Below are 288,358 nucleotides of genomic sequence, written 5' to 3'. Positions count from 1 at the left end.
TAACTAACATTATATCCACTCCCATCCTCGATACTCTAGGGTTCAGATCACTTATGATCTCTGCATCCCTGGACTATTAGTAAAACTGAAAGCAGCTTAGAGGGAAAAATCTGAGCCAATTCCAAGCCAGCAAAAATATTCTTTGAAGACTACAGACAGAACGACGCACAATTTCAAAGCCACACAGTCAACCATGTGCACAGTACCGTTATATGGCTCTTTTGATTTGCATCTAAGGACTAATTTACCTTTCTGTTCTGTCGCCTCTAGTTTTACTATGATATATATAGTCCAGGGGCGAAGAGATCGTAAGTGAGATAGCATTCAGAACCCCTTGAGCAGTCTGTGACACTTTGCTACTAGTCATTTGGACTAGTTAATCCAAAAATTTTACTAGTTGTTCTATGTAATCACTAGTCCACATTAAATATATGGGCTTTTTGCTTCAGCACTTCAGTCATGATCAGTTTTTGACCCAAATTACAGTTTGGATGCGTTAGTGAAGGCAAATTCTCACACAATCATAATGATGCATTTGGACAGAAATAATCGCATACAGAATGCCCTCAAAATGTTTTGAAGGATACATTTGACCATTACTCTTGTAAACATAGTATATTTACTGGTTTTAATTGGATGGGAGCCACTAGTCCAGTCGGACTAGTTCATTACAATTGGTACTAGCCAGCCATAAAATTACTAGTCATGGGCATCGGACTAGTGCTTAAAGTTGCAGACTGCTTGAGTATCGAGGATGATCCACCCCTAGAATATATCTCATAGTAAATCCGGAGGTAGCTCAGCAGAGAAAATCTGAACCAATTGCAGGCCTTGTAAACATTTCCTTTGAAGCTTCAAAGCCACACAGTCAACCACAGTGTACTGTTATACAGCTCTTTTGATGTGCATCAAAGGACTAAATTACCTTTTCCACTCTGTAGCTTCCAGTTTTCCTATGAAATAGTCCAGGGGTACATATACAATATCAGTGATAGTAACCAGGAGGATGGACCAAATTTGAACCCAGAACCTCCAACACTAGCCTAATGTTTTAACCAACTGGTCAAGCTATACATGTAATTGGTCACTGATATCCGGCCTATCGGCTAGTCACGATCCAATCCTGCCACATTGTGGAACAAGTAGCTATAGCCTAAAGTCATTATTTGTCTATTTCGATACAGAGGGTTTCTATTGGCCAATCGCTGGGTGATTTGCTATTTCATTTCAGTTGGCTACAGTCCTAAAATAAAATGCAAATATGTCCCACTTTCCCATGAAAAATAGTGATGAAATTAAAAACAACATAACATATATAAATATGTATTGCCAGCTGCATTTGATGATTTCAAATAAATCACAGTTACCTCTCTTTAATCATGCATCAGTTCATATTGAAATCATTTATATTATGTTCAAAATATTAAAATTCATTTTATTGAATTCTTATCCTGGCATTTGTTTGGATTTTTGGATGATTTTGATTTTATATTTTATAGAGATATGGACATGAGCTAGTAATGGTTTGGAAGACACTGTGGAATGTTAAACTGGAATCGGATGTAACATGAAACACATTGGTAATATCAGTGCAACAGAACATGACAGAGAAAAGATGAAAGGGCCGTATACCTTCGCCCTTCACCAGGTCCTGAATGACCACAGCGAGTTTGTGTGCGGCGGTGGGGCAGCCATTGTGAATATTACCACAACTTTCCCGATAAACAAGGTCATGTTTCGGCAGCAACTTTATGGAGTACGCACCTGGAAGGCACTTGGACAGTTAAAGAAGGAAGGCCTTCGAAATCTTTATCGAGGATTTCTTCCGCCACTTCTACAGAAAACCACATCTATGTCTCTTATGTTCGGTTCTTATTATCAAATACAGAGAACATTAAAGCAGGAGTTTCCTAATCTATGGACACCTGTGAATCGTACAACTGCAGCAATCATGGCGGGGGTTTTCGAATCGGTCTTAACGCCATTTGAAAGAGTTCAGGTGCTGATGCAGGACCGGAAATATTACAGTAAATTTAATAACACGATTCATGCCTTTAAAGAAGTTCGGACGTTAGGATTGAAGGAATTTTACCGCGGTCAGTCGGCTATTCTGTACAGGAACTGTTCTAGCAACATTGCCTTCTTTCTGGTTAGAGATTACATAATGGACCTCCATTCGAAGCCTAGGTCAGAATATGAACAATTTGCTGTAAACTTTTTAAGTGGTGCATTTCTTGGAGCAGCTATAAGTACCGCCTGCTATCCTATAAATGTGGTGAAAGTCCGAGTACAGTCAAAGCTTGGAGGTCGCTTCTGTGGATTCTGGGAGATGTTTTTCGTTGTTCTAAAAGAACGGGACTACAGTCTTCGTAAGATGTTCCGCGGGGTACACGTGAATTACACACGGTCCTTCCTCACATGGGGAATCAACAATGCTGTGTATGAACTTCTGCTGAAACACCTTTTTAACAAGACAGTAGACAGAGGCGATTCCTAGTGTTCACACACATATATAAAAGATGGATGAAATACTCAATTAGAAATAATATATAATAAACTAAAAAAATAAACAGAGTGATATATGTGTACCGGTATATACTGATTGTGTTTCAGTTATTTGTTTTACCTGGGCGTGTTCATTTAATAACATATATATTACATGTAATCCCAAGGCTTCAGATTGTACTCAAGAATGCCACTATAAAATTTCTTTCATTAATTATATAATGACAAATTTTTATTTGTAACAATCTGATTACAATACAGACACCTTTTATCTCCCTGTTTCTTAGAGGATCTGACAACATTCCATTAGGGGTCACGTTCTGATGACCTTTGATTTATACTTCCTGGACTTTAGTTCAAATGTATATTCTCCACTTAGCTACATCAACTGAAACAATATATCATTCAAGCCTGCAGATATACATGAACTCCAACAATGTTAGAGCTATAGCACAACGTGATACTTTTCATCATTACGTCGTGTCTAACAATATATATATATATCAATGTATAATGCCCATCAGAATTTTCTAAATATCAACATCTGATATTGGACTACAGATAATATAATGTTGTCATATCCTTGAGAAACCCTGATAATAAGGATCTGGATTTCATTAAGATTACTTTTAAATTGATGAAATGATTGATTATTTCTTATGGAGTTAAAGTTTAGTAGATATTTGATTTTAATTTTTTAGAACAATTAATTATAATATGTTTAGGCATTCAAGCCAGTGAGTGTTCATGGATATGAAATATTGGTGCAGTTTATGTATATCAAAGATGCTCCATTGCTGACAAATGGTATTTTTTCACTATCAAAAACAGCAGCAGACGATTTAATTTTTTTCTTCAGTTGCAAAAGTTACTTACTTTACACCATTACCATCGTTGAAAAGTTTGAGCTTCTATAATTTTACTTCAAGTTTTAAATATTGAAAATAATTAATTGCATCCTGAAAAAATTCCATTGCACTATATCCTATATATATATATATATGGAATGATGTACTGATTGCGCATGCACCAAAGGCAAAATATATTATTTTATATTATATTTTAAGTTAACTAGACATATATATACACACGATTAAACACCAATTATTGTTCAAGTTATGAATATTATTTATGCTCTGTCGGCGGTGGAGCATCTTTGAGCAGATGAAATTGATTGTTGTGGTAAACCGAATTAAAAAAAAAAAAAACCTGTGAGATATGTATCTATATTGTGTAAAATAGGGCTTTTTTTCAGCATGATTTGGGGCCGAAAATCGGCCCCATTCCCCATGGCAAAGCCACTAATATTTTCCCAATTTAAGCCTTACCTTTAATTTCCCAAAATCAAAGTTTCTTGAAAACTATCCAAATATAGTAAGTGTATGAACTTAGTTGGTAAAGGCTTCAAATATTTGTGAATTGGCTTCAGAAAAGTACATACATGTACAGTATACTACACTGGAATTAAAAAGTCTTATTTGTTATGCTTTATTTAATATTTTTTATAATTTTTCCTAATCTTGGTTTTGTTGCACATTTTCCCAAATTCAAAGCCACAGGCCTCATTCCTAAAGCAGTTAGAAAAAGCTCTGTATAATTATGTACCATATATGTTATAGACAATCTGATTAAAATACAGATCCGTATCATCTCTACGTTTGATAAGAGGATCTGAGAAAATCCCATTAGATATCGTTTTCAATGGAAGTGACAAGGTGTAAAAAATGTACCTGATATGAAGACCACGTGTGGTATAAAGGTCATCTGGATGTGACCCCTTTACACTGTTACAAAATGTGATAATATTACATTTATATGTATAGGCCATAATTATTATTACCACTATTGAAAAGTTTGAGCTTCTAATCAAGATAAAAATATATTAAAAATAATTTATTGCATCCCGAAAATATATTTCGTGACACTATGTCAGCCTCAGGCCATAACAAAGTATTTTATATTATTTTTTCATTTTATTAAACATTTATGTACATGATTTAACACCAATTATTGTTCAAATGATGAGTAACGTTTATATCCTGTCGGCGGTGGAGTGTCTTGAATGCACATTCTAGCTGATCTATCAGAGTTGCTTCCCTTTGTTCAAGCTTACAGGTCTAGTCAATAACTGATCAAAATTTTGTGATTTGAATATAAAAAACATGGATATGGAAATTGCTGACATGATACACTTTTTTTTTTAGATATTATAATTACACATTTGTCATAAAATTTAGTGCATGTTTAATTTTTTTACACCACATAATTTACAAAAGTGCTTCATTCTCAGCATCCTTGATGCTCCAGATGTTACTATCTTTGACATTACATCCGAATTACATTGAATATAACGTCAGTGATAATAACCCCTGGAGTATCGAGGATGCATTCCCAGAGACAGCGCAATATAATATTATTACACAATATTTTATTAATTATAGCCCCTACTCAAATAATCTTCTATTATTCATATGATTTGTTTACTTAAGATGTGCTTTTTAGAAGTGATTTTTATTTACTCATTTTTGATTGGTTTGATATATATACTTATATAGACATTTAAGTAAACGGGTAATTAATTAGTCAATATTTTCCCGTCATTCATTTTTTCCTTATCCACTTTGTGCCTTCAGTTAAATTTTTGGATAGATTATAATTATAATATTTTCTTATTCAATCATCCCTGAAGACAGTCCTTCAGGCTCTTCTTCATCAAAGACTAGCTATAGGCCAGTCCATTATGAAATTTCAGGGGGTGTATGAGTTATGCATTTATTTTTCACATCATTTATCATTAACTGCAATGTCATGTTGCCATGTCATTTATATATATATTGCAAGACACATAATGTAATGGCACACATAATATTTTACTTAGGTTTGGAGGAAACGTGTATATTATATTAATGTACAACATTTTCTTCCTGTATTTGAAATCATTACAGAATAGAATGAATTTCACCATCCTCTTGGAATTCTAGAACATTTAATATGTGTCACCATTCTGTATGCATGGTATTGAATACATATATTTGTGTATGAGTGTGAATAAATTGTTTTCAAGCTTATTTCATAAAATTTAATCCTTTTATCAATAAATACAGTCTTTATTTGATGAATTTGTCTTTGGACTATGGATTAGGGATCGATACCTATATGTCATTTATACTTATACACTGCAATAAACATTGGAATCAGCTTATCTGTTTATTAGCTTGAGATACTTTGGCTCTGACACCATACTTAAAGATGCTCCACCGCTAACAAATGGTATTTTTTCACTATCAAAAATAGGAGCTGACGATTTAGTATTTTTCTTCGGTTACAAAAGTTACTTACTTTACACCATTACTACCATTAAAAAGTTTGAGCTTCTAATTTCAAGTAAAATATATATAAAAAAAAATTAATTGCATCCCAAAAAAATTCCTTGGCACTATATCCTATATGGAATGAAGTACTGATTGCGTATGCACCAAATGCAAAGCACTTTATTTTATATTACTTTTCGTGTTAATTAGACATATATATAGATATATATATACACGATTAAACACCAATTATTGTCCAAATGTTGAAACGGTGGAACATCTATAAACATTATGACAGATATATGTCTGGTGTAGGGTCAGAGCACACTGCTACATGAAAATGTTGAATACGACAACAACGTTTGGTATCGAGCCAGGTCATCTCTGATTCAGATTGCAGAAATGTTGGGGACCATGTGTAGATGTGCCTGAAGATTTTATCTGGTAGAAATATTGCATGATAACTAGATGACTATGCACAGGATTCCGAAAAAAAAAAGAAATTAAAAAAAGAAATTGTCCGAATAATAATTTGATCCCTTGAACTACTAGATCCATCTCAAAGGAATTTTTTCTTTGCCATAATATCCGTTGCTATGGACGGTTTACAGGTCACAAGTTTTTGCAGAAGATGAAATTGTCCGGACACTTTCCCTTAAACTACTGGGTCAATTTCAGCGGAACTCTGTGACAGCAACGTTTATGTTTGAGACCCATGTATAGATGTGCATGCATATTTTCTTTAAACGCCGAATTTTCAGTTGCTATGAAACATTGTCACTATACACAAATTTTATAAATTCTCATTAACTCATTAGTTGGATCAATTTTGGCCAACTTAGGTCAACTGTTGTAACATATAGTTGTCTTTATTGACACATACGATGCTTCAATAACAGCGGTCCTCAAAACCTGCCTAAATATAATAGTGTTTGTTTTTACCTATATGTATATGTAATGAAATATATTAGGTATGATAAAAAAGAAGCGTAAACTATATGGTTTAGTGGACTACAATGTAATAGCAAGTACCATATGCATAAGGAAACGAAATGGAGAAACATGTGCATACATAAGCGGTAGCATCCTTGATCCTCAAGGGGTTACTATCGCTGACCTTGTAGTCACCACTGGCCTATCTCATTGTACATTTATTTGTAAAACTGAATAGGACAGAACTGGTAATGTACTTTTATCGTTTGATATACATCAAAAGAATCGAATAACGATACACTGTGGTTGACTGTGGTTTTGATGTTTGACGTCGCCCTCTGTCATCTTTAAAGCTGGGCTGTGATTGGCCAGTTATTTTCTCCTGGACTTCCTCCGGACATAACACCGACGACATCAAAAAGCACACCCTATCTCATTTCTACGGAAGTCAATCTCGACTGCAAATAGGATCATTATCATGTCAAGCTAGTGCCAGTTAAAATAAGACAGTTCACTAATGTTCTATATTGATCTACTTTTAATTTTCATGAAGCTGAATCCCGTTTTTATAGAATCCCACATTTCTGCGACAATTCATGTGTTGTACTTCTAATGTAACAACGTGGTGAGGAAATAAAGATAGCGTTGCGTGGTATCGCTTGACGTGCTTCTATTACGATGACATGAAAAACGGTCTTGTGTCAGGGTGATGTACTAAACCCATTATGGCCTGGTTGCGAGGGCACTATTGCCTCATAGTATTGTCTCATGATGGGATAGTGCCCTCGCCTTCGGCTCGGGCACTATTCCATCCCTCGACAATACTATGAGGCAATAGTGCCCTCTCAACCAGGATATAGTTTCTTTTCGACGTTTGTTTCTCTCACTAAGTAAAGGTTATCTCCCTTCCGCCTGTAAAGTTGCGTAAATTGGGAAGCGTTTATCTCTATAATAGCTTTTGACTCTATAGATATACTGTACATCTATGTACGTATACCTCTACATATGGGTAATGCTGTACACATGTACAGAAATGTACGTATAAATGTTTAGAGCCAAAAGCCTGTGGTAATTCATAGATCATAATTATTCTAAATTAGCATCACAATTCTTTAAGGTTGCATGTTGGTTTATTTTAAGTAACCTCAAGATGTTGCCTGCGTGCATGTATTCATGTTTCTGGAGGCTGCGGTACAGTACGTAGTTGTAATATATATATATAAATGCCGTGCTGTGTCTCCTTGTGATAGTAAAATTTCTATATTTACATATGCCCCTATATAGTCAACGGGAGGGGAGTTGCGTTCAAATTAGCGTAAACGCAATGACGTATGAATACAAACGCAGTGCAGGTTCGGACTACTTCTAGTTCACGCTTCGATAAGATTTTGCGTCATAAGTTGACCGGATTTTAAATTAACAATAAAGAGTTTTTTATTAGATCCAATTAAATATGTATTTGACATCAAAACAAAACATGTGTTCAAGCATTGTAACGGTAATAAACTACAAAATGAATCGCTGGTCGGGGCTAGAACCGGGGGGCTTTCCTCAGGAATGTTCGGGGAATCCCATAGTTACGTCAGATGTACATGTGTGTACAGAACATCTGATTGTCGGTGAATAATTCTGGGAGCGTCTAAGCGAACAATAGGTTAACAGATCATATACAGGTTTCCAGAAAAAAACATTACAGGTAGCCTATCCGAAACAGTATCATCAGCTTAAATGGCCCCGTCTTTGCATTCAAAATAGGCCTACACACACGCAAACACTTGTCTATCCTCCGTACAATAAATTAAAAGTCATGACTGCGAAGAATTTAGTGTATATCGCGTTCTTAGACCGATACATACATGACAAACATTCAGCAGCTCAACGGTCATACCATCAATAGGCTTTATCACAGTCACTTTCCTCGGTTGAAAATCAAATATGGCGGCTCGCTTCACTTAGGACCGCATCACTACCCTGACAACGATACATACCGGTAGTCGTTCCGCCTTGGTTATCTCAATTTTTATTCGAAATGGACATTATTAATATATATTATCAAATGGAAAAAAAATATATATTGAAAATAATTGAAAAGTGTCATTGTTGTATTTCAAACCAAACTGCAGCTATAACATTCAACAATCGGAACTATATCTTCGGTCATCCTGACTACCGTAGTTACCCAACTTAGCAACCATCACCGTTTTAAATTGTACGTAAAGGTAGATTTATTTATGTAAATATATAGATTGAACAGTGTTTTGATTGCGTTAAAGGTGGTATGAACGCAATGGGATACAGACATATTCTACATGTAGCGCTAACGCGCTACATTGAATATGTCTGTATCCCATTGCGTTCATACCACCTTTAACGCAATCAAAACACTGTTCAATCTCTATTTAAAGTACACGTATACGTTTTCACTGGTCACGTATTCATTTCAAGCGACGAAACTTCACTTAGATTGTTATCATTTTTTTCTCATATTACATTTCAGTCTTCAACGTTTTTGTATTCTGTCCTTTGTTCGTTTGTCTACTCTTTATTAATTCTTTTAATATCGACCTATATATCCTTTCTTTTCCCCTCTTTCTTCCTTTTTCATTCTAGATTTTTTCTCTTCTTTCTTAGATCGACTTCTTTCCTTTTTTCTTTTTCCCTCCATCAGCTTGAGTTTCAAATTCCCATTTTAATTTTGTTTCACTAATTAGATCCATAATTAGGCGAGTAACCCTAACCACCTTTCTGCTACAAACTGCCTCCCGGGGGGACGGGATTGCTAATGACATTTACGCGTGGAGCAAAATCAATCAGCGTGACTTACAAGTCCATGTTGGCAGTGGATAATATACAGTATTCGGATCAATATGCGGCCATGACACTTAAAATTAAAACAAAGGAAAGATAAAAGAAGAAAAATAAAAGGGAGGAGGGGGGACGCTTGATAAAACTATAGTTGAACTTACCTTTCAGAAAAATCTTTGAATAAGGCTATAAGTCCTTTAAAATAAAAATTGGTGTTGGCATTTATTGGTATGGTACATGTAGACTTTTAATCTAAAATCAATGAGACTTTATACTGTAATGCCAGATGTTAGATTATTGTACATGTATTAGTGAAAAAAGTATATATTCAAATTCCCATTTACCTTTTACAAGAGAAGATTTTCTTAAAGACTCCTTTGGTGAAATTTAATGCAATTTTAAGACTTCCCTGTTTTAATAACGTTCGGCATAAAATCTATTTGAATTTTTATTTTTCATCTTTTCTATTCTCCTTAACTGACTTCCTTTCTCTTAACGTCTCCTTTGACTCCGCTTCACTAGTCCTTTGGCCTTGAGTTGAGTGCTCGTCCTTGTGAGGAAGGATCGGGGTTCTGTCCTTGGCCGAGACACACGACAGTCTATAAAAGTAACAGTTTCTAACTCCAGCGCCCAGCTTTCAGGGAGTTGGACGACTGGTTCGCCAGCTGTCAGTAGGGGTGTTCCTGTTCTATATCTCAGGGAGGATGTTCAGTGAGATAGCACTATAAAAAGGGAACATATCCACTATTACAAGGAGACACAACAGAAAACAGACTCTAGTCCCCCAAAATACACTATCACAAGGAGACACTACAGAAAACAGACTCTAGTCCCCCAAAATACACTATCACAAGGAGACACTACAGAAAACAGACCCCAGTCTCCCAAAATACACTATCACAAGGAGACACAGCAGAAAACAGACCCCAGTCTCCCAAAATACACTATCACAAGGAGACACTTCAGAAAACAGACCCCAGTCTACCAAAATACACTATCACAAGGAGACACATCAGAAAACAGACCCCAGTCTCCCAAAATACACTATCACAAGGAGACACAACAGAAAACAGACCCCAGTCTCCCAAAATACATTATCACAAGGAGACACAACAGAAAACAGACCCCAGTCTCCCAAAATACACTATCACAAGGAGACACAACAGAAAACAGACCCCAGTCTCCCAAAATACACTATCACATGGAGACACTTCAGAAAACAGACCCCAGTCTACCAAAATACACTATCACAAGGAGACACATCAGAAAACAGACCCCAGTCTCCCAAAATACACTATCACAAGGAGATACAACAGAAAACAGACCCCAGTCTCCCAAAATACACTATCACAAGGAGACGCATCAGAAAACAGACCCAAGTCTCCCAAAATACACTATCACATGGAGACACATCAGAAAACAGACCCCAGTCTACCAAAATACACTATCACAAGGAGACACAACAGAAAACAGACCCCAGTCTCCCAAAATACACTATCACAAGGAGACACAACAGAAAACAGACCCCAGTCTCCCAAAATACACTATCACAAGGAGACACAACAGAAAACAGACCCCAATCTCCCAAAATACACGCACATACGCAACGCATAGCATACACAGGGGCAGTTTCTGACTCAGGCTGTTCATAGGGGGTTCATATAAATAACCAACCCAAAGATACATTTTGATGTGGCGCTGTCACTGTGACAAAATTAAAGACTTTTATCTTATACAATATCTTACATCTGTACTGTAGATTCGACATAATTGTGCATAATTTTAGATTTTACATTCCTTTCCTTACATTAGATTTCAAATGCATTTTGAAAGAAAATATCTAATGCATTCGATGATAAATTTGTGCAAATTTCATGTTTTGGATGGAGTAATTTTGTTTTATCTTGCCTAAAACTGCACGATAGACGTATATTAAAGCATGGCTTTATGTTTGATAAACTACGAAGAAAAATAGAAATTATAAAACATTATATCCTATACTAAAAAGTTAGATCCCATTGTTGTTTGGGGAACTTTTATATTTGAAAAAAAGTAATTTTGTTTTATCTTGCCTAAAACTGCACGATAGACGTATCATGAAGACTAGCTTTATTATTGGTAAACTACTCAGAAAAACGCAACCATAAAATATATATATCCTAAACTAGAAAGCTTCAGGCTCTGTCTCTGTGCTGTCTCGGCACCAAACACTTTATGGTTCCTTGATAAACATCTTAAAACGATCGAACAAACAACATGATTATCTAAAACCTTCTATAGATTTTTATAATGACAAAAAACCCTCAAGCAGTTTAGAATAATGTTACATCGAAAACAAACATTTTAAATATGACCCCTGGGACTGTAAGTATGCCTAAAGCACAGTATTTATATCTATCAAGTCTTCGTAAATAGATTGCCTTTCAAAGCAGGATAGGGGGAAATCAATATGATGTAAGTACGGGTTATATTTATTTTCTGAAACCAGGTTTCAAATAAAAACAAAACTTTGACTATTGTGAGTCGATACAGACCCCCATTCTCCATTGTCATCGTATATCACGGAGTCATCTTTGTAGCCATGAACTGCAAGACGCCAGTATGTCTTTCTCGATGTTAAAACCTTCAAAAACGAAAAATGGTAATAAAAAGATTTTGAGATCTCAAAACAACATTTTTTTTAAAGATTAATAAGTTTCACATTTTGAGACAAGAGGTTGTGTATTTCGCCACGATCTACAAATGTGCCTCCTTCTACTCTACGCATACGGCATGTACATACATGCATGTACAATTAGTATTAAATTAATTCCAAAATCTGTAACGTACACATATAAACATGTACTGATTCCCTTTTCCATTCTGTCCGTCCATATACTTTCTTATTAAGTGTGTGTATATGTTTACCGGTTGTTTTTACGTCTTATTTCCGCTTGTACATTGTACGTGTATAAGGGAAGACGGATAAACGATGCTAAGATATGCCGGGTAATATAAGAATACAACTGGCACAAGAAGACACATAATGAACATACTACAGCCTTCAAAACACTATTGCAACAGACAATATGTTCATCTCGCAGCCTTCCAAAACATACATCATCGCAGTAACTAACGTGTTTATCCCACTATCTGCCAAAACATGCACCATACCAGTAGCCAACATGTTAATCCCGTAGCCTCCCAAAACAAACACCATCGCAGTAGCCAACGTGTCCACCCCTCAGTCTCCCAAAACATACACCATCACAGTAGCAACGTGTTCATCCCACAGCCCCCCAAAACATAAACCATCGCAGTAGCAACGTGTTCATCCCACAGCCCCCCAAAACATACACCATCACAGTAGCAACGTGTTCATCCCACAGCCTCTCAAAACATACATCATCGCAGTAGCCAACGTGTTCATCCCACAGCCTCTCAAAACATACATCATCGCAGTAGCAACGTGTTCATCCCACAGCCTCTCAAAACATACATCATCGCAGTAGCCAACGTGTTCATCCCACAGCCTCCCAAAACATAAACCTTCGCAGTAGTCAATATGTTCAACCTATAGCCTTCCAAAACATACAAATTACAGTAGCCAACGTGTTCAAACCGCAGCCTCACAAAACATACAAATCACAGTAGCCAACATGCTCATCCCGCAGCCTCCCAAAACATACACTATCGTAGCTGACAACATGCTCATCCCGCATCCTCCCAAAACATACACTATCGTAGCTGACAACATGCTCATCCCGCAGCCTCCCAAAACATACACTATCGTAGCTGACAACATGCTCATCCCGCAGCCTCCCAAAACATACACTATCGTAGCTGACAACATGCTCATCCCGCAGCCTCCCAAAACATACACTATCGTAGCTGACAACATGCTCATCCCGCAGCCCCTCAAAATCGTAGAAGCCAACGGGTTTATCTCCTACAGGAAAGCTATCCATAAATGATGGCAGCTGTGAGTGAGACGTTAAAGCGAAACTACACATGTGTTAAGAAATGAGTTTTACCAATAAACATGTACATGTACAAGCTTGTTTATAAATTGATTGGGATAAAGGGACCAGAACGTAATATAGATGTTTAGGACTTCATTGGTCTTAAATGAAACATTTTGCTCATTGCAAATACATGTATGCTCTATGATGCTCATAGCTCATAAAATCGACACATGTTTAAATAGTTCATTTTTACCCGTTCTCTCGTTAACAACATTGAACAACATGCCTACAAATTAAGACAAATCGCTTCCCTTGTATATATCGTGATGTTGTATAAAATGTACAGCTACTACCGTTCATACATGTACAAGAATCGGCTGTTCATGCTGGTGATGACAGCTTGTGTTGAAGATCTTTGTTGACAGCACGGCTCCAGATCATTACGGATGGTATTGTCCGGCTGACCTTTACCCCTTACTGGTCTGTCACTTTCACGGACTTTTCTTCCCTTTTAAACGGAAAGAAATTATTGACCACGTCAATCACGCGCAGCCTACAAGCTTAATGAACTTCATGGCCGTTCATGCTTCGATCTTGACCATTAAAAGGAATGTCACATGATGAAGAGTACCTAACAATAGTGCAGATGTACTGAATAGTGAGTATTTCACGACGGCTAATTTGTTTTCGTTATATTTGCAGTTATGCCATCCTTGATATTTCAAGGGTTACTACCACTGTCGCCTGAAATCATCCGCGATACCTCAGGGGTTACTATCACTGTCGTAATATCCATAGAGAATTGTAATGTTGGTAACTGTTAGTTGTGAAGAACAAACATGGCCCAGTTTCATGAACATTCCTTAAATTTAAGGAATCCCTTTAGAATCTACTTAAAATTCACCACAAGAAAGCATTACAGAAATTACTGAAAGATCTTAAGTTAAAAAGCACTTCCTTAAAATCCGCAATGCTTTCCTATGAAGAATTTTAAGTGATTGCTTAGGAATATTCATGAAAGTGGGCCCATATAACTTTCAAACTTTGTTGTGTCTAGAAGAATCGTGCACTGCGAAATTAATCCCTCCGCAAATAAGTTCCTCACCATTTTGTAATTTCCAACATATGCTGTGAACGTGGATATATTCGCGAGTGTTTCATTTCGTAATTTTCACACTTCGCGACGTTGATATTACGCAATAAACATAACTGTTTACCTCTTGCAATATATTTCCATATAGACACAGAACCAGGGGTTGGCGCTGAAAAGCCATTCGCGTAATTAGCGTAAATTCCCCACTCGCGTAAATGTCAGTGTGTACAGTATTCAGCTGGTTAGAAGTATAAGAATATCTTTTTCTCTCCTGAAAGGTTTGCAATACGATTTTGTAACAATCCACGTCATATATATATATATATATATATTTGTATATTTTTAATTGTAGTTTTGTTTTTGTTGTCTTTTATTATTTTTCAAAAGAAAAGACAACATTACGTGGAAAGATTTAAACTTTATTTCATTTACATATGTATAACATCAATATCAACAGCAAAACAACAATGTCAGCAATACATAACATACAATGTATAACTTATAACCAATTCATGACCACCTTAAATAAACGGCCGCCTTCCTTAAGCGGCAAGTTTACGGCCCTCTCGATGAAAATCACTCCATGTCAAAGTCTTGATAAAGTGATCGCGTGTCGCCACCAAAAACTTGTTCCATTTACAGTGATAAGATTTTCAAGACTTTTATTTTCAAATCAGGTTTATACCTTTCACAGGGTTTGATATGGACACTAACAGCGCTTTATGTTCAATGAGATCCATACTGAAATGGTGATCATACGCAAGTATGACTAAATTTTGATTTTACAGATTTCAGCTTTCTTCTTTTAATTTGATTATCACATACATCCATTACAATATAGATGATTACCAATGCAAAAGATAAACGAGTATTAAAACCATATAGCATGTGTAGCACTAAAAATACATTTTAATATCACTATGTAACAATCATTTCCATTGGTTCAAATGTCCATAATACCGTTTGTATTAATAACCTTTATCTATTAAAATACATATAATACTGTATCGTGTGTAACAATCATTCTAATTGGTTAAAATCAATTGATAAAAAAACGTACACTGTACTAAACGACGTCGTCGTTTTTAATGTCAATTTTGATTGAATAATAATAATACAGCTTTTTTTAAAATGTAATTCGAACACTCTTTTCCTCCTAGATATCTGTGGCAACGCCTACTGAGTATTTCAGAACATAGTTTTTCAATACATGATCAATTAGGGATAAAATTATCACTGTTTAATTCATAATGGTGCTTTTGTTTTGTATATAAATTATTTTCGTCACACGATGTGTAAATGATCAGGCAGTAAACATGTACGACATCTGCTTTATCCCCGACATATTGCATCTTACAGACATTAAATATTTCACCAGATCTTAAAAGTCCCGCGATATCGCGTAATTTTCCCCGAAAATAACCGGCTATGACGTATAAACGATCAGTCAGTGTATAAAACCTGCTTTATACCGACATATTACAGATTACAGACATTAAATAATTCACCAGACCAACATACTTGTTACACAATACAATATGTTGATATGTTATTGACTCCATCTACATTTCAGACCGTTTGATCTTATCGGAACCCAGACACATGTTGCTTCCTCCAGAGGAGCAGATGGTCACAGCAATCAATACAAGTGTTCGCCGTATGATATTTATCTGTATGACATCTATCATCCAACAGCTTAGTCGATGATGATACTTAAAATACTATCACTTCATATTTGATACAGAAATTAGTTATGGCGAATTTTAAAGCTGACACGTAAATATCTCAGTAAACAGATTAATGAGGGCAGATTTAGACACAAGTTTTTGTAATTAAATATCATCTACTCGAATAAAAGGTCATTCAGGGATTCAAGTTATATGTGACGTATTGTTCATGCTCACGAATCAAGAAGAACGTTTGATATGTTGTTCACTACCAAAAATTACCAACATTTTGAGAATTACTATACTTGTGATGCCTTGGTTTTAAGTGTACAAGTACAAATAAGAACTGAAATTGATTTTTGGAAGTACTGCCAAAGCTAAATATATTAACAAAATGCGTACTAAGTACATACGGTTAGCCATATGAAGCCAAGTTGTGGTCTAAAAGTTCATTTAACATTTTGACAGTATTTGAAGTAATTTTAAAGTTACTTCTGCAGATATGTTTCCATTATAACATGTACATAAAAACAAGAATTTTACAATACATAAATTTTGTGTTGTAATTAATATTTAAAATACATCATACATGTTTCTGGGAGAGGGCTTATATAGGCATAACCTGCTGCCCAATCCCTATTTATTAAAATGATTAAACAAAAATATTTTGAAATGAAATACATATTTCTCTGTCCATTTGAATGATTTGCACCGCATAATTAATAAAATCTGGTGATTTTTCGATAGACTATTGAAGAAAAAATAACATGTCAAAATTTTCGCCTAGTTACGGCACATATAACTTAACAAGAAACAATAAACTCCAAGTAGCTTATATTCACTTTTTCAGACCTAACAACCTTACATTGAGATTAAATTTTCACGCCTTATAGCTTGAAAGCTTTATTGTTCTTGTAGTTAAAACATTTTCGTGGCTATTTATTTTCGCGAATTCTTATCGAACGCGAACTATAAGAGAAAAATCGCAAGCGAAAAAAAATAAGTTTGATGATTGTGTCGTAGACGAGATAAAGCAGATAGCTGATTCATTTCCTCCATGTGTATTTTATAAATACATGTATATGTGTAATTACCAGTACCAAAAACACCCCTAAAGAGAAGTTCACGTTTACTGATATTTTATCCCCTCAATATGTATTTTTCAAATAGCTCTATATGTGTAATTCCCAGTGTCGATAAATCTCCCTACAATGAAACTTTACTGATATTATATTTTCCTTATGTATTATAAATAGCTCTATATGTGAAATTAGTGTCGACAATCACCCTATAATGACGCACGTTCACTGATATTATATTTGCCATATGTATTTTATAAATAGATCTACATTTGTGTATATGTGTAATTAGTGTCGACAATCACCCTATAATGACGCACGTTTACTGATATTATATTTTCCTTATGTATTATAAATAGCTCTATATGTGTAATTAGTGTCGACAATCACCCTATAATGACGCACGTTTACTGATATTATATTTTCCTTATGTATTATAAATAGCTCTATATGTGAAATTAGTGTCGACAATCACCTTACAATGACGCACGTTTACTGATATTATATTTTCCTTATGTATTATAAATAGATCTTTATGTGTAATTAGTGTCGACAATCACCTTATAATGACGCACGTTTACTGATATTATATTTTCCTTATGTATTTTATAAATAGATCTTTGTGTATATGTGTAATTAGTGTCGACAATCACCCTATAATGACGCACGTTTACTGATATTATATTTTCCTTATGTATTTTATAAATAGATCTACATTATGTGTAATTAGTGTCGACAATCACCCTATAATGACGCACGTTTACTGATATTATGTTTGCCATATGTATTTTATAAATAGATCTACATTTGTGTATATGTGTAATTAGTGTCGACAATCACCCTATAATGACGCACGTTTACTGATATTATATTTTCCTTATGTATTATAAATAGCTCTATATGTGTAATTAGTGTCGACAATCACCCTATAATGACGCACGTTTACTGATATTATATTTTCCTTGTGTATATGTATTTTATAAATAGATTATAAATATATCTTTATGTGTAATTAGTGTCGACAATCACCCTATAATGACGCACGTTTACTGATATTATATTTTCCTTATGTATTTTAAAAAACAGATGCGTATGCGTAATTACAAGTGTCTAAAATATCCCTATAATGAAGCCCTTTTATTCCTTTGCCAGTTAAGGAAGGACTCGGTGTCTTCTGACATGGCACTATCCATTTCTTTGGAGTACTCTGGAGCGTTCAGCGCAGACGACCGACTCTTCCTTTTATGTTTATGATTAGCTACAGGGCTTGATGTGTAGACTTTGTCACGTGGAGATGTCCACTTGTAGCACGAGCAGGAACAGACGGATAATGTGTCATTAAACTCTGGACGCTCTTGTGCATTTGATACGACACCGCCATTACCGGTTATGACGTCACCATCTAACCGCACTGCATTCTGGGCGGCTACGGCAGCTTCCATTTCATCCCGACGCTCATCCTCGGTGTTCATTGTCACAAACCGGAGGATTAACAGATTCATGGCCGCAGAGATAACTGTCAACCCGAACAGAATGAAGAGAATACTAAACGCAAAATAATGAGGTTTTTCTTGGACCATGTAATCTTTCTGTAATGCAACAAAATCACCGAATCCGATGGTCGTGAGTGTGATGAAACAGTAGTAAAATGCGTCGATATAATTCCAACCCTCCACGTGAGAAAATGCCAAAGCTCCCGTAGTGATTATGATAGTTGACAAATTCATAGTCACAAAAAATAAATCTGTTTGTGAAACCTCCGAGTTTTTGAACCGGAAACACTTTTTAATCTGTTTTAAAACAAACGTCACGAACGTATTCAATCTCTCGCCGACGCTTTGAAACATGATGATACACAGTGGGATGCCGATCAGAGCATAAAACATACAGAAGGTCTTGCCCCAGATTGTCTTAGGTGTACTGTGGCCATATCCTGCAACAAAATACGGAAAACTCATTTTACAGTTTTAAATCAAATCTGCAATATATTAAACGATCATATTGAATGTTTTTTTTATATGTTTTGGATATATGTAACATAAAACTAGGAGTGTACTCATACATGATAAAAGTGCAAGCACACTTTTGTGTCACATCTCCAAGCATAACATAAATAACTCTATACGAATTAATCCGTCTGTTCGAATTAATCCTTACAAATCGATTCACAATAGATTATAATTATCACTGCAAATGTTAGAAGGGACTCTTTTTTTTAATGAAATCATGGCGCCCTTGTATCAGCCACTTATAGAAGTGATGTTAGGAAAGGCAATGCCAACTACAATTTACTTAGAACTATATTAAAATAAATCTCGATCACTCGATCTACTGTGGATTATCTCATTAAAAGTCAGATATATTGAGAGATTCGTTTTTCTATAAATATGAAATCATTGCGACATTGAATCAGCCAATCAGAAGTGGTGTTACAAACGCCAATGTCATGGTCTTCCTTTATGAACCTGAACCGGAAAAGTAATTATTGAATGAATGTTGTAGTATGGAAAAATCTTAATGATTTCCAAAAATCGATATATTTACATTTACACTCACTTATCACTGTTTTCACTATATATCTACTAACCAACCAAAGTGAAATTTAAATAAATACAAATGTAACGCCAAAAACGTGACTATTATGACGTCAGTAACACCCAAAAGTAACTATTATGACGTGAGTAACCTTCAAAACGTGACTATTATGACGTCACTAATATGACATAACATGGGTTATAAACGGTGTGTTTATCTAATTTAACCAACATTAAATCAGCGATACCAACATGAATACATATCAAATATATTATTGATTCGTTAATAATTCTGAGTTATTATCATGAAATATATGCTTCTAACAATTATGCTGCTTTTGTACATTTTATCCAGACTATTAAGGCCCTTTGTGAAGTAAAATAATCAGTTTGTGTGTTGCCAGCATAATGTACCTTAGTGGGATGACCGTTCGCAAACGTCAAGCTTAGATTTCTACATCTATCCTATTATATTACAAATGGCTAAATTAACAGACATTTATGTGGTTGATCTACGTAAATCATTTACAGTTTACGTCGTTTCTGCAGCTGTATTATTGAGATTCACTGATTTTATATTAAACATCAAATACAAAGATTATGGCCATAATTTCCATGTTAATATATTCAACCATATTGTATTTATTGTGATCTAGATAAGAAAGACATTGGACTGATGGCAAATACTAAGAAAACATAGGACTTTACATTAAACAACGAAAACCGACAATATACGATTCTCAAAATTAATAAAAATGAGGCCTATGTTTTTAAATTACAAAAGTTTTGTCTTCATGAGAAGAATTTCGGGTGCTGTTAACTATTTGAAGTAATTTGTATCCTACAGACGGAATTTTGTAATGATGTCAACGTCTATATAAACGTTTTTCATTCTGTTTTGCACTCATCATACAGGGAGTGGGGTGATGCGCTTGTTATGTGTGTCAGGTGGCATGGTTCAGTGAGATAGCACTATAAACATGGTAAGAGTTCTACTATCACAAAGAGACACAACACAAATATACTGCAGTCTCACAGAACATGTACAATGTACTTCACACTGCTTACATGGGAGACCGTCCTTAAATAAACTTGGCTGTTAAAAGGACGTTAATTTAATCAAACAAACAAACAAACCACCCATATGTTCGTTAAAACCGTGTTTTACTGTATTCCAAAACATCATGTTTAAAATTACAGACATTTATTGTTAGCGGAAACCAATCTACAAAAAACAATGTATTGTGATTATTTTGTTTCTCTGTATCTAGGTAATCTGATCAACTAACAACTTGGAAACAGAACACTTACCTATAACTGCCACCACCACCAGGGAGAAGTAGAGGGCGCCTCCGAACTTCCACTGAATCACCTCCTGGTAAGGACGGGACCTTATAACATTGTCCTTTATGTTTTCGAAGTCCACATCCGAAATGTTGTATTTTGTGAGTATTTCTTTCTCCTCTGCAAACAGACGGCGTCTGTTTTCCAACTCATACTCGGACTCCAGAGCGTCAAACACTGCAGCCCCTATCAACAGGTATGTAAATGTACATACAATCAGAGACAGAGTCCGAACGTTCTGTCTTTTCATCTTAGAAGTTGTGTGAATTTCCCAACGCAAGCAGTTGTACCTTACTTATATTATATAACATTTACCGATGGTATCATAACAGTACGTAAGCTACGGGGAATACTATCATCACTGTTAGTGAAGATTTGTATTCCATTTGGTGAACATGATAATGATAGTGTTCTGTCACTTCATATTCCAAGATATCACATGACCGTTATTTCTATAAGTCAACACTACAGGGAGTTGTATCCAATTTAGCTAACACAACAAGACATAATCCGGAAGTTCTGCCGCGACATACGCCCAAGTGTGGCGGAACAACAATAAACACTGCAGCATATTAAGACCACATCCTCAGGTGCATTAAAGCTAAGACGAATGCTAGCATAAATGTAAAGAGAGAATTTCACACGTCCACGTATCTGGATTGGTAAACATAACAGACTCAACAGGTTGTGTCCGAACCATTCAGCGTCCTCATTATTATCGATGTTCTATTTTCACTTCAACAAAACGAATAGGTTTAGATGGTATCGCCCATCTGTAGACAGCGCTTATGATACCTTGTCAGAAAAACTCAGTTAATTCCGTGTTATTTTGACTAGAACAGCTGGTTTTCCGTTTTTAGACCCCGCGGAGTTATAAAGCATCTGATGAATACATCCTCGTCGGGTTGAGCGTGTCGATATTATACACAACACACCATGTCAGGCTCCATCAGGCAGTGGAGTTCTCTATCATAGCGTCGACTGTAGTAGAGCATGCTTACAGTTTTACTACTCAAGATTTGTCGTAAAGGCGGCACGAACCTTTAAATTACCAACCCATTAACAGTGATTACTCCCCGTAATCACAGCTCCAACCTTGCCGGGTTATAAGTAAGTTTTTATTTTTATTTTTATCACTCGACGAACAAAATTACTACACTCGCATGTCCCTAATGCCTGTCATAACCCACAATAATCAAATCAGATGTCGCGTGCATTAATAGAACCCTTTTAAGGATTTGAACCCCAAATATAGATGTACTAGTACAAAATCGGAGTCGTATCGCAGTCAATTTGCTTTACGTTAAGTCAACAATGGGTGTAATTATTGCCCGAGTATATTAGGAGCTAGTGGTTCCCCGATATGTCAGTCGTGCAATTCCTGTACCGATCTAATATAACATATACATACCCATCCCCTTAGATCGATTGTACAAAAGACCTCGCCAATGTTTAGCCTTCAGCTCCCGCCGATGGTAACAAGCTATTTCATTCATGTGCTCCCTAGGGGGAACAAATCATGTGTAACTGTGGTAGATGGGTGTCATGGTCTATTGATTCCGCCAATTGACAGTAATTCCTGTTTGGGAATTTAATTATCTTCCAAGACGACCATGTTATTGGCTAATTAGTCCGCCGCACACGATAAAAATGACAATGGAAGCATCGGTCTTTTTAATCCGGACACAGATCTTGTTTTAGTGTCATACATATTAAAATTAATAGTAAGATCCTTCATTCAACCATAAAAAATGTTGATTTTACACACCAATTCCGAAAATAAACTATACTGAATGCGTGTTGATGTAGTAGACATTACTTTGAAATTATACATATTGATGTGATGCTCTAAATATTTAAATTGAAACAGTCGTTAGGACCCGCATTCAACCATTAAAATATATTTCACATTGTATTATTCATTTCAACCATAAAATACTGAAAATAGACTACGCGTTAATTTCGATGCTGTAGACATTTAATTTCAGATATACAGTCAAATCGATATTATAATTCTGCATTTTCATAAGGGATGGATACCAGAACAGTTACACAAAACAGAACAGGAAACGTAGAATTCATTTAATCTTTTGAAAGCCTAGACATTAATATGAGCTATACATAGCAATATAATAATTCTGTATTTCCATAAGGGGATGAAGACCAGAACAGTTACACAAAGCAGAGCAAGAAAGGAAGATCCAAAACACTGATCCAATATTTATTACATATACTGGAATACAGGAATACAGGAATACTGGAATACAGAAATACTGGAATACAGGAATACAGGAATACTGGAATACAGGAATACTGGAATACAGGAATACAGGAATACAGGAATTATCATTACTGTCTGTGATATTAGATTTCGTTCTTTCCTATTATATATTAATCCCACTCACTTGCTAACTAATATCGGTATTAAGATATACCTATTATCATGATGGGTGATAGTTGTGTACAGAATTTAATACCCTATTAGTTTAACAGCCATGGTAATTAAAGGACGGCCTCTTGTGTATGTGGTGTGATGTGCGTGCGTGGTTTTGAAGATCGAGACTGCAATATGTTCGTGTGGTTAACGTTTGCAATATAACGTTGCAAGTATGATTAGTTATTTTGTTACTTGTTTAATTAAGGTTTAGATAATCATGCTTTACAATTGCTTCAATTAATATTGATATAGATGTTCCTTTTATGATAATGAATGATGAAATGTGTAATTTTGTGTTGATGATATCTTAAAGATGCTCCACTGCTGACAAATGTGATTTTTTACCACAAAAACAGGAGCAGACGAATTAGTATTTTTCTTCAGATACATAAGTTACTTACTTTACACCATTACTGCCATTGAAAAGTTTGAATTTTTATTTTTACTTCAAGATAAAAATATGGCAAAAAAATGCATCCCGAAAAAAATCCGAGGCACTATATCCCATATGAAATTAAGTACTTATTGTAAATGCACCAAAGGCAAAATAAACTATTTCATACTATTTTTGTGTTAATTAGACATACATATATACGATTAAACACCAATTAGTGTTCCAATGATGACTATCATTTATGCTCTGTCGAAGGTGGAGCATCTTTATAAGTTATTTTTCACCTAAATTAGCTACCCATGTATTATTAATTTCGCCTAAGACAAAAGACAGCTTGGGTTAACCAATTGCGATCTAATTGTGTTCTAAAATATGCAATAGAAAATTGTGCTAAAATGGGGTTTAATTCCTCAATGCGATGGTAAATCAGTCACCTTATTCCATCGGAAAACTTTCTATAAAGAAAAAAAAATGCTTTCTATATTTTCGAATTTTATCGTTTTCGTACTTAAATGGTTAAACAGATTATACCGATGATATGTTTGGAAGTTGGATTGTAGACAGAAACAATACCATTCTAAATTCTTAAACCAACTCAAAAATGTAATATTTATCATGTCAAAATTAGATTATGATACATCAACTTCTGACCCAAAAAAAATCAGCAAATAACAGTAATAAATTGCTGATGACATACTTGCGACCCAGAGGTGGAGGGCTTGTTATCATTGTTGGTAGGCAAGTTCCAGTGACTTGGAGAAAGACCAATACACATGTCCTCAACATCAACGATAAGGACATGTGTAGTGGCCGTACTTTCAATGAAATCATTGCTCAACAGGGTGTACTGGGTTTGGGGCACTTGAGTGATCACCATACTTCTTACCACTCTAGTTGTTTTGCGTTTTTTCAAGAAGATTTTCCCAACCTTTTAAACGTTTAGCTATTAAATGATTAATTCACTGGCTTTAATTACTGCTCAATTTTCGACAATACGTGCCTTTGAGTTTTTTGTCAGCGTAAAAACCTAGCAGAGTTCACATGTGTGCTACTCAGAGGGGAATAGAGTAAACCACGAGGGTATAAGTTCAAATATAGATAAAAGGGGCGTTATTCTAGGCCCTTTATACCTACATGTATATAGAGTTATAACACACGCAAATAGTTAAAATATTCTTAGATCGTGCGTTTTCCGGTAGTCAAATTTTATCTCTGTCAGAAAAAATGCGCATTTTCAACTTAATCTCGTCTGCGATTAAAAATTGCGTATTTTGCGGAAATGGAAAATCGCAAAATAAACGCCCACACAAATGTTTCAAATACAGGTAAAGTAGAACCATAGAGATCTCGATCGCGAAATTAAATCGTCATGAAAAAGTTGTTACCGTACAACTGAAATGCGAACTTAAGTCACCATGGAAACTGGTCGATTTACAGAACATAATTTATCCCCTTCAACTCATATCAAGAACAGCTGGACAACTAAATAAAATTAAAATTGGCACCCCAAAAGGGTGACATTTGAATTTATCACAAAAAATCCAACATGTGGATTGAAATATGAAATAACGATGGTGGCCCGTTAGTGCCATTTACTAATATCGCAATATCGCCCTGTCAATTTAAGGTCGACAACGCGAGATCGCGACAACTCGACGGTGACAACTCGACGGCGACGCTCGACAACTCGACGGCGACGCTCGACAACTCGACGGCGACGCTCGACAACTCGACGGCGATCGCGACAACTCGACGGCGACAGAGCGATATTATCGCCGATATTATCGAGCGTCGCCGTCGAGTTGTCGCGTTGTCGAGCGTCGCGTAAATTCTGGACATGCGTATTAACACACAAACGTTCAGATGATCTAGTTTCAAACTTCAAATTGAATGAGTTTCTTTATAAAATACATAGTGTAGAGAAATATAATTTACAACATTCAACAAATGGATGTCATTGAAATTATTGTGATGATCGCTTTTGATGCATTTTGTGGTAATTAATGCTTCTTATGTCAATGTAAGTGTGGTTTGTGATTTTTACGGAAAATCGTTATCTTACTCCGCAATACATCGACTTTATGTATATAGCCTATTCTTTGTCTATCTTTTTTATTTATGTTTCACTGTCTCTCTTTCTTTTGATTTGCTAAATTTCCTTGGATTCAGTATCCAGATTTAAAATATGACTTTTTCAAGTAGTTAATCGGAAAGCTTAAAACCTGTACCACATTATAATTTATTTATCCTAAAACCTCAAGTAGAATCTATAAGCTTTTCCAATTCATGGCCTACATTGTAAGAGCCTTGGCTTCTGTGTTAATCCGGAGTTTAATTAAGAACCAGGGATCTAAGAACCTTGGACTGTGTATTAATAGGGATCTAAGAACCTAGGACTCTGTATTGATATGGATCTAAGATCCTTGGGCCGTGTATTAATATTGATCTAAGATCCTAGGACTGTGTATTAATAGGGATCTAAGAACCTAGGACTCTATACTGATATGGATCTAAGATCCTTTGACTGTGTATTGAATGGGATCTAAGAACCTAGGACTCTGTTTTAATATGGATCTAAGAACCTAGGACTCTGTATTACATGTAATATGGATCTAAGAACCTAGGACTCTGTTTTAATATGGATCTAAGAACCTAGGACTCTGTATTAATATGGATCTAAGAACCTAGGACTCTGTATTAATATGGATCTAAGAACCTTGGACTCTGTATTAATATGGATCTAAGAACCTAGGACTCTGTATTAATATGGATCTAAGAACTTTGGACTGTGTATTAATAGGGATCTAAGAATCTTGAAATGTGTATTGATAGGGATCTAAGAACCTTGGTCTCTGTATTAAAAAGGATCTTAGAACCTGGACTATGTTTTAATAGAGATCTAAGAACCTTTGACTCTGTATTAATATGGAACTAAGAACATTGGACAATGTATCAATGCAGAATTTAAGCACCTCAGTGACCTTTCTATTGCTTCAGGGTGTAGGTACCTTCTAAGAACCTGTTATTATATAACTAAGAACCTGGGCACCTTCATTAATTCGGTATCTAAGAACATTGACCACTGTAATCTGATAAACTTCAGGATATAGAAATCTTGACCAAAGCATTAATTCAAATCAGAAGAACCAGATTCAGATACGTATCCTGTATCTAAGAATAACGTTCACATTGTAAATGGAATATCTAATAGCCACGCTGACACTATATATCCTGTATGTCGTATATGTAATAATTAAGAACCACCTTTATATTTTACATGCAGCATCTAATAACCACACCGACACTGTACATAGTATATAAGAACCACACTGACACTGTACATAGTATATAAGAACCACACCGACACTGTACATAGTATATAAGAACCACACCGACACTGTACATAGTATATAAGAACCACATTGACACTGTACATAGTATATAAGAACCACACCGACACTGTACATAGTATATAAGAACCACACCGACACTGTACATAGTATATAAGAACCACACCGACACTGTACATAGTATATAAGAACAACATTGACACTGTACATAGTATATAAGAACCACACCGACACTGTACATAGTATATAAGAACCACACCGACACTGTACATAGTATATAAGAACCACACCGACACTGTACATAGTATATAAGAACAACATTGACACTGTACATAGTATATAAGAACCACACTGACACTGTACATAGTATATAAGAACCACACCGACACTGTACATAGTATATAAGAACCACACCGACACTGTACATAGTATATAAGAACCACACTGACACTGTACATAGTATATAAGAACCACACCGACACTGTACATAGTATATAAGAACCACACAGACACTGTATATAGTATCTAAGAACCACACAGACACTGTATATAGTATCTAAGAACCACACAGACACTGTATATAGTATCTAAGAACCACACTGACACTGTATATAGTATCTAAGAACCACATTGACACTGTATATAGTATCTAAGAACCACATTGACACTGTTTATAGTATCTAAAAAAAACACTTATACTGTATACACACCATCAAAGATTCTTACTGACATTGTATACACACCATCTAAGATTCTTACTGACATTGTATACACACCATCTAAGATTCTTACTGACACTATATACACACAATTTAAGATTCATACTGACACTTCATAGACACCATCAAAGATGCTTACTGACACCAACAACCTCTTATATTCCGTTCTATCCAAGAATAGAGTGTACATCGTGTAAGTAAGGCTCTTAGATTCATGGTGGTACAGAAGCAGTGAGATTCTTAGATAACTTTAAGATAAAATATACAGTGTTAGTGTGGTTCTTAGATACTATAAACAGTGTCAATGTGGTTCTTAGATACTACATACAGTATTAGTGTGGTTCTTAGATACTATATACAGTATCAGTGTGGTACTTAGATACTATATACAGTATAAGTGTGGTACTTAGATACTATATACAGTATTAGTGTGGTTCTTAGATACTATATACAGTATCAGTGTGGTTCTTAGATACTATATACAGTATCAATGTGGTTCTTAGATACTATATACAGTATCAGTGTGGTACTTAAATACTATATACACTGTTGGTTTGGTTCTTAGATACTATCTAGTATCTACAGTATCACTGTGGTACCTACAAACTATATACAGTATAAGTGTGGTTCTTAGATATTATATACAGTATCAGTGTGGTACTTAGATACTATATACAGTATAAATGTGGTACTTAGATACTATATACAGTGTCAATGTGGTTCTTAGATACTATATACAGTATCAGTGTGGTTCTTAGATACTATATACAGTATTAGTGTGGTTCTTAGATACTATATACAGTATCAGTGTGGTACTTAGATACTATATACAGTATCAGTGTGGTTCTTAGATACTATATACAGTATCAGTGTGGTACTTAGATACTATATACAGTATCAGTGTGGTACTTAGATACTATATACAGTATTAGTGTGGTTCTTAGATACTATATACAGTATCAGTGTGGTACTTAGATACTATATACACTGTTGGTTTGGTTCTTAGATACTTTCTAGTATCTACAGTATCACTGTGGTACCTACAAACTATATACAGTATCAGTGTGGTTCTTAGATATTATATACAGTATCAGTGTGGTACTTAGATACTATATACAGTATCAATGTGGTTCTTAGATACTATATACAGTATCAGTGTGGTACTTAGATACTATATACAGTATTAGTGTGGTTCTTAGATACTATATACAGTATCAGTGTGGTACTTAGATACTATATACAGTATCAGTGTGGTTCTTAGATACTATATACAGTATCAGTGTGGTACTTAGATACTATATACAGTATAAGTGTGGTACTTAGATACTATATACAGTATCAGTGTGGTTCTTAGATAGTATATACAGTATAAGTGTACCTCGAATTTATAGATTCTTTAATTTGAACATATATAATTATATAAAGTTAGTTTCTTAAATTTGTTACATTAAATTACTAAGTGGTAAATTTTCAGAAGAACAAGATGCTTTGTGGTTTGTTTTGTATTTTTTTTCAGTATGTAAATTGTGCTATAAACATACCTACGTGTACAGGAGCCACCCATTTGGGAAGAAGGTTACACCGATCATGGATGAAGGTTAAAATTACATCTATTTTGGATGAAGGTTACACCAATTTGGGAAGAAGGTTACACCGATCCTGGATGAAGGTTACACCTATCTTGGATGAAGGTTACACCAGTTTGGGATAAAGGCTACAGCTATCATGTATGAAGGTTACACCTTTTTTGGATGAAGGTTACACCAATTTGAGATGAAGGTTACATCGATCCTGTATGAAGGTTACACCGATTTGGGATGAAGATTACACCTATCCTGAATTAAATTCACACCAAAAAAAGGTGGCACCACAACTGGTGTAACTTAACACCAGTGCGCGTGGTGTAACCTAAAAGTTTGGTGTAATGTTGCACCAAAAAGGAGGCAGCTGTGGTGCAACTTTTTTTGGTGTAACTTAACACTCAAAAGTTAAAAGTGAACCTACATCCTGAAGCACTACAAAGTTCAGGGTGTTTAGATTCTGCATTGATACATAGTCCTAGGTTCTAAGATCCCTATTTATACAGAGTCCAAGGTTCTTAGATCCATATTAATACAGAGTCCTAGGTTCTTAGGTCCCTATATTAATACACAGTCCTAGGTTCTTAGATCCTTATTACTAGTGATACACAGTCCAAGGTTCTTAGGTCCATATTAATACAGAGTCCTAGGTTCTTAGATCCCTATTACTAGTGATACACAGTCCAAGGTTCTTAGATCCATATTAATACAGAGTCCTAGGTTCTTCGATCCCTATTAACGCACAGTTCAATGTTCTTAGATCCATATTAATACAGAGTCCTAGGTTCTGGGATCCCTATTAACGTACAGTTCAAGGTTCCTAGATCCATATTAATACAGAGTCCAAATTAATAGGTTCTTAGATCCGTGGTTCTTAATTTAATCCCGGATTAACACAGAAGACAAGGCTCTTACAATGTAGATATTGATTGTATATAAGAGACCGAAAAATAATTTGAACGAATACGTACATTTATGATTATTGGATATCGCATTGAAACATATTGATCTTTATATCTTTATACCAATAGTTGAAGGATGATGTGTTAATATCAAATCAACACACACTGTGTATGTGAAAAGCTTTAAGATCTTCATACATTACAGATGCCAACAACAAAAATTAAATGATTATTGGATACTGAATTGAAACATACTTATAATTATTTTTATGATTCTAATCCAATGTTTGAAGAGATGAGGACTTTTGAAAAAGTTCATAATTTACATTAGGTCATAATGGTCGTAGCTATGGAATTCATATGGGCCATGAATTGAAAAAGCTTATACTTGAGGTTTTAGGGTAAATAAATTATAATGTGGTACAGGTGTTAAGCTTTTCGATTAACTACTTGAAAAAGACATATTATAAATCTGGATACTGAATCCAAGGAAATTTAACAATTCAGAAGAAAGAGAGACAGTGAAACATAAATAAAAAATAGACAAAGAAAGTTCTATATGCATGTCAAAAGTAGTTACATGTAACGTTATATTCCAATTCGTTTAATTAGAATATGATTATGACTAAATTGCATGAATTATGTACGAAAGGTCGATGTATTGTGGAGTAAGATAACGATTGTTCATAAAAACCACAAAACACACTTACATTGGCATAAGTAGCATTAATGACCAAAAAATGCATCAAAAGCGACCATCACAATAATTTCAATGACATCCATTTGTTGAATGTTGTAAATATATTTCTCTACATTATGTATTTTATCAAGAAACTCATTCAATTTGAAGTTTGAAACTAGATCAGCTGAACGTTTGTGTGTCAATACGCATGTCCAGAATTTACGCGACGCTCGACAACGCGACAACTCGACGGCGACGCTCGATAATATCGGCGATAATATCGCTCTGTCGCCGTCGAGTTGTCGAGCGTCGCCGTCGAGTTGTCGAGCGTCGCCGTCGAGTTGTCGCGTTGTCGCCGTCGAGTTGTCGCGATCTCGCGTTGTCGACCTAAGTTAACAAGGCCAAATTACGATATTAGTAAATGGCACTAACGGGCCACCATAAATAACGATTATCAATGCAAAATAGTTACAACCATACAATAATAACAACTACAAATTACTTTCAATTGAATAATAAAAAACGTCAAAATAATGCTAGCCTATGTGGGGTTGCATCACGATAAAGAACGATAGTGTAACGGTATACGTAACTGAACGATTGCCTTTAAAACTTTCAAATCATATGAATTTTCACCGTTTTACGGTATACTATTATTGCGAACAGAACATGGTTCTTTTCTTAATCGAGTTTCTAACCCGCTCAATGAACTTAATAGCTTCTACAATATTACGGAGCTCTGGAATGAAATATCCTAATTTTTTTGACATTCGACACTACAAAGAATACTAGTATCGGTTTGCACTGATATGGCTTTACTGAGACAATGTTATTATCTTGGGATCTTTTTACCAGAAATGCTTTATATAAACGAACTTTTTATTCATAACAACAAAGTCGAAAGCCAAAGTATGAAAAAGGACTTCATACATCTCTTGTTATTCCGCATGGCCTGACAATTGCAAACGATATTATCTGATTGTAAGTTAATGTTATATTCAAAATTTCTCTTTTAATTTGTCAATACAGTTTGCATGCAACCTAACATTGAATTCGATATCATAATCTGACGTTTCATTATTTTGAATAAGTAGGTAGCCCGTTGCTGATTATTATAAACACTAGACTCTACGTTTATCAATGTAACATATTTAGGACTGAAATTAATCTTCATCTTAGAGATGCTTTAAGCAAGTGCACATCCAGAAAAAAAACATTATTGTAATATGCAAAATGTAAAACAGGAACCCTTAATTTTATTTTATTAGGAAAAGGCCGCGTTAAAATTAAATTACAACATCGACCACATGTGTGATATAAGATATTCTACCACATCATGTTGGTATTAATCAACTCTCTTGGTATCGAATTAACAGTGCAGCTGTTAATTAACAATACTTGTTTATACGACACTTGATATATTAAAGCTCGTATCTTTTGTAACGTTTAGAAAATAATTTACGACTGTGGAATAAATTTCATATCCAAGAACTCATTTGTAACCTCTATCTCACAAACAGTTTCTTCAAATTACAATCAAATGCAGTATGTTTATTTTTAGATTCAAAATGAACTTTCTGCACTCTTAACCACTGTTCTTATGTAGTCGTCATGCAAAAAGGAAAAAAAGGACATTTAACTTCGTGAGTAAAAAATGTCCCATCCTGGCGTTGAAATGTATTTCTTCTAATTTATTTAGACATTGATGTCACATTTTTTTTTATTTCATCGCGGTATGAAAGAAATTTTGTTTGCAAGCTGTGTGAATCCGCGTTACAGATTCCCACAAAAGTTTGCAAACAAAGCCTATTTCATTACCTGGTGATATTAAAAAATAGTGACATCAATATTTCTAATTAATTTTCCAGACTACTTGATAAAACCAAATACGTTAACACGTACGATTCCATTGGTTTTCGAAGGGACTATTTTACGCAACGTCAATGTTTCTGTGACGTCATGAAAACACGGGGTTTCACGTCATTTTCGGATTTTTTTTTTCATGGTGGTATAAAAAAACTGAATTCGGCCAACCAAAACGCTAAATTAACTATGAAAAACAATGATATATCCATGAAAGACCGTGTACTGTATGCTACTACTTGCTAAGATTATTTGATGGAAAACAAGTAAAAAATTTAGATCACGAACAACTTTTAAACGGATTCAATTTCAGCAATTATTATTTCATAAAGATATGATCGTGTTTTACTGTATGGCATCATCGATACTCCAGGGGTAACTATCATTGCCGTTATATTACTGAAGGCAACAAACCAAACAAAACCTTTGATGTGCATCAAAGGAATCGAATATCAGTACATTGTGGTTGAATGTGTTGCCTAGAGTTTATGCATCGGTCTTTCTGTAACCTTCAAAGGAAGTCCATGCAGGCCTGTGATTGGTCTCCTGGGTTGCCTCCAGTTTTATCTTGAAATAGTCCAGGAATGGATATAACGTCAAGGATAGTAACCCCTGGAGCGTTGGGGATGACTATGTGGTGATGTATCCTATTTCAGAATCCCGGAGATGTTTTGTTTTGGAAACCAATCTACAAAACAATGTAATGTGATTATTTTGTTTCTCTACATATTGGTCTGATTTGTTGTGCATAAGTGTTCCCGGAAACTATTCTGGTTGATTTCATACTTTTGTATTATATTTGTATCCGGAGGTACAACCGTGGAACATGACGAGACGTTATATATGACATTCTACCATAATTAGGATAAGTTTCACAAAGCGATGAGTCTGACAAGGTTCCAACGCCGCCATCTCTCCGGGATTTCTGGCTGTGCGCGGAAATCAAATTGACCTTATCAGCAATTGTTTAGAGGACATAGTGAAAGCATTATAGCTTTTCATATATCATTCATATCATATTCGCTTTGAAATTATCAATAACATTTTAGCGACATAATTGATATCTTTAGAACACGTATTAAGCACCCAGGTACAAAACAATAATCGACAGCATTACCTAACCGTTGCTATGGATACGATAACAATTCTGATATTCAACATCACTGATCCTCATACGAGACAGACCAATTTGTAATAGTATTACATCTGTCTATGTCGTGTATCACCTTTTATTGTCACCTTCATTACCAAGTAAGGGTACTAAGGTGCGTGCATGATAAGAAAATAAAATCTCAGTCGGACGTAATATGAATGGAATGTGATTACGTTGAGGTTCCACTGGCAGCGGGTCGTATATGACCTGTACATGATTTTTAACTGAAATTGAAAACTTGATTTAGCTTATTAAAAGTTTTCGACAATTACGAGAACTGTATTCAAAAAATAAAAAGATAAATAATAAAATAACTAAGAGTGCACTTAGATTTGTTGCATGATATATCTTTAACATAAAAATCTATTCAAATTAATCGTATGCTTAAATCTAAATTACTCTGAGTTATATCTTCATAATATAAATCAATACATTATAATTGCTTTGTCTGGTTCGTAAAAATAAATAATATAACATATCCAATGATTAGTTACTGAAATGTAAAACTACGGAATGAATTAAGAATAATCTGTCCTGCAGAAATATACATGATGGGGTATGTGCACGAACGCGCGGGATTAGATTGAGCTTAGGATAAAAACGTTCGCATGGAAACTGAAGATAACATCCCTGCGCACAGACGCATGAAAATGGCATGATGAAGGTGATAAAATGCGATGGAGTATAGTCCAAATACAGAACATTGGAAAGCAAGAGAAAACTGATAGGATGGGATTTATTTAGCTCGAACTGAAATAGATATCGATATGTTAACAATGATTAGGCTGAGACAGAAATAGTCGTAAAAATACGGACATTAAACGCGTAAGAACTAAATCTTTCACAAAAGATTGAAATGTCAAAGAAACAATAGCAATCAAAACATAAATATTATCTTAAAGAATTGAACATTATTGTCGTTTTATTTGGCAGTAAGCATAGTAAAATATAAATAAATAAGTTATGATTTATTATTTCTCTTGACAGTAAGCATAGTAAAATATAAATAAATAAGTTAGGATTTATTATTTCTCTTGACAGTAAGCATAGTAAAGTGTAAATAAATAAGTTAGGATTTATATTTCTCTTGACAGTAAGCATAGTAAAGTGTAAATAAATAAGTTATGATTTATTATTTCTCTTGACAGTAAGCATAGTAAAGTGTAAATAAATTAGTTATGATTTATTATTTCTCTTGACAGTAAGCATAGTAACGTGTAAATAAATAAGTTATGATTTATTATTTCTCTTGACAGTAAGCATAGTAACGTGTAAATAAATTAGTTATGATTTATTATTTCTCTTGACAGTAAGCATAGTAAAATGTAAATAAATAAGTTATGATTTATTATTTCTCTTGACAGTAAGCATAGTAACGTGTAAATAAATAAGTTATGATTTATTATTTCTCTTGACAGTAAGCATAGTAACGTGTAAATAAATTAGTTATGATTTATTATTTCTCTTGACAGTAAGCATTTATTGTTTCTCTTGACAGTAAGCATAGTAACGTGTAAATAAATAAGTTATGATTTATTATTTCTCTTGACAGTAAGCATAGTAACGTGTAAATAAATTAGTGATGCTATAGTATTTTATTGACAGTAAGCATAATGGATTGTCAGTTAATTAGTAATGATCTACTTCCAAAAACACTCTATACAGTTAGTGATAGGGACAGCTCCAGTGTATAGCATTTCTTATAATAGGGTTATAATAATGGCAAGGTTGAAATGATTATAAACATTTTCAATTTAGTTCAGGTTAGTTGGATGGTACTGTGTATGTTAGATTTTAGGGTCCTAGTAACATATAGCGTCATTTAAAGCCGGCCTCCGGACCCCTGCTGAACCATTATGTTTTTGAAATATTTTGACCAAATTTTGAACCATTATACCAAATTTTGTCAAGTGATAGAATTGGTAACCTTACATTTACGTGTTCCATTTCATTTTTTTGATATGCATTTTTGTAGTAACTGTACATATTTGAACGAAACAAGTGAAGATACATTCAAAAGGATCATCGATGTTTAGTTTGTAGAACATTCGTGAAAACATAATGGGAGTTTAAGCAGGAGCAGAAACTATCTCTTTTATACACTATAGTGTGTCTGGCAAAAAAGACAGAACCCAGAGCCTTCCTGACAGGGGCGAGCGCTCAACATGAGAGCAAACATGAGACGGCATTGTGGGAGATATTTAAAAATAGCCATGAAGAAGGGAAACGTTATGCTTTGTGTTATCCGACTTAATTATAGGTTGTTTATTTGTTGCTAATGAATATCTACTTAGTCTTTTTAGGCACATTGTTTGTTAGACTGGTCACCAGATCACCAGTTGTTGACAAGATATTCTTATCAGAGCTCTTTACTACAATATCTCCCCCTAGTTTGAAACTTAAGATCAGGCATGTAGTAGAGACAAAACGAATCAAGTCAAATTTTAGTGATTTTTTAAAAAATATTCTAGAGACTGGTGGCCTGTCTAACTGGTTGTAGTCAGTTGATAAACCGATATGCAATCTCTTTATATAAGATGCATGTTTAAACTATAATGTATGTACTGACTATAACAGCAGGCATATCCGTTGATTTCTCTTGCGAATGACGAAAAAAAGTCAATAGACATAATGATTGTTGAATTGCTTGAATTCCTCTGTGAATATAAATGGGATTTATTCTATAAATAATAGATGTTACTTTTCTTCGATCTTTCAGTGATTTTTGCTATGACCTTTACGTGTATATTACATTCTAGGCAGGAATAACTTCATGACCTACAGATTGTTCTGTTTGGTTTATTAAAGTTATATGTGCCGTATATGTTCAAAATCATGAATCAATAAGAGCTTTTATGTTAAATCACGGTAAGCTGCTTGTTCGTGGGATCATAATAAAATGACATTTAGACTAACTTAACTGAATGAAAATGGCCATTTAATACACTATAAATGACGTTAATATCACTCAAGTACCAGGTGAGAACCAATAATAATTCACAACAATACAAATTATCTAGCTATTTGAACATGTGATAATTTCAATACAAAAGTATTTCCCTAACGTCCCAAGACAAATAATCCCAGGGGCGCTGGGATCAAACAAAATGATAGTAATGTCAATTACACAAAATTGACCATATAAACTTAGTGTTTAGGATTTTTTTTTGTTCACCTCTAGTTTATAATCTGAAGGTGAGACAAAACCTACATAACTGATAACAAATTTATACAAAATTGACTAGATACAAAAAATGACAAATATATTTTGTGTACTTTTGCCACGAAGGTGGGGTCCAATTCGCCATGAGAAACAATTAATATGAGATTACTTCATGGACTTATATACATATAAAACTTATACTCCGAATGTGTTTCTATCAAAAAGGGTACTGCCTTATTAAACGACAAAATGAAATATCAATACAAAGCTAAAGCAAAAAACAAACCTATACATTCATTTCATTGCACGAGACCTGGCAGTGTTGGAAGACGAATGTACAACTGTATTTTCTGTAAGCAGATGACCTCCACCTTCCAATCACGTGTATCTGAACGTCGGATATTCCTAACATGTGGGCTGATGTAGCCGCACCAATGCGAAAACTGTGCCCTTTGAATTTTGAGGGGTCTAGCTTAACCCACAACAGAGTATTTCGGAGATTTTGAGAGAAATATGCCCTTGATACTGGAATATATCGTTGTAAGACCAGTGGGAGAGTGGACCTGGCATAGACCCGCGGAGCTTTAAGTAATTTAGCATAGCCTTAACTGGACAATTTTCAGAATGAATGGCCGAAACTGTTATGGTTACCGGGTTACCGTGGCGACCTTTGAAATTTTGGAAAGTGAAGCTAAAATTGGAAATAATCCCTTGTGATTTAGTGAATGTTATATCTGAAGATGTGATACATGGTACAGTTGCTGTACATCAATTTTGGATTTCTGAGTTATCTCCCCTATACGCAAAAAACTATGGAAGGCTAAGAGTAACATAGCTTGCATAGTAGCTCGTTCATACAAGCTACCTGTGGTATATCTTAAGTCGGCTATAAGCTTAGACAAGATGGGGTAAGTGATAGGTAGGCAAACGTCCGGGACTTGATTAAGTTTGGAATAACCCTTCAACATCTTATGTATCACAAAATTATTTCCTGGGTCAACGTGACCTGCCAGTTTGTTGAAATAACCGTTGGCTGAAACATACGTTATAATTGTTGATCCTTCCAGGCCTCGTGTAGAACTGTAAGCAATAAATGGGATAAACACTGTACACTGGTAGGACAACACTCAGATTTCGAGTCATTTTCTACAGCAAAATTATCCAACTCACACTTTCCTTGACCTTGGAGCGAGGGCACTTGACTATAAAAATGACACAGTGTCTGTCGTCCTTTTCTGTCAGTCAGACTCTCCTTCCCGGAAGAGTTCAACAAGAGGAGACTAATCTTAGGAAAGGGCAACAACTCGCATACAATATTGGCTGACCACCGTTCACCAACGAAAGCCGTGTTTACCATAAAAATATTATATCTAATAATAAAATTGTATTTGATATATTATTCACCACCAAATGATACCAACATTTTGAGAATTACAGTACCTACAATGCATAGGTTTTAATTTAACACGTACAAATACGAGCTGAAAATGATTTTTGGTAATACTAATAATTATATCTTTAGTTCAGTGAAAAGAGTACATAGGCCAGAGACAATGAATACAAGTTTGGCCTTCAATTTCATTTCACATGTTTACAGTGTTGCTAGTAGTTTTCATATAAACATACATAGGCTTACACAACAAACAATAATTTTGTGTTGTAACTGACGTTTACAAGGCAATATTTACATTTTGCCACTGCGACTCCCATTATTCTAATGATAATCGTGATCTGCATTATGAGCCAATAAATGCAGCCTAGCCTTGGTTTAGCAATATCTACATAAATGGATGTCTTGTTTACTGACACCATGTTAGTCCGTGCGGTAAAATTGACATTGTAGTTGAATGAACCAGTATGGTTATGAAACTTATAAAAAATATCTTTTAAATGTCTTGATAAATGAAAGTGAATTGAAAAGCTATTGAAAAACATTTAAATTTTGTTATCTTTTCAATTTTTTATAGGGGCTATTTTCATCATATTGAACTCGGCTGTTGAGGATAAATGTCTAAAGCGGGAAATTAAAATATTCACTTGCATCTTAACTATGGTTTACTTTGAACTAGAAAGTAAAATGTAAATATAACAATTAAACGATAATTAGATTGCATTTATTGGAGATATAAATGCAATCTGGGTAGCAGATAACGGGCGCTATTCTATTTATCTGCCACCAAGTTTGCATTTATATCTCCAATAAATGCAATCTAACAGTTCTTTAATTGTTAATTATCCATGTTGGTCTGTCAATTTGAGTGATTTTTCAAGCTGAATTCATCAAACTTTAATGTTTTAAATAGATGAAGAAAAAATAACATGACAAACCTTTCGCCCAGTTATGGCACACACAATGTATAACTTAAAGATTTTATGTACTATTGAAAGCTGAGGTCATCATAGACGGCATCACAGGTATACATTGCGTTGTATGTTACAACTTGAGTGGTTTTGGAGACTACAGTATGTTTGTAACTTTTGTAGCAGTGACACTCTTTCCCTTTTATTTTTATAGTGCTGTCTGAATGAAGCGTCCTACCAATCCAACTGAGTCATTCAAGCTAATTCAAATCATTATTCAATATTGTACATTACACCACTCATTTGGATGCATTGATAGTATATACAATACAATAAACAGGCAGTTGATTTATATGTATGTGTGACAGATGAAGTAAAGATAAAACGGTATGCGTTGAGAAAATCAACAGGAAAATATTACTTCTTAGTTCAATGTCCTCATGCAGATGTAAACAGCAAAATAACATGCATTGAACGCTTTTAAACTGAATAAAATTAGAATAGAACGAAAATTGAAAAGCAAAATTGAATTTTGTATTTGCATCCTGGACAATTGCATAATAACAATAACAATGTCTCTATAGGGAAATTCATTTGTTAGAAATTCAAATGTATTCACAAAGGAGGTGAGTTCTATAATCGGTGCGTAGGTGGCAATCACATGTACTATAAACTCAATCACCCCTGAAATTTCATAACGGACTGGTCAAGCTTTTGATTAGGAAGAGTCTAAATATGTCTTTAAGGGTGAATAAGTTTAAACTGTGAAACAAATTAACAAACAAAAACAAATTAAAAAAATAACAACAATATGCAAGCGTTCTTTTAAATTTGTGATTTAGAAATTAGAAATTTATTTTATTTTTTATGTTCGATCTATGAATCGCAATGGTTACTGGCTAATATTCTTTTTTTATTATCTATTGCATTTGAAGGTGCCACTCGACATCGGCAGTCAGACCTGATGTGAGATCTACATTGCACTTTATCCAATATATAAATCATTTTCATTGTATTCAGTGTGATCAATTCTGTTTCCGTGGATTCCATTAGACTCTTGATATAAAGTTTCCGATATAAAACACAAGTTCAATATTTACTTTAGTCAGCTTGGACATTTTAATGTTATTCAAAGTGAATCTTCTATCTCGTCAAATGTCTACATTAATACCATGCTGGATTAACAATGATCAATTGTGCTTTATGTTTTTATTTTGATTGTAATATTTAACAAAGAAATCAAAATCAGTTCGTAATTTCAGTAACACATCAAGCTTGCAATCAAGTGTATACATGTAACTTTCATTGAATTCCTGAATTATGCATGAACGAGCGCGTCTCTCTCGGAAATGGCTGTGTAATTCTAATGCAAATATGTGCGATATCCTACAGTCCCCGCCTGTACTTAACTGCAAATAACGCATAAATTGATCCTGGCAAACAATAAAACAATGTATCGTCTAGAACAATCGTCCATACGTATCGAATGCACCCAATATGTTATGGAAATTAAACTGTAATTGAAGTGTTCGAATGTCACTATATACTGATTAAGGCATTATGTTTACACAAGGTTGTTAGTAGTTGTGCATATTTAACAATTCAATATTGTCTGTAACAAGCATTTTCGTTGGCTTAATAATGATTTAATCAACCCGTAGAGGGCTTTTGATTGGTTGATACAATAGTGTAATAATTTTATAGAAAACAAGAGTCCACAAATGACGTTGGCATGTTGAAAAGATTATCTTCTATGCATCGAGTTATAAGGATCAGTTTCAATAATAAATTGTTCATGTTATAGACATAAGAGCTATTTAACAAAAATCAGAATATACTATCATCACTAACTACTTCGTACTTAATTAAGAGTGCACACCGGTTTTGTGTTATATCATCATAACATATTAGGATTTTATACAAGCTAAAATTGTAAATGTTTCCTTAATGATATCAGTGAAGTTTTGAATAAACAATAGTTTGTATGAGGAACGCCTAACATGGATGGTAAACATGTCTAAAAATAGGTGTAAACATCCCGACAACAAAATTACGAAAACATAGATATATGTTTTGCATTTTGGGCTAGTTATGTTCCTGAATGCTGCATAAGGTTATTATGAAACTGTTCATATGACAGCATAAAATAACCACATGAAACGGCATGGTCAATTGTGTCAGAAAAAGGAATAAAGACAGTTAAACGCACGATGTCCGCATCGCACAGATTTCGTGCGCACACCGCACATCGTGTAAGGTTGTAAGTTCACTAGCTGTAAAAGAAAGTAACGGGTAATAATGTCTCGATCAATAAGAATCATCAAGACTTACATGCTAGCTTGTGCTCAAGAAGTATATTTACAGCTATACAGCCAAAAGAGCGTAATGCCATTATTATTCTATTAAACGTTGATTAATGTCACATTCCGCTTTATATCACATTTTCATGCTGCATAGAATTTCTCTCTCTATATTCTTTGTATTATTACATCTGGTAATATCACTTACGTCTGTCCTATAAACGCTCAATATATTTTTCTGACCTACTCTCGGTATCGCTACTAGAGATCACCTATATTTTCACAGATAAAACATATTTCGAAAGCAGTTGTCTTCCATTTTTATGATAAAACACCAGTGTCGACCACCAGTCGATTCAGCTGGGAATTGTATCTGAAACCCAGCCAGTTAGTTTAATTGGTTTGACATTCTACAAAATAAAAACTATTCTCTTCCTGTCGTCTTGTCTACACTTAAGACCTATAACCATTCACGTATCAGCCAATAATGACCGCTATCAGACAGACAGACAGCCCGTTTGTCCGGGCCAAACGACATTTTCCAGTGATTAAAGCAGCAGATGCAAACCCTGGTGATTTATCTATAGAACTGCGTTACTTTGTCTCATCTTCTCTTATGGTATTTTTATTGATCTAGATTTTGAACATCAATACCGTCAGCAAAGGGAACACATTTTTTTATTTATATTTTTGATAATACTGTAAATTACCTTTTTTTCGAGTAAAGTAAATTTCGCGTCTTATTTTCAGAATATTCGCTAATATATAAATTCGCGATCCAGTGTTCGTACTGACATTCGTGCAGTTTATGTAGGCTTTATACACTTATTTGCGACACATTTAAATTCGTATTCAAACTCTCGCGAGATTACGTGAAAAATGTATAACTCGCGAAAATAGAGTAGTTTACTGTAAATGGCCTTCATATCAATAATGTATGAGACACAACTGACTGTATTGCAATTTTTGAGAAACCATTATTAAAAGATTAATAGAATCTTACATTGGGCTGTCAGATGGACAGGGGTATCTCAACCCGAGTGAAAGATTTTGACTAATCAACACGAGGCTTTCCGAGGATTGATGGTCAAAATCTTTCACGAGGGTTGAGATATCCCTGTCCACCTGACAGCCCCATATTTGATTATTTTTCTACCATATTTTAACGATAAATGGTGAAAATTTAGTTGATATGAACGTGGCTGTGCGTAAAAATGGTCGACGAATGTATTGTTGACGTCACTGTCTAGCGCGTGTGAGCTGTCTTTTCCCTTCTCCGGTAAAAGACATAGTTATCGTTTCTTAAGCAACCGCGGGATAACCCTGTCAAGTATGGGAGACACATGTATCTTAATGAGATATTACCATGCTAGTCTCGTCTCCACCCACGTGACGTATCGAGTATTTTGGATACTTCATGTTTAGTATTGTGTATCTATTGAATAAGAATTTCATTATTTATTTGATAGATAATCTTTGCCTAGTCTACTCTGAATACATGATAACATTTATCGAGCAACCAGAATGAATGACTCTCAAAAGCGCAGTTGGTGTGGTTTTAAATCATTCGTCAACAAGCGTAAGCCATACTTTTGTTTCCATTTTTCATAAATACATTATAAATCATACTTTTCTATTTCTTAAATAACATTCAGATCTCCACCAGGATGTGAACAGTCATGATTTTCATAGTAAATGAAATGCATGTCATTGCGCTATTGATTATAAGCCAGTCTAGCTATAGGTTCTAATAAGGCCAAAAATATGTCTGTTTAGGGTTACATTGGCATAAAAATAGGGTCGGTAGGTCGGGATACTTTTTTGTGTCTTTTGCTCGAAATTAACGACTAGAACGGGAGTTTGAGATCGAAATCCCGACTTTTCATCATTTTCGTAGGAAAGTGGAAACAATATTAGGGTCGATGGTAAAAAATTAGGGTCGGTCGGGTAACCCTAAATAGACATATCTTTTTGGCCTAAGGTGTCGTTTTGTCGGTTGGATAAGCGTTTTAGATTTATACTTTATTCCATTGACCATTATCATCCTTCTCGTCTTCTCTTAGTCATAGTGCATTGGTTCTTTGTGCTTAACGTCCTATCAACAGATAGGGCTCCTTACTGTACGCGTGTAGCAGTTTATGAATGTCAGAATGTGTTGGGAGGCTGTGGTATACCCGCCTCCTTGTAACAGTTGGTACTCTGCCATTAGTTAGTGCTTCATCACGAAATCATGTCACTAAAGACACCAAAAAGCACACCCTATCCGGCCGTTTTGAGATATATTTGCAAAAATTCGTTTCCTTTAAAATTTACTTTGTTTATAAGTTGAATGGTTACTGTATGCAAAATATATCTTCCATCTTTTCACATTACAGACATTTATGTGAATGCGGGTAGGCGTTGGTTGACAAGCCTTCCTTTTGTGAGAAAAAATGGTTTTCCTTGAAAAATGAAACTGTACTTGTGAACACCATTAATGCAAATATGGAAAACTGAAACGCTAAAGACTTATTCTAATAGCACAAAATGTCCTATGACATTAATTTTGCAGTCACGATGACAATTCCGTCTTGTAGTACACAGAAGAATGAGCATTATTTGATAAATGTACTGATTGTTTAAATCGCCAGCCTCGGATTCTGCTATCTATATAATCCTCTCCCATCATGATTTTCTGTCATTGTGTTTCTAATTTTCATAGTCCCTACTTGTAATGATATCTTTATCGCACTGACAACTGATTGATCATTTCATCTCGCTAAATCTACAACAGGGAAAGAAATGTTTCATCATCTCGACAGCACGCATTGCTGCCGTTTATCAAGTCGTACAATGGAATTTGCAACAATCTAACTTGTTGAATCCTTTTTGGTTATCATCAACCCGAATACATATCAAAATGTCTGAAGAACTGTGAATCCGTTGTTTCATGTATGTGATATTCCTAGTTATTAGCTGCATAGATAGAACTTGATTTCAGTCCTGTGCAGTTCCCAGAGTGACTATTTGTTTACGATTTATGATCTGTCCAAGATTAATAGAATATCGATCAGATGGCGCAGCCAACTACCGTATGACTTGCGCACAATTCTACACAAGTGCAAGTATATGTATCGCATTAACGCTCTCCTGGTATCCCACAATGCAACAAAATCACAAGTCTAGAATAGTTTGATCATAAAAAATCCAAATATCGTCATAAGTGAAAGTGTTTTGCCTCTGATGAAAAAGTGTTGATTTCTATATTGGTTTTTATTCTATAGTCAAACCTGTATATAAAAAACGCCCAAATGACAAGTAAAAATGGTCTCTGTAGACAAGTGATCGTTACACACGGGTCGAATTATGCTGTGGATGACTATTTGGAATCCTACAAGTGGTCATAATTTCCAGGTGGTCTTTATAGAGGTGATGGCTAAGACAGATAAAATAGTGTTGATTTAAATGGTTGTTTGTGATCCTTAGGAAGTGGTCTTATACTTCGCAGATGGTCTTTATACATAGGTGGTCTTTATACAAAGAATGTCGTTATACATAAATGGTCTTTATACAGAGGTGGTTGCTAAGACAAGTTTTACTGTATATAAACTCAAAACACAAGATCTTACATGGTGTATTGGTAAATATTGTGCTCCGCACTTTTTATAGGACAGGTGATGCTGAAGTTGACCGCTAAAGACAATAAGAAAGTGGTCTTATCAAACAGATGGTCTTTATAAAGAGGTGCTCTCATAGTCAGGTTTGACTGTAGTAAACGAATTCTATATTAATATTCGATCAATGCGTCTGTACTGCTGAGCATTTGCAACCACATATTTCTATTTATAAAATGAAACGTTTCTATGGTGATATGTACTATCCAAAGATGATGAACACAGTGCACATGTCAGTAATTACAACACGGTTCGCTGTGCAAATACATTTCTTTAGGTATGAAAATCGATATGTTTTTTTTTATTTTCCAATTCCGCATTAACTATAATGATGTAATTATCATTAGTGCATGTAATCTGCATATATTCCCATGTGTAATTACCACTATGCCTCTTTATCAATACATACCAATTACGTAATAGTCACTATTATGTGTATATGGCCCCTGTAGCATGGTAATATGAATGTTTATTTAACCTAGGTCTAGCCCAAGGTACTTTTTTGTTTAAATCGATGATGAGCTTTTTGTTTAAATCGATGATGAGAAAAATATCTCGTTTTACATCAATGGTAAGGACATTTGTACTTGATATACAAGCTGTTGTATGAATATATATACAATAATCTATGCTGAGAAATACTGTTATATCTTTATTTCCATTCTTAGCTTCTTACCATTACGCAATAAGAAACAATACCTTCAAATGTTCTTTTTTTCACATTTTTATTGTGATATTTTATATGCAATGGGATTGGGCACTAGTATATTATTAGTTACACAGTTTGTAAGTGACCTAATACGGAAAAATATTGGGTCTAAAATAAACTTGTATCGAGCGAGGCGAAGCAGGTTTTGGGTACCCTTGGCTTGCTATGTTGCGGTTATCCCGGCGAAGACCCTTTCAATGAAGTAACTGCAAAATGCATTATGTACTGAGTAAGGAACCAGAACGACTCATAACTTAAACAATTTTCACCTCATTGAAGACTCGAATGCGTTGTCATGGACCATTTTTGTTAAAAAATCCTAAATACGTGTTGCCGATTTCAGTTTGCTTTGTAAGCGGTCATCAGCGCGAAGCGTTACTTGACCGCCATTTTGTTGCTAATGACGTTAGGGGAAAAAGAACGATAACTCTATCTTCCAAACCTGATAGGATTTCTACTAACCTGATACGACTATATCTTGGATATCACGTGACGTCATTTTAACCAATATGAATACAAGATTCTTGTCTGAGGCGGGATAAGAAGCCCTCTTCCTGTAAAATTTCATAAAACATTATAATTCATAACATAATTCAGAACACAAAATGGCATATAGATATAATTATATATATATGTGTACGCATTTACATATTTTTTATGGTTTCAGAAAGAGAGAGAGAGAGGGGGGAGGGGGTGGCTGTTCCGATAACATTTTTTTTCTGCATGTAATATGCCTTTCTGTTTGTTGTCATCTGTTTATAATTAAAAGACATATACATTTAGTGTACATTGTAACAGTGTTGAAGACTAATGGTCACCATGGAGATACACGACCAAAGGAAATACGATATTTATTCTTTCGGAGGGAAATACGATGTTTTAGTACCTGGAAATGTGAAGGGTTTCAACTAATCACAGACACTATTATAAACATGAGCTACAATGATTAGTTTTATCACACTATTGTGTCGTTATCCCATGAAGGATCCCGTGCCTTATTAGACGTAGGTATGAATCGTCAATATATGCGATTATAACTAAGTACACGGCAAATAAATTATGCAGGCAGTGTTTCTTCCTGTGACAAATTTCACTTCACGCAAAAAGTTCACTTAAATTTCGCTTGAACAAATAAATAACACACGCGATGTTTCTTCCAGTAAATAAAGCCACTTCAAATGAACAATTTTACTTCACGTGAAAAATTCACTCCACTTAAAAAAATCACTTCCTGTGAAAAAAATCACTTCACATGAAGATATTCACCTGAATTTCATTTGAACAAATGAATTATACAGGCATTATTTCTTCACGTCCAATACTTCTTCACGTGAATAAATTCAAGTGAAAAAAAATCACTTCACGTGGAACAGTTCACTTGAATTTTTCCTGAACAAATGAATTACACAAGCAGTATTTCTTCAAGTGAATTTCAAGTCACGTTAACATATCACTTGAATTTCACTACAATCGGAGCAAAAAAGTGACTTGAACATACAATTTACATACATCAGATATTGCATGAGTAGAAGCGGTCAAACGTAAATATAGGCCAATGTAAAACAAGTTTTATTTTAAAGTTTTTCGGCGTGACTGAAGATATGTTACCTGTCATTATGGATACAACTCATGTATACTACAGGTACCGTGGAATGATGTGTTTCACAAAATTGTCACATTTCTTCGAAGACTCGTTTCAGAAGAAGCGAATATAAAATGAATATTCTTCTCCCTCGAAAAACCTAATTGCGAGGTTGGTTTGATATGTGTAGAGTTAAGTCACATTCATGTTATTTTATATCTAATAATGAAAATAAATGGTTAGAACAGGAATGTCATTAAATTGTGTCTTTTATGAGAAAAAATGTGAAACATGCATAATGTCACATAATTTTACAAAACAACAACAACAAAATGAAAAAAAAATAAAAAAAGAATGCCGTGAAATTATGTCTTTGAAAAGAATAAACGAGAAACATGCCTAATGTCAAATAATTTCCCAAAACACCAACAATAACAAAATATTCTTTTTTTAATAACAACAAAGTTAATTAATTGTTCACGCATTAAACCATATTTTAACTTGTTTTACATACATAGCACGTTAACGCAATATGCTTTTTGTTCAAAACACTAGATATGAATTTCAATGTTTTATAAAATGGACAGATTCTGTTTTGATTCCATCTCATTTGAAAACTGCACTGAAAACTAGGAAAGCGAAAGTACAAAAAAAATTGAATGAGAAAATTCAATAAATCATTTGGAGACTGTAATTAACATGTTTTTTAACGAAAAAAACCACGAGATTCCTCTTAAGATCAAACAGCTCACGGATACCCCTGCCTCTTGAGATGCATCTCCATGACAACTCACAATCGACCCATCGTGCCAATAGCCGTTTTATTGAGACGAGTGTGTTGCAACTAAATATGAAAGCAACAAGTTTGGGTTCACTGTCAGACCATGTTAATCTGTATCACTACACTTTCCGTTTGGTGCAAACATTCATCTGAGCTTAAAAAAAGAAAGAAAAACAAACAGTTAATGACATTTTGGTTCAGTCCAACCTTTTTTACATTGTTTGTTATGATACATTTTTATAAAATATTGCCGGGGTTATTGATGTGGCAAGATATTTTCGCAAATTCGAGGGAAGTTCGTAAAATTTTGATTCGTGAAATATACGAGGCACCATTCATACGCTTGTTTCAATCTCCGAAATCATGCAAATTACATTATTGTCCTGTTCTGTGTGTGAAATTGTCAACCATGTCAATTTTTTTATCTTCTGGAAACCGGATGATGTTATTTGTCCTTTTTTTCGACGTCATTAAAGACGTCGTGTGATCATAGTATTTAATCGTTTTCCCGGACAACAAGCGGAAGCCATTAATTGTCCCTCCCAGATTGTGACATCATTAGCCATTTCCTATTAACGAAGCAATTGATGAGTACGCCGACATCCTCTCAATGGCGAGAGAGTCGATAACGTTTAGTAGGGGAGGATGGCCACAATTGATAATAAACTCCCTGGTTTATGGTTCCCGCGGGTCGTTTAGGGGTCATGCAATACATTTCTACCAATATACTAATTACTCATCTTATAAAGAGCTGTCTGCATCATTTTATAGCTCTGTCAACAACTTGCACCCTTTTCACCACACACTGCTTAACAAGATCGTCAATATCATTATGCACTTTTTGTATGTATTTTGTGTTTGATATTCAAAATTATTGTTGATCACGTGGAGTAATATTGAACATTGGTCTAGATAATTTATGTTCTGTAAAATTGAATACCCCCCCCCCCCAAAAAAAAAAAAACCAAGAATTACAAAAACAAAAACAACAACAACAAACAACATCATAAATACCTAAACATTAACAATCAAACACAATGAATGTACCAATTTTAAGACATACAAAAGTCGTCGAAAATATTAATTCCTGCTCCTGCTTCAGAATACATGTAGAATGAGTGGGAGACCTGAGTTACCTTTCAGTGTAGCAAAGGGGTTGTTCGATTGTTCGATTAGCAAATTATCAGTCAATATGAAGGCAAAAAGGCAAGATATCGACAGACGCCAAGTGTTTAACCTTCAGGCGTTCTGTGTGCTTAAGGGCCCTCGGCGGCAGCGTTGTTCGAGTAGGAAACGTAATAGACTACAACATAATATCCGTTCATGTGAATATGCTTTGTTCTTTTGGTTCAAAATTTTTCTGTGTTAGATGACTTATTACTGTATAGCTGTTTTTATTCGTTGGGAATCAGTTTCGCTTTATTCGCATTCGGGTTCATTTCCGTGAAAATATATATCCACAAATAAAATGTAAATAATGACAAAAAAGTTAGTATCACAAATCGCAAAATTATCTCCTCCCGAAATCAAACAGATATACAGGATCTTGTCATTGCGTTGAAAATGTTGATGTGCAATCTTACATGTAAATAACGTGTAAATGAGCTGTTTTGGGGATTATAAACTAATTTATCTTTTACACCCCGTAATGTTTTCTACATAACTATATCAAAGAGGAGATCACAAGATTGTAACTCCACGAAAATTGACAACTTTACATTATCTTGTCAATGCGTTGAAGTCGTTGAGGTGCAATCTTACATGTAAATACGCGTAAATGAACTGTTTGGGAGGGATTATAAACTAATGTATCTTTTACACCCTGTAATACTATTACCAAGATCTGATAAAGGCTAGTAGAGTCCTATTGGTATTGATTTTGCTCCTCTCGTTCGATGGAGACAGATGCAGATATGAGGCAAAGTCATTTGAGTATGGAAGCTTGGATGTACAAACGACAACTTGTCCTCGACCGTTAGCAAGACTGACACATACGTGTTTTATTAAAGCTTTGGTCAAAGAACAGCACCCTGAAGAATTCAGCGTTGGCCCAATGAAGTTCACAAAGGAAGAAAAATAGAAATACCGAGTTATTATGTTATATATTGATCGTCACGTGACCATGTTTTAGCCATAGGAAATTGTTAATGCAATGTGTTGGTGTTCTGCTTTGTGAATTAATTTTAAAATGTATGACGTTTATGTCAGATTTTGTATGTTTATTACATTTTATCTTATTTAAAATGAATAAAAAGAAAAACAAAATAAAACAGAAAATATAATCTATGATCATGTTCATTTAAGTTGGCAAAAATGAAGTCCTATCATCTTGTCATATACTCCATATGTATCTACACCTTCATTTTTTTCAGTCCGCTATTGCAGATTTACATGTAATAACATAAACATGACAAGACCTTAAAAACGACACATTGGTACCGAGTCGACCGCACCTGTATTTCAATAGACTCGCAATTGCCAATACAGAAATAGCAATGACCAATCAGATACATCTGGTATCGATTTTTGTAAGCCAAGTGTCAGACCGCGAGAGACATGGCTATCACGTCGAGAATATTACAAATTACAGCTAACGACAAATACGGCAGTCTGAAGGGACCATGTTAGGTCTTCCGATGTGACACCAAATTAAATACTATTAACATGATCATATTTACAGATTAGATCACGGTCTAATCTTAATCAGTAATTCATTATAAACCTTGTTGTGAGCATTTCCATTGGCTTTAAATTTCCTTTATCAGTACATAAAGGGGAAAATAACGCTGCGGTTTGTAACGTCGCATTCGATTGGCCAACACAACGGGGTAATGATAACATAGGAATGAATTCCCCAATTAGTTAGGTATTTTAAATAGATCACCCTCTGTAAACTGAAAAATACGGAATTATTTATAATTATGCTCAATTTAAGATATAATATAAAGAATTGAGAGCATTCTGCAAATTCCATTGAAGAGCGGTTTATGATGAGAATACATCCAGATTCGTGTGTTATATATTCTGAACATAAAACATATATATGTTAAGCCTGATGACTCAATATTTTACCCGTAATTCCTTTTTTATTGATGGACTTTTTTCTCCTAGAAATTATAACGCAACCAATCAACTTCGACTTTATAAACAGGGTTATTGTTTACGTTTCAGGCTAATAGATAACATACATTTTAACCCAATGAGAATGTCCGTTACAAACAAGATTCAATTATCTCAGAATAAAGTATACTGCCAAACAACTATTCCCCGTTCATAGCGCGAGTTACAGTTTAGAGATTTTACCCTTCATGTCAATGAAATTTAATTTTCTGTAGAACCCACAATGTTTTAAATAGTTAAAACAACAGCAACAAACGCAAATATAATCTCAATAATCAATTTTTAACTGATTTTTATTCTCCCCTGTACGTATTTGCCATAAACCACTGACAAGAAATGCATGCTTCAGGCATTTTTCCTTGTTATTCATAATGGACTGATCTAATTTAAGAATTAATTTTCGAGAGCCAATCAACGCCGAGAAAACAATTGTACTACACACATACTAACATGGCGGCTAGAGACACAATTTTTTCAATCGTAAATTTAAAAGGGCTACGTTGGGCAAACGGATGGTATTTAGACATGAACTAACTAGTCGGTAAGTTTATTTTCTACCAAACTTTCATTCTTATGAAGCTAAAGTGTTGACATGCAGTGGTTTTTTGATCTACCCATTAGAGCCCTGGCGTATTTATAGGAGGACACCACAGTGTCCGACCAGTTGAAATCTGTTTTCCGATGTTTCTGGATACCTAGTGATATTTATATGGCATGATATATAATGCATCATATACCAAATTAAATATATATTATCTGGCTGTCGATTTAAAGTAATCCCATTGTCACATCCTATACGGTCTATTAATAATAATACTTTTTCTAAAATTGGGTATTGTTATATCGCCGGCCGAGTTATTGACCTTGACACAGTATTATATGTATATATATATTCATTTGTCTATAAAGCCAAATACCTGTGGTGTGATAGTAAATAATTCATCCACGGAATAATAAATAATCAAGTATACTTACTGTTATTGGGAAAGTTTGATTCCTTAAGATTTGATTTTCTGTTTTAATCGAACTCGATAAATTTGTCACCCTTAAAAATTGCCAAATGTACGATATAACGCATAAAGGACTTCTATTAACAGGTGACATTTGGTACAAAATTAACTTTCAATTTGATGCATGTTACTTTCATTAATCTATAGCTACAAACATATATTTTTAGCTACACCATTCAGCTGTAAATACCAATGGGGCCGCGGTGGCCGAGTGGTTAAGATGTCCCGACATATTACCACAAGCCCTCCACCTCTGGGAAGCGGGTTCGAATCCCATGTGGGGCAGTTGCCAGGTACTGACCGCTGGGTCGGTGGTTTTTCTCCGGGTACTCCGGCTTTCCTCCACCAACAAACCTGGCACGTCCTTACATGACCCTGGCTGTTAATAGGACGTAAAACTAAACAAACCAAACCAAACCAAAAGTACCAAGTCAAATATTCAATTGTAGATATAAATACCAATGGTTCATTGATATTTATATCGAATATTATAGAATCGTATATATTCATGAATTACAAAATTATGTGAAAACCAACGAACAAAGCCATAATTACAACAGTGTTGGTAATCAGAAGGAATATTTATTTACCAGCCAGCAAGGAAATATAATACTTCTTCTATACACTCCACCGCAGAAAAATGTCGACCTCAAAGCCAATTACTCCTCATTGACTTTGAAATGACCACCAGTAGTCGCCAAAACGATTGTTAATGGTGAGATTTGGCGTGTGACGAATCGGCGTCTACAAAAAACATTCTGTCTTCATACATCAACAATACGCAGCATGGTCGATATACAGTACATGTCTACTGGCGTGCTATGCTAAAGGGACTCTGTCTCCGGAATTCGATTTGTTATTAGTTTAACATTTACATCAGTGTCGAACTGAGGTGAAAAGGACATCCTCTTTGTTAATTACGTCATGTGTAACATTCATTTATTTTATCAGATGTCGATATGAGTTTGATGAAATTGTGATTTCATCCTCTTATTGCCAACAAAATGACGTCATGTGTATATTTCATCTATTTTATCTCCGATATCGATATTTAGTTTGATAGAACATTGTGTTATTTTTAGATAATAGAAATTAAAACCGAGGTGAAATGGACACCCATTTGTACAACAAAATGTCGTCATGGGTATATTTCATCTATTTTATCTCCGATATCGATATTTAGTTTGATAGAACATTGTGTTATTTTTAGATAATAGAAATTAAAACCGAGGTGAAATGGACACCATTTGTACAACAAAATGACGTCATGGGTATATATTTCATCTATTTTATCTCCGATATCGATATTTAGTTTGATAGAACATTGTGTTATTTTTAGACAATAGAAATTAAAACTGAGGTGAAATGGACATCCATTTGTACAACAAAATGACGTCATGTGTATATTTCATCTATTTTATCTCCGATATCGATATTTAGTTTGATAGAACATTGTGTTATTTTTAGACAATAGAAATTAAAACCGAGGTGAAATGGACACCCATTTGTACAACAAAATGACGTCATGTGTATATTTCATCTATTTTATCTCCGATATCGATATTTAGTTTGATAGAACATTGTGTTATTTTTAGACAATAGAAATTAAAACTGAGGTGAAATGGACATCCATTTGTACAACAAAATGACGTCATGTGTATATTTCATCTATTTTATCTCCGATATCGATATTTAGTTTGATAGAACATTGTGTTATTTTTAGACAATAGAAATTAAAACTGAGGTGAAATGGACATCCATTTGTACAACAAAATGACGTCATGTGTATATTTTATCTATTTTATCTCCGATATCGATATTTAGTTTGATAGAACATTGTGTTATTTTTAGACAATAGAAATTAAAACTGAGGTGAAATGGACATCCATTTGTACAACAAAATGACGTCATGTGTATATTTTATCTATTTTATCTCCGATATCGATATTTAGTTTGATAGAACATTGTGTTATTTTTAGACAATAGAAATTAAAACGAGTGAAATGGACATCCATTTGTACAACAAAATGACTCATACGTGAGGTACATCCATTGTACAACAAAATGACGTCATGTGTATATTTTATCTATTTTATCTCTCACATTGATATTGAGTTTGAGTGAACATTGTATTAATTTTAGGTAATAGAAATTCAAACTGAAGGGAAATGTACTTCCATTTGCATAGTAAAATATTTTCCTAGTGTCTAAATTTTTATCCCTCACAGTTTGAATGTAATTTTATGTTGAACTTTTTATTTTTTTTTTTATCATTTGCAAAACAAAATGTTTTTTCTCGTGTCAATTTTTTTTATCTATTTTTAGTCCTCATAGGGTTTTCAGTTATGGGATTTCAGGACTTTATTTTATGTTGAACATTGTGTTATTCGTTATGTAGACAATATAACTTCAAACTGAGATGAAAATGTACTTGTATTTTTATAACAAAATTCGCTCGTGTTTATATCTTATCCATTAATCGCTTAATGCATTTGTTGCTTTACCGGCCATTTTAACTTAACAATATTACATGTTGTCATTTTTTATGTTGGAAATAAAAATTCGAATTTAAATGAAATGTACTTCCATTTGTATAACAAAATGTCCCCGTTTCTACATTTCCTTTTTTTATCGCGTAATGTAATTTCGGTATAAGCCGCCGTTTTATTCAATCAATAATATATGGTGTTGTTTGTTTTTTTGGAAATGAAACTTCAAACTGAGGTGAAAAAACATCCATTTTCACAAAAAATGTCCTTGTGTTTATATTTATCTATTTTTTTATCTCGCTTTATGGATCGCCATTTTTGATCATGACTGCGCCGGAGTTACTTAGCGGCCTCTTTCAAACAACGTCAGTATTAATTTAACGTAACTACTTCTATTTTGTTTTATGTAGCCATTTTGGCGCTTCTAGACAACTTATTTATCTCAAAGACCAAACGTGTGCTCCTCTATAATGTTACTGTAGTCAGTTTGTATCGATTAGACATGGACCCATTTGGCCTTCAGGTCTATAGCTTTAAACAGTCGATATATTATTCTCTATCAAGCAAAATGGCTTTATGTCTACGCCACGACATTATGTTATATGATATAGAGCAGGATGGATATGCATGCAATAATTGTACATATAGAGTGTCTAAAAGTAATATATGTGTTTTGTAAGGCTGTGTGGTTTACAAATGTATATTGTCTTAGGCTTACTATTCTGTGAACTTTTTTCGCGTGCGATTTATTTTCGCAAATTTCGCGATCACGGTAAATTCGCGAATGTTTATATGCGCGAAAGCATATTCACCTCGTTTATATTGATATGTGTATTTGCATCTTATTTTCAAATTCGCGAAAGAAAGTTATATTCACAAACTTGTTTACAGTATGCGTTTTAGTGTATATTTGTATGCTGCAAACATGGGTATGTTTGCGCAATTCGCATGCATAAAAGTTGTTAGTGTGCAGTAACTGATATATATTGTCTGAGATTAACTTGTATGGCTTATTCATTGTTTGTAAGTATGCAGTTAATATTATGGTGTCTGAGGCCAACATAGGTATTTGTTCAATGTTTGTAAGCTAAGAAATATTTCATGTTAAACACCATGCATAATAATGGCAATTCCTGCGTGTCAGAAATACATATATATATATATATGCAACCTTATGGTAACGTTACATACATTTGTAAATTGTTATTTGACACAACCATCGACATTATTACTCGTGACGTTTCGATAACCACACTTTCATCTTCATCAGACATAAATGAGCATTACAATATGTTGACACGGAGATTTTCCTTCTCGTACCAACATATTTCCTTAGTGTTAACATAGTGTAACCATTTGTATGAAGTTTCGTACCAACCTGAAGAATATGTTTCACTAAAGGAAACATATTTTAAGGTCATGGTCTTTCCGTTGTCCGTAACATACGACCGTGTTGGGTGTCTTTGGCAGGCTGTAGTAATGTAAATCTATAAAATGGGCAAGAGTCTCTACTAATAGAAGAAGACATCATACAAAAATATAACACGTAAATATTGTAGCCTTCCAAAACATGCAAACATGTAGCAGACCATCATTAAACGACCCTAGCTGTCTAAAGGACGTTCAAATTAACCAAACTACCAACAATCCAAGTTCACTCCCTTTTAGGGATATGTGCTTAATTGGTACTCCAGCGAATAATATGAGAAATTAAACGCAAACACAACATTGTACACTACGTGCTTTTCACACTATATGTAAAGCCAATTAAATGGTCTATCTATCATGAAGATGATTGTGATATTAAATTGTAATTAATATTGCACTTTTCTATCCCCTCTAGTCAGCATGAAATTGGATCTCTATGTAAACAATGGCTAGAGACATAACAAGCCTTGGGCACGTGCTTATTTCCCGGTAAAGCACTATAAAAAGGTTAATAGTATTCACTATCTACCGTTGCTAGGTTGCGATATTGACCCACACTAATGTGGGGTCTAATCATGTTTTAATATGTATTGTGACACAGCGGACAATATAAATACACAAAAGTCTTTGCAATAAATCGCTTCATAAAACAGGAAATAAATAAAAATAATAGATTAATTAATAAATAATTATAGTCAATACTCTGAGGTTACTCATTTTAGTTTACTCCGAATTTGAGCAGGCAAGCACAATGATGAATTTGCGCTGTCATCTCATATTAACGATATACAAAATATATGATTAGCGCAAACATATGTTTTGCGCAGTATTTCTGTATCGAGAAGCAGCAAAATATGTAACTATGCAGTAAAACAACCGGCATACACCAAAAAAACATAGATATTGGTGAACGAGGGCTTTCATGATATTGTTTTGCCTCGAAAATCCTGCAAGATCTCAACTCATGATTTTAATATTAACTATTTATTTCAATTTCAACTAGGTTTCAATTTATGAGTTTGACTAGCCAAGAGTAAGTTGTTTACAATTAATAATAGTTATTAAACAGTATTATATGTATGTACAAACAAATAATTTGATTTTTCTTTTACGACCATCTGTCTGATAAGCATGCATGTTTTAAAACAAAATGATTACGGATCTATCTTATCGACTGATATCTCCATATTATAGTGAATAACTCACATGCATGCTTTCTGTGTATGAATATCCATACAAGTGTTTATGTGTACTTTTTTCACCCATAAATGTTTGTAAATATTCACACGTCTGATCATGTTTATTCACAATATTAGTGCAGAGTATTTCTCTTATCAATATATCATTTTTTTTTTTCGAATGCGTGTAAATATTCATATTTTTTTGAACATGTTTGGTTACAGTACCAATGCAAAGTATTTCAACACATAAAACATGTTCATATACATGAATCCGTCTGTGTCGAATGCGTCCCATTGTCGAATGCACCCTATATTTAATATTTGAATTCATACCATTGATATTACTTTTTAACTCCGTAAACCCAATTAAATACTCATATACTTCTGACCATACTTGGTCACTGTAATAATGCAAAGTATTTTAACACATACATGTAAGCATATTCATATACGTGCCTTCTTCTGTGTCGAATGCGCCGCATATTTGCTGCGTTGATATTATTTTAACAACATAATGTATGTAAATATTCATACTTCTGAACATGTTTGTCCACTGTATTAATGCAATGTATTTTAACACATAAGACATCCATGTGATTTAACATGGAGCCGGAAATATATACATATGCATGACTGAAATTTCCCTGATCCGCCCCTCGCGTTTGTGTCGCGGCCCAGCTGTATCGACCAGTGTCGCTTACTCGACAGTGCCTCACAACATGTTTTCACCCCACACTGTGTAGTTAGAGTATCATGGGGAGCTTACGATACATCGCCAGGTAGAGGAAAAGACTGAAGTACAAGTGAGGAATGGAAAGTCTGAGCGAACGGGAGGGAAATGAAAACTTAAATGCAAGTGAGAAATGGACCAGTCTGATCATAGAAGAATGAAATGAACATTTACATACAAGTGAGAAATGGACCTGTCTGATTGCACAAGTGAGAAATGGACACGTTTGATCATACTAGAGTGAAATGAAAACTTACATACAAGTGAGCAACGGACCAGTCTGATCAGCAGACCTTTAAACAAGGTAGAGACAACGACATCGTGATGTTGATCGAAATAACTTACATACTTGATTTATTTTGTTTTACCATTATAAAGTATCATTACATATGTTGTCATATATACTCCTAAATTGCTTATTATCATGTTAGATAAATTCGCTTATTATCATGTTAGATAAATTCGCTTATTATCATGTTAGATAAATTCGCTTATTATCATATTATATATACATATATATACTTATCTAACACTCTGTAAATAGACAAGTATTTTATTTCTTTTTAATGTTGATTTCATCTGTAAGTTTCGATCTTTACATTATTGTAATAACCAACTTCCTTTCGCATGCAGCTTGTTTTTGCGAAATTTCGCGATTAACAATTTAAGTAAATTCGCGAAAGTTTATCTTCGCGAATTAATATCGACATCACTTATACTGATATGAATGTTCATGCAATTTTCGAATTCTGATAATCTTGAACCTGTTTTGAAATGGAAATCGCGAAATTTATTAGCCGCGAAAAAAGTTGGATTACAGTATTCAATTTAATTTAATTAGTTCATTTTTATCGAAAATATGGATTTATGTGTTTGTGTGACAAGAAAACTGTATATGTTCATCTTATCCATTGGAATATTGTAAATATTCTTACGCGGCTACATCTACAAATATAAATAGACATAAACTATGTGCAATAGCATGTTCTTACCAGATTACATATCCCTGACATTTCCGATACTATTTATAGGATCGTAAAATTATTTCAATTGGAATGTTTTTCTTTTCGATTCAGGAAATAGAAATATTCTATCGAATATCTCATGCTATGATAAACTATAGATATAGTACAAGTGTTTAGGTTTATCTCCCTTTAAACAGAATATAATGTTTTATATAGAAGCCACGGAGGAAATCGTTCCGATAAGGTGAAATGCATTAAATAAACATTTTAGCAGCATCTCTATTGCGATGTCTCATATCGTAGTTAAATGCTATATTATTTCCATTACATATATTTATGCTTTTTATATATCTGTTATTGTAAAAACAATACACATTACTTTTTTCGGTACATTTAAAGTTTGAATAGTGTGAGCGTGACGTTGAAGTGCTTATAAAATATAATAATGTGATAATAATTGGATTTATGTATACTTGATTACATGTTGAACTGATCCTGGTCAAGGTTCTAAACGATATATTTTATGTCATTTGTTAAAATCTATATGATTTGGTTTAGATAAGTATACATTAGATAAGTATACATTCTGAATCGGCCATCCATATGTGCAATGTGTTGCGGTATGGATGTGATGGGAGAATGCAGTATATTTGTGTTGTGTCTCCTTTCCATAATGAAACTCTTGCTCTTTTTATAGCGTTATCATACTGCAGCATGCTACTGAAGATACGGAGCAAGCACACCTCCTCCAGTCACATTATACGGACAACGGGCAAACCAGCTTTAGTATAAGAAGAAACATTATATAATTAATCAAAACTTTTAATATTTATCACAGAAACCTTGGTATTCAAAAATCCAAAATATTTCGATTTTGTGTCTGCAAGAAATTTGTTTTAGCTTTGAGATCGTGTAATACATGGGTATAACAGTATAATCGAACGTCTTGCCGTAAACAAATATCTAACAATAAAACTGAATATTGATTCCTAAGTTACTTTATTAGTCGAAAAAGAAAAGAAAAAGAACAAGAAGAGAAAACATGTGTTAAAGAAGCACAAATGACAATAAACGTGTCTATTCATTTTTAGACAGCAAACGTCATCAGCATAAAAGTTTCCTAAAACGCCTTAGAGTTTTAAGTTTACTCTTTATTTCTATCATACCTACGGGTGTAATACAAGCTGGTCTCATACAATACACCCTGTCGCCAGAGGCTTTTTACATGGCTTCCCATGTAATTCAGCCGCGTGACGTCATTGTGCCAACAGAATTATATCAAAACTAGACTTTTAATATAAAGAGCAAATATGCGTTGAAAATACCATGCGATTTTCATGTATTTTCAATTGACTTGCATTTTTCTGCGACCTTAGATTTCATAGAAAATATCACACATATAAGAGGAAAATATTTTATATATAAGGATTCCCACGAATCAATAAAATGTTGTAAAACCCTCAAACCATTTTTGTGACCTTATACTTTTCACACATTAAAGGAGTCAACATAAATTCTACTAAATGCACACTCAATTAAGTTACCAAAGTTAATTTGAGTCATTTATCAATAACTTAAAATGTATTTCATGTTGGCATAGGACTACAATTATCAAGCCTTATCTTATCTTGTTAACAGTAAAAGCAATTAAGAAAGTCGAAACTAGTCACGAACATCTAAAACATTAATTTCTTTTTAGTCTAAGTAAGAATATGCAACATGCGATCGGTAAGAATATTACATACTGTATAAAAAGTAATAAATATCAGGTAACATTACTCACAATCGAAAATTGTCGATACATTAATAGTATAGATTAAAGAAGATTTACAACTACTTGTATCTAACCTGTACAAAATATTTTTTAAACAAAATGCACGATACATAACGGCACATTTTAAGCATAAACGATATGTCAGTAACAATATTTTCGACGCATATTAGAACGAAAAAAAAGTTGATAAAAGGTTAACTGTTACAATTTCACTTATCTTAATTTTATACATGTGCGTTTGCAAAACTGCAAAATGCTTTTTTTTTCCATTTCATTCTTTAATATGTATAAATATGTATTCTACAGCAGATTAATGAACTGATGTGGCTTCGATTTAACGTTCCCAATGGAATGTGATGAATTAAAATTAAACATATATCTATTTCATGTGTGTGTTACAACATAAAATCATCGACCTACATGTGTGATATTCGAACAAAATAATTATACTGTAAAGTTGTTTAATTTCGCGACATAAAATTTCGCGATCTCCCCTTTGGTGCTATTTCGTGAATTTTGAAATTTTCTAAAAGTTATACGCTATAACGTTTAGTAAAACAAGTAATTTTACTTGTCATTCTTGTTCTTAGTGGATTTTTAAGTTCGCGGATATTAACTAAACCGCGAAAATAGCGAAAGTTAATCGCCCGCGAATAAACACTTATATATTAATAAAAAGAATCCATTTCATAATACCTTATAAGGTCACATTTATTAAAACATGGTGTAAGATTCACTGAGCTATCATTTTTGTACAATAGTAAATTTCGGTATTTTAACTGGCAAAAGTATTGGTTTTCCAAACACGTGTGATAAAATGGCCATTAGTTATCATTAAAAGATAAATATAAAGTCATGAAACTATTATTTATTCTAAGACAATCCCAAGGAAAATATCAACCTTCACTATATGGAAAATAATAAGGTGATGATTTAGTTTTTTAATGAGATCAAAATTGTCGTCATTTCTACGGATGCCTACGGATGCATGTTAATATATTTTATATAGTAGTTGACACGCGATGTGATGTATACTCTAACCATTTGTGTCTGTCATATATGTTGATACTGTAAGCCATGTACTACTGCATAATACCATACTTTTTAAGGCAGCCACATTTGAAAAACACGTCCTGTATTTGATTTCTTGACAACAGTTGTAACTTAAACTATTTTGTATTTTTCGTAAATGTCATCTTTATGTTACATTTGCACTGAGATAAAACTGTACCTGAAAGAGTTTCATGTCTAGGGAAATATCAAAATATCAAAGTAGATATAAAAAAACCTTAGAAATATTCAAAAACAGTAAATCTGATTAGAATACATATCCTTATTATCACCCCGTTTCATAAGGATGTAACAACATCACATATGGGACGATGTTCTGATGACCTTTCTGACTGACCAATCAGATAATGTATCAGAACGTGACCTCATCAGAGCATGACCCGTATTGGGATGTTGTAAGATTCTTTATAAAACAGTTATCATAAGGATCTGTATTTGGATAGCATTGAATAAATTTTAGTACATAATATAACATATATTGTATATGTATAACTATTTCAAAGCGATGCTCTTTTATCTCTCTGCCACGTTATAAATGAGTCTGTGTCCTCGGAAATCATGCTATCCACCTCTTTGGAATATTCCTGGTGGTTCAAACCCTTTGACTTAAATTTCTTACGCATCTGGTTCGCCGAGGGACTTGAGGAATACACTTTGTCACGAGGCGATCTCCATTTATAGCAGGAACAGGAACATACAGATAATGTATCCTCAACTATTGGTCCGGTCGGCTGCTCCTGCAGGTTAGAGACTACACCGTTATTTCCGGTGATGACGTCACCTTCTAGGTGCACCGCATTCCGGGCTGCTACCGCAGCCTCTCTTTCGTCCCGGAGTTCATCTGCTGTGTTCATTGTCAGGAACCTCAAAACTAGTAAATTCATGGCTGCAGAAATTACGGTGAGACCAAATAATATAAATAATATACTGAATGCGAAATAATGCGGTTTACTCCTAACCATATTATCTTGTTGTAGTGCGACAAAGTCTCCGAAGCCTATCGTGGTCAATGTGATAAAGCTGTAATAAAACGCATCCACATACGTCCAGCCCTCCACGTGAGAGAACACGAGCGCGCCACACGTCAGGATAAGGGTGGATAAATTCATGGTGATAAATATCAGATCCGTTTGTGACACCTCTGTGTTTTTCAATCGGAAACATTTCTTGATTTGTCGTAATGCAAAAGTTACAAACGTGTTTAGTCTCTCGCCGACACTCTGAAACATGATCATGCACAGTGGTATTCCTGCTAAAGCATATGACATGCAGAAGAGCTTTCCGCCGACTGTTTTTGGAGTGCTGTGACCATAACCTGGAGTGAGATTCAATCAGTTTACATATTTGTATATTAAATAGTTTTCAGACCCTGCAGGTAAATGTTGATTGTTACGTCATATGGTTTATCTGTACAACGTCATTTTTATCAAAAAAAAGTTTTCCACACGAAATAATGTCGTCACAATCACTACCTACCTGTAAGGTCAGATAACTGAAGACAATATGTTAATCCTTTATTCAAATTTTATAAATTAGCCAAAGTATGAAGAAAAGTAAAACGTTAATAGAAAATTGTTAATTAATCCTTTCACTATTGAACATTAATTAGCTAATAAGCAATTGGCATTATTTTTATTATTCATGTAATTATCACATTTATACAGTTAAAAACAAATAAATCGCTAGCTAGCTACACCAAGTATATACGTACCAATGGCCGCTACCACCACCAACGAAAGATACAGAGCACCTCCAAACTTCCACTGGGTGACATGTTGGTACGGCCTAGACTTTATCACGTTGACCCGAATAGATTCGAAATCAGCTTCAGATATGTTGTAACGTTCTACTATTTCTCTTTCTTCGGCGATCAGTCGTCTCTTGTTCTCCAACTCATATTCGGACTCTAAGGCGTCAAACACTGCAGCCCCGATCAACAGGTATGTAAAGGTACATACAATCAGGGAAAGTGTCCGGACGTTCTGTCTCTTCATCTTAGAAGTTGTGTGAAAATCCCACCGTACTGTGTCGTATCTTATGCATTGTTGTGTTCTTCATCTTTAAATTTGTGTCAAGCCTAGCCGTTTAAATGTGACAGGCAATGGAGTATACTATTCGGTAACTTAATGCCAGTATGAGATTTAAGTTATTATACAGAATTACAAGTTGTAGTCCAGTTTACAACACTATAAGATGCAAGGTAGAGTCCAGTATATTAGCCATTTCATCTTTCAACATTGTATTCAACGCATTGCAAGTTTGCGGTAAGTAAATGTCACTTGAATATTGATGCATGTTAGAAACTGTAGCCCAATAAGAATACCTGGAACTACTTACGTTCCTAAGGCAGGGACAATATTGAGAGTTCTTTACTGCTATAGTTAAACGGATTATGTTGTTATTAGGAACAACATACTCATGTTCAACGTAGTCCACATTTCCTTTCCTCTCCACTTTAAAATGTTCGTTTGTTTCTGTGATTTCGTCATTAAAATGTTGACCGGTTTCTGTCTCTTTCTCATCAAAATGTTCACTTGTACATGTCGCTTCCTTACTTCAATGTTTACTGGTTTCTATCACTTCCTCATTAAAGTGTTGACTTATCTTGTTCCTGTCGTATTCTCATTATTTAAAATCTTGACCGGTTATTGTTTCGTTATGTGACCAGACTCACATACATGTATGTGAAGATTCATCACTGTCTCGTTGCTAGTTAGCTAGTTCATGATGACATGTCCTGTATACAAAGCTTAGCCCATGGATCTAGCCCCATAATGCTATTATAAGTAGCATCCCATGCGTATAAAACGTCAATAATTCAATACCACTCAGCATCGCTGTTGGGAACAAATCCGTGTATGATATGAATACAGTATCAACCTGCAGTCACGTACATTTACACCAATCCGACGGCAATATGACACACATCATTTCCTGGGGAATGTAAACAATAAAAACAAAATGGCGACCTCCGGTTTGTGGAAGAGAAAACGCATTAGACATGTATGTTCAGGCTCGTTATCAATCTCGGCATTCTTCAAAACCCAGTAATTATTTGTATTCCCGGAGATGAATCACTCACTAGGATACTTAGACGAGGATAAGAGCGTTAGTTTGGCATACCATGGATATCGTACGTGTGTAGGGTACGTGTTAAGTCCTCACAGGGCTATCTGGTACTTAATCAATACCGGAAGTGAATGTGTGATGCTCAGTGTCACGACAGATTCGGGTGAAGACAGTAAATGTTACACTCGAATGTCTAGTATTCATACAGACTCTGCTGTAGCATGCCGTCCGCCAACAATCAGTTTGTATGTGTGCGAATATTAGTCTCCATTCCAACGTAAATATGTTACAACTGGAATCGCCAGCGAGATTAAGATTGCTAAAGTATGCGTGGTATGGACATACGTGCATCAATTGTGAAATATAAAAATAACGTTTTACGGCCTGCATTCATCCTCAACGTACATGCATGTTTACGTAGTTATTTCGGTTTTGAAGATTAATTGTTTTATTTAAGAATAGCTACTTTGTATAGCTGTATATGATGTATATGATCATGTTTTGTACGTGCCCATTTTGAGGCTTGCAGAAGAGACAGTCTCTGTGAATAATTCATTGTTTGTTTCGTTCGATATGCCGGTGTTCAATTTAAACAAAGGAGAATAAATTATTAATGAATTTAACAATAAAAATCAATAATTATACTAAAATGATAACATGAACAATATGTTCTATAGGATGATCGATGTACACACATATTGTTCAAATCATCTTGTGTTAATTCAGTCTGTCCATGTAGATTATATATAGATAGTGATTATATGCTATAAGCTTGCACATATATTCAGCCGGTCTTTTGTTAAAAGAATTTTCGTATCAGATAAAACTGACAATAACAAAAAAATTGGAGGTAAATATATTTCAGATATCATTGTTTACCTATTTTTTTTTTAATTTTTACGTCAAATTATGTTTTTTAATAGTGAACGGATATACCTGTATCCCTACGCTGACCGCATCACTGCCAATTGCAGCATATGCATGTACATATATTTCGTATTTTCAAATAATCGTCCTCCACAGGGTGAATATATTTATATAGTTCAAAGTGTACATTTGTGTCTTTTACAAATTTTTCGGACTCTTGACCATTTTTAGGTACATACTTTTGTTTCTATGTAACTGAAGATGACAAAGAGGCCGAAAATGTATATTTCATAATTTGTGGTCACTCTTAAATTTTTAGAAAATCGCAACACAGAAGATGATTATAACATATAAACTAGTAGTTGTTTGTATAATCTTATGATGCATCCATGGTGTATATACAATATATAATATGATTATGAATGTCAAAATGAAATATTTTTATGAAATTAAAAAATAATATCCACTTTCCATTCCTAGTCTTTGTTGTTTTTACGACGGACAGCATTGAATTGCATGGATTCAATATTTATAAGTAAAAATAAAAAAATAAATATGAAAAAAGAGGGTCAAATGTAAGCGCACCTTCAAAAAAATCGCATTCTCCACATATATGCAAGCAAATTACATTCCACCTGTTTGGATTCTGAAGAAAAAGTTCTGACGATATTTTTGGGGTACATGTATAGTACTTGATTAGACAACATATATTTCTGAAGTAAATTGGAAAGATGGTCCCTATCCTGAAAACGAACTTGTTAAAAGAAATCAAATTTTACTGCAGAAATGATCTTAATCAGGCCAGCGTAATGATCGCCATTCTGGCGTTATAAATGATATAAAGAAATAAAATTAGCGCAATTATATTTAATCGAATACACTGTATATTCTTGCACGAAAAGTGATAAAATAAGATAATCGCAAAAAAAAAAAGAAAACAAAAAAGATGAAATAAGATAATCGCAAAAAAATTACGTATACAGTACATATCTAATATGTCTTACTTAAGCAATACACAGAACTACAGCGTGTGACCCTTTATAAAAAACCAAGGAGTAAATAGGGCTTTTAAGGGGCTGCATCGTTAAAATATCATGTAACAAAAGATTAAATGGAAGATGAAAATAAAAAGAATATAAAGATTCATGCACTTTGTCACAATAAAAAGTGATAAAGTTAAGACACAACCATTGAGTGGAGAAGAGTCTGTCGGACGCCTGCCCTGACAAACAGAGGGAGACGATAAGTATCGACCTCCCGTCAGATGGTTCTGTATCCGATGATCCTTTGTTTACCGGGACCGATCGATAGGGATTCGTGCCGTACATGTGTGTGTCAATTCTCTCTGTCAGTTAAACCAGATTGATAAATAGTGGAAATTATAACTATTGATCATCGAGGATTGTAAACACAAATTGTTTAAATACATACACTTTAGCGGGAAATATAACTATTGACCATAGAGGAATATCTAATATTCAAAGTTACTTATGTAAATACATATTTTTAACGGTAAAATTATTTAAGCGGGGATTTTAACTATCGATCATATAGGGATATCTAATTTTCAAAGTTTCTAATGTGAATAAATAGATTCAGCGGCAAAATCATTCTAGCAGGAATTTTAACTATTGATCATAGAGATATATCTCATTTTTAACCATACATGTATGTATTTATGTAAAAATCTGTATTTAGCGGTAAAATCATTCTAGCAGGAATTTTAACTATTGATCATAGAGATATATCTCATTTTTAACCATATGTATTTATGTAAAAATCTGTATTTAGCGGTAAAATTATTTTAGCTGGAATAATATCTATCAATCATAGAGGAGTCTCAATTTTTTCAGTTATTACTAAAACGTATATATTTTAGTTATATATTGTTTTAGTGTGAATTAAATCTCTTGATCATAGGGAAAAATTAAACTTTCAAAATTTTTTACTAAGACATATATTTAGTGGTATTATTATTTTAGGGGAATATCAAACTTTCTAAGTTATTACTATAAATATACATAATTTAACGGTACTATTATTTTAGTACGATTTTTATGTTTAGTACGTAGGAAAATATCAGACTTTCAAAGTTGTTAAAATATGTTAGCACTAATTATATCTTAAAATTTGATTTCGCCAATATATGTATATTTACAGTATGTTAACGGTCTAAACTTTCATGTAATTAGCGCAAAGACAAAATTTCGCTAGACAAAAGTAAACAGGAATTGAAATCAGCTTTTATCATAAACCAACAGTGTTCTGAAGGCTAAGCGCTTAAACATTACAGAATATATCCGATAGACAAATACACATATGCATCATCAACCTGATATTCAGTGACTTCCTCCAAAGTATTGTGTAATACCATTGCATTGGAAGCCCTGCGCTTGACCGGAAGTGAACATCGTCTGCAACGTCAACCAACAATGGCAACGCTATTGTTTTATGTTTTGCATTCCGCCGAATTTAGCCACGCTGTTGTGGAAAATTTTTATGAGTTCTTTAACCAGATAAATAACAAATCTATGAATTTATTGGAATTTTGTTCGGTATCATAAAATAATTATGTCCCTTTATGTCGGGATACATGTAGAAGTGTTTTTCTGGAAAGATGGCGAAGCCCGAGTGAAAATAATTATTTCCAGGGAGACAATTCTAGATGTATCCCTCCACAGAGGACTATAATAGTATAATGTACTTTGATCGCGAAATTCGCGAAGTTACTCGCACGCGAAAGTATGCTGATTTACAGAATACCGTACACCATAAAAGAAATACATAACATGCCATACACTATATGACGGATGAAACTAAATACACAAGTTACATATTTTTTTAACGGTAAAATTATTTAAGCGGGGATTTTAACTATCGATCATATAGGGATATCTAATTTTCAAAGTTTCTAATGTGAATAAATAGATTCAGCGGCAAAATCATTCTAGCAGGAATTTTAACTATTGATCATAGAGAAATATCTCATTTTTAACCATACATGTATGTATTTATGTAAAAATCTGTATTTAGCGGAGATATCTCAATATGTATTTTAGCTGGAATGATATCTATCAATCATAGAGGAGTCTCAATTTTTTTCAGTTATTACTAAAACGTATATATTTTAGTTATATATTGTTTTAGTGTGAATTAAATCTCTTGATCATAGGGAAAAATTAAACTTTCAAAATTTTTTACTAAGACATTATATTTCGTGGTACTATTATTTTAGGGGAATATCAAACTTTCTAAGTTATTACTATAAATATACATAATTTAACGGTACTATTATTTTAGTACGATTTTTATGTTTAGTACGTAGGAAAATATCAGACTTTCAAAGTTGTTAAAATATGTTAGCACTAATTATATCTTAAAATTTGATTTCGCCAATATATGTATATTTACAGTATGTTAACGGTCTAAACTTTCATATAATTAGCGCAAAGACAAAATTTCGCTAGACAAAAGTAAACAGGAATTGAAATCAGCTTTTATCATAAACAAACAGTGTTCTGAAGGCTAAGTGCTTAAACATTACAGAATATATCCGATAGACAAATATACATATGCATCATCAACCTGATATTCAGTGACTTCCTTCAAAGTATTGTGTAACACCATTGCATTGGAAGCCCTGCGCTTGACCGGAAGTGAACATCGTCTGCAACGTCAACCAACAATGGCAACGCTATTGTTTATGTTTTGCATTCCGGCGAATTTAGCCACGCTGTTGTGGAAATTTTTATGAGTTCTTTAACCAGACAAATAACAAATCTATGAATTTATTTGAATTTTGTTCGGTATCATAAAATAATTATGTCCCTTTATGTCGGGATACATGTAGAAGTGTTTTTCTGGAAAGATGGCGAAGCCCGAGTGAAAATAATTATTCCCAGGGAGACAATTCTAGATGTATCCCTCCACAGAGGACTATAATAGTATAATGTACTTTGATCGCGAAATTCGCAAAGTTACCCGCACGCGAAAGTATGCTGATTTACAGAATACCGTACACCATAAAAGAAATACATAACATGCCATACACTATATGACGGATGAAACTAAATACATAGTTACAATTATCGTTATAAACATGGATGTAGTACCATCGATTACTAAAGATTAAATTTATTTCACACACGAAACTATTGATGAGTTATAAACTTTCCTGAATATACTATACATCAAATTATCATCAAATTACTATGTCATTATGACTTATATTTTGGTTGTCTATGATATCTTTCATGTAAAATTAACCGGTGTATCCAGATTTCCGGATTATGCAGGTATTTAACTATAAACCAAAATGGAAAATGTCATACAATTACGCCGAGATTTACAGGTATTAGAACAAGACAAGTTATGCTGTATTTATAAAATCTGATGACAACACAATGATTTTAAGTGTGACAAGCCCATAAATCCGTTAATGTTAATATAAATGTAGAAGATGATCAGCGTAAAGTTGTTTCTCATACCTTTTCTTTTTTGACTTCTACGAATACCGCGAGAAACCGTATCGTAGACTGTTCAAATGTCTTTTAAATGGGATATGTATCATAAATAATGGAAATGCTACTTACAAACAATAATCGGTATTATGTTACATGCTGTAGTTCCATAAAATCACAAGAATAATGCATAAATATTGACATAATCAATAAATACATTCAATATGTATTTTTACTCAAATAACACATTCCCTTCGTTGTCTTTCACTCTCCTGACTACAAATACAGTGTCTACCAGTATGGCAAGTTTGTACAATGGATAAGAATTAAAAAGACAAGATATACAGTAAGTGAAGCATATGCCATATCGCAATTTATAATTGATATGAACCAAGCTTTTCAAATTACATATATCAGTTCATTTAAGATTCTCTTATATGCCAAAAGTGACAACGAATAGGAGACCATGGCACATGAGCACTTTGTCTCTTATCAGGAACACTTTTCCGATGATATCATGACGTCAATTAGTGTGTAAATGAATTTGGAATCGACAGTCGACATTTCAAGTTGACGAGTTGGAATTGAGTTTATTTATAAATGTTAAAAGGATTTGGGTAACGTATTCAGCATTAAATGGACGCTTCAAATGGTTTCATGTTGTATGGTGATTTAGCTATCGGCTGCAGAATTAGATATGTTCTAGTTTGAAAAATGACCAATTCCCAGCCGACTTAGAGCTTTAAGCACCTCCCGTTTCCGTACATTAGCAGGCTATTATTCATTAGATGATCTCTTACGTAATTACAATCGAGGAAGCCTTAATGCTGATCTAAGTACAGTGTGAATCTTTTCCTCGAGTATGCTGTCGCCGACAACTCGGCTTCAATGGATCATGCAACGTTTGATACTAGACTTTGTAAACAAGCTGCAAGAAAACCAAACAGTCTCTAAACTTATTCTTATTTAAACAGATCTCCTACATTCCAATAAGAATTAACCTAGAACTTTAACCAATGGGAATAAAATTCACGTACCACGTGACACTCGATAACTTTTATGAGGAACTAGTATCTGTTACTTTGACGTTAGCGCGGGATGTCATCTTTTGACGCCATCCCATTACCAATAGAAAAACTAGTATCGAACAAAAGTTATCAGGTATCACATGATACGTGAAATTACAATCTTAGAAAATACACTTCATTTCAGGGTATCAGTATTAAACAATGAAAAGGTAATTTTCTTGTCATGTATTGTGACCTAGATAAAAAAAATAAAATGAGTCCCTTTTTATCCAATTGATCAAGTCAATGTAATTACTGTGTCTAGATTATGTTTCACATTATTTCGCGAAATGGCCCAAACGCGAATTTGAATAATTCGTGATTTATCGTATACAGGTATTATGAATGCATTTTTTCATTAAGAGGTATTAAGCGCAAATTCATGCACTTCTCGAATATGTTGAAAATGACGAAAGACACCGTTTAATATTTTTTTAGCGAAAAATAAATTAATTAACTTTTCTAATAAATCATTATAAATGAAACATAGGAAAATCCATAAAGATTTATTGAGCGACCCAGTATTAAACAATGGAGTACGTAATTTTCTTGTCATGTTGTGTGACCTAAATAAAAAGAAAATGAGTCCCGTTAACCGCATCCATCATGGCCGGGTTACGACTGTTTCTCGGAGATAAGGTCACGTCTTCGTTATAGGAGATTTATCGTCTGCTCGCAGTTAAGGCGGGAATATCAAACGTAGTCGATTGCAGTCGATATGAAGTTTCTACTAATTCAATATATATAACCCCAGAGGACTTTCGGGGTGAGCCCTTCACCAACAACCTTTAACGTACATGTATGATAGTAGCGACTTCGTTATCTTGGCCTATTGACCTTATATTCATGGAATTGTACACGTCTTAGATTTAACTAGATATTCCTATTTTGTATATTACAGAGTTACTTCCCTCAAGGGTAGCCATCTATTGTGACATTTTGTGAGCGAAATTCACTTCGTTTTCTCTGAAAGTTATGACGTTGTGCTCGCAAACACATGGTGTCACAATCAAAACCTACCAACAAGGTAATTCACCCTGTAAAATGCAAGTACAGAATATTTCAATAGAGACGAAATTAAAAGTTTCACTTATATTTCTTTAAATAAAAGTTATGTGATCAATAGAATCTTGCACTCGTGACTATGTATAAAGGCGAGTGACTTATCAAATTATTGAACTCGTTGATAAATTTCATAGTTCACGAGTGTAAGATCCTCTATATATGATAATGACATATCTTATAGATATATATCAGGAACTGATCCCAGGTGTCTGTTTCTGACAGGCTCCTGTCAAAAACAGCTTCTGGGTATTTCCGATTCACATTTCGTTCAAAACCAAATGATATCTGTAAAGTACTTATATGTACTTGAACCTTAATTTGCATAAACCGGAGAATTACATGTACTTTTGTTTTGTGCTGGAAACATTCCAGTTAATGGATTGGATGATATTGTCTAAATTTAAATGCTTAAGTGCAAGATATTTTAGTACATGTGCACTGAGACTCACAAAATAGTACATATAGAATCTTAATTGTTCATTTCATATGAATTTTTATGAATGGAGTCTACGACCTTTTGTTCTTCAATAAATTGAACTTCGAGACGAGTTTCATAAACTCCCATGTGAAATGGAAACAAATTAATGATATATATAGACGTTTTTGTATAAAGTAAAATATTATTTGCATTTTGGAAACATTGAACGACTTTTTTTCATATTGTGAGTGACTATTGTAAGCGTCAAATGTTAAAAAGGCATATTCTTGATATCCAAGGGGTTACTATCACTGTCGTTACATCCACTCCTGAACCATGTTACAGCAAATCTGAAAGTTCAGTACGAGACAACAGATGAGCAGATCGTTCAATGGGTCTGTTGATGTACTTCAAAATAATTGAATACCGATATACCGTGGTTGACTATATATGTGGTTTTAAAATTGAAAGAAAAATAAGTCTCTGCAGGCCTGTGATTGGTCAGGTTTTCTCCCCTGATCTGCCTTCAGTTTTACAATGACATAGTCCAGGAGGGTATATAACGACAGTGATAATGATTCCTGGAGTATCGAGGTTGTGGAATTGCATACTTTAAAACAACACTTAATTATATTATTCATACATGCATACAATGTATAAGTCCACATGTAGCTGTTGCTTGAAAAATATCTGAAAAAATGAATACAAAATGATGAAAAAATAAAATCTTTATGAGCAGATTAACATTAAAAATTAATAAAGCTGCCATTTGTACTAAATAGCTTTTCTGCACTGAGAACGACGCGATGATTGAGCACTCATTACCGATGGTGCGGAATCAGATTATAAACACGGGGAATTCATTTCCAGACCTAATTAATTACATTCTCGGATGAACACTTCTGGAAATATCAGAGAGGGAGAGAATCATCCTTGTCTCTCCAGACATTTGCTAACATAAAAGGGTGCAAACCTTGTTGTGGAGGCGAGCCCATGGATATTCGGGTCAAGGGTTAACCCTGTAGGATCGGGGAGAGAGGAGCTGTAGAAAATCGACGCCCAAATTTTCTTGGGTTTATTGAGCTCTTCTCTGGTTTGGAAGTAATTTGGTCATTTATCACTTGGCGGAGTAATCTGGCTAATGTCTTTATCGTGTCACCACAACGACAAGTACGGGTACAGCTTAGTGGCGTCTTTACAATATATCCCAGGGTTCATTGTGGTCACTCATTCACCTCCGTCCATGGCTCAAGTATTGGCCATCTGTTGACCTCTGGTCACACACTATGACGTAACGGCGATTGTTAAGTACATGTACATTCCACCCCTTGTTGATGCTATATCATGAAAAATAACTCTGATCACCTAGGAAGAGCTAGACATTCTGCACTCCTCGTCTGTAACCACCTGTCAAGAAGGGTTTCGAATGGTTTGTTCGAGTTTATACGACTCTAATCATTTTAACGCTTTAAATATCAATTGAATTTTTTGACATGTAGGCAAACGGCATGAAAACAGGTAACATCAAAGTTTTCGTTCTTGTTGGTTTCGTTTGTTAGATCATTGATCAAATTTCACATTTATCGGTCATCCTTCCGATCATTGGCTCTCAATATTACGGTCATCCTGTTTAGATATTACGGTCATCTCGGAGATATTTTTCTAGCGTCTATTGCGATAGAAGCATACACTTTCAGTGTAAACCGATATGATTTTCAGATGCAGCAGGTTAAACTCTTCCTTCGAAGAGCAATGGAAAACTTTCAACGTCATCTTAAAACCATCAAAATCAGCGAAAACCCGAAACTTTCCGATTTTGCCGGTAACCATCTTTGATAACGGTCACCAGTATGTGCACAGTGAAAACTGATGCGGTGCCGAGAGAGACGTTAGGAAAAGAAAGAAAGTTAAAAAGACAGAAAAGTTAAAATCCTAGATTTAGTCGCCTTTTATGATACCTGAAGGGCAATCCTTTTAATAGGAGCAGCATGTACCGTTCTTATATATTAAATATTCAGCATTACTCCTTCCAAGTTAAATGTTATCATATGTTATCAAATTGTGCATTAAATTTAACATGTTGTTGCTACGTTTGTACAAAACAAATAAAGCAAGAAATAAAGTCTAATCTTGTCTACTCAAATGCTAACATAAGTATTGTAAAATGCTATACTATCGTTTTTCAAAATTCAATTAAAGAGAGTCAAAATTTATGCAGTAACTTAAACGGTTCATTAAAGATGTCCAACATTGAACGATACAAATGGCAATGCAGCAGACAACTTTAAAACCATTACAATTAACATGTCAAATAGCCTTGGACCATATAAAGATGTTTACTTGCTATTTTGTAATCACTTTGGTTATAAGTCAGTGCCCTGGGCATGCTTTAATAGCATACAGGTCGTTTAATGCATTATAAATCTCTAAAGCAGTTTAAGAGATCAAAGACCTGCTTCAATTACTTTTAAAAGCAGGTCAAATTAGTCGATAATAAACTAATCCACGACTGTCTGCCTGCGAGGATTTAAATAGATGAAGTGCGCTGTATAGGATATTATCAAGAAAGTATTTCAGCAGACTGCAATATCAAACTTTTCGACTGTATTGCTTTTAAGCCTTCATTGTATATGAGGAAATTATAAATACATTACTTTACCATAAACTATATCTTACAAACAGTATTTCACCACACTGCAATAACAACATTCTGGCGTTGTATTGCTTTTAAGTATTTGTAATATGAAAAAAAACAAATGTATGATAATGACCGACTGGTTAAGTATTTGTTGGATTCCTTTTTCAGTTTTGAAGCGATAGCTGACAACTCACTAGAGAAGGAAAATGAATTAGCAAGTTCTGTTGCTGCGTCACTATAATATGTGCACTTATATAAATGTAGCTTATTTTACCGAAAACAGTTGCTGCTATATTCATTGCATATTTTTCTATTACTGAGATTTTACATCAAGACTTCCACATTCTTGTCGCGGTAGCAAGTTTAAGGCCGATAATAAAATGAAAACCAAGCTGAAATTTCAAAATAAAGCTTTAATTCTAAATGGTCCTGTGGTCCTTTGGTACACCACAGGTACCATATTAGGTATTTTCACGGCAATGTAACTTCTTCTAGGCCGGATACGCCTCAAAATTGATCAAATGTAACCATAGATATTACCAATCATTCATCTCTGATACCCCACATGGTAACAACGTGATTATACCTCACACCCGCGAGATGTTATTATCATCCATTCAAATGCTGTCTTTCATATGACTCAGATGATTTGTTAATTTGCATTGGTGTAACGCAGCAGGTAGGTATGGAATTGAGCATGCGTGAAAATTCTCGAGTAAATATTGGTTTCCGTGCATGGTTACAAGACAATAATCATGTAGAGCCATAATTGACAAGCACGCTGTGGCATTTGACAGGGAAAAATCACATCATATTAGTTCTGCATTTTTGACCCTTAAATCACCGTCACAAAGAGGGATACATCCTACCTAATACAATTGCGGAGCAGTCAGTTTACGAACGACTCGCGTGAGATTGACAACACGCGAACTGTGTATCAGTGGTATTCGGTTTTGAAGTATTTTAAGGTTTTATGTTTAAAACATCTAAAGAGATATTTGATTTAATAAAGGTTTTACTCGTATTATACACATATGCTAATTTTCATAGTTGCAGTGTATGATATCAGAATTTTACTAACAGATTGCATGGTATTAAAAGGCGACTAAATTTGCAATTTGTACTATTCTTTCTAGATGGCGTTCATTAAGTCCCCATGGACCTCTCAATATCACGTATTCCGTATTTGCACATTACAGAGTTGTCTGCCCTTGTGGGTAGGTATTGTTTGTGATGTCAGGTGTTTCAGAGGTTAACATCATACTATTCAGAAAATACGACGTGAGTTGCGGTCATAAGATAATAACGTCACGATAGATATCTGCCCGTCTGTTTTATACAAAGAAAAAATATATTTAAGGAAGGATCGTATTCTGCGAAATGACAGTCTACGCTCTTGCTTAGAATTATATAAAGTCGCCTTTAATGATCATGCAATGGGAACAGTGTATAACATTTTAACCCTTTACCTACAAAACCCTGGTTTGGATTTATAATTGCTAAAGTTACTTAACTCAAATGTTTGTTTGATTGATTAAATTAACGTCTTATTAACAGTTAGGGTCAAATAAGGACAACCTCTCATGTATACAGTGTGTTGCGTGTATGAAGTGCGAGGTGTGTGTTTTGGGAAACTGAGGTATATTCATGTTGTGTCTTGTATAGTGGAACTGTTGCCCTTTTATGGTGCTATATCACTGAAGCATGGAGCCGAAGACACCAAGCGACACACCCCACCCGGACCCATTAAATATCAATATGAGGCTGGATAACTGAGATAAAAACATAGTTTGAATTCCAAAATGAAATAAATTATAAATATGGCAGGTATGCATTGGATCTTAGTTTGTCCTGGTAAATGTTACATGAACTAAATCCCTTTTCCGTGTAATAGATCATTTATTAATTCCACATTTTATTTCTACAAAATCATCATATCCTTCGATTTTACAATTTGACTTGCATGATAAACTACCATTGTGGTTAGTACACTCTCACTATCTTTGAACAATTCGTCTCTAACAATTAACATTTAGCCTGACGACCATTATTTCTGTAATTTACACACACTATTCGTACACATTTTACTATTTGTACATTATACGATGTGGGGTTTAGCACGGTTGCCTCCTTCAGCGTTCGTGACAATGTCTTCCTGTTTAATGCAACCAAGCTCACCATTTTCACGGATTCTATTTTTGTGACCATTATTACAAACGAAAAAAATCCGTTTCTCTTAAACAAGCATCCGTGGAATTAAAAGCAAGCTTCCTCTAGCTACCTTAACTAAAATGGGTTTCCGGACAAAGCCGTTTGAAATTCCATCGTTAAATCAACAGATTTTTATAATTTCCTTGTTGCATGTTAAATCCGCGTATGGATGTACTTTAAATTAAAGCATTGAGGTATTCTAAGAAGCAAATAGTGTTTAACTATAAATGCTAACTTATACCAAGAGTCTTCTCGCCTCTAAATGTAAATTAAAATACTCAAAGGTCGATTGTCCTACAGATAGAAGGTTTGGATTATACGGGAGACCCCATTGCATGATGCGAACGGGTGGGGTGTTTTGTTTGGTGTCATCGGCGGTGTGCTTAGTGATATAGCACTATAAAAAGGTCAACAGTTCAACTATACAATAAGACACATCACGAACATACCGCAGTCTCCCAAAACACGCACCTCGCACTCTACATACGCTACACACTGCATACATAGGAAGCCGTCCTTACATGACCCTGGCTGTTAATAGGGCGTTAAAATAATCAAACAAACAAACCATTGCATGTTCGTAAAAGGCAACTAAATCTGGAACTTACTCTTTGCTGTTTTCTTAACTGACTCACCTCTTTCTTACACTTCCCCGAAGATGAGCACTCGCCCCTTTTGAGGAAGGCTCTAGGTTCTGTACCCTGACCGAATAATATAACAAACAGGGGAGGCCGTCCTTAAATAACCCTCGCTGTTAACAGGATGTTAAACCATATTAAACAACCAAGTGTTTGTCGATGATTTACTACGAGGTTTTCGCAATTAATCATATTGTTTGTCTTCTGTACGCTACGGTCAATGACGTATGTTCGGATATTTCCGTCTATTCATAAACTGCCCTTGCGGGTACGCAGTGATTGTGACGTCACATGTTCACGAGTATAACGTCATATTTTGTAGAAAAATCGACGGGAGTTTTGCCAATAAAACATTGACGTCAAAATCAATACTTGCTGCAATAGAGATGTCACTTTAATATGCAAATTTTGAGAGAGAAAAAAGAGATATGAAAAATGTCAAGCAATCTTTTTTTTAAGAATGGCTCCGCAGCGAGAGTAATTATTTCCGAAACATCAGTAAATATTAATGTCGACACATTCATAAAGAGGTAAAATGACGATAAAATCGATATAGCGGCAGCTGATATTGTTCTTGGCGAAGTTAAATAATATTAGCTTCGATAATTCAAAAATGGCTTACGAGACCAAATATCTTTTATTGAAACTCTAATATAAGTCAGCTTTATCCATTGAATTTCTAAACATCGTGCATTAATTGTGACATAAGGGCCAACGAAATTAAGTGAAATATGACGCAATTTAATTTTAGTTACTATTTATACACTGAACCCCCATTTAGTCTCCAGAAATGAAACCTCATTATTAGCCTCGTTCTGGATCAAGACGCCTTTCCGATAAGTCAGACCCGTATGGTGCTTGTATTGATCGTGAAAGTAAATCATTTTATGTCTTAAAAATAAAAATGTCAAAATAATGGCGACTCAATCACGCCATTGTCAAATAAGCCTGATATGGGAATGATATTTTAAGGCGTCGCGGTGACCAGCGATGATAAATACGGGTACATATTTGAGTTATATGTCATGCTCATTTAAATCTTTGTTTTAAACATGATTCAGCAGACGGTTAATTATAGTTAATAGTTTTTATTCATAGTTTTTATTAGCTTATGATGATTTGAACGTTAGAGTTATTGGCCGTCATTAATCGAAGTAAAGTAACTGAGTGATTTGCATAATTTGTATAACTTGTTTCGAAATCGGTGTAAGAATAAATAAAGTTGATATTTGAAGGGAAGTATCTATCATGTATCAGAATGGTTTGTGAATGCAAAAAGAAAGAAAGAAAAAAAATGTAGTTAAATAAAATTTATGACATGTTTCTTTAAAGCAACAGTGTAAACATGTATCTACTTTGATTCAGATTATCAATGGATATTTATACAAAAGGTGATCAGCTATATACAAAATAATGTACATTGTATACCAAAACTCCTGTCAGCAAAATCAATCTACATGTATACTCCGCACGCGTGTTGGTCCGAAGTGTTAAGAGATTTGCCGGAAGCATAATTGGATGATAATGACATATAGGATGTCAGTTACATTCCCCTTCCCAACAGATGGCGCTGATTTCCGGGCCTAGTTATTAACGGAAACTGTTAATCGATACAGAACAATGATTGTGTCCATCCGACCGTATCATTAGCGTAAATCACGATACATGTCTATAATCAATTGTAACCAATCAACCGAAACAGCTATAGCCAACCGTCACCGATTAATTAGAAACGCGCCGCGAGGTTTTTGTAAGCGCCGTTTATTCGACTAAATGTATTCGTAATTAATTCATTCCCTAATTAAGGCTCATTGTCCGTGTTTAATTACGCCTTCTGCCAGTCCAGCCTGCAGCAGTGCGTCTAGACCTGATCTTCGGGCGCTACAGTACATTTCTGTGAAAGGTAAAACGGGATTGCGAATTAAAATTTCAAGTATTTGGAAATTGATGTAATACATACGTAGGTATCGAACAGACGATTAATCTAATGTTGCGTCTGCTCGCAGTATTGAGGAAGGGTGGGAATTGTGATTAATTAGCTGATGATTGCACTGACATTGATATCGGTATAGACCATCTGTTTACACCACAGAATGTATATAGAGAGTACATGTATCGCCAGGCTGCCGTAATTCCGCCCGGGTATTGTGTATACGTACAGTGTACATGCTGTGATACCAGTTTTACATATACATGTAGATACACTGCAATTTCCCAGATAAGCTATATGTTACCTAATGGTATTATCTTCATTAATATTGTACTGCGATTCTTGGCCGTGTCTGGTAAGCACCACATTCCGTTTACACATAAAGCATAATACTTCAATGCTTACTCGTAACAAGCCTTTTCATTGGAGTATCATGATTGACATTGACGCCAAGTTTTTTTTTATCCTTAACCAATTATACAGAAAAACTGGAAATTTTGCGTTTTGCGCATAATATTAATAAAATCTTATAGAACCATATATTCTCTCCATATAGTTTATAATGCATATTTATAAGGGCGCAGCCCTTTGTGCTCGAAGGGCACAAAGTGCGAAGCACTTCCAAGGTAACACGTACATGAAAATATAAGAAAAAAATCCTATCTTCAAAATCCAATCCTACACACAGCTCATTATATAATCGAGCAGTTCAAACGCTCTTATGATCTGAGAAACGTAATCTTCATCCGGCAGAAGCTCGGTGCTATCGCTCTTTCTTTGCAAGCGTTCAAGTGATTTAGATTTCTTTCCAATATAATCAGCCGACAAAATACGGAATATATGTTACGGATGTTACGGATATGATATTTCCTCCTTCCTTGTAGTTGCATATTACATAGTTATCTGTCCTTGAGGGTATGCATTGATTGTGACGTTATGAGTTTGCAAGCGTAACGTCATATATTTTGGTGAAAACGATGTGAATGGCGCCCACAAAATAATGACGTCACAATGGATACCTACTCGCAAGGGACATAACTTGACGTAATTTTCAAAGACGGAATATGGTCTCGATGTGGCTCTTAGTAATAGTTGAACTTTACTACCTTTTTATGGTATCCCTAAAGTAACTGAAAAAGAAAATTGATTCATATATCTGTATGATGTACAGCGTCATCAAGCCTACCTACAGAAGCAATTTATATATAGATTGAACAGTGTTTTGATTGCGTTAAAGGTGGTATGAACACAATGAGATACAGATTATCAATGTAGCGCGTTAGCCTTGAGACAAATAGAATACCAAAATCGTTTTTTTTAGTTTATTATCAATTCAAAGCAAATCTGTCATCTGTGAAAAGGTAAAATGCAAATTAGTAATAAAAGTTTATTTAGATTATCATATGACGCAAAATCTTACCGAAGCGTGAACTAGAATTAGTCTGATCCCACTCTGGGTTGTATTCATACGTCGTTGCGTTTACGCTAATTTGAACGCAACTCCCCTCCAGTTGTCTATAAAGGAGCATACGTAAATGCATTGAAATATTTCACATCAAAATATTCCAAATATCTATACAATATCTAACCCTTGCACTACCTACATATGCAATTTATATTTAAAATATAACCCATACAAATAACTCCCCGATATCTTTACAATATATAACCCTTGCACTACCTATATAAACATTTTTTCTTACAAATTTTTATTATCAATAGAAAATATTTCCCGGTATCTAACCTTTACCTACCTACAGAAACAATTTATATTTGAAATATAACCCATACAAATATTTCCCAAAATCCCAATTTCTCAACATCTAACCCATGCACTACCTATATAATATATGAAATTATAGATTTTACAATGGTAATAACCTTTGTGTCGTCTGCCCGCGTGCGAGATGATGGCGGGCCTTTCTGCGGTATTGATTTTCTGACGCGCAGTCGTAGCTTCTCTAGTCTGCTCCACTAGCTAGCAGCGACTCCGTAGTACAAACGGGGACATTCTTCTCTTACAGTGTACTAACGCCGGGAACCAGTTCCGGATAATTCGTCACGTCTAGTCCTTTGGTTTATTATATTTCTATGTGTTTTGTGTTTTTGTGTTTTTCCAGTGGATAAAACCCACTGAGTGTGATTCCGGAATACATATGGGAGGCGTATAAGTGTGGGTACACGGCTTGGAGTGTCATATATAACCATGTGTTACGTGTAAACACTCGTACGTACCGGATCAATATGAAAGGAATGAATTAAAAATGATTTTAAACAACACGGAAATCTTCATCTCGATCGACTTCACGGACCTGTCGTCCCAACATCCGGGCTTCCAATAGGATACGTTAGACCTACAGCTATCGTTCGTGTGAGTATTTGGCGATTTACTCTCTATTCGGTGTCGTAATACAAAGATGTGTACACGTGTGAAGTGGTCCCCCCGTTTGGTGATATTACGCGTGTGAAATATAGTGCTTGTGTTTACTGTCATTGATATGTTGATGCACGGGCTGTACACGAGCTTGGGTTTATATGTGCACTTAAAACCCTAGACAAAGTGCTCGAGATGTCACATATATATCTCAGACGGCACGCGACTTGTGTGTATAGTATATCCAGTTTCCGACTCCTGGCACTGATGTGCCGTATGTTTCTTCACTTACATAAACACATCGATAACAAACCTATTCATATTATGTAGAATGATATTTGTTTCCATCTTAATTTCTCAGAGCAAACTATATCCAAATGCACCATATCAAAATGCTCCATTCACACGCAAATTAAATATGAGATCGAAGCAATCTTGCTCTTGCCATTCAGAATGCACGTATACATGTTTACTGTACTATACAAACGCATGGATCAGTCATTTTCGCTGAAAAATACACATGGTTCATTTACAATTCTTAAGGCAATATTAACAACGAAATTTTCTCAAGCTAGGGGCCATTTTGTTTTGAATTTTAGATGTAATTGTCTATGGGGCATTGTCGATATACCAGGGGTTACTATCACTGTGGTTATAGTAACCACTTGATATCAAGAATGTCAGTTTAACCCCTACTACGGTTCCTACATAACACGTGAACTAACATTTATATAATACTTATACACACTATAACGTCACGTGTTTAATAAGGCTACTAAATGTGTTTAATGCTTTATTTGTGTGAATCTCGTATTGACGTATGTTCAGACATGGTTCGGTGAATTTATTTTACACGTGGAGCAACAATCAACAAGAGTTTCCTACAAGAGTTCTTGGCGGTTTGACAGAATCGGTCTGATGAGTCTGTCCTTTTATCATATATACAGGTTTTATGTTAGTACAAGTTTCTGTATACAGAGGTTAACTATATTTGGGACACGTGTTGTCTTGGAATGAAGCTCGTACCCTTTATAGACAGGTTTCGTTTCTGATTCGAAGCCCACCATGTCCTTTATAGACAGTTTTTCTGTTGAGACATATTTGTTACACTTTGTTGTCTTGGTATGAATGCTGTGGCCTTTATAGACAGGTTTTCTGTTGAGACAGGTTTCGGTTTATAGAGGTTAATCATTCGGTACTTTGTACGGTTTGAAAGCCCTCCGTGTCTTTTGTAGACATGCTTTCTGTTAAGACAGGTTTCTGTATACAGAGGTTAATTATTACTAATTAGATTCGCTGTATTGTTTTGGTTTGAAGTTCATGTCTTTTACAGACAGGTTTGATGCTGATAAAAGTTTCTACAGAGGTTAAATATTAACTACAATGTTCTGTCTTGTTATGATACCCATATCCTATATAGACAGGTTTTCTGTTGAGACAAGTTTCGGTATACAGAGGTTAATTATTTGGTACACTGTATTGTTTTGGTCTGAAGTTCATGTCCTTTATCTATACAGTTTCCCCTAGACTTAGTTTTCTATGTGTTAGTTTATCGTATGGAGTAGATATTATATCCTTTTTAAGGAAGTTATTTTTTATTCACAGAATGAGTTGTTAATTTGATCTGCACATTAACCAAACTAAATTATCTTTAATCCAAAGATACAAAAAATCCTGTAATTATTTCTATGAATGAAACAAGATAGCCATTTTTATATCAGTCCTGAATTCACTACATATAATATCATAAAAGGCGACTAATATTCGGGAAATATATTTTCTTTTCTTCGTAACTGAATTACTACTCACTTTGGCAAAGAGGTGAACGCTCTCCCCTGTAAGGTTCTGTGCTCTAGGTTCTGTCCCCTGACAAGGACACATCATAGTCTATAGAAATGGTAGTTTCTGATCATACTTAACGCCGAGGGAAAAAGTTTAAGGATTGGAATGACTGGTTTGGCTGTTGCTAGTATATCAAATACTCCGATTGAGTATACTTAAACTGTGTATTTTTAACTTTAAAAAACGTTGCTATCGATCAACTAAGTAAGATAGTTGCATTAGCTATTTGTTTTTAATTAATCACTTTGGGATCACATCCCCTAATTATTTTGAACAAATAACACATTTCATGAACAGTTAGCAGTTTTTGAAGTTGTATAGTAAGTAAGTTATGTAAATTCATACCATAGTTAAACACCACAATAGCATTACATATTAAGCGTATTTTGCACTCTGGAGAGTTGTAAAAATTGTGAAATATGGTGTCATGAATCTATATTATGCAACCTACATCAATGAATTATGACGTAATATAGATAATTCGAAACATCTTATATAGTGATGGTATATGGGCTATATGTGTTATTATTATCTACTATAAAAACAAAATATGAGATATTTAGTATTATTTGTGTTGCTTTCTCCTCTAGAGTCAAGGTTGTCTATAAAGACCGTCCAGGGGACTCGGAAACAGTGGTCTCTATATTGGTAATTTTAGCTCCTGATAAGCGTTCAGCATAAAGTGAGTGGGACGACTGGTTCGTCTGTTGCCAGTATAATGTGACCGGTGTGGTATGCCGTGCAGTGTGTCTGGCGGTATATTTCAGTGAGGTCGCACTGTACAACGTCAACGGACAATACTTTTGATTTTTGCAAAGTGACACAACACGACCATACCGCAGCCTCCCAAAATATACAGACATTCATACAAACACACTGCATAAAAGGGAGGCCGTCCTTAAATGACCCTAGCTGTAAACCAACGAACCAACTAACTGTCACTCAGTGTTGTATACACATTTCAAATTTGGGTATACATGACGATTTGGGACCACTAAGAAAGTGCTCTTATAGAGCCGGTGGTGTTTACAACAACCAGTCAACGTACCGCAGTTGTTGTTAACTAGGAGAGAGGACGGTTGCTGATGTCACTCTAAAACCTATGAAATGACAGAGTACAATTGTATAGATCTATATGAATGTGCCTCCTGTTGCATAAGCATGTGAAATTAATATGCTGGTGTTTTATTAAATTAATAAGTTTCATACTCCATATTGATCATGACTTTACTTACATAAACTTATAGAATATCTTATAAAATAGTACATTCCTTGGTGTTGCGATACTGTTGGTTGTTAGAGTTATAGGCCCTTGGCTCTCAAATATATATGATTGTTGTAAGGGAACCGGGGATGCCCATGTCCAAATCTATGCTATGATACTTAAATGTCGAATGTCTGTTTACTGCATGCTAATGGACAAAGGAAACTCGGACACATTGAGGGACACCACATTAACATTCTGTCAGAGTATTGAATACATTTAGTATCTTCCTGCCTGCAGACCTGTGATTGAACTCTCTCCAGTTTTACTATGAGATAATCAAGGGTTTGATATAACGTCAGTGATAGTGACCCCTTGAGAATCGCGGACGATATTTCTGTTGTGTAAGAGCAAGCGAAAAACGTGTTAAACTAGATACATACATGTATTTTACAGAGTGGTCTAAAAATGTCGCGATTTTGAATAAAATCGAGGACATAAAATTCTTGTAGTTTGAAATGTTCGGAGTTTGTTTAACTTTCATTGTATACATAATTCAACCATTAGTATTTTCAGTATTTCGGTGATCTAATATTCGCGATCATAGCAATTTCCCGCGAAAACGCAAAAATATCATCCCCGCGAAAATTACCGGCCTAACAGTATTCCCTTTATTGTGGCTTTATTTGCATTATATGCACCCTTTTCAAACTTAACCAGAAGAAAATTGTATATAGCCCAACGTCTCGTGCCAAGTTATAATTAATCACGCACCTTGAAACCCTGGGTTCCTATCACTGATGACGCGGACGCCGAATATGAAACAGCTGTCTGGTGTCGAGTTTATTTACTATAAATTACTTTTTAATTTATTAAAAAAATCCAAATACGAATTTTTAAGTGCAGTGTTTAAATTTACATAACAAGGCATGCTGGTTTAATTCCTGTTTGGACGCCTGTATATTAAAGATATTTGTATCAGGCTTATAAACGACTCAGTAGCTTCATTGTCACGCAGAGGATTATTGTTATTTTATCCATACTTATTTCGTATTAAAGCATTAAAAGTGAAATGAACAATGTTATGGAGGTATTGGTATTCGGATGGGTCTGTAACTTCTCAACATTCCGCAGTCTCCGAAACCAAAACGCAGACTTTCACTCAAGCTGCAAATTCCATGCAGGGGGAGACCTTCCTTGTACAAATTTTGCAAATAATAGGACATTAAAGATGCTCCACCGGTGAAAAATGGTATTTCTTTACTATCAAAAACAGGCGCAGACGAATCAGTATTTTTCTTACGTTATTAAGGTTACTTACTTCACACCATTACCACTATTGAAAATTTTGAGTGTCCAATTTTCCGTCAAATTAAAAATATGAAAAATAATTAATTGCATCCCGAAAAAAAAAATCCGTAGCACTATATCCTATATGGAATGAAGTACTGATTGCTCATGCATCAAAGGCAAAATCAATTATTATTTGTGTTAATTAGGTATATATATACACGATTAAACAGCAATTATTGTTCAAATGATGAATATCATTTACGCTCTGTCGGCGTTTGAGCATCTTTAAGCTATATCAAACAACCAACCAGTCGACTCAGCACTATTTGTCGATGTGATTGTTCTACAGTGTTCAAAGAGGTTCGGCGGTTCTATGTGGCATGGTTCTCCGCTATGTACCCCTTAGCAAAGAGTTGGTTTTTGTTTCGATATTTCGTTGGCTTTTCCCTTCTTTGTCATACCTTTTGGTTGTTGCTTTTTTGCAGCTTCTCCATCGGTCGTTCACATTTTATTGTAAGTGATGGATCAGGTTGCTACACTCTTAAGCAGATCGTGACATTTGAGTTCCTTTGAAATATATCTTTAAGGATCAACGTGAAACGTCGGACCTGCTTAAATATCTAGTTGTACAGTATCAATAGATAATGGCAGACAGGTGTAAAACAAATTCTCATTTATCAATACGGCTCTGCGGAGTTGTCGCCCTTGACTGACACGAGCTGTCGAATTTCCCGCCTGCTTGTGCCGACACGACTTGGAGGTGTGCGATCCGTCACTCTCCTCTGGATAACTATATTTGGGGAGACCTAGTTCGTCAATTTTGACACCTGTGCGGACGGACTAAGGGTTGGTATATCAATTATAGAAATGTGGGCCGCTTGGAATTGAATAAAAAAGGGAGATCACTGTAGGCAATTTACGATGGTTTTAGTTCTAAATGTGAAATGAATAGCGTCTTATAAGGTACATATAAGCTTCTACACTTCTACACGGGTCAATATTTTAGCAATTTCAGGGAAAAAACCCCACAAACACAAAAAGAAGAAAAAACTGTTCTAAATGTTTGCTATGTGGCCTTCAGTTTCATCTTCTTCACAATATTTCACAATTAAATTTTTCGCGATCATAGCTATGACACGCGAAATCGCAAAAATATGAGCTCCGCAAAATCAACCGGCTATATGGTATATGGAAATTCAACGGTTCTTAACATAACTCGAAGCTTTGAGTATCGCAAAAACTATCTTCGATATTCCACAGATTACTATCACTGTCGTCATTCCAGGGATATTTCATACCACAACCTAAAACTGACGGCTATCTGTACGACCGCAGATAAGAAGGTACATTTGCAGCTTGACCATTTGATGTACATGAAAAGAATTAATAATGGTACATTGTGGTTGACTATGTGTCTTTCAAATTGGGCATCTCTTTGCCCCTGTAATCTTCAAATGAAATATCTCTGCAGGCCTGTTATTGTTCAGTACATTTCTCCTGAACTGCCTCCAGTTTTGTGATGATTTATTCCAGGGATGGGTATAACGGCAGTGATAGTAACCCCTGGAGTATCGAGTATGTGCGAAAGCCTGACCACACAAACATGCATGGTTTTATTTTCAATTACTAAAACAAGAATTACAAGTTATGTTTGAAACCGAAATAAAATCGATTTTTTTGCCAACATAGATATCATTTTGAAAAAAAAAGAATAGATGCATTTTACATATTTCATAGTGCAGTAGACCGATAGATATTTTCGATCATATTTGCTTAAAAACTACAACTCCGGATGGTGGAATGAAATATAGATTAAATCTAAAATGAATATGGAAATGCTTTTAATATAGATCACCTCGAAAATGTTCGGGGAAATCGAATGAAGACATCACAGTTAGTATCCCGGAGCGTCTCGGGAACTATCGATCGATTCTTGTTGAACTAAGTTAATAAACTATAGCTAGTATACATCATGTAATATGGCTGTGCTGACAAACCGCATACACCATAAACCTCAAAAAGTGTATAGATATAAAAATAGACCGTGTCTAGATATGCAACGATTAATGTTTACATTCGAGATTATTAAAGGTAAAGAAAATATTCAGATCACGTCCATGAAAGTACTCGGAACAAACATCATAATTGAGTGATACAAAATCTTATTTCTCTATAACCATTATTGATTCACATCATTCCGACGTTAGTGACTATCATCGCTTGATTTCTACGAGATACACATTTTCCGTAGTTTCGCGAAAAGGCTTAAACATGAATTCAAATATTTCGCGAATTGTTGTAAGTACGAATTCTTGATCGCGAATTTATATGTTTTGTGCATATGTTGAAAATAATACTGACGTGAAATATAATATACGCAAAAATAAAGTGATGTGCCGTCTTATATATTTGAAAAACGGGATTTTATACATTGTACTTATATCTAAGATTTAAATTGTAAACAAAAGTCCATTACAACTTCTTGGACCGAAACTGACATTTATTTAAATGATCGTAAAAGGCGACTAAATTTAGGATCTTATCTTTTCTCTTCTTTCTAACGTCTCCCTTAACACCAGCTCACTCATTTTTGGCGACATCTCCCGTGAGGTAGGCTCCGGGTTCTGTCCCCTCGCCGAGACACAACAAAGTATGTTCTGCTCCTGCTTAGCGCTCATGATCAGCATATAGAAACTGGGACGACTAGATCGCCATTTTTCAGTATTAATATTAATAGGACGTTTATTAATCACCTGTATGTTTAAGAGACTGCTGTGTCTCTTTTCAGACGTGTTTTTTCTTTTTCTCGCTAGATGTGATACTTCACTGATTTGTATGTATTTATTACCCACACATGATATTTCATGCTGTCACGATTATAACTAGCGATCCTAGCTGTGGGGTTAGATATCTTGTCATTGATAACGTGAGTGTAAATTTGGATTACATCTGTGAAAAGTGCATCTCGACATGCACTTTTATATTGTGTCAAATACACTACAGCACGTCTATCGACATTGCAGTCATGAATACATGTACCGAAGTTGATGGTTTGATTTGTCGTGTTTCTGGTTTCCTGAGCCTGACGTTTTCTTCATTTTGGAAATAAAAAAAGATGTTTTTTTAATAAACATGTAACAGATAATTAAATATTAAGTTACATTTTAATATATTTTGTTAAGATGTTGAACTATGAACAATTTAAACAAATCTTTATCCTTGTTGGTGTGGAAAGTGTAAGCATGTGTATTATTTGACTACACAAATAACTATATGCTAATGAGGTAGTGTTGTCGCCATGGTAACCACGTCGTCTGCCACAGTTGGTGACGCACATATGGGTGTTAGGAATGAAATGTTAGGGAAACAATTTGAATAGTTGAAGCATGTCAAGCAGAAATATACTACTGTTATCCGTCATGCTTCAGTGATATAGTACTATACAAAGTTCAAGTTTTCCACTATGCAAAGTGTCACAATGCGAACCTACTTCTAAAACACACGCACATCACAGGGTAAGAATTCCTCTATCACAAGGAGACACAACACGAATATATATACCACAGGTTCCCAAAACATTCATTCATACACACATGGCATAAGATGCTGGCATTGTATGACCTTAATTGTTAATACGACTTTTTGCCAAATAAACCGAATTTAAACAATTTCAGAGATTTATGTGAACTAAAAATTGTTTGGATGCAAGTCGAATCCTAATGCGCACACTAGATGCCGGCGTCCGCTCCTCATTACATTGATCAAATCTTGCACATTACAATAAAGTATGCTCTGAAATCATACCCAGTCGCCAGGAATGTGTGAAATACTCCACAATCAACGTGGGTCATAAAACTCTATAATTGAATCTCATTCAGTTCATTGGTTTTATTTGAGGAAACTAGAACATGGATTGGCGATTCATTATATAAATGTTTGTTTATAACTTGTGTGTTGAGATTTCGGTCGTAAAATTGTGTCATTGGTTTATTAGCTATAACCGTAAACGGTCGGCTAATCTTCTCCGTAATAATTGGCTTGTATACAACAAGCTTGGCGATACCGCTTACGCTGATTGCCACACAAATTGCAGCGTTACTTTTAAGGTGTCTCGTTTCAGAGTTGATTGGCCATTTTCTTTTTACACCGTTATTTATTGTATACCCGCAATAAAATCAATTATTTTCTAGGTCACACTAACGCTTGTATTCTGTAGCTGGGTCACCGTAACGCTTGTATTATGTAAGTGGGTCATAGTAACACTATTTTTGTCAGTAATAATGGTTTTTATTGGTTAACCTGAGTATTTACTACGTCTTTACGACTTCTATTTAACAGAAGACCAATCAATTATCTTCACCTCTTTTTCTGTCAATGATATAGTTGACCCTCATTATCACAGACATCATTGGAAGCCATAACAGAAAGATGCTCCACCGCCGACAGAGCATAAATGATATTTATCATTTGAACAATAATCGGTGTTTAATCGTGTTTATATATGTCTAATTAACACAAAAAATATTTTTAGATAATTTATTTTGCCTTTGTTGCATGCGCAATTAGTACTTCATTCTATATAGAATATATAGTGCCAGGAATTTTTTCGGGATGCAATTAATTATTTTTTCATATTTTTAACTACGAAGTAAAATTAGAAGCTCAAACTTTTCAATGGTGGTAATGGTGTAAAGTAAGTAACTTTTGTAACTGAAGAAAAATACCAAATCGTCTGCTCCTGTTTTTGATAGTGAAAAAATACCATTTGTCAGCGGTGGAGCATCTTTAACTCTCTAAAAGACAAGCCAATCTTCGAGTACAGTAGTTCCAAATATTCCTAGTATATTGTGATATCGATCGTTGTTCACTTAAATTAAAATAAATTTACAGTTTAGTACAAGACCAATCTTCTGTTTCAATGTCGTTCACTCTTCTTCCATAATCCTGTGGTTACTGTTGTTATACTCACTCCTGGACGATCCCAAAATAAAATTGAAGGCAACATAAGACACAGATATTTTTAGCTGAATTTGAAATCTTCGCGGGCCTGTGATAAGTAAGATTTTGTCTCCTGAACTGCCTTCAGTTTTACTATGAGATAGTTCAGGGGTGGATAAGAAGTCAGTTATAGGATGTCTCTCGCTAGGATTATTAATTCGTTGAAGTTTTATACAATGGTTGCAGCAAGTATTATATTTTGTAATATACATGTATTTGTTTGACATTTTTATAAAAGAATATTTATTTCTTAAAACCCATTTAAATTTACTATAATACTAAATCATCCGGTACAACACACTCTATAATGACCGCACTTAATTTTCATATTTACTAAAACTTCAAGATAGCATCGCAAAATTAAAACCAAAATTAGGCTTTGGAGGTTTTGATTGATTATCTTAAACTCCGCGTCAATTAAAGACATGTAAGATTAAAATTGTGGAGTAAAGCCGGGTAAAGCCTCTGACCAGCGGTCAGTGCCTGGCAGCTGTACCATATCGGATTCGAACTCGAGACATAGAGATGGAGTGCTGGTCATAATATCCATGTACTGAAATAGGTTCATTATCGACTTTTATCGTCTAGTACATCTAAACACCATCTTATGTTTTAAATGCCGTGACGCACTTTATGAATCAGTCACCGGTATTAGCCACCTATTTATCCAGAATAGTCATAGCGGATTTTCATAATTAATGATTTGCCAATTAATATTAATGAGGGTAAACATACAGGCAAAACTCATATCCACCTGCACGAGGCGTATCTATTTAAAGGCATAGTCTAAGAATAGTTGATGCCTCACTACTTTACTAGCATTTATAGGGCAATTAAAATGATATTCATCAATTAATGATCCGAAAATTCTATTACAATAATTTTGAAAATAAAATCAAATGAGAGCACCACCCCGCTTTTAGTCTTTTAGTTATACTGCATAACAGTTAACATTTTTGTATTTTTTCATATTTCGTTACATTCATGTTTTCCAAAAAAATAACCTGAATTCTAAACACTTTAAAATTCACTAATGCAAATTTACAAAACGAACATACTGCACACTAAGATTCATTGACTTTTTACTAGCATTTTATACGACAATTAAAAAAACCACATTAATGAAAGCAAACTTCTGTTACAATAACGTCGAAAATAAAATCAAATGAAGAACCCATCCTCGACTTTTGTCCGTTACACTGTATTATGGTTAAATTTATTAGTTTTATTTTGGCTACATTAAGTTATTTTCTCACTAAAATCTTCGAATTTCAAATTTTTGAAAATCATTCTTAAAAAGTCATAAAACAAACATACTACAGTCCCCCAAAACACGTATGCACTTCACAAAATGCAACATATTGCGTTCTTGGGATCTACCGTTCTTAAATAACTCTGGCATTTACAGATTCACCCGGCCAAAGCTTTGAAATTCATCATCAGAGATCGTTGACGCTAGCAAAAAATAAATAAATAAATAAACCCATGCTTTATAAATACATAAAAAGTACAAGTCAGTGTGTTTTAGATCTATTTTCGTTTGAATCGATTATAGATATAGCCATCTGCATCTTGGAAAAGTTTAGGAAAAACATACAAGCTAAAGTGTTTTGGGGATAAAGTAAATTTTTAAATGTACTGTACCTTATATATTGCGTTAGTTTTCCTTTGTTGTAAAACCGTTTGAGCATACACAACTCATTTTTTTTCCAATTTCATACAAAATCAGAAGTTCATATCTTGTTTATACTTACATATTGATATAAACAAACTCGTCTTTGTGGAACAATGCACATTTCAAGGCAACATAGACCTTTGTGCAGACCAGTTATATGACCCCAGTCTCCTTTCTGCTTTTCCGATTGATACGTTCTTACGTCTTTTGATTGTCTAGTTGATTTGATTAACGTCCTTTCCCAGCCCAATCCATTTATAGACAGTCTCTCATGTGTATCCAGTGTGTTGCGTATGTGATGTACGTCGTGTTTTGGGATATTGCGGCAGATCGCATTATATGGTGACGCTTTATAATGTAAATTTGAGGTCTTACACCTTTCATACAATTTGGATATTGTTGTGATGCATAATGATTTTAAACATAATTTTAAATGTGTATCCTGGGGCCAAGTAGCCGAGCGGTTAAAGTGTCCCCCACATGTTATCACAAGCACTCCACCTCTAGGTCACAAGTTTGAATCCCGTGTGGGGTAGTTTCCAGTACTGACCGCTGGTCGGTGGTTTTCCTCTAGATAGTCTAATATTCCTCCATCTCCAAATTAAAGTAAAAGTAAATACTTCAATATACCGTATAACCAGGTATATTCGCGGTGTAGATATTTTCTCGGTTTTGCAAAAAATCAAAATGGTCGCGAAGCAATTATTCGCAAAAAATATTGAAAATGCATAAAATCACAAAAATTGACAACCGCCAAACTTATAACTCTCATTTTAGTTTAAATCGCAAAAAAAACTGAACAAACGGTACAATTTCATTGAGTCAATAATTAGGTCGTTGTGGCTCTATGTTGTATAGTACATCTACTCCCTTATATGATGTGACACACTGCATGAATCAGACTCCTTTATTAGCCTTCCACTTATCCGGAATAGGCATCACGTTTTTTTTTGTATAATTAATGACTTGCTTATTAATTTTAACGGGAAAAGCATACAGGAACACTTCGAAAGCATCTGAATGAAAGGTCTATATTTAATACTATAGCCTAGATTGATTTCTGACATTAGTTGTTATTGAAAAAATCACAAAAACAAACAAAAACACATCGTGATTTAAATCAAACACTTAATCGCAAATTTAGGTATTCACGAATAGTTTGAAGGAGAAAAAAAAGCGAAATATTTTATGGACCAAATGTGAAAATATAGCAATGTAAAGAAGCTATTAACCGCTCATGTTTAATCTCTATTTTGTATACCTGGCTGAATTCTGAGATATCATTTACGTTTGGCTGGAGGTTCCTATTTGATGTTTTCTATTTGATGTTTCTGCTTGTTAGACATGACGCAAATAAGAGTATCAAGTAGAAGATTCATATAACGGAACTGGTGTAATATACAATATAACATCTTTATCCACAAATTAACCATATTTTTGATGCTACAAATTGATAGTTTTATTACAATATAGCGTTTGTACCGTTATTGTAATAAATGATAATATGAAGAATATGAAGTAAAAGAGTAATGTAAATAAATTTGTGCATATAGAATATAACAATATCCACGAATTAACTGTATTTTTTATATGGTAAAAACTTGACAGGTTTATTGAAAATTAACTTCTTTATCGCTGTATGCATGCATCAAATAAGACTGTACACTGAAGTCGGTTAAACAAAGTCTAGTTATAAAGCAGACATGTAGGTAGTTAACCAGTAACTGACTAACTAAATCAAATAATAAGTAATACAGATATAAATGTATAGATTGGTATATGATATAATTGTTAAACTTTTTATTATGTCAATCTATCAACGCCAGCCTATAAGGTGTGTCTGTCGCAAAGAATTGATATATTGCATCGCTTTCAACATTTGCCAAGGACTGCACACCTATGGTCTTTATACTAACATTACAGTTCCTCATTTAGGCCAAAAACAATATGTCTGTTTAGGGTTACATTGGCAAAAAAAATAGGGTCGGTAGGTCGGGAGGATTTTTTAAGTGTCTTTCACTCTAAAATAATGGCCGGAACCGGAGTCAGAGATCGAAATCCCGACTTTTATTTTTTTTTTCGTAGAAAAGTAGGGAAAAAATAGGGTCGATCGGGTAACTCTAAACAGACATATTATTTTTTGGCCTTATTATCGATGTTCATATAGTTGTTATGATTACAGTATAATATGCTTTAAAGGAAACTCTAAGGACCAATAACATAAGTATGTTATAACCATGTACATGTAGATCGTTACGACATATTACATAAAACACAGCACTCAGAAACATGAAATAACAGCTTACTTCTGGTCTTTTATTGCGATATTGAACATTATGGGACATTTTTTTTCCCAACGAAACTAGATTCCATAAAAACAAGTTTGCAGTAAGTGTTGCAAGCAACACACGTCCCCTGCCGTCATTTACATTTTCTAATCTATGGCAAGTTATTATTGCTTAGTTATCATTGTATGAAGTTTGAACAAATACTGTTGATGTGTTCTCAAGTTATCGTCCGAATATCAAAATTTGTGAAACAATATATTTTCAGTAAAAGATAACTTTACAGTTGACCTTTTGACCCAAATTCGACCTCATGCTGTATGTTCTCATACGCTACCATTGTATGAAGTTTGATCAAATATCATCAATTTATTCTGAAGTCATCGTCTGGAAACATCATTCAGACAGATGGACAGACAGACGGGAACAAACATACAGTCCTCTCTGGTTTCACCGGCAAGGGACTTATAATGAAAAGTAGTGATAGACTAAGTATTACCAATGCAAAGGGAGAGTTTGTAGATATTTTGTAGGAACATTGACGGAAAATGTAAATCTTTACGTAATAAGTATGATAATGCGTCTTCATTTTGGACATGCTTCACTGTCAAAAGTTCATTACCTAAAGCATACACATTTTTTCATTTGCAATGATATGCTTTAGAGCCCATGGGATCGCGAGAGGTGAATATCATGACAGGTAATGACGAGTGTTATGATGACAGCCAATTCCTTTGCAGTTGAGGAAACAATATCAATCCATCATTTTATCAAGATGTTACATTATGTAGGATGTTTTTGAGGCGAATCATACTTTGTCAAAACAGTCAAAATATTATTTAGTGATATGGAATATCCTGGCACAGGTTTATGTGTTTGATTGAATTAACGTCCTATTAACAAGCAGGGGTCATGTAAGGACGGCCTCCCATGTATGATGTTTGCAGTGTTTATGAAGTGCGGATGTGTTTTAGGGAGACTGCGGTATACTCGTGTTGTGTCTTCTTGTATAGTAAAACTGTTGTTCTTTCTAGTGCTATATAACCACCGACTAAATGAACACTGTGAAAGCTACTCCAGACAATTACAACCATCAACCCTTGTGAAACACAATTATAACAAAAGTCTACCATATTTCGAACATATATGAACCTAGACACGGAATTGAAATTGCTACATCATAGTCATCACTTTGTTATAAGCCTGTTGCTGTATATAGCTAGGACAACTGTATTAAACATCACTAATTCATAATGTTGTATGCATGTTTATAGACACGTGTATAACATTGAACCATTAATCTTAAAAATACTATATAATCAGTGCGGGCATGTTAAAGGCTGACATTGATGTTAGACCGATGGTATTATAGCCATGTTTAAATGGTTCGTACAATTGTTGTTTTGTCGAATCACTTTGAAACCCAGATTAACGAACCCAATAAGCCCCCCCCCCCCCCCCGCACTTTTCGACATCATTGTTTACTCCCCCTTCCCCTCCACTTTTCCACATAATTATTTATGAATATTTCGCTGCAGAAATTTGCCTGAAACATCTTGCAATAATAACATGTTCGATTTGAGGTATCCGTTCATTGCGTGAACGGATACAGCTAATATCATATATGAATATTGGTAGAAATTAATAGCCCCGCAGAGAAATCATCTACGGCCCTTAATGTTACCCATAATTCATAGCTGTTCGTAAATCCGTGGGGACAATCCGAAGACCATTGAATGTCATCTGTGTAGTACACAACATGTCACGTGAGTTGTCACGTGTGTAATTATAAGTCGCTACATGACTGACATTTGTGACATTAACGTTATCCGTCAGATCTCAAATGAATTACATTTCAAAATATCGAAATTGCATATCTTTGTAAAGTTTTAGATGACATTTCCCTTCATTATCAAAATTGTTTTTCGATGTGAAACTGTTATTAAGATTCTACGAAAATGTGGTGTCAAATTGATAAGGATGTCCATAATATCTATCTACATATTTTAGGCCAGTGCGAAATGCATGAACATGTTTTCGTACATTCCCGGTATTGTTATTTGTCTGATGAAGGTGACATTATATAAACCGCATAAGTCATCATGACCTCACATATGAAATATTCACTGATAATGCAACGATATCATTACCTAAAGTATATTTCTTTGTGTAATTCACTAATATATCGTATCAGTATAATTATTCCACAAGGTGGCGCTACTGATATGACGTCAATATGCTGTCTTTCGGTCACAGATGTAACGGCCTTAAATGTACTATATTTTGTCCACCTGCTAAAATCAACTGTTACTGAGTACTCAGCGGAGGTAACAACAGGCCATGAACAGATGTTTATTAATCCAATTGACCCTTGACCCTATGTCGCAATTACGACGGTCTAGGATATGCGTACTGAATCAGTTTGGATTTCCCTTGCTTATTATTGTTGTAATCAAAATTGTTCCTGACAAACCTGCCCCTAAAACTCACTCAACAGAAAGTAAAAAAAACTGGTCGTAATAGTCATGGGGTCGTGATATACAGATCAAATGTTATTTAAAGTCATTATATGGGAAAAGTGGTCTTATATAGCAGGTGGTCTATATACAGAGGCGGACGTTAATATAGGTTTGTCAGTAGATTTGTTTGTTTGTTTGATAAATTAACGTCCTATTAACACCCATGTTCATTTAAAGACGGTCGTCCATGAATGCGATGTGGATCTTATGTGAAGTACATTGTACATGTTTTGGGAGACTGCGGTATGTTTGTGTTGTGTCTCCTTGTATAGTGGAACTCTTGCCCTTTGATAGTGCGGTATCACTGAAGCATGCTGCCGAAGACACCAAGTTATTGTTCTAATATCAATTGTTGTGGTTCAACACATAGTCCTTGAAGTAATGTGCACTTTATACCATGGTCAAATTGTGCTAAGATTGATTATTTAGGTTCCTGAATAGGCGGTCTTATGAAGAGGTGTTCTTAATGGAGGGGTGGTCGCTAAAACAAGTTGACTGGATGTTATAGTTGCTAAATCAATTGTCTGTCCTGTTGAACGTTTGGGCTGGTCTATATTGTGCCGTTGGGGGGGCGGGGGGAGGTTGGGGGCGCGTTGGGCTGATCCATATCGGATAGTGAAGCCATATAAGACGCATGTGAACACGAAGAGATGAAATCAGTATGGTATGTATTCCACAAGGTGACGCTAGAGACATTGTCTTTTTATCCAGTCCATTAATAATATATATAGATGTCTGAAAGATGCGAGATTGATCAGATATTGACGCTACGTGACCTTACCACGTGACCTTACCACGTGACCACCATACCTTATCACTTCGGCTGATGGCGCTTCGGGTCATCGTCCTAGGAGAGCACAGTTTAACACTTTTGATTTTACTCGATTTTAACGTATCCGGATATTTCTGCATTTCATAATATATAGTTTATGTATGTATATATTACATAAGTATATATTGAGAATTATAACAGTATTTTATGATGCTACATGAACTTATCATTATAGAAATAACATCATTTCAAAGAAACGCCACATACTGTATATGTGGTTATTTATACGAGTATGTATTTTCGCGATTTGAACTTGAAACGCGAAAACAAATTTTAAGCGGTATAAAAAATTTTCGCGACATGCCTAAAAGTATAAATATATATATATATAACTCAACCATTTTCCAATATTTCGCGGATCTGATATTTTTCGACGACATAGATGGACTCCGAATCGCGAAACTATAGTCTCGACGATAATTCTGTAATATGGAAATACTGAACAGTACACTGTTCAGTAAAAGTGTAATGTGACACCGCCTTTGTATCGCCTAGTGCATAAGTTCCCTTACTGCGCGTTAAAATAACAAGATATGCCACATCGCATAATTCACATTAAATATGTATGGATACAAAATCGCGACGTGAATCAAGCAGCCGTGGTAGAATTATGCACAACAGCTACCCTCAGACTTGTTATATTAGGTGGGTACATCCTGAACGCATCGGGTATTATCGCATCTTTTCCCCGAGGAGTTTCGGATGAGTGTAGGCAGTGTTGGGTAGCTTATATTTTATTTACTATCTTATTGTTAGGTGGGACTGTTAACCGATTTGTGTGCATCATTTCCTTATTGATATTCATAAGGTAATACTGCACACTTGGATATTCACGATAGACAAATGAATATTCATAGACGAGCTGTGTTTAACATAATGCGCACGCGTTGCGTTATAAATGCTGCAGATGGTTTTTATTTTAGTGACTTTACGAGTTATAATATCAGAGTAAATAAAATAAAAAATCGTTAAGATTGTACTAATAAATATGTTAACTACTGATATGGATAAGTGAACAATTATATAAGTACAGTGTATAACTATTTATAGATGCTCCATCAACGACAGATTATAGACGATGCTCATCATTTGAACAATAATTGGTGTTTAATCATATTTATATATATATATGTCTACTTAAAACAAAAAATAATATGAAATAATTGATTTTGCTTTTGGTGTTTGTCCGATCAGTACTTCATTTCAATAGGACATAGTGCAACAGAATGTTTTTGGGACGCAATCAATAATTTTCAGTATTTTTACCTTGAAGTAAGATTAGGAGCTTAAACTTTTTAATGGTGGTAATGGTGTAAAACAAGTCATTTGTAATTGAAGAAAACTACAATCTGTATTTTATTGAGAAAAAATACTATTTGTCAGCGGTGGAGCATCTTGAATGTGCAATATATTTTTTTTCTAACATGTTTTGTGGTCTATGACGTATGATGTTATTTTATGATCATGTTTTTGTGGAACTCTTGCGAACAATTGAAGACTTGTAGTTAGGGTGATGAGTCAGGTATTTCTCGCTACAGATTTATTATAAGTATGTCTCAAGATTGATATATCATCAAGTTTTGTGTTCAGATAGATGTAGCCGTGGTGCAGAACCATTACATTAATTTTTACTTTCGATGAGATAAGAAAATGGAAATTTTGTTTATGTACTTTAATAGCTGTTATTTTCAAAACTAAATAAAAATATCAAATAAAGATCTTAGTCAATGCTAAAAACGATAAATGCGGAACAATAATTTTTTTTAAACTGATAAAATATAAAATATTACCTTCCGGAGTGCAAATTACTGGAAATTACCACAGAGAAAATTGTAAAAAAAATCTTCTCATTTCAAGTAGAGGAGTACTACTGTTTAATTAATTTATATATATATTTATAGAATCATATAAAGTTTCACTTAGACGAAATAAATCAGTAATTGAATGCTGATTCAGCCGAGTCTGCTTTCTATCAGCCGAAGTTTGTACCTTAAAATCTGACCTTGTACTTAATTAGGACGTAAAAGAGACCGGAAATTAGGCTGTAACCGACAGATACTATTAATAGACCTAGTAACCACCGCCTAGTTCTAACCCAAGCTTGATTTCCACTTTGGTTTTAAAAATAGACTCGGTGGGAGAAACGCGATGTTTCACAGAGTAAGTGAACATCAACTTATAATGTGACATAAAAATGCTTTGTCAACTTAATGCATATTATTGTTATCTCAGAAGAAAAAAATACCAAAAAAGAAGGAATAACTTATTCTATAAACCGTTTTGTAATTTCGTATCAATATCAAAGTGTAAAAGTACAAGTTTTAATTTTAGTGCAATTTGAAAGTAGGATTGATTTAGAAGGATTTGGAAATGATCATATCAATGATCACCGAGACAAAACAATTAGTTCAATTTAAGTATAACGCCAATGCTCTGACAAAAACAAAAACAACCGAAAAAAAATAAAAAAAAATAACAACAATACAAAAGCGCTATAAATCCAGTATGGTATTGTATGTATATGCAAATTTACAATGTTATGAAAACAGTGTTTAGGAGTATTTTTTCCAGAGTTCATGTTACTTTCGACCCATTTAAGCTAACCATACATCAACAGTATATGGGCGTATCTCGTCTTCCCTATTAATCTGTCCGGTCCTATTAATCCCCTACTCGTCGTTACATCGAAGCCTTTTATATCCTCTCTCCGCTTCTAACTCTACCATTCATATACCACGGACACATATTCAACACGTTTGACTTTCATATCCTTTCTTACTTCTAACTCTACCATTCATATACCACGGACACATATTCAACACGTTTGACTTTCATATCCTTTCTTACTTCTAACTCTACCATTCATATACCACGGACACATATTCAACACGTTTGACTTTCATATCCTTTCTTACTTCTAACTCTACCATTCATATACCACGGACACATATTCAACACGTTTCACGACTTGAATACTATATCTATTTGACTTTCATATCCTTTCTTACTTCTAACTCTCACATTCATATACCACGGACACACATTCAACACGTTTCACGACTTGAATACTATATCTATTTGACTTTCATATCCTTTCTTACTTCTAACTCTCACATTCATATACCACGGACACATATTCAACACGTTTCACGACTTGAATACTATATCTATTTGACTTTCATATCCTTTCTTACTTCTAACTCTCACATTCATATACATTCAGTACTTTTCACAACTTTAATACTATATCTATTTGACTTTCATATCCTCTTTCTTTTCGAACTCTACCGTTCATATACTACGGACACACATTCAACACTTTTCACGACTTTGATACTACAATGTATATCTATTTGAATTATGTCTGCGCTATTAATTATAGTATAGTTCTTTTTGCAAGGGTGAAGAGTTTGCTGTATTTTTTTAATTTTAAGATCACCTGGTCCGAAGGACCAAGGTGAGCTTATGCCATACCGTGGCGTCCGGCGTCCGTCGTCCGTCGTCCGTCGTCCGTCGTCCGTCGTCCGTCGTCCGTCCGTCCGTCCGTCCGTCAACAATCGACTTCTTCTCCATAACCGCTGGTCGGATTTCAACAAAATTTGGCTGGTAGCATCCTTATGGGCTACTAACTGAAAATTGTACAAATGATGGGGCTGACCCCCCAGGGGCCTGAGGGGCGGGGCCAAAAGGGGTCAATTTGGCTATTTCCATATAAACGACTTCTTCTCTGAAACCAAGCATGGGATAGCACCCATAATGCAATGGTAGCATCCTTATAGGGTGGGGATTCAAAATTGTACAAATGATGGGGCTGACCCCCCGGGGGCCTGAGGGGCGGGGTCAAATGGGGTCCATTTGGCTATTTCCATATAAACGACTTCTTCTCTGAAACCAAGCATGGGATAGCACCCATAATGCAATGGTAGCATCCTTATAGGGTGGGGATTCAAAATTGTACAAATGATGGGGCTGACCCCCCGGGGGCCTGAGGGGCGGGGTCAAATGGGGTCCATTTGGCTATTTCCATATAAACGACTTCTTCTCTGAAACCAAGCATGGGATAGCACCCATAATGCAATGGTAGCATCCTTATAGGGTGGGGATTCAAAATTGTACAAATGATGGGGCTGACCCCCCGGGGGCCTGAGGGGCGGGGTCAAATGGGGTCAATTTGGCTATTTCCATATAAACGACTTCTTCTCTGAAACTAAGCATGAGATAGCACTCATAATGCAATGGTAGTATCGTTATAGGGTAGGGATTAAAAATTGTACAAATGATGTGGCTGACCCCCCGGGGGCCTGAGGGGCGGGGTCAAAAGGGGTTCAATTTGGCTATTTCCATATAAACGACTTCTTCTCTGAAACCAAGCATGGGATAGCACCCATAATGCAATGGTAGCATCCTTATAGGGTGGGGATTCAAAATTGTACAAATGATGGGGCAGACCCCCGGGGGCCTGAGGGGCGGGGTCAAAAGGGTTCAATTTGGCTATTTCCATATAAACGACTTCTTCTCTGAAACCAAGCATGGGATAGCACCCATAATGCAATGGTAGCATCCTTATAGGATGGGGATTCAAAATTGTACAAATGATGGGGCTGACCCCCAGGGGGCCTGAGGGGCGGGGTCAAAAGGGGCCAATTTGGCTATTTCCATATAAACAACTTCTTCTCTGAAACTAAGCACGTTATAGCACCCATAATACAATGGTAGTATCCTTATAGTGTGGGAATTCAAAATTGTGCAAATGATAGGGCTGACCCCCCGGGGGCCTGAGGGGCGGGGTCAAAAGTGGTCAATTTCCATATAAATAACTTTTTCTCTGCAACTTAACATGGGATTACGCTCATAATGCAATGGTTACATCCTTATAGGGTTTGAATTCAAAATTTTGCAAATGATGGGGCTGACCCCCCGGGGGCCTGAAGGGTGGGGTCAAAAGGGGTCAATTTAGCTATTTCCATATAAACGACTTCTTCTCTGCAACTAAGAATGGAAGAGCACTTATAATGCAATGGTAGCATCCTTATAGGGTTGGGATTTGAAATTGTACAAATGATAGGGCTGACCCCCGGGGCCTTAGACGGCAATAGATGCGAGGTCAAAAGGTCAATTAGGCTACTATTTTCATATAAATTACTTTGTCTCTGAACCTATGTATTGGATAGCATATTTGTATGGTATCAATAGCATCATTGTATGGTTGTGATTCAAAATTAAACTTTGGGAGTCAATTTTGCTTATTTTTCTAATTGTCTGAGTCTTGTGATAATTACTAACAAAAAACCAGGTGAGCGATACAGGCCCTCTGGGCCTCTTGTTTAATTTTAAGAATTCAACTTAATTGTCAAGAATTGTTCAAATTTGTGTAGTACGTGTAACGAGACTAAACATTGACGAAATTTCTATTTTGTGTTTTAGACGGCGTCCATATGACCTTGACCTAAAGGACAGCGCGAGACACCCTACAGCACGTGAAGACCGTAAGTTTCCTGCAGGCATGACACTTTGTAATACCTAATGTATGGTTATGTGGAGAGAGGGATAGCTATAGCTTCTTAGGCTAAGTACAAAAAGATGGCAGATTAAAAATAATGAAGTGTTTGCTATTTCGCCAGTTGCCTATTTTAGTGTATATTTTAACACTTTTTAAAAGCCTTAAAAATGCATATATTTATTATTTTCATATTGTAATTCGGTAATTTGTTGTCCGGTTTCATTATTATCTTTGACTAAACAAAATGGCGGCCATTACGATTGGCTTGCCTGCCTACTGAAACAGGATACCGTTCACGTTGACTGTTATACAAGGGCCTCATATGAGTCTTAAGCCCTGAGATGTAATTAAAATTGCGCTAATGGCTTTATCTGACGAAATTTTTTGTGAGCTTTTTGACACTTTGGTCCCTGTGCTCACTCTATGGATAGCATTTGGGGCATTTTGCTAATAGAAGACACTAATTGCTAGAATAAAAATAATCATTTTAGCATTTTTTGCAAAGCCATTTTTTTTGGCTGAAGAAAGAGAATAAATTTGTAGTTTCATTTTTTTCCATTCTAAATTAAAATACCTGAGCTATCAAATCCATATGATTCAAGATGGAATTTAAGTTCCTAAACATTTGTCATTCCAAGTACGTGTTACACTGAAAAATAATGGCCTGGTTATGGCCTTGAGGAATATAGGGAGGGATATGTGGAGGAGTATGAAAATATCATGTTCTTTTATTATTTTCTTAGCTTACTTTTAGCAATTTAAAGCATTGCAAATTTTGCCCTATGCGCTATTGTAGATATCGTAATTTTGAAAAGACAAATAAGTGACTTTATTGGGCACTAGGTGTGTTCTGCTAAAAATATTTCTTTTTTGCTAAAGATAAAAGAAAGGTTTTAGCAACTTTTGCTAAGGCGTTTTTTTTATCTAGAGTTACCAGAGGGTCCAAGTGCTGAAAATCGGGTTATTTGATGACCGCCGGGTCAATCGGGTATACATTCTAAAATGTCTAAAAAACGGGTCAACCGGGAAAATCGGGTGAGTTGGCAATTCATGACACTTTGTAATACCTAATGTATGGTTATGTGGAGAGTGGCATAGCTATAGCGTCATAGGCTAAGTACAAAAAGATGGCAGATTAAAAATAATGAAGTGTTTGCTATTTCACCAGTTGCCTATTTGACTCCTGTTTATTAATATGAAACATAACACAATGCTTTTTTCAAGTATAAGATTATTTTGTTTCTATCGTAGTATGATACAAAGATGAAACGATTAATTTTACTCAAGTTCATTAACATTACATGTTGCTTGAGTAAGTTAAAATGCTATGTGCATTTAAAAAGTAAAACGTCGTTCAGTTTCGATTAAAGAAAATCGTTTGTAAAATCCAAACAAAAATATCATAATATGAACATTTAAAGACAGTTAACTTTTAAAAAGTTTCCCAACTGGCAGCTAAATAGTGTACATGTATACTAGACATTTTCATTATTGGTAAAAGTTTAATATAAAGCGCTTCTAGTACTATAGTCGCGTGTAGCGTGTATGCGCACGGTATATGAGCTTTATAGAAGCCGGCTCGAACGGGAGATCCAATTCCAAATGTTTTACGAGTCTTTGAAAAAAACTATACCTCTCCATAAATCTTATCATGAATGGCCTTGACGGGTCACCTTTTCTCTAGCGCGGACTTAGCCACGCCAACACGCTGTGAAGAATGCTCGACTTCATACAATCAATATAGGCTAACACCGGAAATGAAATGAATACACACGATATTGAAAATGGAGCATAATGCTGTTTTTGCTACAACATATTTCGCATTAGTAATTGCAAACGTTGGATATCGCTAGGTAGCATTACAGCGATAACGGGATCGCATCACAGACGTGATCATAGAATATAGTATCACACGAGATTCCTGATCAAGATAACGCGAGAGTTATATGAGATTACACGATAATGCGAGAGTCATGCATCGGCGGAAAATAATATGATGTGATGCAAAATTATGTTGTTGTGCTGTTCGATGCATTCTTATCTATCATGGTGTATTATCTCCAATTTATCCGCGGTGATATAGCGATAATTTGGCAGACTATGGAACCAAGGATATGATCAATAAATCGCTGATGGTACGAAATGTGCTCGGTGCAAACAGTTCGAGATTATTTGTTGTGACGTAGTCAGATTAACTGTGCTACGTATATGTAACTGTTTCTGTTAAACCGCTTGTAAACTTTGCAACAAAATATTACAAATATAATTCCATGTTGTCTTTTCAAAATGTATTTTAAAAATTAGTTTCTGAACGAATGAATGGATTCGTGATTCCACTGCAAATACAATGTAGTGTCAAAACTTCAATAAAGACCACTCAATGGACAACGAAAAATATCCTTATCACCAATAGTCTTTATTCACAAAAGAAATTGCATTGTATGTAAATGACCAGTTGGACACTATGAAGTGGTCTTATCAATCAGGTGTTATTTATACAGAGTTGGTCGTTAAGGCATGTTTAATTCGATGTAATTTTATCCTCTCGCGAATATCACAGAATTAAATTCATAAAGAGAAGAAACATAGATGCATATCGTGTGACGTCATATTTATGTGTGCAATTTCATTTTTTTAACTTTTTGAAACATCCGTAGATAGTTTAGCGATACACAGATGTCACATATAATCCAGTTGTGACGTCATATTTGAGTTGCCCCGACAGAAAATTCAGGAGTGTCTAACAACACTTAAGACGACAACTCATTAGTACATGTACAGTGCAGGCGTACGTTAAGTGAAATCTAATCTAGATAACGTCGCTCCAAAATTTATCGTCGTGGTATGGCGTGAGATTGTGATCCAACTTCCAATTTGTTTCTGTTTAAATTTGTTTGGATTTAAAGTTCTACGTTTTAATCAAATGTTTTGCCTAGTTATGTTTGAAGAATGCATGGAAATACTGTTTGACGATGACTCGGTCTTTGTCGTAAATAAACATCTAGTTCTTTTGGAACATGAAATTCTCGCTATTTATCTATGGAAATACAAGCAATGGATTTCAATCTCATTGCAAACATGTTCCACTGACTAACCATAGATAGTTTATATCCATATGTAATCTTGATTTAGGGATGGGCTCTCAATGTCTTTGTCTACACTGTTGAAATTACGTCTTTGTTCCATATTCACGTTAAATGAAATAATCTAAATCTACAAACCACCAAAGAAAATATTCACGAATATTTTTCGTAATACAGTATACTACATCCTGAACATAAATTTAACTTTGAGTTTCATAAATTCTCATAAAATAAACATAATTGGAACACCATAGTTAATAAAATCGGTAGTTCCTTCTCTTGTTCAGTGATTAGTATTTAGTCAGTGGGAATGTTTTACCCGTTGTCAGTATATGTGACAAGATGGGGTGTGCTGTTTGGTGACCTTAGCGGCATGTTTCAGTAAGATAACACTATAGAAATGTCAAGAGTGACACTATTACATGAAGAAACAACACAGACATACAGACATGCGTACCCTCACACACGCTGCACATTACATGCTTTTGAGACCGTACTTAAACGCCTTTATCTGTTTATAGGACGTTAAACCTAACTTATTAAACCAAAGCGTTAGATGACGTAATCAACCCTATGAACGCAGTACAACGTCATATACTTCAAAACGAAAAAAGCGTCTATTGGTAGGTGGAGAAGAAATGATAGGATGAATTGTTCACCTTGAGTTTGAGTTTTACGAGAAATATATTGAGTGCGGGTCTTCTAGTATTGTCTATATATATAGTTAGCCTAAAGACCGGAGATGTGTCTCATTTGGACCTTTAACGAGAATAAACCCCACAGGCAATGTACCATAATATACCAAGAAAACCGGGTGTCACTCTGATGTGGCGGTGTTCAAAGCAAAACTAACGTATGTACATTCATCATAAAATTCATACTGAAACAGCCACTGTTTGGGATTCTCGACACATGGAAATGCTATTTATAAGGAAAAACGCCTTCTTAAATTTTCAATAGCCTTGTTTTCGTCTCAGTTATCACCCTTGCGAAAGGTACACAGGGTGAGCGGAGCGCAGCCTGGCGGAGAGTAGAATACCAACGGAAGGGAACCAGTCTACACTTTCAAATGGTATCATTTGCGGTTGTTCATCAGAAAGTTTATATATATGTATTATTGATTATCGCAAAACATAATATAAAATAATTTATTTTGCTTTTTGTGCATACGCAATCAGTACTTAATTCCATACAAGACATAGCGTCATGGATTTTTTCGGGACGCAATTAATAATTTTTAACACTCTGATCTTAAAGTAAAATACGAAGCTCATACCTTTCGATGGTGGTAATGGTGTAAAGTAAGTAACTTTTGTAACTGAAGAAAACTACTAATTCGTCTACTCCTGTTTTTGATAGATTAAATACCGTTTGTCAGCGGCGGAGCATCTTTAAGTTTGTTCAACGGCCATGCTTGAATGTACACATTAACTTACAATTTAAAATACGTTTGACATGATCCTATGTTACCGAAGCATACTATTGATATTCCGAGCCGTTGTTAGTACCACTGCCTAACCCGTTCAGCAGTAATGCCTATGCAGTGGCTCCGTGACGTGAGTGTTGAGACTGGTACTATGTTACATCTATTAATAGAAAAGCACGTGCGTATATAGCAGATAGGTAAACTAGACTACTACACAGACTGGCGACCTATGGGGGAGGTTAGGTGCGTATTAAGGCATGATAGTGTGTGATTCGATTATTTTACTGTAATTGTAATCCTATGATTCATTTTAGCGATATACAAATATTCGCGTACATTCTCGAGAAAGCGAAACGTGAATCTAGGTTTCATTAGTACTTGTATATAAGTTAACGTATATATTTATATGAATACCGAATTATTTTACAGTACCACAATACACTATGGTAATGTGTTATACATGTCTATAACAGGTCTTGTAAAGACTATGTTTCGTATGATAAAAGAAGTATACACTCACTATGTTTGATTAGATTGAATGAACTCAATGTGTTAATATGAAACCTAACATTAAGACTTTCATAAATTTCTTTTTGTTGCATATTTGTTTATATAGTAGTAGCGGTATTAAGACATAAAATATACCTCTAAATAAATGTGGATATTAGTTTATACAGTAAAACTTTGACAATAACGAGTCAGGGGATTTGAATTTATTTCGTAATGAGCAGAAATTCGTGTAATGCAGATTCGTCTTAAGAAAGTTTTACTGTATAATACGCTAATAATACTATATGTATCTACTAAATTATCATCAAACTATCACTATAACTTCATACATCGCACTACATGATCTCGCGAGATGTTTGTTTGGTAGGCGTGAACTGGTACTTTGAAACAGGAACTCACAATAAGTCTGAATGTAACAGACACACTGGCTATATCATTGTTGAGATCACATCATTGGGTAACCACACACAATGTTACGCAGACAGAGCTTCGAAAAAGTGCAACATGCAAACAAAACCAGACTTAGATATGTTTGTTTTTGTGCTCTCGCCATGCGTGATACCGTCAAGCCGGTAATTTATGTGGGTCGATATATTTGCGATTTAGACAGTAAAAAAAAAGAGAGAAAATGAATTCTAAGCTTTCGTAATTTGGCTATAATTATGTATATAATTTTGATTAATTAAAATTTTAAGAGCATTTCTCAAATATTTATTGTATGGATGTGTTAAGTAGAAGTTGAACTACATTTACGATGTATGTGTAACACAATTGATGCTACCTTCTCTGGAGTACGACTTTTCATTCGACTTGTGCTGTTTGGGGGGTATCATAAGTCTTCATAATGTTTTAAACTATACTTCACTTTCTGCCTTTTATAAATATGACTTTAATTTTATGGCCATTTTATGGTTTTCTCATCCATTTGCCAAGCTATTAAAGATGCCGTTGCTTTTTTCCAAATAGCTTCAAGTATCTAAAACAAATGATACGGTTTTTATAGTTTTGATAGCATGGCATTTTTTTTTAAACGCCCATATGGTCAGTACGTCATAAAGGTTATACTGAAGTTAACACATTGAAACAATCGAGTCGGCTGCCGACACTTGAACGTAGCAACATTTCTTGTTACAATAACGTGTGAATCCTGACTACACCGTTAAGTACTGTGTAATATATTGAATGAAAATATTTCTTAAACGCCTTTCTCGTTTATTTACATTGATGAAACGTCAGCGATGGTTTGTTTACAATCAAAATGGACTATCGGCGTATACGGTACTATACTTTAGCGCACATTAGGCCTTGCACCATCAGTAGTAAATCTTCTTGGCACTACAGAGACCGTACACATTCTAATTAAACAATATGTGTGTATACGTGAGCCTAGCGGGGGCCGTTAAACGTCCACTTAGGGTGGCCATTATGTCCCGCTAAGCGGAAATAACAACCAGACTCGACTGACACAAACGTGTCGAAACAGACCAGATACTGACCACGAGTACCAGACAGTCTAGGCCACTGTGTGAAAAGGAATCTGGATTTCCTAGGCATATTAGGGAATTCTGGACGTTCTCCATTGCTATTAGTTACTAAGTACCCTTCCATTGTCTGATTAATAACATCCAATACCAGTAACATGTTTAGGTTTTAGAACAACACTGATAATTTTCAAAGTTTTTTTTCCTGTTGCTAGATTCTAATTATTTAGTCAAAGAATTTATGCGTGGACTTTCTGCATGGTTATACTTTGCCATCAGAGTAATTCTCAACAGTGGTTGACTCTACTCCTATTTAATGCCTCATTTCGGTGTTGGTCGATTATTTTCTTATTTCAATATATATATACTCTTCAGTGCAATAAGTGGAAAGGATGTGTAATATCAATAATCATATACCATATAGTCGGTTATCTATTTAAACGCGACTGTACAGACTTTATTTTTTTCCGGTTTATTTTTTTTTCCAATCAATATATAAATGTCTATATAAGTATATATGATTCACTCATTTCGAACATTTCACGGATAGAAAAATCAGCGATCATAGCAATGCCCCGTAAAACCTCGAAAAAATCATCTTCGCGAAAATATCATTACGCAAAAAATAGCCAGTTAAATGATATATTTTTGTGTCTATGAATATTATGTGTAAGTCGAATATGAATATTGATGATGATTCTACGGTCTAACTACACTATGCCAATTTGATATCGAGGCCCTGAACTATATTTATGTATGGAGTTGAAGACGCTTACTTCTCAGGAACATTTATCTTTGTCTTAGAACGAAATATTCTATAAATGCTTTTCTATCGTTTTATCGATATCAATCTTAATTCACTTTATTGCAATTCTCATACACAATGCTTAACACTTTATGTATGATCAAACTTTTAGTTATAGGGCCATGATTTTTTTAGGTATTAGTTCTCGTAAAATAAATTCAAGATATTTTATCAAATCTGTTTAAATTGTCCTGTATATTAATAGGACGTTTAACTTATGGAACGAAACCAGACCAAGTCATGACACACGTATACGTTAATGATATTTTAAACCACATCCAAGTTGTGTCATGCATTTATTATATTTACGGGTTAACATTGTGGGTTATGTGATCAAACATTCATGGTTTTTTGTGTTATGTGGGGAATTATCAGCGATAGAGATTACTATTTCATAGCCACCTGTTTCTATCTATTGAATATAATAGAGACATCAGAAGGATTTATACGTGTATATTTCCTTTGATGCAAAAAATTACATTGGAATTATTTCCATATTTGATGACGTAAACCTTGTAAGCACACAATAATGTTTGAGAAAGGGAACGGGCATTGCTGTTGTTACTGTTCCAATACAATCTATAGATTGGAATTCGTTTAACAACAACAGAAGTATCCTGTAAGATCTCTGATCAAAATAGCAAAACTGTAATATGTGATATGCAACTTACTTTTAGTGTTATGTATTTTCATATCAAAGAGTTATCTTCCCTTGTATAAAGGTTTTGATTATATGTTTGTGAACGTAACATCGTGCGTTTCACACACAAAACGACGTGAATGTATCCCTCATTATACCGACGTCATACTGGATGCATACCCACTTAGATGTTACTTTATAGTAAGTATAGGCAGGATAACGTTGTAACGATATGAGAAGCATTTGCATTGTCGAAACAGTCTGATGATCGAGTGGGCGGACGTCACGGCGAGGAAATAGGTGAGGGCTAATACAACCTACGATAAGAGTACGTGTTCTGTTGTTCAGGGGACGTGTTCTACCGTGTAAAATTAGTGTATTTCGTCCTGAGGAGTTGTTTCATTCTGTGGTAAAGTGTGCAGGAGAAGTTTGGATTTACACTTCTGTGCTTTCATGTGGTAATGTGTATTGATTATTCCATGGATAGTGGATTGTGATTAATATTATTATTCGAGGAAAATACACGTGTGTGTAAAGAGTACACACAGGTACACAGGTTTGTGTTGGGTATCAGCATTCAAGTTTTATATGTTATTGTTTGTTTTAACATACAAATATGTCAATTCATACAAACACAGTTGAGTGGAACCATTGGATAAGTCGAATATTTTGTCGACGTCGACTTATCGGAGTTTATCGACAGCACCATTACTTAACATGATGGCATTTACCAAATTATAGAAAACAATACAAAGTATATGTAATACAGTTATCGCCATACGTACATAAACATCCACTCTCAATTATAAATAACACACACCTCCATGTTCCTATATTTATGATGTAGTCATATTCAGACAAGAACATGGGTTAATGCAGTACCTTTTGAAAGAAATGTCTTATTTAGTGAAGCAATAATTTATTTAAATAATAGTTGGATATATTAATTGCTAACACTTATTAACACTTCTTAGGATTGACACCGGCCTGTACTATTATAGCACTGGCATTAGTAGCAGTTATTCAGTGACACCTATCATTTGTTTTTCATTAAAGTAAGGAATCGAGTATTTATGGCATTTATATAGACCATATTTTTTCATAGATTGATAGGTTATGGTAATATTTCATTATACTCATTGTTTGGGTATCGGGGGCCTCTGATTTTAAAGTTGTTAGGGCTAGACCCAGAAAACAGTTTATCAACGATGATTTCATCCATATTATAGCCATTTTATGAGGATTAGTTTACGTTTCCATGACAACGAGAATGACGTCCCAATGATCACGATTGATGACATTTATATCCAAATAGACGTCATTTTGGCTTAGTGTAATAGTGACACGTGATTGTAATTATTCATATTTACACATGTATACCATAAGAGGATATTGTGAAATTGTTTTTAATAGTTGTCAAGGTCTATTGAATGTTCAATCCCTGTCTAAAGTTAATATGGAAAGAAAATCGATCAAATCTTGAAACATTTTCAGCATGGTTCGTTTAAACCTTGTCTTGTTTTGATTCAAACATTTCAAACAAGATTCATCCATTTGTATTGTTTAAAGTTCATATGCAAGCTCCTTTCTGATGTTGCTAGCGATGGAGCATGAATTGTGCGTTCTTTACCCCATATTTCACTTCTCACATTATGTTTATTCACGATTTTTATTTTTACGAATTCAAAGATTCAGAAATATGATATAGAAATATATAAAAAAATATTTCATTAAGTATTTTCAGTTAGTCTAAAAATAATTAATATTTATATGAATGACATGTTATGAGAGACATCACGATTTTTACGTCATTAGTGTTCAAATATAGTGTTTTGGCAAATCACGTAAAGCTAATTCTGTCATTTATTGAATGATGTCACGACTTTTGTCATAATATTCTCCCACCTCGTCAATATTGAAATATAAAATGTCGGTTAATTACGAAAAAAGTCAACTAATTATAGATATATTCTATATTTAGCAATCTAGCTGTGCCACCATTGTTGTTAATGTCAACTAGCTTCGTATCGTAACCTTAGACAAGGCGCATTCGTCTCCTTCTCGCGTATACACTCAAACTAATAAAACTAAGGTTTCCGCTAATTTTACGCGAAGCCAACAGGGAATAAACTCTCATATATCCGATTCAATTTGCAGTCTTATTTTCAATACGCTAGCAGTCATTCGATTTCCATCCAAAGAGTTAGGCTTCAAAGTATTAAATATAGGCTAGGGTCAGAGGGTTTACAAATGAAAGGTTAAAAGCCGAAGCCAAAGGGAAGTTCTTCGCTGTCTCTAAAACTTGTTGATTTGCTTTTCTCAGCACGTACCGACAACCCGCGTGATGTCAGATTGTCGATATTAATTAATGTAATTATGTTATATACCATAAGATAATTAGGACAGATTATACTTTTTCCTCACGAAGTACAATTTGCATCCTTATATAATGTAACATTTCTATTTAATACTTATTCCTTTTAGTATTTTTCGAATCATAAAATGGAATTACCATTATGGATAATTGGTAGATCGTATATAAGATAATTTGCAGATAGTGTATATCGAAAACTCAGTTGCAGATTTTTCGTACCTGCACACAATAGATGTGAACACACATGTGAACGAACACATTGTATTAGTGTTATTTTGGACTGAAGAAGGCCCTCTAGTGGCTGAATATATATCCCATAGAAAAGATTTTTGATTTTACTTTGAATTTGTTTTGGCCTTTTATTTCGGAATATAATAGCTTTATACCGTTTTTACCTTATTATCAATAGCAGGAACATTGTATAAAGATAATTACCTTATAATATGTTATTTGATTCCTGGACAAGCCATTTAGGTTAATGCTGTCATGATTTTTTTATCGTGAATATGGATTTATAAAGTATATTAATAATGAGATATAGCAGGATATACTATAAAATATTTCATAACCATGATACATTGATTTAATGGGTATGTTTTTTCAGCATGTAAATGTTTTAATAATGCCATAGAAAAAAGCGTGGGTTCATGACATTTTCAACATAGTTCATTATATCTTCATAAACCTATATCGAGTTGTGTTATATTGTATATGGTTAAGGGCGTTTTGCGCGGGTAGATTGACGGTTCAGATTTCTAGGCTAAGTTACTGGTTTTGTCATTTGTCTCTACATCTAAGATACGGTAGGTGGGTTCATTTGTCAATTGTTCTATCACTAAACATTTGAGTCTGAGGTACGGTCAGTTGGCTTTGTGCGTCCATTGTTCTGCAACCAACTCTCTGCCTCTATGTTGCGGTTGATTGGTTTTTCTGTCCTATATGTTACGGTTGATTGGTTTGGTGTGTCCATTGTTCTATGTCTAGACCTCCACCTCCCTCACTTTTGCAAGGAACCCAAGCGTTACTGAAGGTCGGTGAGTTTTTTTCAAGATATTTTTCAACACTTAATGTATTTAAGATTATCTAACCCGAATGCTTGCGTGTATGACGTAAAATATGGAATCATGTGACAGGTGTATATTTGTTACATAAACACTGATAGCGTTGATCTCCATGGGTGTCAGTTGAGTGTAATGACTTTTAAGAAGTTGGAATCAACCGCCACAATCACACCTGTGTAAAAACCAGTTAGAAACCTGCTGCCTTCCCAGCGATGCATAAATACGAAATCTGGTAGGATTTAAGCCTCATTTCATGTTTTAATTGGCCAAGTCGAAATGACGCAGATAGATGGCGTATTAATATTAGTAATGCAATATCTAATTTGAAAAATGGCTGTCGTATTAACATGAATATAATTCATAACGTATAAATCATTACGGCTGCATACACACAGTTTGAGATGAAACAGACATGAAGCGGAGAGGAATTACATCGGCTGTCGTTTACATTGATAGACGGTATACCTTTGAATACATAGGTACGCCAAAGCGAACCGTTAGTGTTTCGACAGCAGACTTACTATAATTAATGATTCGCACTGTATTACACGAGCATTTGTAACTCTGTCTGTTTTTCGTAACAGATATAAAAATAATTATTTGTACACCGTTATTTTACTCTTAAATATCAAAGAAACACAATTTAACAAAGCATGACAATTTATTGACTCGCGCACTATCCGGGTTTTACTCTTATAATACATACTACTGTCTGAAAGTCTTCTTCATTTATTGTTAACATTTTTGAAAACGTCAATGTAAAGCACAGCTGTAACTTCTGAAAGCCTACGCTACCAATACAACGGCACAGAAATGGGTAACATTAAATATCTCTCCACAAATCATACAATAGCATACATTAACGCAATCTGTTTTCGTAGTTATTTTATTTAGTGTTATCATGCATAATTAGGACTATTTCGCGGCAATTTGTTTTCCCGATTTACACTTGTTACTACGTGTAGTTGAAACGTCTTTGGAGTGCCTTATTTGAGAGAGTGTACTTCGAAATAAAGTGGGACCCACTTAATTTGAAATCGGTTATATGAAAGTTCTGTTCAATATGAAATGAATTATCATCCCTGGTTCACATATATATGCATTGTTTTTCTCCTTAGTTATATTAAATCGGGATAATTTAAGATATTTTCCATTCCCCGAAGACTTTAATATAACCGGATTCCACTGCACGTATGTTTAACACTGTTGTCACAGTCAGTGCGGTCCAAAAATGGTGAGGTAGTTGTCAAAATCCCACTAGTAGAAAATGGCACAACACAAATATACTGCAGCCTCCCAACACCATGGACTTTTAATTAAAAAAAAACCCAAACCATACCAAACGCATGCCGAATATCCCAAACGTTCTATAAAATAACCTATCAGTTATGTATCATTAATGGGTTGTGTTTCTTTGTGTCGTTGGCAGCATGCACCAATGATATAGCACTATAAAAAGGGCAAGAGTTCCACTATTCAAGAAGACACAACACGAATGTACCGCAGTCTCCCAAAACACGTACCTTACACTACATACACGCTACACATCGCATACGTCGGAGGCCGTCCTGAAATGACCCTGGCTGTTAATAGGACGTTTATTAATCAAACAAACAAACATGTTATACACATTGGAAATTGCGAAATACTTTACAGACATTAAGTAGGAACTGATATAATTATATTGAACAGTGATTTGATTGCGTTAAAGGCGGGATGAATGCTATTTGATACAAAAATATACAATGTAGCAATATCAATGTGTATTGATGTTATATACAGTGAAATGAATGTGAGATATCCGGGTTCTACTTTAACTGTAATTTCCATATCTTTATTCCATTTAATCCTTTGTCAATCAACGATACGATAACATCCAGCTGCCGCAAACACATCAAAGACTTTGAATATTTATATATGAATAACAGACACTGTCGCCATGGACCCGGGTCAATACATACGTAGTAACAGGTTGCTGGCTATTGGTGACCTTTTGACCTCAATTTTTTATTTCAAGTTTATGCGTACTTTGAAGGATTCTTTCGAAATGCTATATAAATTGTTAGTTTTATAATCATTTTTTTTCTCGAACACGGTCTTCCACGCCTTCCATTGTGCACTAGTACGTCTATATCGAACACTTATATATAACAAATTGATGGTTATAATTTAGTAATTTTCATTCCGCGTTGAGATTCCTACATATATTTATGATATGTTTGCAAAATTTCTATTACGAACTATAGGTATAGCCATGTTTTACTGCACCCGCAAACAATGCTAATTCAACCAAGTGCAGTTTTGTAACTGATCACGTTTTTTTTCTCTCGATGAAATCCATATATGGTCACAGATGAAAACTGGGATAACAGCATGGTTCCATTCTGTCTCCGGTACCGAAATATGTGAATTAGTTAGTTAGTTACATTTCCGCCTTTATGACTCCGCCCATTGTATGGGGGCAAACATCATTTTTGAAGTACATGACACACTACACGGACAGGATACATATCTTAGTACTGTTTGTCTTTGTTCGGCACGCATACCATGGGATTCTTCGTTAACGACCTAATTCACCCAAAACGTCCCGAATAAAACAAGAGTACTAAGTCATTAGACACATGCTTTGATACTTATGCACGCGCACAGGTCCGTGACGTCAAAATAATAAAATGAGTGAAATTGTATATCCGTCTATTTTTAGTCTCTTAATTGTCTCCAAAGATAATGATTACAAAAGAATTAATAATAAAACAAATATACACAGTATTGTTACAATATATGTTCTAAACTAATTTTCTTTCGCGGCTATTAAATTTCGCGATTTCTATTTCAAAACAAGTTCGTGATGATTAACATTCGCGTATTTAACAATTGAATGGCAAATCCTATGATGTAGATATTAATTCGCGGAGATAAACTTTTCACGAATTTACAAACTCATATACTGTAAATCCATACTTATTCATGACTGTTCAAATACTAATATGAAATAGTCTTCAATAACCTACTGATAATAGAATGAGAAAATATGCGAATACCAAATGGTTTTTTTTTCAATATATATCGTGTTTCATTCTGAAAACCTGTGTAAAAATTGATACATACACTGTATGTATTTGGTGCAATATTGGAAACTTGGATTGACTAGACATATTTGATATATATGCACTTGGTGGCATATTAATACTGAAATTTTGTACATATGCACTCAATGACATATTGGAAACTTCATAGGTTATAACCATTTGGTACATATGCACTTGAAAACCATAAATATATGCGGAAGCACAAAAATCATCGTTGTTCAAACATTACCTATGTCTATTGTTTTTATACTTCAATAAATGCCATAGTTTCGCAAACAAACGTAGGTGATGATGTCTCGACGAACAGCTTTATATGCCGAACGTACATATCTTAAGCAACATTTGCCATGTATTGTTATATCAATAAGTACAATAGAAATGTGTTTTGGCAGATTGTGATTTCCAAGTCAGGATTTTATTTAACTTCGACAAACACCAGTAGTTGAATATCTTCTATAAATATTTGCTAACGCCATGTTGAGGTTTTGATTACGATAGCTGGGTGGCCTATGATGCATATGCATGCAGGTGGTTAAAATGAGCTCACAGTGTAAAACGAACTAAAAACTGCTATCAAAATACCTCAACAAGGTAAAGGGGATGCTGATTTATCGGATAATACCCCAACTACATTTTCTCCGTCAATCAGTGCCCACGTATTCTTGTGTAATATACCATTGTAGGGTTTACACATTATAAATGATACCTGTGCTGTTCTTTGACATGATTGGGGAGCTGCGGCGGTTCTATCCTTTGTTAATGACTGCCTTGATGTACATGCCAGTACGATAATATTTCTTATGATGTAAAGATTCCTGTCATTTAACTGTTGGCTGTACAATCAGACAGGGAAATACATCGAAATTCCATGTTAATTTTTATACCGTATTCGTCCATTTCGTATTTTAGATGTCTTGCTTACTCTTCCTATATTTTTAACTCGTTCTTTTGTCTTTCCGAATGTCATTTATTTGTAGGCTGTATATTCAGACAGAAAAAATACTTCGAAATTCCAGTTGTTGTTTTTGTTACACCGTATTTGTCCATTTTGTAAAGATGCCTAGCTTATTCTACTTACATTTAAAACTACATGTCTTAGGGGTAACACTCAAGGCCAAATGTGGCAGTGTTAAGGGAGACAACAGGGTTTTGTGCTTCAGTGGCATACTTCAGTGATATAGCACTATAAAAAGGGCAACAGTTGCAAAATACAAGAATATACTACATAAACTCTGCACACCGCATGCATGGAAGGCCGTCCTTACATGACCCTAACAGTTAATAGGACGTTAATTAATCAAACTAAACAGAAACATACAACCATAGTGGGTTAAATTTTCGAAGTAGAGTACACCAACAGGTTGGTGTTACAAAACCAAGTACATCCCTGCATATTAGCAGACACAGTGTGGTATAACACCTTAGAATGATATGCATGCCTCCTGCTGATATTATGTCTATTCGAGCACCTGGACTCTTGAGAAATACGATTTTGTGTTTTATCAAATAGATGTATTAGGAGATAGCCTAGAAAAAAATTATTCAACCCCACTCAGTTTTGTCCTTGGTGACATCAGAGACTATTATAGGATGGATATCGTTTCAAATTTATCATAAATTTGTATCGTACCTTTGCATCTTTCCCACTGGGATTTCAGTTATCGGTTGCATTGGATTAAGATATCTGTACCTGATGAAGCCGGCATCACCGCATGCATCGGTTCATATACAAAATGCACGCCAGCGAGCTTTAAATAGTGGTTAGCATGAACATTTAACGTCGGTTTTACAAAATATCGACGCTGGGATTTGTAAAAATAAATACATTTGTCTATTGCAATTGTCAACCCCTCTCCCTTATGCCTCCAACTAACTTTTAAATAAATACAGAATTTACTACGTTCTTGTAAGACTTATTTTAAATGTCCCATATGATTCTTTTTGACACAATTTGTAATGTGTGTAAATATTTTTTTTCGTAACTCCTTCGATGGTCTTTATTTAAATGTTTGACCATAGGTCATTTCATCAATCATTTCCTTTCTTTTTCTTCTGCTTTCTTCATGTGTGATTTTGTGAGTGCAATATACTGAACGAATAATAAGCAACGGATCTTACATTATATGTTATATGAAATTTAGCCTTTAGGTATATCAAATTATTTAAAGAGAGTGATAAATTTGTAAATATCATAGTCACGAGTATAAGATACTGTTCATCACATAACATTTATTAATAGAAATAAAGGCGAAACTTTAATTTCGTCTCTGTATAAACCAGTAGAAATCCGGCTCCGATGCAATGTTCTGTCTACCGAGACGATCATGCGACGTCATATATAGATTATGACGTCAGTATAGTGTTATTATACATGTGTCTTATTATATCTACGAAATGGCCGTATGACATGGCTGGACGGGCTAGTTATATGATAAAGCAGTTTAAATTTAATAGGTAATATAACTTTACTCAATGCTTGCATTTTTCCATTAGCCAATCAATAATAACGTAACGTTTTGAAACGTCATTTTTGATTGGATAAGACTGTTATGAGGTCTGACTGGTGATTAATTATCCCATAATGCATTTGTTAACCCCAGCATCTAGATAGTCTTTGTTTATGTCTGCCTTCAGTTATTTGACATCTACTTTAAAAAAAACTCGAATGTCTGCACAAGAAGCATTATACATTACGGTCTCCCTTCCTCACAGTGCAATGTTTAAACGTTTGCCACGATTGCCACTGATAGATTATTGAACGAAACAAAAAAACAGTAGGCTTAGATTGTATTTAACTGCAAAACATGTAAAATAAAACAAATAAATAATCTGAAAAAGAGACAAAGGATTTGTTATCAACACGGAAAAGTAGTTTTCATGAAAAAAAAATAAAGATACAGATTTAAGCTAACATAAATCCTAGTTGGAAGGCGAGTAAATGTGTCGAAGAAAAGCAAAGTAACGAATAGTGATCTACACAATCCATTTAAATATCGAAAGTAATTATGAGAAAATGAGCGATCTCCGGTTTAGCTCTCCGATATAATCTTCCCGCACAACAACGTGTCGTCTGCTCTGCTATCACGCTCCATAGGGAACTGCAAATCTCGTTCTGAACGAGAATTTCTATCTATTCCCGAATTCGCATTTCCTGTTCGCGATGTCTGTTATGTCTCCTGAGAAGGTGTTACATTGTGGATTGGGCCCTGACGCGACAAATCGTTAGTTTAAAATAGATATACAACTACAGTAAGCCACCCTACCGAACATCGGTGGTACCAACTCTTATCCAACGGTAGCTAATAAACGTCAACATCTTTTTTGACTTATTTGTTTTAACACAATTGATGATTAATGAAAGCATTTATATCTTGTTTTGCAATAAGGCACTTAATATGGTGAAATGGTACTAGCCAACAATTTCTCCAAATGTTCATTGCCGTCCCTTGAATGCGGAACCACCTAAATAAACAAGGGATTAAATTGGCAAAGCAAAAGCCAGCGGATCAGTAGTAGATTCGTATGTTTGTAATATAAAACCGATGAGCTTCCAATTAGTTTCGTTGCAAAAACAAAACGTATTTGTCTGCCAAGAGTGATATTATATCTATATTCGTTTTTTGCTGTGGTAACCGAACTAAATACAATGTACTCACACCAACGATATCCATTGCAAGTAATCTTGAACGGTCATATATTGTACAAAAGCCACTTATATCAAGTCAGCTTAGAAACCATCAGGTCGTTGACATCTCGAGTAAATTCTAAGTAGGTCCCTTTTTATTCATAAGTCCATGCCGTGCTAGATACAAAGCTACATCTTGGGGTTAAAAATCCCTATTTTTTGAGAGAGAGGATAAGTCCAATTGATATTTAACTTGTAATACAGACGTACTGATGTAAACTAATACCTTTCGGCGTGATATAGGTATATTAAGTCATTTCGCAACGAAATCTCACGAGATCTGAAGATTGCGTACATCTGCACTAACACATGTGGACAGCTGAAGTAGTTAGCTTAAGTCAATAATTAATGTTTTAGATATCCGGATTTCTATGAGCATATAACAAGTATCCATTGTGTGTGCATACGTAATACACGTACTTAAAGAACTACACACAACCTCTTTTGTTACTTATTTATTAGGTTTCGTTATTCATTTACTCACCCTAAGATTTATTTATAGAAATTTATCAATGGTATGTTAATTGATAGAGCTCAACATCATTTAAACGCCAGTGTCATTAAAGAATGACCTTGTATTCTTTGGGAGGCTGCGGTATATTTCATTACAAATATGGAACTCTTGCTCTTTTTTATAGTGCTATCTCACTGAAGCAAACCGTCAAAGAAATACTTTCCAAGGAAACTACTTGTCTGTTGAATGAATGTACTGCAACTGATAGTGTACCGTAACTTAGGTTTATATCATAAAAGTCTTACGTATACTCAAGACTACAAAAGTAAGGCCAAATACACTATATACAAAATGTCGAGGGTAATTTACAAAAGATTTTTTTATAAAGTAGTTTAGTACAACTAAAGTAGTTTTATAAGTAGATTTTTTTTATAAAAAAGGCTGGTAAGATACAGGTGTATATAGATATCATATGAGGTCCTAATTCAGGAAGAACATCAATCTGTTGTATAACATGATACACGCATATCACGTTATGTGATGATACACGCATATCACGTTATGTGATGATACACGCATATCACGTTATGTGATGATACACGCATATCACGTTATGTGATGATACACGCATATCACGTTATGTGATGATACACGCATATCACGTTATCTGATCATACACGCATATCACGTGTCAGATAATCATTTGTTCCCTTTTCTGTCAGGTTTTTGTAAAATTTTAAATGAAATCAAAAATTAAAACTTCATTGATGAAGCAAATTAGATACGAGATCTTAATCGTATGAATGGTCGCGAAACTACAGTAAAAATAATGGAAGAAAAACTACCAGTTTTTCAACATTGATTTGGTAAAGTTTGGTAGTCACAAAACAGTTAAGACTTTCTCCAGGTACGATATTCGTTCATTTCAATATGAATAGTGTACATTTCAAACGCCAATGCTCCTCGATATTCCAGGGTTATTATCACTTATCCATTCCTTGATTACGTCATAGCAAAGGCATTTTCGATGAAAAAAACCTTACCAATCAAAGGTCTTTCGTGCCTTCCTGTGATGATTCTAAACTTCAAAGTCATACAGAGTGCGGTTATTCGATTATTAGATGTCCATCAAAGAACCAAACTACATGATTTATCTGTTGTCGTATACAGAGCCTGCATCTTTGCAAGGGCATTTATCCCATGTTGGATGTACTGACCATGATTATGATACGACAGTGCTAGTAACCCTGGGATATCAAAGCTGCCTATCAAGCTGCATTACACGTCCTGACATTTGCAGGATATGTTATTGTTTTTGTTTATATTTACCTTGTTACACGGCATTTGATTGGTTGATTGATTCACTATTGGGAACAGCCGTGATAACAGTAATGCATTGTTATTTACAATGTACATAAACTGATATGAAATTTACTGTTTCACTTTCAAGTTTATGTGCTATATATCTTGGTTGATATTGGTATTTATCGCTTACATTAGCCTGATAGTGGATTGATATTTTGTCAGCATGAACTGAAAACTACATGAAAACAATTTGTAATTTATCGAATATAAATAGCTGCGGGAGCAACCACACAAATCTCTAGTTCCCTATCAACTCAACGGGAGATTATTATTTTAAATTCAAAATGCTTTTATTCAATAAAACAGCAATAAAATATGTGAAAATTTAATTTAACATAAACACCTGGCAAATGAAAAACAATCTCTGTTATCAAACGTTTGTGTTAGATACACTGATTCCTATACTTCTCTAGTTTGATGGTGATTTATTTCCACGGAAACCGAATTACACCCCAACCTGTCTAAACGTACAATCTGACATATAGCATTTTGGTACTTTTCCAGTTTGTTTTTAATTTCTTAATCCTTAATATGGATGTGTGTGACGTCATACCTTTGCTGAGCATCAGATATGTAACAATTGTCGAAAGAGATGCTTTTAAATCAAACGGCTTACGATCTTTTTTGTCTCCTTTCAGACACAGGATGAATGGATATCGCCGCGTGTGGAGTTTAACAAAGTAAAATCGGTCTGTTTGATTCCCTACCTGCTGGATTAGGAAATGGATGATGGTTCAAAGTCGGTAGCTCAAGGATCCTTAATTCAGGCAACTATTACGTCGCGGGAACTCTACAGGTGTGATATGGGTGAAGGTCAAGGTAACCATTAATGAAAATCTATTTTAATCCCATTGAAGGTTATTCCGACATGTTAACGTAGCTATTACGTCAGTGAGTCAGATCTATACATGGGGACGATAGCCATTCAGGAAAAAGGTTGAGCAATTGGTAAAAGTGCGCATGCGCAAACAAGACGACCGGAAGTGAGTGAAAGGGATATATTTCCGGCTTCAAGACGGGTTTCATTTATATTCACATTGTGATTTCCAATTTTCAAAAGTCTTCCAAGTTATTTTATACATCCAGTGTTATTTGCATGATAAAATCAAGGGATTACGGCCATCCATATAAGTTCCAAGGAATTCATACTATGGATCTGTTGGTATTGATATGAAGAAGCAAAACGTTCGAACTCTATCGCTTATCGTCTGCACATTCACTTACCTGTTAATCGGAGCGGCAGTTTTTGATGCCTTAGAGTCCGAATACGAGATTGAACACCGACGGAAATATCATCTAGAAGAGCAGACCTTTAAGTCAAATTACAACATCACAACGGAAGACTATGAACGCCTACGGAAGAATATCCTAAAGGTTATGCCGTACAAATCCGGCCGGCAGTGGAAGTTCGCCGGCGCGTTCTATTTCTCTCTGACTGTCGTTACAACCATAGGTAAGTTATGACGTCATTTATTACGTCATGCGACTGCATGATTTCTATATATTTTTATTAAGAAATTTGTTAACTTTATTGGATTCATTTTCATCTTGAACAGGTTTTGACTGTGACTCAAAATGAGAATGTGACGTCGTCCCTTGACGTAATTGTATTACACAAATAAATTTCCAGCAGTTAGCAATATATATCCCAAGGTTCATAGCGAGCCATGTATCGATATCGAGATGAAATCAGGAATGAGGCGACCGCAATGAGCTCTGGGATAAATTTCATTTTAGGACTTAATGTCCTTGTTTCACTACAACGACGGAGATCACGGTTGATTGGACTTCACTGCGGTGCACTTATCGCAAGTGCAGCGAAGCGTAGCGCAATCATCAGTATTCTGCCGACGAGATTACGGGCATTAAAGTCAACGGTAGTATTACGAGATAAATATTGTAGATTCGTTAATTATATATAACTATTCATCAACTAGGTACGTAAACGGAACATTAAAGAAATACCTGTGTAATTTTTGGTACATCTCGTTAACGAGACCCCGTACCAAGAGCTAGGTCAAGGATATCAGAAGCTGTTTCAAAGGAATGCACACCATTAAGAAACCAACTTCTCAGCATCTCCTTTATACTTCTGCATTGAATGTTTGTTTATGTTGTTAAAAGCCAACAGGAGCGGTTTTATATCGCTGAATGTGCCTTGTGTATGCATGGAAATGCGCGAACATTTGTCTACCAGACAGCGATGTTTTTGTGCATCCGCGTTTGTTCTGTGTAGAAGCTCTACATTCAACATGTTATACTTAATGATATTAATAAGAAAATCAAGTTTATTATTGTATTCGCTTATCCATGTGGTTACTTCAGCAATTTGGAATTGAAGTTATGGAATCCAAAGCTCAAATGATCAGCCCTCTTACTGGTAATGGTCTGTATTATTGTGCAGTAATTTTACGTTGACTCCAAAGATATGGACAACAACTCATTAACGAAATATTCACGAAGACGTTTTCCTGACCGACTTTGATCCAAAATATCCTAAACATGTTGAATGTCAGTGCCTGTCGTGCCTGAAAACAGTGTTAGCACCGCTGTCATAAATCTACTTTCACTTCGAGATAGACGAATGGATATTTATAGTCTTGTCTCAAAGTGCGAATCATGACTTCCGTTATTGTGCACAGAAGGATAAAGTAGTCCATAACACGCAATTGTTATTGATTAATTTGACCTGTATTCTGTGGAGTTCAGAACGTTTCTCCAGACTAAGTTGCATTTCCACTTTTGGAAATTGCTACACATCTATTCAATCACATAACAGAACATTGATTCATTTGTCAACATTTTTAAACAAATGCATTAATAACAATAAATCAGTGCGTATTTTGAAGGATTTGGGTAGAATCAGAAATATATATCATGCATAGAGCTTTGAAAACACATTCGTTTCATTTTCTATTGACTTAATCTTTTTAAATGTATAGTGAAAACTCGATAATCCGACTCGCCAATTGTCCGGACTGCTGGATACAAATTTGTTCCTTGATATTTCTATGCAAATTGTGACCTTCCGGACTATCAGCATCCGGATTATTAATCCACCGAATTAAAACAAAATATTTTGCATAAATATAACATATTTTATTATATTTTTGTATTACAATGTTATAATACTGTATGCTTTGACAAACATGAATTAAGCAATTTACATATTTTAAATAATGAATACATTCAAAACGGAAAATACATTTTCTTTACTTTGTTTACATCACAATCGTTGTTTAGGAAATTTTTTGACACATGTGCATATTCTGGTACTATTATAATCTTCAAAGTATGTTTTCCCAATCATTTGTCAATTTGATTGGGAATGCGTTCTGTTGAAGATGCTCCACCGCTGACAATTGGTATTTTTTTCACCATCAAAAACAGGAGCAGCGCTTTAGTATTTTTCTTCAATTACAAAAGTTACTTACTTAACACCATTACCACCATTGAAAAGTTTGAGCTTCTAATTTTACTTTAAGTTGAAAATGTAAAAAAAAATTAATTGCATCCCGAAAAAAATCCGTGGCACTATATCCTATATGGAATGAAGTACTGATTGCGCATGCAAAATAAATTATTTTATATAATTTTTTGTGTTAATGAGACATATATACATGTATACAAGATTAAAAAATTATTGGTCTAATGATGAATGCTATTTATGCTCTGTCGTCGGTGGAGCATCTTTAACAAAGGAATGCTTAAACGATTTAAGACGGCTCATGCGCAGCAAACATATTGCAATTGATTATTACTTACTTAGTGCATCCGCTACATCTACATTGTCCGCTTTAAAAATAGATTCGGTAAATGTTTGGGTTTACATAGTGCTTCGTGTATGCACAGTTTGATAATTCGTCAGAATTAAAACGTAAGCCAGTAAAAAATGTAAACCCGACTACCAGCGCTACAACACGATTCGATAACAATCTATGAGGTGGAAAAATAATTAATATTTTAATCACGTGACTGAATTATTTTTAGAGCTGCCACACACGTCTTTCCTCGCATATGTTTTCATTGTACCGATTATACACAGATTTTAATGACTGATGTCTGGTTTCCCGCTTTTCCGTAATAGTCTTCAGTTTCACATCTGTGATTTTACATATTGGATTGTCGGTTTATATGTGTTTTGTTTTTTTCATTTTCGAACTTGAATGAAATAGATGAATTATTTACCTACCTTTGAGCATACCCCCTGCGAGTTGGGCTCTCTATTCTGTCTCCTGGACGAGTCACACCGTATTATGTACAGATACTAATGTATATAGTTGTTTATCCCATTTAGAGTTCAGCATAAAAGACGTGAGACGACTGGTTAGCCAGTGACGGTATAATGTGAACTCGTGATATGGGTTTGTTTGGTGTCAACAGCGGTATGCTTCATTGAGATAGCGCTATAAAAGGACAGGAGTTTCATTATCACAAAGAGACACAAACAAACATACCACAGTCTCCCAAATCACATATGAACTTAACACATGCAACACATTGTAGTCACTGGAGACTGAACTTAAATTACCCTATTTGTTAACACGACGTCAACCCAGCCATCTTAGCAAGTCACCTATTGCAGCGTGGCTGTTAAACATTTAAGATCAGCTGAGTTGATACTGGTAAAACTTGATATCGTCTTTAATATATTGAATGTAATTTAGATATGATTGAGTAATCTGATACGTTTGATAGTGGTTTTAACATCATCGGAAACTGCTTACATTCTCCTTTGTTTTATTGCAACTGTGAACATATACAATTGTCAGTCGACATCTGCAAGCGAATAACTGATTTTGACAGATCTGTTTCTACATGTATTCGAAAATATTTTATTTTAGAAACATAGCCTTTCCGACATAGCTAATCGATTAGCAGTTTTTTACGGATATTTCAATTTCATTTTCGTTCAGAATTGACACAAACTCGGTTTTCAATTTTCAACCTTTGGAAGCAACGTTCAAAATGTACTTTTATTTCAGACTAACTGACATGGGTTAGCAGCCTAATTATCTATGTCTAAGAAACAATAAACTCTTTACTATAAGTTCAGGGTTGGTTCGACACCTAATTATTAAAGTAAGTATGGATTTGACAGCCACGGTGTATGCGCATTTCATGTGTCAGGAACAGAAACAAAAACCCGTCAGAGTTCACCACAAATCAACTAACCACTGGAAATCGAATAAGCGCGATCGAAAACAATAATTAGTGAAATGGCAGTTCATATGAGGGTCATATGTGATTCCGTAGTGCGAGGAAACTGTATCTGGTGTTTATATTCAGACGGATTATTGATCTGCCAGTTAAGCGTCTTTATTACACTGACTCGCTGTTTGGTGCTGCAATTTGTCATGGCAGACATAATGAGGTCCGAATTGCCGTAGATCAAGAAACGCCGAGATTGGAATCGTAGATATGATACACGTACTAAAGAACCATCAGGTTTAAGCGATTGGCACTAGTCCGTTTTGCTTTTTGAGATATAATGTAATTATATTACTAAATACCATCTAATATTATATACACTATGTGCTGTTGATCTGAGAAGCCTAAATTTGAATTTTCTGTCAAAATTGAACTCCTTTAATGATCAGATTTAAAAAAGTTTAATTTTAATTTCTTGACAAAATTGAAATCCGTCGATGATCAGGTTTAGCAATGTGTTATAGGCCGTTTCACGGTTACCCGAGAGTTCTCTTGTAACGCTGTCCGTCCGATGTGCGCAGGTGCGGAGAGCAATGACACTTTCAAATAGTTCACCGGATAGTCGTCACATGTTTACAAACACTACGTAATGGCAAAGATTTGTTGTGTAACGGGTTGTTTGAACTATAGCGGAAAAGTGATCATTGACAAAAAAAGTGTTCCTGCATCGTTTTCCTGCGGACGGTAAAATTTCAAGGGTGTGAGAGCAACGGGTTAATGTTGCATGAATAATATCAAGCAAGAGAAATACGATTATACTTGGTACTTAATACTTTTTGTCTAGAAGACACATTTCTGTATGTAAACTTTCTATCTCTTTCCTTAGTTTCATTCGCTATATGTTTACATAAATATTCCGTTTTGTCATCTTTTTGCCAAAATTATCAATATATATTTGTAATTTTAGGTAATTAAGTTATTTTCATTCACTGGCAGATACCAGGACGTCAAATCACCAAAAGAAACGACATCATATTTTTTCTTTATCGACCGATGAAGTAGATTCTTAGCCGACGGAAATTGTAGACTGATAAAGTTATTTTTAAACTGAGTTTTACCGTATTGTATCTCAATTAACTAGTTAGTGAATACATTATACTGTAATTACATAACGATAATCTACATGTGCATGTGTACATATTTACCATCGACTGAACATGAATTCATACGTAATCCGAGGTTTAGATAATACACTGCTGTTTCTAACTGCTGTAACAAATTTCTCGTCCGAATCAACCAGGATTGAGGTCTCCGTCTGATTAAGATCAAACTTATTCGGTACATGTCAACTACCTGTCAATCATGCAAAGCTCACGCGCATTACTGTGTAATTATACGATAGATATCCACGCTCAGAATCTACTTATATCTGATAACGATCTCAACATGTCAATTGACAATGCTTAATGTCATGTCCGGACAAGCCAGATGTATGCCGGATCAGGTTTAGATAACATCTGACTACTTCCGGCTCTACAGGTGGTCATGGTTACTATACGTATCATTTAGAGTAAGAGGACAATGTCACTAATTAATTCCTAATCATTGATGAACTAATAAAACAGTGTGTGGCAAATAACGAAACGTTTTTATTGCTTAAAGTAACAAAGTAACCTGAAAAGACATTATCTAAATTCATTATGATGTTGTTGACGCATCATGGTCCTGTCATCAGGCGAATTCTCCTTTCTCCATTATTTCGGCGCTCTCCACTAAAATCTCTACAGGTGTGCCGACTGGGATAATCAAGTCCCAGCCCAAGACAACTCAGCCATATAAAATGAAATAAAATGAAACATACATATTGTGTTTTTGGACTTAAAGATACTGTCGTTTGAATCAGGTATGAGTAAATTAGTATCTGGACGTAGAATAACATATAGAAACGTGTTGTCGGATACATTATTGAAAAGCTAAATGGATATTTGATCACAAACCGTAAAACAATAATTGCATTGTGATGTGTATCTTTGTGCTCATTTATATTGACGGTTTTAAACAGGTGTATATTTTAACAGGGAAGTTTAGTATTGAATAAAATGTTTCATTTTGAATGAGCGCATTGGTCATTGTAACATTCTTTCTGGAAAATTCGAATCAGTTTGTTACTATTCCCGGTTCATTTGTATCGATCACTATCGGCACTCTATGACTAATTTACACTTGAGCAATCAACATCTAATAACGACGAAATTAAACAGAAATGGAAGACATTTACGCAATTACGTGAAGTTGCTATGCAATTTCATACCGATGCTTATCAAAGTGAGCGATCCTTGTTTCATTTGATACAAACTTCGGGAAAGAAGCGAAACCCTGTTCTTGTGTGTTATCTTGGTGTTGAATATTTTCAAATTACTACTAAATGAAATGATCTCCCGTTGTCGAATTTCTACCATCATTGCAAATAACCCTATTACGGATATTTTAAACGGTGATACTATAACAACTTTTTTGTGATATTGAAAATGGTTCAAATTATTTTGCCTTAAAAATTATGAAAAAAATAACCCTGTCATAGCATAGAAGTTTATCTTTTTCTTTCTTCTTATCAATTAATCATAACGTTCATTATATTAGTGAAACTTCATTTCAAAGCAAAGAAAAGTTCTTCAAGAAATACTGTCGGGTTGTTTGGTTGAATGTTTCAATTTCAACCAATTTCATAAAGTAAATTAATAGGATTGGGCAACAGGCTGGGCCTATATCAGCACTCTCCAAGCCAAAAAATATTCAAATTAGATTATTAACCTGTATTCAGTTGATAAATGTAACAACATATTAATTAAATAAATAAGGTAAGTACCGAAAAAGGAATATTATTAATATGCCACGTATTATACTCCTGTAGATAAAGAAGTCTAAGAATGATTTTCTTAATGATTAACCTCTTACTTTGTTTAGTTTATGAGATGATAAACACAATGGAGCATGAGGTAAATTGCGTAAACGCGAATCATTATATTTAAAATGTTTTCTTTTAACAATAAAATCACTCAGAACATCAGATTTACCGTGTGCTATTCACCGTCAAAATTACACTGCCGTCATGTTTCACCTTGCACAACGGCCATTCAAAAAGCGCGCAGTTGAATTGACTGACAGCTTCATCCGCCCTTTTTACTATGACGTCACAGAAAATAGTTCTATATTTGATAAATAAATTTGTTTGATGGTATACCTCCGATTGTCTCGTACATGTGTTATTTGTTAACATTGACACGTGTTTTTGTGGAATGTCAAAGAAAGTCCGCTAATGTTTTAGGTATTCATACGCACCGAATCGGGCCACGTTCTGCACTCAAATTATTGGGAATTAAATATATTTGCTCCAACCTAGTTTATCGATACAGAAACAGTGGTAATTGTAAATATAAAAAGATATATTTTATTTAATTAATTGTATAAGGGAGATATTTCATTAATAGACAGAATAATAGTATATTAGTATGATAGTAATATAATACAACAGACTTGTCAATCACTGATACTTTTTGAGGTTTTCTCTGTTTTAATGGGTACAAAACAGTGATTCTGCCTGTGTCTCGGACAGCCAATGAATGGATAAATGATTGAGGTTCATATCCCATTAACAGATAAGTTGGTTTAATGACGGCCTGTCATGTAGGCAGTGTGCTCTTTGTGCGAATGTCAGAATAATTTTGGGAGTCTGAGGCGTATTCTTTATGATGTTTTTATGAATTAAAAGTCCGGTCAAAAATGTACATATACTAATACATGTAGATGCAATATTGTAGCTGTAAAGACTTTTCGGTGGATATTGTTGTCATGCCAAAATATAGATATAGAATGCCAGGTACTTATGTCCCTTCTGTAATACATATACTTTCTCTAGAACATCAACATCACTAAATGGAAATATTGCAAAATTATAAAAATCTAATTTAATCATAGTGATCGAGGTTCTTTGGTGTGCATAGTTAAAAACCGACCATGAAAATTTTTATATGGGAACTACGGATTTCTTTTGGATTAAGAAGTCAGTCTAGTCGAGAGAAAAAAAACCTTATTTATTGCTCTTTTTTGTAAAATATACAGATTAGTTTGAGAGTGTAACAGAAATAATAAGAATAATGGGTGTTCTTTTTTTTATCGTTGACACTGACGAGAGAGAAGCAGATAACTTCTAGTCGTGAAGCAGTGAATAAATCCTCCTTGTTGGTCGCTTTTTTTCTGTATTGAGCTAGATGCTTCCGACGTGAAGTGTGTTCTTTGTCATTCAGTATTGCATCACATAACAAATACACTTAATTCAAAATTGAATCCGTCGTTTAAATTGTATTCTTAAACAAACGAAGAATCTCTGCGTGTGAGGTGACGAAGAATCGCTAACGCAAGACAAGTGACATGGGAAATTTAATTTGAAAGATTGAATTCCACGACGACAAGATCAAATAAAGCAAATATTTATGCATGTGTAGAAAGACAAACCTTAAAGATATATCTTTGGATGTGAAAGATGTCTTTTTGTATGAAGTTCTGTCTAAATATGAAAACATGACTTCATGTATGAAGTTTGCCTTTTTGTATAGAGATTTGTCTTTATGTATGAAGATATGTCTGAATGTATGAAGATATGTCTTTATGTATGAAGTTCTATCTTTATATAGGAAGAAGTGTCTTTGTGTATGAAGATATCTGTTTATGTATGAAGATATGACTTCATGTATGAAGATATGTCTTTGTGTATGGAGATATGTTTTGTGTATGAATATACGTCTTTGTGAATGAAGATATGTTTTTGTGTATGAATATATGTCTTTGTGGATGAAGATAAATAGTTTTGTATGAATAAATGCCTTTATGTATGAAGAAGTGCCTATACTCAATACTTTTCTCTAACAAGATCAGTCATTGTTAATCCTTATTGTTAGCATTTATCCTAATAAACTGTAATATGCTGTATAAAAATGACTTTCGAAATATTGAAGTGGGTATGTTTGTTCATTTGTTTAAGCAGCGCTTTCAAATACGAGCATTGTTTGCGCTTTAGGCCCCTGCTGAGCACACAGTATGCCTAACACAACGGCACGTAACGGATATCGAGCTTCATAAAACAGAATCAGGTCTGCCTCAAACACTTTTTATCTTCCGCCAGAAACAAATGTCTGTTTGTCCTTTAGTGGTACTTCACTATTAGATACGACATTTTCTTCCTACTAAGGTCACGAATCAATAGCTTACCTCCCTGCTTCTCTAAACACCAGTGTTCCGATATAAATGTTCTGTCGAGAAGAAAGTGTCGAGCATTAATTGTACCGCTAATTACACCAGTCGTGGCAATGGGTCAGAAGTAATTACAGATTCTTACGACTGGTATACGTTTTGAATACATGTATCGGTTTTAGCTTCCAACCCATAGGAGTCAGTTGGCTGTTCAAATTACTGCTCTTTTTCGTCCGATAAGCGTAATACGTTACTTTGGGCAGGTCATATTATGCAATTGAATTCCATTGACTGGCGCCAGGGGTATTTTGTAAGCCACTTTAAAGTCTATACACATATATTGTTCATTGTTTGTCTCTTCGGATCAAGAATAAAATAGGTGAAACATGTGTTAATTTGCAGTCACAACATGAACATTCTGACGACATGGCAGTTTTTGTAGTGACATGTATTTTTGAATGTAACAGTCATATAGTTATGCAACTCGCGTGTTTGACGACATTAAACAACAAAACTCCTTATTTGGACCAATTTCCTCATGCTAGTACTACACATCGCATTGCTTAGAAATATGTTATCTGGTTTGTTTGGCGGTATGACTAAGTGCGATAGCACTCTAAGAGGGCATGAGTTATCACTATTACAAAGGGGCATAGTACAAATATACCGCAGCCTCTGATACACACACTCAGAATTAGTCACAATTTATGACTTAGATGTAAACAAAGTCATATAAATTGAAATATTCCATGACAAAATCAAACAAATGTAAATATTCCATGACAAAATCAAACAAATGTAAATATTCCATGACAAAATCTTACAAATGAAAATATTCCATGACAAAATCAAACAAATGTAAATATTCCATGACAAAATCAAACAAATGTAAATATTCCATGACAAAATCAAACAAATGGAAATATTCCATGACAAAATCATACAAATGGAAATATTCCATGACAAAATCTTACAATTGGAAATATTTCATGACAAAATCATACAAATGGAAATATTCCATGACAAAATCTTACAATTGGAAATATTTCATGACAAAATCATACAAATGAAAATATGTCGTGACAAAATCATACAAATGGAAATATTCCATGACAAAATCATACAAATGGAAATATTCCATGACAAAATCATACAAATGAAAATGTTCCATGACAAAATCATACAAATGAAAATATGTCATGACAAAATCTTACAAATGGAAATATTCCATGTCAAAATCATACAAATGGAAATATTCCATGACAAAATCATACAAATGAAAATATTTCAAGACAAAATGATACAAATTGAAATATTACATGACAAAACCATCCGAAGGACGTAACCATCCGAAGGACGTTAAACGACAAAGTAATAAATGAAAAAAACACCCAACTATACAATGGTAGATATACAAGGACATGACAAAAGCAGCAAATGGGCGTTATACGACAAAGAATTAAGTGACAAAATCATAGAAATGGACTCTATAAAGATGACAAAGTAGGAAATAACGAAATAAAATTATAAAAATAGAAGTGGTATAGTCAAAATTATACAAATGCATATAGTACATGTCATCACCGTTATTAGGACATACCCTCTGTCTGGAAGTAAAACAGTACAATTAATCGTGTGTCATATATGTTTAGCGCTCGACTGTCAATTTCAGCCTAGAAATGAACCTCCTTTGCTGTGAACTTGACAGCACAAAGTTTACCATTGTACAAGAAATCGATTCGGCGCCCTGAGACTCATTTTGTGGTTTCAAACTATGTCCATTTAGCTTGACATTCCCTGGTAGAAAGAGTGGATCACCACGACTACAGACAGTTGTTAAGTCTAGATGTAAAATTTATCTCCATGTCAAAGTAATGAGAAAAGGGATATTGTGTCAAATGTAGATAAACTTCATAGATCGCGGTCGATATCGGGGTTTTTTTGGTGTGACGGAATACACTGTTCTTATGGGTGATTTTCTGTTGTCGTATTAAGTTCTAGATTTGTTCTGTAGCCCCTGTTGAGTTGGAAGGAATTAGACCTAGATCCGTTTGTAGATATTTTAGACTCGAATTAGAATTAGATCTATTCGGTAGGTTTGATTTCAATTTTTTTGAAATGTTGTCGACTCGAATTTGACCTAAAGTTGTTTGTAGATTTTGTTGAATCGGATTTGACCTACATTTATTTTGTAGATGTTGTTTAATCGAATTCGACTTATATTTGGTTTGTAGATATATGTTGTTGACTAGGATTTGACTTGCATTTGTTTTGAAGATATTTATAACTCGAACTAGATTAGTTTTGTAGACTCAATTTGGCCTATATTTGGTGTTGTATGTATATGTTTTTCGATTCTGATTATTACACTAACTATGGTTATAAAACAATGACGTCACAGAGTATTGCCATGTCAGATCCGAAGATAGTTGACCTGTTTGGGGGGGGGATTCAATATGCCGTATATAGCCAGCAAATGGGCGGGGCTGGGTGCGTGCGGCGGTACTGGGTGTAAATCTGTGAAAATACTTACTAAATACAGCGTGATATCAACATATGCTATTTACTGAAAAGAGGTTTTTATAAAATTACATACGCTGGCTGTATTTATGTGATTATGGATGTCTGCGTCTAGAGGTTTCAAAGGCTCACCATTGGTCGGATGTACATATTGTATGACGGCGTTTTCACGTGTCACTGTCTAGAATGGTTTAAGTATGGCAATTTAGGTAGGGAGGCCATACAAAGGTCATTAAAGATTAAAAGGTCAAGAGGTCAGACTTAACGAAATCACTAAGGTCACATTATGAGGCCAAGGAATGTATTTTTATATAGTCATATGTATTCCGATGCAAAGATGAGTCTGCATGGGATTAGAACCGTGAAAAAAAATCTAGCTTTTGATATAAGCCTTAATGAAATAAGCATAAATATATCATGATTTGATAGCCTTTTTGTCTTAAACGAATTTATATGATTCTTGCATTGTGTTCACTCTATATTTCAAGACATTTTATACTACGTTATATATTTTAAAACATTGCTATGGCTGAGCCGCTTAGTGTAAGATAAGATAAGAAACCACTTTTAAACATCTTGGTGTGAACTCAGGCATGACGAAGGGAAAAAGAGCTCATTTTAAGCATGACGTTTCTGTTTCCAGAAATAGAGAGTGATCAACTCTCGTTTCAGCTCGTGGGTCTAATTTTAGCCAGATCTGAAGTACATTTGTGCTATATATATAATATGACCGCGACGAACTTTCCTACATACGCTCCAGGTGGCTGTATGTTTTTAGTGAGCTTACTTTGACCCAGAGTTAAAAAGGATACATACTGAATGGTGGAACATCAGTTTATAAAGCATTTATATGAAGTAGTAAGACGAATTTCATGTCTGTCTATCACGGAAATTGGTTACTTAAATATGTCTCTAGACATTTATAACACATAATTAGCGTCAGTCTTATACTATTTGTTTTTCAATGAAATTATTATTTTATAATTAGTATCAGACCATTTGTTAATTGATTAAATAATTCGGCGATCTCAGCTAAATATAGCGACTTACCGAAGGGATCATTCTGACTATACACATAGATAGTGTCCCTATAGTTTATCTGTCTGTTGTGAACGACCGTGTCTTTGGTATGTGGTTTTATGTGTTCTCTTTGTGTCTTGACAAAGGGGCAGATCGCCTCAAAAATTTGACAATCTTTTGTCCACACTCTTAGAATTACTCTTTTGCCCTATGTCATTATATAACCACACATGTTGTATAATAACGAACAAAGCTTGTAGCAATTTCGTTGTTACTAATCTCCGTCCCCTGCCAAGACTCCTCTAAGATGGTTGTGATATATGTAAAACAAATTATCTTTATAACGACGTAACTGCATTAGCCACTAGAGATTCGTTATAACTGTGCTGTACTATACTCTATTGGTATTCAACAAAATTTGAAAACTAGTGCCAAATTATGGAAATATCTATCAGGTTGAACTTTTTATTAACAGCTATCGTCATTTAAGGATGGCCACCCCTGCATGCAACATGTTGTGGTGTGTGTATTTTTTGAGAAGCTGTGGTATATTCGTGCTGTTTCATCCTGTAAAATTTTGACTCTTGCCTTTTTATAATGCTATATCAATGATTTTTTTTCATCAAAAGACACCGAAAATGCACATCCTACCCTGTCATATGACGATGAGTGCAAGACAATATGTAGACGAAAATGATGCATAGAAATATTGGCCAGTATTCAAACTAAAACTCTTATCGGTTTTTTTTATTTTGCGCTTTGGGTATAGGTCACTATAATTATTTCAGTGTATAAAAAACAGAGTGAGAAGAATAAAAACACACCATACGGTCAGCAACGGGTACTAGCTACACATTGCCATCGTGACCCAGATTTGCACAGTAATCCCTCGATAATCCGAACACTTGCTTTCTAATTCCAAACAATCTTGATTGTGAATTTCCATACTGCAGAATTTTATTTACAAATAATCAAATCTGTTCCCCGATAATTACGTCCGGTTTGTGAGTTTTCCGGACTATCTTTGTCCGGGTTATCGCGGGTCCACTGTATACAAATATGGCATTGCAAAATATTTTGATTTTTGTATTCGAGATGGAAAACTTAATCTTCTAAATAATTGTTAGCAATATGCCTACACGTTAACAAAATAAAAACCAACCCGAAAACTCGCTCAATCAATGGCGTTGAATATTTATAATTTTAAAATTTTCTTTATTGAATTAAACATTTATTCTCATCTCAACAATACCACACAAAAACGGATTAGATCGCTGGTACAATGTTGCGAAAGTAATTATGTTGTAGCTGAATATTGCACGAATACCCTGATTTAATTGATTTATTCTGTGCTTAATTCAAATACTTTAATTCAATTCCACGTCGCCCTTTCGCGGTCGTTCCCAACACGTGCATCGACATGTCATGTCCAAATAAACAAGATTTAAGACACTAGTCATGACAACATCTGATCCAATCAGATTGCGGAGATCTGCAAGTCTATCACCTAATAAGACCCGCACGTGATTTGAAACCTAAATAAATCATATAAGATTAGTTTACGATTCGCATAATCTGATTTAGATAAAAACATGGTTATCCGGCATTTCACAAAAGTACAATGTCTCTACAAAGCCGTTTATCTAGATATCTATATAGTACGAAGAACATAAATCCTATTTTGTGAATTGACATGAGTTAACCCCAAAGATCAGCGTTAGAAGCGTGGAGGGGTGTGATGATTCCATGTTGCATGGTTGGGGTTTAGATTATCCCAGAATGCATCATTCCATGATGGCTGCCCATTGGTCAATGGAGTCAGTCATATTAAATGTTGCATTCTAGGAGAATTTCAACCCCCGCCATCACCACCATCACCATCACCATAGACTTCACATTTTGCAGCATGTATTTTCTCGTCCAGATTTTTCATTTTTTTCATATAATGCTGAGTGAATCAAGAATGCAGCGTACATGATTATTCCGTGTATATTTTGTGCATACATCGCATATTGCACGTATTTTGGCAGAATAGGAACGATGACTATCACGAATAATTAATCATAGGTTTTTATGATTGTGTAGGGTGCGTTGGACATTCCCCAAACCCTGCGTTTAATTACGCTGCAAAATCTGGGTTTTATAAATCTGCACCCATCAAGTCTAAAATTTTCTATTAAAATGATACTTATGCAATATATGTGACGTCACGTGCATTAATAGGAATGATAATTCATTCATTTATCATTTTAGCAAGCGTAGACATTTTCCAGCAATATATATCAGTGCACAGATCCCTACATCCGCCAAAGATTACCTAACTGGATCGGGTGAAATACTATCAGATTTACTTTTATGACGTCATCAAAATGCACGCGCATTAGATCAATTTGGAAAATGCTGGCATGTCTATATTGATATCTCATATACATCTCTTCGTAAAACAGTGTCTGTCTGACAAGGGCGCATCTCATATTAATGATTGCCAGAATATAAGAAACACACTTGATTGATAGGATGACGTCAGTGATATCAGTCACATGACCGGGATTATATCTAGATTAGGTTGTCCTTTATCAAAAACTGTATTTCTGCGTTTATGAATGAATATATGTCATGAATACTACATCTTCAAAATTATCTTTGAAATGAGATATCTGTTAAACACAATGCTTACTATTTTGTGTTTCTGATCTGGGTCTGGGTATGGATTCAAATATAGGACCGTATCGTTTCACTTCTGCCTAATATCTTCTTAGACATTACATACATCGCTTATGGTCCTCGGTCGAGCGTTCGCTTCTGTGAAAAAGGCTTATGTATTCTGGTGAGAAATAGCGGTACTTCCTGATTTGTCCTCAGCTTGAAGGAAGTGGAACGACTGGTTCATCCGCTGTTAGTGTAATGTGACCTGGTGGGGTGCTTCAGTAATATAGCACTATAAAAGGTCAATGGTCTCACTAATGCACAGGGACACAACGAATATACCAGAGCTTCCCAAAACATACATACGCTATCATCCGCAACATATTACACAAAAAGCAAGGTCGTCCTCCAATATCAATGATCCTAGTCGTTAAACCCAATTAGCCAAATCGATTCCAATTTTGAAATGTTGACATACGTACTACGTTGCCATGGTAAATATGCAGGGAACAACTGGTAATATCTCGTTTTCGTTCTCATACGTTTACTATCGATCATAAGTTTTTCACATAACAACATTTTTATTGTATTACAAATTTAAACTAACGAAAAACCACTGTGTATTTTTACAATGGTTTTTCGTTAGTTTAAATTTGGATTTGAATATTGAAGAGGTAATAAAAATATAAGAATAGATAAGGTATACTTATCATATTTCTTTTCTGTCAGATCGTCGAAGTCGACGATGAGGTGACCGTGAGAGGAACGCGCAGCAACTTACAGCGGCGGTACATATTTCTTAGTGCAACATAAAACATTAAAGATGGATAAAACATTATGTATACATTTTACCTGTGCCATTTGCTTTAACTTTTGTATTGTATTAAATGTGGTGATATCAACGCTGTGAAAGGGCTAAATGTGTTGCTCACAACAATTGCCTCGGAACACACCCGCATGGTGATATGTGTGTATTTCTCCAGTTTCTGCCAGCCGGCATCATTGAAGTGGCACTTTATTGGCTCACCAAACTGTCTGTTTGGACCAGTTCTACTAGGTAGACTTCACACGCGTACTGTAGCATATCACAAAATCCTGATATAAATAGGATCTGAAAAGAAATGAGAATTTATAAAATAAATATAATACTTTTTTTATTAAAACTGCAAGACAAAATTCATAAAAGCTCGCATGAAAATACAATTTGTACTTACATAACTACAGAACAACTCACATTTCAAGAAATTCAACGTCATAAATGTGTTGCAAAAACCACTGAAAACTTCCACTTCAGAAAATCCTGACGTAACGTCATTGTCAACTGACTTTTAAGTCATGCCGTCACAATAAATTCCCCGCCATTAAAAAACATGTTGTATTGCCCTAGCAACATTGGACGAAAGCAATGGATATCGGCGGAAATAAGTGTTAAACTGTTCTTACATTAATTTTTTTCTTCCTTGATATAAAGTATTGTTTAAAGTCTGTCTTCATTTGAGTCTAATTATTCGGTTAAAAAATATGGTAACTGTAAACCCAAATAGGTAGCACTCGTGTTTGACCTTTGACCTGCTGACTCACCTTATTTGTTTTTCTGTGTATTATATAATGAATATTATTTACGGGTAATAATATTCGCGGTGAAGTTACTTTCCTCAAACAAAACTATCTATGGATATGATCAAAAGAATGTGCGATAACCTACACAGTTCATTTATTTGTTCTTGAACATTTATCCCCGAGTTTTCAACCCAAAATAAAACCACTCACATTGGTTATTTCTGTAAGGAATTTACAAATGCATGGATATTTATTTCCGAAAATTAGTAGTAAAGATGAAATCGATAATTTTATACCCACGAAAATAAATTTCTATACAGTATCGTAAATTCATCATTGTTCAAACGTCTGTCGGACACGTTGGAATTTCGGGAGAGTGAAAAAAAGCCACATGGAGTCAGACTCAATTTTAAGTGTACACAGTTATAAAGATGCATGTTTGCGTGCGATGAGTTTCTGCAGATAGACTGCTGATAATGTAATAAACCAGTGATAACAGCATCCCTACTTATGGAAGCAGCGCGTACATTGCACGTGATGAGTTAATCACATTTACAGGTGGTTTAGGGATCTAAGATCTTTTTTCTATAATGTTGCTAGGAGAAGTAGCGTTTTTGTTACTCATGTAGTATTTGCTATTTCTAGATCGTCCTGTCAGCGCGTGCAGAATTTCGTTCGGTTTTAGTTCTGTTACGAAAAGTATGCAAACGATTCGAGTAATGATAAACACAATTATAAAGGTTGACACATAGGATATTTATGACATACATGATGCATAACTACAAAGAAAATTGGTCTACTGAAGGAATTCGCTATGTATATTAGATGATCTCCAAATTAGGCCATCCCTCGTGGAGGATTCTTAAGCGGGTTCATTACAGAAATAAACTGGTGGAGCTATTGAATATAGGACTGATGGTTTGATAGTAGGGATGAAGACAAAGTTTAAAAAAATAAGGATTTTGATGTTGTTGAGAGAGACAACGTTAAGAAATTAGGATTTGAAAGATTTTGATGGTGTTGAGAAAGACAAAGTTAAGAAATAAGGTCTTGTAAAATTTTGATGGTGGTGAGATAGACAAACTTTAAAAAATACGACTTGTAAAATTTTCATGATGGTGATGCAGACAAAGTTAAAAATTCTGGACTTGTACGATGTTGATGGTGGTGAAAAAGATAAAGATTACGACTTGTAAGATTTTGATCATGATGAGAAGGACGCAGTTAAAAAATTAGGACATGTTAGATTTTGATGGTATTGAGAAAGACAGTTTTTTTTTAATTATTAACGTCAAAACATCAATATCGATGACCTAGGATGCCATTGTTCTAGTTCTTTATCCATTTTACGAGGATTGCAAGCTGTCCGAGAGATGAAGCTACATTTTTAAACAAATGCAAGTAGCTTTATGTAAAGACTGACAGTTCACCACGTTGTGACGTCATCTGGTGCAGTTATATTCAGCTATCACGCGGTAATTAACATGGTGTTGGTATAACGGTCAACATAAAGACCCCTGCGTTATTGAAATCTACATTTATTATAATTTAGTTCGATTGGTCAGGATTTTTTTTTCGTAAGTGTATAGGGAAACGACCGTAATAGATAATGTCTACAGTCTACCTATTTAAACGCTTATCAATAAAATTACTTAAAATTGAATTAACTATAAAGCTGTAACTATAACAACACTAAACATATACAATTGATTTTATGTTCACATTTGTAAAATTAAAAGCCGATTCGGTCAATGGTCGCAATGCACTGATCGAAACCTGCAACACAACATTACCTATATCAAAAGTTAAATCAACGGATATTAGCTTTTTTGAAAACAAAAAGAAATGTTACCTATATCAAAAGTTAAATCAATGGAGTTTAGCTCATTTGAAGAAAGATGAAATGTTCTCTATATCAAAAGTTAAATCAATTGACATTAGTTTATTTGAGAGAAAAAAATGAAATGCTAGGATGAAAACCTACTGAAACCCTTTCCTGAAATAGGAAAAATCCCATACAGCGCATTAAAGCCGTTTGGACGTATTTACACGTTTTGTTGCGTGCATAAATATATGTTCCCTTATGCCTCGTTCGTGTCGCCCCACGTGCGGTCCTTTATATGTAATTATAACGGTCATCTTATCAAACCACGCACGTGGGCACGTGCATTACCATATATGCAGTGATAACGTATCTTTCGTCACATCAACCACAAAGGTCACACCCTAGACTACAATTTCTGATTTTCCCTGTGATTAACAACTCGTTCTTTTGAAGTAGCTATTTTTCCATAATTACAAAACATACCATCGACAGCAATAAACACTGTCAGCCATGGATTTTTCATTAGTGACCTTTCCTCCACGGCATGTTCATAATGTAAGTCGCTTTACAAGAAATAAACAGGCAGACACAGTCGGTGTGTAATGCTAAGGAATTTGTCCTGATGACAAGATGTCGGAAACAACATTATATGATACTGATGTGAAACAAATGGAAATTCTGCACGTAGCATATCAGGGCAAATGAGCCAAATTGGAGAAGTTGTGGAGAAGTCTGGATAATGAATTCGGTCAATGAAAGGCATATATTCCAGGCAGTTTGCCTGTAGCCCGAGGGGGTATAATACTCTATGTGTTTTTGATGTGAGGATAATTGACATATGAATACCTTGGAAATATAAAGGTCGAGAGAGGAATAACGCTTACACGAAGTGATTACTTGTTTGAACGAACTCAAGTCAACCTGTCATCGATATTTTCTCCATTTATCCATCTTTTGTCCTGAATATTTCGCCTGCTGGTTGACTCCACAATTTATCTGATCATTTCCGGTTCCGATGTTTAAGGCTTGAGTATTCGATAAATGCTATGTATACGAAAATAAATCAAATTCAGTATACGGTTACAACCTTTAGAATTTCTTATTCACTTGTTGACGTTGTGTTCGCTATCAAATGTAGTTAATCTGATTGGAGAAAGGAATTATCATTCCTAACAGCTTAATTGGAATAGGAACCATATTGGTTGAAGGAATCGCTCGGTATATAATTGGACAGTTATTGAATTTCTAGCTGTTCGACCTTCTGGAATTGTTACCTACATATGTATTGGATACTCGTGTATTTTAAATTATATTCCATATACTAGATAACCAAAAATGTCAGACAAATAAAATCACTGTTGCTATGGTACATAGATGTAACAATTTTATTAAGCATTGCTTTGTGGAAAATTGTTCTTTTGAATTTAAAACCGGCTTGCCACTGATGTGAAAAAACAGACGTTATTTCGAAATTATATTACCGTGTTTTTATAACAAACACAAATTCGAATGTAGAACACGTATAGATATAGTTTTGTTTCGAACTTAACAAGGGGGACCTCTTTTGTCACTTGTTTTTTTAAGCTACTTGTCAAGGCAAAGAAATGGAACCTAACGCAAAACATGTGAGAGCTATTCAATAACAAAATTATAATTATCCCTTGCATTCTCATTCTGAAAGGACGTCGTTGTGTTTGCTTGAGTGATGCATTTAGATAGGTAGACAGTAGAATAAACAGCAATATGTTGAGGTGTAACTGTTTTGGTGCGGAATCCCAATTACATTTACAAAATTTCTTGACTTTCCTTTAGATATTCAATCATAATTAATTCTTACTTTCGTCTTATTACATCTTACTTTTGAAACTTCTATCGCGTTTCACAGACAGCACTGGAATTTAATGGATTAGTTAAGCATTTGCCCCTGCTCATATTTGAAGCTCGGATGAATTACCCGGGACGACAAGCTCGGACTATAATGTATGAAATCTAATTCATATAATTAAAGAAATGTTTCCGCTTCCTCAAAGTCTTTAAATGTCATTTCATCATTGGCATGTCTTACCGCTGGTCGATGATTTTTTAGGGTATTCCGGATTCCCCATCTCGTAATCATATCACGTCCTTTCTTAGGGTATTCCGCCTTCCCCCATCTCTTAAACATTTCACGTCCTTATGACGCTGAACATATCAACCAAACCTTTGCACTATGAAAGCTACCCTTCACAATCTATCTCATTTTCGCATGCACACACACAAGCAACCTCAATCTGTGGTCCGAGTCCTCATTTACTAATTCAATATCAATCAATCCGCTCACTGAATCTTTCAAAGGCATTTGTTTTCATACCGTGCTCCGAATCCCAATATATTATTAAGTTCCTGGCAGTCGATGCCTACTGATAATGTCACTAAGTCTTTTAGGTAATGCTGTTTGTCGCACAAAGGATATCATTCACTCCAACAATCCTCCGCTAATTAGTCTAAGCACTGGTATCTGTTTCGGACAAAGATCTGATTTTGATATTATAGCTTAGTCTAGTTTCTCCCAGGAGCTATCTATTAGACCGGAAATAGCGATCAAGTATCCCCGTTGCAACGTTGGCTATGGACTCCCGGGTCAATTTTCTTTGGGGTCCATTTGCAACGTTACACTGTCTCGTGAAAAAAAAAATGATCACATGATTGAATTATTTCATGGTCAAATAATTATTATTTGTATTCTTACCATATCTGGCTTTCTGATTGACCAATGCTTTTTTTGCATGGTACTATGATCGATTTTAAGGTACCGAATTTATGAACAAATGAAAAAGGATTTTTAAGTAGTTTCAATAAGTCAAACTTCAGTGAAAATTGAAATATGACCCGATAAAAATTTAAGATAATAATGACATCAATGTTTAATTATAAACATAGTAAATGGTTCATTGAAATGATCACATCTTTCTCTCATACCTGACAGGGTTATTCCGCGCTTGCTAGGGAAAATAAATTTGTCTTTTTACCGGGTGGGGAAAAGACAGCTCACACGCGCTTAACAATGACGTCATCGATGCACGCAGAGATTATTGTCGAGGACGCCATTAATTGTCAACACTAAAAAAATTATTCCTAATCTGATTTGTTTAAATATAGGAGAAAAATAATCTCCCTCATGAAAGATTTTGCCCACCGAAAATCTTTCACTCGGGTTGAGATGTCCCTGCTCACTTGACAGACCCACGTAAGATTGTATTTAACAACTCTCTTCCAATTCATACATGGTGAATCTTCAATATAACCACTGAGTTACGTACTACACTGAACCTTAACCTCTACCACACACAATGCATCAGCCGTGTATTTGACGCTCAAATTAAGACAGAATTGCACATAGAGAATCAGTTCACAACACTGGGCCAAGTAAAACATCTGGTGCAACGTTTCTGCTTTATGTAATGATAAACGTCTTACTTTCGATTTCCATATAGATAACATGGAGATGAATGTGATTCTGATCTGGTGCAAAATTTTTTGTTTTTGTAGGAATATATTATTATCTTTATTTTTTGCTATATATGTAGTAGGTTATTATTTCTGTATTATGCATATTCACTGACGTCAGACGTCATGATCAAAACAGAAACTACATGTAATATGGATCTTTTTTCTACTCTTGATGTAATTGAACGAAATCAACCTAGGAAAACTTCCCTAAAAGTGATGCTTCTGTTACTGTTGACATGGCCGTTGGGACATGTGTTCAAAAATTTTCAAATTTGCAATTGTTTACTGGCGATATTCTTCTGGTACTTTTGAGGTTTAGGAGATATGACGGTATTTTGGCATCTGTGCACGGGTGTCCAAACGATGATTGTCTTAATCACCTGATTAGTGAACATTTTATTACTGATTTGCTCTTATATATATTCTATTGACTTGACAAATACTTAAAGATGCTCCACCGCCGACATAGCATAAATGATATTCATTATTTGAATAATAATTAGTGTACTATCGTATATATATTTGTCTAATTAACACAAAAAATAATATGAAATAATTTATTTTGCCTTTGGTGCATGTGCAATCAGTACTTCATTCCATATAGATATAGTGGTACGGAATTTTTTCGGGATGCAATTAATAATTTTTCATATTTTTAACTTGAAGTAAAATAAGAAGCTCGTACTTTTCAATGTTGGTAATGGTGTAAAGTAAGTAACTTTTGTAACTGAAGAAAAATACTAAATCGTCTTCTCCTGTTTTTGATAGTGAAAAAATACCATTTGTTAAAGATGCTCCACCGCCGACAAAGCATAAATGATATTCATTATTTGAACAATAATTGGTGTATCATCGTGTATATATTTGTCTAATTAACACAAAAAATAATATAAAATAATTTATTTTGCCATGAGTGCATGCCCAATCAGTACTTCATTCCATATAGGATATAGTGCAACGGAATTTTTTCGGGATGCAATTAATTATTTTTCTTATTTTTAACATGAAGTAAAATTGGAAGCTCAAACTTTTCAATGTTGGTAATGGTGTAAAGTAAGTAACTTTTGTAACTGAAGAAAAATACTAAATCGTCTTCTCCTGTTTTTGATAGTGAAAAAATACCATTTGTCGGCGATGGAGCATCTTTAATGAATGGAGTTTCCATAAAGTTACTGTCAAGTCTGGGATGTACAAGAAACATTTCATATTTTAATTTAAAAATGTTTTTAATTGGTGATAAGATTGATCACCCTTTGAACAATGGTGTCCTGGTCAGAGATACTTTCCATCGTTCCCTTCCGTGGTATGCGATGAAACGTTACTCAATTCGATCAGAATGGCAATTTAGCGCTTAGCAAAATATAATGTAACATAGCCCAGGCCTGGAATCATGCATCATTTAGCTCATCACCAAAATATCGTATTTGATAAAAGGTAGAACTATTTGCGATTTCACATAATTTTTCGTTGCATAGAATTTTTTAGCGTTTTCGTAGTTGCTACCAAGTCATTTTTTGGTTCTTATGGAGGCATTTTTTGGTTGCTACGGAAATATTTTAGTGGTGGCTACAGCGCCATTTTTTGGTTACTATGGAGACATTTCCGTGGTTGCTGCGATATTTTTGGTTACTACGGAGACATTTTTGTGGTTGCGAGACATTTTCGTGGTTGCTACGAAGCCTTTTTGGTTGCTACGGAGACATTTTTATCCCCCGCGAAACGCGTTTGCGGGGGATATTGATTTGGGCTCTGTCCGTCCGTGCGTCCGTCCGTCCGTCCGTGCGTCCGTCCGTCCGAGTATCGTTTCCGGGCTATAACTCCTAAACCGTTCAACTTGGCTACACGAAACTTTCTGTACATGTTAGGCTAGTGCTCTAGTTGTGCCTTTTGCTAATGGGAACCTTTCATTTTCGATACTTTTTCTGTTACCATGGAAACTTATTCAAAAATACCATATTATTAAAGTTTCCTTTCTATTCCGGGCTATAACTCGAAAACCGTTCAACTTGGCTACACGAAACTTTCTGTACATGTTAGGCTAGTGCTCTAGTTGTGCCTTTTTCTAATGGGAACCTTCCATTTTCAATACTTTTTCTGTTACCATGGAAACTTATTAAAAAATACCATATTATTAAAGTTTCCTTTCTATTCCGGGCTATAACTCGAAAACCGTTCAACTTGGCTACACGAAACTTTCTGTACATGTTAGGCTAGTGCTCTAGTTGTGCCTTTTTCTAATGGGAACCTTTCATTTTCGATACTTTTTCTGTTACCATGGAAATTTATACCCTATTCAGATCATCATATTGTGTGGGGAAAGCTGTCAAGGTTATAGGAGGTAATCTTATATTTATAATTACCTCATAAATTAGGTATCCGAATGCTCCATAAAGTGTTATCCATGTACACCACCAGCTGTCATATTGTTTTTCAGTTTTAGAATACCCATATATTGTTACTTGTGAATTTGGACAATTGCTTTGATGCAGTTCCATCAACATAATGAGATGTAAATTATGCAATGTATATATTTAGATATGTTTGTGTCATAAAAAATATCATATTCATATTACTTAAACATGCTACATCAATTCTGTGTTCTTTTATTCTTTTAAATGTCATGTTACTGGAGAGCGGATATATTGTTGTATGTATTTATTCAAGGACAATACTAAGCTCTGTTCAAATAGTTAAACCTACATGGATGACAATATCAAGATTTAAACTCTTAGTTACAATGAGCTTCATTTATTTTATGTTTGAGCTTTCATACACAACTGGGCGCGGGGGATAATGCCAAGCTTTGCGGCTCCTTGTAGTGATTGCGAAGGAGCCATTCTGGTTGCTTCGAAACCATGAATATAGATTTTCTTAATATCATTATTATCGTTGATCTATCAGCTAGCCACGGATATTTCTATCCACAAAATTTGAAAGCCCAGACTATGAAAAAAATACTGCGAATAATCTATATCGTACAGTAAACGGTCTTTCCTGCTACGATAGGTTGTCTCCCCTACTGTAACCATTCTAAGTTATCAGAACAACAACATTAAGGCTTCAAATTAAACAATCCAAAATCTAGTTATATCTTCATTGAATTCGGTTAATGTCTCCCCGTTTGATTTTATCTTATTAAACTATAGACTCCAAAGGCTTCCTGTAATCGCTTTCTCTGAAGTTGTATTATTGGTTTATTTTGTATTTGGATTTTCGATTAATTTGTTTTGTTATGCTACATTGCATGTTTTTGTTTTTTGTTTTATCGAATTTATTTTCGTTTTTAGATTGAAGTAATCAATCTACAGCGTTGTACATTAAATAATATCGTAATAACATAAAAATCACTATGTTACACAGTTGATTTGATATTGATTTCAACCCTTTAATATCATCTTGCTGCACAATCGTTGTCTAGAAATTTCATTATAATTCGGACAATGCACTTTAACTTAAAACGAAGCACGACAAATGCATCTTTTATGGATATGAATGCTACATAATTTGAAGGTTAGGGTTAGGGTTGATTTTCGTTTACGTACAAGTATAATATTTAATGTTTAACAGCAAACACAATTTCATTTGTTTTTACATTACTCTCCCTGTACCAATAAAACATTATTTTTATAGTTAAATGACCACCATCACAAATTCCAGACAAAATAAGAATGGTTTTAATCATTTGTTTTTTTCTGACATTTGTTATTCAAATCATCACAAATTACAGACCGAACGTTTCTCAACTTTCAAAGGAATAAAAATAAGAAAGATTTCCATCATGTTTTTCTGTTACTTTTTCACTTATTATCACTGCACCTCATTATCAGTTTCTGATCCTGCTAGCTCTCAGCAATAAAGGGAGTGGGACGACTGCTTTGCCCATTGTCAGTATAATGTGACCGGATGGGTGTGTGCTTGTGCGCTGTCTGCTTCAGTGAAAGAGATTGTAGCGCTATAAAATGGGAAATTCGTTCTGCTTTTAATGAAACACATCAAATATATACATGTACCACAGCCTCCCAAATCTCAGACATAAACACACAGAACACGCGCAAAGAAGAACCCGTCCTTAAATGCATGACAATAATTGTTAATAGGACGTTAAACATTTTAAACCAAAACCAAAGGATAGGGAGCTCCCATCTCCGTCAACACGCGAATTATACCTTACTAACGAATTGGGAGACTCTGCCATGACACCGTAAGTCTAAATTTGAATATATGACTGATTGACGCAACACGTGTATACCGGTATTTAATTGGTTCCTGTCTATGCACGCCGCACCGAAAATTTACGAGAATAATTTGGTGACGTAGATTTGTACTCCGGAAATAGTCGGTGATGAGGAACTCTATATAAACAGCGTTACGTCCCGTAAACATTATATTACTTACTATTAATCGTATTATGACTATTTTGTTTTTGTCAGTTAATCTGTGTGCACGGTGGTTTTGACGCTTGAACTAAACGAAGTCTGGGAAAGGCTAGACATCAAACACGTCAAGCGTTTCATCTTACCAGAACAAGACGCCGTCTGGCGGGAAATGTTTACAGACATATCTAAACACAGAGTTAGACCGTCTTAATGTGTTATACCCATGCATCATTAATCTTTTAAATGATACATAGGATTATAAACAAAGTGAGAAAGAAAATCGAGGCTACGTCTGTTTTACGGATGAGCCCAGTAAGTGCTGATGTGACAGGGTCTCTAAATCGACGATGGAAAGGTAGTATAATACCCAGACTACTGTACATGTATATACTACTCATTGTTCCTGTCGTGGGGATATGAAGACTTATTGGTATATACACATAGGTTTTATTAGTCAAACGTCCTATTAAAATCATAGTCATGGTCACGTAATGACGTCATGACAGGTTTGTTGATGGAAGAAAGCCGGAATACCCGGAGAAAAAACACCGACCTGCGGTCAGTACCTAGCAAATGTCCAACATGGGATTCGAATGCGCAATCCAGAGGTGGAAGGTGTGTGGTAATACATGTGCATTAAATTCGTTGTGAATTACACTACAAGTTAAGAAAAAAAAGTTGTGATGTATATTGGTCTTAGACATTAAATATAATTTCTAAACCTCGAATTCACAGATAACTCCTTTTCCATTATTATAGTGCTATCTTAATGAATCATGCCATCACACACAGAGATCAAGCACACACAACCCGGTTCCAATATACTGACAACGGGCAGATAACTCTCCTCACTCTCTGTATACTGAGTACTTAGCATGAGCAGAAATTACCACTTTTATGGTCTATATCGTCCAGAAGACAGAACCCCAGAGCCTACCTCATTGGGGAAAACGCTCAACACATTATCTCCTAATTGTTTATTGGTTCCATGGTCTTGAAATGCGTGGAATAGGAACGACAATTGATGTCAAGTTCCTCCTAAATGTAAAGTGAATAGGCAAGCCTGAATAATTCCCTTCAAATCTTGTTTTAAACTTGTCACATGATGATCGACAGGGGGCACTTTGTAATTCCCAGCATCCTAAGCGGTCTATTAACGTCAATATTGTAATTATATTTCTGTCATTGGCTGCCAATCACTGGCAAAACACAGCTCCGTCGCTGTGTACGGATATGTCACATGGAGGTGATATCTAGAGAAGAACTCCGATTAGAAATCATTTTTATCGTAATTCATATTGATTTCAATTCAGTTCTTGTCTTGCGAAGTGTAATGCGATAAAGGCGTGTCATCAAATGGTACAGACAGAATTCAGAGATTCTCAAGAAAGAGTTAAGGAATTATCTTAAAGTCAAATGATCTGAAAAAAAATAAAGTTCCTTAAATTTAAACCATACAAACGATCTTGTTAAAACATACATGTAGTCCCTTATAATCATTCAAATAGAGGATCTGATGACATCCCAAAAAGGGGTCATGTTCTGGTGGCCTTTTTAGTGCATCCCTGGAGTTTCGAGGGTGGGTAAAGTGGTAAATATGACGATTGTGTTAAAACCCTTGGGAACATCGAGGATTGCTTCGGGGGTGGATATTATGACAGTGATAGTAACCCCTGTAATATCCAGGATGGATCAAGGGGTAGATATATGATAACGACAGTGATAGTACCCTATTTATATTGAGGATAGGTCAAGGGGTGGATATAATGACAGTGATAGTAACCCCTATCAAGGATCGGTTCAGACTTATATATAACGACAGTGATAGTAACCTTATCAAGGATGGGTCCAGAGGTAGATATAATGACAGTGATAGTAACCCCTATCGAGGATGTGTACAGGGGTTGGTATATCGACAGTGATAGTAATCCACGGACTTCCGAGAATGGTTCACATGTTCCCCGGCATGGTGCAGTTCTGTGACACTGAACGACCTGTGTAAGCGGGATACGGCGTAATGAGTATACAGAAAATCTCCACATCTTGTAGCCGCCATCATTTTAATACCCTCTCTCTCTATATATTAATACCTTTCTCTGGAGGCGAGGAGCCATCATTATCTGTATAACTACATGAACAACGTATGCAAGTAATACATTTGTAAAACTTGTCAGCTTTTGTACAAATAGACAGGGATCCGGACGTGATGTTTATAAAACGTGTTTAAGGAGAAAGTGAAATCATTCGTGTTCATTTGTGACAAAACGTGGAGGAAAAGTAATTCCAAAAACAGTTTATACATTAAAAAAATTGATATTCGAATTCAATAAAACAATCTTTCGGTGAATCTGCTTATTTGCTTCTTATTAGGGAACTTTATATAATGTTTGTATGTGGGATTTATTATATGGAATCCCTTCAAATAAAAGTATGTTTACCAATGCGAGAGGTTACATGCATTTAAGAACATATTTACAGCAAAACTTGAAGTGGTATATTTTCAGCAAAAGTTTCTGATTATTTTCTCTCTCTTCAAGACTCTTCAACAAAGTCAAACATAGCAACGATCCTGATTAAGAATTGACTAAGAAACAAAACGTACACAATTTAAATATCCGGATTCCATGTCGATATTTATTCGGTAAAAATGTTCGTGGCAATAGGCCTATGAACAAAACTAACCATACTTGATTAGTTTTCCGGACTTATCAGTTCGCCTCCCATTGTCATATCCATAATTATACGGGGTAGTTTATAGTCATCCGACATTAATACCATGTGTAGACTGACGCATGGCGATGACGGACATTGAAAGCCGCCATTGTATATTGGCCGACTCATAAAACAGCTCCCTCTAGTGGTGAAGTTACCAGGCCAACAGGTTTAAATATACAATCTTCTGTATCCCCACTGTTTTGGACATTGGTATTGATTAAAGGTTTGTGCGAGAGAAAATCATTTTACTATAATGTTTATCATTCTGGTCGGGCGTTTATATTCACGTGCGGTTCCCAAACAAATGAATTGCTCAGAACATCAATCATGTAGCAAATCTATAACGGTTACACACAGGAGTAGCAATTTTATGACAGACAATACAAGGTTTTTACATAGCTATTCTAGAACGGAGCCGTAATTCTTATATTATTCTTTTCTTCTGTAGCATTATAAACCCTGGGTGATGAAATGCAATTGGATATATGTCTGAAGGATTTCTAGCGTCTTTCTGTGGCAAAATGTTTTCCTTTCTTCAATATACTGGAAGCGACGTTATCTTCGCGAGATATAGCAGGAGAGATCGAATGTTTTGCAAATAATTATATAAAACCACATAATTATGTAAAGTCAATTATCCTGTCAAAGTAAAATTTCCTAGTGAATTTGGTATCCGACTTTGCTGAATATCTTTTCATTATGTAAAATGAGAAGATATTAAATACAATTTGCAGTAAGAATAGAACTAAAATGCAGGTCGTAAATTAACTCAGCAATTTTACTTTGACACGATGATTTACTTTGAAAAATGTGCTTAAAGGCGTATATATGAACTCACGGTTGTCAATGAAAGCCCTCGATCGGGAATATGTTGAAATGATAGCGACGCGAAATATTGTTTACGAAAAAATTAAATGTTATTCATTTTTTTCTCGTAGAAAACACGTACATGTAGCATGGTAGTTATAGAGGTACAAAACGTTGTCTTCTCATATCGCACACTAAATCATACATCAGTCAAATTAGTTCTGATGTGCTGCAGCGTTATATTTCATGTTGATTGATATCGGAGCCGATAACGTGTTAGCAATCCACGGTTACAAACATATCGGTTATAATTTGAGAGGAGTGCCGATGTCTAGTTTACACTGTGTTCATTGAATTTTACAAAAAAAAAAAAAAAAAAAAATCAACAAAGCTTTGCAGTTTGAAATTTTCAGTTTGAAAATTTACAGAAAATAGAAATGTACTTTTAAGCGGTGTTTATTGAATTGTAAAAAATATATTTTCAACAAAGTGCTAGCCTTGTTATTTGAAGTTCTGTTTTTAACTTCATTGGAAGTGTAACATAAATTACCCTTATTCAGTTATTCTATATGACATTTGTATAATGAAGGTGACAATGTACACATCGTACATAACACATACAATAAAATGTTGTATTGTGGTAACAAATTTAACATTGCTTAAAAAAAATATATTTCAATTCTCTCTTAAGGTTTAAGAAAAAAATTCATGTCATATTATAAACTATTGGAAACGCTGTAATGCAATAATTGCTTGCTCGCAAATAAGTTCCAAACAAAGAATCGCGAAATTTTACACCCGCGAAACTTTAATAATTCTAGAGTACAACAATTCAAATTGCATTCATCATTCGAATGGAATTTGGATTTTAGATAACTTAAAGATTGAATCCGTAGTTTTCAACGCTATCTCAAGTGTCCCTGAAATAACGGTACCTCGCGTGCGTCACGACATCTCGCGTAAAGTCTCGTCAATACCGGAAATGATGTCACCGCACCTCCGTCAGAAACAATTTCCATGGTAACGAGATAAAGGTGAACGTCCGTTTTATTAGATAAGGATTGACACGGAACTGTCTGGTCTTTATCATAGTCTTTAGTCGTCTTTTCGAAACGGATGCGACGTACAAAAGTTTACCTCATTATTCCAGTCTCAGAATATGTTGTGGGAAATTTGACGATAATTCGTCTAGCTTTTCCAAACATTGTGTACACGAGAAAATTTAATTTTAAGATTTTTCTCATTCGCGATTTGGTTTTTACAGACTATTTGATTATATCGTGTCTTATTGCTTTGGTAATCAGATTTTTGCGACCATATCGATAACAAACTACTGAAAATAGAATCCTCGCAAAATAACTGCATATAAAGTTTGCAATTTCGATACTTCTGGCATAGATGAAAAAAAAAAAAAAAAAAAAGAAAGAAAAAGAATGAGATATGCATGCATGAGTGTTGATCTTAAACAAGAATTCAATGAAACGATGTCATAATAGACGGTTTTTTGGTATGTTTCCGTGAGAAATACAATTTCATAGAATGAATATATATCGTACATATTTTACTTACATATATTGACTATAGCAACATACATTTCAAACAATGTCATGAATATATTTCAAAACAATCCAGGGTAGGTGGTCATTTTCTCATGTCGTCCTTTTATCGTTGCATTACATTAACACTTTCGATACTGAGAAATATTTATATTCCGATAATGATTTCATGCATACCAGGTATTTGCTAGTTTCATAAGTTACTTGAAAACTGGTGATTTTTATTTATAATCTTGCAATATGGCATCAATAAGACCGACAGATTTCTAGGAAGGCATGCTAAGTACAGTAAGGTCAAGGGACACCAAAACAAAGCATCAATGTATACCAATTCTTTGCGTATTTAGCGATCGATAGAAATTTGCGAAAATAAATAGAACAATTGCGAAAATAAATTGAAAATTGCGATAATATATTTGAAGTTGCAAAAATAAATTGAAAATTTCGAAAACAAATCGCCGCAATGTTCTTTAAAACAAAAAAAAAATTGCTAGTCGAGATCGCGTAATTCAATTGTAAACAAGTCGTTTGGCAGAAAAATGCGCGAAAATATGTCACCTCGAAAATAGATTGGTTTATAGTATGCTTAAATCATCTTAAACCTGTGTCACCACATTTCGTTGTCCTCTACACGTACCGAGGCAATCACATGCTTGCTAATCCGCTTAAAGCGAATCGTTTCTTGGCCTTATGCATTATTTAGCTTCTTTTATCATGTCAGGAAATCTACATCTCCGAGGTCGTTTCAGTAATAATTTCTAATCAGAAAGATATTGATTGCAATTGATGTCAATAATTGATAAAGATATATTTTGAAGAGAAATCAAAAAAAAAATTATCATACGTATTTATCAAACAGGTGAAATAAACTATACACACATGTCACATTTGTTTTTGTTGTTGACTAATTTAACAACATTTTAAGAATATATGGATATGTTTTCCGTGCAAAACACTCTCCGGGGTATTTGACATTTAACATTTGTTGTCGAAGACGGCCAATCTTGATATGACTTTAAATCAATCATAGAGCACTTAAAAAGTGTTGATGTATGGGATGGAGACATAACGATTGACATTATATGTATGATTATCAGATTTCAATCGTGGGGATACTTTGTGATCAATCCAATAGATTGAATTATATTTTAAGTCCACTGTGTAAAATGCGTATACAGATTATGTTATTATACAGAGCGTGTTATGTAAGACAAAAAAAAAAAAAAAAAAAACAAGTTAAAAGTACTTTTCATCCTAACTTCGGATTGATGGTTTAAATATCCATATTATATCAGCGGTTATACTAATTTCAGTATATTTCGCAGTTAAAATATACCGTACATCCTGTTATTTTTTAGTTGTTGTATAATTTTGGAGATTTTGCGGGTTATTAATTTGGAATACCTACGACAATCACATACGTGTAATATTGTATAATGGCTAATTTTTAATATCTAACTACTCCAAAATAGTTCATAATAAAGACACTGCGGAATACAAATGGGCCGACATAGATTTCGTTTATTAGAGTGGATGGGGAATTCACGGATTCCAACCAAGAACCAAAGGTTCAATTACTGCTAAACCTTTTAATTTAGCAGGTGTAAAATTTCGCGATTTATCGTTTGAAATATTCTCGCAGAGGCTCATTTTGGCAAATCTAATTCACAATCTTTAAACAGTCATTCATTCGACAGGCTTCAGAATGTAAATGCATGATTTTGATAAATTTCTCGAGATATGAATGTTTGCGACTTTCGATGAAATTAAAACCCTCACAAATATTAGTAAATATACAGTACACTGACTCAGCAACTTAACATATGTAAGGAGTTTATTATCGACTACAAAATTAGCGCGGTTATGAGATATTTCCTGATTGTCTGTGACAATAACTTGGGGAAGATTTGTACTTTGTTAGTTATGTTCTTTTGAGACGTGAAATAACAGCATTTCGTACCCGAAGCCGACGAAATGAACCTACTGGTGTGGCTTCACTTGTGATCATTTTTTTCCAGCTGAAACCTTTGATTTTCCTCCATGGCAAAACTAATACCTTCTCAATATAGGGTACTTTTAGTTGTTATTGATTTTTAACACTTTGGCGACATTTTTTCAAGCTTGTAAACAAATTTGACGCCATGAAGTGTTTTTAGATTAAATGATGTGGTGCTAGAAACGTCCTAAGGTGATAACGAATTGCGATGATTATGTATTAAACCGTTAATTGAATATTTTTTTTATAATTCATTTGCTCAATTTCATCGAAATTTCTAGATGGAATCGTTGTCGTGTAATATACAGTATAACCGCTATCAATTCGAGACATGTGATCAAATAACGAGATACATAATGAAGACTTGAGAAGTCTAACTCGGACCGAGGCTGATAGCATCTCTAAATAGCGAATCGCATCGGGACGGAAATTCCGGATCAATTATTGATGCTGGTGTTGACTTGTTTCACAGGGTGTCGTGTTTAGAGGTTTAGTGAAATAGCCAACAAACCAATTATGGTGTTATTACTTGGATAGTCGAGATACGTTTTCAAAAACACTATTTCGTTACATGTATCAATATAATGTGTGTTTTGGCAGATAAGAAACAGCAGTGTGTTGTGTTCCAAGAAAAGGCAATTAACTTGAGTGTTTTCATTGTTAGAGTCAAGATCCCTCTCAAATGAAACATAGTGTTTACCTCCCTTGGGTAAAGTTATCTCCCTTCAAACGGCTTCATATAAACATTGTAAAGAAAACTCCTTTTGTAAATGAAACCATCACCGACATTTCTGTTGATTTATATCAATCAAAAATTTTATTTCATTTCGTTATATCCGATTATAGTTTCCATGGTGGCGATTCCAATGTTTTCATATAGCCAAACTCCATGGCGATCCCATTTCAAAATTAAAGTTTATTTGCCCCCTTAGCATGCAAAGTGTATTTATCATCGAAGAACAGGCAAAAAACGTGGGTCATGATAAATAGCCAAATCGGACCCCGAGCTGGCTAGGTTTTTCTTTACAGAATTACATTTCTTTTTTGTCTAATTTACATGATTAGACGATGTAATTGAGCAAGCCGCACATTTGGTTCTCGTTGGTTAAGCATAGTTGTCCCAAATATAAAACTAGACCGATTTTGATTGGTTGAAAAGATATAAATACGCACGTGCACATACCTACACCGATGTTTACGTCCATTATACGTTATCCGTACGTGCTGTTATTGGACCGAAGACGACATTCGATATAGATTATATATATTTAGCTTTTTATGATAGAGCTAAGTAATGTATAATTAGATAGGTCATGATGGAGGTTCACGTTAAAATATACCACAGCACGTGTGTCCAATTAGATCAAAGCGAATGCATCGCCGGTTTTATTCGGGTTACCTCGGGTATGACGTACATGACACATTATAAGTGACTGGATGTATCGAATAGCAGACTTAATCTCCTATTGACTTAGTTATGTACGACGACAGGCCGTACTCCTTCAAATAACTCATATCAATGTGTACTGTATCTCAAAACATTACTTAAATTATGATTTTATAGTACGCTGCATCGCTTGCCAAACCATGTAATTTCCATATAGTCACATTCCTTTTCATTTAGACAGAATCATATACAAAATGCTTGGTTTATGGTATTTATGGTATAAAAGTTGTCAAACAATTTATTTATTCTGATAACTACGGCAATTCAAGTACCTTGCATGCAACTTATGCAACCACTAAAACATGTGAAGTCTTTTACTGTTGGGGAGGTGTTAAGTTATTGTATTCACATTTAAAAAAAAAAGTTTGTTGTCATGGTTACGCTGTAAACAACATGTTTAGCGACAGCGTCAATCAGAGGGTGCGTCAATTTAATGTCCATGGCAAATTGAGATTGGACCGTTGAGGTGACGGATTTCGTATAGTAGCTATATAGGTGAATTTTTGCAGTTTTAAGAATAGCCTGGTTTTGCATGGAATCATTACAGTCATGAGTAATCCTATGATTCAGGATTTGTTACCGGTACGTTTTTATCCTTTATCTCTAGGAGCAGAAATGTGCACAACAATAGGCCATTACAGAGAAATGCATAAATTAAGCTCTCATATCTGCTAAAACTTTAATTAATAATCATGACAAATGACATGATTTTAACCGGAAATGATCATCAAAATTAATTAATAATCGACGACATTTCTTCACACTCAATAAATCATGCTCTTCTGTACTGAATCTCCTGACCCCGTGTGTCCTATACTGACCTTAACCACCAATATTGATGACGAATTCAGTGTCCGTTGTCACCGCACGAATCAGTGCATTGGCTTCTCTAACGACTTCCGGGATGTTTCGTTAATATAGAACTAGCGACCACAATGTGACACTAATTATCGATTTCTTCACATCTTTCCGGATAGTACGTTCTAAAAATATTCCTTCGGTTCTGATTTGGAAAGACCAATTTGGCGTCTAGTTAAGCGTGTCTCTGTCGATTGAATCAAATATAATTGGAATCGCGATATGACATCAGAGCACAAGTAACGTCGCAACGACCTCCCTCACATCACGGTTTGACTGCTTCATCTAGATATTTCCTTCACTCGACGGTCACTCGGTTTGTAACATTTACCATTTTGTGTTTTGAATTATATCTGATGCATTTCTTCTTTGTATGACACAGAGTTATTTCCCTTGTGGAAAGGGAAAATATTGTGACGTCATTACTTTGTGAGCAAAATCAACGTTGTTTTCAAACACAGGACATCATAATCAATATCTTACTACAAGGGCAGATAACTCTGTAATATGCAAAAAAGAACGAAGGAATGATTTGACTTGATTTACCCGCTCTATGAAGTATACACCATTGAGATAGCATTATATACATAAGACAGAAAGACAATTATGTTATCGCAAAGAGACACAAACTGATACCACAGTCTCTTTTTTCAAGACACGCAACACCTCCATTAAGAAGTTCGTCCTTTATTGACCTTTAGGATCTCCTACTTTGCGCTGGTGATTAATGTAAAAAAATGATGTTTAACTGATCACATTTCTATTAAAAAAACACACATTTTCCTACCAAAAAGGACAAACTGCTGCATAACAGAAGTCTGCAAATAACATTTTTGCTACATTTTTATGATAATTTGCTTCAAATCAAGACTCTGAAACCTCACCAGAGAAGATTCTTAATTGCATATAGCATGTTTCGTAACATATTCCAATCAAATGTAAACGTTTTCGTCCAAGTACTCCCAAATAGGTCATTATTATGGCTTGTGGTATTGTCGAGTACTTTGTAAGTTATACTATTAAGTGTTGATCCTAGCATTTAGTGTAGAGCTAATGGGAGTTTGGCAGAGGCCATTGTTGCAGAGTTTAAGGTACCCAGGCTATGCCCCCAATGTCTAGACAGTGACCTTCTAGGCACGCGCTGTGTGGCCAAAAACGGAAAAGGTCAACCATGACCAAACGGCCGAGATTGCTTCCCGGATATGATCTGTTTATTATACCATGTGGCATATGAAGTGTATTTAAGATAGCTCGAAGTATTGTCGGAGAGGAGAAGTTTTGGCGAGTGGACACGATTTTCAGTGTCTACGATCCGTATCATATAGCAAGTGGACCATGAATCCCGAGGGTTGGGGAGCCAAGGTGCAGCTCTCTGAATTCTGTAAACCAATTTTCTTTCGTGTGCTTTTTATTCACGCGGATTTTGAGATCCAAGTAAATTCGCTAAAGTTTATGTGTGCTGATTTATATCTACACCACATAGTTGAAATGAATTTCCATTAAATTTTTAAATCCGCGATTGTTAATCTTCACCAATCTGTTTCGAAATGGAAACCGCGGAAATGTGTAGTCGCGAAAGAATGTTGGTTTACAATATTAACTTATTTGCAAAAAATATAAAATAAAAAACACAAAAATACCTCAATGAGATATAGTGGTTAAAGTAAATAGGGCATACCAGTCTCATAACAGTATACAGTAGAGCCTTGCGCGGTAAAATACCGAACTTAATGACTTGTTCATCGGTCTTTTAGGTATATTTTATTCGTAATAGCTCTCATTCGTGGTTACGAACTTTTGATATTTTATTGGTATATTTTTTGTTTGTAATCTGTGGAACAATAATAAAAGTGCTGGTTACACTGGTTGAATTGTTACCGTAAGCGTTCACATTTTAACGGTAATTTTATTGATCGATTTCATGATAGATATAGGACAAATGTGGGATAGAGAGATAAAAAACTTCTTGATAAATAGGACAAATGTGGGAAAAATAGAGAGATAGGGAAGACTTCTTGATATATTGAATTTGGTTTTATAAGTTTAACATCCTATTAACAGCCAGGGTCATGTAAGGACGTGCCAGGTTCTTTGATCGAGGAAAGCCGGAGTACCCGGAGAAAAACCACCGACCGGCGGTCAGTACCTGGCAACTGCCCCACATGGGATTCGAACCCGCACCCCAGAGGTGGAAGTCTTGTAGAAATATGTCGGGGCATCTTAAACACTCGGCCACCGTGGCCCCCGATATATAGGACAAATGTGTTCTTTAAAAAATATCAAAAAGTCTTTTATATTTTTTCCCACTGATAATGTGGAAAAGAGAGGTATAAAAGACTTCTTGATATAGGACAAATATGGGATAGAGAGACATAGATGAGAACTCCAGATGACTGCCAAATCCATTTACCGTAACCCTATTCGAAAACGCTGCAGCATTAACACGCCATCGAGCTGGCAGCATCGTCTTCCAATTCAGATAGAGAGTCCGATAGTAGCCTTTGTTTACGTCATCCGGAAGTAGATTCCACCTTATAGTGTCACGCATGCGTTTTTTGGGTACGATATTTCATTTCTGGATGTAGAAATGTTTGGGAGAGAAGGTGCAACAAATTAACGCATTCGCCATTTATATGCTTGCAATTGATGTATGATAGGTGATCGGGTGGTGTAGTGGTTAAGCCACTCGCCTTTCACCTAGCCGGCCGGGGTAGCCGGGGTTCGATCCCCGGCACGGACTTGAAAAATTTAGGGGTCACCTGCCCGATCACTTGGGTTTTCTCCGGTTTCCTACCACACTAAGATCCCTCGCGCGCTTACATTCGGGCAATCGAGAGTGCTTTGCATAAGTTGTATAACTTGTTTCGTAAACGATGTAAAATAAATAAAGTTTATATATAATTGATGTGTCTAATGTTACATGTAAATGTATATGCCTGAATAATTTGTCTTTAGAAGTTAATGCATCGTTTTACCGACCCCACAACATTTGTGCCAAATATCAGTTGTAGTTTCATAAATCAAATGTTAAACATAAAAAAATCGATGAAATGCAAAGTGTATATTTCGGAATTAGTAACATTTTGATTGTATGAATCATTGAAAATTGATATCTTCATCATTCATATCGTAACTGTCGTACATTGATGTTTTACAACCGAGGAGTTCCGATTGTAGATACCTATCTGCAAGGGAGCTAACTCTGTAGTATACGGAATTCAATGCATTGCTTTAATAAAAACCTTTTAATCTGTTGCAGGATATGGGCACAGTACACCACAAACGACTGGAGGAAAAATGTTCTGTATGTGCTACGCATTGGCTGGTATTCCATTGTGTATTGTGATGTTTCAGAGCGTCGGAGAGCGACTGAACACATTCGTAACCGTCCTTCTCAAACAAATCAAGAAATGTTTCAAGCTAAAAAATTCAGAGGTATCTCAGTCAAACTTGATCCTCGTCGCAATGAACCTGTCCATCATTGTACTGACAGCGGGGGCGGGAGTATTCTCCCATTTTGAAGGCTGGCCATATATCGACGCCTTCTACTACTGTTTTATCACATTAACTACGATAGGTTTTGGAGATTTCGTCGCCCTGCAAAAGGACGAATCGCTACAGAAAAACCCACAGTACGTCGCCTTTAGTCTATTTTATATCCTAATCGGTTTGACAGTGATTTCAGCCGCTATGAACTTACTAGTGTTACGATTTTTAACGATGAATACCGAAGATGAACGAAGAGACGAGATGGAGGCTGCTGCAGCTGCGCAGACGGCTGTAAAACTTGACGGTGACGTCATTACTTCCAACGGAAATGTTGTGTCACGTGCTCAGGAAATTCCAGAATTCAATGATCACGTGTCAGTCTGTTCCTGTTCATGCTATAATATACGATCTAAGGATAAACACCGGTACAAGGTGACAAGGTCACCGGGGAAAATCTCACATCTTCTCCAAATGCAAAGTGTGAGCTCAGGACAGGATGACGCTATCAGCAACGCCGATGATTCCAATTCTGTTGTACAATTTAATTATATTAACTGGAAACGAGCGTCAGTATAGCGAGGGCGTTATTTTACAAAGGGTGGCTGCTTAAAGAGGATTTACCAGTTTAAAGACAATGAGCGTATGTGTGCAAATGTTAATGAAGTTTAAGAAGATATTTGAGTATATATGCTGAAATTGAGATTGTGTGAGTGAGAAAGAAAAAGAAAATCATGTACTTTCGGTACAGTGAATTGTATGTTAATATTTGCCATCCTAAGTAGATGTGTCATTTTAGATTGAAACATGTTATAGCAATTTCTGCATTTAAAGGTTTAACAATTAAGTTACTTAAATATGTAACCATTAAGATTGAATCAGTAGTAATTAGACTATCTATTAGTGGAAGTTATATTTGAATTGTTTTTAAATGTCGATTTTTAATTAATTCACGATATTTTTTTTCCACATACCAGAATTCATAAATCAAACAGATAAAATCCGAATTTTATAAAATGTAAGACGGATTATGTCTTTAAGAAACAATTCCAATGTAGCAAATATAAAAAGAAATGACACAATAGGATTATTCAATAATTTGTTCAGCATTTCTGAATCACATGCATGAAGTATCGATAGTATTGAAAATATGATGAAATAAATGAGGAATGGCCGTTATTTTTTCTATACCAATTCAAATATTGTAATCTTCATGATCATTCTGGTCGGTTTTAATTTGTATTTGTTTTATAAAAAATATGTCTAATTGTATAAAAAGTTAAAAACCATCATATGAGAAAACGTTCATCTAGTAACAAGTCACGTGACCCCTCGTGCTTATCATAGCCATATCCGGTTTGGTGGTTTTCAGTTAGAAACATTTCGCTATACGTGTTTACTGTTGTGTAAGATTTATCCTAATAAGGTGCATTGTTGTGAAAATTCGTGTGAATTCCTTTTGGATTCTCCATTCATAAAAGATAAAGTCTTTTATCACCTTTTGGTTTTTTTCGTATACATGTGTATATAAGATAGTCAGCACAGTAGGAGTTACGGGTCCTTACTATAATTTAACACCAGGTGGCGCTTTTAACTATGATAGTAACTAGTCTATAGTCTGTGTTAGTTTTGTTGTTAATTATGTAGGTATATTGGCTATTTATGATGGTCATTTCATTCGAACAGTGTAATGAATTAAGGGAGTCAAATAGGAGATAAGTAAATGGCAAGTGATAAACAAGGGAGATAAATGGACGGAAAATGGTAAATAAGGGAGGTAATTGCATGGGGGAATAGTGACCAAGACTGCAATATTGGAGCAAACCCTTATCAGACCATAATAAAAGAACAAAAAAAGATTTTTTTTTAAAGTGGGATAATCAGATTCAGGGGACATAACTTGATACGGATTTTTGTATGAGTAATTACTATTTTTACAACGCAGTATTTTTGATGAGGTATTTCTACACATGACCCGTGCGTTGTCAGGGAGACATGCTATCCTCCAATGTATGGTTTGTGACCAATTCTTTGTTGTCAAAAGTTTTTTTTGTATCTATTACAAATCTTTATCTGCCTCAAAAAGGGCATTATAATCTATCAGAGTTACTTCCCTTCGTTTTACCTTAAGGGGAGTAACTCCGATATCTCACAATGCAAAAGACAATAGAATTAGGATGCACATGTTAGATGAGCTATTTTCATATCAGGATAAGTAGAAATGAACGATATTGAAGCAATAACTATTTTCTATTTAGGTGTGTTAAAAACTTTTTTTTTTCATTTGTCTACAAAGTAATGGGATGTGTACGTTTAAAATCGTCTCTGTGCCAATTGAGACCCAGTTCCTATCCTTTTTTACCTACATATCGAAGAAAAATATAAAAAAAATTGTTTCTAGATTGTTTACGACTGTTCTCAAATATTTATGATAAATGTTCAATGTGGCTAAGTTAATATGATAAGACAAAATAAAGCGACAGATGTTCCAAAGAAACATTTTTTATCTCTCTCAATGAAGAAAGTTCTCCCTCCCGAAACTTTCGGCTTAATTGTAATAAATCGGGAGCAATTGCCTAACTTGATTAGGTAAATCTATGAGTTCTTAGATTGTTGTGTCGAGGCTATTAGAGGGAATGCATACTTGTTTTAAACAAATATTTATGGTTGGAAAGTGCATGTTTTATAGATAAAAGTCACATTGGTTCCTTTACGAAGAGAAACAAAACAATTAGATATTTGATTTGGAATTTTAGAAGTCAATAGGAATGATCCACGTTGATACGTTATGCATGTAAAAACGTCCATCTTGCAATATCTGTTCGTTTCTGGACTTGTGATTTCCCTCTTCATGATGTAACAGATGCGTGATTGTCTTAATTTCCTGTCACACGACACTGCTTAAATGTTAAACATTTAGATGACTGTGACGGTGGTGAATGTGATCAAAGTTGATAGGACTCTTTTCCTTCCAATTTTTTATGTTGTGCTGTTTTTAAGGCTTGTTATCATTGTATGCGATGAAAGTGTTATAATTATTCCGAATTCTCTCAGATTTGTCCTTCCCTGGTTGGTTTAGACAATTAATTAATTGTTACATTTAATATCCACTCAATGTATGGCATTGATATCAAATAGTCAGTCAGTGTTGTGTTGTTTATTTATTTTAATCGTCAACTCATTAACTAGGGTCATTGCAAGTAATTAAAACATGTTCAATAATTTAGGTCAAGGCCTTGAGCCAAAATATCCGTCTTATAATGATTAACACGTGTGCTTTCTAAAGATCCGTTCCGTATTGTTACTAGTTGTAATTTCGATCTCCCGAGCTATCTCACTGACTGGTTGTGCTGGCGGTCGGCCTGAAGACGTATTCTGATACTTTGTGTTAAGTTTGCGCCTCCCACGTTGTTTCCTGTCTCGTTACAATACCTTGATCAAACTAATCTGCGTATCAAAACTTTAATTCTATAAAACATCCCATAAAACGGATTATCCCAGTTTCAAGGGCAGACAACTCGCTTTCAGAAAGCAAACGATACATGAAGTAATTTTAACTTTACCAGAACACCTGTTTTGAATTTTTATAAGAGTCTAGTCAAATTTATTCATTATCGACTTTTCAATATTTGCAATGGGTGTAGTTAGTCTAAAGGAAAAGGAAAATGGTTTTGTTCCTTTAAGACGTTTTCGACTTGTGACTAAATAATTGCGGGAATTTCAGATGTTGCCGATGGCTGCTGTGAAGGCAGAATCACAAATGATTTTCGGTTGAATTTGAGACATTTATATTCTAGCTAGGAAAGTTTTAATATTTAAAGGAAGAACATCAATGGTTAAGGTGATTTAAAGTTGACTTAAATACATAAATGCTCGTCAGAATTTGAAAACTCGTATTTGCTATAGCAATTTTACTCGATAGCTTGAACATGAGGTCGACTAACAAGTACACCAATATGTGTTATTTGGCTATAAATGCTTAAAAATCCACTATGGTGAAAACGAAATGTTTTATACAGGGCGTTACCATCCAATATTTAATGTGAAGCTCTATTAGATGTTCAAATAGTTTGAACGCAAGGCTATTACACAACTTTTTTTTTCTTGTTTTTGTTTGTTTTCTTTTTATTATTTTTTCTATCTATATCCCTTTGTCTCATTTATGTAGTATATCACACATAACCTATATTCTGCCAGACAGACTACAACTTATAAAGACAAACTTCAAAGGCGGAATTAAAAGAGCATGCAGCTTTTCGCACGTGCTAAACACGGGGTGCTGGCACGCGCACTGGGCTAAGTGTTGAGTCGAGCAAGATTACGGAGATAACATTCATAAAGGTTTTTGTACTAGACGAAGGTTTCGGAACAAATGGCTTCGTGGGGGAAATGAAGTGCAATTTATCCTAAAGGACGACCGTCATATTTAGGTTATGAAACCGTATCATCTATGTAGACAGACTCTTATTGTATTTTGATATTACAATTTATTATAATATTACAACACAATATGCATGCTAATACTGTAAACAGTTCATTTTCAAAACTCATTTTCCGGACATTTTGACAAGAAACTGTTTTGGATTTAGTATATCATAGTCAGAGAGACGCTTGGTTAACCAAGGAAGTTGTTGAAAAGCGCTGAAGGGACGGTGATCTAATATCAGACAAACGAAATTAGGATGTCATTGGTATTTCTACATCAAGGTCTTCGTTCTATTCTATTTTGTGAACATAACCTACAATTCAATGACAGTAACTGACAGATCTTTGTCCAAGTTATTGACTTTTCCGCGCAAGACGTAATCATATTTCGGGTTCCTTGAGTAGTCTTTGTCATGAAGTCTTCCTTTCGGCAGATACAACTACGCATGACCGGAAGTATTATCACCTATACAAACGATTGTTCAATATAGGATATGTAACAATTAAAATTTTACTACATATCTGAGAACCGATCGTTGGTATTTGTGGATTTAGCATCAAAAATGAATTTGACTCACCTTAAAGATAAAAAAGGGAAATAGATATCTATGTTTTTGTTCTTTAATTGAAATGAGAAAACTACGCAATATATCATCAATTAATTTAACTTTGCTGTATATCACTTTTCAATAGCATATTGAACAAAATGTTAACAACTATAGGCTTCGTTTTTTCAAATAAAAATAGCAACATATGTATTCCATCTTTTGCACTTACAGAGTAATCTGCCCTTGTGGTAAGGTATTGAATCGACGCCATGTGCTTTCAGAAAAAACGGCCTAAGTTTCACTTATACAATAATGACGTCACAATTGATATATCCCCACAAGGGAGGTAATTCTGTAACATGCAAATACAGAATGCATTTGACATTGCCCTTTACTCCGTATGATAAAGTAGTCGATCGATAACCTTCGGCACTTCCCGTAAACGAGATTTAAATACTCGTTTACGGAAAGTGCCGGAGGTTCCCGATTGAGAGTGTAGTTATAGCAGTTGTCTCTCTTTTCGTATCGTTTGAATGTGAAGAACTCGTATGAATGAGAAAATTTTGTCCCATATTTCACGTACTTTAAAATAAATGTATCTATTGTCTTCTTTCAAGCGTCCAATATTAATTATAATTATTTAATTACATTTTTATGTCGTTTTTATATCATGGGGCGCAAAGTCTCGCGTGACTCAGCGTGACTTGGCGTGACCTTTTAATCTAGCGTGTGACTTTGGAGTGACTTTGAGTGTGACCTTGACCTGACATTGAAAATATGCTTAATATGACCTTGAGTGTCACTGTGAATAGTTAGCATTATTCCTGTCCACTAATATTATTTCAAGTAATATAAACATATTATATATATATATATATTGGTACATATTTTGCATGCTACTTTTTTCAAAACCATTCCGATCCGAAAACCTTCCAAGCATTCGTTGGTTAAATGATATTTATTACAATGAGTATATATTGATGTTTAGTTAGATTATCAAAGGTTTTGCTCACAGGGATCCGTAAATTCAATGCAGTCTCAATAGATACAGATATCTTGGCCTTTTCAAAGTGTTTTTAGATCAGGTTTAGGCTAATAGAGATTTAGGTAAAATTCAGTAAAATTCGGTAAAATATAACTCTAATATGCTATATACTGAGCCCAGTTTCATGAACTTTTCTTAATATAAGTGATAAATTCATTAACTTAGATATAGTCATAGTAATTAACATAACAAAATATGAATATCTGCTTATCTTTGTATTAAGTTTTTAATGCTTTTCTACAGACAATTCGAATTAAAGTTTAAACTTTTTTTTCGGCTAATTAAGTAAAATACACCTCTATTTTAACTTTAAAGAATTCATTCCTTATCTTAAAAATATCCACAGTAATTAGCATTACAAAAGTCGAGAAATGTTTCTTTATTTTTTAGTTAATCAATTCCTTAATGTTAAAGTTAGAAAATTTTGGTGATAACATGGCCTGCATGTACAGGTACAGTTATTACAAGAAGTGGTTTCATTTAAAATCATAAAACGTCTTAGGTACTATAACGGCACTAAGATAGGCCCACGTGTACATCTTTGGCAGACTGTAACCAGTTTTCAAGTCCCTGTGATTTAGATTTTGCGGAATTTGATACAAAAAGTATTCAACGGTGTATTTTTTCAAACTTTACATAAAATGAATCTGACCGTCATAATTTTGACAAATGATTGGACTGGACATTATTTATTTATAAACAAAATATTTCTTTTTTTTTCTATGAAAAAATAGTTTTTAATCAATAGATTTTTTTTTATTTAATATTTGTATAATTTTGTTTTTTATTAAATTTTTGAAACATACCTGATTGTATAAAACAAACGAATTGGGCACAAGTTATGAAACTTGTAAAAGCCCAATCCCTGATACTTTTTGATGGTAAAGTAAAGTATTTATACAATGTAATTTTAAAATAAATAAGTTCAGCGTCAAAAAATAAACAATATTAATGCAAATGATTGAATAATAAAAAAATGTGCTGTGCTATGTATTATAAATCAAATATTTAATATTTAAAACATGAGGCCATATTGAGTCCAAACTGATGAAGTGTAGTTAAAAAATTTCACAATGGTGAATTTAAGCATGCGCTGCCAACACATTCGATATCATCGTCACATGTTCTAATTTGTACTAGTCTCGGTCAATCAAACGCTTGAAGCTACATGCTCTCTAACTGGCATAGCGTGTGCAGTTTTAAAGAATTTCGTTGATCGAGACTACCTGCATTACAGTACGTTAAATAGCCTCTCCCAGAGTTCATTGCGATCCTGTTGTAAGGAACGATAACTCTGGGTGGTGTATTACATTACATGATTTATATTGTGTCATGTTCCTTGGGGCGATTGCATTTTTTTCTAAATATCAATTCTGTTTGCACACGTAATACCAACAGATCCCTATTTACACCAACATTATAGCTATAATGTTAACCAAAATATTTTTAAGAACTTATAATCAAGCAAAACTATTTATTTTAATATTCTGTATTTGCATATCACAGAGTTATCTGCCCTTGCGAGTAGGTACTTATTGTTACATTATGGTATTATCAGTGTAACGCAATATATCAGATAAACGGCATATTCTTTGAAAGCATTACTAAGGAGTTATGTCACAATCGATACCTAACGCCAAGGGAGGTAACTCTGTAAAATTCAATGCCTAAATATAGGTTTAATGAATTACAATATTTGAAACATATATGTTGTTAGTAATAATCAAAAGAAGAAGATATTGAAAATGATATCAACATACCATCTACCAACATACGTTAAAACCATATCCACTGAATTTGTTTCTGTTTTGTTATATAAAAATTTAATTTCAAAGTACAATATATTTTAGATCTATCTCGTTGGTTTTTTTTCTTTTCGATGGCAAAATGAAATATTTCTAATTAGACAGTGTTTTGAAGAAAAGAATGCGTTGTGTAAAATAATAATACACAACATGCTAGGATATTTTAGAGAAAAAAAACAGGTGAAAAGATAAACAAACTTCTGCATATCTAGATATATTGTATTAGCTACAACTTACAAGGTGAGGAGAATTTCTCATCATTGGTATTTAGATGTATATTGACAGTTACAACATTTTTTTTACACATCCAGTGTTAAAACAAACATTATCAAATGTTTAACATACAACATTTTATGTTTTAATTTTTCGAAATTAAAAATGTGTCAATTGAATTTGAGAAATAAAAAACTCGCTCTATCATTACTGTTTTTGTTCATTTATCTATAATTCTATTTTGCTTGTTACAATCATTTTCATTGCCTTAAAAGTTTACAGAATCAGTCTATTAAGGAAAAACTGACGTCCCCGTTTGCAAAATCGCTTCTGATTTTAAAGAGATTATCTTTCTTTCGTGGTATAATACAGATAACATTGAATGGATTGTTTATGTTATGGAGATACTATAAAAAGCAAAGTGCCCTATTGCAAGATCATAAATGGAGATACTATAAAAAGCAAAGTGCCCTATTGCAAGATCATAAAAGGCGATATTTTCTAAATTTAGGATATTATCTTTTCTTTCTTCGTAAATAATACTTTCTTTTTCCTAAAGTCTCCCTTGACATCCTCTCACTTTTGGCATTTGGTTGAACACATACCCCTATGAGGAATGTTGTGGGTTCTGCCCCTGGTCGAGACACACCAAAGTCTATAAAAGTGTTTCTGATCCTGCTTAGCTCTCAGCATACAGGGAGTGGAACGACTGGTTCGCCCGATGTCGGTATAATGTGACCGGGTGGGATGTGTTGCTTCGTGACTTCGGCGGCATGCTTCAGTGATATAGCACTATAAAAATGGAACGAAGGACACATTGGTAAAACTCTCATCATAACACTTTGTGGCTTATATAGAGTAAACTCAGATTTTTGTTTTTTATCTCCATATCATAAAAATCAAATATTAAAATTGATTCAAGATGATGTTTTCTCGATTTCGCAAGTCATTGCATGATGGCGAAATTTTTATCCGTGAAATATTGAGATATGCTTTAGTCATATTATAACATTATAGCCATTTCACGAAAACATAAAACCGTATTAAGATCAAATTGGGGAAAAAATGACCCAAAAAATAACCGTCCATAAGATATCTCAAAAGTACAAAGATGTTGCTATAATCCAAGTTACCATCTTCATTTTCGAGACTTCAAATATATTTTCGTCTATATTTGCAAAGACAGAATAAATTGATCTGAGAATTAGTTCCAGTTTATATACCCAAAGGGATACCATACACTGTTTTAGATGTTTTAACTGTATATATACAAACCATCGATTTATATCGTACTCTTCATGGTTTATAACTAGAAGGGGAAACGTTCGCGACGACAATAGTCTACCGAACCCAGCTTGAACAGCTATGCAATCACATTTCATAATAAAACATTAAAACTACTATCTACCAGTACAATTGACGGTGATATTCAACTTTCAGTACATTGGATAAATACTGCAGCTGTTGATTAACAATTTGTTTTTACCACACGTGGTATAAATTCTGTACGCATTATCATTGGCTGACACGGTTAACTTTGACCGAACTACTTATTTCTCAGAATCACATCATCATTTATACGTCATCAATAATCAAATGACGTCATTCTATGTTGCGATCGCCGCTTGAGGTCAAAAACTGCTGTTGGAAAGCGTATGCGTCATGGTCGTTGTGTCAAAATACGTGACATTTTCATACATGTTAAATAAGCCAACATTCAGTCAGTTTAGTCATGTGACTTTCATCACCACGTGACTTAATTTAGGGCACATTTGAAACAAAATGGCGGCATATGTAATAATTGTACACGGGTGGAAAATTACATATCATAACAGATCATTATCATTAATTATCAGAACAAATTGTATTAAATGTAATCTAAATATGCACGAAAATTGAATTTAGACACTTAATAAGGAAATGACATGTAAGGTACAGCATCAAACGGAGCTGTCGCCTAGCAGTTGGAAATCAACGGTAGCTGACGTCTCACTCACAAATATTTCATAACTTACCTGGGTGCATTTTCCCAAAAATCAATAACAAATAAGAAACACAAAACATAACAGTTTATCTTAGTTGTCCGTTATCGAGCAAGTATTACCGACTATGACCTTTACCCGGACATTGGTATTCTCTGCCTATTAGTTGTCACCGCCATGACGGAAAAATGTGCCCTCAATTTTTCGCGGTCACATGACCAAATCAACGTTTTCTACCTCCTACTGAGAAGAGTTCCTTGTATCCCGGAATCGGCGTATTGACCTTAAGTTCTTGTAATAAATCTTTACGGACAATAATTTTACTGATGGGTTTCGTAGATTTAATGTGTATGAAAAGAACTTGATCGTGATGGTAATGGCTTGATGATTATCTGGCGGGAAATAAACGATGCCGTGTCGTGTGAATGATTTTACATGTAAACATGTAGTCCGACATTGAGTTTTATTTTCTGAAAGCAACTATGAGGATTTAACTCAATAAGACCTTAATGAGTATTATTATAAAGATGTTCCTAATTAGAAGAATTTGATATCGATGGGTTCTTTATCAAACGATGACTTTTGAATACTAATAAGTGTCTTTTTGCTGATGAAAATATTACTACACCTTATTTGCATATTTCGGTAAATACACGTTACCGTATCACTGCCGTATTTCTATCGGCTAAAAATGAATATGATTGTGGTAGAAACAGGTCACTTTACTCGTGGTCATTGATATTGAATTTATTCTACACTCGTAAGTTATTTTTTAAAAGTTACAAAAGACACACGTGTGGAATAAATACAATATTCAACAACCACTCATTGTGTAACCTCTATGATAGAAATGTCGATGATTTAAGTTCTCTTTAAAACTAGCCTATTCGGCTATACAAAGTACTGCTATAAAGCCGGTAACAGCGGACCGTAGCTTCCGCAAAAATGAAACAAAATCGTCGTCAATCAGATTTCGAAAACTGATGATAATAAATTTTCAAACACATGTGGAATTTATGCAGTTTGAATATTGTAATAACTGAATAAAGGGAAGTAACTCACACTGACGTGGAGATGCAACTCTCTTCTGTTTTCAAAACACTGTGGAATATCATAGGTAATAACTGAATAAAGGGAAGTAACTCACACTGACGTGGAGATGCAACTCTCTTCTGGACTCGATTTAAACATGGTCAGAAATTCTGAAATTGTTATTTTTTTAAACAGTACACATCTCTTTCCTTTTACAAATTTTAGGCCTCTTGACCATCCTCAGGTACAGGAAACAAAAACCAGCCATGTAAACTCCACATTGAACTTTTTGATATCTTTTATAAAAGAGAGGACATTTGCATTGTTTAAAGTTATCGTTCTTAAATTTCGTGTCATTCTTACTACAGGCTATAATAAACAAAACTATAATTTTGATAATTTCATGAGGTATTAAACTTTACGAATTCGGGTGGATCCGCGAATTTAGCGATATTATAACCCCATCAAACATAAGCAACTATATAGTATTACGTATTTTCTCCCTCTAGAGGACGGGTGGTTGAAAATTTATATCTGAATTAAAAGTTTCGATGTTTACATCAACATCAATATTCATAATAATTGTTATATATATACCAAAACTAATATCCTAACTATATACAAGAATATATTTTGCGTAAACATACCTTAGTCTAATATACCTGACACAAAGAGCTCTAAAATACGATGACCTGCATATTATCTTCTCTGGTGATCTTTCGTTTCGCTTTAGTCTTGATATGAACTCCTACACCTAAACATCTATATCAAAAACAATATAAATCAAGAAAATGTTTTGAGTTCTTTGTGATACACCTCATCGTCTACAATTGTATGAAGTTTTGATCAACACCATCAATTGGTGTTCAAGTTATCATCTAAAATAATCTGGTAATAATTGACTTCATGGCCTGTAAAATGCAGCCGGCATTGTGTTATCTCAGAAATTTCAACATTATTCAACGATTACTTCTATATGATAATACGGAAACAAACATCCGAAAAGAAAGACAGACGAAGACAAACTATAATTATTCCTTTCTGTTTCAGTAGTAGGGATTTTAAAATAATCGGAAACAGTTTAAAGAGTTCTTGCCCATATATTGTCATGATTATATGATGTGTAACATACATTTACATTGCAAGATCCGAATTAATACATATTTTGTAATGATCCAGGAAATTTGGTACCAATTCTCTGACACTGATTATCTGAACAAAAAGACAGACATATGACTATAGCCAAAAACACTTTTATATCTCCTTCGAAATCGCACAAACAATGGCCATGTTTAATGGTTAAAAATGCTAATGCATACATCTACAAAGAAGTACCTTGAAAGGTCTGATTTGATATAACTTAAAAAAATAAAACATGAACGAGGATCTTTGCCACTGATTCCTTGAATAAGGCCATGTACCAAGCCCGTAACGTGTCACGAAATCAGAGACAAAATGGAGGTTGTCAACACAATGAAAATCACAATAACTGTCTAGAACGGCGGGATAGAAGCCATTCATGAGTTGGTAAGTATACGGCTTTTATTTTAAAGTGCAAACGGATTATCATAAGTCGAGCTTCACAATGAAGGAGATTAAGAATTTTTAAAATAAGATTAAGTTATATCGAGTGTAAAAACGACCTATCTTTGATACCATATAAACACAATTAAATACAGTAGTGGCACCACGGCGAAGTGTTGTACGTCCAGACGTTGAACCGTATTATCATTTAGTGCTTTTCTCGTGATTTGCATCCAGTTTGGTTAGAATTCTGTTTCATCTACTCATGGCGTTTTGATGTCATAGCTAATGGATGTTAAAGAAACGTTTTTTAACAATAGGGTATACAGGTAAGTGATTTATCATTCGAACTTGTGTATGAGATAGAAGGAACTCATATATTTATTTTTTTAATAATTGCACGTGAATGTATTAGTCTATTGTTATAATCAAATAGGGTTAAGCTGAATAGCATTTCAAGATTGATTTTTTTTTAAATTGAAAACTGTCAGTATATAGCAGGCAATGATGACACGCTTATAATTAAATTGTATAGAATAAATATCTTACTAGTTTTAAGAAAAAGACACCAGCAGAAATTACAACTTACTGTTTGAATATGCGTTTCAACTCAACAAACAATCAACAAGATATTATTTGCATGTCAGCGAGATTTGACAGACATTTTAGGTATTCACTAGTTTTTGGATGTGCATTTTCAATATTCCACTCATTAGTATAATGCATGAATGTAATAAAATAATTATAATCATGCACATATAAACTTGATTTATGTTCCACACGAACATTAACGCATCAGCAGTCAACGGATAAAGAAAACTCGATTAGTGTTGTTTTTGTTTGTCACAGAAGTGGTAAGCATATGAATACGCATTATATATATACTCGGCCTAGTTAAAACCATATTCGTTAAACTCCCTTTGAACATTTTTTTTCTATACCGTAAAAGGAAGATCATGTGTTAGACATTCAAAACAGATGTCCTTTGTTTAACAAACGATTGTTTAGGGAGACATATCCTATAAATGCGTATATTTCGCAATGACCAAGTCCTGTACTAAACTTCATACCAGTTTATTATTTATATGTGCATATCTGCAGTACCTCTTAATGATCACCTCCAACCTCCATTGATTCCGATTGGTTATATATGACTACTCTCATAGCTGTTGTAATGTGAAGTTAGGACATTATGATTGGGTCTGCTGCGCTATTCCATGATTATAAAAGGATAATGTCTTTTCCTCCTGACTTACTTGTTTCTCCTAACGTCTCCCTTGACATAGTCTCACTTTTGGCCTTCAGTTGAGCGTTCGCATCTGTGAGGAATGCTATGGTCGAGACACACCAAAATCTATTAAATTTTTAGTATCTATTCCTACTTAATTAAAGTTTAGCATAAAGGAAGTGAGACGAATAGTGCGCCCTATTTATAAATTTGTAACAATGCAGTAAGTAACGCATCAATAATTTTAATAGAAAATAAACAATTAACGCAGCTGTCTGTAATTAAATTCCGATCTATTTATAAGTTTACGAATTATAGTTTAATATAGATCTTTAAGATATATTTCATAAACCAATAACCTTCCGCGTTGGGATTTATTCTAAATATGTTTTATTCAAATGTAATAAGAATTGCTGAAATATTTCATTTTAATTAATGTCATCTTTTCTTAAACTGTTTGTTCGTTTCTTTTCAGACATGAATGCAGAATAATGATTCCTAAACCCGAAATCGGGCCGTATTACAGAGAATAATGAACTCTACATACATCCATTGAAGCTGACTGAAGAAGCAATAGTTAAAAAGTGTCTCGCCAACCATCCTTTACATGTATGATGTAGCATAACTCGCATTACCTTGATAGCGTAACATGGATTCGTATGATGTGTAAGATTTAAATATAGTATCACATGTTAATTTTTCACATAGTGGACATTTGAACTGTTACTCCAATGCCATTACGTTTATAATTAGATAATAATCCGGCCTGTGTGTGTGTATATATAAGCAGTCTGCACGAAAGTGGATTTGTACTAGATGACCATTGCTCGTAGTGGCGAATTTATTTCAGCAAATAAGTTCATGCAAAAGTCAAGGGAAATTAGGTGAGCATAAACGCAACGATCACAGACAAAGGATTTAAAGAGGATTTTTTTTCTACAATGTCTTTACAACTTATCAGGAACAATTGTGCATAGATATCAATGTTTATATGATGTAGGAGTGGGAATACGACTAGTATTCTGCATGATTGTTATGGACAGAAAGCGATAGTTCATGCTTTACTTATAAATACAAGTGTTCTGAATACAGGTGCAATGTGGATACAATAATTCTCGATTTAATCACCATTTGAAACAAAAAAGTCAACGATTCCAACATGGCATCCTGGAGTAACGTCAGAAATATTCACACTGCGGTTAAACCTTTGAAAGCAAAGAAAAAAGAAGCGAAGAAAGACGAGTTTGAGGAATATTTAAAGGACGTAAAAGATAAGGTAAGATAGTGCATTGTACATATGAAGTCTATCTCTAGTACACATTTTGATAATACTGTAAGCCAACTTGTTTTCGTGTTGACTCAATTTCCGCAGTCAATGTTGTTTTTGATTTATAATGTAGTTTTGTTCGCATGTCAGACACTTCTAGGTGGATTTTTATTTTCGCTATTTCAACTTGCCCTCGAAATTTAATCGCACACGACGACTGCTTGATTTACAGAAACATATAATTGACAGTGGCGGTGAATAATAAAGTCCTGTCGAAGCAGATTCGCAGGTTTTTCATTGCCACTACTCATATTGCCGTATAACCAGTTATGTTCGCGGAGTGATCTTTCACTTTTGCGTGAGTATTGCTATAACCGCGGAAATTTATTACGCGAATTATTGATAGATGATTGAAACTTATAAACTTGAAAATCGTGACAATTTCAATAATACTAAAATTGAATTTTCTTGTTCGCGAAATTTTGACTAGCGTAAATAACAAACTACACAATATATGGATTATTTTATTATACATTAAAAGTTGTATTTACAAATCTGAATATAAATTATAATTGAAAAATAAAATATCATAAAGGTCATTTCTATCGCTGGTACAGAACAAGACTCTGTACCTATATATTTAATGTGTCTTCACTCAATAATTATTTGCGTGTATCTTAACATATACAGGATATTTACTTTATATTTTGTCCTCTGTGGGGATTATTCCTTGACCGTGAGGTTATTTTGATAATAACAATGACGGAGAATCAATTGATTTGCAGTATGCATCCGGTTACAAAAAGTACTTCCTTATATGTTTTAAAGCTCATTATCCTAAAACCTGCTCATATTATTAGGCCTTTTTTAATTTTTTTTTTTACCTAATATATACCTAATAAACTATAGGCTGGTTTAGCGGGACTAGTTCAGATCGCAGCAGGGTTGCAAATGATATGACGACATTCACAGTTATCATTATTTAATTGCAGGAATCGAAAAAATTTACCATGGAAGAATACGGCTCTAAAGGCATCAAATACATCGTAAAAACTCATCTCAGCAATCATAAATACATTTAGTAATATTTTTCCTTCTCGGGGGAGGGACCTTAAGGACCCCAAAAAACAAAATATCTCGCCTTAAGCCCTCGGTAAAATCATCAAAAATACATCGTGAAAACTCATACTCAGTCATTCTAAATTGTAATATCTTTATCATGTCTCCCCGGAACCCCCAAAACACACCACAATGTTCGCAAATTTGGCCAATTTTAGTATCATTAATTTCTGTTATATTCTAACATAGTACAAGTAATATATATGAGGAATGCGAATTTTACCGTTTTTTTTATTTAGACCCCTAGATCGTCTCATAATCAATTGGTATCTAGTGTGCACTGTGGTCTGTGCGTATACTTTTAAATTTACTAAGGTCGACAGGTTTCTTATTTCCAAAACTCCGCACGGTTAGAAAAATATAATTGAAGCGGTCTTGTAAATGGAATTTGTGTTTTATAGAAATCAATATGTTGTTTCATACTGTGTTTTGTGTCCCCGTCTTTTCTTTATCGGCCGTGCGTGTATTGTTACTTGTACATGTTATTCTATTTCGTACACATCCGTAAAAACTCAATTGAACTTATTCAAATCAGTTACATAAACATGTAGCATGTAGTCTCATTGTAATTTGGGTACATCAGTATAACATTAAACAGTTTCACTATACAAAAAGAGCGAAAGTGATAGACCAATAACCAACTTTAATCATCATAACACGACGGATAGAAAGCATCAGTTAGATTTGTGTAATTAATTGAAATTCGATTTCATGATGTATGTATAATGTGCTTGCGCTTCTATACCCGCATTATATGTAATTAATTATACAAATCAATTAATGTTTCCGCGTCATCTTTAGTAAGAAAAATTCGATTTCATAATGTATGCATAATTTGCTGCACTTTTATGCTCGCTTTATGGTAAATGGAATTGCATGTTATCCTATATATGTATATCAAATGATATAAATGCTCGCTTTATGGTAAATGGAATTGCATGTTATCCTATATATGTATATCAAATGATATAAAATCTTAATTTAGTTCATGGATCAATTGTAATTTTTATGTAATGTTACAATCTATTTTCTTATCCGTCCTTTAAAGATGCTCTACCGTCGATAGGGCATAAATAATATTTATCATCTGGACAAAATTTGATGTTTGTGTATATATATATGTCTAATAGACATCAAAATGCATATTAGATAGTTTGTATTACTTTTATTGTATGTACAACCAGTGCCTCATAACATAAAGGACACAGTACTAGTGTAATGGTTTTCCTTGGGATGCAATTAATTATTTTTAATACCTTGAAGTGAAGTAAAATGCTCAAAATTTTGAATGGTAATTGTGTAAAGTAAGAAAAGTTTGTTACGGAAGAAAATACTTAGTCGTCTGTTTCTGTTTAAAAAAAAAATATTGTCGGCGGTGTAGCATCATTACTCCGTAATCATAAGTCAATGATATCACAATAGGGATCGGGAAAGTTCAAGTATCGGGGTAAAATTATAGTATTTTTATATGAAATAAAATTTATTCTAAAGATAAAACAAAAAGTCTGTGTATCCATAATGCATGTGCGCACATATTTCTCTTCATTATGCAGTTTTATTACTACAATTTGAAATTATATGTGTCGTATTTATCATATGACAATCAAGAAGAAGTCAAACATATTAAAAAAGATATGGCATATATAAACCCATTGTTAGCCATGAATGCCTTCATCATGTTAAAGATAAAGCAAAGTGGTAGTTTCCTTCGTTTTAAAAGCAGTGTTTATTCTTATCATCATTACATGAATAATATATATGAAATTGAATTTTTCGGTAAGTGCAGTCTACTAGTATTCTTATTGTATAAATAGGAAACGTATAATTTATAATTTCTAGTTCTTTTTTGAAATGAAGAGAAGTTTTAGAAAATGTACATTAAAACCTATGATCGCTTATCTTTTATCATACAAAAAGGTAGAGACGTTTCCTAAAATGTGAAATGTATTTACATAATTGCGTATTATAGAGAGTTCATTTATAGTTTTCGATAGAACGTCTCGTGTAAATAGACGATTCAGCAGACATACACATGTATATCAGTCATTTCACATTCCTGGTGTAAAAATAGCTCTCAGTCAACTTTCTTTATAAGTGTTCGGCCGTTGTTATGTTCAATAGAAATCCGGTTCTTTATGTTGTTGTTTATATTATACGTATAATTTATGTCTATAATAACTGTGCACGCGCCAATAGTCTGAATGGGATTGTCGTCCATGTGGCCTATGTTTTGACCCCGAAAACATTATATGTATACGATAGCTACCGTACAATAGTAAAATACCCTAGGTTGGACAGAAACTATATAATCTATTTTAACTTTTGATTCTGACCTAACGGTTTACCGTGAATTCTGATATCATTACGGTAAGCGTAAATAACTCTTTCAGATCTAAGATTGATTAAGGATTTTCCATTCATGAACTCTTAACGTACGAACAGGTCATTCATTGAATGATAATTGTCTTTGAATGTTACGAAAAAGCAGCTCAAGTGCAGCCTTGAAGCTATAGCAACCGTCAAGTATATTTCTCGTTTGTTAAATAGATGAGAATGTTATACAAAAGAATGCAAAAAAATGTAAAATATTCATATATATAGAGAGAGAGAGAGAGTCTGGTGTGAATCATGATAGTCGAATAGCGTCATAAAGTTGTGTCCTATTTGAGTTAGCAATAAAGGGGCGAAAGTATGAAGACAGAAGATTGTACCTACTAATGTATATCGATATATTAAACTTATATAAATTTATAGAAGGAAAAACCACTGCCATTTTTGGTGAGTCATGCTTGTATAACAACAGTTTCATCATCCTCTATTTCGGAATCGGTTCAGTCGTACAAAATTTAATTGTCCCTTCATATAGTTGACCTCGTCGTTTCCATGTCAATTCTGTTTTTGTGCTTTCTTCTTTAGGTTATACTTTGAGCCTAATTTGAAATTAAACTGTTAGCCGAGTTTCATGTTACACTTCATGGCGAGTTTGAGTATTAACGTTAAGCCGAGTTTGAGGCGAAACTTTAAAGCTGAGTGGAAGGTTAAACTTTAAACCGGGCTTGAGTTCAAACTTTAAGCCAAATTGGAGGTTAGACTTAAAACCGAATTTGAAGCTAAACTTTAAAGGTCAGTATTTAAGCCTATTAGATCTTAAACTGTAAGCAGAGTTTGAGGTTAAACTGAAAGTTGAGGTTGAGGTCAACGTTAGTCTCATTTGACGTTTAATATTATCCTAGTTTGAGGGTAAACTTTAAGCCGAGTTGAAAATTAAACTTGAAGCCGGGTTTGACGAAATTTGTTTAAGCCTATTTAGATATTTCCGGATATGTTGTTGTTGAGTTCGATTATGCATGCTTTTATTTATTTTTGATTTACCAAGTGAACGTTCTTTTCGTATCTAAGTTTGCATACTATTACAAGGTGACACAACACAGATATACCACAGCTTCCCCAAGCAACAGATATAACACATATGGGCTAGGACGGTCCACAGCACCCCCCCCCCAAACCTCCGACCAATATTTTTCAATCCCTTATACACACTGATCAACAAATCAAAATTTAACATTAGAAACATGAACGTCATCAAGATGGCCGCCTCATCTCAAATTTCACTAAAAAATGAAAAATAGTCATAAAATTGACATTTTTCACTGAAGTGACAATGATGTATCAAAATGATAAAAACATATGAGGACCAAATATAACACATGAAATTTTTTCATATTTTGCTTGACTCAACAAAACCGTTTTCCAACCGCAAACTATTATTTCTAATTAGTTTTTTGTCCACTTCTAAATCAGTTTAAACAAAAACAAGAAAAAAAACAATGTTAACATTGTATAAGTTCCGGTTATGACGTCATCAAGATGGCCGCCATCACGAATTTCACTAAAAAAATGAAAAATATTCATAACATTGACATTTTTCAACTGAAGTAGACAAATGAGGTATCAAAATGACCACAATAGAACAACAAGTACATATCAGGACCAAAACATCCAATATATGTAGCAATTTGTACGTAGGAAATGAAAAAATAAGATTTTTAACTCAAAAATGGTAATTTTTCAACAAATTTTTCATATTTGTCTTCATGCAGCAAAAAATGTTTCCCAACAACAAATCATTATTCGTAATCAGTTATCTGATCTCTTATCAATCAATAAATCAATGAAAACACCAACAAAAATTAAAATATATAGAAATGCAAAAGATAATTATTGAAAATTCATTGTTTATTTCCTATGCATCCCATAGGCAAAATGTTAGATGGTTACTACAGTGTCACATATTTCTTTCACTGGTTCTTAATGATAACCATTATCATTGTACGTGCTATCTCGCCTCACTGCTCCATCCACTGAAGAGACTCGGCATGTCTGGTAGCTGGTAGTCCAAATTATCAGAATAATCGAGATATCAGTATCAAATTCGTCGAAAGCCATAGCGTTGTCTTCACTGTCGATGAGCTGATGTGACAGTACATTACCAGTGTTGTTCTAGCCTGTCATCTTTCATAACCCATCCTTGGCCAGAGTTCATATCAGGAACAATAGGTTCGGAGATGTGGGATCTCCCTCAGATTCTAACATATCGTATATACTTTTCCAGACTTCTTCGGCATAATGGAAACTACACCAGATCCACATTATTCGAATAGTGGAATTGGTTCTCCTTAGCACATAGCTCCATAATTTGTATGAAGTACCATTCATTAATGACTAAAATAGTGGAACTTCACTACAGACCTCATTTATGACCTCAAAGAATCCACCTGTGCCATCTATGGTCACTGAAGGTTCACAAAAATGAGGAATTGTGCTTCATACGAAATAAGGAGAACCAGCTCAAACCTTCGCAGAATGTGGATCTGATAGTCTGGAACATCATATACGATATTTGAATCACTAGGTTGGAAACAGGAAGAGCTCCTACATGACACTGATGTTAACTCTGGCCATGGACGGTTTACAAGCTACAACCACGATGACAACCCGGTAATGTAATGTCACATCAGCTCATCAGCTCATCGCTATTGAATTATTTTGAAGTCCCACTTAGATATTCAGCCAACCTGAAATTCTTTGTTAAGATTTAAATTTTCAGTAGCCACTTTTATATTCAGGAAATTCTAAGACACCAGGAAACTGTAGTCTCGGCGGTTTGGGAAAAATACACTATCATATGACCTGTATACGCAAACGGTGATGCTTTGTAAACCAAATGATGGTATAAACAATAATTCTTTTTTGCATTTCTATATATTTTGTTGTTGTTTTTACTCATTGACAAGAGATCAAATAACTGATTACGATCAATAATAATTGTTGGAAAACATTTTTGCTTCATGAAGACAAATATGAAAAATTTGCTGAAAAATTACCTGTTTTGAGTTAAAATCTTATTTATTCATTTCCTACGTACAAATCGCTACATATATTGGATGATTAGGTACTGATATGTATTTGTTGTTCTATTGTGGTCATTTTGATACCTCATTTGTCTACTTCAGTTGAAAAATGTCAATGTTATGAATATTTTTCATTTTTTTAGTGAAATTCGTGATGGCGGCCATCTTGATGACGTCATAACCGGAACTTATACAATGTTAACATGGTTTTTTTTCTTGTTTTTGTTTAAACTGATTTATAAGTGGACAAAAAACTAATTAGAAATAATAGTTTGCGGTTGGAAAACGTTTTTGTTGCGTCAAGCAAAATATGAAAAATTTACTAAAAAATTACCATTTTTGAGCTTAAAATCCTTCCTGCGTAAAAATCACTACATATATTTGGTTTATTTGGTCCTGATGTGTTTTTCGTGTTCTATTATGGTCATTTTGATACCTCATTTGTCTACTTCGGTTGAAAATTGTCAATGTAATGACTATTTTTCATTTTTTAGTGAAATTTGAGATGGCGGCCATCTTGATGACGTCATAACCGGAAGTTCATCCCAACTTATGCAATGTTAACATTTTGATTTGTGATCAGTGGGTCATAAGGGGTAAGAAAAATATTGGTTCGGAGGTTTGGGGGGGGGGGTGCATGTGGGACCCTCCTAGCCCATGGCCTAACAACGTATGCATACCAGGGAGCTGTTAATGGAATCTAAAATCAACCTTCTAATAAAATACAAACATATTTTATTTTTGGCACATAAATAACCTTTCATGCGTGTACCATTTCACATTCATATCATTTCAATTTAGGTTATATAGATGATATGAATACATACAGAAACCTTGATTACAAATTAAACATTTGTTAACAAACTCAAAAGAAAAAGAAAATCATTAAAACTTATTGTAGCAAGGTCATTCGAACGAATGCGACAGTTTGATAACATCTACTCCATATCAACAGATATATACCAGTCCTGATGTTTCCCAATGGAAATGAACAGAAATAGAAACTATCCTTGCTTGTCAAACATTTCATAATATGACACGATCTGTCACGGTTTTTTTTAAATCTCTGTGGGGTATCCTATGACTTACATTCTCAAGGTTAAATCTAAATGTATTACTAGAACCCAGAATAGCGTGAACAAAAGAACGAAATTTAAATTTCAATTAAGTTTCATTTACTGGTACATATGCATTTCTAAATATTTTGAAATTAGATGAAACGTTAACATTGATGAACCATAAAAAGTAAATAACGGATACATACTGTATATTTCTAAAAGTTAAAATATGTGTAATATATGATATCAATTTATAGAAGAATATATCAGAAATAATCCAATAGTTATGTATAGGTCATTTCTTTAAATAGAAATTATAAATTAAAAAAAATCCCGCGAGCCGGAGTCGAACCAGCGACCTAAGGATAGCTTTGATAAGAACCACTACAGTCCTCCGCTCTACCAACTGAGCTATCACGGGATACAGTTTATTTGTTGTAAATACGTATAACGATTAAAGTCAATATGAGAACATGCTGAGCAAGTGTCACAAATATCGATTACGCCTATATCGGATTATAAATCATATTTATTTATATCGCATAATCCGCCTGCACGAGACTTCGTTCGTGTAATATTTTTGTCACTAGTGTGATAGTCTGGCCTGGAGTGCTTATCAATGACTAGGAATTCATTGTGACGCCATGGATTGACGTTGACCATGTAACATTTTGTCACTAGTGTAATAGCCTGGAACGCTTTTCATTGGCTGGAAATCCATTGTGACGTCAAGAATTGACGTCAGTAGACAATGACGTAACTTCGGTATTTGATTACGTCGTATTGTTATTAAAATTTGTATCAATTTTGTTCCGCTTTTAATTATTCATTTTCATTAAATATCTATATTCCGATGCCATCAAAAGAAATGTACTTATTTTCTGCCATCCGTTTGACAGTTAATAAGAAACCATTTCATATTGAACTCTTCTCTGTTATACACGTAGAATACCGTAGATAAAACACAAATATAACAATAAACTCTGAATGGATTATTGTCTAACCACCAACCCTATATTTGTCATGTGACAAGAGCAATAAACTGTGATTGGATGGTCGTCTATCTAACCTCTAACCCGATATCAGCACGAGACATCAATGTCAGCCGTGTCCTCTTTCGACCCCGGAAAATGAAGCCATATGACACTATCAATATGTTCTATCACACCACTAATGGTTCAGACTATTCGCTGGTATTGCATTTAGTCTTATCTTTGACAAACCCTCATTTTGAGGATAATAATCATTGATGGTATTGTTTAACAGCATCATTAACTCACTGGTCGAAAAAATTGGCACAAATATTCATCATGATAAGGAGATGTACATACATATTGTTTCGATTGGTATAATTATAAAGATGTTTTGGGGTAAGCCAAATATGGTCCAGCGCACACTATAAAGTTTGCCTGTGAATGATGATTGAATCCAAAATTGAATAACAGAATGATAAGAAAGACAACACAGCAATACTTATATTATTGAATCCAAAATTGAATAACAGAATGATAAGAAAAACATCACAGTAATACTTATATTATTGAATCCAAAATTGAATAAAAGAATGATAAGAAAAACAACACAGCAATACTAATATTATTGAATCCAAAATTGAATAAAAGAATGATAAGAAAAACATCACAGTAATACTTATATTATTGAATCCAAAATTGAATAAAAGAATGATAAGAAAAACAACACAGCAATACTAATATTATTGAATCCAAAATTGAATAAAAGAATAAGACAGACAACACAGCAATGCTTATATTATTGAATCCAAAATTGAATAAAAGAATAAGACAGACAACACAGCAATGCTTATATCATTGAATCCAAAATTGAATAAAAAGAATGATAAGAAAGACAACACAGCAATGCTTATAATATTGAATCAAAAATTGAATAAAAGAATGATAAGAAAAACAACACAGCAATACTTATATTATTGAATCCAAAATTGAATAAAAGAATGATAAGAAAAACAACACAGCAATACTTATATTATTGAATCCAAAATTGAATAAAAGAATGATAAGAAAAACAACACAGCAATGCTTATATTGTGACACAGATTTAGTTGTTGGTTACTGTAATGGTGTTTGTACCAGCGATATTCCTCAGTTAATGCATTACGAATTACAATGTTAAAGTTACATAGCCAATCGTATTCTCGACACGATTATTAACTTTTGACACCCATTACTATCGGTATAGTGATAGACGTAATGACTTAGATAACACTGTGGTTCGGTAATAAAATAGTTGTGGTAATATATTAATGGAAACTACGGGTCGATAAATCATTGTAAGATTATTAACAGTTTGTGGTCATGCATCGCAGCACATGTGCGTTTTGGGGTTTACTTAATTATCCATAAACTGTAAAAATGGAAAATAGGTTAAAAACCTGTTGAAACATAGTTTATTGCAAATTATATCGCTGTAATTTTCAGGGAACAACATCTACAATGTTTCTGCTTTTTCAATTTTTTGGATTGAGGTCATTCATGAACTGAAAAGGTTAAGAAACCTATTTAAATAAATGTAATTGATTGCAAATTATATCGTTGTATTCATAAGAAACAAACTACGTTTGTGATGTTTCATTTGCCTACTTCTTACATAAAAGTTATAATTTCATATAGTGCCACTAAAACATTCTTCGATACGATAATATGCCTTTAAAACTTATAGTACAGAATTCATATCCTTTTAATTTGATTTATTTTAATGTCGGTTCGTTTATATACTATCTATGTTTAAATCTATATTACGTTATGTGGTGTTTGTAAACTCATAATACGCATAGCAACTCGATCATTAAGCTACTGGAAGAACTGAAACTGTTAATATATTTAATATATATTGTATACATACAGAAACTAGTTTGAAGGCAATGGAGATACCTGATGTTTTTTAAACGATGGATCTTGAACTAAGGAGCAATACACATAAATCTCTATATGTATTATCGGAGTCGATAACATGACTACTGCACCGTCACACGTTGTACAAATTAAAATGGAGGTTACTAAACGTGGAATACCAGATAACGTTAATCTTCTGTATTACCATCTGTATTGGAAACTATAGTAGACATTTCCTTGTGATTATAGAACTTCTTTCTTTCCATAACTGAAAATAACTTAAAACCAGTTTAAACTGGAAAAGTTATATCGATGACTAATTTCCATTGGGACGGTGTGTTTCAAATCAGAGTTCAAATTCAAACGGAGGTTATCAAATGTGGAACATCACATAGCGTTATTTGGCTATATTACCGAAATACTGGGAACTTAAATTTGTACTTCATTGTAATGACAGAATTTTCATTGACAAAGACTTAAATATCCCATTTAACTGGTAACTTTTTAGCGATTTTTAAAGCCTCTGAGGGATACTTCACCTGTAGGTACAAACATCGATGATACCAGAGATGTCCGGCACAGTGTCATGGAAGTCTCAAGATCGAAGCATGAGCAGAGACGGACTGTGTGAGCGGATCTATATTCATACATTGCCTACGGCGTCTATAGACGCAGTATGAAAAAATAGTGCATACTATAAAAAGAATTGCATACATACAAACATAGTCAAAGATACATGTCACGGATGTTTTCAAGGATATCGTGAACACAATACAGTTTTACAGTTATCGGTATTGTATACAGGTTTCACTTTAATGTCACTCTGACGTTTATTGCCGTATAAATGTTACAACCTATAACATTAATGGTATCGGAAACTGTTTAATTACTGAAATGCTTCTTGGTTTCATTAAAATGGAACAGAAGCAACAACAGAAAAAAAGCCTGAAACCTGATTTAAGTATTTGTGTATTGGTCTATAATTGTTCTTTCAATGGAGCTTGTGAGATTGTGTTGCCTAACAATAAAAGGATAAAAGGATATCCGAAGCAGTCTCGCCAAGGTGAAACGAGATAAGATATAGCTTCGCAAATGAGGCATAATGAAATATCCGTGGGCGGAACAGTAATGGATAGCACTCGCGCCAATTATATCAACCTAAAAATGGAGGCTAAAATTAAGCACAATTTAAGTGTCATACTTTCTCTTTAAGCCGGTTCCAAACAATCTGGATTTAAATGTTGTAGTTTTCAAAACGGATTTGGACAAAGAGAAGTTTCACGTCCTTCTCAAAAGTGTATAATTTCTGAAGCGGAATGTGTCTTCCCGGGCGAGAATTATCCGGAGGGGATGATTATACATTAATTATCTCTGACAATTGTTGTTGTTGTTCCTGATTACCGTGAATTTGTTAAAATCACGATCATTGGGTCACGATCCCGAGATCCTTTAACAATACACACGTCAGGTAATTCGTCAGGTAAAGCGAGAAAACACACCTACACATAATATCTTATTATTTATTATGGCGACATGTTGGACTAAAGCAGAAACAATCAACAGGCACACTTCTTCACTACAGTTGATGGGAAGTGATGGTGACAAATGGTGCGGTGGAAATTTATTTTGTGTTTCATTTCGAGATTACTGTGATTTCGGCAAAGTGAAGTATACATGTATGTAGCTTATATTGCACATTATGAGCTGATTTATAGTAATGTTATGTGTGGCCACAGAAAAAAAACCATACACACTTCCGTAATACTGATGTGAAACCATAGTCAATGATGGTGCAATGGACGTGCATTTAATGTTTCGTTTCGAGAGTACTGTGATTTCCACAAAGTAAGGTATAATAATGTTGAGCTTATATTGCAATCGACAGAAGTCATTGTAACAGACACTATAAATGCGTTCTATATCGCGAGTTTATTATTAAGTAACAATTTTAAATAGTAAACACAACATTGCGAAAAGCTATGTCGATCTTATCAACGAGGATCCACTGAAGCATAAACGACATGAAAATGGAATATCATTGTGGGAAAACGGAACAGATAAGGACTACATACAGGCCGACTATCTAAACTTTTCAACGGAAGGGATTCGATTTGAACATTGTCCAAGGTCATAATGCATTATAAGGGATAAATCAATTTTATGTAATGCTGGATATTCGTAAGAGTGCTATTGGAAGAAGAATTAATATGGTGTTTTATTATCAAAGGGGTTGCGTATATGTTGTGTAAAGAAGGATTTACTAAAGTTAATTATGTGGAGTTTTATATATACCAAAAAGATAGACTTTATACAAATATCATAATCAGAGGCAATTTTTTTTTTTTTTTTTACAAAAATGGAACAAAGTTTGTAGATTTGTTAACTTTACTGTGTGGATAGTTTTGTATTTGTTGGTTTTCGGAAGTGCATATATTGGAATCGCCAAAATTCTTTGTTGATGCAATCTGCTTTATGTTGTGTAACGTAGCGTAATATTTTATTGTTACGTACAACACAGGTCACAGGTCATGTCCTATTTATAGCATGACACTTTTTTCAAAATATTTACTTTAATTTATTAACTGCTGTGGCAACGTTTAACCTGTGGTCATCAGTGCAACATACCGCAATTATGTAAGACAAAGGGATCTCCACATGCAGAATTACCAAACAATATAATTACTGGACATTATAGATTTAAGGATACACGTCCCATTATTAATGTTATGTCGTCTGTATTTAAAACATTTGAATAGAAAACGGATGTGAATGGATTTATTGCCTTCAATACTCAGTGAATGATCTCTGTTGTGGCAGTAACTGATGAGATGGTGAAAACCGAGAGCAGTATCGACAAAAATTAGAGATATGCTAAAGTAAATGTGGCTTGGGAACAATAGTCTAGTTTCTGTCTTTCATCTCTGTTTGAACAATGAATCAATTCTGATTTTCAATGGAACGAGTTGCCTCAAAACGCCCATCAATTAAAACAACACTGGCGTATGAACATTTGTAACGTTGCTCTACATGTGGTTCTACACTGATTCTGTGTTGGTAATGAAGAGGATATTTATTTATCTCGACTAATATACATCAGTTGAGAAGAGATTCATTTATCTCGGATAATATACATCAACTGATATAAATAGCAATGCAGAAACAATATATTTGGGATTTCTTCCGCTGATACATATGATAATTAGGCAATGGGTTTTGTTCATCGGCAATGGAAGTTAATCCATCTTGTATGACAATCTGTTGAAGTAAATGGATAGCAAATTTTCAGAAAAAAAAATCCAATCGTATAAGAAGGTCACAGAGGATATCAAAACCAGCAGAATGGAATGTTTTCCTAATTGAAATCAATAACAATGAATTTACTCCATGATGCAGTTATACATTAAGTGCACACAACCCCGATAAATATATACCATGACACGGAGAAATTCTATTATCTGTCCGACACCGGACATAGCCCCTAAAAAGGGGCTGGAAAAAAGAAGGATGTCCATTGCGGATATCTCTTTAGCCAAAAAGAAACTGACGAAGTCTGTTTCTGAGACCAGACGAGGATCTGTCGCTCCGCCGACACGACGAGCATCTATCGCCGTCATGGCGGTCCCGACCACCCGTCGGGCGTCCTTCGCAGGGTTCAGTAGTGCGACTCGTCGACCGTCAGTACCTGGTATTTCATCTGACCTTCAAGGGATTGTTGAAGGAGAGCATTTCGTGGACGAAGCGGAACTATTTGACAATACCCCTTCTGGTTCCGGTAAAAAATCAAAGTCGCGCAGGCGCTCTGGCGTAATTGATGAGCGAGAGGTAAGACAATTTGCTAATGTTATTCGTACAGAAAGATTTGTTTGCTAACAAGAATGTCTGATTATGTTAAAACACTTTTTATTTCTCTAATTCCATATCGGCACATTACAGAGATTTCTGCCCTTGCGGATAATCATTGCTTGTATTGTCATGTGTTTTCGAGTGAGAAAACTTCTAGAGTTTTGCACAAAAAAATGACGTCAGAATGAATACCTACCCGCAAGTTGGGTAGTTCTGTAATATTCAAATACGGAATAGAGCAAGCATTCGAGAGAATCATACGTTCATATTACCTAAAAGAGGAATACAAACCCATAAAACATATTTTTAAAAACATCCATATGAAGTGCTAGCGATTTAATAGTAGTTAACTATAATTTTAGATCATTGAATTAAAAAAAATATATGCTGACGACATATATTTATAAACTCATTATATCACCTCCAAAAGATAAATGCCAAATTATTGATTTAATAAAAGACATCGTGAATGGCAACATGCAATTTATAGTTAAAAACGGGTATCGAAGTATTCATACCTTATATTAATTAGGGTATTACCTCCGAAAAGTCGACGATTTGATGTTCATTAGAAGTCTTTCGGTGTGAAACGATTTGTAGCTTGTAGTGTAATATTATCAGACTATTTCTTTTGTGGATATGAAGGATAGTAAAACTCAAGGCTTGTGACCCCGAAAATCTTTCTCTCATAACTCGACGTTTTATTGCAATTTTAATACTACGATATCCCGACATTTTGTAAGTTCGATTAACACCGCGACTGCAAGTCTATTCTCCATACATGAAAATTGTGTGACATTTTCAACGTTAGTGTCATTGTTTGCAACTATAATAGAAAACTCAGCCTAGTTTCTGGAAAAAAGTATATTAAAATTGTACCGAGAAAATAGAAATTTTGGTGATGTTGTGATGTCATGAGTCTTTATTGCATGAATAACCATGCAATACAGCCTAAGGCGACATGAGTGTATTGCCCTAGACCAGCCAGTATTACACATGTAGGTATGAGAGAAAATATTCTTGTATGTTTCGGCTGTACTGCATATGTCCAGAACTGGTAATAATCATCACAAAACCACGCGATTAAAGGTACAGCACAATTTTGTAATTTTTCAAATATTCATACTTGTCCTTGGTAATTTTCTGGCTGTGAGCATATGAATTTACAATTAAGGATTGTTATGACCTACATGTATTTATCCTAAAATGATCGGTTTCCATAAAGTATAGAGGTTCACGATAAATGTAAAATTAAATATTGAGACCTCTCCAACACTATATTTTTCAGAAATGTCTCTCTTACTTTATAGTGGATTAATTACGAGGATGATTTACTTTCGCTATATTTACTAATATCCTCCGATTCAAAACACCAGTAAATATTTAGAAATCATATATGTACTAAAGAATGACACTTAAAGATGAAGCGAATAATTAAAGGAATCGATGAACTGCGAGATGTAGCGTTCGCGAATATATGACATATGGAAAACAGCGTCCTATTGACTTCACCAATATAAAACGCTCAACAATATATACTGTATAAGGCTCCATTAGTGGTTTGAAGCACAGATTCAAATTTGAGGAGAAAATGAGATTCAAACGGCGATCATGCATTTCGAATTACTTCAATGTGAACATTTATATTTGCAGTTTCATTATGTTAACAAAGACGGCATTTCGATACACAAACGTTTTAATTGTACATGCCCATGCATGGTGTCTATTGACATAACCATATATCAATGTAGATCGCGTCTGTAGAAGATTTATTTATAAACAATGCTATCCCTAGTAGTTTCTAGTAATGTGCTTTTACAATTTTTGTTTGCATATAACGGAATAAATTACATATATTATAAAAGATACACTTACTCCTAAACACATCATAACAACAAAGCATACTCAGAAAAAGTAATATTCAATGAGTATATGAATCTTTTAATTATATATTTTGAATAATGGAATTATGAATGATTTTAAATCAAACATGCTATCAGCAAAAAGAGAAAAAATGTTAAAGAGATCAGTAAAATTAATTTGACATTTACTAAGTTTTGGAACTTTCACATTGTATACTTTGAATAATGGAACTATCAATGATTTTAGATATATTAAATATGTTTTAAATTATAAAAGAAAAAAATGATAAAAGGATCAGAAAAAATAATTCTGTTAGTTTTGGAATCTTTAAATTGTATACTTTGAATAATGGAAATATCGATGATTTTAGATATATTGGACATGTTTTCAATTATAAAAGAAAAAAATGACAAAGTGACCAGAAAAAGTTTTGGAATCTTATTTGTATACTTTGAACAATGGAACTATGAATAATTTTAAATGTATTAAAATGTGTTCAGTATAAGAAAACAAAAATGACCAGGGGAGCTAACTCAAATTGATTTTATCAGCATCTACACAGATAGCAAAACCAAACAACAACATATGCACTCAGTATATATAAATACATGAATACTTCACAAAAATTAGGTTAATATAAACAGATGCATAACAAAACAGAGATATGAAGCTGTTTAAGAAACTTAAAAGAAATCGGAATACAAATAAAACACAGTATGAGAGAGATCAGTTTATTTTGATACTATAAAGGATTATCTGTCGTTGGCCACCCATTTGAAAACTTTCTCGTATTGTCACGCCTAGGGGAGATTACCACACGTGGGTTTTAACAGGCTTCGCTGTAACCTTCTGCTGGGTTTATTAATATCGAGAACTTAATACCAGTTTAAAGGAACATGTAAACCTTCATAAACCAGAGCTGTGCTAAGTGCTCTTTATGTATGGAATTAATTCATACTTCCTTCCCCGCGTTGAGCAGTTGTATAGCTTTGTAAAGTTATTCGAGAAGTTCAAAATATTGGCTTGACCTATATCTTTTAACTAATAGTTGATCTCTCTTTTCTTATGAATTACGAATTTTTTAGCGTTGATAGGATTAAGTCGATTTCGAGGTTACATATAATGACACAAGAATAACGTATTCCTATAATTCTTTATAACCTTTGAACATATAGATATGAAGGATTGAAATCAATATTAATTAGCAATGTACCTATGAAGTGGCTAATGATGATCGTATGAAAAAGAGAGAAATTAAGCAATTGATATCATGATCGTTGCCAAGGTAACGAGTTAACGGCTTCTGATTTGTTGAGACTTAAACAGTGCCTGCTTTTTAGCGAAAATTGGTATATTTTATGTATGTAGGGGTTTGAAGGGATGGTTAATGCAATGGTACAATGTTTGACAACATATATTGCCGTAGTGACAACACAGGGACTTCCGATTTGACAAAGTCTTAATATCCGATTTCAGTGAAAACTGATATACAAGGATTGGATGCTGAATGTAACAGGATGGTTACGGGGGCGTTAGAGGGATACAGTGGTCATTTCAATATTGATTAGCATTTATTTATATGTTGATGTAATACTAGGCCTATTTCATGTATTTTCTGAATTCAATAACACTGAATTCAATAACAAGTTAAGGAATTATGAAAAAGGAAATTGAATTCGTTAAAACTCTAAAAACTGATTAAATAAAGTAAATACTCTTCGTTTACACATCGAATCTTAAGGGACTATAACATTATGTGTCCACATATTCATTATACTATTACATAAGTCTTAATTTGATAGGGGTTTCAAAGATGTTTGTTAATAATCAACGCTTTCATATTGACGCTTTTAGATTGATGCTTTAAGATCTCATTCGTTTGAAACTTAAAACCGACTTTCCATTTATAATCTTTTAAATCCTTTTCATTTGATGTTGTCTTGAGGTAATAGGGTGACGCTCATAAAGTGGGCTAAGATAGTATACCGGAAGTGACAATGACGCATGATAATTACACTTATTCTGTGGTTCTATTTTCTAAACATCACACATGTATGTGTATAGCTTTTAAGTCCTATTAAAGTGGATTGTCGGTTTTATTTGAATAATTTAAAAGATAATATCTTCAGTACGTGGTCTATTTCTCAAGGTGAAGAGATGAAATTACAAATTCTTTTTCCATGTGCATATATATCCATGCAAATGTAAAACTCAAATTACAACATAAATAAACAAAATAAATAAACAAATAAATAAATATACGAATAAATAAATAAATAACGTTGTATTATGACTTTAATAATGATCGCCAGGTCTGTGTGATGCATCAATATAATGGACTGTAATAATGACATGGATGTCTACATGCCTTCTATCATGAACTTTGAAACATTGAAAATCTGCTTAGTGGTTATTAGAATATGTTCGCAGTAATTTTTATACTTCTTACTGTATATCATAATATCCAATTGACATTCTCCGTTAAATCCAATATGGATTTATTTTTTTTAATAAAAATAGAAGAAAAACTAATGATAAGCAGAATGAACATGGATATAATTGTTAGCCAATTTCTATATTAACCAATTGGAAATGCAAGGTAGAAATAACGAAGAGGTAAATGAGTATATTGATTGCTACATTAGGGTTACATGTGATAAAAATCAAGTCATATTCAAGCAAATATCACAGTCATAGTAGTTGCATATTTGTGTAGTATATATTATAAAATCTATGTTTTCATGTTGCTTTGTGTTTGCTACGCCTATCACAAAGCTGGTTACATTGTTTATCTTCTGTAACATGTTATACATATATATCGATCAATATTTAACAAACATTAAATGGCAGCTATTTTAGGAATAGCTACATATATGTACTTCCGATGAGTCCTACCACTTCCGGTTTAGACAATCATTATGCCATTCTGTCTTCAAGTAATTAAGATTGATTTTTGGCGATACCGTGAATGAAACAAATCTAAGTACTCTGTTTTGCTGATATTCACAATGACCTCGTTAATGTACTTTTGTTTACAAATACACAATATACAAATACTTAAACATGAATGGACAGCGGTGGGATATGTTGGATGTCGACATGAAACATAGGATAATGACCATCGATCTATGTCTTTTCCTCTTTTAGCAGCGAAGATCATTTGAGGGTGACATCCAGTATATATATCTATTTTTTTTTTCTATTTCAACAAATTTTATTGCAATTAAGATGCAAATGGAATTGGCATCATGCAAAGCCTATTTTAGCTATCCCTGAACAAATCCGGTATGGTACAATTATCAACAAAATATCTAAACATTTAATGTTACATCATGAATGCATATTATGTTAGTGTACCTTCCCAACTTATCATCGAAGAAAACATCTTTTAGTTTCATATATGTAGTCTGACGTAGATTGCAATGAATATGTATTATTTTCTTCATCACAATGGCAACAGCCATTTAATAGAGTTTTTATGTTTAAATGCGAATGGGGAATATTAGGGTTGCGTACTTTTGTTCTGAGTATTGATCTTGTGTCATTTTTTTCTAAATAATTGACATATAAAAAGAGAGTGGTCAGCTGTTTCATCACCAAGGTAACAACACTTTGGAGAATCTTTCAAATGATCGCAAAATAGATAAGAATTTAGATTACACATCTCGTGTATGCAATATATTTGGGAGATTTCAGAAGGTAGACTTTACAGTAGGTTGGATGATTAATGTAACGTCCTATTAACATTTGGGGTCATGGCAGGACGGCCTCAGGTGTGTTTCGTGTGTAAATTACGTCAAGACTTTGGGAGATTGTAGTATGCTCATGTTTTCTCTTTGTAATGGTGACATGTTTTCTCGTTTATACTTATTGAAGTGTTATCTCACTGAAACACAAACCATCGTTCACACTATACTGACGAAGGACAAACCAGTCGTCACACTCCCCCCTTATAATACTTTCAAGCACGACTAAGTAAATCACATAATTTTGGTAACTGTGAACAGATATCTGCGTTTTAAGTATAGTTACATATATGTATATATTTATAATAATTACTACGGGTTTAAGGATTGTAAATGGCGGGATAAAATTTATAGACAATATCTTAATGCAAGTATTTGGTAGTTAGTAGGCTACAAACATGCAAAATAGATATGGTATAAGCAACAAGTGGTATATAACAAAAATAATCTTCGTATACACAGGAAGAGAGGAAAAGCAAGATACCAAGATGAGTGAGATAATACACGACAAAATGGACGAAACCGCATACCTTTGTCGGCATATGTTTACAAATAATATACAAATGTAAACTTTGCGAGTATGAAAGGAACTTGTAATTTGTTTGGATTTCAGCTTAATAGTGATTTACTTGGAAGCTTAAACAGGCGTGGTAGATGATTACATATGTACCTGTATAAATAAATTAGCCGACCTTCAGGCGTCACTCTTGAATGGTAGCAGTTCGTATGTTAAGATTAATTAACATTTGTTTTATTAACAAGGACAATAATAGACTACTTATATAGGTATAATGTACAAAACGTGTGAATGGAGTGCCTGTATCCATATTGATCCGTTAGTTAAAAATCGTATTTCTTTATTTTAATTTATTTCATAAGTATAATGTACAAATTACATTGCAATGTTAGGATTACAAAACATGTCGCAATACTTGTAATCATGTAATGTAATTAAATTGAACAAATTATGACATAAAATTATTTGTACTTGAAACAGCAAATCATTCATTCCAAATAAGAGTATCTTACAAAGGTAATGAGACTAAACAGGTAGAACAATACTTTGTTTATTGCTGCTTGATTGATTACATAACAATAACTAATATACCACTTTTATATACGATGATCTCACCTCATTTCTACAATTGACACAATTAAGTCAGGAAGACGTGATGACGAACGAAAACATTATGACATTTAGCGTTTAATATATATCAACATGGACCAAAAACATTATTTACTGTTAAATGTTAGTATAAAGATTTTTTGAAATTACATAATTTTATTTACTTTAATATTATTTTAATCGCCGAAAGTTTATCAATGAATGCAATATGAGTTTATAAAATAAATGTATTATGAATTTATGAATGAATGTAACATGACTTTATTAATGAATGTAATACGAAACAAATTAGTCGCTTGAAAAGCAATGTATATGTGGGCAAGAGTTACTATCAAAAGTCATAGTTAAGAAAAAATACTTTTAAGAGAATGTCATGCATGCATATGCTATTGTAATAGCATTAATAGCTACATGTATATTATAAACACTGTGTTGCAACACTGAATGCAATATGACTAATATTATTTGTTTGAAAATCAATGTTCATTTGGACAAGATTTATCATTAAAAGTAATAAATGATATGTATATGATAAAGGCTGGTAAAACATCGTTTAGAGAATTGTACTCATTTATGTGTATTTTTAAACTTCAAGAGTTGATAAAAGACAAAATCAATTGAATAAGTCAAGTTTATCAAACGCCCATACTGAGATGCTTTATTTTCATTCAAAAGGCCGAAACTTCACTGTTTGACTGTTATATAGAACGTAAGGGCGTTCCGTTCGCGAGACTTTGAATACAAAATATTTACTTAAAGTGGATTTAACACAGAGAATGTCATCAACTTCTTTAATTTTAGTGAGGATCAGAAATTGAATAGGTTCTTCCAGACACAATGACTTCCTCGGTATACCCTGACCCAGAGAGCGTATTTATATACATACTACATTCATCCGTTCATCAAACGGATGGATGTCTTTCATATCATGAAATTTATTCAAATATTCAAATATTTTTAATCTGGGTTGACACAGGTAGTCATTTACTCACTTACCCGGCTCAAAGAAATTTTGATTGTCAATGTTTGCCCCACTGTTGACGTAATTACTCTATTCTTATAGTACCTGCCTGTGAGGTGAGGATCTAAAGGGGTACGAAACAAAGTTCCTGAAGTTCGTTTGATTTGATTATGGTCTTTTAGTTTAACGTCCTATTAGAAAGTGTTAAGTCTTAAGACTTCCGCCATATTATAACATGTCTTCCACGTCGGGCCATGAGTTCGAATACCTTATAGGGCAGTTGTCAGCTTCTCATGAGTGTACGGTGATTTTTTCTCCATGTACGGATTTTCTCCACCTTCAACCCTGGCACATTGTGTAATACCACTGAAAGAATGTGAAAATACTCAACAAACAATAATTACCCATCAAAGAATTACATTGTAATACAAATCTTTACCATGAACCAAGACAAAGACGACAACGCCATACGAGTTTTTCGACATCGTAAGAATGACGTAATTCCGTTGAATGTGATGCCACTTTTTAGCGAGACTGAATGACGTTTTTTTACCGGAAGGTTAAAGTTCTGGATCAAATCAGAAAAAGATCCGTCACATGTGACCCAAATTCATGTGATTGTATTGCCGGATAAAGCATTTCGTATGGAAGAATAAAGCACAAGTTTGTCCTGCAGTAGTTATCCGAGAGTATGTGGGGCAGTTGCAGGATAAATGGACCATTTTGCTAAAATTATGATATAACAGTAATTTCTTGGGAAAAAAATCGAACATGTAGAAAACTTACTATTTATGGATTAACTTTAATAGATTTGAGAGTACACTCAGACTTTTGTGGTATATCTCCATAATATCAAAAAATATATTCAAATTAATCCTTATAATTCAATTTACTAAAGAGAATCTCTTCAATATTCAAAATTCATTTTGGGACTCTTTTGTCTAAGAAATCATTACGCCGTCCTTTCAGCCAATCAGAAGCAACATTACAAACGGCGACGCCATTTTTCCTTTATGGGCTGATGAAGTAAATTTTTAAGCCAATGGAAATGCTCGTAACAAGCAAAACTGAACTATTCACCTATAGTAAATATTTCCAGAGTAGGGTCATTTAGCGCTAAAAAAAACAATTTATATCAAATTTTTTAGGTGTATGTTAAGGTTATGCAGTTTATCCTCTAACATTAAACTGATAAAGGGGCAACATGACTTTCACTCTCTTTACCGAAGTTAACATAGTATGGCAAATATACATCGATCAGGAATCGAAATTATGTCTTCAGGGTGAAATTGTATTTCCCTTGTTCTTCAACATTATATTAAACTAAGAGTCAAGCCATCCCATTAATATTTTAACATATCTTAATAATACTTAATCCCTTTAAGATATGATGTTGAAAATAACGGGAGATAACTCCTGTTTTATTTTCAAACAAATGACATAATAGAGTCATATTGTACATGTACCACAGTACTCTACCACCCCGTCGAGACCCTCAATTACATACTAATGCCACAAAATCAACAATAACTTTTACGACATGCCATATAGGTATAGTTATATAGTCCAGTAGTAATATACAGAGAAAGCTTTCATTTTCGGCAAGAGTTTCGGGCGGCGATCAACTGGGGTGGTGATGATTTGGTGGTATGTGTTCAGAATGGATGAAATATGGAATTCATTGGTTTGAACGCCAGGAACACAATGTCTTTTTAATGGACTTCGAACATAAAACGTGATCTGAAAAAATACCTCGCAATCGTAGTTGATGGGATCTTGAATTATTCGATGACATTTCCTTAAAAAAGAAACCATTCTTTCATTTCGAGTGTGACTTTTCATCTGAACGATTAGACTATAGAGTTGAAAACGCAATGATTGTTTCTTAAATGAACATCGAGTATAAAAGGCGATCTGAAAATAAATACTTCGACATCACATTTGATGGGACCGTGAATTAGTTAATGATATCTCAATGAAAATGAAATAATTCGCACATGCCATGTGCGACTTTTCATCTGTATGATAAAACTAACACGGATTATAGCCGACAGGTAGATATTAGTACAAATAGGTGTACACCCCATGTCGGTGTTGGTATTTAAAGTGACATAGCAAATGTAATATACCTTAAAAGCTCATCTTCTTCTTGGCGTTCAACGATAACCGCACGCCTCGCCAGTATATGGGGGTAGGTTTGATAATAAACGTTAATACCTTGGGGATCAGTCGAGGTGAACAGATATTACTATCTAGGTCAAACCATTCAATAAAGACATACAGTTCGAGTCTAAACATCGGGGTGCGAGGATGGCAAGAGGACCGCTTGGTGGTTCTTCCGAAAGTTGAACAGGAGGGAGCCCAAAGTGGACCGCTTGGTGGTTTTTTTAAACTTCGAGGAGGAAGGATTCCAAATACCGGGGCGTAAGGATCTCAAAAAGGACCGATTGGCTCTTCTAAATATCGAAAAAAGAGGGAGCCAATTACCAGGATGTAAGGATGCCAAAAAGGACCGGTTAACTCTTGATGGTTCTTTTAAATTTTTAGCGGGATGATACGCCGATGTATTACAAAGGGAACAGTTTTTTTCTCAATTGGTGTGGACCGTCAGCTAGCATTAGGCATGGAAAATTTTCGTCAAAACGTTGTTGAACTTAAATATTTCGATGAAGCCGAACAATTGTTTGAAGCAGCGCAAGAAATAATTGTCTTTTTCTCTGGGATATTGTCTTTTACTCTTCTGAGTGTAAAGTTTGTTGACACTTAATGAACTTGTTAGGATGCTGGGGGAAAAGATGATGTGCTTTTAGACAGTTTCGTAAGGCAAACACAACACTTCGTAGTTCATGAGAGACAAATCGCTGTTTTTTACATGTGAAGTACACAAAGACGTGATAGTGGAAAGTTACTTCATCACGACCTTTCTCTTTGAAGACAAATGTTACGAGTTAACGGGATATCATTACCTTGTGTGTTATAATATTATAGTATATAAGGATATAATATATTTTACGTGGAGAAATGTATTGAAGAATTCCAATATCAGCCATCTACAGTGTCTTTAACAAGATTGTTATTTGCTCAGAACTTATTTTCTATTGGAATAATTGGTGATCGTCATCTTGTGGAAGTTTGTTATTCAACAAAGACTCTTACATTAATGGAAATATACCCACATAACGTCATTCATGACAACAACCAAAACCATTGCTACATTTGGGCATAACATTCTCAGTATCTATGGGATTATGAAATAGCACATTATAGCAGATGACTTAGGGTTTTGTGTTATAAAAATGAGATGAGATAGCAATGCTCTTATATATATCTAATGAAAGAAGAAACGTGTGATCCTACTTCATAAAGCTAAGCCTGATAATATATTAACTGTATCCAGTCACTCTAATGAAATATAGACCCTTTTAAAATAATACATTAACCATGCCAATTTAACTTCCCGATATAAAAATTAAGAATGTCATAACTTACATCTTATACTATAAACCCTCCATTTTCTCTAACTAATTCAAGTGCTTATATAGATTACAGACGCGAATTTACAAAATAAATCGACCAAGTTTCTCTTACTCAAAGTCGGGTTCATCGTCACGGTCCACTGGACTTAACTTCTATTAATTTCAATCCAATATTGACGCCTTCTTTAATATAGTGTTCAATCGAGCGTGACGACATAAAAGAATCTATTTAATGTCTGTGCTTAGATATTGACAGGATTTTGAATCACCTTTTTACTGAGTATATATATCTTTATGATATTAATTTCGCTTGATCATTGTCCTATTCCATACATTTCATAACTTATCTGATCATTAACATTTTTTTCAAGTATGCGTGCACTTTGTGCCGGTCTGGTTCCATTTCCTAAATTATATACCTACTAGGTTCTCATAAATTCACTTAAGTTATTTATCCAATTAATAAATTATACTGTAATTAATTAATGATTAAGCAAGGTTAATGCGTGCGTTGCATGGTGAGTGCGTGGCTCAGTGGTTAAAGTGTCTTACCTTGTAATTTTAAGCCATTCGGGGACAGTCTTTTTACTCAAGTCACAATCTTTTATATTATAATTTCTAAAAAAAAATACCTTATTCATATACCTTATCTTGATTCCAAATAAAAGTTTATATTATTAATTATCTCGATTGAATGAGGCAATGACGATTTTGATTGATATCAAATAATCACAAAATATCCTGTAACGTATAGCTGTGGACATTATATAACACTTATCAATAGCATATTGAAAACTATATTGGGAATTAATGTATCAAATATTTGATTGTTCTGACGTCACACTGATATCTTGTCGATTGTCAAAAGTTTTTTTATTAGAATATTTTGATACAATCAACATAAATCCCGGTATCGAGTTTATATATGTTCACTCATTTACCTAAAATATAATAAATTTATTCGGTTGTTTATTTTCTTTGGTAAAGGGAATCTCATAGAAGGTTCAATATAGAGAAGTAGGCTTTATATTTATTCTAAGGTTGAATCGATTAAATTTGTCACTTTGAAGCTAAAAAGGTAAATTCCGTTTCTGTAAGAATGTGAAGACAAATGAGAGGGTGTTGAATATTGTTATTGTAAGTTGTCAGGCTGGTGTAAGTCAGGCTATCCGACGGTGGGATATATCTGTATTCTTTCAATATTTTACCGGGCCTTAAAACCAAGTGATTAATCAATTCTCGACAGGTAGAAATCCTTCGGGATCAACCAAAGGGGTTGCGCAAACACTGTGAAGAAATTTGTCAATAATTCAAGTACTGATACACAAAGTCGACTGTTTAACACACACATATATTTTTTGTGTATTTGTGTTGACATCATTTGTCAGTATTTCAAGCACTAGTTTCTTACCTAGCATATATGTAAAAAAAGTATCAAATTAGTCATTATTTTGCTTCGCTTGCGAAATACATCTTTGTACATTGTGAGGAAAAAAGGACTTATTTGTATGATTTAAGCGAATGAAAAGTGGCTATTTTTATACTACAATCGACTGTTACTATTTTGGTCTACTTATATAGATAGTTTTACAGACTTTAACGCCTAGAGAGAGAAATGTACAGTAAAATAAGTCTAGGTCCCACGATCGATATATCTGTACATGTTCACCATTTGAGAACATCGAAGTGCTCGTAGCTTGACAATCAACATTTAGAGTCATCCCGACCTGCGTTTTATGTGCTTTTGTGTTGACGGAAAATCCAATTGGACATTCTACTGTTGTCACAGACATTTGTAAAAGCCTGACAATGAAATGACGTCTGACTTAAACTACTGACCTTAGCAGCTCTACTGATATACCGGATTTAAATTATGTAACAACAGGAACCGATTTCTAAATTCGTGTTTCACAGAACAGTCGTTCATCAAAACATCAATTAGCCCTGCAGGTTATTGGTTGTGTAATGGCTGTTTGAACGCGTAGGGAAGGAACCATTTTGTATGATGTATGATGGTTCTTTAATTACAATATCCGGTTTGTGATCGGTGCGTTAGTACCAAACACGAACCCTTGGGAATTATCCATAAAGTTTCCTCGGTCGACTCTCGGCGATTACAGTTTTATTAACTATTTTTCGGCGGATAATCGAGGCATTGGTGTTCTATTGCAATATAAACAATTGATTTCATGGCAGTGCAAAGTACACGTTAAGACTGCATATGGAATCTATGGAAACTGACATATCTTATTGCCATCTGGAATTACTGTTGTGTTGTCGTCAAATGTGCTGTAAACCGCTGGAGAAAAAGTATTGTGTTTTTGCCTTAATATATGTAGCAATGAAAATGGTACCACATTTCGTCTTTTAGTGCTGAACGTTTCCCACGATTCACCTAGAACAATGGCTTCATACAGCTATGAACGTTTTTTTTTTTAATTTGTAATAATTACTTTAAAATCTGAGCTTCCTAAGTGTGTTGGTATTTTATGTGTAACGATGTCATTTCGATACTTTCTTCAGGAGGAAAGGGAGAAGGTCGTAGAACCGTCGGCCGAGGAAAAGAAAGAGGCGTTCCGAAATTTCCTCAGTGAAAGTGAGTATTATTTATTTACATTTAAGTATATTTGCCACTTATCTATCTTTTAATATGTCTTTTCATTTTGTTCGCTCGACACATTTCACTCATTCCAATCCCATTCATAATGCATGTGCAACCAATAGTTGATGCAATATCATTAAAGTTTTATTCAAGTAAATATATTTCAAAGAATAGTAGAATGCCTCTTACTAGGATGAGATTATCAGCTCACTCGCTGAAAATTGAATCAGAAAAATCCTGGTCTACCAGTCCACGACTGGTAAAAATAATTGTGTAGCCCTTTCAATATTAGGATAGGTGGTGTGGATTTCAATTAGTGCATTATGTAATTAGATACCGTTCCAGTAACATTCGGAATCTTTTAAGAACGGCCTCTCATGTGTGCTATGTGTTGCAAGTGTAAATGTCTGCATATTTTGGTTTGGGAGGCTGCGGTATATTCGTGTTGTGTTTCTTTATAATTGTGTGGAACTCTTACCTCTTTTATAGTACTATCTCACTGAAGCATTCCCACCATTTGTGAATTTAAAGGATAGCCAAATACTTAACGATTAAAACAATATTTTAGCAGTTTTATAAATTAGCATTAACGTATCATTTGGGGACATTTTGGTTTTATCATAATCCCTTATGACATTCGTTTCATATATCATTTGCCTTTTGATTAAGCATTGCAGTCACTTTTTTTTTAATTTCATCGGGGTATGAAAGAAATTTTGTTTGCAAACTGTGTGAATCCACAAAAGAAACAAAATGTTTCTATTGTGACGTCACGATAACGTCGGGATTCTGCGCATTTCTCGGATTTGTTTTTTCATCGTGGAATGAAAAAAAAATGAATAGGCCAATCAGAAAGCCAGAAACAAAGAGAAAAATAATTAATTTAACATTGAGGTCACTGTTTTTTAATTTCATCGGGGTATGAAAGAAATTTTGTTTGATTTTTTTTATTCTCACAAAAGTTTGCAAACAAAATTTATTTCATAACCCGATGAAATTGAAAAAAATTGTGACTTCAAATCTTATAATTAATTTTCCAGGCTACTCGTACGATTCCATTGATTTTTTCCAAGGGATTATTTTTTTTTTCCAAATCAATACGCAACGTCAATGTTTCTATTGTGACGTCACGATAACGTCGGGTTTCCGTGCCATTCTCGGTTTTTTTTTCCATCGCGGAATGAAAAAAATGAATAGGCCAATCAGAAAGCCAGAAACAAAGAAAAATTAATTATTTATAATTAATGATTAATTATAAATCAATGATTGTATGGAGGACCACAGTGGCCGAGTGGTTATCTCGCAACCCTTCACTCTGGTTCGGGAGTTGAGGTGCCGTTGCCATGTACTGACCGCTGGTCGGTGATTTTCCACCGATAAACCTGGTGTATCCTTAAATGGCCCAATTATCAATAGGATGTTAAATAATCAAACCAAACATACGCTTCTCCATATTATCATTTATCCAGCAAATTATATAATTTATATAGTATATGTGTTACAATGAATGTTTTTTTTCTGTCATAACCATGGGTGTAATACTGGCTGGTCTAGGGCAATATACTCATGCCGCCTGAGGCTGTATTGCATGGCTACCCATCAATAAAGCCTCGTGACGTCACGGCGTCAACAAAATTTCTATTTCCTCGGTAAAATTTTAACATTTTTTTTTCACAAACTTGACTGGTTTTACTATAAAAGATGCAAACAACGGAATTTTTGTTGAAAATATCACGTAATTTTTCATGTATGAAAAATTGACTTTCAGTCGTGGATTTCTTCGAATTTATTTCAAAATGGCGGGATATTATAGTTGTAAAATTGCAATAAAACGTCGAGGTATGAAAGAAAAATACTCTTTCATAAGTGGATATGAAGGATAGGGATATTCTACCCTCGGGATCACAAAATGTTGCCATAACAGCAAGCCTCGGGTTTTACTACATTTTGTGACCCTCGGGTAGAATATCCATATCCTTCATATCCACATATGAAAGAGTCTTATATTCTTGTACCCGTTTTTTCCTTATATCTTATATTAAACGAATTCTTTAACTTTGAATTATTCAGGAAAAACATGAGAGGTTTTACGAAAGGCTCCCTAACAAGGATTTTTTCCTTAACTTCTGTATTACTTTCCTACGAGGGATCTTAATTTAAGGACTAAATTATAATTAAGGATGGTTCGTGTTTGCGATCTCTTTCAAATATCCTTCATGCTTTGAAATCAATACACTGATATCAGGTTTCGCAATTGATGTAAAAAAAAAGTTAATTAAAAATAAATAAAATTGAATGTGTTTTATCATTTAGTCACGTTAACAAGATATAGTGATCATTCTTCCATGTCCGGTTTTATTATTTGGAAATTGTATAGCTGGATGCTAAGTGGGTTGGGTGTATTTTGTAGGTTTAGTGGTTTGGGCGTGTCCCTTGGCAATTCTATCGATATCAACAATGGTTACAGGTAACATTACGACACAGATAAATAAACATACGTGGACATTGATAGCCAGATCAATCTTATCACACACGCAATAGAGTCTATCGTGTGTTTACATGTAATAAGCCTGCACGACTGGCAATCCGTAAAGTGCCTTTTTCAAGAAACACAGAACACAAATAATACTTCCAAACGATGTATATAGATAGCAATGGAAATATAATGATATGTTCGTAAGAATCTATTCGTATAGAGTTATATGGAATTCCATATTATATCGCAAAATCTCAAAATCGCTAAAAGTAAAGTTTTTGCATTTCTTTTTTCATTTGAATCGCAAGATGGCAAAGCTATACTGTTAATATAATGCTAAATATTAAAGGCTTATTAATCACTATCATTCTTCAAGTGTTAACAAATTCTCAGTGTCAACATGTTCTATGTACATGTACTTACAACATTTCTGTTATTGTTTTTGGGTTTTTTTCTTCTTCCTTTTATTTGTTTTGTTTTTAAATGCTTATCTGGCGATTAGATAAACTTACAAAACAACGGAATTTTAAATAACTGTAATAGGGATAATGCGTTATAACGCTAGTAACCTTAATGTGGGATTACCGAGCTAATCCCTGGGGAATATTCTTAACAAATGGAGATAAAGTGTCCGTTTTAATTCAGGTTAGTCTAGCTCCAAGAAATCCAGTTAGTTATGTTAGAATGCGCAATGTTACGTAAACGTCGCTACTGTACGCATAGGTGTTAAAGCTCCGGAAATAAAGTATATCGTTTTATAGATTAGATACCAGTCTTACGTGTGTAGTCTTATCGTTGTGATAGTTCTCCGGACATTAGTTTACAGGAAATATCCTAGATTTGGTTTTATAATGATGTGAATGTTTTCTATATCCTTGATTTTGTTTTATAATGATGTGAATGTTTTCTATTGGAATATGAAGTTTTTTTATTGTGAAATTCACACTTTATAAAACTCTGATATGTGACGTTATCAAAAAGTGTTCATAAAATGAAGATTTTTCGAAGGATGGATCTGTGCCTCGGGGGCCAGGGACAACCGTCGATATTGAAGTTTAGATTAATAAAATGTAAGTAGACTTTGATTGTGGATGATGAACCCAAGTAATTAGGGTAATGAATTGGGATGTCAGAGAGATGGAAAGAAGGGGGAAGGTATATACATATACTTGTATGTGATGTGAGGGGAGGGGCAGGGAGGTAACAGGGGCATGGAGTAATACACATACACTTGTTTGGGATGCGAGGAGAGGGGCGGAGTGTGAGGGGAGGGGCGGGGTAATACACATACACATGTACGGGATGTACATGTAATACACGTGTACGAGTCATTGTCAAAACGAATTTTAAGTATTTCTATTTAACAAATCCAATACACAGTATAGATTAAGAAAACAAACTTACTCTATCTCTCTCACACTCTTCGTTTAGATATATGATTGTTAGATTTTTCTTTGTTTGTTTGCTTTTTTTTCTTTGTTTACTTTTTGTGACATAGACGAATACGTGTGGTGAAAAAATAGGGTAACATACAATATCTTACGAAAAAGCTAAGGAAATTATACAAATATTCTACGACATCAGAATTTACACAAAATTCAGGGAAAATTCGTTGATGAAAATAACCTGTTAAAATTGATTGAACTTGTATGACGAAATTCTTTTGTTAGATTAATAGAAACTAAATTAAATGCATACCAGCGCTTACCGGCTATGTAACTGTAAATTGAATTTTGTATTTAATTAAAATTTTATAACGGTAACTATGTATTCATATATAAGCTAGATTGGCAAGTCAGAACATAACATATTCTAAATTCTTCATTTCAGAGTATTTTTTTTGTAGTATTACAATTGGGATTGGGCAACAGGCTATGCTTATATTAGCCCTCTCCCGAAATGAATGAATAATTACATAATGTAGGATTAAGTAGACTGTTAATTGTATCACTTATTGATAGTACAACACTTCAATTAGTAAGATTGATTTTTTAATCTTTAATTTACGTAATACATGTTCATAATCTATTGACCATGTTGTAATCTTGTCTACATTCTAATCCGAAATCCTTACAGCTCGTAATCCCAGTGGCCCAGTAGTTAAGGTGTCTGGAATGTTAAACCCCTCAAACGCTGGTAATTAGCACAGGGAGGGATAATTAGTTAAAGTTTATATCAATTTGGACCCACCAAAGTATTCATATACAATGTTATATAATTAGACGCTTTAAAGTTTTAAATCAAAAATCGGGAAAACAGTAGAAGCAGATGTCGAGTAATTCATACATGTATACTCTTAAGTGGCGAAGTAGTTGAGGTGCTTGAAATGTCTCAACTCCCCATCTCTGGTAACTGTAGGTTGTCGAGTAGTTATAAAATATTGTATTAGCATAAATGGTCGAGTAATTTTTCAATCCCTTCATCCTGAATAATCCAGGGGCTACTATCACTGTCGATATATTGTTATATAAGTTGATATAAAGACAGTGAACGTAACCACTGGGGTTTCGGGGATGCATACCCTGGAACTCTGGACATTAGAGATCGTAATTTGTAATTAAATGATTGACAGGACGGTAAATGTAAATTAAAATACCGAAATCAAATTTAAAAAAATAATAATTCCATGTTATTATGTTATTTCAATCTATGAGCTATCACATCATCACCGATAAGAAAAAGATATCGATCCCACATTCATTATGTACCGGGTCATATTACACTTCATTTCAAAACCTTATTCCCATCGACTTATAGTCGATGTTTACATATCGTATATAATTTCAACTTTCAAGGCTTATTATCAATCAAAAATAAATAATCTGCTTTCGGATAATAATTTGTAAAGTCGAATAGTTGAATAGCAAATATGATCCTTTAATTCATTGATTGTATTAATAACGAATAATGAAATATGAAAAATTTAGTATCTCATAATTGCCACTATTTGTATACCTTAGAAAATTAGTTTATATTATTTTGAAAGTGCATTTGCATTATGCGTTTATTTTGGTTCTAGTTAAGAGAAGTTATAAATCCTTTACTGGAAATTAACTTTAACTTAATATCATTACATGCACGATTTATTCGGTAATCTTAGAAAAAAGGGAATATTTCGGGACTTGTGTGTTTTTAACATAACTTCGGCATTAAATATCATGTAGAAAATAATCTATGAATGATCAGTTAACCTCGGTTCCAAGTGCAAAACGCACTGTAGCTCATTTACTTAGTCTCTTAGAGATCGATTATTTAATTATTCACTGAGGATTAACCTGCATGTGTAAGTGTATGATAATCACTTCCCTGTGCTGTCAATAAGTATTGAAATAGTTCGTTAATGTCTGTCGGACGCGGTTTATGATATTTATAACATATTTGACTTCCGTTTAAGTACATTGTGTGTATATTTCTAACTGAATTTGTTGACTACAAATTATTATAAAATATTAATCATATTAAAGATCACAACGCTCAAACCCAATGTACGATTCTTAATTTGAAAATCTTTAAAACCAATTTAAAGATTTACACTTTGTGTTCAATATTACATTTGTCATATTAGCCTTCTAGATAGCATTACCGACGTTAATTGTATGTTGAATAGCCTAACCATGTGATTTAAAGGTCTGTGCGTTCTCTGAGATTCTATTGTAGTCTCGGCTAGCTACCTGGCTAATGTATATCTAGCGTATTACGTGCTGAGCTATAGCCCGCTTCTAAAGGTACCCGTTATTGACTCTCCGTGTTATGTGTTTTGTTTACTGTCACTGGTTACGGTAAACAGGATAGATGTAAACACTAAAGTAAACAATTAATTGCATCTACGTAGACAAGGAATTTAACACTGTTCCATTGCAAGATGCTGGTTAGTGCAATACAATATTTTTTTTATTAGAGTGTCACATATTTTTAAAGTAGGGTAAAACAGCCATGCTAAATGAATTACCAATTAGAGTAAAAATGCCCTGCCAGATCTGACTTACGAGACACTCAAATATTATATACATTTAAAAACTGTAAAGCTATGTAGTTAAATTAAACAAAATTAAGATATAATCAATTAACGTTTTGTGGGGATAAAAATTTTATAAGTAGTGGACAACAAAACACTAATTATCATAATGGTTTCGTTTTGTTATATGTGTTTAGCGACTTAAAGTTTTCATTATTTTGCGATTAGTAATGGCGTTTTTTCGTTGTGTCGAGATGTTGTTATGTAGAGGGAACAAAAAGAAACAAATAAATAGTAAAAATCAGCCATCCTACATGTAGGTCCAAACTAAGGAAAAGTGTTTTAAAATCAAAACAAAAACACCAGTAATTCATATTTGTTTTGAAAAAATAAATTACCCATTAGATTGTTCATTAGTTTTGAAATCACAGTGTTATAAACAATAAAAATCGGAGTTTTCAAATCAAGCAGTATACATATAATGGTACCATTGATTGAAATTAATTAACCACTGGGCAAAAACGAGAAAACTAATTAACAATGCATGATTATTGTCTTATTTAAAAGCTAACAGTACAGATTTAATATCACTCGAGGAGGGAAGAAATTAATATTAATCAGTGATTTCTTTTGTTTATTTTTCTTACTTGCCGTCTTAATTATTTATTATAAGAAATTAATTCTATAACAGACTAATGAAACGACAATGTAACCCTATTCCATGTTGACTCCTTTCACACGACTTCTCATGATCACTCACCCCTGAATAGCGAGATTAAACCCATATGTTGCGGTCGCCGGATATTGACTGCGGTTTGGTAGTTTTCTCCTGGCACTGTGGTTTTTCTCCTTATCATTAGCCTTGAACCTAATCTAAAAATAGAATTATACATCGCTACTCTTTAGGGAGGTGGGATAGGGATTGCTTGACATGACAGACTTTATTATGCATTGGATGTGAACTAGAAACCCCGGGAACTCAAACATACCCTTCTCTTTCAAACATGGAACGCACTTGATTGACCAACGTTGTTGATATCGACAGATAAATCTAACTAGGCCATGAATGACATGGCCATGGATGAAAAAGAGAGTTTATTTGCATGCTTCATTTGAACACGATATGGATTTCTCACATTGTCGAGTTTCTCTTTAACTCAGCCTTAAAATCACTTTGAAATGTGCTTGTAAATTAAGAAAATAGCTGATGAAAAGAAATCTAGGTTTCCTCTGTTATATTATAGTACATTATATTATAGTACATTTACTGAATTAAATCGCGACGAAGGGACATATAGATTCTCGCACATATATATGGTCAATTAATGACAAATAATGGCGAGATCTAGTCATTTCGACTTAATTTCAATATTATTGCATAGTCGTATATATATGTATTTAATCAGCATTAATTTGCCGAAGTTGACACACATGTAGAACTTCGATCTTCGACTCTCATTTCGAAGACAACTCGTACACTTTTACGGCTTCGTGTACGTATGCTCCTTAATCATGTGTCGATGCAGATTGCATTCCAGGCATCGTCAAGAAAAAAAATGAAAAAAGAAAAAAAAACCATCTCGGAAAAGTTTCTGGCAATCTTCTTAAATATATTAAGGTATTTTTACGGAGATTGCCAGAAATTTTGGATATATTTTCGTGGATTACCGGAATTTTTTCCGAGACGTTACGATTGATATGAAATATCCGCTGTGATGAATAACAACATCATTACATTTTATTTCTGTTACAGCATTAAAATCCGTCTTCGATCTAATCATGGTCAACGATAAGATCAACATCACCATTGACAACGTATTCCCGCTCATGAAGACGCTTGAACTAGACACAAAAGATGAAGCGATCTTAGACATGGTCCGCACCTCCTGTATCGAAAGTAAGTACACGAAGGGCGACAACTCTGCTAATCTTTGTACAGAGACCCGTGATATCCAAATGATGGTATCCTATATTTTTGGTGTTATATCTCCATTCCGTGTAATATATCTATGACAATGTATCCCTTCTCATTATATCTCTTCAAAATTCTAATTTATTGAAGAACTAACTTTATATGAAATCACTACGCTATGCTATCGTACATGTATGCGAATCAGAAGGGGCGTTTCAAACAACGTCAGTACTTCTTTATAGACTGATAAAGTAAATGTTTAAGCCAATGGAATACTCGTTACAAGCCAAATTAAATTATACATATACATAATTATATATTTTTAATTGTGTTTTAGCTTTCGGCGACATTGACGAGGTTGAATTTGACACGGCGGTCGTCGAGTTGAGGAAGAGGACGGTGGGAGACGAGTTTGAGGACGATATGAGGTCAGCATTTAACCTCATCGACTATGACGAAGATGGCTTCATTACCACATCGGATATCTACCAGCTGATGATGGGCCTAGGGGAGATGTTGACTGATTACGAGCTGGACGATCTCCTAAAAGCTGCAGATAAGGATCGGGACGGAAAGATCAGCTACAAAGGTGGGTAGTGTGGGAGGAATAGAATATGAAACTGTTTGAAAAGAGACAGCTACAACAGTGGGGTAGCGCAGGGTAAATATAATTATAAACTTATCTGTTGTGATACAGCTACATCAGTTGGTAGTGTGGGTTATATAATTTATAGAATAGTAAACTGTTCGAAGAGAGACAGTTACAGCGTTGGGTAAAATACGAGAAATAGAACCTTAAACTCTTTACAGTGAGCCAGCTACAAAGATGGGTAGCATATAATACATGTCGTATATAGAATATATAGAGTGAGGTAGCTGCAACGGCGGATATCACATGCTAAATAGAATCTTAAACGTTTCGAGAGAGACAGCTAAAGAGGTGTGCTGTACAGGATAAATAGAATCTTAAACTCTTTGAAATGGGACAGTTAAAAAGATGGGTACAAAATGATAAATAGAATATTTAATTCTTTTGAAATACGCATATACAAAGGTGCGCAACAAGAGATAAATATAATCTTATATTCTTTACAGTGAGGCAGTTAGAGGTGTAGGTCAGCACCGTTTTAATAGAATCTGAATATTGCAATGCATTCAAGATGTTTAATTGTCAAGCATACTACTCTGTAGGTTGCGATTAATTCCTCAAATCTATTGAATATGTTTCTTTTGCTTTAAGATTTTAAACTGTTTTTGGTCGGTGAATGGACCGATGAGGATGAAATCCGCGAAAAGGGTATTGAAATCGCCGAGGAGGAAGAGAACGAAGAGGAAAAAAATGAGGAATCTACAGGTACCGAAAATACAGAGGAAAAGAAAGAAAACGAGGAAGCAAGTGATAAGACAGAGGATAAAATCGAGAAGGAGGGAGAGAAAGAGGAAGAGAAAAGCGAGGAAAAACCTGAACCGGAAGTTAAAAGGCCTTCTCCAAAACAACGAAACAGTCTGTTATGGGGTTATGTCAACAAGGAGGAGGAGGAAGAACAGAACGATGCAATGGCTCAATATTTAAAACAACTAGAAGCGAAGGAAAAAGGAAACAAACAGGAAGAAAAAGACGAGGACAATAAAAAATCTGACGAAAAAGTTGATGATTCGAAAGAGGTTAAAGAGGAAGACGATAAACAAGAACCCACTTCTGAAGAGGGTAAGGACGTATCAGAAACGCCGGTAGATGATACAAAAGAGGAAGGTGATACCGGTAAAATAAAGTGTGAGGGTGAGGATGATTCTAAACCAACGGAGGAAAATGATTCAACGCTACCAGAAAACCAGAGTGAATTAAAACCTGTTGAAGAGATCGAAAATGAATCAAAGCTTCCAGCAAATGCTGACAATGACGCAAAACCTTCAGATGACGTTAACGAAGATGATGGTACCGATGACGCTCGAAGTGTCATTTCAGTGACGGTTAAACATTTAGACTCTATACTGGAAGAAGGCGAAGAAGATCAGGTGCACAGTCCACTCCCGGTCTCAAGACCTCAGAGCATACGGAAATCGCAGCTTATTAGACAAAGTTCGTCTGCTTCGCTACGCATGCGGCCTAGTTCCGCATTAACGGAATCATCTATTGACGTTTTCGGGGATGATTCCGGTATAGATTTCGTAGACGGTGATGATATAAAAAATGAGGAAGTGTTCGATAATTTTGACGATGAAGGAGTCTTTTCTAGAGAAAGTTCCGCAAGAGACCGTGTTACTCCCGCTAAAAGCCATACACTCATCTCACAAACCTCGAATATATGTGAATCTATTTCCGAGGCTCCAAGGGACGGTTTTTGGGAGGAGGAAGTTCCTAATGAAGGTCAAAGGTCAGTCAGTACACAATTAAATGTTTACGCCTCTGATCCTGTGATTAAGGAAATAATTAAAACCAAAGCTCATAGACTTCATTTGTGTACAGAAAACAATGGCTCTATAGGTCCATACTTTGGTAGAAGGGAGGACGATCAGGAATCCGACATCAGTATGGAGAAAGCGAAAGTGAAAGTAGGCACTGAAAGGAAAGCCAAAGATAGTTCCGTCAAACAATTACATGTGCAGAATCTAGTGGTCGACCACTCGTATTACGAGGCAGGTATTGAGGACTTGGACACGGATAGAATGGAATACGGTTCTATCATGGACTATTGTTCTAGTTTATCCTCTCCACAGCCGACATATCGGGTACAATCAAGTAAGAACTACAAACCTAAAATCCATCCGCATCGCCCTTTACTTCGCACTACGTCCGCGGATCGTTTTAAGACAATAAAGCAACTGGAGAATAGAATCTTAAGACATCAAAACACAGACCCACAACTAAGCAAACGTTCTATATTGAAAGCAAACGCTAAGGTGAACACGCCAGGACGCCAAAACCCTAATGGTTTAAGGTGCACCCATATAGATTTAGATTTGGGATTAGGGGATGAATTGGATGCTGGTCAAAACTTTCGGCCGTACTCTCCGTTGAGGAGACCGAGAACGGCAGTGACTTTTAAAGAAGCCAGGAGGCGAGGGATGCCAAAATCGACTCAGGACGAATATACTAAATACGATTCCGGGATAGATTCTCCAGAATCTGATGACGACAAAGGTGTAAATATAGTTGATTTATCAGAAAAACTAAATTCGCAATTTGGCTCCTTGGAGGCGCCGAATCAACCGTTAAAACATCATGGATATAAAAGTGTGTGGCCACTAGCTCGCGTCATGACAGCTTATAACAATAAATATAACGAAGGTAAGAGTATGCAGCTTAATTCTATATCACGGCGATTGGAACGTAGAGAGATACCAGTGTCATGGAACGAGCGCGAAAACCCTAATATCAAATTTCGTGAGAGACCTCAAGCGGTAAGGGAACCGTTAAAATTGATGGTCAGCTCGAGACCACAAACTGCTAAACCTACAGCTAGTGTTTTTCGGGGAAGGCAAAGACCTTCCACTGCCAACGCAGCGGTGAGAACGTCACCTGCTAGGCCGCAGACTGCATGTTCTGCACGTGCGGCTAGGCCATCTGCACATGCGCAGCCTGTAATGTTGGACCATAGTTCTGTAAAACAGTCTAACGGTGGTATAATCAACTTGTCTTTACCTTTTCAAACTGACAGTAAAACAAGGTATAAGCGGATGTCACATCTCAACAACAACGAACCAAAACGCACGCTCATGTGCTGACGGGAATTTAGCATAATGTCGTATTGTATCAAATCAAATACCAAAGTACTTGTGTATAAAAAAGTTGTTTACACCAATCAATTAGGAAAAATATACCGCGTAGTGGGCTATTTTTGCGGGATGACTTTTTTCATAACCATGATCGCGAAATTTTGATTTACTACGATTAAAATTTCTAATTTTAGGTCCAAATCGCGAAATTTTTGTCCCACAAAAATTACCGACTTTACGGTGTATGTAGTATAGTTAGATATTTATTGCAACAAACTTCTTAGAAATCGTATAAAAATTAAATATAAATACGTGGGTTTTAAGATCACAAAACGACGCGGTTAAAGTACCATTTACCGTCGATTAGTCCGGTGATTATGACGTATCAAAAATCACGTAAAATGACGACGTCATAATCACCGGAAGGTGGGACTAATCGACGGTAAATAGAACTTACCCAAGTCGTTTTGGGATCTCGAAACCCCCGTATTACCGTAAACGTGAATATTTTAGCTAGTGCTTATTTTCACGACTTTCGCATAATGAGCGCATAGTTCCCCCTCGCGTAAATCTCCACATTTAGAGTACTCTATATTTACTGAGATACTTGCAAAGGTGTTCATTTTGCTTAATCCGCGGGCCGAACCAAATTTTCGAATTTTATTAAAATATTAGTTTAACGTATTATAGCCTGTCGTAAAAATGACGTTTTCAAAGACTGATAAGATTTGAATTATAGATAAAAAACACTATGCGACATTAAACTTATCCTCGATACTCCAGCGCTTACTATCACTGTTTTTAAATTCACCCAAGACTATCTCATAGTAAAAGTGGAGGCAGCAGGTAATTTAGTCCTTTGATGTACATCAAAAAAGTCGCATAACGGTACACTGTCGTTGACTGTGTGGCTTTGAAGTTGGGCGTCGCTCTCTCTTTAGTTTTTAAGGAAAATATTTGCATGCCTATGACTGGTTCAGATTTTTTTTTCACCTGAGCTGCCTCCAGTTTAAGTATAGGGAGGATTTAACGTCCGTTATAGTAACCCCTAGATTATCGAGGATTCATTTTACTGTATACCATTAATTTTCGTTAGATACAGAATTAATCGTAATATTGCAAAGAACCTCATACGTTAATTCAATTGTTATGCGAATTAAAGTATACAGTAATATGTACACAAATGTATAATTAATAAGATCACTCAGTCGTGCTTTTTTCGCGGGGATTATATTTTCGCGATTTTGCGGCACATTGCTATTATCGCGAAGATTTCATCCGCGAAATATTAAAAAAGGTCGAATGCTATCTAACCTTAAATCCATCTCGTGAAAATTTTAAATCGCTTACATATGATTTTCTCGTTTTTAGATAAAATCGCAAACTTTTTGGTCCGCGAAAATAATCGGCTACACAGTGTATCGAAAATAACTCAGGCGCGAAATACATATTAGCGAAAATAAAGAGTTTTTACAGTATCTGAATTTTAACTATATTTTTGACAATACAAACAGAAGGTTATCCAGTCTTTGGGTGTCTTATGCTTGACAATTTTGTTTAAAAACATATTTGTGCTTGCATATTTCGTTTAATAACATATTTGTTAACTAGTCATAACACATCTGGGAAATTTCAGGGGACGTTGAACATGTATCAACCCTTTGGCTATGTCATTATGTAACTGAAGGCAGGTATGTGTGCGACTACAGCTGAAACAGGTAATTTCGTTATTTGATAAGTACTCAAACAATGCTAATGACGATACATGATTGGCTTAGGAATTTTGCGTCGCATTCGTAATCTTCAAAGAAAGTGTATCTAGGCCTGTGATTGGTCACTTTTTTCTCAGCTTAGATGTCTTCGACTTTGTAATGGCATAGACCAGGGGTGGTATATTGGCAGTGATAGTAACCACTGGAGTATCGAGGATGGTCGTAGTCTGTGTTATATTCATTAATAGATATACTCATTTTATTCCCATTGTTCTGTGCCAAACACAATTTATGATTATAGCCTTTTATTTATTAAAACACATTTTTTTTCCAAAATAAATTTGAGTGAGTTTTTCCATCTGCATTTTAGTCTTATTCTTACTGCAAATTGTACCGAATATCTTCTCATTTTGCATAACGAAAAGGTATTTACATTGTAGCACAATTCGCAGCAAGAATAGGACCACAATTCTGGTCGCAAATTTACTCAGTAATTTGACTTTGACAGGGAAATATTTACTTAGAGAAAAAATAAGGTGTTATTACTGCATAATCCAACACCAAATTATCCATAGGGGACAATTGTCATTGGCGACAATATTTATAGTTACAATAACTGTTTGTTATAATTAAAAACAAAAATAATTCATTTTCATTTTTGATTCTTGATGCAAAACAGGAAACAGGTTGTTTAAAGATTCTACACCGCTGACAAATGGTATAGTTTTCTCTATCTATAACAATAGAAGTCGAAAGGGTATTTCTCCTTAGTTACAAAACTTCTTTAATTTACACCATTACAAACATTGAACAGTTCGAGCTTCTTATTTTACTTCAAGATGAAAATATTAGAAATAATTAATTACTTTCCAAAACAATACATGGATCTATATCATATATGGAATGAAGTACTGATTGCCCGTGCAACAAAAGCAACAGAAATTATATTATATTATGTTTGTGTCAAGTAGACATATAAATACACGATTAAATACCAATTAGTGTTTAAGTGATTAACTCGTATTGCGTATGTTTTGTCGGCGGTGGATCATCTTTAATTTTGTATTTTTCTCTCTGATATATTTTAATCAAAGTCTACTGGCAGTGGTGACTGTGAGAGATACCACAATTTCGAGAACTATGTAATAACTCAAGCGAGTGCATCAAAGTATTTATTGTAATCCAGATTAGGGCTTTCAGACATCAGAGGGGAAATAACTCGCTTTTAAATAAATATCTGGTCTATTTTGTTTCATTATGATCTACATGTAACAATGAACTAATAAAAAAATGGATACGCTTAAATGTTTTTGTTTTTTTTAATTATTTATACCATTTTTTATAATTATTTATTTAAGTGATAATGTACATAACACTATCAAAGAGTTGGGCGAATTGTTCTGTTGTTGTAACTTCATGGTGCTTTCCATAATTTCAATGGTCAAAACTGGACAACATAAGCAGAACTTGACCGTCATTTTGGTATTTAAGGAAGGCCAATGAACGCTTGTAGACTGGTTTTCTTTACACGGCTTTTCACTTTTAAAGATTTGTATTTACTATTAAAACATTGATATCAAAATAACGAGTAATACAGTAGTCAAAGGGTAATATTAAGTGTAACCAGATGGGAACCAAAGACACTTCTGCCCACGGAGGAATGACTTCAAACCATCATTAAAACATCGCTGTGATGTCATCTATTGTTGTTTCTGTACTTCGGATTATGGGACTTACCAATGGTTACCTTTTACTGGTTATATGTGATCCATTTTACTCCCAGTTATTGGACTGTAATGTCCTATATGTTACCTTTTACTGTGTTATATGTGACTCTAATATAAAACAGTCACTAATAAGACAGTAAATATAACTTATGGGAGAGTTACACAATACGGGTGAGTATATGTCTCCGGGCATAATCCCATAATTATGTTAACACACAACACACAACATGCTGGAATATTCCATAATTTTCTAATCCAAGTTACGAAAACAAATCCCAAACAATGAGAATGAAGATAATTTAATCATCTATTGATGCAGAATTAAACACATCCACTGAATTTCTGTATATATCCCTGATCAAGTTTTCCTCCTTATTATGAATTCACCATTTAACACTTATCTACAGGATTAACTCCAATATCCGCTTTCTGAAAACCTTGTTGTTTTTGTACACCACTTTTGATTTTAAATTTTTAAATCATCTACACTGTAGTTTTAAACTTATTTTGATATTGTTTCAACAATATCTCAGAATTTCACCTAAATCCCATTGGATTGTTGAATGAAATTGTATATGGTATAAATAAATCTAAGAATGTCCCTAGAGAGGTCGAAATTTTAAATCCTCTGAATTCAATGTAACCGTTATGGGGGCACCGACTGTTGGGGAATCACTGTTATATGCGATCATTTTAGCAAGACGCTTTCAAACAAACGCTTAAATTGCAAGGCTAGTTTCATATGTCAATTATTTACCACATCATATATTGGACAGAAATGTCCTTTTAGTAATAAAAGTCACTAAAGTCACCTTATTATTATATTGCTTAAATTAAGAAAGTAATATCCCTCCATCACTATCGGTGGACATGCTAAAAGTGAAATTACAGATAGCTGTCCAATCAAAAAGCATGCTTCATGCCTTCCGGGGGGATCATAAAGGCTATTAATCACATATAACACAGCCAAAGGTAATTCTATGTTGCCATTGTCTAAACTGGATTTGTTATGGTTGAATGCACATTGTCAGAGTTACCTGAGCGCATAGACAAAGACAAAAAACTGGCTTATATTAGAAATAAAAGTAGAATTTACTAAAACAAAGACTTCCTATGTTTTAAGTTAGAGATAAGCCTCAAACTGTACAATATGTTGGAGAGAGAACAGATCTCGGCACTGACGGGCCTCGATGCAGTTCTCTCTCTCCAACATATTGTACAGTTTTCGGCTTATCTCCATAACATAAACCAGCGAACGATCGTGTTGTATGTGTCACTCAAACAATGTTCTTTTTTTTTCTTTTTTTTTACTTTTTGTTTTTTGCCTTTTTTGTTGTTGTTTTTGTTTGCGAGTTTCAATGAACTTCATTTGAAATTAAACATTTAAGATATTTCGTATCACAACAAGCTACTTTTCTATTAATAACACCAAGAGGACTTGAAATAATCCAGTAGATGCCACCAATTTTTTCACGACATCTTCGAGTAATGTTATTTTGCGGTTTTGTAGATTATATTTGATACCAGAGTTCATCAATCATTCAGTTATCAGCATATTTCATAAAATACAACTCAATTATTTATACAAAATATTTTATTTTAAAATTTCATTCAATAATATGTACAAAAAAGAACAGACACAAAACATACACATATATACACAAATATGTCAACCACAATTTAAACCATCATGTATGCCGCCTTTTTGAAACCGATGAAAATGAAAATGAACTTGGACGGTATTTTAATAGTCATAAAATCACACTGTGTTTCTCAAATTTTAGTCACAATTTGTATTATTTATTCCTATCATACAAATATTCCGTAGACATGACACTTTTAAATTGCAACAGAAAACAAAAAGAGTATCAAATATACAACAAATTCACACTTTATAAACGCAGTTGTCCTTAGTGATACTTTTCTTATTGCCGTGTCGCTTGCGGGTAAAAAGTGTGATCGTAAAAAGGAAAGGAACCTGGTTCCAGTCTCATCAACATTCGTTAACTTTAAAATTAATATAAAGATTGAATATGTACAATAGTATCAATTGGGATGCCTCCATACAATATATATGCCATATTTGCATGGAATAATCTACTATTGACATTTGCATGAATCGATGTGTACAAAAAATATGAAAAGACGAATCCGGTCAAACCAGTGCTTCATGTACATGCTATTGACAATAGTAAACATAACGGCATGTTTATTTGGTGACAAAAATATGTACCGAACCCTGTGAACTTACTACATGTAAACTTACTAAATGTAGAATGTTTTGCATGTTTAGCCATAATTTACAAACAACACAACCATCTACGAGTCAACAGTAATATCTAAGGTTAGGATGGATAGACACTTTTCCATGTCATCTGTAATGATTTCCTATTGATTTTTTTAAATAAAGGAATTTCATAAAGTTAATAAATGTTTAAGAATTTCATAAAGTTAATAAATGTTTAAGAAACTGGAAACTGCAGGGCATTTAACTGTACCATAAGAAACATGTTAGTCTATTTTTATTAAGTAATTCTACATGTATTATTGTAGACAAAATATACTGTAAAGCAAGCTTCTTTCGCGGCCACTAAAATTCGCGAATTCCGTTTCAATTCATTTCCGTGGAGATGAAGTTTCTCGAATTAAAAATTGAATTGAAATATCTTTAAATATAATTGTGTAAGATTGGTCTGAAATATTATTTCGCCGAGATAAACTTTCGAGTTAGTGAAAATAAATCGCACGCGAAAGAAAGTTTGTTTACAGTGATATAACTACAGCATCATTTTTTTTGCATATAAAAGTCCTATTAACAGCCATAGTTATTTAAGGACGGCTGCCCTCGTGATCAATATATCACGTATGTAAATTAATGTATGTTTAATATCAATCGGATAAGCTATTTATAATCAGTAAACTGAATACCAATAAGCTAGACAACATATTGTTGATAAATGTTAAGGTTACCGGAGTTCAACTTAAATGCGAACAGTTATGTTTATCATGGTTTGTAAATCAAGTTTCTTTCGCGTGCAATTTACCTTCGCGAATTTCGCGATCCAATTCGTGAAATTTTATCCCCATAAATAAATAATTACTTCATATATATATATTAAATGTATTTTTTTTATATATTTTCATCCCGCAAAAATTATCTACGCGAATTTGTTTTGAAATTGATATCGCAAAATTTAAAAAACCGCGAAAGAAAGACGGTTTTCAGTATCTCCTTTGCCAGGAAAGAAAGTTATCCATGTTGTTCTATGAAACCCTGATATATCGTGTTGTCTTTTAACGAATATTACTACTGACTAAATGAAGTCCACGATGTAATGGCGTACTGATTTATACACATGCAAATATAAGATTGGCAAAATTATTATTGGAGTTATCTCCCTTAAGTTATTATCAATTCATTCAAAAACCAGACGTTAACGTGCTACTTTGCCACCAATTGTTTACTTTACAATTGTAGAATTGTATAACACAAAAATTATATGTATATTTTATTTTATTTTAAGCCAAACGTGACGTTATATATCATATTTAAACTGGGCCCAGTTTCATAAATATTCCTTAATTTTAAGAAACTCCTTATTTCAGAATTCCCCATAGAAAAGCATTACGGAAACTAATGAAAACCCCCCTTAAGTTGGGGAGCCTTCATAAAAATGCGTGATGCTTTCTCACGGAAAATTTTAAGTTAAGGAACTCTTCGACTTTAAGGAATGTTGATAAAACCCGTGCCTTAGTATTGGGTTACCTGCATTAACTAACGACTTGAATGTGCATAGAATTAACAGTGTTTACTGACTAGAGCGATGTTGGCAATGAACTAAAAACAAATAAGAGCATTATGTTGTCAATTTCCATTTTTTTTTCAAAAAACCTTGTCCTCGGTTTGTTCTAGATGTGCTACTTTCAAACACTATATTTCGCGAGATAAACATTTTTGCGTAATTTTGCGAATGAGTTGGAACGCAATCTCATTAAAAGCATATCTTTATCATCGCAGCTATTCTATGTTGACGAAATAGAGAGTAGATTTTCCATTGTGGCGTTAAAATGAAGATATGATTTTAATCAATATAAATATATTATAAATGAATGTTCAATTGAAAGAGCCTCTTGATCGCAAATATATACTTTTCGCAAATATATTGAAAATACCGGGGACGTGAAAATATCGTATACGCAAAAATAAAGTATCAACAGTATTTAGATATTTATGATAGTAATTATACAACAGAATAGAATACAACAGAAATACAACAGAACAGTTGTCGAATACTATATATCCTGATACTGTATAGTTTCATGTTTTTGCGTGGTATGAAATTTCGCTTTGTCGTTTTTGCAGTTTTTTTTCGCGAAGTTAAATGTTCACAAATAATAAGACAGAAAAATTATGACAGAAAATTATGTCATGACACATGCGCTAAAATATCTCCCGGCGAAATGTCCACGAATAAAGAGGAAGATAATTTGTGTCGCTATTTACTGTTAGATAATGACACATGCGCCAAAATATCTCCCGCTATTAAAGGTATTAAAGAGAAGACCGCGAATTATCTCTCCCCGCAAAATTGAATTATCATATAGTATGTAAGATACACAGTGTACATAATAGAGAAGAACTGCGAATATAAACAACGAATCAAACACAGGAAAGCTCACACGTCAAAATTCTGTCATAGTTAATATTCAAGATAACAATAATAGAATAGAAACCATAATTCTCACTCAGTCTCGGAGAACATCTACCACCATCCCACAGGGGTCACGTTTTGGTGACCTCTCGGACTGGCCAATCAAATGACCTCTTCCATATATTTTTATAGGGAGCGGACAATTCTGGAGAGCTGTCAGAACCATGATTGTGTGTGTAGTCATTTCGTCCATATAACACATATACAGTTGCACGTATATCTGTGCTATGAAGAAATGTCGTTTTCATTTGCAATATCAAATAGGGTAATTGATACAACAAGATAGCGAAAATGAATTTGCTGATTTTTTGTTTGGGTTTCATTAGTTAAACGTCCTATTAAAAGACGAGTCTTTGAATCAATATGTTTTCAAAAAAGTCTGTTATCAATATAATAAATATTATTGATCACCATTGCAACACATGGGTTTTGTATCGTTTGAATATGCATTGCTATCACCGGGTGTCGTGCAATAACACTTCAGGGAGGAATGGAGATCCAGTTAAAGTTTAGACTCGATAACGCATCATCACAAGTCTAGATTGTAGTTTAAGCTACCATGAACATTTTTATATAATGGAGAATAGTGTTATAGTTGCAGATCTATTGATTCGCTAAGATCCCACAAAATTCTGAAAATAAAAAAGCACAAATGCGTTTTAATAAAGAGACATTTAAAAGTAAATCTATGTTTTGCTGAACATCTTGTTTGTTTGTTTGTTTGATTGATTAAATTAACGTTCTATTAACAGACTGGTTCATGTAAGGACTGCCTCCCATGTATGCGGTGTGTTACGTGAAAATTGAGTGCAGTGCGTGTTTAGGCAGACTGTGGTATATTTTTGTTTTGTTTGTTTGATTAATTGACGTCCTGTTAACAGACAGGGTGATGTAAGAACTTCTTACCATATATGCGGCGTGCTGCGTGTATGCAGTGTGCGGTGCGTGTTCAAGGAAACTGCGGTGGTATATTCGTGTTTTGTCTTTTTGTATAATAGAACTGTTGATGAACACGAATTTCATCACATTGTCATTTTTAGTTATAAAGCGCTACATTGATTTGGCGCATAAATATATATTACAATGTAACCATGACAACAGGAGGTAAATATGGATATTAACTAAATGATTTTCCAATTAATTAATTAATTAGTTCTTCTTACTACCGTTATCAGTTTTGCTCTCTGACGTAATTAACTGAATGTGTGCCTACTGTATTTCTTATAGGAGTTAATTCCCCTGATTAAATGAACTTTTCAATATTACGTATTTTTGTCAACATCTACTGAAAAAAGGCATAATCTTATCATTTTCCTATTTTGATGAAGTGAAAGAATCTATCGTCAGAAAATTCTTGTCAAAAAGGACAATTACTGTTGTCTTTTAATTTACTTCATTTTATATATTTATCTTTTTATTTAATTTTTATATATTTATTAATATATAATATTTATTTATTTACTTACTGACCTACTTACTTATTTTTGGAGAGGGGGAGGGGGTATTTCTACTCACCTTGGTAATCAATTTTGCCATCTTTGTTTGTATCTGCCATGTCCATCATCTCGGCGATCTCTGAATCTAGTAACGGATCCCCGCCGAGTTTTTGAACAATTTCTCTAAATTCTTTAGCGTCTATTAATCCGTTACCATCTTTGTCGAACAGTTTAAATGCTGCTTCTAATGAACGACTCATTGTGAGAGGATTTTTATAAATTTTAAACATATGATACACAAACTCCTCGAATTCCACTTTCCCATCCACTGAAAAATATAAATACAATAAATGGATATTTGTGAACGGTGTTTTGTTATACAATGACATTTTAGTATATCAATTTGATCTAGTTTATCCGAAATAAACCAGTTAAAATGAAAATGAGATTAGTTGATTTTACTATGATATGCCAGAAATATCCACTGTGGTTAAACATTGTGGTCAGACATATTGTATGCCGAACTCATGATCGTGGAGTAAAGCAACATTTGTCTAGAACTTCTGCAATCGCTTGTACAGTAGTTTGTTTATCGTATCAATGTGCAAGTTCCTGTCTAAAAACAATTCTATTAACTTTTCGGTCGTTATCTCATCTGTTTAACTTACGTAAATTGACTCAGGGATGAATACAGCGTATATATTGTACCTGCTGAACGATTTGGAATTCCCACAGTTTCAATTAAAATATTTCACACTGCATCCCGATATTCCATTCTTGTAATTACAGAAAGGGACTAAACTACCTGTCTAATTTATTTTGTACACAGAGCCTTCATTTTTTTATGTGGTGCATTTAACTGTACATTTTTCACACTTTCAATGGATTGGTTTTAATTTTAAATGTACAAATAATATCGTTATATGTACATCTCTAGTTAAGTCAATTGAGTACATACGCCAGACCATAAAGCCAAGTTGTAGTCTACAATTTCATTTCACATTTTTATAAGGTTATCAGTATTCTTAAGTGACTTCTGCAGGAATGTTTCCATCTATACATACATAAGGTGTTAAAAACAACAATTTTACTGTACACACCTTCTGCGTTTTAACTAACATTTATAAGTCATATGAAACCATTTGAATAATTTTCATGGCTCATTTCATCAAACCTTATGGTTTTTAATAGATTAATGTAGAAGAAAATAACATATCGAATTATTTTGCCCAGTTATGGTACATATATTTTTTATTCTATCTTTTTCACGCTTTCTGACTTACTGTTTTTATCTAGTTCGACCATTGCTTTCCGTACATCATCCGCCGTTGGATTTTGTCCACATGCTTGCATTACGGTTCCAAGCTCGTCAATACAAATCCGGCCATCTTTGTTCTTGTCAAAAAGATTGAATGCCTCCAAGAAATCTATTTAAAATCCAATAAATGCTCATGTTGTGAAATCAAGGGTTGTGTGTTTGTATATCTAGTTAAATGTGGGAATCATATATTAATAGTTACTCGCCTAAATTGGCCGATGTAAAGACTAATTGTTAAAGATGCTACACCTCTGACGAATGGCATTTATTCGCAATAATAAAAAAAACAGGATCAGAAGAATAAGTATTTTTCTTCAGTTACAGAAGTTACTTACTTTACACTATTTCCACAATTGAAAAGCTTCATGCATGATTTAGATAAAAATATTAAAAAGTAGTTACTGCAGTAATTGTATTCCAAAAACATTCCATGGCACTACATGTTCATGCATGTGCTATATAGAATGAAGTATGGATTGCGCATGTACCAAAAGCTTAAGAATCTTATATTATTTGTTTGCGTTCATTTGATATATGTTTACATGAGTAAACATCGATTATTATTCAAATGATGGATATAATCTTTGCTCTTTCGGCGTTGGAGCATCTTTTAATGTGGGAATCAAATGTTATCACATGACCAGTTACATTATTTGTATTGGTTGGTAGATGGGAAGTCTAATGGTTAAAGATGCTCTACTACCGACAGAACATAAACGATGCTCACCGTTTGAACAATAATTGGTGTTTAATTTTGTATAAACACATATATTTACATTTTGCCACAGCGACTCCCATTACTCTAATGATAATCGTGATCTGCATTATGAGCCAATACATGCAGCCTAGATTTGGTGTATTTATATCTTTATAAATGGATGTGTGTCTTGTTTACTGACACCATGTTAGTTCGCGCGGGAAAATTGAAATTGTAGTTGAATGAACCAGTTTGGTTATGAATCTTCAAAAATATTTTGAATGTCTGGATAATTAAAAGAAAACAGAAAAGCAACTGAAAAACATCGAAACTTTATTGTCTTTTCATTTTTTATAGGGACTTTTTTATTATATTGAACTTGGCTGTTGAGGTTAAATAGCTGAAGCGGGAAATTCAAATGTTCACTCGCATCTAAATTACGTTTTACTTTGAACTAGAAAGTAAAAGTAAAAAGTTAATATAACAATTTAAGGATTGTTGGATTGCATTTATTGGAGATTTAATTATTTTTTTTTTTTAACTTAAAGTAAACTTAGAAGCTCAAACTTTTCAATGGTTGCGATGTTAATAACAATGATAATGGAACTTAATTTAAAGACGATAACAAGCTTAGCCAAATTTTAAACTACCGCAAGGTAAGGTTAGTAAAACATTTTATGGTTAGTAAAACTACATGTTACATTATACCATATATCACAGACAGTAATATTTATGTTAGTCCATTATCATTATCATTAAGATACCATGAACAATTAAACACTATATATATCATATTACAGTCACAATTACAGTGTTCATTAGAATTATCAAAGAATACACAAACAATATTTACACAAAGTTGTTTTATCATTTAAACGGCATTACTTCCGTATATACATATATGCTAACATAGCAAAGGGTATATTTTACCAGAATACATGCTTATATAGCATAAAATAAGACACGCTATTTACTACAATATAAAAGAATGAGTTAAGAATCCCAAAGGTAATTTGATCAGGTTTTCTCTAAAACTGATAAAAGTTTGAGGTAATTGTGTAAAGTAAGAAAGGTTTGTAACTGGAGAAATATACTTATTATTCTGATGCTGTTTTTTTATTAAGAAAAAAATCATTTATCAGTGGTCTTGCATCTTAAAAAATACACTAATACCTTCTGTATGGTCTCTTTTGAACGATTGGAACTCAGCCCTTTCTATAGCCGGTATTCGATCTTCTATCTAAAGCAACAACAAAAAATAAATAAATGAACATTACAATAACGACTGACTGCCACACATATCCTCAAAATCATTCCAGGGTTACTATAACTGATGTTACATCAACCCCTGGACTAGCTCATAGTAAAACTGAAGACAGTTTAGGAGAAAACAATCTGAACCAATCACAGGCCTGCAAAGAATCCCTATGAATACTATAGACAGAGCGACGCTCAACTTCAAAGCCGCACAGTCAGTGTACCATTATACGGCTCTTTTAATGTGCGTCAAAGGACTAGATAACATGTTCTGTTCTGTTGCTTCCAGTTTTACTATGAGATAATCCAAGGGTTGATATGACGTCAGTGAGAGTAACCCTTGTAATATCGAGGATGCTCTTCTGATACAAAACGTAATAAGTAAACTGACATTGTAATCACAGCTTTAACCCTTTCTCCAATGTAGGCCATAATGGATTCGTCTAGATCAATGCATGACAGAGTCTACTAAAGTTACATAGAAGTAAAAGAGTTCAGTAGTGTTATATGATATGTATATGTTCGATCTTTCTATCACAAAAATCAGTAATTAAATACATACTGTAAACCTTCTGCGGCTATTAAATTTCGAGATTTTCATTTCAAAACAGGTTCGCGAAGATCATTATTCGCGAATTTAACAATTGATAATTCTGATCAATGTAGATGTAGATATTGGTTCGCGAAGATAAACTTTCTCGAATTTACTTGGATTGCGAAATTTGCGAAAGTAAATTGCAGCCAAAAAGGTTTTTCTATAAGTTATTTGTTATCCAGTTTTTCATATGCAATACACATTACATAATTATTTCATTCACATTGTTACCATCCTCACCTCCTCTAAATTATCAACATACATACAAAATACTATCTCCATTATCATCATTTCAAACATTCTCAAGTCATTATCATATTTTCAAACCACATTAATTCACTCAGTACTCATAGCTTCATTCAACACTACACGAGCTATGATCTTCAAATCTTATCATCATTTTCATCTACCTTACACACATCTTTCATTTCCAATCAATTGTTATTATTTTAGTGTACACTATCGTAAGTAAATGATATTATTTGGCGTTTCACTTAGTTAATACCAGGAAATTCGCGAAAATAAATCGTACGCGAAAGAAAATTGATTTACATCATATCATTAGCAACAACAATACTGATTGATATGGCAGAAATTATAATCATCATATTTATAGTAAAACACGGTTATAACGAACATCTTAGGTAAACGAACTTAATTCGTTATAAGCATAGTTCGTTATTCTCACAAATATTTTAACAAACATCTTAAAAGAATATTGAAGGATAATGTAATGTACTATGTTAAAATTACCAATTCGATGAAGGTCTGTTCGTAATACAATAAAACGAACCTGTGGGGACCACATAAAAACTTTAAACACTATCAGCATAGTTCGTTATACACAAACAATTAAACTAAATATAAATCGTCATGCATCTTGAAACCAGTATAAACATTTTGAATTATAACTGTAAAGTGAAAATATTATCTGTGCCGATATGTATCCAAAATCAATTACAAAATAACTGGGGTTTTAGACTATGGTAGGCGGTAATCATTATGTAAGAAACAATACACCGTTACGGTACATACACCTTCATGTAAAAGAGATACCCGTAATTAAGTAGGTATGCGTTATTACCACGTGCTAATTGTCAAAGAGTAATCAGGTATAATTTGTTGTCTTAATCAAGACTAATTACATACTCATTACTGGTTTACAACTATTCATCAAAATTACAACCCCACATCAAACGCTCGAATACAAAAAAAAGGTAATTTTATACTTTAATGCACTCGATGTGTTGATTGTTGAACAAAATGACAGAATACCAAACTTGTATGTAAGCTACTATTCTGCATTAAATTAAAGGACAAATAAATCATACAGAATAACTTTTCAAGTATTCATATAATCGGGAGAGTAAATTCAAAGGTTCGGGAAAGAATTTGAATTAATTAAGAAAACAAATAACACCGATTTACTCATAGTAATACAGTATATAAATCATAAAACTAGACCTTTTATAGTGCACCATTAAGCGTTGTTTGACTGTCCATTTGTTAGTCAAAATACATCAAAACATGTGGATTACTGGGGAAGAAAACATGTGGATTACTGGGGAAGAAAACATATGGATTACTGGGGAAGAAAACATGTAAATTTTCGTCAACTTTTATAACGGCGTCGTGGTGCCAAAATAATAAAGTTTGTTTGGTTGATCACAAATTGGTTTGTCAACAATACAGCTACAGGCGACTTGATCGAACAATCCGGAAATATTTAAATCTATCGGCTTGGTTTTTAGATACGATCATGGTGTCGAGTGTATGAACAACACAGAAGCTTCTATTGTTTTTACAGATCGTTAGGTAATAGCGAAATTAGCCGTAAACCTCCGAGATAACAACACTCTGTTGTGTAACCCGAATATCTATTTAGTGTTTAAAGTGATTAATTGAATTATACACAACGCAATCTCTAACATAGTGTGATATAGGAGATTTAGATTGTGAGATCGTTAGTTGTGTCACATCGTTATGGTTCATTAACCGTATTCATACATTTATTATCAAAGGAACGGTCTGGCTACATTACAATATTATTTAGTATTTCACGACTTGATTGTGAAGATGGTTTCTTTTATCAGAATCGTTTAAATGCATCCGTTGTCATCCTTTATTTATTTTGCGTGGATTGCAAACAACCCTAAGGTCATTGCAAACAGCCCTTGGGTCATTGCAAACATCCCTAGGGTCATTAAATGCTTATTTAATTATGGGCCACGACTTGATAAGTTGTTACAGGTGTTGAGGAATTTATCTAAAACGAATTCTTAAGTTCTTTCTACACAGTAAGTTTATTCAAGCTAAATCCTTAAAAATGGTGCCGTCTATAACGCCGATGCTGATTGCCGGACAAAACGGTTTGAACATTTCATAGAATAAATATTTTCTTATCAAATATGGGATTTTGATAAGTTTATCTACCGTAGATTGAAATATATATAAAAAAAATTACTTGCATGAAAATTTTGTTCATGTCATGGGAATATTAAACAAAATGATTTTTCGTTATATTTCCGCAACATAAAAAGTTATGTCAACACTAAAAAGTAAAAAAGAGACCGATATGTATCGATAATAGACTACAGCAAACATGAATGAACAAGCCGTATTAGTCATAGTCCATATCTTTAACGTGTTTATGTTAGTGCAAGAAATGTGTGTAGCCTTGAAAATATTAATCAATGCAGCTATGTTAGCGTTAAGTGTGATTCTGAAGACGAAAAGGATATGCATGACCATCGTGGTGTCATTCTTTAGACTAAAACTGTTCCAAATGAATATAATGTCGTTTTGTACCGAGAGAAATCAATGACCTCCAAATAGTAAAATTCTTTTTCGAGTGTAATTGTGTATAAACTACTGAAAAGCAAAAACAAGAATACACAGGGGTGAGAAACTAGAGACACAACAATTTTTCGTATCCTTGTAACAATTGATTTTATCTGGCTGTTCACTTTCGCTTGGTTTAACACAATAGACAGAACGTAACAAATCTGAAACCTAAAGTTGGTAACCTTTCTGCCTTGATCGTTGACAATGACATTATATAAAATATTAAAAAAATGACTATTAAAAATGCAAAGTCATTCTTAAAATGTTAAAAAGCTCCGGGAGTCTACATTTATGTTTAAATGAACATTAGAATATATATATCACTGATGGAATTAACAAAACTTCAAGTACATAACCTTTTCATCTTCAGAATGACATTTAAGGTAAAGGCTGACTACAGAGTAGAAAAAAGAGGTTTTTTTTAGAAATAAATATTCTTTCAAAGACGCTCCACCGCTGACAAATGCTATTTTTTCATTATCAAAAACAGGAGCAGACAATGAGTATTTTTCTTCAGTTAAATAATTAATTGCATCCCGCAAAAAATCCATGGCACTATATTCTATATGAAATGAAGTACTGATTGTTCATGCATCAAAGGCGAAACAATTTTTTTTTTGTGTTAGTTATACACGATAAAACACCAATTATTGTTCAAATGATGAATATCATTTATGCTCTGTCGGCGGTGGAGCATCTTTAAATCGAAGTTAACTTCATATGAATTGTCTTAAAACGAGTCTGAGATATCCAAATCTTTCTTTTTTTCGAGCGACTTGAAAAGTTTAAAACTTTCAGTGTTATATAAGGATGGGCCAGGTTTCGGAAGCGGAGGAAAGTCAGAGTATCCAGAGAAAAATTACTGACTAGTTTAAAGAATAGCAGAGTATCCAGAGAAATATTACTGACTATCACCATTGGAGAACAGTGATATGAGCAAATGCTTCGCCCCATTACACCCCATTTGTCATGATATATCTTGACCCATTACTTGTACCCGGACGTGACCTAAATTAGGAAGCAAATATAACTCAACCATTGATTTTAAGAGATAGGAGTGTCAGATCACGTAATGGAATTATTACATTATGTACAATATACGTTACATGAAAATACGTCTTAGACGAGGAAAGGGAGAGAGAGGGTGAGAGAGGGAGGAAGAGAGAGGGAGAGAGTCAGAGGGAGGGGGAGAGGGGAGAGGGAGAAAAAAAAAGAGAAAGATGAAAGGAGGAAAGTGAGAGAGAAAAAATACAATATGTTCAAAGAGATGTTATCAGCTGTTAATTTTTAAATAAAAATCATCCAGCAGTTTTCCAAATGATATTGTAAGTCTGTCTTTTGTTCGCTTTCTCTTGTTCAGTCGATACTTAACTTAAACGCTTTCCAAAATTACTCAATATTATATTTATCCATAACAGATTTTGTCAAACGGTTTCGTAACTGACCTAGTGCACTAACTCCTAACCCTAGTTTGATCATATTAGACTGGCATACCTGGCTTTGTATACGGTATTCCTCCACTATCACAACCCCTTGACACTACTTGTACGCAGCGCTCTATCTGCGATAACCAAGCCCGACTTAATCCCATTGTTTCAACATTGACCGAGTTTCTTACAAACCTCGACACGTGTCGATCGACGACCACGAGTGACGTTATCCTGGCTGTGTCTGGCAATAAATCTATCTTGGCGCATTCTTTATGCAGGACTTTCCGGTATAGTATATCGAACAAAAATAATTTAGTTCAAAGAAGGAATATCAACGGATATATTGTAGATAGCACTGTATCCTTATAAACATGTCTGTAGGATACGAATTACTTGAAGTGGTAAATATAGGGCAAAGAATTAATTCCAACCGTGTGGGCAAAATATTCTCGAATTTTCGAGACGACCTACCCCTTTTGTCAAGTGTCAAGACACATACAGAACAAATGAGATTCCATATTAAGGACGGTCACAAATGTTCACGTTAACATAGACAATGAACACATGATTACTTTTGGGCCAGATGCCTGCAGACACATTCCTACAGGTGCCTACACTCGACAGAAAACGTTTGCTACTCTTTATATTTTGTTAAATATTTAAGTGAGGTAGTACTATAAGATAAACGTTGGGATCGCTTTATCACAAAGAGATACAAAGCACACACGTGCAGTATCCATCCAAATGCAACGATACTTGCACAAAACATGTCCAATAACTAAAGTTTATACAAATAAAGCAATGTAAAATAACCATGTATTTTTCGATAAGGATTCTTAGCTTTATTTGAGATTTGTCCATGATGGCGGAACTCATATGAGATATACGCTTCGAATGTAAAGGCCAAGCTTTTTATATGTACCTAAACAGTTTCGGCATATATCTAATTAAATAATATATTTACATTCATCGGATATAAATACTCTCTTTCTTGTTTTTCAACAAAGAGAACATTTCGATGACAAATGAGAGGTCCCGGGTCCGCCATCTTGTATACAAGTGGTACGCTTCTAAAAACGAACCACTTGTACCAGTACAGTTCTTTTGGTACGGCGCGTTCCGTTATAACTGGTACGAATCCGCAAATGGAACGCACGGCCAGTCTTCGAAACCATTCTGAAATCTACATTAGCAGTTCAGTTTATAGAGGGGAGACTGTCATTCAATTACCCTGGCTGTTAATAGTACGTTAAGTCCAACCAATGAAATATTTGACTTTCGTAAACAACGCAATTATAAAACAATTAAAATTACATGTGCGTACCTGCCACATCATTTACTTAAACAATGCTATCAATAACACGTGTACACAGAAGAAAGCCATGTTGTCGAAGTCTTGAGGGCATGTATTATAGATCTCCTCTGGGAATTGTAAAAACACAGTAAATTTGTACTATAAGCATGCAGTAAATTATTGATCGGATTCATTGATCAGTTCTTCAATTATCAGTGGCCGACATAAAGTACACATTACACAAACTCGAGTTTCCATTTCAATAATATGATAGCGCATGTATGACTGAACGCAGTTAATGTATTCCGTACATTGTATGTTTTGATAAATATGGATGGTAACACTGAGAATGATTAGAAGGAAAAGATTATGTAATGTGTATTGAATATGAATAACTGAATAAAAAAAGTTATCAAAATAATAATAGCATATTAGTAATTTAAGACATTTTATTTGCTTTGTTCCGCATATGGAACAGTACAGAGACAGATTGCAAAATAACATTAATGTGAATATAAAATATAATTTGTTAATGAGTGAACGTCAGATCAACATCTCAAGCCATCTAAGGACGACACCACCTATATGTGTTATCCTTGTATTGAAATTAATACCGTCAAACCGGGTATTTTCGCGGGAATGATATTTTTGCGATTTCGCGGCACATTGCTGTGATCGCGAAAATTCTTTCCTCGAAATATTGAAAAATTATTAAATGTTATCTACCCTTAAATCATAATCGGTAAATTTTAAAATCGCTAACATATGGTTTTCTCGTTTTAAGATCAAATCGCGAAAATTTTGTTCCACGAAAATACCCAGCTATAGGGTTTATGTAACGCTGTTGAAATGCAGTCATGTGATTAATTCAAGTTCACAAAATGGGTACAACTGAGGTATCAGAGTATCTTTCGCAATAGTAAATAACGCAATTGACTTGTTTCTTTACATGATAACCTTTAGAATCAATTAAATATTCATTGGTATTACATGGTGTGGTTTTATAGTATACGGATTGGCTAAAATTATAAACAATACAAAATGGCATTACAAACCATTTATATTTTATCGTGCCGTTTGACTGCTATAAATAACTCAATTACGTACTCGTCGATTTTTTTTGTATATTCGTTTCTATAAGTACTTCCGTCCCGGACTCAACGTATAGACGCTAGCTAAATAGATCGATCAATAGTAGGGGCGATAACAATTATGTGCGTAAATTATTACCCCAGGTCGTCCCCGGGTCAAATAATACGTCAATTTCACGAGACGCATTTAGTCTACCGATATATGTATCTATGTAAATCATCACCGGAATAGGCATTAGTTTATAGCCTAGTTTCCAGGTATGGTTTTCAACTGTGGTCCTATTTACTATACACAAAATAGATTCTCTAAGATTTGTTTATCATGTTCAGTAAACTCGAGTTAGTAAAATTTCACATTTTAATTCGATACGAACTTTTCGGCCGGGTACGAATTGGTTCCTATGTGTCGTAGTGGAGCACTGCCTTCGAAAATCACTCGGCATAGTTTTCTATACTTTTTTGTAGGTTTCCAATTATTTTATGCGTATACATGCATTTACATATTATTTTTGTCCAAAACAAACATAACTACCATTCTTAATATCTACCGTATCGAACACACGACGTTAAATTCACAATTTGTGAACTTGCCGTATAAATTTCATTCAGAAAGCCCTTCATGTATATTATGTAAAAAAAGATGCCTCGATGAGAATTTGATTTTTTATGTGGTTCAGTTTTAATGCCTAGAAGGTTAGCGATATCATACAAGTACGATAAAATGCAAACAAACGTTTTAAAATGGTTTGCATAATCATTTCTTTGCTCCATTAGCAGTAATAGGCACCAATTGTAGCTCTAAAGACGACAACATTTCCTGTCTAAAAGTCTTTTGAGCTACAATATTGCAGCTAGTCTGTATGATTTGAGAGGCTGTAGTATGATTGTGTTGTCTCATTTTGTAGTGGAATTACTTTTGTCCTCATATAGCGCTATCTCACTACAGCTTTATGCAAAAAACACCAAACAATTTTCTCTACATACCATAACTACTGTATAGTTACTAATATCCTAAATTCGCAGAATAACCCTAACTCGCAATTTTTAAAATAACTCCTGCTTGATTTTGTATATCGCATCATTATGTGAATGGCGCTTTCAAAAGCTACAAAAATGAAACGCGAAAACAAGCCACCGCGAATAAATTGCGAACAGTAGTTTGCGATATTTTACACTCGAAAAAAATTTACAACTTCACAGTACACATTGTATAATAAACAAACATGTAATTTGATTCATGTTATATCGAAAATTTCAGGATTTTGAAAGACTTCTTTGCATCGCGGCTAGGGGCCATAGCGATCGAAATCTTATGACAAATTTTGTTTTGTTTAGCAGTAAAATGAGCCGTCGTTCCCATAAAAGGAAACGTTTAACAGTCACCAAAACATGAGTTATCGACAAGCTCGACAAAAGAATGAAGGTTTCGACAAAAGAAGAGAAATTATCTCAAATCGATTTTGCTTTCAAAATATAAAATCGGAACACAAGTCGTATAATGCACATTAAATATATAGTAACAAATGTGTCGCATTATTCTAGAGTAGTATTGCAGATTTGTTTAAAAATGCAGTTAAGAGCGTCAGAGAAATCAGGTTTGGTTTGACTTTTCTTTGCTAAATGTTTTTTTATCAACAGTCATTTAATGTAGTCCTCCTCCGCGTGTCCTTGCTATACTTGTGGTGGATACGAGAAAGGGACTAAAGTTAGATGCTACTTTGCTATTGCATGTTATCTGGGATGTGGATGACAAAATACATATACAAAATACAACGTTTTTATACGTCCCAATATGTCTCCCAGGCCTTCATAGTCTCTTGCTTCCCTTGCCTAAATAAGACGGACGATAGAATACAAATAAAACAACGTTATGTAAAGGCCCTTATACATCTTTGAGTCAGCCATATTCAAATTCGATCCCTATCTAGATATGACAAACGTAAGCCAAGTGGACAATAGAGGAATACCGATAAAAAACATTCTGTAAAAGGTCCGTATACGTCTTTAAGTCAGCCATGTTCTCCTAAAATCCCTGGCTAAATATGACACAAGCGAGCCAAGCGAACAATAAAATACAAATAAAAAAAAACGTTCTGTGAATTCCCCTGCTACCTCGATTTAGCACCGTAGAGCAAATATTTGCAAATGTGACTAACTCACGAATAAATACATATAGTAATACGTTCTGTATTTTTACCCAACATTTCTATATACTAAATCTATATTCGCATTCCTAATAAATTACTACACACATATAACAAGGGTCAAAGAATTAGTATCAACAGGATTTTCCAGATGACAAGTGATTCCATCAAATGTAAGTCTGTAGTGTAAGAATTACTTCAAATAGTAAATAGGGGATCCAGAGACATACAAAACGATCGAGACAAATATTTAGCAGCCCAATGGAGCTGAAATAACCCGCCGAAGGGTTAATTGCACTCCGTTGTGCTGTTAAATATATGTCTGGTTTCATTGTCTCATGTTAATGTTCGTATCGTATTATGTAATCGTCTTCGTTTTGTGTTTCTTGATAAAGGGGCAGATCGTCTCGAAAATTTAACATTGTTATGGTCCACTTGGTTGGAATTAATTCTTTGTACCATAGTTACATATAACAAATATATTCATATAGGACGAGCAGGTGATACAATACGAATAAAAGTTCTATAAAAGACCCTATACGTCTCTCGATGGATACAGACTCATATCTTGTATTTTATGTTTCGTTTTACCAATAAAAAAAACTCGTATTAGTAATCACGCAGCGATATTGGACTAAATCGTTCATCAGAGACCATGTAGAACACTTGGTTAATGGTTAATGTACCGAGACCTCGGGTTAGAACCCCAGTTCGGTACATTTTCTTCTCTCCCAATACAATAGCATTTGACCAAATGTAACTGTATTTAAACGATACTTGTAATGTTAAGCAGATCAATTAATGTAATATCGGATTCGTACCTCAGTCCGGTACATTTTCTTCTCTCTCCTTACAATAGTATTTAATTATATGTACCTTAATTTAAATGCTGCTTGTATGTTAAACATATCAGTCGGTGTAATATCGGGTTTGAACCTCAGTCCGGTACATTTTCTTCTCTCTCCTTACAATAGTATTTAATTATATGTACCTTAATTTAAATGCTGCTTGTATGTTAAACATATCAGTCGATGTAATATCGGGTTCGAACCTCAGTGCGGTACATTTCTTCTCTTTCCTTACAATAGTATTTAATTAATTACCTAGTCCTGTATTAAACCAATGCATGCTATGTTAAACACAGCAGTTGATGCAATATCGGGTTCGAACCCCGGCCTGGTCGTTATATTGTCACCTCTCCTCTTACAATAGTATTTATTTAATTTACCAATAGTTAAACACTACTTGTTATGTTAAACAGATCATTGGATGTAATATCAGCTGTGTTTTGCTTACTCAAGTGTAGTGATTCAAGCATTGTATTCAATATGTGTATTGTTGTTGCTAAAACACCTCTATGGTCAGTTGTGAGCTCTCATCCGGCTAATTATAAATAAAAAACACTAAAAACCTTTACAGAGACGCTTCATTACAACGCTTTGTTTATCGAGTGGCGTGTTCGAATGAGACACTCGGGGACGACTTTACTACTGTGTAGATAAAACAGTACCGTTTAATTTGCATATTAATTCAAGGTAACCGCTCTGCTTCTAAGACAATACTATCAATTACGCCCTAGCTTTGAGGGTGTATTGTTTCGTTTAAAATTCGTTCAAGTGCATCGGTGTTTTATATTGTTGATATATCTGTAGACTAGCACATACCTATATCGCGTAATTGGCATATGTATTTGAAGCGGCTTCAGAATTGTAAAGTGAGATCAAAACGAAATATTTATTTTCCCAAAGCAGTGAAAGTTTGCATAATGGCTAAAATGATACACACAATTTAACTAAAAGTACTTAAAACATTGCCCTTTCATTTATAATAATTAATATATATTCGTTTTCATACTAAATCCTACTTTCTAATTGAAAGTTTTTTTTCATAAAACTACTATGAATAAAAAATCCGAGAATGGCATGGAAACCCGACATTATCGTGACGTCACAATAGAGACATCGGCGTTCGCGAATTAATTTGGAAAAAGATACACGATTAGAAAATCAATGAAATGGTCATTTAAACATATTGTATGTTATCAAGAAGTCAGAAAATTTAAATTTAAGCATTATATCACTAGTTTAACTCCATCGGATTATGAACTACATTTTGTTTCCAAACTTTTATAAGAATCCGCTTTCCACAGTTTGCAAACAAAAATTCTTTCATACCCCGATGAAGTTAAAAAACGTGACATCAATGCTCAATTCTACGTAAGGCAATGATTCGTAATTGGCCTACATTTCTCAAACAACAATAAATTATATTACTTAGGAGCATTAAAGCTGATGCCTCTAGTTTTCAAGTTTACATATATGTATTTTAAAACAAGAATGTTAACACTTCCCACTGTCGAGTTTGTCTATTGATATAGAGAAATTAAAAAAAAATCTCTACTAGCAAAAAAATGACATCCTTATTGGTGTTTTCTTGATGTTCGTAAAACAAATTCGTGGTTTTAGTATCATTAAAATAAAACCAAATGTAGCTCGCGATACGTAGATTAGGGGCCGCAACATGATTGACTTCTTAGAATTTTGAACTCCAACAACGTTCACACATTTGCACACGTAACACACTGCATACAGGTGATCTCCCTTGAAGATGATCTAAGCAATTAATAGGACGTATGGTTCAAATAGCAAACCAATAGCAAGTAAAAAGAGCTTAAGTAAACAGTTAAATTGGTTCTGAGATCCTACTTATTTGTAACTTCACTCATGATGTTGTAAAATGATGACTAAAGAGATTGTTCAAACGTATCAAGTGCCTTGCTAATTAGCCGGACATGCCGGTGAATAAGAGACTGTTAATGTCAACAATAAAATCATATATCGAATCAAACATCCTAATTACCATCTTCTACACTCCAGGGGTTACTATCACTGACGTTATATCCACCCCTGGACTATCCTATCTTATAGTAAAACTGGAGGAAACACAGTCGACACAGGTAATATAATGATATACTGTGGTTGACTGTTGCTTTGAATTTTGAATTGGACGTCGGTCTCACTAATATTCCAATGCAGTCTGTATAGGCATGTAATTGGTCAATTTTTTTCTCCTGGACTACCTCCAGTTTTACTATCAACTATTTCAGGGGTGGATATAATGTTAGTGCTAGTAACCCATGGAGTATCGAGGATGCATTTCTATAACTGCCATTTTCTGTCATGCATTATTCGTGGAGCCCAATCGTCATAACTGGAGGGTATGAGGGTGCGAACAATTAATTGCATTTATAATTGAGTTCTTTTGTACAAAAATGTCAATAAATATAGTCAACCCCCAGTAATTTGATAGAAATTAGAACTCATTTGTGAAAATGATATATAATGCGTATTTCCTTATTGAAATTTATCTAAAAATAAGACCAATTACCACTTATAACGTTCGGTGATAAATGAAGGATGAAATTCTTGGTCATTTGCTTAAATTTATATTGGCCATGACTGGGCGTAAATTTTGCCATTATAGTTTATCTTAAGCAATCATAATATGGACAAACATGTATGATGCTTTAAAGACATTAGATACAATATAATTCTGTACCGTAATAGTTCATTTTGTGGTATATGTATATTAAGATGAAAACATATCTGAAGAAGTCACTTTATAGTTACTGATAAAAATTTTAATATGAATATATGAAATATGACTTGACATGGTAGACCACAAGCTTCTACGATTTAATTCTTACTTGATTTAAATATGAGCAGCTATTATTACTCATTAACTCAGGGAACATGCCAACATCTATACAAACTATATACTGTTACACTAACCTAATGTTATTTTAGGGTGAACTTTATATTTTCTCTTTATTTATATCTGTTTTATGAGGTTTATATATATATTTCTACATTGAGCTGCTAGTAATACTCATCATTACAACAATATCCAAATGTATGCCTCTATGAACCAGCATACACCTACATACATGTACATTATATACTGTTACCCAAACATAATGTTATTTTAGTGTGAACTTTTTATTTTTCTTTACTTATACATGTTTCATGATGTTTATGTATATGTATTTACATTGAACTGCTAGTATTATTCATCAGTAAAATAAGGTGTGATGATATGCTCCCATGAACCTGCATACACCAGGCCCCGATTACCCGAAACAAACTTAAGCCAAAAACTGACTTAAGTCATACATTTTCGTATAAGTTACATAAGGAGAAAAACTTAAGTTTTGTCTTTAGTCTGTACTTTTGTTTCGAGAAATCGGGGCCAGGTCCTATAAACACATTTTATACTATCATCCAAATTGAAAATGAACTAATATGAGACGTTTGACAGTGGAATACTATCGTGTTATTTTCGTGTGAACTTTTTATTTACTCTTTGTTGATAAAAGAGATAAAACAACCCGTCTAACACTTACTAACCTCACACGCTACTATACACTCTACCACAACACCGAGAATCAACACTAACTCACACGTCTATCGATCAGCTAGCCGGGTATTTAAAATCAATTTATAAACATACCTACTGTTACAAGTAGGCCTACACCAATAACATCCGCATTATAAGTGGTGCGTTGGAGCCTAGCGAGGGTAATTATATCTGTTGGTACTCATGTTTTAGTAATAAAGGGATCTAAAGAGTGTACTGACACAAGCCTATTGACATGGGTAGCTTTCTACAATTACTGAAATTGTGTTTAGGAAACAAATAATAACAGTGCACATTCTTTGTTTTGTTTGTTTCAGTGAAACCCGGTAATATTGATGTCATTGGAGAATGGGAATATCAATCCAATACAAGGAGAAAGACAATGTTTATATGTAAGCAAATATCTTAATACATTTGAAATTAAACAGTATTTCGATTTAACCGACACAAACTAAAGTGGGTCCCACTGCATTTTACCAAAATAAATGTAATTACACTGTAAGAAAATGCAATGCTGCTTGATCTTATTATTTTATTATAGTTATACGTATATATGCTGAAACTTTCAATTTTTGAGATGAAAGCAATTACAAATATATATTCCAAAAACTGAAACAAATTATGTTTCATTCGTTTTCCTACATGTATTAAAGGCCGGGACGGGGTATATAAGAGAGAAAACTTTGGAAAATTGCTGGAAATACACAAATTTGGCAGTTCTCACTTCAGAGAAAGATTTTCTTTTATTTCACGATTTCCATTAATACATTGATACAACGATTTTGTTTCAATACAGCAAAAATCGAATGCAAACATAGTCTGAAAAGCTGACCCTAAATTTGTCTACCATCGAAACATTTTGACAGTAACACAACACTTAAAAATAGATTTACTATTTCCGAAGAACTTTAATAAAGCCAGTTCTACTGTAATAACATCGGTTTTGTTTTCGATAAACCAATGCAAATATAGTAAGAAAGACTCACCCCGAATATGTCTACCCTCAACACATTATGACAGTACCATTACACAAAAAAAAAATAGATTTTTTATTCCCAAAGGACGTCAATATACATTATTCCACTGTAACACCAGCAATTTTGTACAATACTCTAATGCAAATATTGCCAGATAGACTGACCAGTCACCACGAAAATTTCTATCCTCGGAACACTTTAACAGCACCATACCAGAAAACAATGTACTCATGTATGGTAGTAAATATTTATACCGAAAAATCGTCAATAATAATCATATATTGTACGTTATAAATTGGTCACTAAATGTAATGTGTCTACTAGTTGTCTAATCCTGCAATTAGTATTGATCGTCTCGTTATCATAAACAATTAACTTGACATCGTAGTATAACGAGCCAAAACTTGCCACTTAAGTACCCGTAATTAATTGACATGGGCTGATGACTAATTGTAACTATATATAGTGCAACCTTTTATAAGCTTACTACTTGCAACGGGATACATGTTTCTCACGACAGACCGTCTATACGTAACTCACATTTGTATTTTAATATAGAATGTGTTGGTACATTTTTTAATGTAAAATAAACTAAAGCTTACCTTTTTCATACCATTTTTAACGTCCATTTCCACCGCAAGGCGATGTTTCTCTCTTAAGAGTCGACACTCAATAAGCTATCACCTGTCGTTGTAGTCTCCAACAATAGGTAGACGGTGGAATATCACCTTGTCAATGTGTATATATTATTGGTTACCCGACACTGTTATAGAACACGGGTGTTCATTGGGTGGCTGGAAATAGGATCACTACATTGGTGTATGTGTGTGTGTGTGTGTGTGTGTATGTTACAACAATAATCAATGGTTTGTAATAGCAGTGAGGTAGTTTCCTGTCTGTTATCAAATATAAAAGCGGTATTCTTGTTAAACAAACCGTTATTTATTTTTAATAGTTTTTTTAAATTAATTGGCCTTCAGTGCAATCTCAGTGGCAATGTATAACGAAGAGACACGAATAGTTTCATAAGGAACTGGAAACAAATATAGCCATATTTCTAGATTATTTTATCTGAGATAATTGATATTAAAATAATTTTAATGAATGTTTGATGTGCGGTGATAACATCTTTATCGAATATTACATTTCTCCCTGAAGTTCACATGACAACCGTAGAGAAGGTTAACGAAATCGGAGTGCGCAGGAGGTGCATACCTCTAATAACTTACGTGGCGCCTAGGCGGCATTAGTGGGAACTCGAAGCGAGAGTATTTGATTTCACTTTTCATTGCAATTATAGACAAAGATATTGAGAGGAAAATAAAAACAAAAACAAAATTTTTTTTTACATGTACAGTGATTTCCATTCTACCGAATGAAGTCAAAGATATACGTTTCGTTCAAGCTAAGTCACATAAGTCATGCGAGTAGGGGAGACGGGTGATTTGTTTATTTTTGTTGCTGTCAAAATTCGGAGCATGCACATGTTCTACGTATTCTACTATGCGTGTGAAGATACATAATTGATGTTAGACGTTTTAATTTGCAAAGAACTTTAAGGTGTAATTCAGTGGGGATTTGATAGAATAGAGAATATATTGTAGTATTTTTATTCTATGTTTATTTGTAATGGTGAACTGCTTTCCAATTCTATAGTGCTATCCTCTTGAAGCATTCTGCAATATTCGATCAACCAACCAATCAATTAACCAACCAAAATGGTGTTTTCATTGCCGGTGTCACTAGTGACGCTTATAGTGTTAAGTTGTTGAAAACAAATTTTCCTTATTTTACTGATATTCTCTAAAGACACTCGCTAATGTATCAGAAAACTTCAGATTAACTCCCACTGTCTCGTCACATTCAATTAAAAGGTCTAGTTGTCTTGGGATTGCTAGACTCATTAGTTTGATATACATATACATTACATAACATTCAAAGTGTATATCACAAAGTACCAATATCAACGTACGCAGTACTTCATTCGGATAAGTATAATTTACGATTAATAGGTATCATTTTGTGCAGATTTCAGACATTTCGATTTTTTGTCCTTTAGCAGCTTTAAGTTATTTTACTCAAATTTTGATTATTATTATTTACTGAAAACAACTTAAACATATGAGCAATACCTAAGAGTGAGTCTAATCAATTGTGGCAAGTAATGAAATCACAAAAATTCCCGTAAAATTGATGACGATGATCCCCCTCATTGGCAAGATTTTGTAGCATATTTCAAAAACTTGGGGAACATAAGCAACTGTCAGGATCCAGAATTTTAAAAAGTGAAATCGAATTAAAACTTAATCTGTGGAAAGATTAGTTGCATCAGAACGATATTACGGATATAGCTATTACAAAATAAGAGAAATTAAAGATGTTATCAAGTTCCCTCCCCCCCCCCCCAAAAATAGGTCCGGACCTGATTATATATCTAATTTAAATTATAAGACATTCTATAAATGTTTTGATTTCCGTCTTAAACAAAGTATTTTAACGCAATTCTAAGCTGTGGTTGCTATCATAATTCCTGGAATAAATCATACCTTATTCCTGTTTTCAAATCTGGTGATGCAGATCTCCCTTTTGATTACAGAGGCATCTCTCTTCAAAGTTGTCTGGCAGAATATTTAATTCAATTTTGAATAATAGAATTACTGTCTTTATGCATGATATGATATGTCAAAATAAATTTGGTTTTCGGAAAAAAAGTAGAACTACTGATTCTTTATTCGTTTGCAAAACGCTGTTGAATTAATACTCACAGGCGAAAAGCATACGTGCTTGCTTGCCGAACAAGGTATCAGTAAAATATTCTCAATATAATATGCGACATGTATGAAAACACACAATCCTCAATTAAATTCAAAACTTTTACATCGGACCATTTTGATATTATAAGAGGGGTAAGACAAGTCCTACACATTTTATATGTATATATAGAGGTTCCTCAACAAGTGACTGCTGTTTATCGTGTTTATCAAACTCGAGTTAGTTAATTTTCAAATTTTGAAACACGAGAGCTTTCGCGAGTGTCTTTTAAAAAAATTGAAAATTAACTAACGAGAGTTTAGATAAACATGATAAACATCAGTCACGCGACGGGGAACTTATTTATCCTATAACTTTAACTGTATATTTATACCGTGGTGACCATTTTCTCGTCTTCATTTGGGGAAACTCACCCCATACAATGTGTAGCGATAACTTCACGCCATAAAATAAAGTGCATTAATAAAGAGTCAATATTCAATTGTTTAATACTTTGAATAAGCAACTACCTGTTACACAGTAAATACAATGATATTTAAAAGAAAATGCGCTGTGAAAAGTAGCCCGAAGGTGAGAGCCAATCGGAATCAAGAGATCATGAAGTTGACCAATCAGAGGCGCCGTAGGTGTTTACACACTGGAGTGTGTAAACATAAACAATATAACCAACTGCTATGGAATTTATCACATGGGTTTTCCATTGTGAAACATGCATAGTTATGGGATAAAAAAGACTTATCAAACATTCTGAAGTACGACCCACTCAAAGTAGGAGATGTAGAATAAGGTAACTTATCTTTTGCAGATGATTTAGTGATTTAATTTGAGAGTCCAGAAGTGTTTCAAAAATCAATAACCGAGCTCGAAAGCTACCGTTCAAAATGGCAGCTATCAATAAATACAAAACACACAAAACCGATAATTACAAAATTATGTGATGACGTAAAATTTTCGCTTGCTGTTAAGGAACTTGACACAAAAAGCAAAAAGGTTTTATTCTCAATTAAACAATACCTTAACGGAATAGCTGATATACCCATATGGCTATGGAAAAAGTTATTCAATTTCCTAGTCAGAACAGTTTTGGCGTATAACTCTGAAATTTGGTATGCTGATTATAATAGCAAGATAGCAAATGCTAGTTAAAGAGTCTTAATTGATAAAACATCATTCGAGCAAATCAATTTGAAATTTTGCAAAATGGCTTTGGGTGTTCGAATGTATGCATTGAATATAGCTTCCAGGGCTGAACTAGAAAAGTTTACTTTAGATTGTTTTATAAACACACAAGCTTTACGCTATTTAAAAAGGATCTCACAAAAAGACATCAACGTCCTGGTGAAAGAAGCACTGGCTGTCAGTTAAAATATACATGCAAATGGAACGTATTCTTGGTTTTCCTATGTTTCTAACATTATAAATGAAAATAAGATTGCATTTAACTTTGAAAATAACAATCCTATTAGGTCGTTTTAACGTAATCTGAAACTATTATTCAAGAAATCGATACAAAGTACATTCAAAGCCATTTTTACTACTAAGATAAATAAGTCAAATAATAACAGTAAAACTTTTTTGTATAGTAATTTAAACAAAACTATAAGGAAGAAACATATCTTTCTATTAATGATTTTGAATTAAGAAAACTGCTCGCAAAACTGCTAATTAGCAACCACAGTTTAGAAATCGGGAAGGTAAGATTCACCGTCCTCTGCGGTTATGCAATTTTTGTAGTGAAATTGAGGATGAAACCCACTTCAACTTTAAGTGTTCCGTTAACCCTAACAACGAGAAAATTTGTCTTTAATAGTCATAAAGGTGTTATTAACCAACATCTAATAGATTTTGAAAATTTGATACGACTCTTGTCTTCTTATGATCTAAAACTTCTACAGGATTTAGGCTTCTTTGTTACAAATTTATTTGAACTGAGGAAAGCTGACTTGATAAAAGTTGTTGTTTTGATCTACTGTGTGTTATGTACATGTATGTATGTTTTGGTATCGATCCCCTGTGTATGGATGTGAGAAAGCAATCAAGTTGATTTGAATTGAATTGAATTATTTTTTGTTCATTTTTATATAATAAAGTTGTTAGTATTGAATTTTAAAATAATAATTTTTCATATTTTATGCATTTCAGAGAAACATTGATATTTATATCAGGCGTGTTATAAATATCGCATTTACAGTGGCGTAGGAAGATGAAACGTCATGGGGGGCAAAGATCCTCAATATTTTGTAACCCCCCACCCCCCGCCGCACCTACAGGAGGAGATTAATTCAACTCCCAACCATGTATGCTTTATATACATTTTTCATATATCACTAAATTTAATCCTTGTACACATTTATAGACAATGGAGTCGCTAAAAGGAAATTAACGAATACGCAAATTGGCCAAATTAGCGTGTGAGCGTCGAAGGTGCGAGATTTTGGTGTTTTATTAGGGGTCTGAGGGTGACCCCCGGGATGAGTTTTATGTATTTTGATAATTTTGCGATCGCCCGAAAGCGCGAGATTTTGGTGTTTTGGGGGTCCGGGGGTCCCCCCTGGGAAAAATTACGATTTAGGATGGCTTAGATGAGTTTTACGATGCATTTTGATGTATTTGCGAGCGCCCAAAGGCGCGAGAATTTGGTGTTAGGGGGGTCCGGGGGTCTCCCCCAGGAAAAAAAAAATACGATTTAGAATGGCTGAATTGAGTTTTACGATAAATTTTAATGATTATAAAGCGTTCTTAACATGGTAATTTTTCGATTTAAAGCTACCTGCATTTAGAAATGATAATTGTGTCGTCATAACATTATGCAACCCTACTCGATCTGAAAATATCGCATTTATATAGTTATTTTGATAGTTGTAAACTTTAAAGTTTTTAAAAACACTGTCAAATAAATGCTCAACTATACTAGTCCAGAGTGATAAGTTAATGCAATCGATTAAGAAATGGAAACAGCTGTAAACTTTCACACATCACACCTTACCTGAAAGTTAAACACTAAGAATCTTAAGAGCGATAACATACCAGTAGCTAAAATAGCAAGTCTCCGTGGCGCAATCGGTTAGCGCGTTCGGCTGTTAACCGAAAGGTTGGTGGTTCAAGCCCACCCGGGGACGGTGTTAACGTTTTTGATGTTTTTATTTCTCATTTCGCATTTTAAAAGGTATGTGTGTACTACGACTTTTGCGTTAAACGTAAGTTTTCCAAACTATATTAAAAAGAACTAATTTCCTTATAGGACGTGCTCATTTAGCATGAAATAATGGCACAATACGTATTTTAGAAACAATATCTATATGGAATTATTGATTTTACCAAGATTTATTCCCAGTCTTTGCTGCTTCTCATTCAAGGCTGGTTAGAAATGTAAAGAATTGATATATATGTATGACAACCAAGATTTGAATATGATAATAACAACAATTATATTGTCTTTAAGTTCCGTAAAGAAATACACTCATTATGCCATCTTCGATACTCCAGAGATTACTAACACTGTCGTTATACAATATATATCATCCTCGATACTGCAGGTGATACTATCACTGTCGTGTTATCCATATCATCGATATTCCAGGACTTGCTATCACTGTCGCTATATATCTTCCTCGATATTCCATGGTTTACTATCACTAACGTAACAACCACATCCTCGATACTCCAGGGGTTACGATCACTGTCGTTATATCCATGTCCTCGATATTCCAGGGGTTACTATCACTGTCATTATATCCATATACTCGATATTCCAGGCGTTGCTATCACTTTCATTATTCATCATCCTCGATCTTCCTGCGGTTACTATCGGTACTTACGTTAAATTCACATCCTCCATATTCCAGGGGTTGCTGGAACTGACGTTATATATCACTTTCGATATCCTATGATTATTATGATTGTTGATATACCCACGCCTCGATGAACAGAAGGTTTTGTGTGTAGATGAGTCATGTAGTTTGGTCTTTTGATGTTCACTAATAGAATCAAATAACGACCAAGGAACTGTATGGCATTTAATTTGGACATCGCTGTCTGTAATTCAAAAAAGGAAGTATTTAATTTTCTAGAGCTGCTATGAGTTTTACTATCCTGACATAATTAAGGGTTGAACATAACGACAGTGAAAGTAACCCCTGAAATATTGAGGGTTTCTTAGCGTCCTTTGTGACAGAATTGTGCGGTATTCGATAAAATAATCTCATATATTTATGGTAAAAGGGAAATAAATCTTTAATCACCGCTCACCTTGCATTAACGAAAAAATCGTTTGATTCAAAATTATTTGTTCCTTATATATTTATCTGCTGTTATATATTAAATGATAATGAAAATATGTATAGTATTCAATGGCTACCAATCGTGTATGGACAGCATGCTATTGGATACAGGAATAAAATATCAATTTGAATCACCTGAAAATAAGAAATAAAGCAAAATGTAGGATAATGAACAAATAATATACATCTCCTTAGTACCTATTTCAAGTTCTATATTTTGATTGATTTGTTATTTTGAGTCAAAACTTCGTTTTTTAGGATTTCAAAATATATGTTCAGAACATGTAATGTGAAGGTTACAATTTCAAATCGTTATGTTTAATTTGACAATCATATTTACGAGATAAATATCATCGTAGAACAAAATGTTATGTATCTTATAATTCATTATAATTTCACTATTCCTGTTCTTTTAAACTTCTCATATACTTTGCAGCAAATATTGCAAATCTTAAACGTTTTCGTAACAAACATACACTTCTCCACAAAAAATGTACAGTATAATTTGTTTTATATGTCTTCATAATAGTATTGATAACACTGAGTCAAAGAAACATTTGATGAACACAAATGGAACACCTCTTCTTACTTAGTTATAATCGATATGATGTTGGTGAAGTACAATTGTTTATACTGACGTTTCATTCTGACATTTGACAACGTTTTGGCCGGAATCTTGGATTCCTGCCTAGGGAGTAGGATGGCTGGTTCGCCCGTCCTGTGCGTCAGAGGCAAAAAGTTCCACTATACAAGAAGACACAAAACCGAACATGATATATAAGTTTTATTTCATAAGTACTATAAAAGCTATTCGTGTGTGTCCCAGGTCTAAACGTATATATACTGTCAAAAAGCTGGCCAGGCCTTCCACTGGGTTACAGGTATAAGAAGAATGGTACAACCGAACATACCGGTCAGTTATTAATTGGTTCAGCGTGTTACTTATGTTATGCAGTAGCTATCCATGTATCAGATGTTTCAGGTGTTGGATATCATGGCCAAATACTGATTCCCATGCTCTCGTTGTTATGTATAAATAGAGCTGACCACTTATTGTAGGAGAGAGGGAGAAAACATAGAGGAGCACACACCTTGTGTGTGGTCCCATTTTGGGCCACATGTATCAACAATGACTCTATGTAACGTATGAAGTACAGCAGAATAAAATGTCGACAAAAACATCAGAGTCAATCATCATTTCAACGACAATTCTCAACGTTGTACGGACCCAACAAACGAAGACTACATATACCTGATGACCACCTATACAACAGCTAAATAATACAACTTTACAAAACAAGATTCAAAAACCATTTTATTATACTGGCGCTGTGACGTGCGATGGGACCTGGGTTTAGCAGAAGGACACCACTTTATTAATACCAGACCATTGGACACCTCGCGGAGCTACTCCACTATATGATCACCAGCTACAAACAACACATCAACAACAAGTTTTTGACCAACAGCTACATTTCACTCCATTCTATGATCATCAGTGCCACAAGAACACAGAACACACTTGCAATAGGAATCTTCAAGGAACCAACGCTAATGACCACGACCACCATACACCAACCAGTAAGAAGACAGAAGAAAGAAGAAAGAAAATGAACTCTGTATAATAATTGTGATTTTCTAATATTTTGGACATTTATCAGTGTTTTGAGATATTGGAATTTAATGTTCGGTAATGTATTGTGTTTATTTACATATATTTATATCTTTTTTTTTAATTCTTAATTTCTTCTTAATTTATTTTTTATAAAATCATAATTTAATGTTACTTTTTACTACAAATTTTAAAAACAATGTAAAACTAAGTTTATTATTTGTACACACACGCAAAAGGATAATAGTTGTTCTAAGCACATATTTATCTAGTAATGTAGTGTAATATCAATACTATATTAAATTTTGTATGTTTACTATACACTCCTTCATTTTACTTCACCAAGTTGTTATTTCAGTAATTCTGTAATTTATATTTTTAGTGGTATTATTTTTTTCCTGAACTTAGATTTTTGACAATTTTTGCTTAAGTTATATTATGTTAATTTAATCTTATTGATATGTTCATGACTTGTGCAATTCGTTTTCATCATTCTCAGAGAAGGTTCCTTAACATCCTTTTTGTTTTAAACTATTTTTTATTTACACAAATACAATTTCATAATATAAAACATATATTTAAACGTCTGGAATTGTTCTGCTGACACGGTCTAACATGCAGTTTTAAAAGTAATTGGAACTTCCAGTATGTCTGAGAACAATAGGGTGGTGAGCTAATTCATTAAGGCCCATTTTCTCGATATTAATGACATATTTACGTTTATGTATATTATTTCACGTGAGGAGGAATACCCGATGCAGTTTAATGCCGGGCACAAACAATTTTTTTATCTTTCTCTCAACGTTTACATGCACACACAAATACACAACAACATGGAACTTTCTTTGTAAGATGATTTTCATTTCATTTTATTGATTATAAGATCTTAGCCTGATTGGAGTGCAAGATTTCACGGCTTGATTGTTAAGACGGCATGACGTCAGCACAAGCATTTTTTTTCTTTTCATTAACTCCATTTTTATATAGCACAAGTTTGAACAGTACTAGTTCAGGTTAATCATTTTTTTTTATCCTTTTTGGATTTATGAAATAAATGAAATTTCTATGCTAATGAACTCTATCATCCTTTATTTTATAAAATCATGATATTTAAACATTCTTAAAAATTACTATTAGTCTAAGATATTTGAAATACAATACAACAAAATTCTGTTTTACATATGTTGTTACTCTGAGCAAATGTACAATTACTTTTTTATAGCATTTTCATTTTTACTGGTTGGTTAATACTTAAATATCATTCCCAATACATTTGTAACCATGCACTTGGTAATTTCTATATATTGGTCATTTTATAATTGATTTATCAACTAACGTTTAACAGATATACAAAACACTGTGCCCAGGTCAAATTATTCAATTTATTATATTGCATCATGTACATTTATAACTGATAACTAACAAGAAACATATTATGTTCTAATGTAGCTACACACTGTAATATAAATACCTATGATTAATTAGAGAATATTTTTCCACTTTATTAATAGTACAGATTTTCTTAAAGCAATGTAGCAATTTATTGCTAAATTTTTATATACTCTGTGACTTATCCATGGTATGCTGTTGTACTATAATTTTTCATATGGAAGTTCTTTTAACATTTTATATTGTGACATTAATACATATGATATTCATATTCACTTAAAACATAATGTAAGATATACAAACACATTAACTTACCAAATAATTTGGGGAATGCCCAATGCAGTTTTATGCTGGGTTCACATAAGTTGAAATATGTTCCTCTTGCGTTATTTACACAACTTTGCTACATTTATTACTTGCACAACAACAAAGAACTTCCTGTGAATTGTATCATTACATTAATGTTTACCAGTCTTAGTCTAATTAAAGACGAGGCATCATGCTAGTGTTTTTAAAACGATATGACGTTGACCTAGCGCTATTCATTTGCTTTCATTTTCATTTTTATTTTTAATAACAGCATAATTATCATGAATATGTCGAAGTCCTGTAATTGTTTTCGTATTTTGCTTACACAAAATCTAGCTACAAATATAGAATCAGTTCTTGTACGTTTCTTCAAGTCCGATATTACCATTGTACATCATTTATCAATTATTAAGTACATAATCTATAATTATCAAGCATTTATATAAATTTCTTCAATATGATTAAGTATGGTTTTGAAAGTCTTGTAATCAATTTAAGATTTGTATTTCGGAAACATAGCGGAAATATTAATTAGTTTTATTTTAATAATAATTTATTATTATTTCAAATTATAAAACTAATTTTAAATAATTACTAACAAGGGGAACGTAAATATATAACATAATAAGTTTTTATTTTCATTAAGATACTGATATAGAACTTACATGCTATTCGTTTGGACATGTTGTCCAGGTTCTAACCGTATTAAATACCTGTCCAGGGGGGGGGGTTGTCATGCGGATAGCTGGCCAGGCCCCTGTACATAATAATACTGGGTTAATAGGGTATAAAAGTTTCTCGTTGTTGTGATAATGGTTATGTTTGTGCCTGAAACATCTTATTAGTGTAATGCTAATTATCGACACTGGTCAGTATTAATTGGGGTTCAAGCAGTGTTACTTATGTTATGCAGTAGCTATCCTTGTATTCAGATGTTTCAGGTGTTGGGATATCAATGGCCAAATACTGATCCCCCATTGCTCATCGTCTGTATATGTATAAATAAAATAGAGCGGACACACTTATTGTAGGAGAGAGGGAGAAACATTAGAGGAGCACACTCACTTGTGTGTTGTCCCATTTTGGGCCAACATGTATCAACAATGACTCTATAAGTAACTTGTAATGAAAGTACAGCAGAATAAAATGTCCTGGACAAAAACATCAGAGTCAATCCATTCATTTCAACGAGAAATGGGGGGGGGGGGGGGGGGGGGGGGGCCAATTCTCATCGCTGTACGGACCCAATAAACGAAGACTACATATACTTGATGACCACCTATACAACAGCTAAATAATACAACTTCACAAAACAAGATTTAAAAATCATTTTATTATAGCAGTCACCCCAAACACGGACCACATACTTCATACACGCTACACACCGCATACATGGGAGGGCTGTTTTACATGGCCCTGGCCGTGTTTTTTATTTAAACATATTTTATTTGCAATGTTACTGTACAAAAAGGATTGGGCACAAGTTAAAAGACTTATATTAAGCCCGTTCCAGTTATTTTTAACGTATACAAGCAAATGGATGACCTTTGTTATATGCAGATAGAGAGATAGAGGGAGAAGGGAAGGGAGAGAGCGAGAGAGAGAGAGAAGGGGAGAGAGAGATTATCAGTATTTTCATATAAAAGATACAAAACATATAAGATAATGATAATGATTATAATACTAGAGTAATTGGTCTTTTCCAGCTCAGATGACAATCACATCTGTAACACTAATTTTCATGTCATGCCATACAAACTGATCTAATGTCTATCATATGCTATGCCCATGGTGTTTCTCTCCTTGTCACTCGCTGATCCTTCTTGTATAACTTGTCACAATACATTTGTCAACGGAACCGAGAAGGACCTGATTTAAATGTTTAAGCAAAAATTAGTAATATAGTATTCTAATTAAATCTATTTGAATCTTTGATAAACTACTGAGTCGATTGTCAAATAGTTTTGCTTTCTGGATTGGCAACAAAGAATTTCCAAATAGAATAGAAGTAGAATTAGGTCTAGCTGGATAAAGTTATACAGACCGGCTCCTGTACCATCTGTACACACCATATAGGATGAGTTGCTCCCCTTTGGAATCTACCTGCTTGTAATTATACCATACAACCTGTGATATTTCAAACCTTTTCAAAGATCATTACTTTTATAAATCTTATTTTAGCTTATTTGTTTTCTACCTATGACTTAAATATCTATTTTTAATTCACACTATGGTAGTGTATATCCTGTAAATTTTTACACTTTGCTATATTAGCATTTATGTACATTACACTTCAGTGTCTTAACCTTTTTTGTGTAACATTTGTGTGATATACAAGTGTAATTATTAAGTTATTACCTTTAAATTAAATTTTCTTATTTCTGCTAAACTGTGATAGCTGTTTCCAACTAAATATCATGTATCTATAGCATGCTTAGTATAGTTAAATTGTTGCCTGTCTATATATATTTTTACCTGTTTGTACTGTGATATTTTTACATATGTTTGTCGCAATAATAGCACTACAGTACTAATGTTATTATGTACCCCATGTATGCGACTCTAAATAAAACTTCTTGACTCTTCTTGACTCTTGAAAATGTTGATTACGTCATTTAATTCAAACTGTATGTCAGAAATAGTAGATTATGTTCGCAGTTCTATCGTCGGCAACTCAGTATTATTGTCATCAATCGTAGAAAAGGAAACAAAGTAATCATTGAGAACATTATTTACCATTATCAGTCATTTCAATATTGCCATGTATATTTCTAATAGGAGTTATAATGTTAGAACCATCTGATGTTTTAATTAATATACGAACTATTTTCCAAAAATTACGGGGGTTTGAATTTGAATATCGGTCTAAAATTCCATTAACATCAGCACAGAATATTTCTTTAGTTCTTTTCTTAACATTATTCACATGATTACGTTGTTTCCTGAAGTTTATTAAATTTCTGTCGGGTCTGTTTGTTTTGTATAATTTCAACAGTCTGTTTCTTTTCTCGTCTTAAATTTGAGTCAAACCATGGTTTGTCATTAGGACTTATTTTACTGTCCGAGTCGGTATACATTCGTCAGCTATCTCTAAATATCGTGATGTAAAATTTTCACGCATGTCATTTGGATCATTTGCAGTCGAAAATAAGTCTACCCAGTCCGTATCGTCTAAATTAGTGTTGAATAAGTCATAATTTGCCTCGTTATAACATCTCACTTTTCTTTCCTATGAAGTTCTAAATTTTTTCCTAATAGTCAATTCTAACGTTGTCGCTTTATGATCAGAGATATAGTCTAACTGTCTATGTCAATTACGTTAGCGAAACTAAAAGTGCACGCGTCCGAGAGAATGATCAGGTCAAGTAAGGTCGAGCTGTGTCGTGTTACTTAAGATAAGGAGTCAAGGGTGTCAATGAGTGCATGGTGTCTACCAACGGTCGAGTTGTAATATAAGTAGAAATCAAGAATTGTTTGTAATAGTAGACAGTGTTACATGTATATAGATGGCTAATGATAATGAAGTTATTAAACTTATTACGCTAGACCTACATCTTGTAAATAGAGTACCTATAGATATCAAAATGTGAAAATGAATAGTGGTGAGTATACCGTGTGTACGTTGGTAGAAACAACCAATAGCTACTCTGTACTGAGCTAAGTCATTACCCATGGTCGTCAAAATATAAACGGAAGAGCAGCTATTGGATGCATCCACCAAGGTTTTACATTCCGTCAAACCATTTTTAAAACACTCAGATTTAAAAAAACTGTGACAGAAAAGAAGGAGAAAGAAAGTTTTAGAGATAAAGAAAAGTAAAAGCAAGGATAAAAGAATGTATAGAAAGCTAGTTTTCATTTTGTGATCCCGAGGGTAGAATATCCCTATCCTTCATATCCACTTATGAAAGAGTATTTTTTCTGTCATACGTTTTATTGCAATTTTACAACTATAATATCCCGCCATTTTGAAATAAATTCGAAGAAACCCTCGGCTGAAAGTCAATTGTTCATACATGACAAATTACGTGATATTTTCAACAAAGATTCTGTTGTTTGCATCTTTTATAGTAAAACCAGTCAAGTTTGTGAAAAAAATGTTAAAATAGAAATTTTGTTGACGCCGTGACGTCATGAGGCTTTATTGCATGGGTAGCCATGCAATACAGCCTCAGGTGGCATGAGTGTATTGCCTTAGACCAGCCAGTATTACACCCGTAAATAGCAGTATGCATTATTTACAAGAGGGCATACATTCATTGTATATATATATGTATCCAAGGATCCATATGTGTGTGTCACACATATAAATCCTTGTTTATTTATTTGTCTTATAAACACATATCTGTACGCAGGTTTTTTTGTCTACTGTAGTTAATGAGTTAATGAAAGCAAACTGACGCAAGTTCTAATGTTGAAAAATATTAAGCCTTCGATTTACATACATCATCAAACACAACTTGTGATATATACAATGGAAATGTATACTGATTGGTAGCAAAGGTATCAACCTTTGGATTACCTAGTATTGTCAACATATTTGACAATTACTAAAATGAAAAATCAATTGGCAATCCGAATTGGCATTTTTTTCGTGCCAATATCCAAATAAAATATAATTTGGACAGTAAAGATCTTAAGTAATAGATTATATATATAATGAAATAAGGGCGCAGCCCTTCGTGCCTGAAAAGCACTAAGTGAGAAGCACTTTTAAGGTAACTCATACATGAAAATATAAGAAAAACACAATTTTACAAAATTCAATCCTACACACTGACAGCTTAAGTTTGCGGCTGCCATTTTTACCCACTGTAAAAAATTCCATCAGCGTGAATGTGATGCTTTGAAGTCAGCTCAATATATAATCAAGGGCTTCAAACGCTTTCATGATCCGACGAACGTAATCTTCGTCCGGTAGATGCTCAGTGCAATTGCTCTTTATTTGCAAGCGTTGAAGTGAAAGACCACCTTCCAATATATTCATCTGACCCAAAACGGAAAATCTGTTACAGAAATCAAAAAATCTTCTTTCTCTTATGTGAATTTCCTTCTCAAATGGGGGTTTTGGGATAGAGTGAGATATATCAATAAAAAATAAACAGATAATTCGGTTCCAGTATTTCTATAAATTGAACTTTTTAACATTGCATAATTAATGGCTACTGAAACATCTGGCTGCGCCCTCTAAGGCCTTGCCTTCAGTCATATTATATAGAAGATTTCAAGAATAGTGTGTTTCAACATTTAATAATTGTTCAGGTCAATATCCAAATAAAACATCTTTGTTCCGTAAATGTAAATATAGAATGACAATACTGAATTTAATGGTAATTATCATTGTGCATTATGATAGTTATTTTAATAATATAAATGATTCGAAAGAAATAGAAATTCACCGTTTAATAATTGCTCATTAGAAATAATATCGCATGAATTAACATGTTTCAGGTAGAAAATTCAACAGAAATCTTGCTTTTGTTATGGCTTCAAATAAAATAAATAAAAAATAATTGCACTAGAGTGCAAAAACTATCAAATAAGCTTTACAGATATTAATGTCGGTTTCGGTTCTATCAATGCTAATCTTGATAAATTAAATTCTAGTTGTTTCAATTTAATATTATTTATTTGTGATTATATTATTACATTCATGTAATTTAACAATTTACGAAAATTTTGGAAACATTTTATAAGTGGCTATTTTGAAATAATGTCCATATAAGAATAATGAAATTCAAACGTAGTGATTTATCAGAAACACTGGTAATGTAAAAACATCTCTTGTAAAACAGATGTACGTTGTTATTTGATAAGAATTATGTCCCCTGGTGACAGTGTGTAATGTCTATATATATATATATGCGATAGTTTTGTATTTGTAGGGTCCTTCGCTCTAATTGACTGAACTTGAATGAAGAGGAGGAACCGCCTACTTTTGTCATTGAAACGCGAGTTGGACTATATGATAGGCAACGCTATTTCACGGTATGTGGGTGAAACGGAACGATACTTCCAATATACCCGGCCCCTTACCAGTTGCATATAGCAGGATAACTAAGTAATTCTCGGATGACGTGAGAAAATCTCCAGACTAATTATTGAGTACAACAAAAAGGCGTCACTATTTAGGTATTAAAGTATTACACATGTCATTACCATTTCCCAATAAGTATTAATACATTTGTTTAATCTCATGTGTTTTTTCCAGAAAGTAGTAATGAGGTCAATCATAAAATAGATTTGTTCGGTCTGCACGTTTCATAAATTAGCATATCATTCCTTAGTTATTTAAGTGTTTTCCTGTCTTACATACGTATGTTTATTATATAAATGAAATTTGGCAGCACAGAGTAGTGAAAAGATCATCATTTAATTTGAATGACATAGGTTATTATGTGGTTGATGTCATAATCACTCTGGAATATTATGTTTTTATTGTGATTGAATTTTATGATTTCCAATACAACATGGATCTTATTAAAAATAGATCATGGAGTATATTCCGATATCCTACGTTCCAGTACAAAGATCTGAAAACCTCCATAAGCATAAAACGTTGAATTTCGGAGTGTAATCGAACGTCTGGGCACGATTCTGTATAATTGTGAATAATGTTATTTGGATTCATCACTTTATTAGTGAAATTTTCATTTGTTTTGCTTAGTCAGCAAGATAGGTACACAATGGGTTTCTTAAAGGCAAAGGCTTTATAAGTGTCATCTACGTCCGTGTAATAGGCCAATAACCTTTCCTAACAAGACTTTCTTTAACGAACAATAAGAAATCTGAGACCATTGATATGGATGGCCTCAGATTAGGTTACAGTATAACACCAAACAATTTCATTGTCCCCTGTAAATTTATTTTGACAGTGCAGCTGTGTAAATTAGTATCGCTGTTTTTTCGCCAAGTGCAATGATAATCAAAGAGTGTGGGGAGGTGTCTGTTTAGAAAGTATTGGAGATTGAAGTGTTGTTAGTGTAGAGATTGGTGTAAACTGTGTAGGTATTTCAACTAACGCAAGGTAATCTGTTGAAGCAGACGAACTAGTATTTTTCATCAGTTACAAAAGTTAATCACTTTACACCAGTACCACCATTTAAAAGTTTGAACTTTTAATTTTACTTCAATATAAAAATATAAAAAATACGACGAATTTAATTGTGTCACAAAAAATCATGATAATATGATGAGTCATATTAACTTTTTTGTATCTTACTTAGAAACATACATACACGGTTTAGCAAAACTTACTGTCTCTGTCGGCGGCGGAGCGTCTTTAAAAATAGAACATTGAAATAAAACGTTTTATACTATCGATATGTAACCCAAAACATGATTTACATTATATCAGCGGAACATTATGTTAAATATTGATTTTAATTTTTATTTCATAAAACATTTTTGTCATTCTCGTCATAATCGAAAGGCACTTCTTCTCTGTGAGACAATGTCACGGATGACCGTACTGATCCACTCCATATCAAGCATCAGTGATTTCATTATTCGTCTCGCGGAGCAATAGTGGTAGGCTACTCTGAAGTATATATAATGTAATAATTAAATACAAAAAAGAAAACAACAGAGCGCTTGGTAAACTTTGATATTTAGGTTATGTGTAATAGTTTATAGATTTTGTATTTAATGATTTCATGGAGGTTGGTTGTATTGAGAAGGGTATTAATTTAGCAAGTTTGCACGTTTATTCTTAGAATATGCTATTACCTTTAACCCTGCAGGTAGGGCGTTAGAATTGTACCTGCTGTCCCTATTGCATGATCGTAAGAGGCGACTAAATTTAGGATCTTATCTTTTCTCTTCTTCCTAATTGACTTTATCTTTCCTAATGCCTCCCTTGGCACCGCCTCACTTTTGGCCTTAAGTTGAGCGTTCGCCCTTGTGAGGAAGGTTCTGTCCCCTGGCCGAGACACATCAAAGTCTATAAAAGTGGTAGTTTCTGCTCCTGTTTAGCGCTCAGCATACAGGGAGTGGGGCGACTGGTTCGCCCGTTGTCAGTATAATGTGACTGGGTGGGGTGTGTTGCTTGGTGTCTTCGGCGGCATGCTTCAGTGATATAGCACTATAAAAAGGGCAACAGTTCCACTATACACGAAGACACAACATGAATATACCGCAGTCTCCCAAAACACGCACTTCGCATAACATACACGCAGCACACCGCATGCATGGGAGGCCGTCCTTACATGACCATAGCTGTTAATAGGACGTTAATTAATCAAACAAACAAACAATCAATGAGCAAGAGGGTTTGAGACAAATTTTCAACTTACTCTAAGCTCAAATATCGAACCGATTACTGATATTACAATGGGAGAAATCATTAGTAACATAATCAATAATTAATATATTAAATGTTGTTATGACTATATACTCTCTGGATGGGAAGTTAGATGAGAAGCTGGGACAATCAACAATGCCCCCACATGCATCAACGTTAAAATGCGTGCAATATATATTAAGACCTTTACCTACAATTTTCTTTGAAATCTGATTATTAGTTAATTTGACCAATGAAAAGCTGATAATTTGTTACCTTTGCAAAAGTTATTTTTGATGAAAGTAACATCATTGCATTTGTCATTCCGGAAAAAAACCTAAATACCAATTTTCGCAAAAATGGAATTAAATCTAAGTTTCACTGAATACAATGCATGTTCACCTGTAATGGACACTGTGTTCATGTGAACATATCTAGACTACTTGTAGTCTAAACCTCGAGCACTACGTGTCTGGCTGTGGTCTAACCCTACTGTTTCCCTTGTCTGAATATGTAGTTCATATGTATGTCAAAAGGGTATTGCTCTACATACCATCCTATTATGACCTACATCGTGACGAATTGCTGCAAGTTCGCATGCATGAATGCCAACTAGTGTATAACATGTAATATACCTTTTTTGTTCTTTTTTTGAGTGGCAAAATTGCTACATCATGCAGAGTTTTGTTTTTTCAAAGATGCTGACTAAAAAATGGGTTGTTTTTTTTTTTAATTACAAACGTACAAAAAAATACAGAAATTCCAACACACTGACAAATACATTGTAAGCATGTGGTATAATCCTTAAATGAATAAAGTTGTAAATACGATGGTTAACCAAAAATCAAACCAAAGCTGATTCAGTTAACAATGCTTTCTTCTGAGTTTAATCATATGTCATATCATGATGTCCTTAACCCAGGGTATCTGTGAACAAAAGTTAACGCTTATCGGTCATGGCCACCAGAGGGCCCAAATTCACACTCCTCCTTTGTTATGCTGATTGTTATAGTCTGATAGCAAATGCTAGTAAAAGAGCTTGCTCGAACAAGGCATTGTTTGACCTATTTTGATAAAACACCACTCGATCAAATTGATTTGAAATTTTGCAAAATGGCTTTGAGTGTTGGAAAGTATGCATTGAATGTAGCTTCCACAGCTGAATTAGGACATATTAAACGATGTTATGACTATATACTCTTTGGATGGAAAGTTAGATGAGAAGCTGGGAAAATCAACCATGCCCCCACATGCATCAACGTTAAAATGCGTACAATATATATTAAGACCTTTACCTACAATTTTCTCTGAAATCGGATAATACGTTAATTTGACCAATGAAAAGCTGATAATTTGTTACCTTTGCAAAAGTTATTTTTGATGAAAGTAACATCATTGCATTTGTCATTCCGGAAAAAAACCTAAATACCACTTTTCGCAAAAATGGAATAAAATATAAGTTTCAATGAATACAATGCATGTTCACCTGTAATGGACACTGTGTTCATGTGAAAATATCTAGTCTACTTGTAGTCTAAACTTTGTGCATTCCATTTTAGCTATAGTCTAAACCTCGAGCACTACGTGTCTGGCTGTGGTCTAACCCTACTGTATTCCATGTCTGAATATGTAATTCACACTGTGTCATAAGGGTATTGCTCTACATACCATCCTATTATGACCTACATCGTGACGAATTGCTGCAAGTTCGCATGCATGAATGCCAACTAGTGTATAACATGAAATATACCTTTTTTGTTCTTTTTTTGAGTGGCAAAATTGCTACATCATGCAGAGTATTGTTTATTTTAAAGATTCTGACTAAAAAATGTTTTTTTTTAATTACAATCGTAAAAAAAACTATACGGAAATTCCAACACACTGACAAAAATATTGTAAGTATGGGATATAATCCTTAAATGAATAAAGTTGTAAATACGATGGTTAACTTAAAATCAAACCAAAGCTGATTCAGTTAACAATGCTTTTTTCTGAGTTCTAACCTGACCTTAGTCATATGTCACATCATGATGTCCTTAACCCAGGATATCTGTGAACAAAAGTTAGTGCTTATCGTTCATGGCCACCAGAGGGCCCAAATTCACACTCCTCCTTTGTTATGCTGATTATTATAGTCTGATAGTAAAAGAGCTTACTAGACAAGGTATTGTTTGACCTATTTTGATAAAAGACCAATTGAGCAAATTGATTTAAAATTTTGCAAAATGGCTTTGAGTGTTGGAAATTATGCTTTGAATATAGCTTCCAGAGCTGAATTAGGACAGTTTACTTTATATTGTTTCATAAATACACAAGCTTTATGCTATTTTAGAAGGATCTCGAAAAAAACATCAACGCCCTGGTGAAAAAAGCACTGGCTGTCAGTAAAAATATACATGCAAAATGGAAAGTATTCTGGGTTTTCTTATATGTTTCTAATATCACAAAGGAAAATCACATTTCTTATAACTTTGAAAATGTCAAATTAAGGATTTTGGAGTAAGGACATTGTTTGTAGAACTGCGAATTAGCAAACACAGTTTAGAAATCGAGGCGGGTTGGGTAAAAAGATTGCCCGTCCTCTACGGTTATGCAAATTTTGTAATGGAATTGAGGATGAAACCGTTAAATCTACAATTTTCTTTAATAGACATAAAGATTTAAATAACCATCATCTAACAGATTTTGAAAATTCGATACGACTCTTGTCTTCTTATGATCTAAAACTTTTATAGGATTTAGGCCTCTTTGTTAAAAAGTCATTTGAACTTACTGTAGGAAAGCTGGCTTGATAAAGGTTTTAAGCTGTTGTTTTGATCTACTGTGTGTTATGTACATGTATGTTTTGCTATCGGTCCCTTTTGTATGGATCTAAGGAAGCAATAAAGTTGAATTGAATGAAATGGTTACGCACATAATGAAAATAAAGTAATTTGATATGAATTTTTGTATCTTTATATATATCTTTAATATATTACTTAATACATGTGCAAATGATTGGTTTTTTATTGCAGAAAACACAGCTTATTTGATATTTTTATGAATTATATATTTCCTACTGAAGGTATCAACATGATATGGACATATTATTTATATGTTAAGGGGAGCAACAAGGAGAAAAAAGCATTTATATAAAAATTCTTATTATCCCAATCTGATTAAAACACAGATCCTTATAACCACTCCGTTCTTATCCAACGTAGTGATAATAAGGATCTGCATTTTAATCAGATTGTTATTATCCGGAATATGAAGCATAAGTATATATCTTTAAGCAACCCTGGAAGAAAAAATAACCTGGTGACATATGATTTTTATGGGCTTTCTGTGATCAGGGATCAGGTAAAAATAAAATATAAAAAATAAATAAACGAAATTCTTCAGAGGAAACCATAGGTTGACAGTCGTCCCGTACCAGTTATTATACCTGTATTCAGGAAGACGATCACCTGGGGTTACTGTGAAAACGTACCTTTGCATTGGTAAATACCGTATTAGTAAATATACTCTCCGTCTTATATTGGCATATTTAGAATTTCAGATTTAAAAGGTACATAGCCTAACCGAAAGAGCTTTTTATGTAGAAATTTAGATTTAAAAGTTACATAGCTTAACCGAAAGAGCTTTTAAGTTTGAAAATGTAACTGTGTGTGGGACGTATCCGAGACTTCGGTATATTAATGTTGTGTCTTCGTGTATAGTGGAACTGTTGCCCTTTTTATAGTGCTATATCACTGAAGCATGCCGCCGAAGACACCAAGCAACACACCCCACCCGGTCACATTATACTGACAACGGGCGAACCAGTCGTCCCACTCCCTGTATGCTGAGCGCTAAGCAGGAGCAGAAACTACCACGTTTATAGACTTTGGTGTGTCTCGGCCAGGGTACAGAACTCAGAGCCTTTCTCACAGGGGCGAACGCTCAACTCAAAGCCAAACGTGAGGCGGTGCCAATGGAGGCATTAGGAAAGATAAAGTCAGTTAGGAAGAAGAGAAAAGATAAGATCCTAAATTTAGTCGCCTTTTACGATCATGCAATAGGGGCAGCAGGTACAATTCTAAAGCCCTACCTGCAGGGCCATGCAGTTGAATATTAAATTTATCAATTTTGAAATAATTAAATGAAATTTTCATTTAAAAACATTATCCGTGAGGTGTTAATGAATGTCGGGTTAACGGGAAGCTAATTGTTTTACCGGACTTGACAAAAGAATGATGAAACCGTTCAACATTTACATTGTAAAAAAGAAAGTCGTTTTAGTAATGGTTTTTGTTCGACATATCTAACCATTTAACATTGTAAATAACTAAAAGTCTCAATTTCAGCAAATTGTATTTGATAAAATGATATGCAAAGGGATCAAACAACAGGCTAAATATATACAGATTATCTTCCAGATAACAAAGTGCATTTAATATTATAATCATGTATTTTACAAATTATACTCTTTTAAACATACATTTATGAATCTGCAGAACATATATATATAACGATTTAGTAAATTATATGATTTATAATTTGATAAATGTTTTTTTTTCGAAAATTGTGCATGTGAAAGGCAATCCTTCTACTTATGGTGGGATACAGACCAAAAAGTAAAAGTCGTTTCGGTAATGGTATGTTAAAGGGACAATTCAGTCTAAGAGAACATTAAAATTTGTATATATATCAGAAAAAAACACAATTCTAATTGAAATAAGATCAGTCGGTTTTACTGTGATATGCCTGAAAATCCCATGGTGGTGACATGTGTGTGAAATGTTCAAACTTGCTTGCTGTCCGCCATTACACACTGTGGTCGAACATCTTGTATGCCGAACCCTGTCCGCTTCTCGTAAAGTATTGCAACTTTTGTCTAGAACTGCTCAAATCGCTCTGACAGTAGTGTGTTTACCTTATTAGGTGAATTGTCTTGCCTAAAAATCATTTTATCACCTTCTCAGTGGTTATGTACACTGTAGTTCATTTGTTTAACGTGTATGACTTTGGCTCGGGTATGGGTACAGAGTCCATATTGTACCTGCTTAATCGTATTGATCAACGATTTGATATTTCAACGATATTAATTTAAATACTTGACAATGTCGTGGAATTTGTCAATGTTTTAAGTTATATGTTTCATAAGAAATGTAGAACAATACATTAATGCTATATTTTGCTTCTTGGTTATGTAAGAGAATTAGCCTGAGTGAATTGTCTCTTTAAACACATTTAATTATCTCAACTCAAAAATATGCTAATCATTTATTCATTGAATGTTTAATCTAGGTGCTTTACATTTTAAGGCCTAAAGCATAATACTCCTTAGGGGAATCGAAATGTCTACACTTCGTAACCAATAAATGCATGTAATATATATATAAATATTTATCAAAGAATTATTGTTTCTAAATAATATGTAAACAAATACAATTTAATAGTATACCTCTATATTACCTTTACTGTATAAGTTAATCACAAAATGTAAAAAAAAGGTTGAAAACCATCAGGCACCCTATTGGCTTAGCAGCTTAATCGCTGATATAGGTGATGGACATAAAAGTTAAGCCGTATTTATGTATGCATCATGACGTGACAAAGTACTTAGAGTGCACATGACAAACTATCCGATCGAGGTATTTGCCAGGTGTTAAACACGGGGAACAGCTTTTCATTATCCCCGAGGATCGCGTTCCGTTTTAGTCCCTTGGCGCCTGTTCTCGTATGAAATCAAGGGGAATATTTGCAGTTTTGTTTCTATTATTTAAAAAAAGAAACATAGATCATTACAAAAATAAAAAGGTATGTGATATTAAAAAAAGAATTAAAAAGTTTCATGTTACCACTTTCAAAACTGCATTGATTTTATATTTTTCATGTGCTAATAATAATGGACTCAATTTCAAAATGCATTGATGCATGCATGGTCTACTTTGAGTTTGTCTGAGAATTCTCTCCAAGTGCGCATGCCAAGTTCACCTCTGTAACAAATAAAAACGCAAATTCATCAAGGTTTCATTTCTGTATTTCATTTTGTTAAAGTCGGTCCAGGCTAAATATTGATGTGAATTCGGGAATATTTGCAGTTCTAATTTTTACCAATCTGAGAAAATACGGACCATTTCTAAGAGAGAAAGGTATGTTGTTAAATGCTAGCAATATTAGTACCATGTTTGTAGCAATTGCACAATCTTTATTTGGTTCCCAAGATTTTTATTTTTATTTTAGAAAGACTTCTTCCAGGTGATTGTAAAATTTTCATCTGATATCAGGACAGAAATTGCTACCACAGAATTCAGTTTTAAAGACACCGTCATCATATAATTCATTGGTAAAAGCTTGTGTATAAAAGCAGTACTACAAAAATGTATTATAGAAAATAACAACAGTTTCAAAAAGTTAACCTTGAATTCATGTTTGGTTCATTTAGACCACACACTTTTAGATTGTCCGTATAGAAAAGGGTTTAAAATACCTTTTAATACCTTTTTAAACATGTGAAACGAAATTAGCAGTAAGCTGCTGATTCGTTACTGAGAATATGAGCCTCGAATTCGAACACCTTCGCTGAAAGCAGCGGATTGACGATTCAAACAAGCCAACAGACTGAATATTAGAGATTTTCTTTATTTAAGCATTTATTTGGTAGAACCTCCATTGTTTTGTAATTCTGTAGCGAACAAGGTTATGTCATAATACAAAAAATACTGTTAATAAAACGGATAAAGGATCTGTACATCTAAGTTTTGTAGTCCGAGAAAAATGATTATCATATGGACAATAATTGATGTTCAATCATGGATGTATGTATGTAGATAAACACAATATATATATACACATATATGAAAAATATTGTCTTTGCAATCAGTATCTCAATCTTAATAGAGCATAGTGTCATGACTGTTTTTCGGGATGCAATTACTTTTATTGTTAAAGTAAAATAAGAAGCTCAAACTTTTCAGTGTTGGTAATAATATAAAGTAAGTAACTTTTGTTACTGAAGAAAGATACTAATTCATCTGCTCCTGTTTTAAATAGATACAGATTACCATTCATAGGTGGTGTAACATCTTTAAGTATGATCTGTTTTGGAATATCAAAATTAGGAGTAATTGCAGTCTGCGTTATGGCTTTTCGGATGTGTGTTTTTTAAAGTTTAAAACCACATGCTATTAAAAAATCGTAGTGTGTTAAGTGTCCTCACACAGTAGAGATCCATTCAATAAGCAACCATATATGGTTTTCATACTTAAAGTCGGTAAGAATGGTGTTAATATATCTAGTATAATTTCTTATGAAATGGAAAAATCAAATCTCCCATCAAAATCACTCTGTATGCGAAGAAATTAATATATATTATAGGAATCCTTAATACGTTCACTCTGAACGCATGCGCAACATCCACCAGCTCTCCGTAGTAAACAAAACATAGCTACCGTAGTTTTGAACCAAAAGGTTTCCGCCAAAACAACCGTTTCACCAGCTTGTGTACGTACATATACATGTCCAAAGTTGAGCGTCGTACCTTGTTCCGTTTGTGAGAAAAAGTGTTAAGAAGCAAGGTTTTGTGAAAATAATAAGAATAATAAAAATAAGAAGAAAATACAGAACAAAAACAATAGGGTTTTCCATCGGAATGGAATGGAAATCCCTATTGAACAGTAGAATGATATAAACTGTTTGAAACGAAACAAAATCAAATCTGGGTGTTCCGTTTTAACATTAGAATCATATAAATTGTATGAATCAAATAAAACAAAATCAAATCTGGGTGTTCCGTTTTAACATCGGAATCATATAATATTTATGAAATTAAACAATATCAAATTTACATTTTAACATGTTACTGGCTATATTCACAACCTAATGGTTAATAGGTGTGAAGTTTGGGCGTGCTATTTATTTATTCACATATGTTATAATGTGTTGAATCGTCTTCTTCCTAAGATATCAAATTGATCCAGGCTGTTCCAATCTATTGACTCGAGAAAAACCTTTTTGCACTCGAAAAACTATGTGGACAATGCAAATAAACTTTTGTCCTAGTTTTTAGATATGAACAATTGCGATATGTCCACATGACGAAGTTCGCTAAAGAAACATAATCTATCCATGTGCAGTGATGCATAGCATAACTCATTGTTAAAGATGCTCCACCGCTGACATATGATGTTTTTTCTCTCTCACAAATAAGAGCAGGCGGTCTAGTATATTTCTTCGGTTACAAATGTTGCTTACTTTACACCATTACCACCATTGAAAAGTTTGAGCTTCTATTTTAACTTCAAGAAAAATATTAAAATTATTTAATTGCATCCCGAAAAAAATCCGTGGCACAGTCCTATATTGAATGAAGTACTGAAAGTGCATGCGCCAAAAGTGATTTTATTATTATTATTTTTTTTATGTTGATAAGACGTATATATACAAGATAAAATACCAGGTATTGTTTAAATGATGGGTATAGTTATGCTCTATCGGTGAATGTGAAGTAGAAGTTTTCATGCGAAATTCACTTTTATGGCCCGGTTTACGTGAAATTCATGTTAAGAAGTATTCTTTCTTGCTCACAACCTTTCATGATTTTCCCCGATATGTCCTTTATTTAGATGCGCGTGCTGTTGTTAGTGCTGTTGTACGGTGATTTCCTCATGGAATCCAGTTTCGGATTCAGTCTCGGTCCACCCGTAGGTGCATGTGTGAGCATGTTTCCTATCCACGGAGCTGATGCCCAATCTTCGGAGTCTCCGTTTACTATCATCGTCAATAAGAATACCTATAGCCCCGGGGAGGAAATTACAGGTAAGTCGAAGCCACGTGACATTTAGATCAACACTCCGTACCTTATTCCTAATACGATTTATCTGGGGTTCTGTTTCACTTAACAAGAGTTACTCCCCATCGATTTTATTCCGAAGGGACGTAACTCTAAATTAGAATGGCCGGTGACGTTTTAACTCGGAATTTATGTATGATCGAAGTAAATGAGTACTGCATGATATGAATTTTACTTTTATCTGCAAGAGACCATGTTCATGTATATAGAAGATTTTATTTAGGTTTCATACTTTTTGTTGTGTTTTTACAATTACATTCTGATCTGTTTAAGTTGCTTCCCTTCCTTAAAATTGATTAGTACTGCAATTCTGATTTCTCAGTGTTAATTCCCTTCGATTCACTCCATCAGGGCTGACTTTCTAATCTATCAGAGTTACTTCCCTTCCTTTCTCTCCGTCATTACTGACATTCTGAATCTATCAGAGTTACTTCCCTTTGTTTCACTCCGTCATTACTGACATTCTGAATCTATCAGAGTTACTTCCCTTCGTTTCACTCCGTCATTACTGACATTCTGATCTATCATAGTTATCTCCCTTCGTTTCACTCCGTCATTACTGACATTCTGATCTGTCAGAGTTACTTCCCTTCGTTTCACTCCGTCATTACTGACATTCTGATCTATCAGAGTTATCTCCCTTCGTTTCACTCCGTCATTACTGACATTCTGATCTATCATAGTTATCTCCCTTCGTTTCACTCCGTCATTACTGACATTCTGATCTGTCAGAGTTATCTCCCTTCGTTTCACTCCGTCAGTACTGACATTCTGATCTATCATAGTTATCTCCCTTCGTTTCACTCCGTCATTACTGACATTCTGATCTATCAGAGTTATCTCCCTTCGTTTCACTCCGTCATTACTGACATTCTGATCTATCAGAGTTATCTCCCTTCGTTTCACTCCGTAAAGCACACTATATGTAACATTCAACAAAATTTCAAGTAACTTCGACTCCGATATTGTTACTTTGTAGATTAGTTGAAATCATTATAAAGAATATTTTAATTTTTTTTTAATAACTTTAGTACAGCAGTTATGAAAGTCGATACATGTAAACATCCTTCGTTTTATGGTCGCATAGAGTTACGATTCCGAACGGAAGTCGGAAAGTTCATGACCCGTTTTCAGAAGAGTTCGGACAGACGTTACGTAGTAACGGTAGTCACATGACGTTCTCGGCAACGACGTTACAATGTCGGCTAACTTCGGCTTGTTTGACTAAGTGGGACCCACCTAGCGATGTTTAATATTTATTTGATTTTTATCAAAGTATTCCGAATCATAATCGCTCATCTTGACTTCGATTTAGTCCTGTCTCTGCATGATTTACAACAGGATTCTTTTTTCAACATTCTCCTAAATCATGAAAAAATAAGAAAGATGCGGATATTGGGCCTTTAAGTACTGATATTCTGATCTATCAGAGTTACTTCCCTTCGTTTCACTCCGTCATTACTGAGATTCTGATCTATTAGAGTTACTTCCCTTCGTTTCACTCCGTCATTACTGACATTCTGATCTATCAGAGTTATCTCCCTTCGTTTCAGTACTGACATTTTTTCTATCATAGTTATCTCCCTTCGTTTCACTCCGTCAGTACTGATATTCTGATCGATCAGAGTTATCTCCCTTCGTTTCACTCCGTCAGTACTGATATTCTGATCTATCATAGTTATCTCCCTTCGTTTCACTCCGTCAGTACTGATATTCTGAATCTATCAGAGTTACTTCCCTTCTTTTCACCCCGTCAGTACTGACATTCTAATCTATCAGAGTTATCTCCCTTCGTTTCACTCCGTCAGTACTGACATTTTTTCTATCATAGTTATCTCCCTTCGTTTCACTCCTTAAGTACTGATATTCTGATCGATCAGAGTTATCTCCCTTCATTTCACTCCGTCAGTACTGATATTCTGATCTATCAGAAATACTTTCCTTTGTTTCACTCCACCAATACTGACATTCTTATCATTCAGAGTTACTTTCCTTACGTCCGTTCTGTCATTCTTACTGCCCTTCTTATATTCCGGCTGTACAGACGGATTAACGGATTAAAACAAAGGGAAGTAACTCTAAGAGATTAGAATGGATATTTTACATTGCTGTGTTTCAGTTTTCGTCAACACTACAGACAACAATCCGGACATCGAGTTTTTTGAAGGTCTGATAATCCAGGCGAGGAGAGCTAGGTGTGATGTGGTAAATTACGAGGAAGCTTTAGGGACGTTTGTGCTCGGTAGTTCCGAGGACTTCCTCGGTCTAATGGACTGTCAAGGGGGCGCAAACGTAAGTAAAGTAACACTTACTGCAAAGAGGTTTATATTCGCGAGACGCAACTTTTGTGTGTGAAAATAATAGCGATAAAGCGCAATCTTGAAATTAAATGTTTTGCGGATAATTTTATTACAATTATATATGATTTTTCTGTGTGTTCGTTCTACAATGTGTGTCTTGATAAAGGGGCATATCGCCTCGAAAACTTGTTATTTTTGTCCATATGATTAGAATTAATTCTTTATCCCATAAATCCACGATGGATGTAGTAAGAAGTTTTGTCGTAGATTGATGTATAAGCAATCGCAACAATGTATACTCGGAAATAGAGTGGTGTAGAAATAACAAGTATATCTGATATGTTGTATAAATCATAAGAATAATGTAATTTTAATAAAAATCTCAATAAACGGCCATATTTTCATTATTCCGTAAATATTCTTATGATTAGAGAACAATCTCAGGATCTTTTCAGAGTACCCTTTTCACAAGAACTTTTATATAGGTAATCGTTTAATGCTATTTCTTTAATTCTTTTCTGTTTAAGAGCTCTGTCGTTCATAAGGCGCATGCGCACATCTACAATAGGACATTCACGTGGATTGCACCGTCAACACGTGTTGGACACATCTACTTCCGGTTAGTATCACGTGACTGATTATCTGTTTCCTTTTCTTTTTTTCTTTTGTTTTCTTTTTTGTTTAAAGAATAATACTTATTGCATATTTCTTTCCATATCAAGAATCTACGTTTCCATAGTGAGACATATCCTGCTATGGTGCTTGTAATTCTTCAATATATTTTTAAAAGTGGTATGAATTGCCATAACTCGGCATTTTATTATCGCATTTGTTTGACTAATCATATTGGATATTGTTACCTAGGATTCCTGTTTTCAATTAAATGAAAACGGGTTATAACCGCTGAAACGGAAAGCAGAATCATTAAACATATAAAATGACGACGATTTATGTGCCAATTATTCAGCAAAATATAGAAGAAAAATTTGAGACTGTTCGTTTACTGGGTTATTGAACCCAGGTTTCACATTCAATTTAGATTTCAAATTAATAAATATCATATAACGAAAGTCCGTGTTTCATTTTTTTTTTTTTTTTTTTTTTTTTTTTTGATTAATTAACGTCCTATTTACAGTCAGAGTCATGTATGCAATGTGTAGCGTGTGGGAAGTGCGAGGTGCGTGTTTTGGGAGACTGGGTATGTTCGTGTTGTGTCTTCATATATGGTGGAACTATTGTCCTTTTTATAATGCTATATCACTGACGTATGCCGCCGAAGACACCAAGCAACACATTCCACTCGGTCACATTATACTGACAACGGGCGAACCAGTCGTCCCATTCCCTTGATTCTGAACGCTGAGCAAGAGCAGAAACTACCACGTGATCGGTCAACATTCAAAACCTGGAAATTCCCTTCTCATCAATTATACTGTTTTTCAATTCGTTTCACTCCGTCGGCACATTATAATTTATCAGATTTTCATTTTGTTTTTCATTATCAATAATAAGATACCAAATATTTTCTGTACACGAAAATAGTACCACCGTTTTAGCAGTCCATGATTAGATATTTAAAACCACTGGCTTTCCAATCATCATTGTTTAGGTTAAAAATCAAATCTTAATCAAAATGCATAGGTTATTACATAAGTGTCCGAGTAATTCGAAAAAAGAAAGTGTAAATCATTATATAGGTTTGATGCTGCAGGGGGACCATTGCAAGAAGGCAGTCTACCTTCTGGACAAACGTGAAGTCTTCCTTTATCCGGGACACGACCGACGCTTCCACTCCAGTTACCTGCTTCCATCAGTCGAAACAGGCAATTGTCTCTGAAGAGTGTTCTACCGACTCAGCAAGCGGCATGGGTATCTCCTTTCTTCTCCTGGCTATCTCGGCATTTTATTGGGTCTCATGAACACAACATCTTCAAAGACCTTAATGCGGATGATCATGTTAATCAAACTAGACACCAAAGTAATAACAACAAAAAAAACATACCTAACAATGAAATCCGTAAACAATAAAAAACACTAGTTTTAATATTAACAATGGTGAGTAATAATAAGTGTAAGTATAACGATTCATTTATTACTAAAAAACAACGAAACTTGTGCAACATAAAAATGTATCTTTAGAACTTTTCTTTTTAAATTACTAGGTTAAAAAAGTAATTATGTGTTTAACTAAAAAAGATACGACGGCTTCCTCAACACGAACCTACCTAATAATGAAACCATTATACCAATAAAGCTATTCATGTTTTTTTTTCAAAATAGATAAAAAAATAACAATCATGTGTGTATCTAAAAGGAATTACGGCATCCTAAAGAGAACTTTACCTAACAACGAAATAAATGCACAATGTACAGACAAAAAAGTATGCATATAATTTCAATAATAGGTGAAAAAAATTGCTTCAAAGGACTCTTTACATATTAAATAGTAAAGTCCAAGGATATTGAACAGTATACTTACTACATTTACTGGTGTTGAATGATTTTACGTTTGATTTCCCTTCATGTAGGAGTAAAGTACAGTAGTGGAGGAAACACAGAAAGTCACACTCATATGAACCATAGACAACAATTGGTTGTGCCACAACTTTTAAGTTCCACAATCTGATTAAAATACAGATCCTCATAACCACTCCGTTAAAAAGAGGATCTGACAAAATTCCATAGGGAGTCACGTCCAGATGACCTTTATACCACGTGACAATTCATACCACAAATATTTTTTGTTGTTCTCTTGAGCGAGATGACTACGTAAACCAAAATAATTCTTCCAGTTTAACAAAAAGCTTTTTTTCTCTTTTTTCGAATGACTAAGTTCACTGTCAAAATTTTGACAAAACTTTGTAGCAATTTGATATGCCATTTTCAAAGTTCACATGACTCCTTATTGGATTTTCTCAGATCCTCTTATCAAATGCATTGATAATAAGGATCTGTATTTTAATCAGACTGTAAGCTCCATTATGTTTTTTGTAATATTTCAATTTTAAAAAGAACATAGTACAAAGTAATTTTCGTGATAGGTTTTATAATTTAAGAACAATATTGTTGATGAAAAACACAATTGTAATTTAGACTTTTAATAAGACCTGGAAATGCCACAAAAATATCGAGAAATTCAGCGCTTGTGTGGCGATCTGTCTTTTACTTAGAATATGCATGTCTAATCATGTCAATGCTATTTTCATCTTATACTTTATAAAGGTTTTCAATTCCAACAACTATTAACCAATTTCCTTTCCTGTGCGATTTATTTTCGGGATCCAAATGAATGCATGCATTCGAAATATTTTCACAGTAATTAAATTCACATAAATTTCCATTCAATCTTAAATCCGGGAAAATATATTTTCGCGAAAATGTTATGTAACAAAAATCGCGAAATTCGGTAACCGCGATAAAAGTTGGTTTACAGTAAATAAAAACCTAATTATCAATTTAGATTTTCCGTGTGGAAATGCGAGCGATATACGTGCAAAGTTAATATAATTTATTTTTAGACAAACCCACTGATGCGTTCTATTTTTATAACTATTATTAAAAATGATTATTTTTGTCGACACCATAACAAGATGAAGTCAAGATCCATTCATTACTAAGGACAATGTTTGATATTCATTTTGTAGAATGTTAATTAAAGTGGCAATATTGTAACTCAAAAGCCTTTTAGACAGATTATGATGTCTTTAGTTTACGTTCACTCATGCTGTCAAAACATGACGGGATTTTATAAGTGGGCTATATAAAAAGTGTTCCTTCTTGGAAAAAATATGGGGTTTTCCCTTCATGTATGTATGTGTATCATACTAAATTTAATATATTTCTTGACAACTTTATTTTATTTAGTTATCTTTTGCATATGTGACATGTCTTCTATTTCATAACCAGTCTAAATTATCCTTTCATTCCAAAAAATACTCATATTACATATCATCGATACATAACCAAATTAACAGATATTCATTTACATGTATGTTTATATGTTATATGATATGATAACATTATGTTATATTTTGATTACATAATTAAAAATGAAATAACATTATTTGTTTTTTTTTCTTTTTTTGTTTGTTTTTGTTTGTTTTTGTTTTGTTTTTTAAGGGGGGCGTTAGCCGGAATGAAGGGTTAATATATGGACAATAAGACCAAAAACATTGCAGGCAGCAAATAAGTAACCTCAAGGTAAGCGAGCGAAATAAATGGGAGTTGCGGGTCTCGGACAAAAACTTTTGAAAATTTTATTCTAATTATACTGACACCTTTATACGTGTATTGATGGGCCAAGGTCAATTACTATCCCGGTGTCGTGACGTCACGTAATTGTAGAAAAAAATATGATTATTATTAATAAAACGTATGATATATGACAACAGGAATACTATAACTCGACAGAGAAATAATTCGTCTTTTATTTGGTATGAAACAACACGTATGCTTAGATTGCAACAGATATGTTACGGGGAGAAGCCAGTTTACATTGCCTTGGATACCCACCAACATCTGATAGGTAGCTTAAAAACACTTATTGTCAAAGCATTAAAATGCAATTGAAATTACTTTTTTATTCATATTTTTTTTTCTTATAAGGCAATTTGAACAGCTAAAGCCATTTAGAGAAAAACATCCCTTTGTGTATACATGGTTAGAGAGACTGCGGTATCATTCGTGTTGTGTCTTCTTGTGATAGTGGAAACTCTTGAACAATTTATAGTGCTAGCTCACCGAAGCATACCGCCATTATGCTGATAACAGCCAAACCAGTCGTCCCACTCACTTCATGCTAAGCACTTAGCAAGAGAAGAAAGTGACGATTTTATAGACTATGGGTTATCTTGACCGTGTGACATCACTCAGAGCCTTTCTCATAGGGACGAGCAGAAGATCAAAATTGGGTTGGTGTCAAGGGAGGCGTGTAAATTGACAAAGTCGGTTAGTGAGAAAAGAAAAGAAAATATCTCAGGTTTAGTCGCCATTTACGATAGGGCAAATGGGGACAACAGATACAACTATCACGCCCTACTTGCAGAATTGCAGCTACTACTTTTACTTATATGTAATTGGTTGTAATAAATTCGATATTCTATTGAATTCTGAATGACCTTCAATAGATTTATACGTGATGGGTATATCAGTAGATTTATACGTGATGGGTATATCAATAGATATATACGTGATGGGTATATCAATAGATATATACGTGATGGGTATATCAATAGACATATACGTGATGGGTATATCAATAGATATATACGTGATGGGTATATCAATAGATATATACGTGATGGGTATATCAATAGATATATACGTGATGGGTATATCGATAGATTTATACGTGATGGGTATATCAAATTTAGTGCACCATACTAAACTATGACGTTTGTGTATATAATAAATGTCCTGTGGTACTCCTGTTTATCATCGGCGACACCAATAGCGTGTCATGAAATGAGTTCAATATTCAAGCCAAAAAATGACCGTTATAAGTAAGAGATAACTTTATTTGTATAACAATTATATGTATTTCCTCACATTATTTGTATAACAGTTATATGTATTTCCTCACATTATTTGTATAACAATTATATGTATTTCCTCACATTATTTGTATATCTGCTTTCACCGATTTTGGTTGGGTTTACGTGCACTTGATAACTGAAGCGATATGGTTTACCTGTTACTGTCTCACTGTACATGTCATCGAGGTCATTTTAAATTACTGAATTATCTCCAAATTGTCTTCCTGTTCCGGTTGGGCGCAGTAGCAGTCCGAGCAGATTATTATTATTATTATTTTTTTCCATAGAGTAAGTTTAGATTTCTACTTGTTTAGACTGATTATACACGGGACAGTTAGGGCGCTCGTAACTATGAAATAAGCTGGTGAAAAAGGTTCTGAATTCTGTTCCCTGCTCGAGTCTCAGCAAAAAGAGAGTAGGACGACTGGTTTGTCCATTGCCAGTATAATGTGACCAAGTGGGGTGTACTTTTTGTGTCTTCGACAGCATGTTCCGTTGAGATAATACTATAAACAGGGCAAAAGTTCCATTATACAGAGGCACAGCACGATCATACCGCACTCTCAGATTACGCCTGTTCTTCAAACACACAGCACGATCATACCTCACTCTCAGATTACGCCTGTTATTCAAACACACAGCACGATCATTCAAACACACAGCACGATCATACCGCACTCTGAGATTACGTCTGTTCTTCAAACACACAGCACGATCATACCGCACTCTGAGATTACGTCTGTTCTTCAAACACACAGCACGATCATACCGCACTCTCAGATTACGCCTGTTCTTCAAACACACAGCACGATCATACCGCACTCTGAGATTACGTCTGTTCTTCAAACACACAGCACGATCATACCGCACTCTCAGATTACGCCTGTTCTTCAAACACACAGCACGATCATACCGCACTCTGAGATTACGCCTGTTCTTCAAACACACAGCACGATCATACCGCACTCTCAGATTACGCCTGTTCTTCAAACACACACAGCACAATCAACCAGCCTTAGGTACATTGTACATATTTAAGACGGATTCCCGTATATGTGAATGGGCCTACCCCAGCAACTACCTCTTCTTTATCATGTTTATCAAACATGAGCAGGTGCTTTTCAAAATTTCAAATTAACTAGCGAGAATTGAGGTAATCATGAAAATTTAAAAAAAAAGTCACTTGCTGAGAAAATCCTTTTTCTCCCACCATTCACAGATTTGTCACCGGTTTTAGTCGTGGGAGATTTCTCATCAATATTGACGCACAGACGATGGACCCATGTTGATGTCGTGGTGAAAATGCTTCTTTTTAGGATATTATCTTTTTCTTATGCATATGGAGAAAACGTATCATTCCCTACCTATTAGGATGTGACAACAAAATCACAACTTCCATGGAATTCCTGAATGTCCAACCTTGCAAGCCTTGGGTAAGACGTTCATTGAATTACTCCTCGGGTTGTTATTTCTTTGTCACACCCTCTAGGTAGGGTAAGATTATATTAATCCTTATAGCATCGTCATACTGCGGGATCTACAAATGGGCATATATTATATTTTCTTTCCTATCTACGTGTGTAAAACTGGCTGGTCTAGGGCAATACACTCATGTCGCCAGGGGCTACCCATGCAATAAAGCCTCGTAACATTACGGCGTCAATAAAATTTCCATTTCCTCGGTAAAAAATTAACATCACGGCGTCAATAAAATTTCCAAACTTTACTGGTTTTACTATGAAAGATGCAAACAACGAAACTTTGGTTAAAAATATCACGTAATTTTTCATATATGGAAGATTGACGTTCAGTCATGGATTTCTTCGAATTTATTTCAAATAATGGGATATTATAGTAGTAAAATTACAATAAAACGTCGAGGTATGAAAGAAAAATACTGTTTCATAAGTGGATATATAGGATAGGAATATTTTACCCTCGGGATCAAAAAAATCTCGGGTTTTATAACATTTTGTGACCCTCGGGTAGAATAGTCCTATCTTTTATATCCACATATGAAAGAGTCTTATAGTACGTCATGCATATCATGCCGCCATAAAATATAGTGCCCTATTGGAGACGTATTAATCTGATGAGCAAACTTTTTAGATCTCATTTCCCATTGGATGACTATTTTAATAGCTCGTCTTTTATCTATTTTAATTAGTAAGTCAACGAATGTTAACATAACATGGCAACGTTGTTGGATATGCCGACTGCAAACATGACGATGCATTGGCAGAGTTGGATAATTTGGGTGTAGTCTGGGAAAAGTATAAAAAGTGGGTTAGGAAACTTAATTTGAATGATGACTACATGTATGCATGCACGGAAGTGGTATATCATATACATATTGTACGTGAAGCCGATCAATCTCCTATGATATCTTAACCATGCAGTTATCATTGGAGATTTTTCAGCTCCACAAGGTGATAGGAATACGAAAATGACGGAAGGAACAACTATAAAATGACGCCAAAATATCCTTATTAAGATTTTTGAAATCTTTGGAGGAACATGTGCATATATTGTGTATGCATTTTCACCGAGATTTTCTGATATTTGGGTCTCGCTTAAAATAACAAGACCGATAGAGTTACATTCCTTGACACAATTTGAATGTTTCTGTTCGAATTGTCTCCCTTCCATCATCAGACTCCAGTGTTTTCTGTCGCTGTGTAGTTCAGGAGAATACACACAGGCCTACAGAGATTCCCTTTGAAGATTACAGAGAGAACTCCCACTGACTTCGTCCCTCTCTCTCACTTACTCACTCACTCACTCCCCACCTACCTCTCATTCACTATCTCCTTCTAATTCACTCCCTTGCCCACATTCTATACTTGGGGATTTTCCAAAGGAACAACTACTACTAAAGGGCGTATCCTATCAGAAAATACCTACACACGCAGGCTCTTCCACTATATGGAAACACCTATCAGAGTCGAAGTATCCAGAGAAACGTTTACAAACGTAGATGTAAGTGTAGTGTTAGTGCACTGTAACAATCTTGTTTGTTTGACAATCTACATGTGTATGAGGGAAACATACGGGAAGGCCAATCAGAGTTTAGGGGAGCTTTGATTACACGTTGGTACATTGCGCACCTGTGTTTGATTTTATTATATGAACGAATCGTCAATCTTTCTAAAGTTTACATTTTCAATAACTCAATATTTATTTATTTCTCGTTTACAGATTTAACTGTTTTGATGGAACATAGTTTTTAATTTTCTGAGAATTCACAAATAAATAAGATTTTTTTTAATATTGCGTAGAGTAAGAAAGTTTTATTTTCTATTTTAGTTCCCTGTAAGTCTATGGTAGGTAACTTATCCTGTACTTGTAGTACTTGTATTTAGGAGACGAATTTGTATTTAGGAGTCGAATTTCAGTTAATCCGCTTAGCGATTAAGTTCTGCATTATCGCCTTCGACAGTTGAATATTAATAAATGCGTACAGGTACCACTATATGTGTAAAATACCTCTACAAATATACACATATTAAAACGCTACAAAGCAATAACATTAGTTTATATGAAACGCTCAACAATCACCAAACACCTCGGTATTCATTCATTCATTTATTCGTCCGTCAGTCCGTTCGTTCAATCATTCATTTGATCAATCGAACAATGCACTAGTCAGCATTTCTAACACTATATTTTAATACATATATAATACATATATAAATACATGTATTTACGTACATGTAGATTGTCTATAAAAGGTACTGATTGACTGATACAATTCCATATATGCCCACCCAAAGTATGTGTAAAAACGATTTTTTTCCACTATGCATGTGTGCTTCCGTAAGCTTCATCCCTAATACAGGAACAGAAACAGAACAGAAAAATAAATTACACGTTGTTGCGCCCAGATAAAGATGCAAAACTAATTAAACTTTTGTCTCCAAAATGGATTGTGAAGAAATAATACATGTGCTCGGTGTTTTATTTGTTCATGAATGGAAATTATGGTCAATGTAAATGCATATTCCGGGGTTCATTGCTTATGAAATCGACACCTGTTTTAATTGTACCATTTTTACCAGTTAGTACTGTAGCTCACCCTTACAGTTGTAACTGATCAAAGA

General features: G+C 34.2%; 7 protein-coding genes and 2 non-coding genes across 10 annotated transcripts in view; 5 read left to right on the top strand and 4 right to left on the bottom strand.

The window, feature by feature from the left end:
- The window catches only part of LOC138308935 (mitochondrial nicotinamide adenine dinucleotide transporter SLC25A51-like), a 7,866-nt gene extending 2,246 nt beyond the window's left edge, over positions 1 to 5,620 (top strand). The window contains exon 2 of the mRNA XM_069249991.1: positions 1,500 to 5,620. Coding sequence (XP_069106092.1) covers positions 1,568 to 2,497 — 930 coding nt within the window. The 5' untranslated portion in view covers positions 1,500 to 1,567 and the 3' untranslated portion in view covers positions 2,498 to 5,620. The remainder of the gene's footprint in view (positions 1 to 1,499) is intronic.
- A 12,717-nt stretch (positions 5,621 to 18,337) lies between these two features.
- On the bottom strand, positions 18,338 to 22,183 carry LOC138309545 (two pore potassium channel protein sup-9-like). Its single transcript, XM_069250774.1, has 2 exons — positions 21,183 to 22,183; positions 18,338 to 19,270 (listed from the first exon to the last, which is right to left on the bottom strand). The coding sequence occupies exons 1-2, from the start codon at positions 21,463 to 21,465 to the stop codon at positions 18,459 to 18,461; spliced, it is 1,095 nt and encodes a 364-aa protein (XP_069106875.1). The 5' UTR covers positions 21,466 to 22,183; the 3' UTR covers positions 18,338 to 18,458.
- A 40,282-nt stretch (positions 22,184 to 62,465) lies between these two features.
- LOC138309048 (two pore potassium channel protein sup-9-like) lies at positions 62,466 to 65,897 on the bottom strand. The gene is made up of 2 exons (XM_069250149.1): positions 64,264 to 65,897; positions 62,466 to 63,867 (listed from the first exon to the last, which is right to left on the bottom strand). The coding sequence occupies exons 1-2, from the start codon at positions 64,544 to 64,546 to the stop codon at positions 63,050 to 63,052; spliced, it is 1,101 nt and encodes a 366-aa protein (XP_069106250.1). The 5' UTR covers positions 64,547 to 65,897; the 3' UTR covers positions 62,466 to 63,049.
- A 17,036-nt stretch (positions 65,898 to 82,933) lies between these two features.
- Positions 82,934 to 174,355, top strand: LOC138308934 (two pore potassium channel protein sup-9-like). The gene is made up of 4 exons (XM_069249990.1): positions 82,934 to 83,286; positions 105,362 to 105,423; positions 126,049 to 126,863; positions 165,883 to 174,355. Exons 3-4 carry the CDS (start codon positions 126,581 to 126,583, stop codon positions 166,686 to 166,688), a joined length of 1,089 nt encoding a protein of 362 aa, XP_069106091.1. The 5' UTR covers positions 82,934 to 83,286; positions 105,362 to 105,423; positions 126,049 to 126,580; the 3' UTR covers positions 166,689 to 174,355.
- Positions 174,356 to 189,097: 14,742 nt separating this feature from the next.
- On the bottom strand, positions 189,098 to 189,187 carry Trnay-gua (transfer RNA tyrosine (anticodon GUA)). Its single transcript is given in 2 exon segments — positions 189,098 to 189,133; positions 189,151 to 189,187. It is a non-coding gene; the product is annotated as a tRNA-Tyr (tRNA).
- A 3,900-nt stretch (positions 189,188 to 193,087) lies between these two features.
- On the top strand, positions 193,088 to 224,330 carry LOC138308497 (uncharacterized). Its single transcript, XM_069249505.1, has 5 exons — positions 193,088 to 195,458; positions 209,175 to 209,247; positions 217,438 to 217,581; positions 217,934 to 218,185; positions 218,837 to 224,330. The coding sequence occupies exons 1-5, from the start codon at positions 195,069 to 195,071 to the stop codon at positions 221,320 to 221,322; spliced, it is 3,345 nt and encodes a 1,114-aa protein (XP_069105606.1). The 5' UTR covers positions 193,088 to 195,068; the 3' UTR covers positions 221,323 to 224,330.
- A 5,483-nt stretch (positions 224,331 to 229,813) lies between these two features.
- On the bottom strand, positions 229,814 to 249,714 carry LOC138308828 (calmodulin-like protein 3). Of its 2 annotated transcripts, none has more exons than XM_069249847.1 (5): positions 249,566 to 249,714; positions 234,089 to 234,155; positions 232,184 to 232,327; positions 230,980 to 231,228; positions 229,814 to 230,096 (listed from the first exon to the last, which is right to left on the bottom strand). In XM_069249847.1, the coding sequence occupies exons 1-5, from the start codon at positions 249,590 to 249,592 to the stop codon at positions 230,068 to 230,070; spliced, it is 516 nt and encodes a 171-aa protein (XP_069105948.1). In that variant the 5' UTR covers positions 249,593 to 249,714; the 3' UTR covers positions 229,814 to 230,067. The 2 variants fall into 2 exon arrangements, with proteins under 2 accessions (XP_069105948.1, XP_069105949.1); XM_069249848.1 differs by having other exon boundaries at positions 249,577 to 249,686.
- Positions 249,715 to 254,780: 5,066 nt separating this feature from the next.
- On the top strand, positions 254,781 to 254,854 carry Trnan-guu (transfer RNA asparagine (anticodon GUU)). The gene has a single exon. It is a non-coding gene; the product is annotated as a tRNA-Asn (tRNA).
- Positions 254,855 to 276,197: 21,343 nt separating this feature from the next.
- Positions 276,198 to 280,643, top strand: LOC138308669 (putative defense protein 3). Its single transcript, XM_069249704.1, has 4 exons — positions 276,198 to 276,390; positions 278,544 to 278,716; positions 279,252 to 279,343; positions 280,436 to 280,643. The coding sequence occupies exons 1-4, from the start codon at positions 276,198 to 276,200 to the stop codon at positions 280,641 to 280,643; spliced, it is 666 nt and encodes a 221-aa protein (XP_069105805.1).
- The last annotated feature ends 7,715 nt before the right edge of the window (positions 280,644 to 288,358 follow it).

The sequence above is a fragment of the Argopecten irradians genome, chromosome 15, assembly GCF_041381155.1.
Source record: "Argopecten irradians isolate NY chromosome 15, Ai_NY, whole genome shotgun sequence".
Lineage (NCBI taxonomy): Eukaryota > Metazoa > Mollusca > Bivalvia > Pectinida > Pectinidae > Argopecten > Argopecten irradians.
The sequence above is the reverse complement of the archived record's forward strand: the minus strand, read 5'-3'. Positions and strand labels throughout refer to the sequence as shown.

Bases quoted from the DNA above. Each gene is read 5' to 3' on its own strand.
- LOC138309545 (XM_069250774.1), bottom strand. From the start codon at position 21,465: ATGAAAAGACAGAACGTTCGGACTCTGTCTCTGATTGTATGTACATTT. The intron at 19,271-21,182 runs GTAAGTGTTCTG...ATTTTGTTGCAG, and splicing joins GGTGGTGGTGGCAGTTATAG to GATATGGCCACAGTACACCT.
- LOC138309048 (XM_069250149.1), bottom strand. From the start codon at position 64,546: ATGAAGAGACAGAACGTCCGGACACTTTCCCTGATTGTATGTACCTTT. The intron at 63,868-64,263 runs GTACGTATATAC...ATCTCACTCCAG, and splicing joins GGTGGTGGTAGCGGCCATTG to GTTATGGTCACAGCACTCCA.
- LOC138308934 (XM_069249990.1), top strand. From the start codon at position 126,581: ATGAAGAAGCAAAACGTTCGAACTCTATCGCTTATCGTCTGCACATTC. The intron at 126,864-165,882 runs GTAAGTTATGAC...AATCTGTTGCAG, and splicing joins GACTGTCGTTACAACCATAG to GATATGGGCACAGTACACCA.
- LOC138308497 (XM_069249505.1), top strand. From the start codon at position 195,069: ATGACACGGAGAAATTCTATTATCTGTCCGACACCGGACATAGCCCCT. The intron at 195,459-209,174 runs GTAAGACAATTT...TACTTTCTTCAG, and splicing joins GCGTAATTGATGAGCGAGAG to GAGGAAAGGGAGAAGGTCGT. The intron at 217,582-217,933 runs GTAAGTACACGA...ATTGTGTTTTAG, and splicing joins CCGCACCTCCTGTATCGAAA to CTTTCGGCGACATTGACGAG.
- LOC138308828 (XM_069249847.1), bottom strand. From the start codon at position 249,592: ATGGACGTTAAAAATGGTATGAAAAAG. The intron at 234,156-249,565 runs GTAAGCTTTAGT...TTGTTGCTTTAG, and splicing joins TTAAAAATGGTATGAAAAAG to ATAGAAGATCGAATACCGGC. The intron at 231,229-232,183 runs GTAAGTCAGAAA...TATATTTTTCAG, and splicing joins GGTCGAACTAGATAAAAACA to TGGATGGGAAAGTGGAATTC.
- LOC138308669 (XM_069249704.1), top strand. From the start codon at position 276,198: ATGCGCGTGCTGTTGTTAGTGCTGTTGTACGGTGATTTCCTCATGGAA. The intron at 276,391-278,543 runs GTAAGTCGAAGC...GCTGTGTTTCAG, and splicing joins CCCCGGGGAGGAAATTACAG to TTTTCGTCAACACTACAGAC. The intron at 279,344-280,435 runs GTTAGTATCACG...TTGATGCTGCAG, and splicing joins GTTGGACACATCTACTTCCG to GGGGACCATTGCAAGAAGGC.